Source organism: Ovis canadensis, chromosome 15, assembly GCF_042477335.2.
Source record: "Ovis canadensis isolate MfBH-ARS-UI-01 breed Bighorn chromosome 15, ARS-UI_OviCan_v2, whole genome shotgun sequence".
NCBI classification, from domain to species: Eukaryota; Metazoa; Chordata; class Mammalia; order Artiodactyla; family Bovidae; genus Ovis; species Ovis canadensis.
Genome location: NC_091259.1, coordinates 77,425,282 through 77,713,639, shown reverse-complemented (window position 1 = coordinate 77,713,639; position 288,358 = coordinate 77,425,282). Strand labels below are relative to the sequence as shown.

The 288,358-nt window shown below is 38.8% G+C and overlaps 1 protein-coding gene across 1 annotated transcript; it reads left to right on the top strand.

Annotated features, from left to right (window-relative positions):
- Window positions 1-83,901: 83,901 nt before the first annotated feature.
- On the top strand, window positions 83,902-275,432 carry LRRC4C (leucine rich repeat containing 4C). Its single transcript, XM_069553867.1, has 2 exons — window positions 83,902-85,828; window positions 272,246-275,432. The coding sequence occupies exon 2, from the start codon at window positions 272,288-272,290 to the stop codon at window positions 274,208-274,210; it is 1,923 nt and encodes a 640-aa protein (XP_069409968.1). The 5' UTR covers window positions 83,902-85,828; window positions 272,246-272,287; the 3' UTR covers window positions 274,211-275,432.
- The last annotated feature ends 12,926 nt before the right edge of the window (window positions 275,433-288,358 follow it).

The window sequence follows — 288,358 nt, the reverse complement described above, 5'->3', positions numbered from 1 at the left end:
ATCACCTGGAGTTTGCTCAAACTCATGTCCATTGAGTCAATACTATTCAAACATCTCATCCTCCATTACCCCCTTCTCCTCCTGCCCTCAATCTTTCCCAGCATCAGGGTCTTTTCTAATGAATTGGCTCTTCACATCAGCTGGCCAAAGTATTGCAGCTTCAGCTTCAGCGTCAGTCCTTCCAAAGAATATTCAGTGTTGACACCCTTTAGGATTGACTGATTTGATCTCCTTTCTGTCCAAGGGACTCCCAAGAGTCTTCACCAGCACCACAGTTCAGAAGCATCCATTCTTTGGAGCTCAGCCTTCTTTACGGTCCAACTCTCACATCTGTACATGACAACTAGAAAAACCATAGTTTTGACAATAAGGACTTTTGTTGGCAAAGTAATATCTCTGCTTTACAAAACACTCTCTGGGTTTGTCATAGCTTTCCTTCCAACAGGCAAGCATCTTTTAATTTCAGGGCTGTAGTCACCATCCACAGTAATTTCAGAGCCCAAGAAAATAAATTCTGACACTATTTCCAGTGCTTCCCCATTTATCTCCATGAAGTGAAGGGACTGGATGCCATGATCTTAATTGTTTGAATGTTGAGTTTCAAGCCAGCTTTTTTCACCTTCACGAAGAAGTTTTTGTTCCTCTTCACTTTCTGCCATAAGTGTAGTGTCATCTGCAATTCTGACATTATTAATATTTCTCCATGCAATCTTGAATCCACCCTGTGCTTCATCCGGTCTGTCATTTCTCATGATATACTCTACATATAAGATGAATAAGCAGGGTTACAATATACAGCCTTGAAAAACTCTTTTCCCAATTTGGACCCAGTCTATTGTTTCATGTCTGGTTCTAACTGTTGCTTTTTGACCTGTATACAGGCTTCTCAGGAGGCAGGAGGCAGGAGGCAGGAGGCAGGTAAGGGGGTTTGATAGTCCCATCTCTTTACGATTTTTCCACAGTTTGTTGTGATCCATGCAGTAAAAGGCTTTAGTGTAGTCAATGAAGCAGAAGTATACGTATTTTCTGCAATTCTCTTGATTTTTCTATGATCCAACGGATGGTGGCAATTTGATCTCTGGTTCCTCTGCCTTTTCTAAATCCAGTTTGTACCTTTGGAAGTTCTGGTTCATGTATTGTTGAAGCCTAGCTTGAAGGATTTTGAGCATTACCTTGCTAGCACGTGAAATGAGTGAAATTGTGCAGTAGTTTAAACATTCTCTAGCATTTCATTTCTTTGGGATTGGGATGAAAACTGACCTTTTGAAATCCTGTGGCTACTGCTGAATTTTCCAAATTTGCTGGCATATTGAGTGAAGCACTTTAATAGCATTATCTTTTAGGATTTGAAATAGCTCAGCTGGAATTCCATCACCTCTACTAACTTTCTTCATGGTGATGCTTCCTAAGGCCACTTGACTTCACACTCCAGGATGTCTTACTCTAGGTTAGCGATCACACCATTGTGGTTACCTGGGTCATTAAGATCTTTTTTGTATAGTTCTTCCTTGTATTCTTGCCACCTCTTCTTGATATCTTCTGCTTCCTGCCACCTCTACTAATATAATCTTCTTTGACATGGTACCAGCATTAATAAGCCAATCAAGAGTAACTGCAATCAAGAGTTTTTGAGTAAGCTCTGATAGTTGGTGATAGACAGGGAAGCCTGGTATGCTGTAGTCCATGGGCTCACAAAGAGTCAGACACTACTGAGTAACTGAACTGAATTGGGATTCTTCTGTGTAGAAGACCCTATACTATAGACCAGGGATACAGATGTAAATTCAGACAGAATTATGCCCTTAGAAATATTACAATCCAGTAGGAGAAGCTGCATAATAACCAAGTACTTTTGTAGCTCACATAATATTCTAGAAAATAATAGCTATGAAGGAAAGGAAATCAGAGAAGTGTGGGGGAGGGATGACTATGATTTTAAATAGGAATGGGAAGGAAGGGCACCCTGATAGTATGACATGTTACCAAAGTATTAAAGCTGGTGAGGAGTCAATATATGTGGATATCTACCTGCTCAAAAAAGAAAAAGGACTTCATGACTTGAAAGATACCTGAAGAACTTTAAATACAATTTCATGTCTTTTAGGGTACTTTCTTCTCGTGTGTCCCTTTCTAGCTAATGCCACTTTGCTACTTTTCTCTTAGTTCTTATCCAGATTGCCAGCATGGCCCCAGTACATTTCAGTGTAGAAAGATGGAAATAATGATGACAATCTTTTCAAAAAATGTTACATCAATGTGTTGCACATGATGTGGTTTAGTAATAGATCCTTCTATTATGAACTGAATATGGATTAGCAGTTGAAGTTGTTTGCAGCAAATGAAGCAGACAAGATAGAAAAAGGAGTATGTGTGAGCTGCTAGGAACCTGTGTCATTCTATATCAGTAGACATGAACAGCTGGTTAAGTTCTAAATGCAGGACTAGCTATCTTTTGTTTTTCTCATAAATTTATTAATTCATGGTTTACGGAAGAAGTTAATGTCTTCAGTATAGTTGGTTCTGTGCTAAGTACTAGAAATACATTATACAACAAAGCAGATATGACTGCTGCCTCAATGGAGATAAAGTGTATAATAAAGATGTAAGGTATTAAATCAACATTTGTAGTTTCAATTTTATTTCTATGTCTTGGTTCCCAGACCAGATAAGAATCTCATGGAAGGACCTATGTATCTCTGTATCTCAAAACCAGATATAGTGCAGTGATCACAGTGGGTAGTAACAGTTTAAATTTTCAGTATGTAAGGACAGAGTTAGCAGTGATGTCAGAACTCATCTAGTCCACCCAATACCTGTCTTTATATTGCAGAGCTAATAATGCTGAGAAATGTAAAGAGACTTGCAAAAAATCAGAGATGTACATCCTTAGTTGCAGTGTTTGGACTTAAAAACGTCTGGGTGCTATACGTACCAGATCATCCCATTTCATCTGTCTTCCCTTTCTTTCTCATAGTTAATTGGCTTGGTTGAGAAATACGTGTGGATGTACTTATACGTACATATCTGCCCACATGTAATAATTTTAAGTAACCCCTATCTATTGTAAACTTATATATATATATATGTAACCTATATTATATACATGTATATATACATATATGTGTGTATATACATATATATAATATGGGTAAAATATTTTTTAAACATTTTTCTCTGTAAACTTGCCATTTTCCTGACGCATATTTTTACAATACTCTTAGTTTAATATCATTCATTCTACAAATTTCATCCTAAACTTCAACTTCTTTACAAGGCTGTTTCAAAAATCCTGACTGGCCATGTCTCTCTAAAAATGTAAGCCTATTCTAATCATTTCAAACTGTACCAAACCTAGAACATAATAAACATTTTGGTAATTAATTCTGAGTTAAATAGTGTACCATTTTTTACTCAATTAAATCATAATTTTCTCAAGGGTAGGAAACTTATTTTATACTACTTTGATTCCTTCTCAGTTTCTATTACATTTGTGAGTACATGGACACATAGAGTATGCAGTGTTTATAACCAGAAACAACTTTAATAATCTAATTCTGCAGTTAATTAGAACAATCTAATTAAATCTTCTTGTATTATAGAAGACAAAATGTTTTCACAAAGTTAAATAACATTTTTTTCTAGGTATTGAAGCTAGTTGGTTATATTGAGATTAGAATCCTGGTCTCATAAAATTCTGATAAGCTATGTTTCATTCCTCAGTTAGTATTCAATAAATTTTGTTGAACTGAACTGAACTTCATAGTGTGTGTATGAGAGTGTATGTAAGGTATGTTCCTACTGAGACTGACTTAAAATATTACTGATAGTTTGTATCGGCCTGCAAAGCCAGATATAAAAAGTAAAATGGAGCTATGTCTATACTGCATACAACCCACTCAGGTACTTTAAATAGAATAAATATTTGAATAACCACAGTGACAATGAAATTAATTGTTCTCACCATGTCAAAATTGGCATTTTTGTTCTGCATTGTGAATATCTGACAATCATCAGCTTGAGTCATCACCCATGACATTTGCTTCATCTCTTAACATACTATTGTAAAAAGAAAAAGTTTAGCCCTCATCCTTTTTAATGAATTAATACATCACCTTACTTAAAAATCTCCTCTGAGACTCCCCAAACTTGCCTTCAGTTTTCTCTTAGAAATTTTGTGGGCGGGAGTTTTTCAACAGACTCCTGACCAAACTTGCCTTCAGTTTTCTCTTAGTACCCATGTGGCAGGAGTTTGTCAATAGACATTAAGAAAGTTATACCATGGAGTAAAAGATCCACAGATATAATAAAGGCTCATGCCTCTTTTACACATGAGAAATGGGGGCACAGATTGAGAAAGCACCTTCTCTAAGCTAACATAATTGGAAATAGAATTGGGAATTCAGACTCCTAACTTCACATTTTTAATATACATGTCTTCATAGAGATGAAATCAGCAAAACAAAAGATGATTAGATTATGGGTGAGATCTTATTCTATATATTTTAATATTTTAATTTATTTTGGTGTATAAATTAGAGATATTTCAGTGCTTTGAACAGTCAATTAAATTTTAAATTTCCCCACATTTCCCCCATTTCCTGTATACTCCATTCCATTGTGTAGATCCAGGTTTCCATCTGGAACCATCTTCATTCTGCCTAAAATACATCCTTTAACACTTCTTGTGGTGCCTGTCTGATGGTGATCAACACTCTCAGATTTTGTATTTCTGAAAATGATGTTATTTTGCCTTTACTTTGAAAAGATAATTTTGATGGCTATAGAATTCTCTCTTGACAATATTTGTCAGTTTTCCTTTTATTAGTACTTTGCATATGCTGCTTCACTTTTTTCTGACTTGCATTTTCCCCAATAAATCCCTGAAAAAACAATTGGTACAGATGATCTCATTTACAAAGCAGAAATGAAGACACAGATGAACAGAGAAAAAAAAATGTATGGATATCAAGGGGGAAAGAGGGTGAGTGGGTGGGATAAATTAGTAGATTGAGATTGACATATAAACATTAATGATACTATGAATAAAATAGACAGGTTTCCCTGGTGGCTCAGACAATAAAGAATCTGCCTTCAAAGAAGGAGACTTGGGTCTGATCCCTGCGTCAGGAAGATCTCCTGCAGAAGGGAATAGCTACCTACTCCAATATTCTCACCTGGAGAATTCCATGAACAGCAAAGTCTGGCAGGCTATAGTCCTTGGAGTTGCAAAGGTCGGACACAACTAAGCAACTACCACGCTTTCACTTTCACTTCATAAAATAGATAACTAATGAAAACCTACTGTATATCATAGGAAGCTCTACTCACTACTCTGTGATAGCATAAATGGAACAGAAATCCAGAAAGGAGGGGATATATGTGTACATAGAGCTGATTCACTTGGCTGTATGTTAGAAACCAACACAGCATTGTAAAGCAACAGTGTGTTGCCGTTCAGTCTCTATTCTATACCCCGTGAACTGCAGCATGCAAGACTCCTCTGCCCTTCACTGTCTCCTGGAGTTTGCTAAAATTCATGAGTCGGTGATGTTTTCTAACCATTTCACCATCTTCCACCCACTTCTCCTTTTGCCTTCAGTCTTTCCCAGCGTCAGGGTCTTTTCCAGTGAGTCAGTTCTTCACTAGTCTTTTTAAACCTAGGTTTCATTCTGGATTTTTTTTTCCCCCTGTGTCTTCAAATTATACTTGCATCTGGAGTATCTAATCTGTTTTTAATCCTACCTAGTATATTTTTCATCCAAGACAATACATTTTCTGTCTTTTGAAGTTTAATTTGGGTCATTTTTATATTTTCTATATCTCTAAACTTGTTCATGCTTTTCATCTACTTTCTTAATATATGAAGTTTATTTATAGTAATAAACATTTCTATTAACTCTTTCATCATTGTCAACTTAAAGTCTGACTATTAATTGGTATATATATATGTGTGTATATATGTGTGTGTATATATATGTGTGTGTATATATATGTGTGTATATATATGTGTGTATATATATATGTGTGTATATATATATGTGTGTGTGTGTGTATATATATATATATATATATATATATAAAATTGTAGGCCATATGTTCCTGCTTTTTTGCATGCCTGGTGATTTTTTTTAACTAAATTTCAGATGCTATAAAATTTCTGTTAGTGGTTGCTGGCTTCCTTCTGTTATTGTTTCTTCCAAAATATTTGATCTTTGTTTTTGTATGCAATTAAGTTACCTGGTACTATTTAATTTCTTTGGATTTTTCTTTGAAGTTTAGCAATCATAGCAGCCATTAGTCTATATCTTATTTGAACTCTCTACTGAGGCAATATGATCTGAGGTCCCTTTTCAATGATCCATCTGTTAGAAAGTCTTTCCATTCAGTCTGATTAAAAAATGAAATTTTCCACATCCTGTGTGAGCACCAGGGATTTGTCCACTGGCCTCTTTCCATTTTTCAAGATCTATTAGTTTCCTCATAGTTGTGTACTGGTCATCTAAGGACTTGATTGGAAATCTTATCGAATCTCTGGATTCTTACATGCTACTAATCTTTCCTCTCTTGTATTCTGCCCCTCAAATTCTAGGCATTTTTGCCTCCCCAAACATTAAACTCTGTCTCCTCAACTCAGAAGAAACAGTCAGCTTGTTTAAATTCCTTCTCCTTGCACTGGGGCCTAAAGTCTCTCTCTGAGTGATCAGTTAGGATAGTCACCATCATCATGTCTTTATTTTGAGCTTCGTTCAGAAGTCGGTGTCTTATAATGTCCACGTCCATAGTCCAATGCCTGAAAACCATTTTGGCTTAGTGTATGCTGCCATAACAAAGTAGCATAGTCTGGGTGGTCTGTGTATAACAAAAATATATTTCTCCCAATTCTAGAAGCTGAACATCTGAGAGCAGAGTGGTAGCATAGTCAGGTTATGATGAGGCCCTTTTCTGGGTTGCAGAAAGTCAGCCTCCTTATTGTACTCTCATACACTGTGAATGGAGAGCTCTGGCTCTTCCTTCATTTAAAAGAATACCATCTATCATGGGGGCTTAACCCGTATGACTTCACCTAAACATAATTACCTCCCAAAGACTCTGTCTCCAAATACCATCACACTGAGGGTCAGGATTCAGCATAAGAATTTGAAATGAGGGTTAAAAATGAACATTCAGTCCACAGCACAGTGTTTCATATACTTTCTTCAGTTTTATTTGCTGAATTCTCTTGATTGTTATGGACGCATAAAGTGTTTAATCTTGAATATTTGTTATTATTATTTTTTAAATCTAGACAGTAGCTAGCTTAATTTTCAGCATGTATTGCTTTAATTTATCTTTAACTGTCATTCAGGAGGCTCTAAAAATTGTGTCCTACTCGGTATGGGTGAGGTGTGAATATCATGTCACTTTTCCCACTAACCAGACATCTTGGAATGTTAAGTCAAGTGGGCCTTAGAAAGCATCACTATGAACAAAGCTACTGGAGGTGATGGAATTCCAGTTGAGCTGTTTCAAATCCTGAAAGATGATGCTGTAAAAGTGCTGCACTCAATATGCCAGCAAGTTTGGAAAACTCAGCAGTGGCCACAGGACTGGAAAAGGTCAGTTTTCATTCCAATCCCAAAGAAAGGCAATGCAAAAGAATGTTCAAACTACCTCACAGTTGCACTCATCTCACAGGCTAGTAAAGTAAGGCTCAAAATTCTCCAAGCCAGACTTCAGCAATACGTGAACTGTGAACTCCCTGATGTTCAAGCTGGTTTTAGAAAAGGCAGAGGAACCAGAGATCAAATTGCCAACATCCGCTGGATCATAGAAAAAGCAAGAGAGTTCCAGAAAAACATCTATTTCTGCTTTATTGACTATGCCAAAGCCTTTGACTGTGTGGATCACAATAAACTGTGGAAAATTCTGAAGGAGATGGGAATACTAGACCACCTAACCTGCCTCTTGAGAAACCTGTATGCAGGTCAGGAAGCAACAGTTAGAGCTGGACATGGAACAACAGACTGGTTCCAAATAGGAAAAGGAGTACGTCAAGGCTGTATATCGTCACCCTGCTTATTTAACTTATGTGCAGAGTACATCATGAGAAATGCTGGGCTGGAAGAAACACAAGCTGGAATCAAGATTGCCGGGAGAAATATCAGTAACCTCAGATATGCAGATGATACGACCCTTATGGCAGAAAGTGAAGAGGAACTAAAAAGCCTCTTGATGAAAGTGAAAGAGGAGAGTGAAAAAGTTGGCCTAAAGCTCAACATTCAGAAAATGAAGATCATGGCATCTGTTCCCATCACTTCATGGGAAATAGATGGGGAAACAGTAGAAACAGTGTCAGACTTTATTTTTCTGGGCTCCAAAATCACTGTAGATGGTGACTGCAGCCATGAAATTAAAAGATGCTTACTCCTTGGAAGAAAAGTTATGACCAACCTAGATAGCATATTCAAAAGCAGAGACATTACTTGGCCGACTAAGGTCTGTCTAGTCAAGGCTATGGTTTCTCCTGTGGTCATGTATGGATGTGAGAGTTGGACTGTGAAGAAGGCTGAGCACCGAAGAATTGATGCTTTTGAACTGTGGTGTTGGAGAAGACTCTTGAGGGTCCCTTGGACTGCAAGGAGATCCAACCAGTCCATTCTGAAGGAGATCAGCCCTGGGATTTCTTTGGAAGGAATGATGCTAAAGCTGAAACTCCAGTACTTTGGCCACCTCATGTGAAAAGTTGACTCATTAGAAAAGACTCTGATGCTGGGAGGTACTGGGGGCAGGAGGAGAAGGGGACGACCAAGAATGAGATGGCTGGATGGCATCAGCGACACGATGGACGTGAGTCTGAGTGAACTCCAGGAGATGGTGATGGACAGGGAGGCCTGGCGTGCTGCGATTCATGGGGTCGCAAAGAGTCGGACATGTCTGAGCAACTGAACTGAACTGAACTTCCCACTAAGTTTCTTGAGCCCTATTGTATCAGATTGGAAGAGGCTATTGCAAGGCTACCGATCAGATGTTCTTTTAATCCTGGCTTTAATATTCAATGGGCTTCCCTTGTGGCCAGCTGATAAAGAATCCGCCTGCAATGAGGGAGACCTGGGTTAAATCCCTGGGTTGGGAAGATCCTCTGAAGAAGGGAAAGGCTACCCACTCCAGTATTCTGCCATGTAGAATTCCATTGACTCTATAGTCCACGGGGTCACAAAGAGTCAGACACGACTGAACAACTTTCACTTTAATTTTCAATGAGACAAGTTTTAGGTGACATAAAGCATTGAGCATTCATTGAAATGATGTAGGAGAGATGGGCTGGTCAGGTGGGTAGCTTCAGGTCATTTGCAGCCTTCACTGCTTTTGTTAGAGAACTTGGATTCTACTCTGTAGTGAGTGGGACTCCAAGAGATTTTGAAGCAGGATGATGGCCTCATTAAACCTATGCATAAAAGGATTAATCAGCCATAAAATAAATTGAGATGGGAAGATTGGAGGAAAAGATGCTTGGAGCATATAGCTTATTCTAAGCATGAATTAAGGACTAGAATTAGCACTGCGATGTTTTGTATACACATCCCAATTAAATTAAGGGATGAGCTTAACTGACAAGCAATGAAATTAACACTGAGTCTCCACTGTAAATACTGGTGGCTTTGGTTGGAGGGGTGGGGGATGTTATCTCTACTGAGGAAACTGGACTCACAGTACTGCGCAGTTCAAAATGAAATGACAGCTTATTTCCCAAGCAACTGGGATGTGACATGAACTTCTACCACCTGGATCTGTTCCCTAGAACAGAGGCTGCTCTGTCTTTGGCACAGAAGATGAGATGTTTGGCTTACAGAATGTGCCAACTTGTGATTAAATGAAGGCCACTTAGTGAACGCTGAGCTTTCTAGCTGATCACACATCTCTAGATCACTTTTCAATAATGAATTACTTCTTCTGTATCACTTGCCAACATCTTTCCTTAAGCCTACCTAACACATTACCTGGAGGAAAAGCACTAGCTTTAGTTTTCCTCCTCAACATTTTATCAGATCGAATTGTTTTTTGTTAAACAGAAGGTTAATTAAACTGGCTCTTTAAGCTGGTGAAAATCATTAGCATGAGTCAAGAAATGTGTTTGTTTGCGTGGGAAGAAATATGTGCAAGAGAATCACTACAAACTGAAACCAGTCCCTAGCTCATATTTGAGAGCTTTTGTTTGGGAAAAAAAAAAAAAAAAAAGAAATTGACTTCTTGGTGTTTTCCCATGTGTGTTTAGGTGCTCAGTTGTGTCTGACTCTTGGTGACCCCACAGACTGTAGTTAGCCAGGCTCCTCCGTCCATGAGTTTCTGCCAGCAGGAATACTGGAGTGGGTTGCCATTTCCTCCTCTAGGGGATCTTCCTTACCCAGGGATCAAACCCAGGGCTCTTGCATCTCCTGCACTGGCAGTGAATTCTTTACCACCTGGGAAGCTTTCCCAAGGCCAGGTCTCAAAAGATAATCACCATCCAAAAGAGAAGCACAATATGTTTTCTGAAAGGGAAGGGGAAATATTTTTCCTGGGTTAGGGGGAAAAAAATTCTAGGTTTTCCATAAGATGCTTGGAAATACCCAAATGAATTTTTTAGCCAACCCAAAATGTGGAAGCAGAAATGTGGGACAGGGATTCTCCACAAGGTGCACATGCATTTTCGGAGAGGATTGGATAATAAACTTTGAAGGAGATCAATATTTGGGACCATGGCAATGATTGATATTAAGCAAGAAGCCTAGAATAGGAGAGAGTTTCCCCGGTGGCACTAGTGATAAATAACCTACCTGCCAATTTTAGTAGATATGAGACATGGATTCAGTCCTCGGATCAGGAAGATCCCCTGGAGGAGACATGGCAACCCACTCCAGTGTTCTTGCCTGGATAATCTCATGGAGAGAAGAGCCTGGTGGGCTACAGTCCATAGGTTCACAAAGAGTTAGACATGACTGAAGCAAGTTAGCATGCATGTACTAGAGCAGGAGAGACAAGGCTATACATAGAGTTGGGAGAGATGGGAATTTGATTTGTATTCCCCAATGACCACCTGCTTGACCCACTTGCTTGATCACCTTACCTCTTCAAGCCTCACTTCCCCTTATCCTGAAAATGGGAAGACTAGATGTAATTTGAGCTAAGGGGCACAATACTTCTAATTCATAGTTATGCTGTTTTATGCTGAGGACATTATGTCCTCAACATGATAAAGGTGGGGAATGCTTTGTGGGCAGGCTTGCTGTGTGTAGATACACAGTGAATGTGTGTCCATGAGTGTGCATATGAGAAGATATGAGTTTTCCTTTCCTGGTAAGATATACATTTGTTAAGTAGTTCCGCTTTAGAAGGAAGTAAATGGTTTGTGTCTCTTAAAGAAGCAAGAGCAACAACCACACGTCTTGAGAGCCACATTAAAAGTATTCTGTTTCTTGCACTGTCTCTGTTCATTTGGGTGAGAACTGAAGTGCACAATAAAAGCCTGAATTAAGTCAAAGACTAAATGAACCAATTAATTCTTTTTTCTTCACTACAATGAAGGTGCCAAGCAGAACGTACAGTAGCCTGAATTTGACCCTTACACGTCTCCTAATATGACTTTCTTTGACAGGCACAGAATTCTTTTCCTCTCCTCCTACAGCCTCAAAGCTATATACACACTCAAAGTAAAGCAAAGGGATGTTGACAGCAAAATATATGTATTAATATGTTTTTAGTTGAAGTATAGTTGATTTGCAATATTATATTAGTTTCAGGTATATAGGATAGCATTTCAACATTTTTATAGGTTATACTCCATTTAAAGTTGTAAAATAATGACTCTATTTCCCTGTGTTATAAAGTATATTCTTCTTGCTTATCTGTTTTATACATAGTAGTTCATATCTCTTAATAACTTATACCTATCTTGCACCTCTGCTCTCCACACTGGTAACCACTAGCTTGTTCTCTTATGAGTCTTTCTGCTTTGTTATATTCATTTGTTTGCTTTAGTCTTTTAAATTCCACATATAAGTGGCAATATGGGGTATTGAAAAGAATTTTGTGTTATTCATCACAAATTTAAGGGACTTCCCTGTTGCTCAAATAGTAAAGAATCTGCCTGCATTGCAGGAGTCCGGGGTTCTATCCCTGGGTCGGGAAGATCCTCTGGAGGAGGGAAAGGCAATCCACTCCAGTATTCTTGCCTAAAGAATCCCATGGACAGGGGAGCATGAATTTAAGAGATGGCAGTTGAGTGTATCGTTTTCAGTGTATCCATAGACAGGATTCAAACAGAACTGATGTTTAATGACTGCTTTGTACCCTTGAGCAAGTTACTTAACACTTCACTTTCTTCATCTGCATTATTATCTACAATAATAATCCTACTTTAGATGGTTGCTATTTTTATTGCATAAGATAATTTATTTTAAGTGGTAAACAAAATGTCAAGCACACAGTGACTGCTCAAGGAATGGAAGCTGTCATTACAGTCTGCACCATTCTTGAGCATACATATTAATATGTATTTTCTCATTGTATGATAAATCATTTGCCTCAAAGACAATAGAAAAATCACTGGACCTCTAGAGCTGATGCCGGTACTTCTCATTGTATAATAGTACAAAGATTCTTTAATTTTCTTTCACCTGTGAGCAATCACAGTCAAATTCTTACATAGACTGAGTAATCCCCACCAAGATGTGATCTCCTAATGACCCAGGCAAGAAAGCAATATGGTCTGCAGGTTGCTCAAGTCCCAATTCTTTCCTTATCATCTACACATCGAAGCGCTTTTCTATCTCATCAACCTACCCCGAAATTACAATAATAATTAATCTCACAGGATAATTGTACCTCCTTAAAAGTACCTACTATAATGTGTACTAGATCTCAGACCTCTACATGCTTATGATATTAATTCATTTAATCATGATAATGACAAGAGTGTGCTAGAACCCTCAGTCTGGCTCCTGACAGCCAGTTATTAAATACTCAAGAATTTTGTGAGCTGTTTTGTCAAATTGTTGGTAATTTCTAATACGCACGGGTACCAGTGTGTACACTGTAGGAATAGGCAGATGCCACATCACTGAACAACCCTGTGAGGCAGGGGCTGCTAGAGTCAACTCCAGTGGACAGCTAAGACACTAGAAAAATAAGCAATTTGTTTAAGAGTTATAGTGAGTGCCAGAGGTGACATTCAGACCCATGCCGTCTGACTTCTCAGTTTCTTCACTTAACCTCTGTATTATGATACAATGTCTTTTAAACACTGCATATTAAATGCTCAAAAGTGTTAGCTATGCTTAACATTGAGAAAGGCACCTTCCCCACTGCACTGCTATCTTCCTCTTTCTCTCTTCTCCCCATTTCTCCCTTAATCTCAGGTCGTGACCTTGGGTGTATAGGCAGGAACTATATTATCATTATCGTTATTATTGAGTTGGCCAAAAAGTTCATTCGAGTTTTTCTGTAACATCATAGAGAAACCCAAACAAACTTTTTGGCCAACTCAGAGAAGGCAATGGCAACCCACTCCAGTACTCTTGCCTGGAAAATCCCATAGATGGAGGAGCCTGGTAGGCTGCAGTCCACGGGGTTGCTAAGAGTTGGATAGGACTGAGTGTCTTCACTTTCACTTTTCACTTTCATGCATTGGAGAAGGAAATGGCAACCCACTCCAGTATTCTTGCCTGCAGAATCCCAGGGACGGGGGAGCCTAGTGGGCTGCCGTCTATGGGGTCGCACAGAGTTGAACACTACTGAAGCGACTTAGCAGCAGCAGTAGCAGTATTATTATTCACACAATACATTGAAATCATTAGCTACAAATTTGGATCATCAAGTCTCTTCAGTATGCAAAAGGTTCAGTGGAGGGAGGGAGCAGTATAGTTTAACACTGGCTGTAGTCTAAGCTGTTGGGAGCTGGGGTAGACATGCCATTTGTAGGAATGTCCCCATCCCTGCTGCAAAGGAAGAGAAGTCTATAAGAGAGGAGTGAAGCAGTAGAGAGCTCTTACCAACCTTTACTTATGTCTGCACAAGACTGCTGTGTCTCAGCTCCCAAAAGTACATCAGCTCCAGGGCACTGTCATCTCATCACCCACTTTACATTAGTCGGTTGTTGGTTTTGGATTTAAATGACCTGAGAGCCAGGCTCAGCTGTGCCACTTGTGAGCTGTGGGGCTGGTGGGAAAATAAATATGCTGTCTGTTTCCTCAACACTAGAATGTGAAGAGTGGTAATACCTATTTTTCTGGCTTGAGATGATACTTGAAAATGATAATGGAATGTAAGAAGTACGAACTAGGAAGTGGTATACAAGTAACAGCAAGTCAATACTGTGAGCAGAGAGCACGGCTGCTACACTCACGTGGTAGTCTTCACTTTCTAAGGTCAAGAATCAGACACAACATAACCAAATAAATATTGAGAACTTATATGTGAGAATTGGCAGGGAGCTGGGGATTTCAGGAGGTTCCTCATATAGTCCTTGACTTCAAAAGACTCAGAGACCATAAAGTTAAAGGGTCATGCATAGATAACTGCAATAAATACTGGCCTAATCCAGAATATGGAATGAATAATTCTTCCCTGAAATGTTAGAGATTATCAGATCAGTTCAGTTCAGTTCAGTTCATTTGCTCAGTCATGTCTGAATCTCTGCGACCTCATGGACTGCAGCACGCCAGGCTTCCCTGTCCATCACCAACTCTCAGAACTTACTCAAACTAGTGTCCACTGCGTAGGAATGCCATCCAACCATCTCATCCTCTATCGTCCCTGTCTCCTCCCACCTTCAATCTTTCCCAGAATCAGAATCTTTTCCAGTGAGTCATTTCTTTGCATCAGGTGGCCCAAGTATTGGAGTTTCAGCTTCAGCATCAGTCCTTCCAATGAATATTCAGGAATGATTTCCTTTAGGATGGACAGGTTGGATCTCCTTTCAGTCCAATGGACTCTCAAGAGTCTTCAACACAGTTCAATAACATCAATTCTTCTTTATAGTCCAACTCTCACATCCATACATGACTGATCTAAAAACCATAGCTCTGACTAGAGGGACCTTTGTTGGTAGAGACATTATCTACCAACCAAGAGACATCTATCAGAATTATCAGATAGAGACATCTTAGCGCTAATATAAAAGGTAGTATGGAAATTCTAGGTAGACTAGCTAAGTGTAAATCCCAAGAGCCTAGTTTAATAGGAAGTAATCTGACATGAGTAGACTGTTCACTTCTGGCTGAAGCCATAAAAGTACTAAATTTGAACTTCTGACCCCATGTTTCATTTAACATTTAACTCTCAATTTACCTTGCCTTATTAAGTAGCTTTTTTTATTTCCAAAAAAGAAATAGCACACTGAAAATCTGGTAATACCTGATTTTTATATATAATTGAGACTTTAATCCCTCCCTTTATATTTTTTCTTTTTAGTTACAAAGTAATGTATGTATACATCCTCCCTATCAAAACATTCAAGCATGTATAGTGTAAAGACAACATAAAAATTTCTCCATCCTCCTCACTTACAATCAATTTTCCAAAATGTATTGTGGTTAACTCTTGATGAGCAGTCTTCTAGGACTGATAGATTTCAGTATATATCTCTAAATAGACATTTCTGTCTTATTCATATGAGTTCTTTCTTACTTTTGGTTTCTGGCATCCTTTTGCTTAACTGAATTTTTTCTACAACTTGATTTTTACTTAAATTCTTATGTTACAATACCATTTTAAATAGCAGATGTAGGTCTATATCATACTTTTTTCAGATGTTATTTTATTGCTATTATCAGCATTACCATTAGAAAAACATATAAACATAATAACACACTTAAACAGTACTAAAAAAAAAAAAATCTAGAATGAAGAGTGTCTTTTCCATCCCTTCCCCAAACTCACACTTTCCAAATGTAACTATTATGCTTAAATTTTCCTTCCAGAAAATTCCAATTCTTATAGATATCCTATAGGTATCTATCTATACATGTGTGTATATATAAAATGTTACCCACATTTGTAAAAGTTTTAAACAAAAAAGTATTACAGGCAAACTGTGCTACATCTAGCCTTCTAATAATGAGAAATAAAACTTAGAGTGTTTCAGATATCATCTTATATAAACAACCATATTGGTTTTAATAGTTATTAGTATCCTTGTCATACCAAGAAATTTGCTCTGCCACCTTCCTATTAACAAATTTAGGTTAACTCCAAATTTCACTGCCACAAATATTACTGCATTATGTGTTCCTCTATATACAAAACTTCACTGCTGTGCACCTCTGCCAAAATATATCAGGCATTATTAATTCATTTCTGAGAGTGGTGAGTCTGTTTACTCATGCTCATCAATGAGCATGTACTCATTGCTCCAGTGACCATTTGCTGAGCACCAGTTAAGTCTGAGGCATTATGCTAGGCAGGGGATGAGGCGGCAAGTAAGGCAAACATTGCAGAATGAATGGAACCCCCACTCCGCCCAACAAAAGATACGTAGCACCAAAAATAGATGGATAAATGGAGACATGGAGAGATAAAAAGGTAGATGGATGGGCAGATGATGAAGAATAGACAGATATAAAAGGGAAATTATGCCATATGATGAGCAATATTAATATATAGATAAGGTAACAAAGTAACTTGGAAAAGGAGCCATTTTAAATACAACTAGTCTCTTTGAAGGTGAAGTTGAAGTTGCTCAGTCGTGTCTGACTCTTTGCAACCCCGTGAACTGCAGCCTACTAGGCTTCTCGGTCCATGGGATTCTCCAGGCAAGAATACTGGAGTGGGTTATCATTCTCTTCTCTAGGGGATCTTCCCAACCCAGGGACTGAACCCCGGTCTCCCGCATTGGAGGCAGATGCTTTAACCTCTGAGCCACCAGGGAAGCCCATCTCTTTGAAGAGCTGGTTTTAATTAAGACTTTAATGATCATATCCAAAAGAAAGTTACAAAACTTATAAATGAAGCTAGTATTTCATTTATCAATTACTTCTTTTAAATAGTGATGCTATATAGTTTTTCATGGGTTTTTGAAAACTTTGTATTTATTTATCAAATGGTTCTCCATTTTCTTCACCCGTTTTTCCATTGAGTCACAAGTATTTCCTTCACTGATTTATAACGTATGACCCTTTACTTTTTAGAGTGCTTAAATTGAATTTTTAAGAATTAAATTTGCTCCAACCATATGCACTAATATATTATGGATAAATCCGAGTGTTGTTAATTTTGCATAATAATGCTCTTGAATTTTCCAAATATATGTCATAGATACAGACAAGTTCTGCTATGTATTTGCTTTTAGAATGATTTAATGGTCTTGCTTTAAAGATACCATAATATATTCTATAGCAGAACCCAAAGCTTAATACTGAGCCATGATTTTTGAAGAAAACCTCAGAAAAGACTCCATATTAAGGTTCAAATATTCAATGACATTCCAATATTTTCCAAACACAAGGAACATCAATTTATATTTCTTTTTGCAATTGACTCTAACCTTGCCACTCAGGTAAAGAAAAGACAAAATATGAAAAGTGATGTATCAGCTGTGATGTCTGTCTTTGCTTCTGTCTTTTGAACACTGTAAGAAGATAAGGCAACCAAATTAATATAAATTTAAAAGTTTTTTAAAATTCATATACTTACGTTGAAGAAAGAAATGAGAAACATCAGCTATCACTTTTTTTTAGGGTTTTCAACTGTTGATCTTCCTCCCAGCAGCCTTTAATTCTATGACACTAACAGACAACTTGCAACGGATCCATGGAAGCTTCAAGGTTTTATTAGTTTGTTTTATGCTGTGTCAACCTTGAAATGTTACTTCTTCAACAGGAGTATAGAAAATTGTGAATTTATCTCTAGTGATAGAATTTCCATCTTTAAATCTTCTCTCACAATAGATAAGTCATCATACAGGCTTAATTTTAGGCTTTTGCAATTGTATTCCTTTTCTTTGTGTTTATGAAAAATGACTGCATTTGTCCTTAGCGAAGGGGAGCCAGAATAAACAGACCTGAGACTTACCTCACATCTGCTATGCTTTAGCATCACAATATTAAACAACTGGCTTAACTTCTCTCATCTATAATATACTTTTTTTTGTAAAATAAAGTTAAAATTTTTTATATTGTGACACTGAGAAAATTAAGTAAGAGAGTGTTGCAATGCACTTTGGTCAGAGTATTTGCACAAGGTAATCAGTCAATAAAAATTATGGCTTCTCTCAGAAAGGAACAGAAAGGAACAGAAAGGAACTAACAGCCAGTAAAAACAGCCAGAAAAAAAAATTAACAAAATGACAGTAAATACTTATCTATCAATAATTACTTTAAATGTAGATGGACTAAATTCTCTAATGAAGAGACTGAGTTGCTGAATAAATTAAAAAAGAAAGGACTCATCTACAAGAAACTCACTGAAGAAATAAGGATACAGGCAGACTGAAAATGAAACAATGGAGATATTCCATGAAAATGGAAACAAAAAGGAAGGCTTGTATAATTATGGCAGAAGGTGAAGAGGAACTAAAAAGCCTCGTGATGAAAGTGAAAGAAGAGAGCGAAAAAGTTGGCTTAAAGCTCAACATTCAGAAAATGAAGATCATGGCATCCCATCCCATCACTTCATGGGAAATAGATGGGGAAACAGTAGAAACAGTGTCAGACTTTATTTTTCTGGGCTCCAAAATCACTGCAGATGGTGACTGCAGTCATGAAATTAAAAGACGCTTACTCCTTGGAAGAAAAGTTATGACCAACCTAGATAGTATATTCAAAAGCAGAGACATTACTTTGCCGACTAAGGTCCGTCTAGTCAAGGCTATGGTTTCTCCTGTGGTCATGTATGGATGTGAGAGTTGAACTGTGAAGAAGGCTGAGCACCGAAGAATTGATGCTTTTGAACTGTGGTGTTGGAGAAGACTCTTGAGGGTCCTTTGAACTGCAAGGAGATCCAACCAGTCCATTCTGAAGGAGATCAGCCCTGGGATTTCTTTGGAAGGAATGATGCTAAAGCTGAAGCTCCAGTACTTTGGCCACCTCATGCGAAAAGTTGACTCATTGGAAAAGATTCTGATGCTGGGAGGGATTGGGGGCAGGAGGAGAAGGGGACGACCGAGGATGAGATGGCTGGATGGCATCACGGACTCGATGGATGTGAGTCTGAGTGAACTCTGGGAGTTGGTGATGGACAGGGAGGCCTGGCCTGCTGTGATTCATGGGGTCGCAAAGAGTCAGACATGCCTGAGCAACTGAACTGAACTGAACTGTATAATTAAATATATATATATATGCTTTAAAACAAAGACTGTAATAAAGACAAAGAAAGGCATTATATAATGATAACAAGTTTAATTCAAGAAGAGGATATAACATTTGTAAACATATGTGCATCTAATATAGGAGTACCTAAATATACAAAGCAATAATTAATAGACCTAAAGGGGATAATTGACAGTAATACAATAATATTAGGGGAATTTAAAACTTCATTTACATCAGCGGGTATATCATCTAGACAGAAAATCAGTAAATAGGTGGCAGCTTTTAAGTATATATTATACCATCATTTCATGTCAAATAGATGGGGAAACGAAACATTGACAGACTTTTTTGGAGGCTCCAAAATCACTGCAGATAGTGACTGCAGCCATGAAATTAAAAGATCCTTGCTCCTTGGAAGAAAAGCTATAACTAACCTGGACAGCATATTAAAAAATGAAGACATTACTTTGCCAGCAAAGGTCTATCTAGTCAAAGCTCTGGTTTTTCCAGTAGTCATGTATGGATGTGAGAGTTGGACAATAAAAAAGCTGATTGTTAAAGAATTGATGCTTTTGAACTGTGGTGTTGGAGAAGACTTGAGAGTCCCTTGGACAGCAAGGAGATCCAACCAGTCCATCCTAAAGGAAATCAGTCCTGAATATTCATTGGAAAGTCTGATGCTGAAGCTGAAGCCCCAGTACTTTGGCCACCTGATGCAAAGGACTGACTCCTTAGAAAAGACCCTGATGCTGGGAAAGATTAAGGCAGGAGGAGAAGGAGATGACAGAGGATGAGATGATTGGATGGCATCACCAACTCAATGGATGTGAGTTTAGGCAAGCTCCGGGAGTTGGTGATGGACAGGGAAGCCTGGTGTGCTGCAGTCCATGGGGTTGCAAAGAGTCAGACACGACTGAGAGACTGAACTGAACTGAACTGATACTGTACACACTTAAAAGATATATACAGAATATTCCATGCTAAAGCAGCAAAAAACATTCTTCTCAAGTGCATATGAAACATTCTCCAGAATAGATCACATGTTATGCCACACAAAATGTCTCAATAAATTCAAGAAGATTTAAATTACATCCAACCATCATTTCCAAACAATGATATGAAACCAAAAATCAGTTAAAAGAAAAAATATATATAAGAAATATTAATGAATGTTTATCAAATAAAATTTTCAGTTACTCATTTTAAAACACAGCAGGAAAGAGTGACAAAAGTCATAGATCCTCAAAGTCCTTAGGTTTTACCATGTGTGCCAAATTTCTTAGTAAATACTAGTTTTTTTTTTTCTTTTAATCAAAGTATTAAAATTACCTTTATATTTTATAGTCATTCAAAACCGTGGAGTTATTCTTTACTTGTTCTATAGAAAATGTTCATAAAAATTGAGGAGAATAAATGAATAGAATTACAACTGATAAGCTCTTTTCAACTCTCCAGCTGGTTTACCTTAAGTATTTCCAATATTAAAAGTACTACTTTAGGATGAATAAAAAGGTTTTGCCCAAAACCAGATTGTATCACTGTGTGATTCTGTTTTTGTTGGGTTTAAAAATGTGCAGTATCACGAATATGTTCAATCAGTGCAATTTAAAAAATATATTCAGTGCTGATTTTATTCAGAATGCTGTTCTAGGACATTGGGGTAAGAGAGAGAAAATATAGTCAAGGTACCTGCTTTCCCAGATTTATATTGTAGAGTATTAAAGCATATTAATTCACATGACAGCTCCATGAAGTGAGTTGATTTTTTTAAAAACCATTTTAAAGATTACAAAACAGGCTCACATACATTGAGCACTTTTGCCAACTAACAGATATGAAATTGAAGTGTTTTTATTCTAAAACCCAGGCTATTTCCATTGTATTTTTGAAAGGTATGGTGTTCTGTAGTTTGAGACAACTCCTATTGACTATCCAAAAAAAATATTACACACTTGATACCACTTTCTTTTCTGGGTACAAAGAAAGTGGATGGCAAAGTAGTGTGTGTCAACCCCGAACCAATCTAAAGCCTCCAGCTCCTACAGAGATAGATAATATGTTCCTGTGAGGACTCCAGTACGGAAACACTACCCGTGACATTGGGCTGTGAAGTCTACCTTAATCAAGAGGAGGAAAAGGTGCAAAAACACCCTCTGGTCCTTCGTAACAAGTTACACCTTTTGAAACACGAATAAGAACAGGATGAATATAAACGCCAAGTGAGGAATATTTGTTCACAGCTTTCTGCAGCCCCTTCAGTTACTGGATGAGTCATACCTCTGCTCTGTAGCAACCCTGTAACAATAGGAGCCTCTTTCTCTCCTTATAATTTGGTGGCTCGAAATAGTATCAAGGTTTTTCTTCAGTCAGGCTCCACATACTTTTATTTATAATGAAAATAACTCTGAATGAGTGAGATTTATGTACACTCTATACAGATCTCTGGAGAAAGTTTAGGTGATATTTAGTTAACTAGAGTCATTTTCATTTTAAAAATCATCTCCCAAATGGTTTCATCATGACAATATTATCACGTCTTCTGAAGAATGGTTAGTATTGGATGTGCAGGCTAAGTGCTAATTCTTACTTCATTTCAGTGATGATTTGGATCACATTGGCCACTATTAGACAACTGTAAATTAAATTTTGTGTAACACTATACTGTCTTCTAAAAGTCAGTAGCATGTATTCAGTAAAATTGGTTCTTTGAAATGTTCTATAAAAAGGGAGAGAAGGGGCTTCTGTAATCAGTTAAGCTTGATAAATTCTCCACATGTTATCTCCCCTCATAAAGGGTCATGGTGCATAAAATCAGGGTTTAAATCCTCCAAACTGCCCTTAAAATGGGATCTGATGAACTTTTGTTAGGGCAATGATTCTATAATTGGAGGCCCTTTTCTTCATATCAAACTTACACAGTCCTATTAGAATATGTTTCTTTGAAGGCCTCAACTAAATTTTTATGACACAAAGAAGTCAAGGTAAGTTCCCAAATATCCACATGTTCATATGGAAATTATAGTTAATAACTAAGCTGCACTAGCTCTGTTTTTTTAAATTAAAGCTTTTAAAATTATATCAATTGCAGAAATATAAAATGAATATGATAATGTTTAAGGAAAGAAAATGTAAAACAAAATTTCTATTATTTGATAACTTATTCAGCAGTGCAATGTCCAGCTCTAGGCAGGTCTGAGTTGTGGAGGATATATGGAGAATGACTTAATTCTGGGTGAATTTAAGAAAGATAGTGTCAAATTCAGGAGCTTCCAGGGGAGGAATAAACAGGATAGTGAATGACCTGTAAGTTTTGTTATATGACGAATGGACAGAAACATCTAGGGATCAAAAACATCGACATGAGGAGGCTGAGGGCTGTCATTTTTGCTGTCTTCAATGCTGCTCTAATGGCTCCATAGCTGATACGTCAGCTTTCAGTCTTCCCCTAACTCAGCCTTTACACAAATGCTAGAGTGATTATTTTAAAATGTAAATGGCACTGTATCACCTCCATATTGAAAACCCACAGTCCTAACCATGATCTGTAAACTATGACTAATCTGTCCCTTGGTTGCTCCTGAACCCATTTCATATTCGACTCCAGCCCACACAGATTTTCTCATGAAGGTTCCAAAACCCTAAGCACACTCCCACATCAGAGTCTTTGATCTTAGAATTTCCATTGCCTGCAGGGCTTTATTCAGTAGCTGTGCTTGTGTCTCATACCTTCATTTACTCAAGACTTCTGCAGCTGTCTTCTAAATGAGAACTTCCCTGACCAATTTGCTCTGCTCTCTACTCACTCTCTCTGCATCTTTTCTACCAAACACTGAGTCCTAGCTGATTGATGTTTTACCTTTGCAGGCATACCTCAGAGCTGTGTGGTTTGGTTTCAGATCACCACTGTGCAGGGAATATCACATTAAAGTGAGTCACACAAAATGGTGGCTTCCCACTGCATATGAAAGTTATGTTTACACTATACTGTCACCTATTAAGGGTGTGAGGGTTCCCAAGTGGCACTGGTGGCAAAGAATCTGCCTACATGTATAATATCATATATGAAACGAATTGCCAGTTCAGGTTCGATGCATGATACTGGATGGTTGGGGCTGGTGCACTGGGACGACCCAGAGGGATGGTACGGGGAGGGAGGAGGGAGAGGGGTTCAGGATGGGGAACACGTGTATACCTGCCGCAGATTCATGTGGATGTATGGCAAAACCAATACAATATTGTAAAGTAATTAACCTCCAATTAAAATAAATAAATTTATATTAAAAAAAAAAAAAGAAGACACAAGAAAGGTGAGTTCGATCCCTGGGTCGGGAAGATCCCCTGGAGTAGGAACTGGCAACCCACTCCAGTATTCTTGCCTGGAAAATCCTATGAACAGAGGAGTCTGGCAGGCTACAGACCATGAGGACTTCAAAGAGTCGGACATGACTGAGCTACTGAGCACATTAATTGTGCAGTAGTATTATATCTGGAAAAACTGTACATATTGTAATTGAAATATATCTTAATTAAAATATATTTTATTTAAGAATATTTTTATTGATAAAAAATGCTATTATACTGAACCCTCAGCAAGTCATATTGTGAACATCAAGGATCATTGATTACAGATCACCATAGTACATATAATAATAACAAAAATTTTGAATTAGTGAGAGAATTATCAAAACGTGACAGAGAGACATGAAGTGAGCAAATGCTGTTGGGAAAAAAGTGCCAACTTACTTAACTCCAGGGTTGCCACCAACCTTCAATTTCTGGAGGAAAAAAAAGCAATATCTGTGAAACACAGTAAAGCAAAATGCAATAAAATGAGGTATGCCTATATTTGTTTCTATTCTCTTCATATTAATGGAAATAATAATGCTACAAGAGATAAATCTTGTGATACAGTAGCATATCATTTTCCTGTTTGTACAAATTTGAATGTCATTGGCAGCAGGGAGATGGAACTCAGGGTGTGCCCAAAGTCATTCGAGAATGAAGATGGAGACATTCGACCCATTGCTCTCAAGTTCATCCTGAATCTTCATTGTAACCAACAGGCAATGGAAGAGAAGGGATGGTATATGGAAAATATTGATGAACCATGAAACAGTACATATCACTGCCTTCCACATTCCTTTTGCTAGAACTTAGTCCTAGGGACACACATCACCATTGGAAAGATAAGTAAATGTAGTTCAGCTGTCAGTGAAAGCAGAAAAAAAAAAATTGTAACTACATGGTTATGGATGTTAAGTAGACTTATTGTAGTGATCATTTCACAATACATGCATATATATATATAAAATTATGTTGTACTCCTGAAGCTAATATGTTAATTATATCTCAAATAGATTAATTAATTATTTAAAGAAGGAAGAATAAAGAGGTTTGGCAAATAACTACCTAGATTCTGCCACATTGCTCAAATTAGAAGGTAAATTTCATAAGACATGATTATAGTTTGAATACTAGTATATCCTTATCAGGCTTCCCAGGTGGTTCAGTGGTAAATAATCCAACTGCTAGTGCAGGAGATGTGAGTTTGGTCCCTGGGTCGGGAATATCCCCTGGAGAAGGAAATGGCAACCCACTGCAGTATTCTTGCTTGGAAAATCCCATGGACAGAAGAGCCTGGGGGGCTACCGTACATGGGATCACGAAAGAGTTGGACACAACCTAGCAACTACACTACACAATAGTATCCCCATCACCCAGGACAGTGCCTGATTTACTGTACATACTCAACTAAAAGTAAATAAATATAATAAAAAATATCACACTCATGTCAGTATGAGTTTGCAAAATGACCAACTATGGTAGGTATCATTATTCTCATATTTTATGGATAAAGTTAATGGAACACAGAGACAGTGTTTCCTGAGGTAACAGAGATAGTGAAAGTCAGAGAAGAGACATGAATTCAGTTTATCTGGCTCTTGAGCTCATGTTCTTAGCTGCTTTAAACAGTGATACTCTAGTTATTTATTGAATGAATAACTACACTAGCAAGAAATTTCCAAAAGTTTAGGAAGTCCATTCTATCTAGGTTGGGCACCCTCATAGAAGGTAAGTTTTTCCTTGCTGCCAATATATTCTGAGGCAGAATGGCATCACATAAGAAGAATGAAAAAATATTCCTCTCTATGTAGACATCTGAGCTAGGCAAACTCCAGCAGCTGGTGATGGACAGGGAGGCCTGGTGTGCTGTGGTTCATGGGGTCGCAAAAAATCGGACATGACTGAGAGACTGAACTGAACTGAACTGAACTAGGCACATTCAGTAATTATCCCAAGTTCAATCTAAGATTCTCTGTTTCCCCATCCTGCTCTGGTAATACATTTCATGCTGTAGCAAAGTAAATGCACTTGGAATCCATTCCATTTTTATTAAAAATCTTAATTCCTTTATTTTTCTTATCTTTTATTTTTCTTTTTTTGCTATTTTACTGGGAATGTTGCTTGAAAACCCTTTAATGAGAAAGTTCACCTTCTGTTTTATATCCTAATAATAGAAGACTTATGTATGTGGTTTATAGACTAAAGGAGAAATGTTAAGCCTAAATTCTAATTCAGAAAACTATTTTTGTGATATGCCTTTAAATGTCATTCACAAAAACCCATCTCCTTCTTTACATAGTATAAATATGTGTACAACAATCTTTCTTCCAGAACAGACGCAGTTCACATTCTGACTTCTCTGTTTATGGTAATGGTTTCTGCACCAAAAATGTAACTTAGGAAACCAGAATAATTCTAAGACACTACAATGTATAAAACTTTTCCATTCATAAAGTCCCTAGATATTTCCTGTATATTTTAAAAGTAGTATAAAACACAATATTTATGAATGAAAAGTCTATAGTTGCCTAGTTATTTTAAAAGTTACGGATACATAGGATTTTATGGATCAACCAGATATACATTAACTAACAATTCTCAAAAAACATTGATAATTACCAGTATTTAATGGTGTCTGTGATCTCAATGATTTCCAGTGGCCAAATCATTGTTATCTGCCGGGGTCTAGCCCTGGTGGATCCAGGGTGATTCGAAGGTGGGGGGACGGAGTCAGCGTCTTTGGAAAAATACATATTTAATCACAGATAGAGAGAGATTAGAAACGGATAGTGTAGTGGGAAGATTAGTGGAGAAAAAGAGGCTGAATAACTTGGATTACGTGGAATAGCATCCATGCTCCAGATGGGAAATCAGCCAGAAAAATGGGAGCAAGAAAGAAGCGACATGGGGGAATCAGTCTTTCCGGAAATTGATCCGATTTCTTTATTTTGGGGTTTGCTTATATACCTTTTGTTACACATAGGGATGAAAACAGAGTCGTGCGGGGGGTCAGCAGTCCTGACCTTTATCAAAATCAGGTGCTTCACATAAATGTATAAAAAAAAGGTCTTAGGAATATTACATCATCTTCTGGCCATGAGTGAGACCTGCTGACATTTTATGATCCTTTCTTTCTGATAACCAAAAAACTTATTTCTTCCAAGGGTGTTTTTTCTTAAACCAGGCACCACCCTCCAAATAAAGTTACATTCCTATAGGGTGAGGGTGTAGTGAGTTACAAGAAAGGAATTTATTTAACTCAAGGTTAACATGATTAGTCTTAAAGGTTAATACTTATTTCTCCTATATGCTTAAAGGTTAATACTTATTTCTCCTATATGTTAGTTATATTCATTATAAGGGTAGGGAATATTGAGCTTTAGAAGCAAACATCAGCCTAGCAAATGAAAATCCTTTCACCAATGCTCCCCTTAAGATCTATTTAGTCTTAAGATATGATAAAGTTACATTCTTACATAGCAAGGACACTGATATATAACAAAGTACAGTGATCTATTACAAAAGAGAAAATCCATTAACTCAAAAAGTCTAGTATTGCTAACATCAAAAACTACCGTATTTCCTTTTCTATAGTCCAAATATATTGATTAATATATTCCCAGGTGCCTAAGGATATAGAGGCCTGGCGGCAATCATTGACTCAACAAGAAGAAAAAGTCCTATGCTAATTAAGACTCTCAAAATACTCCAAAACTCTCTGTGCTGTTTACAGTTGAGAGGTAGTAAACAATCATGTGCCTAGTGGCAGCAGTATGGATAATCCTGTCACACAAGCTAGTCTGTCAGCAGAGAGGTTTGACCTGAAACATCCTTGTCCCACCCAGAGCAGGGAATTAGCAGCAATTATTGACACAACAAATGAAGAACCCTTCACCAATATAATTCCTAACCAACACTCTATACTAATAATTTCCAACTCCCCAAAATAATTTGCCTTTAGTAAGTCTAAAACATCTCATGCCTCTCAGATTTGGAGGCTGTAAACAATCACATGTGGCCGGACAAACCTATACAGGTGGGCTAGATAACCTTCAGAGGAGTCCGTAAGCTGAAACACTCTTGTCACGCTCAGGAATTTTTATTGCCTTGGAGCTGCACGTTTACTCCTTCTCCAAGAGAAACGGTTATGGGGGAGAGCCCCCCGTAAAGTCAGAGGTGTAGGTGAGAGCATAAAACAGACTCTGGCTTTGGGGTTAGATGCTCGGGAACAGGGGGTTTCCTGAGGCTTGATCACGCCTTTGCGTATGCCAAGCCTCCTTCCTCATGACCTTTGCCATGGGCGGAATTCCTCACGCTGGCCCCCGGCAGTTATCCTATTTTTGTCATTTTGATTTTTTGTTTTATTCTTGCTGATTTTCTCTCATAATTTTGCTTGGGATATGAAATGTAGAAGGACTTGGGATCATTGAATTATATGTCACTAGTCTTGACTTTTCTGAAAGTCTTGCATCTGAGAAAAGATCTAATTCTTTCCAAATTACGCGAGGATGAAAACTACTTTCACTAGTATTTTCCAAGTATTGTCATAGCCAAGATATAATTACCATTTTTGAAAGTAGCCATAATACTGAAGAGTGAGCTCAGAGCAAATGTTTTAGACAAGGCTTTCACATTATATTTTCTTGAGTTAAAGCTGGTGATCTGTTACAGAGAAAATAATGAAATTTTTTAAAAAAGGGAAGAAATGAAAGCAGTGAGGAAGAGATAGAGAATGATAAAAAGAAATAAAGTAAAAACTTGTGATAGATAATTCTAATTTTTTTTAAATTGAAATATAGTTTGATTTCCAATTTTGTGTTACTTTCAGGCTTACAGCAAAGTGATTCAGTTATACATACATATATATGTCTATTTTTTAAGATTCTTTTTTCTTATAGGTTATTACAAAATATTGAGTAGATTTCCCTGTGCTCTGTAGTAGGTCCACATTGGTTATTTATTTTATGTATAGTACTGTGTATATGTTAATCCTGATCTCCCAATTTATCCCATCCTCCTTTCCCCTGTGATAACCGTGTTTGTTTTATACGTTGGTTGGTCTATTTCTGTTTGATATGTAAGTTCATTTATATCATTTTTTTAGATTCCACATGTAAGTGATATCATGATATTTATCTGTGGCTAACGTCACTTGGTATGACAATCTCTAGGTCTATCTGTGTTGCTGCCCATGGCATACTTTCATCCTTTTGTAAGGCTATGTAATATTCCTTTGTGTATATATTCCACATCTTTATCCATTCATCTGTTAATGGACATTTAGCTTGTTTCCATGTCTTACCTATTGTAAATAGTGCTGCAGTGAACATGGGTACATATAGCTTTTCAAATTATGGTTTTCTCCAGATATAAGCCCGGGATTGGGATTGCAGGATAATATGGTAGCTCTATCTTTAGTTTTTTAAGGAAACTCCATACTGTTCCCCATAGTGGCTGACTATGTCAATGCTTTATCATAACTGCTGACTGGCTGGCTATATTATTTATGTATGTTTACACCTATGTGAGTAGTATATGCATATTTGTATATATCTGGTGATTTCAGTATTCTGCTTAATGCTTTGCTCATTAATTAATATGCTTATAATGCTGGATTCTTGCAAGACACCAGTTATGAGTGCATACTCCCAGTGAGATAGCATGTAGATAGCCAAATAAAATGTTGCCACCTTCCTTCATTACCCATATTTTGTGGTATATTACTGGGAAGCACTGATACCAGCTGCTTTTAAAATATTTAATTATGTCCTCAACTTATTCCTAAACTCTATCCTATTATCTATATGGAAAAAGGTACCCGATAGTATGCTCTTCCATAATAAGTGAATGTTCAAAGTAGGTACAAACTTGATATTTAGAACTCATGTAAGGATCTTCTTCGAATACTTTTAAAAGCATGATAGGTGTCCCTCCATCAAAAATGAAACAAGATCCCCTGGGGAATTTTCTCTGTACACACTAAAACAGAATGTGCCCAAATGCTGTTAGTCTTTTTCAACTTGAGCACCAAGCCTGCAGTAACTACATAAAAAAGCAACTTTTGGCTTATTTTATAAATAAATATACATGGTTTTATATATCTACATCTGCTTTATTGACTATGCCAAAGACTTTGACTGTGTGGATCAGAACAAAATGTGGAAAATTCTTAAAAAGATAGGAACACCAGACCACCTGATCTGCCTCCTGAAAAATCTGTATGCAGGTCAAGAAGCAACAGTTAGAAATGGACATGGAACAATAAGCTGGTTCTAAATCGGAAAGGAGTACTTCAAGGCTGTATATTGTCACCCTGCTTATTTAACTTATATGCAGAGTACATTATGAGAAATGCTGGGCTGGAAGAAGCAGAAGCTGGAATCAAGATTGCCGGGAGAAATATCAATAACCTCAGATGTGCAGATGACACCACGCTTATGGCAGAAAGCAAAAAAACTGAAGATCTTTTTGATGAAAGTGAAAAAGTTCGCTTTAAACTCAACATTCAGAAAACTAAGATCATGGCATCTGGTCCCATTACTTCATGGCAAACAGATGAGGAAACAAGGGAAACAGTGACAAACTTTATTCTGGGGGGCTACAAAATCACTGCAGATGATGACTGCACCTGTGAAATTAAAAGACACTTTCTCCTTGGGAGAAAAGTTATGACAAGCCTAGACAGCATATTAAAAAGAAGAGACATTACTTCACCATCAAAGGACCTTCTGGTAAAAGCTATGGTTTTTCCAGTAGTTATGTATAGATGTGAGACTTGGACTATAAAGATAACTGAGTGTAGAAGAATTGATGCTTTTGAACTGCAAGGAGATCCAATTCTGTCCATCCTAAAGGAAATCAGTCCTGAATATCCATTGGAAGGACTGATGCTGAAGCTGAAACTCCAGTACTTTGGCCACCTAATATGAAGAACTGACTCATTTGAAAAAAACCTGATTCTGGGAAAGAGTAAAAGCAGGAGGAGAAGGGGATGCCAGAGTACGAGATGGTTGGATGGCATCACCAACTCGATGGACATGAATTTGAGTAAGCTCCCGGAGCTGGTGATGGACAGGGAAGCCTGGCATGCTGTAATCCATGGGGTCGCATAGAGTTAAAGAGTCAGACACAACAGAGTGACTGAACTGAATTGAACTGATATATGTTATATATATATATATATATATATATATAAAATATATGAAGAAATATGTATATATAAAGAAATGTTCATAATATGGTCTGATAATTGGTTTAGTGAAAATATATGTATATGGTATATTAGAAACAAGGAGAAGAAGATTCAATTTTTCCCAGCTGATATAAAAAAGTGAAGACGGTGCTAAAGTTTAAAGAACAACTAGAAAGTTGACCACAAGATGCTGTGCTCACTCACCTAGAGCCAGATATCATGGAGTGTGAGGTCAAGTGGGCCTTAGCAAACATTACTATGAACAAAGCTAGTGGAGGTGATGGAATTCCAGCTATTTCAAATCCAGAAGATTATTCTATTAAGTACTTCACTCAATATACCTGCAAATGTGGAAATTCAGCAGTGCCATAAAATTAAAAGATGCTAGCTCCTTATAAGAATACTTACAACAAACCTAGATAATGTATTAAGAATCAGACACATCACTTTGACGACAACAGTGCATATATTCAAAGCTATGGTTTTTCCAGTAGTCATGTATGGATGTGAGAGTTGGGCCATAAAGAAGGCTGAGTGCTGAAGAATTGATGCTTTCAAACTCAAGCTGGAGGAGTCTTGAGAGTCCCTTGGACAGAAAGGAGATCAAACCAGTCAATCCTAAAGGAAATCAACCTTGAATATTCACTGGAAGGACTGATGCTGAAGCTCCAATATTTGGCCACCTGATGTGAAGTGACTCATTGGAAAAGACCCTGATGCTGAGAAAGATTGAGGGCAGGAGGAGCAGAGGCTACAGAGGATGAGAGGGGTGGATGGCATCACTGACTCAATGGACATGAGTTTGAGCAATTTCCTGGAGACAGTGAAGGACAGGACAGCCTGGCGACCTGTGGTCTATGGGGTTGCAAAGAGTCAGACATGAGTAAGCAACTGAACAAGAAGAAGAGAGCTGTCAGGTGGACAGAGCAGGAAACTCTAGTCCATGAACAGTGATATGAAAGAAAATGATATTTTCAAGGAATGAGATGTGCTTCAGTTTTGTTAGACTGTAAAGTAAAAGTGATAAGATTTTGGAAATTGGAACCCTGGAAAGGGAGACCATTAAAAGGAAAAATCAGATACTTTAATTCACACATAAGTGCTGCTGATGTAAAAGATGTTAAGTTTCTTGTTGTAGTCTGAATTGTATTTCCCGGAAACACATGTTGAAATCTTATCCCCTGATAGCTGTGAATGTGATTTTATTTGGAAATAGTACTTTGCAACTGTGATTATGTTAAGCTGAAGTCCCGTTGGGTTAGGGTGGGCTCTAAATTCAATGACTGGTGTCTTTATGTTGTTGTTCTTGTTGAGTTGCTAAGTCCTTCCTATTTATGTAGGATCAGTCGTAATGTCTCCTGCCAGGGCCCTAGGTCAACTGGACTGATCTCTGGAAATGGCTGGAGGGGTTGAAGCCGAGTATAGGACCCAGGCTCTCCAAGAGCACAGAGGAGAATAACTCCTGCTGCCAGACTGGCTGACTGTGGCTATGAGAAAACTGGATAAGCATACAGGGGCCTTTTAGGATCTTGAGAGATACAGATGGGAAGTTCTCTTGTTTGACCCTGTGTCTATTTTCTAGCTCATGAGGCTGCTGTTCAGCAGGAGCTGATGCTGAGTAGAAGACTAATTCAGGATCTTTGCAGGAGTGTTTCTTACAAAGTCCCTGTGTCACCTAGAATATTCATAGACTGTGGCTGGGACAGGCTGGAGCTTAGTTACAAGATACTTTCAGAACTGACAGACTGACTGAATTTGGTAGGCCCACTTTCAGAGACTCAACAGATAGAGGCCAAGAAGGTCTGAAGTTGGTTTGCGGGACACTTCAGGGTCCGTGGTCAGGACTAAGTGTCCATATGTCTGTTTCCCACTGCAAAGGTGGACATGGTCTTTTCCAGGTCTCTTGGTGCACGGGGATGGTGACAGACCCCAAGCTATTGCTAAGTTCTCAGGGGTCCTGAGACATTTATGTTTTTGCATCCAGGAATGCAGTCAGTTTCAAAGGATCACAGTTAACTTTTTGCAGATCTGACTGGCTCTTCATGGTCTTGGACTTTAGGGGTTTCACAATCTCATCCTGAGTCCCAGAGCTCCCTTGAAGGCACTTTTGTCTGTGGATAGATGCCAAATTATTGTTGCTAAGGGGAGAATATGTGTGAGAAACATCTCATTGCCATTTTGTTGATGTTACATCACTCCCCACATCTTGATTTTGAGCTTCTAACTTCCATAACTGTGAGAAAAAAAAATTTCAGTCACTTAAATCCAACCTTTTTAATGGTACTTTGTTATAGTAGTCCCAGGAAACTAATACCCTGCTCAAGTGCATTTGATTTTTAAAGGCCACATATGTAGAGAAAACTTCATTAGAAAAACTTCTCTGGGAATTTCCCTGGTAATCCAGTGGCTAAGACTGTGCTCCCAATGCAGAGAGTCAGAGTTTGACCCCTGGTCAGGAAACTAAATGCCATGTGCTGCAACTAAGACTTGGCACAGGCAAATAAGTAATTTTTAAAAACAGAAAAAATTCTCCAATGTTCGTACACAAGTTAAGGCACTTGGCCAATGCTGATAATCCCATCTCCAACTCTACTACACAATCAATGGCAATTCATATATGTTCATAATTCAACTGCCTCTTCTATTAATACCAAACTGTCCTAACTCACTGGATTCAGAGAATGACACTATATTAAGAAGAAAGTAACTACTAAGTGACTGTATAGTCTATACTTGAATACTCAAATGATAATAAGCTCACTAATTTCAAAGGAATCTATTCCACCCTTGGATAGTTTTGATGGCCTTGACACTTGTTCGTACGTTAAGCTGAAATTGCATTTCCTGTCATTTTTAAATAGGGTTCTTATTTTTTCTGTGCCTTGGGGGCACACCAAATAGATTTCATTGCACTTTACCAGAAGAAGCCAGGGATCTTGATTCCTGGCCAGTATCCTGCAAGTCTATTCGCTTTCTGCAGACTCCATACTGTTAGAGCGTGGCTCATGTGACATGGTTTCAGTTGACAGCCCTGTCTCAGTTGCTTCCCTCATCTTGTTTACATTAACTGCGTGTAGTGGCATTTCAGCTCCATGCCTTTTTGCTGCTAGTCAGCACAGTGTGGGCTGTGTTCCTCATGAAATCACGGTATGGCTAGTTTGCCCAAGTAAAACAAGGCTTAATTAAATCTTAATGTTGCACCCAGCTCTTACAGAACTGTTATTTTCACTTCCTTGTGCCATTAGCAGAATACAGCATGAGACTGTATGGAGGACAGAATCAGCCTCACTCACAGAGTAGCATTTTGTTATCATCCACGGTCTCTTTTCACTGAGCTTACTTTTTGGCTCATCGTAGAAGTCTTAATTTCTCTTTGCCAACAAAGAGGCATATTTGTAACAATGTTCACTATTTCTGAGTTATGAAAAAGTCTTAAAATTCATTAAGATCTATGAATGCAAAGAAGCAAAATTTAGTACAGAAAGTTTTGGAGGTTTCCCCCTCATGGTGCTACCCAGTACCTCTTTCATATTTGTGAACTGTCTAAAGTAAAACTACTACTCTTCCAAGCCCTCCAAAAGCTAAATAGCCTATAAAATAGTCCATATTTGAATGATATAGTTTCTCTCCTATCCTTCATTTATGACAGAAATAATCATCATGATTATTAATCTCTGGTGAAACAAATAAACAAAAAGATTTATTTTTAAACAAGGAGTTCCTGCTTAGGAGTTCTGGAGACTGCAGGGTTTTTCAGTCTTGTCATGAATCATCAGAAAATGTCCTGTACCTCAATTTTTAAATGTTAATCCAGTAGTTGACTCTTATTGCCTGCCTTTGAGAAGTACAAGAAAAAATGTGATTTCATGGCTTGATAAATACATGCAGCTTGTCAACTACTTTAGTTGTCTCCAACAGTTAAAAAAAATAACTGCAATATGTAGACTTCTTGTCCTATGTCATTGAACTGATAACAACGTGAATGTATTCTTTTCGGCAGTTCACCTCTTGCTTTCTTAACCTATTTAATACAGATAATAGTAATGATATGCTCTGTTTATTTTGAGATTGAAAACCAAAAAGCTTAGAAAAGCTCTTGGACACCAGATCTTGATTCTCTTGTTAAATAAGAATAGTTTAAAAGTGGCTATAGGGTATTAGCTTCACTTTAGATGAAATACTATGACACAGAATATTGAAAGGTCTCTTTTTAAAGCTATACAGGGCACGGAAAAGTAAAGCATCAAGTTTGAGTGTAAATGGCCTCATGTTAATTTTTACTATGCAAGCTAATTTATTTTAAAATATATGTGAAAATATTTCAATTTGAGTAGTCTGTGTATAAGTCCAGTTAATATCTACATTACATGCCTATCAACATGTATAAAGATCATGAAATTGCTTATATATGTATATATGTATGCATTGATCACATTATTTAAAAAGAAGACTCTCAAAGATATCCACAGTTAGAAATTGGAAGTATAAAATGAAATAAAATCTGATTTTCTAAAGGATGTGAAGATTTCATAAATCAAATATAGAAGCAGTCAATTTTATTGTTTGTTTAATCCTTAATTTTTACAGTAGTACCAAAGTTAATATACGGTGCAGTGAAGTCAGTTTTCTAAATTACATTTGACTTGCCTTGTATGACTTATTTCAGTCAGTGTGACAATCTCTAGGTCCATCGATGTTGCTGCAAATGGCTTTATTTCCTCTTTTATTTCTGGCTGAGTACTGAGAAAGACAAATATCATATGATGTTACTTGTATGAGCAATCTTTAAAAGCGGGGGTACAAATGAACTTATCTATAAAACAAATATTGAGTGATAGATGTAGAAAAGAAAATTATGATTAACAGAAGGGAAGGGAAGGGAGGGAAAAATTGGAAGATTGCAATTGACCCATACACACTAATATATAATAATATATACATTTTTATAACTAACATATATGTAATAAATAACTAATAAGGACCCCCTATATAGCACAGGAAGTTCTCTACTCTGTAATGGCCTATATGGGAAACGAATCTAAAAAAGAGTGAATATATGTACACGTATAAGAGATTCACTTTGCTATACAACTGAAATTAACACAACATTGTAAATCAACTATGCTCTAATAAAAATTAAAATAAATAAAGTGCATTTGAGATATGTTTTGTTGGTGCTTAGCAGACTAAATATCTAGGAGATATACAGACCAAGGAGAAGTTATGTAAGATTTCTCTCCAATAGTTGGCCTGTGCGTGGCTAATATATAGGAAGTGTTTATTCAGTGAATCTCTGACTAGCAAACTGACAGATGGACTGACGGACTAAATCAATGACTACTAAAACATACTCACACACTGAACTAAGCTAAGAATTATGTTGAAGCTGTATAGTTTTTGATGAATATTATCTTCTTAATGATGGCAAATGAAGATAGAAGCTCTCTTCTTGCTCATTCATTTTCTCCCAGAGAACACTAAAGCTCCATGAATTTGGAATAAATTTGAAACACTGACACTTTTCACTTGGTTCTTTCTACAAAGACATGAAGAAGAGTTCTTCCTGTGTGAACAAGACCCCTCACATGAGCCCACAGGGCATGTGCCCTCCACAAAGGATCTGTGTTAAAAGTCCCGTGGTAGAAATCAGTGACTTTCTGCATGGATCCATGTGGAAGTCAGTTCAGTTCAGTGCAGTTCAGTCACTCAGTCATGTCCCACTTTTTGCGACCCCATGGACTGCAGCACACCAGGCTTCCCTGTCCATCACCAACTCCCAGAGCTTACTCAAACTCAAGTCCATTGAGTCGGTGATGCCATCCAACCATCTCATCCTCTGTCGTCCCCTTCTCCTCCTGCCTTCAATCTTTCCCAGCATCAGGGCTTTTTCCAATAAGTCAGTTCTTTGCATCAGGTGGCCAAACTATTGGAGCTTCAGCTTCAGCATCAGTCCTTCCAATGAATATTCAGGTCTGATTTCCTTGAGGATGGAGTGGTTTGATCTCTTTGCAGTCTAAGGGACTCTCAAGAGTCTTCTCCAACATCACAGTTCAAAAGCATCAATTCTTTGGCACTCAGCTTTCTTTATGGTCCAACTCTCACATCCATACATGACTACTGGGAAAACCATAGCTTTGACTAGACGGACGTTTGTGAGCAGAGTAGTCTCTCTATTTTTTAATATGCTGTCTAAGACCTTCTAGAACTAATACCAAAAAAAAAAAAAAAAAAAGTGTCCATTTCATCGTAGGGGATTGGAATGCAAAAGTAGGAAGTCAAGAGATACCTGGAGTAACAGGCAAGTTTGGCCTTGTGGTACAAAATGAAGCATGGCAAAGGTTAACAGAGTTTTATCAAGAGCATACACTGGTCATAGCAAACACCCTCTTCCAACAACACAAGAGAAAACTCTACACCTGGACATCACATGATGGTCAATGCCAAATCAGATTGATTATATTTTTTGCAGCCAAAGATGGAGAAGCTCTATAAGTCAGCAAAAACAAGACTTGGAGCTTACTGTGGTTCAGACCATGAATTCCTTATTGCAAAATTCAGACTTAGATCGAAGAAAGTAGGGAAAACCGCTAGACCTTTCAGGTATGACTTAAATCAAATCCCTTATGATTGTACAGTGGAAGTGACAAATAGATTCAAGGGATTAGATTTGATAGACAGAGTGCCTGAAGATTTATGGATGGAGTTTCATGACATTGTACAGGAGGTGGTGATCAGGACCATCCCCAAGAAAAAGAAATGGAAAAAAGGCAAAATGGTTGTCTGAGGAGGCCTTACAAATAGCTGAGGAAAGAAAAGAAGTAAAAGGCAAAGGAGTAAAGGAAAGATACACCCATCTGAATGCAGAGTTCCAAAGAATAGCAAAGAGAGATAAGAAAGCCTTCCTCAGGGATCAGTGAAAAGAAATAGAGGAAAACAATAGAATGGGAAAGACTAGAGATCTCTTCAAGAAAATTAGAGATACCAAGGGAATATTCCATGCAAAGACAGGCACAATAAAGGACAGAAATGGTACATACTTAACAGAAGCAGAAGATATTAAGAGGTGGCAAGAATACACAGAAGAACTGTACAAAAAAGATCTTAATGACCCAAATAACCAAGATGGTGTGATCACTCACCTAGAACCAGACATCCTGAAATGTGAAGTCAAATGGGCTTTAGGAAGCATCACTACAAACGAAGCTAGTGGAGGTGATGGAATTCCTGTTGAGCTAGTTCAAATCCTAAAAGATGTTGTTGTTAAAGTGCTGCACTCAATATGCCAGCAAATTTGGAAAACTCAGCAGTGACCACAGGACTGGAAAAGATCAGTTTTCATTCCAATCCCAAAGAAAGGCAATGCCAAAGAATGTTCAAACTACAGCACAATTGCACTCATCTCACACACTAGCAAAGTAATGTGGAAGTCAGCAGAAGGCTTATGATATGTTTCCCTCTGCTGTTGCTATAGACACTCCTTGGCAGCAAAGCTGACCTTCAGCATAGACCTTCTCCAGTAGCCACATTCAGCATTGAAGATTTCTCACCCGCTGCCTCAAATCTGGAAGTGTTTCCTTGTCCTATTTGTCACTTCCAATCCACATACAAATCCTACTTAGCTTCCTTTCAAAAAACAAGTCTCCCAGTCCATCCACATTTCTCACACCCATTTCTATCACTGAATCTAAACCTGTATCCCTCTTGCCTGGATTTTTGCAGTGTTCCTCAACTTCCCTCCCTGTACCCAAGCATATCTTTACAATCTATTTTCTACACATTGCTTAATATCATCTTTAAAAATGCAAAGCAGATCAGACTCTCTTATATATCTTACATGTTCTCTATTACACTGAGAATTCAATCCAAAAATATCATCCAAAAACCTAAAAGTCCCTGCATTTTTCCTTCTTGTTTACCTCTCCAATGTCAGTTTCTAACAGTATCTTTCTTATCACACTCAGAATACAAGTTTCTTGTTTTTTTTCCTTGGACAGGCTGAGTGTTGCAAATTGATCTAAGTTGTTTTGGTCCCGAGCAACATATATGCACTGGATTTCTTGCTTTGAGAGATAGTAGAAGGCAAAGAAGCCTGAGCTGAATAAGGATTAGCTATCCTTTCAGTATTAAGTAACAGCAAATCAAAGTCACTGACCTGATTGTGCCAAGCAAGCAAATGTTTGTTAGATGTGCATGCTTGAGTCACTCCAGAGTCAAAAGAAAGCCATGAAGGTTGGCATTGCTGAGTCTTTCTGACAATCCCAACTACCTGTCTTGCATCTGGTATCACTTGAACTCAGTCAAGGACTTGCTGGGGCCTATTTTGACATCTGTTGTGGAGAAGGAGCTGCTATATTCCATCAATCTCTGCAATATTGCTGGAGCAATAGTTCTTAAACCAAGCCCACTTAAACACATCAGAATCCTATATAATTCAATAAGACAAGAAATCATAAATAAAAGGTATATAGATTAGGGACAAAGAAGTAAGCACAAAAGAGTTCTAAAAATGCTACTAAGTTCCACCTTTTGTTCTTTTAGGTGCTCTGAATGCCACCTTTCAGCAGATAGCATTTCAAAGGTAGAGTCAGTACATCCTTTTAGTTGAATCAGCCAGTGAAATGTTCTAACTCATGGCTTAGCAGTGAATGACTTATACATCAATCCTCAGGTATATAATCTGACATAAGAATGTAAGTTTCATGTCTCATTCAATTCTGAAACCATAATAATAAAGACAAAGTTTTAAAAATGGATGAGGAGTGTCCCCCAAATATGTAGGTCAACCTACATATCATGAATATCCTTAGTTTCACCAGTAAAGGCCCATTTCCATAAATTTTAATGCCAAGTATCAAAACATTTATAATGCCAAGTATCCAGACCAGTTTACTTATTTCTAATAATTGTGATAATTAGCTGATGATCTTGTGTTGACGAAGAGATTTAAAAAAAGAAAGTTTTGGTAGCTATCTTTGGAATGTGAAATTTCTCATATAATTCTAGCTGATAACCTTTGGATTATGGGTTACTGATTGAAACAGATAGCCCCTTTTATTCCTGGAGTCAAATTTTAAGGAACTGAAACATATAATATCATACTATCAACACTGAAGTAATATCTGTTATTTGAAAACATTTTAACATTATTTCAAGAATTTTCTAAGTGTTGTTGTCGCTGTTTAGGAAATGGTATAAAAAAACACCCTTCCTAAAGCTCTAAACATACCAGCTCTTATCATCCTTCAGGCTAAAGCCCAAATGTCACCCTTTCAAAGAGTCTTTTTCTGACCAAGCTATCCAAAGAATTAGTAACAGTAAGCATAGAACAGTAATGATATACACAACTAAAATAATTCTGAGCATTTCTATTTGTCAAGTACTAGGCTAATCACTGTCCATTCATTCTCTAATTTAATCCTCAGAGAAAGCCTGTGGATTAGAATATTTACCTTCATTTTACAGATGAGGAAATGAAACAAAGACTCTTGCCAGCAGAACATACTGAGGAAGTGGCAGAGGTGGGCTTTGAATCTAGTGAGTCTCAGTCCAATGTTCACCCTATTGACAGTTAAGAAACACTGTCTGACCCCATCCTAGTATGATAACATCATTCTGTTTATTTCTTAATAGTTTTTCCATAATCTGTAAATGTTTTTATTTAACTCTTTTTTTCTCATCTCTCACCAAAATATAATTTCTTCAGGGCAAATGATAATGGCTGGCTTATTCATTATTCTATCACAGAATCTAATACATATCCTAGAACATAGTTGGTGTTCAACAACTATAGTTTTGCAAAAATGAATAAGAGTGGTAGAACACAGGGAAAGTATTGCAAATTCCCCCTCTCTCTCTCTCCTTGACCCATATCACTCCAGAGTCAAAAGAAAGCCAGGAAAGTTGACATTGCTGAGTCTTTCTGACAATCCCAACTACCTGTCTTGCATCTGGTATCACTTGAACTCAGTCAAGGACTTGCTGGGGCCTATTTTGACATCTGTTCTGGAGAAGGAACTGCTACATTCCATCCATCTCTGCAATATTGCTGGAGCAATAGTTCTTAAACCAAGCCCACTTAAACACATCAGAATCCTATATAATTCAATAAGACAAGAAAACATAAATAAAAGGTATACAGATTAGGGAGAAAGAAATAAAACTTTCTTTGTTCATAAATGACATCATTGTTTGTATAGAAAATCTGTAAGAATCAATTAAAAGCTGCCAGAATAAGTGAGCATAACAAAGTTGCAGGATATAAAGTTAATATACAAAAGTTAGTCTCTTTCCCATATATAAGCAATAAACAAATAAAATTTGCTGTTAACAACATGTTGCTATTTATATTGGGTCAGCCAAAAGTCCATTCAGGTTTTTCATAATATGTTATGGAAAAACCTGAATGAACTTTTTGGTCAACCCAATATTAGCACCACAAAAAATGAAATACATTTAAATCTAACAGAATGTGTATAAGATATACATGAGGAGAACTACAAAATTTTGGTAAAAATTATCAAGGAAGAAGTAAACATATGGAGAAATATTTCACATTCATGAATAGAAGATTCAGTAATGTCAAGATGTCAATTCTTCCCAATTTAATCTATAGATTCAGTGACAATTCTGATTTTAAAAATATACCAGCAAGTTATACGACAAACAATCATAACATTTATTTGTTTTTGCTTTAAGGGCTTTCCTGGTAGGTCAGCTGGTAAAAAAAAATCCACCTGTAATGCAGGAGACACTGTTTCGATCCTTGGGTCAGGAAGATCCCCTGGAGAAGGAACCTCTACCCACTCCAGTCTTCTAGCCTCAAAAATTTCAGTCACAAAGAGTCATACATGATTGAGAAACTTCCAATTTCACTAGTTCCTAAGATGTGTCTGACTCTTGTGACCACATGGACTATAGCCCATCAGGCTCCTCTATTCCATGGGATTTCACAAGCAAGAATACTGGAGTGGATTGCTGTTTCATTCTCCAGGGGATCTTCCCAAACCAGGGATCAAACCTGCATGTCCTGCATTGCAGGAGAGCCACTGAGAAGTTCCTCTAAAATTTCCATGGAGAGGCAAAATATTGAAGGAGACAAAGTCAGAGGACTGACAATACTAGACTTCAAGACTTACTGTAAAGCTACAGTAATTATGACAGTGAAGCTATTGGTGAAAGAATGGACAAATATATCACTGCAACAGAGTAAAGAGTCTAGAAAAAGACTCACATAGTCTTGACAAAGAAGCAAAGGCAATACAATGGAACAAAGACAGTCTTTTCAACAAATCATGCTGAAACAAGTAGACATTCACAATGTAAAAAAAGAAAAAAAAATCTAGACACAAACCTTATACCTTTCACAAAATTTAACTCAAAATGTACCATAGACCTAAATGTAAAATGCAAAAGTATAAAATTGCTAATATACAGGAAATTCCAGATGACATTGACTATGGCAATGAGTATTTAGTCATGCCACCAAAGGTATAATCCATGAATAAAATAGTTGATAAAGTTTATTAAAATTTTAAAAATCCTGCTCTGTGAAAGACACTGTCAAGAATGCAAGGAAGGGGAGAAAATGTTTGCAGAAGACACATCTGATAATGGACAGTTATCTAAAATGGTTAACATGTAAAATTCAACAATATGAAAACAAATAACCCCATTAAAAAATAGGGCAAAGACCCAATACACACTACACCAAAGAAGATATATAAATAATGAATAAACATATGAAGAGATGTTCCATATCATATGTCATTAAGGAATTCAAGTGAAAACAGCAATAACACACCACTACACACCTATCAGAATTTCCAAAATTAAAAATACTGACAACATCAAATGTTGGTGAGGATGTGGAGCAATAAGAAATCTCATTCATTGCTGATGAGAATGCAAAATTTTACAGGTACTTTGAAAGACAGTTTGGTGATTTCTTTTGAAACTGAATATACTCTTATCATATGATTCAGCAATTAAGCTTCTTGGTATTCACCCAAAAGAGTTGAAAACTTATGTCTGCAAACACTTGCACATGGATGTTTATAGAAGATTTACTCATAATTGCCAAAACTTGGAGGCAACCAAGATGCCTTTCAATAGGTGAATATGTAAATAAACTGTTGTACATCTACACAATGGAATATTATTCAATACTAAAAAGAAATGACTTATCAAGCCAGAAATAAAACATGGAGAAATTTAAATGCATATTATTAAGCGAAAGAAGCCAATCTTAAAAGACTATGTACTATATGATTCCAACTATTTGAAGTTCTGGAAAAGTCAAAACAAAGGAGACAATAAAAAATGTCATTTGTTGCCCTGGGTCAGTGGGAGGGGAAAGGGATGAATAGATGGAGCACAAAAGATTTTTAGGGCAGTTAAACTACTTTCTTGCTTTGAGAACCCCATGAACAGTATGGAAAGGCAAAATGGTAGGATATGAAAGGGGAACTCCCCAGGTTGGTAGGTGTCCAATATGCTACTGGAGATCAGTGGAGAAATAACTCCAGAAAGAATGAAGGGATGGAGCCAAAGCAAAAACAATACCCAGTTGTGGATGTGACTGGTGATAGAAGCAAGGTCCAATGCTGTAAAGAGCAATATTGCATAGGAACCTGGAATATCAGGTCCATGAATCAAGGCAAATTGGAAGTGGTCAAACAGGGGATGGCAAGAGTGAACATGGACATTCTAGGAATCAGCGAACTAAGATGGACTAGAATGGGTGAATTTAACTCAGATGACCATTATATCTACTACTGTGGGCATGAATCCCTCAGAAGAAATGGAGTAGCCATCATGGTCAACAAAGGAGTCCAAAATGCAGTACTTGGATGCAATCTCAAAAACGATAGAATGATCTCTGTTCGTTTCCAAGTCAAACCAATCAATGTCACAGTAATCCTAGTCTATGCCCCAACCAGTAATGCTGAAGAAGCTAAAGTTGAACAGTTCTATGAAGACCTACAAGACCTTTTAGAACTAACACCCAAAAAAGATGTCATTTTTATTATAGGGGACTGGAATACAGAAGTAGGAAGTCAAGAAACACCTGGGGTAGTAGGCAAATTTGGCCTTGGAATACAGAATGGAGCAGGGCAAAGGCTAATGGAGTTTTGCCAAGAAAACACATTGGTCATAGCAAACACCCTCTTCCAACCACACAAGAGAAGACTCTACACACGGACATCACCAGATGGCCAACACCGAAATCAGATTGATTATATTCTTTGCAGCCAAAGATGGAGAAGCTCTTTACAGTCAGCAAAAACAAGACCTGGAGGTGACTGTGGCTCAGATCATGAATTCCTTATGCCAAATTCAGACTTAAATTGAAGAAAGTAGGGAAAACCACTAGACTATTCAGGTAAGACCTAAATCAAATCCCTTATGATTATACAGTGGAAGTGAGAAATAGATTCAAGGGACTAGATCTGATATATAGAGTGCCTGAAGAACTATGGATGGAGGTTCATAACATTGTACAGGAGACAGGGATCAAGAACACCCCATGGAAAAGAAATGCAAAAAAGCAAAATGGCTGTCTGAGGAGGCCTTACAAATAGCTGTGAAAAGAAGAGAGGTGAAAAGCAAAGGAGAAAAGGAAAGCTATAAGCATCTGAATGCAGAGTTCCAAAGAATAGCAAGGAGAGATAAGAAAGCCTTCCTCAGCGATCAATGCAAAGAAATAGAGGAAAACAACAGAATGGGAAAGAATAGAGATCTCTTCAAGAAAATTATAGATACCAAGGGAATATTTCATGCAAAGATGGGCTTGATAAAGGACAGAAATAGTATGGACCTAACAGAAGCAAAAGATATTAAGAAGAGGTGGTAAGAATACACAGAACTGTACAAAAAAGAGCTTCACAACCCAGATAATCACCATGGTGTGATCACTCACCTAGAGCCAGACATCCTGGAACGTGAAGTCAAGTGGGCCTTAGAAAGCATCACTACAAACAAAGCTAGTGGAGCTGATGGAATTCCAGTGGAGCTGTTTCAAATCCTGAACGATAATGCTGTGAAAGTGCTGCACTCAATATGCCAGCAAATTTGGAAAACTCAGCAGTGGCCACAGGACTGGAAAAGGTCAGTTTCCATTCCAATCCCAAAGAAAGGCAATGCCAAAGAATGTTCAAACTACTGCACAATTGCACTCATCTCACATGCTAGTAAAGTCATGCTCAAAATTCTCCAAGCCAGGCTTCAGCAGTACATGAACCATGAACTTCCAGATGTTCAAGCTGGATTTAGAAAAGGCAGAGGAACCAATTGCCAACATCCGCTGGATCATGGAAAAAGCAAGAGAGTTCCAGAAAAACATCTATTTCTGCTTTATTGACTATGCCAAAACCTTTGACGGTGTGAATCACAATAAACTATGGAAAATTCTGAAAGTGATGGGAATACCAGACCACCTGACCTGCCTCTTTAGAAACCTGTATGCAGGTCAGGAAGCATCACTTAGAACTGGACATGGAACAACCGACTGGTTCCAAATAGGAAAAAGAGCATGTCAGGGCTGTATATTGTCACCCTGCTTATTTAACTTATATGCAGAGTACATCATGAGAAATGCGGGGCTGGAAGAAGCAGAAGCTGGAATCAAGATTGCCGGGAGAAATATCAATAACCTCAGATATGCAGATGATACCACCCTTATGGCAGAAAGTAAAGAGGAACTAAAAAGCCTCTTGATGAAAGTGAAAGAGGAGAGTGAAAAAGTTGGCTTAAAACTCAACATTCAGAAAACGAAGATGATGGCATCTGTTCCCATCACTTCATGGGAAATAGATGGGGAAACAGTGGAAACAGTGTCAGACTTTAATTTTGGGGGCTCCAAAATCACTGCAGATGGTGACTGCAGCCATGAAATTAAAAGATGCTTACTCCTTGGAAAGAAAGTTATGACCAACCTAGATAGCATATTCAAAAGCAGAGACATTACTTTGCCAACAAAGGTCCATCTAGTCAAGGCTATGGTTGTTCCAGTGGTCATGTATGGATGTGAGAGTTGGACTGTGAAGAAGGCTGAGCACCAAGGAATTGATGCGTTTGAACTGTGGTGTTGGAGAAGACTCTGAGAGTCCCTTGGACTGCAAGGGATCCAACCAGCCCATTCTGAAGGAGACCATTCCTAGGTGTTCATTGGAAGGACTGGTGCTGAGGCTGAACCTCCAGTACTTTGGCCACCTCATGTGAAGAGTTGACTCATTGGCAAAGACCCTGATGCTGGGAGGGATTGGGGGCAGGAGGAGAAGGGGATGACAGAGGATGAGATGGCTGGATGGCATCACTGACTCGATGGACATGAGTCTGAGTGAACTCCAGGCATTGGTGATAGACAGGGAGGCCTGGCCTGCTGTGATTCATGGGGTCGCAAAGAGTCAGACACGACTGAGCGACTGAACTGAAACCACTCTGCATGATACTATAATGGTTGATACAAGTCAGTATGTGTGTGTATATTCAGTTGCTTTGTGTCCAACTCTTTGAGACCCTATGGACTGTAGCTTGCCAGGCTCCTCTGTCCATGGAATTTTCCAGGCAGGAATACTGCAGTGTGTTGCTGTTTCCTGCTCAAGGGGATTTTCCTGACTCAGGTATTGAACCCAGATCTCCTGCTTCTTCTGCATTGGCAGACAGATTCTTTACCACTGTGCCACCTGGGAAGCTCCACGTGTCAGTACACTTTTGTCCAAACCCATAAAATATACAATACCAAGAGTGAACTCTAATGCAAACTATAAGCTTCAAGTGATAAAGATGTGTCAATGTAGGGTCATTAATTGTAACTAATGTATCACTGTTCTGGGGGATGTCCATAGCGTGGGAGGTTTTTCCTGTTTCAGTCAGTTCAGTCGCTCAGTCGTGTCCCACTCTTTGCGACCCCATGGACCACAGCATGCCAGGCCTCCCTGTCCATCACCAATTCCCGGAGTTCACCCAAACTCATGCCCGTTGAGTCGGTGATGCCGTCCAACAATCTCATCCTCTGTCTTCCCCTTCTCAAACTGCCTTCGATCTTTCCCATCAACAGGGTCTTTTCAAATGAGTAAGTTCTTTGTATCAGGTGGCCAAGGTATTGGAGTTTCAGCTTCAGCATCAGTCCTTCCAATGAATTTTTATGTTTAGGGATAGGAAAAATAGGGGAACTCTGTATTTTTCATTCAATTTTTGTGTGAACTTGAAACTCCTCTACAAGCTTATCAAAAGAAGAATACAACAGACCATCTACATCTATACCATTTTAAGAATTGTGTTCCTACTTCTCAGTGTGGCATGTGAGATATCTCATGAGCTTGTCCATGCCTAACCATGCATGCTAATCTCCGACATCCACAGTTCTTTGTGTGCGTGTGTACACACACACACACACACACACACACACACACACATACAGACACAACCTTGCCCTACATTTCTTGCTAATCATTCAGAACTTCTTGTTCACTGAAGCAAAGTCTTGAGGTCTTTTCTAGATTGTCTCCTTTTTTTTTTTTTTTGGTCTAATTCTAACCTGTCTTTCAAGTCTTGTTTCTTCAGAAAGCTGTTCTTCATTCTCCTCCAATCTAATTCAAATGCCTCTAATTGCACCCACTATGTACTTTCTTTTATCATAGAAGATGGCAGATTATCCTAAAAATGTTTGTATATTTACATAGGTGACTGTATCCTTCAATAGAATATGAGTCCCTTGAAGAAGAATCTGTATTGTTTTAGCAGTTCTATGCCCATTGTTGGTGGTCTAGAAATATCTATCAATAAATGAATGGAGACCAGGGGATGTGGAGTAAGCTCCGATCTTAGGGCATTCCCAGACTTGACAACTATGTATGGCAATCTTCCTTTCAGGGAAAGTGTGTGTCGTTGCTGGAAGCATTTTATGTCTTTGGTGGAGAGGGCCAATTTCATTCCCTGGTGATGTCAATATGGCAGCTTTCACCAGCCTGAAAGTCCTCTGGCACTGAAAACATATAAAGTCTGGAAGCTGTTTATGAGACTCAGAAGGTGAGTCAATAGACCCTGTTCCAAGTTGGCAAGAAAGAACATAGTCCTAAACAGCTAAAACTCCATAATTCACATTGAGCTTCTCATTAATTTAAATGTTAATGTAAATTTAAAACATGTTGTATTGATTTGGAACTATTTTTGTATGAATATTGCATAACTGAGCTGTGTAGCAGCAGAATCCAAATGGACATCTCTTCACACCAACTTATAATTAAGAAAAAAAATAAGGCTTTCTCTTTTTCTCTCTCTTGTTTTCTCATGTAAGATCATTTGTTTTAGTTATAAGGTCTAGCTTATATGAGAACCTCTGGCTCTGAGTGCAACTGATTTGGACAGTCCTCAGCAAAAAGATCAAATTCTGAATCTATTATTTCAGAATATTGCACATGTAATTTCAAATATAAATGGAGATCAGTGTCTTTTCCATTTCACTGATGAGAAACTTAAAGTCTGACCATGCTGGTGATTTCAGTCAATTTTCTTAGTTCTTCATCCAGAGTTCCCTTTCATTGGGATGTGTCTTTATTTAAAAGGAAAACACATTTTTCAAAGGATGTCTTAAGATACCACGTAAGAGAAATAATGCTGCTGATGACAATGATGATGAAAATTTTTATATATACTTTCTTGCTCTGTGCTAGATCCTGATAAAAAGTCTCAAAACAATTTGTCACTTAGTCCCCAAAGCAGCACAGAGAGGGAGCTTCTCTCTTTACCCTATTTTACAGATTAGGAAACTGTCCCAGAAAGAGAATGTCACTTTCCTCTAGTTCCACAAACAGGAAGGGATGTGGGTGGCCCTAGGGGTCATGTTGGTTTCACCTCAAAGTCTTTCATAAGCAGTGCACTGAATCTTAAATCACACAGATGGACTGGTACATACAGACCTAGAATAATGGATTTCTTTTTGAAGAGATGCATATGAATGTGTAATTAAGGATTTGGTGTCACAATGGAGAAGTTCAGGGGATGGAAGAAATCCAGAAGCCTGGTTCCTAGTTCCTAAGCACCTTGTATCTTATTTCCTTCACCTACACACTATGAAATTTGAACTAATTGATTAGTGAGGCCTCTTCCAGCCCCAAGTTCTGTGAATTTGTGTTATGATATGATTCATTTTCTTCTGATCAACAAACCCTCTGCCTGGTTCTTCTCTTCACAAACACCCACTCCAGAGTTTCTTCACATCTGATGCCTCTGCCCTACAGGCAGCCCCACCTAGATCAGTTCTCTATAGTCACGTGCATACAAAGTAAACATTCTGCTTGCAACACATTTCTTTGAAACCTGCTAAATGCCAGGCAGAAAATTTAGGCCAAGATGGAGAAAGCAGCATTTTGTTCCCATGAACACAGAAATGAAATTCAAAAACCATAGTCCTAGAGAGAAATCAGACAAGACCTCCACACATCAAAAGATGAATATTACCAGTGCATTCAGATGATAACAGACTGAGAGAACCTACTCAAATTAAATATCTGGTGGCCTAGGGGTAGCCAGCAAGGTCACAGAGCTACAGTACATAGCATAGTAAGGACTATAGGCACTGGGATCACACAGGCCTGCTAACTGCCACTTATCATCTCTTTTTGTGCAATTGACTCATGCCTCAGTTTTTTCACCTATAGAATGAGAATCATAAATCAAAAATTTCAGGATACATAGGGTACTTGTAAGGCTTAATCTATAAAATAAAGAGTTTAAATTAATATCCATTATTTTAATAATGACAACAAAAAATGTTCATGGGTTAGTTTTAAAATTATCCTTATAAATAGTAATTTCAGTTATTACTTAATTCTCAATTTTAGTAATTATTGTTTTTGCAGGACGATGATACATGAGACATCAATTAAATATGAATATTTCTCCCCCAAATATTTTTTCCTTTGAAGATATATGGTAGGGATGGAGGGAACGCATGATATAATGTCAAATTTTGTAAGCGATTTTACAAGTAGCCTTTAGTTTTCCCAGTTTCTAGAGAATTCAGATTTCTTTCTCTCAATGTTAGAATAGCAGGAAGACAGACAGCTAAGTCACTGGCCCCAGAGGATTATGAATCCTGTGAATTAAAAGTTCAATTTTGTTAAGCTCCATGAGATACACTGTTGACTCACTCAATAGAAAAACCTGAAAATAACTGATTACAGTCAACTTTGTATCATTTACTTGCAAGTAACTAATTGTCCAGCAGAGATAGAAGCCGGGAATTGAGTACCTGGAATAAATTTTTGAAAAATTCAGGCTTTATCTAAACATGAGGGGTTTGGAACCATAAATTCTTTCTGATCATTCTACCTACATCACACCAGATCCTCAAGGAAAATTATCACAGGATTTGAAAGATGGGAGAGGACTTGGAGGCAATTCTGCACAAAGCTCTTAATTTTATACATGGAGAGATAAAGACTCAGAGAGGTTTGGATACTTGCCCAAAATTTCCTAGCTAATTATAGTAGGGTTATGAATTGAATCTAGTCCTGATTATTACTCCAACACCCATATTTACTTATTTTCTTTGATATATCAAACAGAAAGCTGTAAATTACAGTGTATATTTTCTAGGCTTTTTTAAATGTCCATTTGGCTATTAGGGTTAAAATAAACAGATAATCATCTCTGTTGTTCTGAGCTCATGACAGGGGATGAGGTAAGAGTAAGCAGTCTCTTGGGACATCCCTGGTGGTCCAGTGGCTAAGACTCTGCACCCGCAAAACAGGGGGCTTGGATCTGATCACTTTTCAGGGAACTAGATCCCACATGCTACAACTAAGAATTTGCATGCCACAACCAAAGATTTCATATGCAGCAACAGAGATCAAAGAACTTGCATCTACAGCTAAGATCCACCAAAGGGAAATAAATAAATAAATACATTTTTTTAAAGTAAGAAGTTTCTCAAGATTTATGTACAAAAATTTATTCATAGATAGAAAACTTCTTCAATGAAATACATATGATAGGTAACACACTTCAATTATACAATGCAAGGACCCTTCTCTGGTGACTTAGGTGGTAAAGCCTCTGGAGAACTGGGTTTGCAATGCAGGAGAACTGGGTTTGATCCCAGGGTTGGAAACATCCACTGGAGAAGGAAATGACAACCCATTCCAGTACTTTTGCCTGGAAAATCCCATGGACGGAGGAGCCTGGTGGGCTACAGTGCTGTATCTGCACCTATATGTTGACGTTTATATCAATATCTATATTAAAAAGATGAATGATGAAATAAATTATATTGGGGGAGTATGACAAGCTGGCATATCTAACCCTCAATTTGTTCTCAATTTCACAGTGTGATTTAAACATATGATATTTATGTTATCTTCCTCCAGGTATAAAAGAAACATTATCTACAGAAATCCAGAAAACTTCTTTAACCTTTTTGGATTTTCTCAGGAAGATCAGGACCTGTGGAGAAATTTTGATAAGGTAAGTTCCAGGTACCACTAACTGCTTTCTTGCAACTTTTATTTTAGCTTAAAAAGTTGAGGGGAAACAGTGATGTTCTAGAAGTCAAAAGAGTAAAGAAATGGAGAGCCAGATTCCACTTTCTATAAATGATACAGTTAATATCTGAGAATGTTTTCTCAATTCAGTTCAGTCACTCACTGTCCGACTCTTTGGGACCCATGGACTGCAGCATGCCAGGCTTCCCTGTCCATCACGAACTCCCAGAGCTCACTCAGACTCATGTCCATCGAGTCAGTGGTACCATCTAACCATCTCATCCTCTGTTGTCTCCTTCTCCTTCCTTCAATCTTTGCTAGCATCAGGGTCTTATCCAAAGAGTCAGTTCTTCGTATCAGGTGGCCAAAGTATTGGAGCTTCAGGTTCAGCATCAGTCCTTCCAATGAACACCCAGGACTGATCTCCTTTAGGATGGACTGGTTGGATCTCCTTGCAGTCCATGGGACTCTCAAGAATGTTGTCCAATACCACAGTTCAAAAGCATCAATTCTTCAGTGGTCATATTTCTTTATGGTCCAACTCTCACATCCATACATGATCACTGGGAAAACCATAGCTTTGTCTAGATGGACCTTGGTTGGCAAAGTATTGTCTCTGCTTTTTAATATGCTGTCTATGTTGGTCATAGCTTTTCTTAAAAGGAGCATGCGTCTTTTAATTTCATGGCTGCAATCACCATCTGCAGTCATTTTGGAGCCCAAGAAAATCAAGTCTGCCACTGTTTCCATTGTTTCCCCAGCTATTTGCTGTGAAGTGATGGGACCAGATGCCATGATCTTAGTTTTCTGAATGTTGAGTTTTAAGACAGATTTTTCACTCTCCTCTTTCACTTTCATCAAGAAGCTCTTTAGTTCTTCACATTCTGACATATGGCTGGTGTCATTGGCATATCTGAGGTTATTGATATTTCTCCTGGCAATCTTGAGTCCAGCTTGTGCTTCAGGCAGCCCATCATTCCACATGATGTACTTTGCATGTAAGTTAAATAAGCAGGGTGACAATATATAGCCTTGACGTACTCCTTTCATGAACTGGAACCAGTCTCTTTTTCCATGTCCAATTCTGTTACTTCTTGACCTACATACAGATTTCTCAGGAGACAAATAAAATGGTCTGATAGTCCCATTTCTTTATGAATTTTCCACAGTTTGTTGTGATACACACAGTCAATGGCTTTGGCATAGTCAGTAACGCAGAAGTAAATGTTTTTCTGGGACTCTCTCATTTTTTCAATGATGCAACAGATGTTGGCAATTTCATCTCTGGTTCCTCTGCCTTTTCTAAATCCAGCTTGAACATCTGGAAGTTCATGGTTTACATACTGTTGAAGCCTGGCTTGGAGAATTTTGAGCATTATTTTGCTACCCTGTGAAATGAGTGCCATTGTGTGGTAATTTGAGCATTCTTTGGCATTGCCTTTCTTTGGGATTGAAATGAAACCTGAAATTTGCTGGCATATTGAGTGCAGCACTTTCACAGCATCATCTTTTAGGATTTGAAATAGCTCGACTGGAATGCCATCATCTCCACTAGCTTTGCTCATAGTGACATTTCCTAAGGTCCACTTGACTTCACATTCCAGAATGTTTGGCTCTAGGTGAGTGATCACACCATCTTGGTTATTTGGGTCATTAAGATCTTTTTTGTACTTCCTGGTGGCTCAGATGGTAAGGCATCTGCCTACAGTGATAGAGACCCAGGTTCAATCCCTGGATCGGGAAGATCTCCTGGAGAAGGGAATGGCAACCCACTCCAGTATTCTTGCCTGGAAAATCCCATGGATGGAGGAGCCTGGTAGACTACAGTCCATGGGGTCACAAAGAGTCGGACATGACTGAGTGACTTCACTTTCACTTTCTGTGTATTCTTGCCACCTCTTCTTAATATCTTCTGTTAGGTCCATACCGTTTCTGTCTTTTATTGTGCCCATCTTTGCATGACATGTTCCCTTGGTACCCCTAATTTTCTTGAAGAGATTTCTAGTCTTTCCCAGTCTATTGTTTTCCTCTATTTCTTTGCATTGATGAAGTGTTTGCACTGATTTCTTTGCACTGAGGATCAATGTTGTTTCATTGTGCAACAAACATTCCTAACATTTAACCCCACCATCGAATAGATTTACCCATTTATTCCAGGAAGTCTGGGGCAACTGCAGGCTCCCCTGACATGGCAGCCTGCCCTATAAAATTTCCAGCATGGAGAAGCAGGGATGAGTGTATCTATGTGTAAATATCCCATCCTAAAGAGGAAAGTGAAAGAATGTGTTAAAGTACAACTGATAAAATCTGGCTGCCCAATTTACCAATCACATAAGTAATTCTAATGACCAAAAAAGGAGAGAGTAAGATGAGTAAAGAGAAGTAAGTATAGCTAAGATAATGGAGGTTTTTTTTTTTTTTTTCATGGAGAAATAAAGTAGAAATACAGAATAAGTATCCTTCCCTAATACTATTGAAAAATATGAGACTCCTGCTAAGAAAAGGAAGGGCTCTCCAAAGTTTGCATGAGGATTTTGTTAACCTAGTGGAATACTAAGAGAATCCCTCCTGAGCGATGGAAGTAGCCACAGCATTGTGATGGAGATGCTTGCTCTAAGAATCAAGCCAGATTCTAAGCAGAAATTTTGCCAACTGCCTATTAGACATCATGTATTATCAGAAGCACAATGGACACGTGGTCTGTATTGTCATAGAGCAAATATGATAGACTGCCGGCATTTGTGGTTTTAGCTATTTTTAAAAAGCTCATTACATGCATATAGTAATTTTAAAATCTTTAGGCATACTCTTTAATCATTCTGTGAAGATGGTATGAAGGAAATAGTTTATCTAGGTAGTAAGTGAGCTTAACTACTTTTCAGTGGACTTGTATCAATGGGAATTGTAATTATAATTTATTATATCATCTGTCCATTGCATGTATTTGTTGGTAAAAATAAAACCAAGGAAAGGGAATTTCTTGGAATTAAAGGGAAAAAATCATAAGCTTGAAGAAAAGTAAAATAATAGATTTAGTATAGGGCCATAAACCAAGACAAGTATCTATGGAAGGTCTTAGCAGCAGTACCCACTTAATATTTTCAACTGAATGGTGCTTTTAGAATGAACAAATCCTGTTCCTTTCATACTGATATTTCTTCATCTGAGATTCAAGATCATGCAAGACAATTTTGATTTATTTTGTTCATGCGATTTGGTCAGATATAAGTGATTTGTCCTGCCCTGGGTTATACAGGAATAGCAAAAGAATCCATATGGATTGGATAATTTTATCTTCAATGACGGAACAGTGGTCTTCTGGATTTGCCATTCCACCCAAAATACATATCATGGAGAATAATTAATCATGATTAATTAACAGTAATCAAATATGAGATAGGGCTATCCCCCAGATGAAGGAGTTTATATTTAGTAATATTTATTACACACCACCTTACAGCACAAAGTGTGTATCACCTATTAACATGGGTAATTACAAAAATATATGTGCTATAGTGACATTTAGAAAGTTGATTATTAGCAAATGTCTCTTGGGTATATTCTTTAAAAATGTCAAGGGACTACCAGATTGATCAACCTTTTAACCTGACACTCAAAAGTTGCATTTCTGCAAATTTTATGTAAGCTTGAATGTATGACATCAAGTAGTTCCCCTAGAATTAAAAATCTTATGCTTAAAGAGAGAACAGAACAAGTAAGGGCATATAAAAATGAAATTTACTGGGGTACCCAAACCTAAGAATCTTTCACAAACAAAAAACCTTTAAAGAGGGATAAAGAAGTCCTAGGTCAGTAAGGCTTTCTATTCCAGAAAGAAACAAATGCAAATCTTAATTTAGAATCCTAATTTAACACCTCAAGTTTCTTCCAGATTAAGTTCAACCAAAGATATACTCACTGTTGATATTTAGTAAATGTTAGTTGAAAAAAAGTGATTGAATGAATAATTAATATTCAATGAATTAGACAATTTTTCAAAATATACATGTTTAACCATCTGTTTTTAAATGAGTCAATACCAATTTCCTCCCCTTTCTCCATATCTTCAAAGCCTATATACATCAGGCTTTTAGCATAGTATTAGTAAACCAAAATGAAAAAACATAAAACAAAAAGACACAGGTAACTTAAGAGGAAACTACTATCCATCCCTGATAGATTTATCTTAAAGAATTTATCTCAGAAGTTCAAGGCTACCTGATTCCTGGGTACCAATAAATCACATCAAAATAAAATCAGATTATAGTGGTAGCATTCTAATTTTAATTTTATTTTGAGATTTGTGAAGTTTCTAATCAGATTTTGAGTCAGTTAGTAAAATGAATGAATATGAGTTCTATAGGACTTTTGAGTATTTAGGGAAATTTTCCAAGAATCTTTTGCAAAAACATATTAAAATCTTAGGGGAGATTAGAAAATCCAACCATTCCTTTGATTAACTACCACAGCTCTTCCCTATGTATTGCGTATGAACTCTGGCATACAGACTTTTGTCCCATTTGGAAATGTTATTAAGAATTGGCCTACCAGTACTCATTTCTGATTTCTCCTTGCTAATAGAAGGACTGAGAATTATTGTCTTCTGAAAGGTGGTTATATGAACAGAGCAACAGATTGGAACAAGTAAATTTGCAAATAGCCTTGTCAGGTTTGTGATTCATATACAAAAAATAGATATCTACATGGGTTAAGTTACAGTGGCTGTTCCTTGATGATTGGCATTTTATTTAAGAACAGATAGAATTTCTCTTATTCCTGGAAATATATCTATAAATTACATTCCCATGTCTAAAATGTAATTTCAAGTGAAACAATATTATTGCCCCAGTCTAAACAGAACTAGAAGGATATTTGCTATTATCACATCCATGGGAATTTTTGGATAAAAAGTACACAGCTTTTTTTTTTTTTTTTCCAGTTTGGGTTGTCTCTTTGGGCAGTATTGATCGTGACTGAAATAGTTATTAGATCTGACTCACGGAATTCATGGTTATAGAAAAAGCATGCCCACATTCCCATGACTCAGGCCCTGGTTAACAAATCTTTACACCATAATTCTTATGTAGCCTTATTCAGGGAGATTTCAAGCCCTATGGGATGCCTCCTCCTAGCATCTTTAAATTAAAAATTGAGTTAAAACACCCAGTAGTGGCAAGAGTGTAGAGAAATAGTGTTTTATAAAATTGTTGATAGTGTAACTTGATGTCAGTTTCTGGAGACTAACATGGCATGTTGTCAGAAGTCTTTAAAATGTGCCTGCCCCTGACCTGATATTTTCTTTTCTAAGACTCATCTTAAAGAAATCACTGAACAAATGAATATAGATATATGTACATGCATAATCTTTGCAGCAATATAAATAGGTGCAATCTATGGGAAACAACCCAAATGTCTGAAAAACAAAGGATTTATTATAATATGGCCTATTGATGTAATAAACCACTATTCAGTCATTAGCAATGATGCTGCTGCTCTGAATATATAGACATGAGACATATTCACAATACATTAGCAATTTATAAATCTGATTACAGGAATTTATGCAAGAGTGACATCAATAATTATATGTTACATATACGTTATGTGCTGTATATATATAAAAAGAATCTGAGTGATAGGATTATGGCTTATTTTTTTAATATATTAGTTTTTAATAGAAATAAATAGACATGTAAGTATACAATTTGAGAGAATAAAATAAATGGCAGATTAAGGGAAAAGTTCTTCAAAGGGTAAGACAAGACCCTCTACTTCTATGAAAAAACCATACACACATACTACCTCTTTATAATCCATACTGTTTTTACTCCAGAAGGGAGCCTTGAAAGGAAGTGAATCTGTGGATTTATCATGTTTTCCTGGAAATGCGGCTGAGATGTGACTCCTATTGTCCTAGTTTATAAGCGGTAGCATCTCTTCACTGTTGCTGTATGTCAGATTTGAGGGATTGTGGCCACTAACAATATGATTAAAAAGCATGAGGGAGGGGAACTTAAAACTAAACAAAACCAGTTGTCATTTACAAATAGGATTAAACAAGACTGAGAGATACACCTCCCAGGGCTAGGGGACTGAAAAGAGGCATTGAGGATGGCTGAAAGAGGAAGGCAGTAACACACGTGCTAGGTAACAGGGTAAAGCCAAGATGATTCCTGCTGTGGAATTTACCCGATTCTCAGTGAAAGGAGTGCATGAGTGACAGTGAAGAAGATGACAAATTCACAATCCTTCAAGCTTGTAAAGTACACAAGAAAGGGCCCCCACTGAGTCCGGCTTGGGAGATCTTGAGCCCTTGTAGAACCACTATTCAATATTTGGAAGCAACTAAATGCTTGACTTAATGCCCTTTAAGCCCTCTCTCCTTTCATCCAGATTGTTGGCACTGCCCCTTCTAGAATATTGAAATATCGACCAAAAAGGAAAACCAAAAAATCTAAAAGTTGACAGTGATGTTTCATTTGAGGAACTTACTGAGGACTATAGCCCAGGAATCAGCCTTTCAGGTAGCTCTGAGGAACTGTTCCAAAGAGGTAACGGAGGAAGAGCATTCTACCGGAGATTTTCCTGGAAAAAAAAAAAAAAATATATATATATATATATATATATATATATATATACACATTTCATCATCCAGAGATTACTGCTAATCATAAAAATTAGATATCTCAAATAAATGATTTTCATACTTTTCTATGTGTAGGAAGATGCAAGAGTCTGGGCCCATCAAAATTATCCCTTCGATATGCGTTTTAACTATCTAAGACCAATATTCTATTTTTCTCCATTCGAATTTCCCTAAGGGTTCACCATTTGGGGGTGACTGCAGTGGCTGATGGCTTGATGCAGGGCAACATTTGTTGTGTACAAGAAAGGGCAGGCAACATTTTTTGTCCACAAGAACCACTGTCATACTGCCTGCATGGAGTAGTTAGTGATCCTGAGGTAAAGAAAGCGTCCTTTGCAGTTAAGGCTAAGGCAGGAGCAGCGTTGTAAATCTAAGTTCCCTGGAAATCACTTTCCACTTAGCATTCTTGGATGAAGCTGTGTTGGTGCCATGAAAGATTAGGAATTTCTCTGCTAAGAGGTTTTGAATGGGAACCTCTTATCATTACTATTAAAATAATGGCTGGTAACAGTAATGGAGGAATGACTTCCTGGAACCAAGCTCCTTCACAGGAATTATCTCAATGAATCCTCAAGCACCCTTTCTACCTTCATTTCAAAGATAGAGATATTGAGGGGGAGAGAAGTTAAGTAAGTGTTCAAGGCCATTCAAATAGAAAGGAGGTGAAGCTGGGACTAAAATCTAGGCTGTATGATTCAAATATTCTTAAACTTTGGCAGCTCTCCTGACTCTGTGTAGAACTGAACACATTACAATGTCTATATATGGTGACTGTTGTTTGAAGCAACAGTGATAATTAACATTATTACTGTTAATTAATAAATCAGACTGACATCAGATTTAACCAAGCCAGAGGCCCACAGGGCTCAGACTTTAGATGTTTCAGATATTCCTCTTCTTCTTTTAATAACAAAAGAGGGTGTCAACTACAAATTGGCACTTGCCAAGGGCACTTGCTGGGGGCTTCCCAGGTGTAGCTCAGTGGTAAAGAATTCTCCTGGCAATGTAGGAGATGCAGGAGATTCCTGTTGGATCCCTGGATTGGGAAAAAAAATCCCCTAGAGAAGGAAATGACAACCCACTCCACTATTCTTGCCTGGGAAATCCCATGGACAGAGGAGTCTTATGAGCTATAGTCATGGGGTCACAAACAGTCAGACACGACTGATAGACTGAGCATACACACAACACACACACACACACACACACACACACATATTAATAACATTATATGAAAGCTCTCCATAGCTTTAAAATGGAAAGATGTCCAAAGCATATAGTATTGTATGGTAGTATCGTACCTGAAGGGGGAAAAGCACACTCTAAGGGTGGTATATTTGCTAAGTGGTAACTATTTGGGAAACAGAGGTGAAATGAAAATTACCTGCGAAGTCTCAGCTGTTCCACAGCACCTTTCAGCTAAGAATGCTTAAAAATAAAATACCCGAGAAGACAAGCTATTTGCGGTTAATTTATACATGATCTTATTTTCTCTGTGTGCCAGGTAAGATTTCCCTTCAAGGTTGCCACTGCCACGTGGAGCCCTCACCCACTCACTCACTCATTCAGTAAATGTTTATTGCACATGTATATCAGGCCAGGGAGTTAGACACTGTGGTGACCCAGGTGAATTCAAGTTCTCCTCTGTGGAGGGGAGCAGGGACAGACCCGAGGAGCTTAATATCTTAATAGTATATGGTAGAGATGAGAGGAACAGATGCACATTAACATAAAGATATATATGCTTGCCCACATATACGCATATGCTTTCTTGCCACGCTGCAGGAGAGAAATATCAATCACACTGAGGATATTAACAGAATGTCTGGGCGGCTTCCGCCTTGATCACGGATTTCATGGATGAACTGAGTTTTGAAAAGTTTTGGGGAAAAGTGACAGAGTAAAGTATGGTGGCCCAGAGTATGGAGACATTTTCGATTTGGGCAGAGAGGATGACACAAAGGATTCCAAGAGTTCTCAGTGTCTTCAAAGAGTGTAATTTGAATTAGGCGATGGCGCAGGTGAACGAGTTCAGGAGGCTCAGATAGCAGCCTCGATGTGTGTGCTTTTCAGAGTATTTTTAAGTGGAGTCTAAACAAAAGGCAAAACAAGACACCCTCTCCAGATCCTTTCTTTAGACTCTAAAACCCTTTGTACATGAGATAATATGTAATGATTATACTTAACTCTAGCGAAAAAAAAAAAAAAAAAGTAAACTGAAATCCTTTTCAAGGATGAATGTGTGCTAAGTCACTTCAGTTGTGTCCAACTCTTTGCGACCCTATGGACTGTAACTCACCAGGTTCCTCTGTCCATGGGATTTTCTCCAGGCAAGCACACTGGAGTGGGTTGCCATTTCTGTCTCTGGGGGATCTTCCTGACCCAAGTATCAAATCTCTCTCTCTTGTGTATCCTGCCCAGGCAGATGGATTCTGTATCACTAGCCCCACCTGGGGAGCCCTCCTTTTCAAGGATTTTGGCTTTAAATCAAACTGGGGTGAAGCCCCAGCTTTGCAGATTACTTTTAAAACTTGAAACAGTTACTTATTTCTCTTGTCTTTGGATCCTCTATACGGCAGGGTTTTGCATGTAAGGAACTTAGCAAACTCGTAGACACACAGTACATGTTCGTTAAACATAAGCTAGGTTACTACTATCAATAATACCTCTTTACTGTCTCATTGAAAATAAAGCACACATTAACTGATGCACAGTAATATGCAATTTGGGTTTTTCTTTAAAAATATGTATATTGAGATGTCACCATATTCTGGAAATTGTGGCCAACAATGTGGTACAAAGTAAACATTAAGAGAATAGAGTCCTACCTGCCAGGGTGTCGGCATCTATCAGAACATTTTTAACTAACTGCAATGACTAGCTGGGTCATGATTTGTCTTCTGATTTCTTCTTTACTTAGCTATCAATTCCTAAGAAATTCAGGGCTCTATAGAGCATGTTTTGCTTATCAGAAAACATTTCAAAATGCCTCCAGCACACTGTACTATGGAAGCAGGTTTTTCCTTTAAAAAATATGTTCTAGTTAACAAAATACTTTTACCTTCATAAGATACGATGCTCACAAGGGGGCTGGGAGGAAGCCCAGGGCTGGAGGGGATGAATGGAGGGGTGGGAAGCTGACTGGAGCAGACTGACATTTCAAGGAGTAAAGTGACTTGCCCACGCTAACAGAACTAGGGAGTCAGAAAGCAAGAATTTCTTCTTTCAGTTGCCTCTATATAGCATAAATGAGTCACCTGTTATTCCCTGGACTTCTGGGGGTGCCAGCCCTAAGGAAATGTGCGAGTCTCTGACATGTGTTTGTGAAATGTTCAATGTCCTTCTTTCACCAGTCTTTCTTTTCTCTGTTTTTTTTCTTTTCTCTAGTCAAATATAACTGTTGTTCCTGGGCTTCTGGGCAGTACTAAGATCACACTTCTGCTCCTTCCTTCTCCCTTCCCCTTTGGTCAAAAACACTTCATTCTGTCATAATAATAACTGGAATAAAGGATCCACATCCACACAATGGAAAAGTATTTAGCCACAAAATGAATGAAGTTCTGCTATATTCTATGACATAGATGAAACTTGAAAACATTATATTGAGCGGAAAAAAACAGACATAAAAGATGACATATGGTATGATTCCATTTATATGAAATGTTGAATATGAATATGATATGGATATAGTTTGATATCAATTTGAATACAGATTAAGCAAATCTATAGAAACAGAAAGCTGATTAGTGGTTGCCAGAGGCAAGGGAGGAAGATGGGAATGACCTGACCACTAATGGGTAAGGAGGTTCTTGTTGAGGAGACAAAATGTTACAAGTGAATCGTCCGTTTAAATGAGTGAATTGCATGGTATGTGGGTTATATCTCAATACAACTGTTAAAAAACAATAACAGGAATGGCCCAAATTATTATAACCATGTCATGTTGCATGGGATATTTTATATGTCTCAACTTGGCATATATTAAGTTTGCATATTTATTTAACCCTCAAAATAACCCTCTGAGGCTGGTACCATTTTTATTTCCATTTTCCTCTCTCTCTCTCTCTCTCTTTTTTGTTTATTTGCTTTTGGCTGCGCCTGACCTGGATTGCAGCATGCAGATCTTTAGGTGTGACACGCAAACTTTTAGTTGCGCCCTGTGGGATCTAGTTCTCTGACCAGGGGTCAAACCTGGACCCCCTGCATTGGGAGCATGGGATCTTGGCCACTGGACCACCAGGGAAGCCCCTCTGTTTTCTAATATGAACAAACTAAGAAAAATTAATCATCCAAGGTCACACAGTTAGCAAGTGGCAAAGTCAGGGTTTGAACTTAGGGAGTCTGACTTCAGAATTCTGCTCTTACCTACCTTGCTATTCACACACTTCTGACAACCTCCTCTGTTGTTTCATCCTCTATGATCTGAACATGTGGCAGCAGTTGCTGTGCCCAGATTGCAACTGTGTCCTTCCTTGCATTATTCATTTGATTTCTCCCTTCCCATTTATTTTATCTCCACACTTTTGAGGTATAATTGGTAGAAAATAAACTGGACATATTTGAAAAATGCAATATCATAAGCCTGGGCTTATGTAAACACTGTCAAACGATCACCACAATCATGATAATCAAGATAATAAGCTTATCCATCATCCCTTAATTTCCCTGATGTTCTCTTTGTCCTCCTTGTATTCTGACTCTTCTCCTCCAACACGCTCCCAAGCCATTCTTGATCTTTTCTCTGTCATTACAGATTCACTTTTATTTGCTGGAGTTTTATGTAAAAGGAATCATACAGTATGTAATTTTTAAATCCACATTCTTTTCATAATTATTCTCATATTTATTCACATCATTTTGTCTCAAAGTGAGTGAAAGTGAAGTCGCTCAGTCGTGTCCGACTCTTTGCGACCCCATGGACTGTAGCCTACCAGGCTCTTCTGTCCATGGGATTTTCCAGGCAATGAAAGTGAAAGTGAAGTCACTTAGTCATGAGTACAATAATATTGGAGTGGATTGCCATTTCCTTCTCCAAGGGATCTTCCCAACCCAGGGATCAAACCCGGGTCGCCCACATTGTAGACAGACACTTTACTGTCTGAACCACCAGGGAAGTCACATATTCTCATATTTATTCTCATTCTTATATTTATTCACATCATTTTGTCTCAAAAGTGCAGTGCTTTTTATTGGTGAGTAATATTCCATTATATATATTTATACTGCAGTTTGCTAATTCATTCAGGTTTTGATGTGCATTTGGTTATTTCCAGTTTTTAGCTATTGCAATTAAAGATACTATGAACATTGGTTAACAAATCTTTGTATGGTCACATGCTTTCATTTTTTTGCATAAATACTCAGTAGAGCGGTTGGATCTTATGGTATCAAACTCTCCTACCATTTTACAGTCCTACCAGCAGTGACTGATAGTTCTAGACCCCTCTCTTTCTTGCCAACACTTACTGATCTTAGTCATTTTAATAGGAGTGTAGTATCTCATGTTGGTTTTTAACTTGCATTTCCCTAATCACTAATGATGTTGAGCATCTTTTAACATGCTTACTTGGGATCTCTATGGCTTATGGTTTATTTGCCATTATTCTTGTTAGAGTTGTCTGTTTCCTTGTTCAGTTTTGTGAGTTCTTTATGTATTCTGGTTATATCTTTTGTGAGATTTGTAAATATTGTCTTCCATTCTGTAGCTTATCTTTCCCTTATCTTTAAAAAAAAGTGTCTTTTTAAGAGTTAAAGCTTTTAACTCTGGCGAAGTCCTATTTATTAATTTTTTTTTCTCTTATGGATCATGCATATTTTATCTAGCACATTTTTGCCAAAGTCAAGATCATGTAGTTTAAGGCATGGGTAAATCTAAGTACTCCATAGCTAGTATGTGAAATCTATCACTGTTAATCTCATAACTCTGTTCTCATCACTACTAGCATTTTTCTCAGGCAGTCTCTCCTACGTGGTGGCCAAGAAATCCCCAAACAACTATAGGTGTACATTATTTTGGCAACCTCAATGGATCAAGTTCCTTCCTTATTGTCCTTGTAAAACATTTTGTGGTTGGCATGCTTTGAGAGACCTGCCTTCCCACAACCAATTCTTTTGATGGATTGGTCAAGTTATTTGCTGCACGCTCAGTGGCCAAGTCATGTCCGACTCTCTGCAACTCTGTGAACTGCAGCCCATCAGGCTACTCTACTGCATAACTGTATGAGGTGGTCAAATCTATCTGAGTGTCTGAGCCTTAAGACCTGGAAAAAAGAATAATTAAAACATGGGGTGGCTCAGATGGTAAAGCATCTGTCTACAGTGTAGGAGACTTGGGTTTGATCCCTGGGTCAGGAAGATCCTCTGGAGAAGGAAATGGCAACCCACTCCAGTATTCTTGCCTGGAGAATCCCATGGACAGAGGAGCCTAGCAGGCTACAGTCCATGGGGTCGCAAAGAGTCGGACACGACTGAGTGACTTCACTTAAAATGTCTAAAGTAACCAATGTCTACTACTTTAAATTTTTATGTCACCCAAATAATCTGGTTACACAGATATTGCCCAAATTTTAGACATTTAGGAATTGAGGCTTAAAGAGATAGAAGAGTGAATCAAGTTCACTGTTATGGACTCCTATGGCTGCTGTACCAAAGAACCACAAACTTAGTGGCTTAAAACAACACAAATATCTTATGTACGGATGTGAGACTTGGACCACAACAAAGGCTGAGCACCACAGAATTGATGCTTTTGAACTGTGGGGCTGGAGAAAACTCTCAAGAGTCCCTTGGAGAGCAAGAAGATCAAAGCAGTCAATCCTAAAGGAAATCAACCCTGAATATTGGAAGGACTGATGCTGAAGCTAAAACGCCAATTCTTTGGCCACCTGATGCCATCAGTGCCAACTCATTGAAAAAGACCTTGATGCTGGGAAAGATTGAGGGCAGAAGGAGAAAGGCGGGTGACAGAGGACTAGATGGTTGTATGGCATCACCAACTCAATGGACATGAGTTTGAGCAAACTCTGGGAGACAGTGAAGGACAGGGAAGCCTGGCATGCTGTACTCCATGGGATCGTAGGGAGTCAGACATGACTGAGCAATTGAACAACAACAGTTTCTAGAGCTCAGAAATCTAAACCCAGGCCCCAGGGGATACAACCTGGGTGTTAGCAAGGTGTCTTTCCTTTTGGAGGCTCCAGGCAAGAGTTCATTTCTTGACTTTTTTTTAGCTTCCAGTGGTCTTGACTTGTGGCCCCTTGTTCTTTCTTCAGAGACAGCAGTAATATATTCATATCCCCCTCTCTGTTATTTTAACCTGCCTTACTCTTACTGGGGCCCTCCTGGATAATCCAATATCAACTCCTTGACTCATCCCATCAGTGAGGTCCCATTTACCTCATGAGGCAACATATCCACAGGTTCTGGGGATTAGGATGTAGGACTCCTGAGCAGGGAGGGGGGCAGGCGGGTATCATTCAACCTAACATAGTCACAGTGCTGTTAAGTGGTCATGTGGAATGGTAACCTTGAATTCATGTTTCCCACAGTGAAGATCAGTGTCTTTTCTACTTTATCACAAGTGTATCACATACCGGTGGCTGTGTATCAGTTTGTGTAGGTTTCAAATTCCTAGAAAGCAAAGAATTTCACCTACCATTTCACCTGCCAAACTCTGTGCACACGTGTGTGTGTGTGTGTGTGTGTGTGTGTGTGTACGTGTACGTGTGCTTGCCTGTGATGGGCAGGGGGAGGGGATGCTTTGTTCTAAGACAACAGCAAGAGGCAGAAAAACAGGTCCCACTTCGCTTTGCACCTTGCATCATTCCACAGAGGCTGTTGACTCCTTGACCCTCCCTCTTGATTAATAAAGCAGTAATGTAAATTTGTTTGTACCTCCTTTATTTGATAAATTCTGTTTCTAGCAGAAGAATATGGATTCCATCAGTAGGCAAATTACTTAATAGTTTTCAAATGACAACTATAATTCTTTGTCAGCTGTTCGTACACGTGCAAAGAGAAACAGAGAACCAAGGCGGTTGTATGAATCATTTAAACAATAAACCTCTATTGGCTCAATTATCCGATTATTTGAACAAGCATCTGGATACAATTTTAAGTTTTTCTCTAACGTTTTTTAGTTTGCTTGAACATTTGGAGGCGTTGCCGTGTAATCAATCATTTATTTCTTCAGTGCTCTAAATTCAATTTAACAAACATTTAACAAGCAAATAATATATGCTGGAAATTATGTTCACTTCTACTGTGGATAAAAGGGCAAAAAAAAAAAAAAAAAAAAACAAAGAATCTCATTCTCATGGAGTTTTCAGTTCCAACAGGAGACTATTACAATTATACCAACGACTGTGTAATATGGCAGAATGATTGAGGAACAAAAGATAAAGAGTAAAAGTCTTTAGGGAGAAAACTATAATTCAGTTAGGAAAGTTTAGGTGAAATTTCTGCAGAAGTATTTGGGATGGGTTACAGTTTGCAAAGGAGACAGCATAGGAGAGTGTTATCAGTGAAAAGAGCCACAAAGCAAGGAGGCAGAAAAATGGAGGACTCATGTAGGGGGAACCACAAGTCCTCTGGTTAAGCTGAGAAGTAGGGAACATACAAGGAATTCCCAAGATCTAAGAGACTGAAAGGAACTGTTTACCTCCAGCATCTAAGAATACCTAATTTATTCATTCTAATACACTAGTTTTCAATATGTTTGTACTGAGAAGATGATCAGGAGACACACTGATTTCTAAAATGGGGGTGGGAGGGATGGGGTGGGGGGCGGAGAAGGGAGGGTGATACTGCCATCTAGTGGATAGAGGCCAGGGATGCTGCTAAATGTCCTGGAATGCATGGACCATCCCCCCACCAAAGAATTATCTCACCCCAAATACCAAACTGTGCCACAGATAATAAACCTCACAAAAACCTTATGAAGCTGAATTGCTTTTTCCTTACTTGACCAGATGAGGAGATGGAAGCATTTGAGAGTACACATCTTGCATGCGATCATTAAATGATAAATGGCAGACCAACATTAGCGTCCCGATCTAGAGAGTGAAGAATGTACATATAATCAAGAAGCTACTGAGAGTCTCTGAATGTGGGCATGTCAGTCACTGGAGCTGTAATTACATGACAATGCAGGTCAGATGCCTAGCCCAGGGCCTGACACATAGTAGGCACTCAGTAAACATTCCCTGCTGTTTTCAACGACTAGTGGGGCTTTCAGAGTGGCATCAGCTGTGAGGGGGCTCCGCTGAAGGACAGGGAGGCCAGGTACTGAAAAATAGTCTGGGACCAGGGCAGGGTGTTCAGAGTCTGAATGGAGTGAAAGCAGGTGGTCTGTGCAGGAAGAGACAGGTGCCAAAAGATGGTTACCCACAGGGAACTGGAGAGCCTGGCAAATGAAGGAAAGTGTGGGTGTGTGTCAGGGGGAGTTTTGAAGGTGACTCTGATTTTGAACACGAGAAAGTAATTTTCACCTCACCACCATGAAGGGAACAGCTGCCGTGTTAGGAATGATGATACTTACTTAAAACAGACAAACTGAGACACAGAAAGGTAAAACAATTAGTTCAAGGTCAACGGCATTTGAAGCTTTCTTTAGAAATATAGGGAGAAGAAAAGCTTGACCTTTTTAAAGATACAATAACTAAGTTTTTATAGGAGAGATAAGGACAAAATGACATTTCCTTTAATATGCTTCCAAAAAAAATTTTTTTAGTGTCTGTTTTGCTATGTACATATATATAGATGAAAGCAACTTTAACCTCTAGTCAGGCATTCTGGCTGAATGAGATACATAGAGATACCAAGAAAGAGCTCCCCGGAGAGCATGGAGTGAGGTTCTGTTCTGGCTGAATGAGATACATAGAGATACCAAGAAAGAGCGCCCCAGAGAGCATGGAGTGAGGTTCTGTATTTGTATGTTGTTGCTGTCACATGTGCTGCATTATTATAGGAGAACCAATAAAACAGAAACACGTGGTTGGCCAGGTAGCAATATGTGGGAGAGATGAGGGGACCCTGGGTTACTCAAAGCTGGGTAAAATATGTTTATTAACAATAGCAAATATCACTAATACTTGATGAGTGCTCATGAGATGCTAGTAACTGTGCTGACTATTCCTTATACATTATTTCAATTTAATCCTCATAACTCTGGGAAATAGATGTGACCAGTTATCGAAGATGTCTCTGAGCTTCAAGAGGTTACTGACTTACCCAAGGTCACACAGTTAGGAAGTAGTGAAGCCAGTATTCAAATTCCCTGGTGGTTCAGAGGGTAAAGAATCTGCCTGCAATGCAAGAGAGAGCCAGGTTCGATCCGTGGGGTCAGGAGGATACCCTGGAGAAGGGAATGGCAACTCACTCCAGTATTCTTGCCTGGACAATTCCATGGAAGGAATTCCATGTGACAGAGTCAGACATAACTGAGCAACTAACACACACACACACACACACACACACACATGTGCTAGACACTAGGAACATAAATGCTTCCTTGTTTTGTAATTTGACAGAATAACTATATCAGACTGACTGCAGAGTTGTCATTGAGTTAAGCCTGACCTAAGGGAATCAGCGAACTAAAATGGGCTGGAATGGGTGAATTTAACTCAGATGACCATTATATCTGCTACTGTGGGAAAGAATCCCTTAGAAGAAATGGAGTAGTGATCATAGTCAACATAAGAGTCTGGAATGCAGTATTTGGATGCAGTCTCAAAAACGACAGAATGATCTCTGTTTGTTTCCAAGGCAAACCATTCAATATCACAGTAATCCAAGTCTATGCCCCGACCAGTAATGCTGAAGAAGCTGAAGTTGAACGGTTCTATGGGGACCTACAAGACCTTCTAGAACTAGCACCCCCAAAATTGTCCTTTTCATTATAGGGGACTAGAATGCAAAAGTAGGAAGTCAAGAGATACCTGGTATAGTAGGCAAATTTGGCCTTGGGAGTACAAAATGAAGCAGGTCAAAGGCTAACAGAGTTTTGCCAAGAGAACACACTGGTCATAGCAAAAACCTTCTTCCAACAACACAAGAGACAACTCTACACATAGACAACACCAGATGGGCAATAATGAAATCGGATTGATTATATTCTCTGCAGCTAAAAATGGAGAAGCTCTATACAGTCAGCAAAAATAAGACCAGGAGCGGACTGTGGCTCAGATCATGAACTCCTTATTGCCAAATTCAGACTTAAATTGAAGAAAGTGGGGAACTAGGCCATTCAGGTATAACCTAAATCAAATCCCTTACAATTATACCGTGGAAGTGACAAACAGATCTAATAGACAGAGTGGCTGAAGAACTATGGACAGAGGTTCATGACATTGTACAGGAGGCTGTGATCAAGACCATCCCTAAGAAAAAGAAAGGCAAAAAGGCAAAATCGGTATCTGCAGAGGCCTTCCAAATAGCTGAGAAAAAAAAGATGCAAAAGGCAAAGGAGAAAAGGAAAGATACACCCATTTGAATGCAGAGTTCCAAAGAATAGCAAGGAGAGATAAGAAAGCCTTCCTCAGGGATCAGTGCAAAGAAATAAAGGAAAGCAATAGAATGGTAAAGACTAGAGATCTCTTGAAAAAAATTATAGATACCAAGGGAACATTTCATGCAAAGATGAGCTCAATAAACAACATATATGGTACGGACTTAACAGAAGTAGAAGATATTAAGAAGAGGCGGCAAGAATACACAGAAGAACTATACAAAAAAAGATCTTAATGACACAGATAACCGCAGTGGTGTGATCACTCACCTAGAGCCAGACATCCTGGAATGTGAAGTCAAGTGGGCCTTAGGAAGCATCACTACAAACAAAGCAAGTGGAGGTGATGGACTTCCAGTTGAGCTGTTTCAAATCCTGGAAGATGATGCTGTGCACTCAATATGCCAGCAAATTTGGAAAACTCAGTAGTGGCCACAGGGTTGGAAAAGGTCTGTTCTTGCACTCATCTCACAGGCTAGCAAAGTAATACTCAAAATTCTCCAAGCCAGGCTTCAACAGTATGTGAACCATGGACTTCCAGATGTTCAAGCTGGATTTAGAAAAGGCAGAGGAACCAGAGATCAAATTGCCACTATCTGCTGGATCATCGAGAAAGTAAGAGAGTTTCAGAAAAGCATCTACTTCTGCTTTATTGAATGTGCCAAAGCCTTTGACTGTGTGGATCACAACAAATTGTGAAAAATTCTGAAAGAGATGGGAATACCAGACCTCCTGACCTGCCTCTTGAGACACCTGTATGCAGGTCAGGAAGCAACAGTTAGAACTGGACATGGAAAAACAGACTGGTTCCAAATCGGGAAAGGAGTACTTCAAGGCTGTATATTGTCACCCTGTTTGTTTAACGTATATGCAGAGTACATCATGCAAAATGCTGTGCTGGGTGAAGCACAAGCTGGAATCAAGATTTCCTGGAGAAATATAAATAACCTCAGATATGCAGATGACACCACCCTTATGGCAGAAAGTGAAGAACTAAAGAGCCTCTTGATGAAAGTGATAAAGAAGAGTGAAAAAATTGGCTTAAAACTCAACATTAAAACTACGATCATGGCATCTGGTCCCATCACTTCAAGGCAAATAAATGGGGAAACAATGGAAACAGTGACAGACTTTAATTTTTTGGGCTCCAAAATTACTGCAGATGGTGACTGCAGCCACGAAATTAAAACATGCTTGGTCCTTGGAAGAAAAGTTATGACCAACATAGACAGCATATTAAAAAGCAGAGACATTACTTTGCCAACTCCCAGGAGCCAGCGTGGGGAATCCCACCCATGGCAAAGGTCATGAGGAAGAGGCCTGATGGGCAAAGGTGAGTTCAGGCCTCAAGGGGCCCCGCTTCTCAAGCATCTACCCCAAAACCAGAATCTGTCTGTTTTATTATTTCATGACTTTCACCAACTCCTCTGACATTAACAGGGGGCTATCCCCAACCACCTTTCTCTGGAAAAATCAACTTAGGGCTCTAGCTAATAAGTCTCTGGACATGAGAGGAATATTTCAATTCAAACCCCCTCTGTTAGCATTCTAGCTTGCTTGGCAGGTTTATCCAGACTCTTGCAGCTATGCATATGATTGTTTGCAGCCTCCCAACTGTGAGAGGCACAGGAAGCCTAAACATAGAGCCTTTCAAAGAGTTAAAAGTTATTAGAGTAGTGCTGGTGTAGGATTTCATTATTGGGCCAATGCTTGTTGCTAAGTTCCCATACCTCTTATCCACTGTGCACCTGGGAGTGCATTAGTTAACATAGTTGGAATGTAAGAAAAAAACGGGTAGCCTTGAAATTAACCACATCAGACCTTTGAGCTAATTGGTTCTTTCTTTGTTGTAACACACTGCACCTTTGCCCCGTGAGAAATGTAACTCTGTTTAGCATTTTCTGAGACTGACATAGATTCGAAATATAAAGAAAAAACATTTCAAGGGAAAATGTTTTCTGGTTGAGCAGTCTTTATCAAAAGAGGGTCATAAAATGTTCACAGGCCTCCAAGGCCAGAAGATAATGTACACAATATTGTTTATGGGAAAGGTATGCAGAAAAAATCCTGATTTTGATAAAGACAAAACAGATATAATATTTGGGCTGACTCTGTATGACTTAGCATCTTTCATTTCCCTCTATGTACATTTAAGGTATCAAAGTCCTTTTTGAAAATAAAAGTAATGGGCCTCGCTCACTGAAGAAGCTTGGTCACCTCGTGTTTTTCTTTTTTTTCTCTTTCTTTCTTTCTCTCTCCCTCTCCTTCCCTCTCTTTTTCATTCTGATCCCTTGGAACACAGAGGCTCTCTGCGTTCACTTTCCTGCCTGAGCTTCTAAGATTTTATTAGCTTTCTGTGTAAACCAAGGACTATCAGCCTCTTTCTCTCCTCTATTTTCTTATCTACAACATTCTTTCCTTATCTCTCTAAATCATTCGCCAATGCCATTTCTCCTTCGGGTTCCCCTGGATCCTGCGGGGGCTGGACCGCGGCAGCCAACAAAGATCTATCTAGTCAAAGCTATGGTTTTTCCAGTAGTCATATATGAATGTGAGAGTTGGACTACAAAGAAAGCTGAGTGCTGAAGAACTGATGCTTTTGAACTGTGGTGTTGGAGAAGACTCTTGAGAGTCCCTTGGACTGCAGGGAAATCCAACCAGTCCATCCTAAAAGAAATCAGTCCTGAATATTCATTGGAAGGACTGATGCTGAAGCTCCAATACTTTGGCCACCTGATGCAAAGAACGATTCATTGGAAAAGTCCCTGATGCTGGGAAAGATTGAATGCAGGAGGAGGAAGGGACGTCAGAGGATGAGATATTTGGAAGGCATCACTGACTAGATGGACATGCATTAGAGCAAGCTCAGGGAGTTGGTGATGGACAGGGAAGCCTGGCATGCTGCAGTCCATGGGGTCTCAAAGAGTCGGACATGATTGAGTGACTGAACTGAACTGAAGGAGGGCTGTAAGAAGTTTTGTTCAAGAGACAATAGATGTCTGTCTCAATCCCCACCTTTATTCCTTATCAATGCTGTACAACTGGCTTCTGAACCTCACTTTTTACATCTTAGCCCTTCTTACAAAAATCTAAATTCATCATCTTACCTGTGAATTTCTCTGAATAGAGGATACAGCATGAACAAGAATGGTAGTGTCCTTGGTCCCATGGACAACCCATTCTGGCAGATGAAGACTAGCAACTCCACAAATAGAAACAAAAAAAAATCAGATTAAGTGTTCAGCCCCAGATTAAAATAAGGGAATGTGATAGCCATTGTGCGGCTGCCTCAGGTGCCTGGAAGAAATGGCATCTCTCAGGATCAAAAAGATCAGCACCTGCAGAGAACAGAGAGGAAATGTTCGAGGTGGAGGGAGCAGCTAGTGTGTGCACGAGTCCTCAGTTGTGTCTGATTCTTTGTGACCCTACGGACTGCAGTCCGTCAGCCTCCTCTGTCCATGAGATTTCCCAGGCAAGAATACTGGGCAGGTTGCCATTTCCTACTCCAGGGAATAGCTAATGCCAAGACCCTCTGGTCTACACAGAAAGAAGATCCTTCCAGAAGGAGAAGCTAAGGTGTGAGAAGAGATGAGGAAAGATACATTTGAAGAAAGGCCGAAGGATTTTTCAGTTTATTCGTCAGGCAAGGAGATCCCCTTTGAGTAGACCTCATCATTTTTTACCAGGGAGAGGTGTCCAAAAGTTTAGCTTTCAGGGTCAAGAAAAAGTTAAAGATACCAAGAAAAACTTAATTTTATCTTGGCGTTATCAATTAATATTTCATATAAATAAGAGAGAGTGTGTGAGCCCCAAACTTCTCAGCAGTTTCATTTATATCTGAAAGGTGTGTTTTTGACACTTCAGTCAATCAGTAGGTACCATTAATCTGCATATTGTGCTCCTAGAAGCTGCTTTTCTTCTTGATCTTTCCTTTTCTTTTTGTTCTCAGGACATTAACTCATATCATTTCCATTTGAAATCCTGTGGCATTTGACTGCACAGGCACTATGAGGCACCCTTCTATGGCTTGAAGCTGAGTTTAATGGTGTTGCTTGTCAGCAGCACCTCAGGGAAAAAGAGTCTGGACCCCTCAGGTCAGTGGTTACATACAGAAGATGGTTTGGCACAGGTTTGTAGGTCTGTAGGTGGGGAGAGCCAAAATACTCCACTTTGGTGACTGATACTAGCAATTTGGTACTTAACATTTTTCCAGTGTCATTATTTTGCTGTGAAAGGAACATTTGAGCGAGGATTTGTAAGATGTCATCAATTTCACTTTAGAATTTGGCTTTCTGTAAGGGCTGGAAATGTTGGGAGCATTTTCTGCAGTTCTTGTCTGAGACAAACCGATTTGTTTTATGAAAGGTTGAATAATGTCGATCACACCATTCCGTGGATCTACATGAAAGCGCTTCTCCAGGCAGACATATTCTGATGAAAGCACACAATTTAAGAGACCAAAGCCCCATAAAAGTCACCAGTCTAGCAAGTCTCAGTCTTTAACACCTTTCATGTCATTAAAATGAATAAATATACAGCAGTTTGATAAAATGTCCCCAACTTTGGATTTTGCCAGCTATTTACATTTTAAAATGTTACTAAATAAAAATAAGAAAGGAGATCATAGTTGAAAAATATAAGAAAAAATTAATCAGCAACTGAAGATTTTTGTTTGCAATTCAACTAATTTACAAGACAAACCCAGTCCATTGGCCTTACTCGACTCAGTTTGCTGTGCTGGACTAGTGGAAATTTAATCAGGGATGATGTTTGGAAATTGCTTATATAATCTACACCTGCCTTACGGACTCAGACACAACTTACAACATAGGCTTGAACAACTCCAATGACAATCTTACAAGGGCTCACTCCTCATGAAGAAAGCTTTATTTTCAGGAAGTGCTTGATTACATGAAATGGGAGTCACATACAGGCACCAGGTCTAACGTCACACGTGTACACACACACACACGTGCAAATAGTAAGCATGCAAATTGGTAAAATTTTGCAGATTTTAACACCTGACTTTGTTTTATACCCTTCCCCTCTCCTGCTCCAAAGCTGGTGCCTTGTTTGGATCCTCACAACCTCCTTTAGTTTCCTAATCGCTCCCCTGTGTCCAAGTTGCTCCTCTTCTGCTATTTACTTGCATAATGTCCTTTGGAATGCCTTTTGAAATTCCCAAACTTACCATGTTACCCCCTTAACTTAACATCCCTCAGTGATAAACGATACTGATATTTGGAATGAACTTCTTCTTCAAAAAAACCCTTTATCAGGCTGCTCTATGCAAGTTCATTTCGTGGCATTTCATCTCCTCCCCTGCTGCACTTTCTCCTAAAGTTCCAGCCCTAAAGTATTTGCAGTTCTCCTAAAGTACAAACAATGAGTGTTTGTCAAATTCAAACTCAGGTCTGTGTGATTCTAAACTTACTGCTCTGGACACCACTCCATGCTCTTTCCTTGGATCAAGCATATCCTTTTCATGAATATACACAAATTCTTTCTGAAAATGTAATCATCTTGGAAAATAGTGGAAAGTTCCTAATCCTTTGTGTGCACATACAGAACTCAATGAATTTGGTGCTTGATAAAATTTTATTAAATAAATAAATGGGCTGGATTAAGTTGGGCTAACTTGTTAACTAGCACATACATGGAAATTTGTTTTTGTAGTATCTTTCTTGCTGGAGAAGAAAAATATATAAGATGGGGCCTTGGGCTTCTATGAAGAAGAATAAAATGGAAAAGACATCAAAATGGGGGTGGAACTCTCTAAAGATTAGCTGTTTTCCAATATCACTATTTTATCACTCTCTGACCCTAGAGGTAAAAGAAGCAGAAACAGGAATAGAAAAAGAGAAAATCCAGTTGCCTTTTAAACATAGCCATTAAAATCAATAAGAATCGCAAAAAAAAAAAGGAGGCACAATTAATAAGAATTAAAGTAAGAAATTAAATTCTAATTCTAACATAGCATACTATTTTTCAGTATTCTTGAGTCATTTTTCCAGCTTTATTAAGATATAATTGACCTATAACACTGTGTAATGTGATGATTCGATACATGTATGTATTGTGAAATGACTACCAAAATAAGATGACACCTCTGTCACTTCATCTGATTCCATTTTACTTGTGCATGTGTTGTAAGAACATTTAAGTTCTACCCTCATAGAAACTTTCAAGTATATAATACATTATTTTTTATTGTTTTTTTTTTAATTCATTCATCTGTCAGTAGACACCTAGATTGTTTCCACATCTTGGCTATTGTAAATAATGCTGCAATGAACAGGAAGGCACAGGCATCTCTTTAAGATCTTGATTTCATTTTTTCATATATCTATACACACACACACACACACACACACACACACGCACACCCAGAAATGGAGTTGCTAGATCACATGATGATTCTATTTTTAATTTTTTGAGGAAACTTTATACTATTTTCCATAGTAACTGTACCCATTCATATTCCTACCAACAATGCACAAAAGTTCTCTTTCCTCTATAACCTTGTCAACACTTGTTACTCTTGCCCTTTTTGATAATGGCCATTCTAACAGGTATGATTGGCATCTCCCTGATGATGAGTGATACTGAACATCTTTTTGCGTACCTGTTGGCCATCTGTACATCTTCAGAAAAATATCTGTTCAAGTCCTTTGCACTGTGACGTAGCTGCTATCCTCGTGAAAATATAAACTTCTATTAAAACTCATACAATTTTAAGAAAACATTCTTTTCAGAAAGATTGTCAGCTAGATTGCAGTAGAAGTCAAACACTCAATCCGTTCACAGTCCCACAATGTTCACTCTGTTCAAAGCCCCACAAGTCCATGCACATCCCACAATCTTCACCGGCAACAGGGGTATTTATTTTATAGCTCATTTCCTGTGAAACTCACATAATGTTGATGAATTTAAAGATCCTTTCCCCATTTTCAAAGTCACTCTGAGCAGTATATCTTCTATTTATTATGAAAGAGATATATGTCTCTTACATATGTTTATTTATAGTGTTTGGAGAATTATTTCATTCCAGTGATGAAGGTGTTTCTATTTTTTGTGTGAATACAGTATATTATTATTTTTTTTAAAGTCTGCAATATCTCCTAGACAGTCATTTACTTCCCTCAAAAATGCTGTGAATTTTAGAAACCTGGACATTTAAAAATGCAGATGGTTGAGCATTCTTTGAACCATGTACTACTAAATCAGCTGGAGGCCTAGAATCACAGATGTACTCATGCATCTTCAATGGGCAGAGAACTGAACTTTGAAGTCTAGGCACTTCGTTTCCTGAAAACACAATAGTAGTATGGTCAGGAAAACAAGGCTATCATTTCTTGAATTTGCACTGCATGGCTAATGCAGAAATAAAGTGACATACTTTAGGAGTTGTTTAGTATCAAGTGCTGATTTAGCAAAATCAAATGCAGCTGTCTTCCCAAATTACACAACTGGGTTCACACCATCTACTAATTCCTGGTGGAGTTTTAAAGATACCTTAAAGGCAATTTTCTTCTCAGTGCAAAGACTCCTAATTTAGACAGTACAAAGATGCCGCCATGCAGCTTCTCTGCACAACAACAACTTTCTTAGAAACATTTGATAAAGGAGATTGTGTTCTTCAAGAGCTTGGGTCACCGTTTAAAGAGATAATACCATTTGCAGCAACATGGATGGGCCTAGAATTTACCACACTAAGTGAAGTAAGTCAGACAGAAAGACAAATACCAGGTGATATCACCTATATGTGGAATATATATATATATATATATATATATATATATATATGTATATGTATATATATGTAACTGATACAAATAAACTTATTTACAAAACAGAAGCAGACTCAGAGACTTAGAAAATAAACATGGTTACCAAAGGGGAAAAGTTGGGGAAATATATTAGGAGTTTGGGACTAACGTATACACACTATTAAATACAAAATAGATATTAATAGATAATCCACAAGGACCTACGATATAGCACAGGGAACTCTACTCAATATTCTGTAGCAACGAATACGGGAAAAGAATCTGAAAAATAATAGATACATGCATGTGTATAACTAAATCAGTTGCTGTACCACTGAAACTAATACAACATTGTAAATCAATTGTATCTTAACATAAAATTAAAAAAAAGGATTTCTAAAATGTAATTGGGTCAAAGCTGATGTAGAATTGGTTTCCAAGTTGTTATGCATTGTTCCTTTCAGCTTTCTTCTTGTTACGTTAAGGAAGTCCTAGAATGTGTCATGTTGCCTAGGGTGGTCTGAGAAAGGACACAATCTCCCTCAGGATGTTCCCCCTTCACTCATGCTCTTCCTTCCCAGATGACCTTTGTGCTCGGTACACTTCTAGAAAAAGCACATTACAACTACCTTCGAAATCTAGACTCTCTTGATCTCTACATTTCATCTAGTTGATCATACCTCCTGTAACTGAGCATATCATTTAGCTAGGCTTTAGCCCTACCAATCTTTGGGCTACAAATTATGTTTTCCTTAGAATAAACTTCATTCTCTGTCCTCTGGCTGCGAGTCTGCATCCATCAATTGTAGTCTCACATTCATGAAGCTTGAACACGTTCAGTTTCTTTAGATGTGAAGTCCTCTGTGAAAGCCCCCATAATGAGGTGGTTACTGCCACCTCTGCTGTCCCTTTGCACTTCTTTCTGGTAAAATTTTGACCAGATATTATTATACCACCATTGCTTATAATTACCATACTTACTATCTAACCACTTTCCTCCCACAACCAAGTAAACAGTTTATTCATCCAACTGATCAGAATGTATTTGGATGCCAAAGGGCTCGGCACTGTGCTGAGTAATGTGGGTACCAATAAGTATTCAATTCCAGTACTTCTACAGATGGATTAGTGGCATATTTTCCCCACTTATCTGGAAGGTTACTTGTGGTTTTCTCCTTTATTTCTAAAAGCTGTTCCTAAGAACTATTTATGACTGAGAATATGGATCCTTTGTTCTCTGCATTGCAAATAGTTTTCCCTTGTATTTTCTTTGTTGTTGTTATTACACATATGTATTCTTCACTGTTTCTTCTTTTAAACTTTCTCACCAGTCTCTTTTTCAGAAACTAACAGGTTCTAGAGAGGGGATGGTATGGATAAGAAGAAAGACTAGTGACAAAGTCAGCTGAGGAACTTGAGAATGGTCTCAGTAATGTAATACAGTGAGAGAACTGGGCAGAGGAATGAGTCATTCCTGAACTAGTATCAACAGATGTGATGAGGAAAGAGAAGGCAGTCCAGGGAGGCAGTGATAACTTCCATAGTAGCTGGCATATCAGTTCAGTTCAGTTCACCTGGCATATAATGGGAGGTAAATATTCATCTGCAGAAATAAGTAAGTGACTGGCTAAATGCAGGGAATTTTGTTTCCTGCAAAGCCCAGTAATCATTAGGGAAATTTGTTATTTGTAAAGAACAGACGTTGTGATGATCACTCTGATTCTTGACTCATTTGTCATGTAATTCTACAGAGGCCTCCCATTGTAGGCGGCATGATCTGCTCAATTCCTTAATGATGGGTTCCACCAAGTAATTTGCTTTAGCCAGTGGGAAGTGGGTAGATTTGATTCATACAGAAACTTGAAAAAGTACACTCTGCTTGTTCTCTTGAACTTTTGCTTTTGCCAAGAAATTTGCTTGGGTTACGTTGATGAAGGAAGTTGAGTTATCCGGATCACTTTAGCTGAGACTATTCTAGATAAGCTCTCAGTGAACCTAGTCAAGATCAGAAGAGCCATTTAACCAATCCCCTGTCTGATCTACTGAATCATGAGAAATAATAAATAATTACTGTTTTCAGCTACCAATTTTGGAATGGTTTATTATGCAGCAATAGCTAAGTGTTAAAGAAGTTATAATTCTATGATTAAATGACTTCATTTGGTGGCATGTTTTCTAAGTTTTTCTGTTTAACAGTTGCACTAAATATCTCCTATTACTAAAACTCTGTGAACTGCAGTAAGAATAGTCAGTAAGAGACAAAAAATTCAGACCTTTCCCAATGTCTTTATCTCGTACGCGTGCATGCTCAGTCGCTTAGTTGTGTACAACTCTTGGCAACCGCATGAACAGAAGAGCTACTGTAACCCACCAGGCTCCTCTGTCCATGGGATTCTCCAGGCAAGAATACTGGAGTGGGTTGATATTTCCTATTCCAAGGGATCTTAACCCAGGGATTGAACCCATGTCTCTGGCACCTTCTGCATTGGCAGGCGGATTCTTTAACACTGGGCCACCTGATAAGCCATGTCTTAATCTTAGATATTCATCTGTTCAACTAGGTGTACAGTATTAGAAACACAAAAAAAGCGCTCTCATGAAATCAACCATGGTTTAGTGGGAAAATAGACGAGCAAATGATTGGCATCCATTGTAATAAGTAGTAATAGGAACTATTAACGATCTCCGAAGCAAAATAACTTTAGTTGGACACCTTTCTTCTGTCACTTCCTAGGTGGACCTTACTTAACCTCAATTCCATTTTCTTTATTTATAAAATGGGATGGTAATTGCACCTACTTCATAAAGTCATTGGGAGGATTGCCTGCACTGACATCTGTAACAGACTTAGAACTGTGTTTTATACTCATAAGCAACCATTAAGGGGCTGGCTTTTTATTTTAAAAAATTAAAAGCATGAAGGCATAGTGAAGTAAGACTGTAGAGGGTACAGACTCAGTGGAGGGGTAGTAGAGGAGATACTTGGAAAACCGTAAATTCACAGATCTACCTGGACTTTGGTATCTTCAGTATATTTCAAGGAACAAGGAATAGATAATGATTATGATATCTTCTAATTACATACTACAATGTTCTTGGAATATTGTATAACCTAACACATACAGTAAGTTCCCACTAAATATGGCATTTCATCATTAAAGTAGTTCTCAGAAGAAGCTGGTCTAATAAAGTTAATTCACATGCCATTCATGTTACATGACGACAGAGACAAGCCTGATACTACTATCCCACAGGACACTCTGGTTCCTTTTAATGGTACTGGAAGTGAAAAGCGAGTATCTATTGCCAGAATGTGTTAACATGAAGGCTCAAATCTCAAGTGTTGTGCTTGAATAGGGTAGCGTACAGCCTGTTAAATCAAATTAATAAACACATTAATAAATGCATTTGTTTTCTCTATTTGGAAAGCAAAGTTAGCAAGTTCATTCTCTTTGCTATTTTGTATTTTCAATTACAAGATGTTGTCCTCTGCTGTTTGCTAAAGATGATACCAGGTAGAGTCATTGGCACATAGTGAAATAACATAATTTTGTTTCCCCACCCAAATGCCTACAAATCAGGAAAGAATTAACCTAGACTTCTCAAAGTTCATAGAACAAACCTTCCTGGTTAAGCATGGTGCTCCTCTTCCTTTAATTTCATCATATTTTAATGGCATCTTTCCTGCCCATGCTTTTGATAACTAAATGAACTAACTGGAAGTGTGACAACATGATCAATCCATTACTCTTTGGGCAATTATTTCCTGTAAAAGAACTTTCATGAAGAATTTTACTTAAACACATATGCTATCATCATTGACAGTATCTGGTATCTCTCAGTCAATAAATATCTATATTTATGTCATTAGTTAACAATTTGTGTGTGCATTTGTACAACAGTTAGCATGTGGACTGCTTATTTCAATTCTCTTTGAGTAAGATCATTCTGAGACAAATGTGTCAATTTCCCCCATGGAGTTACAGATTCATCTCTGGGATTCAGTGCTGATCATAACAGTGTGCACATCCATGACTGTCTTAGATATGTCCCTGAAATCTAGAAACTGTAGCAAAATTGGAAGAACTGGAATTGAGTGGATCTGAGTTCAAGACTTGCCTATGTCTTGAAAACACATATTTACCAAATATGTGGCTTTAGCATCACTTACCTTATCTTTAAAAATCTTTCAAGGGGTTGAGTTTTAAATAAGGTGAGTGATTGATGTATATGAGAAATCAACAAAAGAAAACCATGCCATAGAGATGACCCCAAAACACTGTTTGAGTTTGAATCAGAAAATGAAAGCCAAATGACTAATTCAAGGTCATATGGTATGAAGGGGCAACTGAAGTGGGAAAAGAAATTGTAGCTGCTGAATGGGAAGGTAAATAGAAAAGGGAAGATTTTCCTTTTTCTTGTTGGTTAAATAACACTGATCCTTCACTGCTGCTTGGTTTGATAGATTAATTCATTCTGAAAGGCTTTAAATATATCTGGTAGGTAGCTAATAATCATCTTTGAAAAACAAATCATTGGCCTTTCCCTTGCTGTCAAAATCCCTAAAAGGAAAATTTTCATTTCAAATGGCTTCTAGCTTAGTTCAGAACCAGAAGGTAGATTCCTTTGAAGCTATCTAGAACAGCTAGTGAAAGCACTTTTTAATGGTTTATTAGTTGGTAAACTGTAATTGGCATATAAGGGTAAGAGCTTCAAAAAACAAATTAAAACTTACAGTCAACTGCCCACTAGAGTTTTGAATCAGTCAATACATTTGTCTTTTAAAAATAGAAGCAATGCCATTACCCCTGAACAAATTCACATTTTATGCAATTCATAACTATATCAAAGTTCTCCAAAAACAGAGAAATTAAGTAAATTACAATCCATGTGTAAAGAAAGGCTTTTTTTTTTTTTTCCTTGCAGGTGCTGACATCGGTAATACATTTTAGAATGTGTGCTTAATACCCAAAGAAATATACAGATATAGTTCTTTTTTAACTCTAAATGAGGAAATATTGTTTAGTCACTAAGTAGTGTCTGATTCTTTTGCGACCCCATGGACTGTAGGTCTCTTGGCTCCTCTGTCCGTGAGATTTTACAGACAAGAATACTGGAATGGGTTTTTATTTCCTCCTCCAGAGGATCTTCCAACCCAGAACAGAACCTGTGTCTCTTACATTGGCAGGTGAAGTCTTTACCCCTGAGCCACTTGGGAAGACCCCAAAGGAGGAAATACCCGTGCACTATAAAGGGAATAGGAAAAAATGTGTAACATTTGGTGTGAATTTGGATATGCCTTAAATGTTTCCTTAGTAAAATTTTTCTCCCTTTCTGTTGAATGTCCCTACTCATTATGATTTGTAACATAAAGATTCAAATGTTACGTATATAATATGCTTTAATAGAGTGGTCTGCTGCTGCTGCTGCTGCTAAGTCACTTCAGTCCTGTCCGACTCTGTGCGACCCCCTAGAGGGCAGCCCACCAGGCTCCCCTGTCCCTGGGATTCTCCAGGCAGGAACACTGGAGTGGGTTGCCATTTCCTTCTCCAATGGATGAAAGTGAAACGTGAAAGTGAAGTCATGGACTGCAGCCCACCAGGCTCCTCCCTCCATGGGAAGAGAGTGGTCTGCTGCTGCTGCTAAGTCAGTGGTCTACTGCCTGTTAAAACTGCTTTCAAGCCAAGTACGTATTCTGACTTTTCAAAAGTAAACCAGCACAGAAATCATTGATGATGCAACCCGAAACAAAGAAATAGTTATTTGCCTTCCTCTCCCAATGAATATAATGCTTTATTGTCTGAATTATCATTCATTTTATCTATTTCATATCTCAAGGTCACATATGTCAATGGCACAAAATATAACTATAGCTTACAGAAAAAGCCTCTGACAATTGTATAGCTGAGAAAGAAATCCACATAAATATGTTATTAATCACATTATTATGTGGGCCCTTCCATCTTTCTAAGATGCTGTGAAGTTGAAATATGCCACCTGCCCCTGCCCCTAAAATAAGTTGATGGAAAAGCCCATAACCAGGAGAGAGGGATGTTGGAATTGAATTGTCAAACTGTCCTGGATGTCTTGTACAAACTGAACAGGCCAATTTACTGCAACACTGCATAGGCTGAAAGCTCCTATCTCGCTTTTACCGTGTTTCCTCCTGATGTTTTATCCTTCAGGACCACACGCTCCCTCCCTGGCCGCTTTTCAGCTCCTCCTGGATTCCAACTAGTACATCCTAGGTAACAGTACTGTGTTAATCCTTACCTTGTGAGCAGCTTCCTTACCGAGGGAGGGAAGAAGCTCTTGTTCAGCTTTCAATGAAAGCAACAGCATTGTGTAATTGATATTTCAGGATGCTAATGGTGATTTGATTTCTATGTCTTCCCCTCTGTAGCTCCAACTCCTGGCTTTCAGGATGAAAACAGCCAGGCTTTGAGAGAAAAAAACAACAACAAAAAAGATAACTTCTCCCACACCACCCCTCAGTTCCTCTGCTTATTACTAACCTCCAAGCGCGGGGGTGGCTCTGAAACGCGGCTGTTCCGGCTCTGCCCTCCAGGTGGCAGCGGTGCCACACCGCAGAGGCTCCAATCCCCTCGTCCCCGACTTGAAGTGTTAATGCAATTGACCAATCAGTGCTAAGATGATGGGAGGTAATTGGGTAATTGTATTTTACTGATCACAAGCAGAGAAAGGGAAAGGAAAAAGGGAAAGAAAGAGGGGAAGAGGGAAGGGGACCGCAGTCCGAGAGGAGATTTGGGGAGCGGGGACGCAAAGCTTTGGGACGTGGCATTGGCTTAGAGAAAGGAGCTGCCGCTCTTCCTGGGAGCGCATTTAATATCGGAGGGGAAAAGAGGGAAGAGAGGAGCGGGCGGGGGAGGCAGAGAGTTCCAGCCGAAGTGGATGGAAGGGGACTGGGGTTTATGCCGCGCTGGGAGCCGCGAGCCGGGGCGATGGCGCTAAGGACAGCGCGGAGCAGCTGCGCTCCCGGTAACGCATCTCTTGGCGGAGGACTAGCCGGCGTCGGGAAGGTCTGCGAGAAGAGGGACCAACTTGTGGCTCCAAAATGTACCCGACGCAGCTGGAAATGAGATCAGAGCTGCAGTTTCATTCGAGAAGGATGAGAGGAGCCAGCGACTAAGGATTTTTTTTTTTTTTAACCTCCTTCGTTCCATTTTCTATCCTCTTTCCTTATTTTTTTCACTTGCCTCACACCCCCTTGGAGCCCCTTGCTTCGCCCTCCTTATTTGAAATACAAGCCCAATTTGAACTTCTTTCGTCGCGGCGCCCCTGGATTCGCAGCCCGCTGATGGATGAGAAGGGGACCCGGTGGCTGGCAGGGGCCACCGGCGAGGGACCGCGTCACGCGTCTCCCCCGTGATCCCAGCCCTGACCGTGGAGTTCTGCTACACCTGGAGAATCTGGACCGGGTGCCGGGGGTGGGGGCGGGGACAGAGGAAGCGCAAGCCACCCTGAGCCTTTAAAAAAAAGAAGAAGAAGACGAAGTAGCTGGGGGAAGGAATGGGTTTCTTCTTGACAGCTGACGGAGCCTTGAAATTTTCCTCCACTACCTCCGCCCCTACCCCCGCCCCCGCCCCCCGCACTCCATTTAACGTGAGATTATGAAATTGCAGAGGCGGTGGAGGGAAGGAGACAGGATATAACAGAGAGTTTGGAGGGAGAGGGGAAGGTGGCTGGCCGGGTGGCTGAAATCAAAAATCCAATTGCGCACTGGGTTGTGATGAGAAATCTAATCAGATCTTTGGAGACGGGGCCGGCCGGAAGGGTGGCGAGTGGGGGGAGTTGAGCCCCAAATTCTTCTTCGAGGTGGGGGCTGGGGAGAGGAATCGGCGATGTAAAACGAGACTTTTTTTTTTTTGGTGGCGGTGGCGGTTGGGTGCGTTGCAAAAATGAAGGATGCGGGACGCAGCTATCTCTTGGAACCGAACGCAGTGGATAAACTGATTGTGCAAGAGAGAAGGAAGAATGAAGCTTTTTCTTGTGAGACCTGGATCTTAACACACATGTGTATATGCGCACACAGGGAGCATTGAAAAATGAAATAAACCAGTGTCAGACCTGCGGGGGTTGATGTATTCTGACATAAATAATTAACCATAAAAACAGCGACCCCCCCCCCCTCCCCAAAAGGATGATTGGAAATGGAGAACCATGGATTCACAAAGAAAAGTATGTGCTTTTTTTTTTTTTTCTATAAAGGAGAAAGTAAGCCAAGAAAATATTTTTGGAATGAAAAGTTTGGGGCTTTTTTAGGAAAGTAAAGACTTGATATGGTGGTGTTTTCTTTTTGAATTTCCCACAAGAGGAAAGGGAATTAATAATACATCTGCAAAGAAATTTCGGAGAAGAAAAGTTGACCGCGGCAGAATGAGGCATTGATTGAGGGAGAGAAGCCAGCAGAGGACAGTTGGATTTGTGCCTATGTTGACTAAAATTGACGGATAATTGCAGTTGGATTTTTCTTCATCAACCTCCTTTCTCCCCTCTACCCCTCGTTTTTTTTTCTTTTTGGTGTCAAGATCATGCGTTTTTCCGCTTGTTCTTAACCACCTGGATATCCATCTGGATGTTGCTGTGATCAGTCTGAGATACAGTGAGTGAACCTTTTTTTTTCTTATTTATTGGTGAAGAAAATGGCCATGAATTTAGCATCCCTGATCCCTTTATCCCTTCACCCACTGAGTGTGGTTTCTAAAGACCTGGCTGTGGGAGGCCAGAAAATAGGGAGAAGGTGGCCCACACGTTTGCTCCATTGGGCTGTGCTCACTGATAAGCTGGTTTGCTACAATGATGCAGGTTGTCTGCAACCAGGCAAACGCCTTTGCAAATGTTCATCAGGAAAAAAAAAAAAATTCCCCAGGAAAGCCGCTGCAGTGTGGGGTGCCTTGTGCTGTGTGATTGACACTCAAGAATGCGTTTAAGTTGCCTGGCAGCCCCAGAGTTAGATTCACAGATGTTTAGCCATTGGAAATCGAAGGGACCCAATTTAAATTTCATTATCCAACCTGACATCGCAGATCAACAGAATGTATTAACACAAAAATATGATAATAAACCCAGCAGATGAAGGATGGCTTCTGTCCGGTGGGTGGGTGGAGGGAGGGGGAGTGGGATGGAGGAGGAAGTGATGGAGAGCAGCGGCTGGCTGCCTGCACATCTCTCTTGCACACACAAGCTGGAAGGTACCTAGATGCTCCCCAGTGCTAGGAATGAGAGGATCACCCCCTTCAACCCCACCCCCTCTAACCACTTCTGTGAGTAACAGAGAGGCCGTCCATGAAGGTGCCTGGGGACAGTTAGTTGCCTTCAGTTTTGCCAGAAACCTTCCCATTATGATCAGGTCAGGGCTGTTTTTAAGAAAGAGGCAGAAATCTAGTGTCCTGTGGCAACTTAGATAAAGGTCTGAGGGTTGAGCATCACTGCTTCTCCTCTGCCAGCTTTGTCTTGGGGGAAAGAGGCCATTGAAGGAAAATTTTTTTAAAGGTTGAAAATGCTTAGAGAGCCTGAGGGTCTGGAGATCTCCCTTTTCATCTCTTCCGTCCCCCATCGCTGCCAGGGTCAGAAAGCTGGCTTTTCTTTAGTTTTATTTTATAACAGAACTCTGCCTGTCAGTCTTCTGGTATTTCTCTCCAGGGCCTTCTATCAGAATCATAGACTCATATAACTTTAGAACCAGAAGACTCCCCAGAGATCTCATGCCAATAAAAAGGGAAACTGAGGCCTGGGAAAGCCATAACTCTTTGGTGAATGGCCAGATCATAGGAGACAGATGACTCCCATAAGAGCTGGTGAAAGTCAGTTTAGGATCCAGACTGGACAGGAACCAGTCATACTTGGAAGGAATGACTTCTCTCCCCAAAGCTACCGTGTTTATCTAGAAGGGTCAAGGAAGGTACTTATTCCGAGAGCTTGCAGGAAACTCCTTACATTCCAGACCTCAAGGGCAGTCCATTTCTAGCGTTCAGTCTTTTTTTTTTTTTTTCAGTGAATAGAAGAACTCAGATAACCCTCCCCTTAATACTGTTTGAAAAGAAAAAAAAAAAAAAAAGATCCACATTGCTGGCATATCCTAAAGGAGATGAAAGGCAGCAGTTCTGGGTCCTTTTTGGTGTTGGGCACATTTATTCCAGTGAGTGGTGGTCCCTGGAGAGTCATTAAAGAACTGTGAAGTTAGATTTATATGAGAGAATGATAATGGAAACCAGAAACTCCCTGCTAAAAGCCTCTGAGTCTGTGCTTTCACTCACTTCATCTATTCTTATCCTTTTCATTACCCCTAACTAAACTAGCCTACAGCTGAGCACTTCTCTAGTTTGTTTTTCTGGGCACATGTTTCCAGTTGGGACAGAGCTCAGGCACTACATTTACTGACCTATGAAAATAATCTTACAGGACTGTGTTTGTCCCCCCACCCCCCCTGACATCCATATAGGTTTCTGCATATTTTATTCCTTGCAGACATTTTTTGCATGTTTATTTCGTTTTTACACGACCACTGTTAAGTCATCAGTGGTGGTCATAGATTGACACCAGTTTTGTCAAGTTCCTACTCAGTTGCAACTTAGCACAACTGATAAAAAAGAAAAAAGAACAAGAAAAAAAGTGTACTCTGAGGATTTTTGTTGCATAGCCGAGCTCTGGGATTCACACGGGAAACCCAGCCATGCAATCAGCCAATCAGGAAAGGGGATGTTTCTATCTTCCTTTCTTTATTTCTTCCTTTCTGTCTGTCATTTTATCTTTCTTTCTTTCCTCCCTCCCTGCCTTCTTTCTTTTTTTCTCTCCTTCTTTCTTGACATCAAAATTTCTTCATTGCTCCTCTGATTCAACATGCATCCCTCTCCTTCACATTGTCATCCCCTCTCCACATTTACACCCACATGCAAACTTTACTGAGGAAGAGGGTGAAGGGGATGGGGAATAGGAGAGAAAATATGAATGTGTTTAACATCGTGGGCTGGAATGTGTCCTCCCACCCACCTCCGCTTGAAGCTGTTCTTCAAATCTAGAGATGATGGAACATCTAAGGATGTCATCCTTTTTCAGGCTGGTGAATCATGTCACCAGTACAACATTTCAGGACATGCATTGCCCAGACTGGGGTTTAGTTCCTTTGGTTTGGCAATCAGAGTTGGCTCTGTATTTTAGGCAACTTGCTCATGGACTGATGAAAAAACTGTGGCCAGCTGTAGATCTGGAAACTTAGTTCATGAGCTTCTTTCAGGACTGAAGTTGGTACCCTCTGAGTGACATTTGTGAGCAGGATAACTGTATACTGGAATTTGTTGAAGACCACAGGCCCAAAAGCTGCCAAGTTTTGCAGGGTTTCAAGTTACCTTTTCAAATGCCTTCCTACTCTAATTTAACAGCTATGAGCTTCAGGCAATACCTTGAATTTCCCTGGCCTTCAGTGTTCTCAACTGTGGGATGGGAATAATATTAACAAATGGGACTTCAACAAGTTAGAATGGTCGTGTGAATTTAAAGTAATGGTATGCAAAGCCCCAGCCTAATAGGCTCTCTAAGGAGAGTTGTTTGTTATGGTTTTTCTTGGATTAATTTGGATTAACTTCCTGGGAATGAATACAGGCTGGCCAAGCACTTTACAAGTTCTGATGGCTACACTTAAGAACCAGCAAATGTGCAACTTACCCTACAGTAGTTGCCGGATTCTTCTTTTGAGGTCTTATAAGGAGAGTGTTTTTGTGATATATCACTTTAGATATGAAATATTGCTTCAAGCTGGAGATTGAAAATCAAGATTTTCTTAGAAAAATAAGTCTCAGCAAAAGTAAGACTTAAATGAGATTTTAGGGGAAAATATTGCTATTTTGTGTTCTATGTTCTTTTGGTCTAAAAGTTGCAGAAGATAGTTCTATATTAATGGTATAATTTTGGCTACATATTACATTATCTGGATGTGGAATGCATAAAGTAAAGGCAGATTTCTTGGCAATCATATGATTAAATTAGATGGTTTAAAATTTATTACTGATATTAAGATATTGGAGAAGGAAATTGCAACCCACTCCAGTATTCTTGCCTAGAGAATCCCAGGGATGGGGGAGCCTGGTGGGCTGCCGTCTATGGGGTCTCACAGAGTCAGGCATGACTAAAGCTAGCTAGCAGCTTAGCAGCAATGTTAAGATACCCAAGTCCACAATTTGGATTCATGGTCTTCCTAGTTATAATGAATCCCCTATGTTAGTTATATATCTTCACTTTGTGAAAGGATGAAGACTCACTAGACTCTATGGGGACAAGATTTCATGTGGACATATATGTCTTACTGTTTGCACATGCAAATCTTCCAACACCAACTCGCCAGTAGTTTTCTGAGACTGTCAGTCAGGGTTACAGTTTATCATTTCATTCTCTACATCAGCAGCCAAAGTTCTGTCCATTTCCTCAATATGCTTCTGGAAACCTGTTCTCCCACTGAGGGAAAAAGAATCCTACTGTTTTAATTATTAGTATTCTTGATGTCTCAGCTGCGGATGAGACAGTCAGGCTGAGGAGTTGCCCCTTGGATGTTTGTACTGCTTCTTTTCAACTAGGAAAGCAATTTGAATTCTATGTTAGCTTCGGAAAAGCATCCCAAAGTTAACTATTTTCACTGATCTTAAAAAGAGATGGAAATCATTTGTGAACGTTCTTACCATTTTGTTAATTTTACTTTTTGGTGTGCTTCTTAAAGGTGACTGAGAAATTGAGTAAACTCAAACTCTAGCATCTTGGTTTGAATACTCAGGTTTCCACTGGGTCTCAAGTGTTATGTGAGCCATTAACCTCTCTGAGCTTGTCTGCTTATCTGTAAAAGAGAGGTAAAAACAACAACCTCTTGGGGCTGACTGATATGAAGATAGAATCAGACTGTCATATGCCATGTACAATGTGTTCAATAAATGCACATTTAAATTGAGCATCTCTGATTTTACTTTAGGTAGCATACAGTTTGCAAAAACCAAGAAGATCTTGTTTGAGGGAAGCTGTTCATATAAATTCTTGTTGATATAGATTAAAAAATGAAAAATTTATAGACAAGGTTAGAGTAACACAAATAGATTTCACTGTTTTGGGTAAGGTCCTAGACTTTTAAAACATATTTGAAAGTGCTTTAGTGAATGCCATTTCTTTAAGAAAGATTACAGCATATTTTATGAATTGTGGAAAACATATTGTCTGTCCATGAAAACTGTCCATGTAAACTTTAGATTGTCAAGTATTTTATAATATAGGCATACAAAATAATAGCTTATGAACAGTGTGTTAGAAGATGATTCCAAGGGATCAAGAGTCTATTGCTTAGTTCTTCAAAATGATTTCTCTGGAGAAATGTAAATTTGGCAGTTGAAACTCGATTGGGCAGGTCTTGTGGCAGAAAGAGTGTGCTTGTAACACTCTCTGAGGGCAAGGATTTTATCTGTTCTTTGGTGTGTCCTTAGCACCTCAGAAGAGGGTCTGACACCTGGTGTGCCTGCAGTAGATACTCCTTGAATGTCTAATTGAACTCATGAGGTCGCAAAGAGTCGGACACGACTGAGCAACTGAACTGAACTGAACTGAACTGAAGAGAATCACCTCCAAAGAACTCAAATGCAGGTGTATGCACATAAGAAGCCTGGTCTTTAGGAATCTGTGGAAGCTTAATGAGAAATATCAGTGAGTGTAATGGCTCTGTGTTTATGTGTGTTTTCATACCTGCACATACACAGAGATTTTAAGCACCCTTTGAGTGGTTTCTTTCTGTTGGAAAAGCTGAGGTCTGAAAGCTGTGTGAGACAGTGTATTTTTCTTAATCTTAGTGCTGTCAAATAATGGACTGTTAACAGTTGATAAAATCACCTCATCTGTCTTAGGTTGGTCTTAGATTCTTTCCTGTTAAATAACAGTTAAAAACTAAGAATCTCTCAAGCACTAAGACTTTAGGATTTTGAATTTATAACTGACTACCAAGAAATTCAAGATTCCTAGGAGTTGAAAACATATAAAATCATTGATCCCAGCTTGTCAAAACGTGGAGAACAGCATTGCATTCTCTGAGAAGGGCAGAATTAATGTCACAATGACAGATATGTAGAGTAAAAAGGTAAAGAAGGCATTTAGAGCATGTGAAGGGAAATAGAATAAATTTGTAGTAGGCAAACACTGGATCTCAAATATTTTTCACTCCTTGTTAGCTGGAAGATCCTGAGTAGGAAAGTTAATCTTGCTATGTCTCAATTTTGCTCAAATATAAAAATGGAGATCATTTTTCTGGCAGTTATTTTGGGAGCACTAATTAAGATGTCTAAATGTTTGGCACATGATTAGTACACAATAAATGCTAGCTCACTTTCTTTCTTCTCATTGAATTCTTTGGTTATTTTCCACAGAAATGGGAACATTTAACTGAAAGTCTGTGAGTGTTTTGCCTTACATTTACCGAGTATGTAAATGAGGATCTTTTGCAACTTTGCTCTCAAAGTGGATAATGTTATTTTTGATAATATTTTCCAATGTCAGATTCATAGTGAAGTTTAAAAATAATGAGCAACTTATGTAAGATTAACAAACTTATTTCAACTTAGGCATAAGCCGATGACAGCTTTTTATGCTTGTGGGTGCTTTCAACACTTCTGAGGTTATGGGCATAATTTTATAATTATGATAGTAACTACCATTTATTGAGCATTTGATATGTACCAGGCACTATGGTGATAATATAACATATTTTTCTCCAAAGTTCTCACTTAGGGAACTGAAACATAAAGAAGATAAGTAATTGGTCTAAGCTTATCCAACAACTAAGGGATAGAGCTGGAGGTAGGGGCTCCATCTTTCAGGACTTTAGGAACAGGATCAGAATCAGTAAATGCCAACATGTTGCCTTGGTAACAAATAAGCATGGCAGCTCACTGTCCTCTATCCTGATACTCAAACTGAATATCTTAATTGGGACTCAGATCCCTAGTTTTCCTGTTTGCTGAAACAAAGGTTGTAATCAGATGTTAGATTATGAATACCTTGCATCTATCTTTTGGTCAGTCTGTTTTTAATACCCAAGTGCGCCCCTACCTGAGAAAGAGATAACTTCTAAGAAAGACTTGGGGAAAAATTGTCCTAACTCACTCAACAGAACTGCTGGACAGAAAGACTTTGTTGCAAAATGCTATGAGATCATCTGGAAATTCACGATTGTGCGAAAAATAAGGTCAATGCTAATAATAAGTTCGGAGTTTTGTTAACGGCATCCTACAAATCTGGTGGACTCCTATTTGTGGGCAACCTCCCCCCATCACCTGATCTCAGTCCTTGTGATGTTTGATCTCTGTAGCACTTAGTACCATTGGTGCCACTAGCTTACTGAAACTCTTCCTGTGGGGTTGATCTGCTGTTTGGTATCACCTCCTTTATTCATTTCACTTTATCCTCCTCCTGTCCTCCTGCTCTCTCCTGAAATGTGGAAAGCCTCTTCTATGAATCAGTTCTATTCCGAGTCTCTTTGCATCTCTGAGATGTCTGCTGGGCTTGTTTGGAGAGATGATGCTCAAATCTTTGGCCTCAACCACCTTGCGTAATCTGACAAGTCCTAAATATCCAGGGCCAGCAAGATCTCACTTTCTTACCTGGACTTCTGTAGGCCTCTCAAACCTAATACACTTACTGTACTTGATTACTTTCTCTCCAGAAGCCTATATATTTTCAGTTTCATATCACTATCTCTTTAAACACTAATCAAATTATTCATCCATTTACTCACTGTCTCAAACTCAGCTTTTCTATCCCTCAGTCCAGTGTTTATTGCTTCTTTCCTAGATACCTTCCTAACTAATATTTCTGATGCTAACTTTTCTTTAATATGGTCCATCATTCATATTTCCTTCAGAGGGACCTTACCAAGAAATAAAGCTGAGCATTCCCTCCTCTATATTCTATGAATATAGAATAAAATTCAGATTCTTCTAATGATACACACTCTGAACAGCCTGTTTATTCCTCTCATCTGTCTGCCATACCAGAGGCGCATGCTTGTATGCCCAGTCATGTCTGACTCTTTATGACCCCGGGGACTGTAGCCTGCTAGGCTCCTCTCCGTGGAATTATCCAGGCAAGAATATTGGAGTGGGTTGACATTTCCTACTCCAGGGAATCTTCCTGACCCAGGGATCAGACCTGCATATCTTGTGTCTCCTGCATTTGCCGGCGATTCTTTCCCGCTGTACCACCTGGTCTCCCCGCCATACTGAATGCTTGATTTCTCTGGAGATATCCCAGGTGAGTTTTTGGCTCCAACTTTATGAAAGCTACTCCGTTTGCCTAGGATCTACTCTTCACAGGTCAAATTTCAGTACCGGTTACTTCCTCTGGGAAAATCTTTCCCAGCTCTCCTAGACCCACGGAATCCTCTTGTCTCTGTTACACCAGCATTTTGTTCATAGAGCTGTGATAGCTCTGATTACTCTTCTATCAATGTCTACTTGGCTGAAACCTGCTAGATTGTGGCTTCTTTTAGGAAAAGAACCGCGTGTTACCTGCTTGTCCTCTCCCACATCTAGTTAATTTAGCTCACAAGAGTATTCAAATGTATTTTGGTAGAGTCGTCCAAGGAGTGGACTGATCTAACACATCCTTCAAGTGAAGAGCTTCCTTGAATTCAGTCTGGTACAGGCCATTATTTTCCCAATATTTTTCCCACTAAGATCAGCTTTTCATTCTTTTTCCTCTAAGGATCCATGTTTTGAAACTTAATTTTGCCCAGTAAATGCTTTGCAACTTGTTCCTCCACTTTCCTAATTACAGGCATATGCTTGCCCATCACCATTCTTGTAATGTGCTGACTGAACACTGTGACCTTGAGTTGATATAAACTGAGCCAAAAAATGCTTTGCAAAAGACCTACACCATTATAGGAATACATGCATGATTTCTAATTGGCTTTTGAAATATTGATAAGAGTAGTCTTTGAGACTTCAAGTCTTTCAAATAGTTCTGGAAATATATTTTGGTGCTAATCCTATGCTCTAATTTAGAGCTGCTGATAGGCTCAGTGCAGGTTTGGCTATGCATACTCCTTAATGGCATTGTTTGCAAAGAATATTGTTCCCAAAAGTGAAGGTGCAACTTGTAGCTGGGCATTGCAGGAGCTGCACAGTTGTATGAAGGGGGCCTTCTTAGTCAGCAATGACTATTGGAAAGAATCATGACTTTTAATTTTGGGTCATGCCCAAAATAAAGGCTTATGCAATGAGAGAATAAAAAAAGATATTCTCCTTACTAAAAGTGTCTGGATTAAAACTTTGGTGAGCTGCAGTCACTTTTTGCAACATGCAAATACCTGGTTTTATGGAGCCAGGTATATATGTACAGGAGATGCTCTGGTTTCATGCTTTAGAAGGAGTCTTCCTCCTTTCTTTCATAAGAAACAGCAGAAGACACTGAAGTTAAATGAAAATGCTAAATGGTAAGACCCATTTAATTATGGTTTAATTTTATTCTTCAATCTTTGAATACAAATGTCTTGGATATGTTGAATTGGAACATATGCTTTTCTTTCAGTATATTTTCCATGTTTTTCTTCTAGTTTTAGATGTTTCTTCCCAGTTTAGGGGCTGCTATTATTATCTTTCATAAAACTAATAGTAATCACTAATAATAGCCATAGTAAATGAGAGAGCAAGCTCAGCATTGGCTCCACTAAATAATAGCAAATGCATACTTGCTTCTGCTAAAGTGCAAACCTCTGAGACAACCCTGTTTGCTTGGGAAGGGTCTATGTGTTTTATTCCATCAATTTTCACCAAGTCATTGGGGGGAATATAAGGGAATCTAGCCGTTCCATTATATATATTATTTGTTGATAAGATAGGTTTCAGGGATAGTGGTTAAGTTTCATAGATTTAACAAAGAGTACTTATTTTTTGTCTCTAAGGTTGATTACTGCTGTCCTCGATGTGGTCCTGTCTAGAACGAGTCATTTGATTTATTTGCAATGTTTTAATAAATATCCTATGGTCCATATAGCTTTTTTTTTTTTTTTTTGAGGCTATGAATCATAGTATTAAGGAACTCATTCTCAAGACAATAGCTTGGTTTTCTTTAACCACTGATTTGATAATGATGTTGGAAAGTTCAGTAACTAAGAGTTTCATTGTTTAAGGTGCATGGCAATTGAAAATGTAAAAATTATGCTTCTCTAGGATGGTTTAAGGTTGAATGTGAGCTGATCTCAGAATGTGCTGATTTTTGCAACCTTAGGGGAAGGAGGAAGAGAAAGGGAGGGAGGGAGGAAAGGAGGGAGATACACAGAGAGAGAGATGGCTCTGTTCTGAGCCTGGCTTCAGTGCTGTTGTAACCTGGGCAGAGAGAAGGCTGAGTATAGTTAGTGGATCTCTAGAGAGAAGCAGGTTCCTGGACAGGGACCAGAGCCTGGGTGTGGTGAATGAATTCAAATGCATTATGGGGAGTGATTGGGGGACTGTGATTTCTTCTAACTGAAAAGGCAGAAAGTCAGGAGCTATCCTAAAAGAGTTAATGTCTACACAGTGCTGTTCAGGAACGCAAGGATGGAACTAGGGAGGATTTCTCTGTATTGTTTGAACGTTGCCATGGCAATCGTTTCCAGCAGAAGTTACGTGTTTTTCAGTTCCCCAAAGCCGCAAACAGGGTTTCCTCCTTCTCATCCTCCCCCTATCCTTCCCTGCCTCCCTGAATGCTTAGCCCTTATCTTTCCATCCTTATTTCCCGTTCATCTGTCTTTTCTTTTTTTTCTCTCACCTTCTCAACTCTTTCCTTATTAGCCACAAAAATATTCCAAGTCCAGGAGTCACTTTTTTAGGCAGAAAGTGAGTCAGACATAGAGCTTCCTCTCTGGCTTTCTGTATTCCCACTTGTGTTTACCTATTAAAGACCTAATTAGATGGAAGCTGAGGTTGGAAGCAGGGTTGGGGCTTTCCCTTGTTGGTAGGACACAAAACATATTATAAGGGTTGGTGTTGTGGTGATGTGTTAATCGGATCGCTGCAGGCAAGTGCAGAGCAGCAGTCTCTGACAATTAGAAAGAACAATGACTTTCCTATGACAGAGCCCACTCTCCTAACTGGAGAAGGATTAGCATGCATTGCAGGTCTCAGGAAGGTTCCTGTAGACCCTGAGAGAGAGAGAGCTCTGCCTTGCAAATGCCTCCTGTCTCTTTCAAGGAAGGCTGCTGCCTCTCCTTGAGCTGATTTTTATTGCCAAAGAAAGAGACGTGAGGGGGCAGTGAGTGATCTGGTTTCGTGGGTGATGGGGGACCCGTTGCAGACCTGGGCCGGAGGATATATTGTGGGGACGTTCGGAAGAAACCTTTGCCTGCTGAGTGCACGTGGCCAGTGAATTGTGAAATGGGTCTCATTAGAGCCTTTCATATCCCGGCATGTGCCAAAGTGCTTTGCCGGCACCGCGCCATCACTTCAGGTCCAACCCTGCTGCTGTTGGCTGCAGCCAAGAAGGGACAGAGGCTCTGTCTGTATTAAAGCTCTCAGTCTCATCCTTCTCTGTCTACTGTTCATTGTAAGGCAGCTCTGGGCCTTTCAGTGTGGGCTGGGATGAAACACAACACATCTAGGTGTTTGTAGAAAGGACACATGAAAGGTTTTGAGCATCACAGACAGGTTGGAGGCAGCCAGTGGGTTCTGACACCCAGAGGTCCCCTCTCTTTTCCCTACGACTGGCATCAAAGTTGTCTCTAGACTTACCAGCACACATGCCCAGATACTCACCTGAAAGAGATAATGGGTATTTCAGGGCTAAATGAGTCATTAGCGTTGTTATTGTTTAATTGCTAAGCTGTGTCTGACTCTTTGCAACCCCGTGGACTGTAGCCTACCAGGCTCCTCTGTCCATGGAATTTCCCAGGCAAGAATATTGGAGTGGGTTGCCATTTCCTTCTCCAGAGGATCTTCCCATCTTATCAACCCAGAGATGGAACCTGTTTCTCCTGCTTAGCAGGCAGATTCTTTACCACTGTGCCACCAGGGAAGCCCTGAGTCAGCAGAGACTTTGTATTGTTAAAGAGGGACTTTTTGCTTTGGGGGGAGATTCATATACTAGAAATTTTAGAATCAAATTTTATGTCCCAAAGCATAGCCCCATTTGCTCTTGTTCAGTCACTAAGTCATGTCTGACTCTTTATGATTGGATGGACTACAGCCTATCAGGCTCCTCTGTCCTTCACCATCTCCTGGAGTTTGCTCAGATTCGTGTCCACTGAGTCGGTGGTGCTATCTAACCATCTCATCCTCTGTTGCCCCCTTGTCCTTTTGCCTTCAATCTTTCCCAGCATCAGGGTCTTTTCTAAGGCTTGGCTCTTCTAATCAGGTGGCCAAAGTATCGGAACTTCAGCTTAAGCATCAGTCCTTCCAGTGAATATTCATATTCAATAGCCCCATTAGTAGTAGCTGCCAAATGCTGAATGTTGTATACCAGGTACTGTGCATGTCTCTTATTTAGACTGGCCACTGATTCTATAAGATGGATAATTTGACAGCATAGACACAGGAGCCAGATTGACTGGAGACCTGTCCCTGCTTAGATCTGTGGTTTTGGCCAATTTACTTACCCCTTTGAACCTCACATTTTCATGTGCAGCATGAGAATAAATATAGTACAGAGTTGTAGTGAATTATAATTGAAATAATGCATGTGAAGCTTTTAGCAGAATGCTTGCATGTAGAAAACACTCAAGCTATTATTTGTAAAAATGTAAGAGGTGTTTTCATGCAACAATATTATGAAATAATCACTAGGTATGTGCCTCAAGGCAGAACAAAATTAAAAATAGTTAGGGGCAGATTGCTTAATGAAAAAAAAAGGAAAAATAATGCTGGAAGATGAATTTGTGAATTTGGAATGGTAAATTCCTGATATATTTGGTATAACTCTACAATTTGAAAGAAGAATAGATAGGATCATTGAAATAGATTTTTGTTGCATTCATTCTAGATCAAAAATTTAAATTCAACCATGTTAGAGTTTTCTTGTGAAACTGATGTCTTGTATCAGCTGTGATGTCTTACATTGGAAAAAGCTAAAAGATCTAACCAGATTAAGCAAAAACAGAGAGTTTACTGACATATGCAATTGAAAAGGTCTGCAGTGCATGGAGTTCAGTTATGATTTGATCCAGATGTTAACAATGTCATGGGAATTCTTGCTCTATTTTCTCTGTAATTCTCTTGGCTCAGTATTTTTACATGGACTATTTTCATCCTCAGGCTATTGGGTTTGCACTTCCTCATCCCTCCACCAAAAAAGAAAAAAAGATTCACACTCTTATCCCATTATTCCCAGAAAGCATCCTGAGATTAGACTAATTTAGGTCATATGCTCACTCATGGACCAATCACGTCCTTGAAGAGAATGGAATTGAGGGTCAGATACATCCCTAGATGGAATTTAGGGGCTCTTGGGAGACAAGAGGAATTTGCAGCTGGAGAGATAATTACAAATAACCATAGGTCTAATGGTTGCAAAGGACTTCCCTGGTGGTTCAGATGGTAAAGCGTCTGCCTGCAATGCAGGAGACCTGGGTTCAGTCCCTGGGTCGGGAAGATCTCCTGGAGAAGGAAATGGCAGCCCCACTCTTGTATTCTTCCATGGGGTCATAAAGAGTCAGACATGACTGAGCAACTTCACTTTCACTTTTACAATGGTTGTGAGCAGGAAGGATGGGTTCTTTTGTTTCACACTGTAACTTGCTACAAGGATTAATTTTGTTTCTACTTCTCTGTAATGCTATGTTGTATATAGGTATTGAAGGTTTAATAACAAACCAAGGAGTTCCGTTCTTCCAGCAATCATCTGGCTGTAGCTATCAATTTTTCAGAGCAACAACTTCATCAGCATTCATGCTACTTTTGCATTGCTTCTCTCATCTCTTAGGAACAAGTCCTTGCTTTTGAAAGGGAATTTACAGGCTTTTTTGGAAGTGAGGAAACAAACGCAAAAACAAAAGAATCTTCTTCACTCTATTGGTAGAGGTTTTAAGTGATTTCAAATACCCATGCTCCTGGTCAATTGCACCAGCCATGGGTGTGCTTCTATCCAGCTTTGATTTCACTGAATTTGCCACTGCAAAGATCTCAGCAGTCACGCCATCCATTCCCAAATTCTCCATTTTGCCCACCCAGGGATGGTGACTCAGGTAATATGACACAGTATCCTTTGCTTCTTAATGGGTGAGGTAGAGGAAATAAGTGTCTGGGTTTTGAATACGTGAGAAGTCCTGTTCAAAGCAGAGGACTGCTCAGAAGTTCTAGGACTGGGAACAATCTCTTTCGTAGTCTTCACACTCTGTAGCTAGATTAGTGCATAGTATAGGTACTATATTCATACTTATGCAATGACTTTCTTCTATCATGCAATGATTTGCAACTCAAACCATGTTCATATGCTTCTCATAGAGAAAATTACTGATGGAAAAGGCTGTGCCTAGAAAGTTAAAAGAAGATGGGCATTTTTGATTGCCTGTTATATGGTAGTAGTAGTTTATTTTACATATTTTATCTCACAGTCTTACAAAATTTCAACAATAATAACAATAGTATCAGGAACCAATAATTTGTTGTTACTATTAAGTCATTCAGTTGTGTCCAGTTCTTTGCAAACCGATGGACTGAAGCAAGCCAAGCTTCCCTGTCCTTCACCATCTTCCGGCGCTTGCTCAGACTCATGTCCATTGAGTCAGTGATACCATCCAACCATCTCATCCTCTGTCATCCTGTTCTCCTCCTGCCTTCAGTCTTTCTCAGCATCAGGGTCTTTTCTAATGAGTCAATACTTCATATCAGGTGGCCAAAGTGTTGGAGCGTCAGCTTGAGCTTCAGCCCTTCCAATGAATATACAGGATTGATTTCCTTTAGGATTGACTGGTTTGATCTCCTTGAAGTCCAAGGGACTCTCAAGAGTCTTCTCCAGCACCGCAGTTCTGAAGCATCCAATTGTTAAAAAGAAACCAATAATTGGGAACATTTATTGATAAATTACTATGTGTAGGTGCTATTCCATATGCTTTAGCTTTGTAACAACATTGAATCCACAAGCAAATAAGTGCATTTTTTAGTATGAAGAATGGAAAATTTGGAGAGGCTTAATGACTTCCTCAAATCTCAGAACTGATAAATAGCAGTTTTCTTTTGAACTTCGGGTCAACCCTGCAGTTTCTGTGCTTTGCTGTGCTGCCTCTTACAGGAGATTACTGAACTAAAAACAAAAACAAAAAACCCTTAAATTTCTTTTTTTAAGTTTCAAGAAATTGAAGGGCCATAGTACGTCTTTCCTGTAACTTCATTTGCTTTTTATTTGCTCTGCCTTCCCCTCCCCTTCTTTTCTTAGGTAGTCTCCATTTTGGCAATCCATTATAGTAGTTTAACCTCTAGTTTAACCCAGGGCAGCTGCCCCACCACAACTCTAGATGTAAAAGTAAAGCTTTACCTTCCCCATTTATTTTAAATATAACCATTCAAGGTCATCACACATAAACCTAAAGAGGTGTTTTAGGAGGGCTTCTTGTTTGTCATATGTTGGGGAAAGTGAAGAAACTTTTCATCTCTCAGTCGTCTCCTGGCAACTGAACTTTCAATACCTCTGCAGATGTTAGGGGTTGGCAGGCCCTCTTTCTTAAGATGCAGTAATACTAATAATCACAAGCTTGGCTGCATGAGGCTATGCCATGCATTTCTTTACTCAGCTGTAACAATGAGAAGACATCTTCTCCCATAGATAGAAAAGGAACACTTGGCCCTTTCCTCAGTGGTTCCTAAGACTCTTTAGTCTTCCCCACGAGGATGGTACGTGGGAGAGGTAGAAGGGGACATAGCTCTGAGACACTGTTTTTGCTGTCGTTCCCAAGAAGCTGCCCAACAAAATTGCTATTCTCAGCTCATCTGGGCATCAGGCCAGATCAGAGGCAATGCCCCAAATCAGTTTTCTTACTCCTTCAGCATACCTCCCTTCCTTTTGCTTATGAGACAAGCCCTGCAGGAACAGGAAAAGCAGGCACAACACTGTCATGGCAGGAGCTATGGACACAAATGCTTGCTCACTTAGTGCCCGTGTACACACATACGCACGTGATTCAGGATCTCCGTGTCCTGAATTCCTACCTGACTTCTGAAGGGCCTTGTAGAGACATGTGTCATTTATTTTTCTCTAGGGCTCAAGATAAAAAGAGAAAGAACTATGTACATGGTAATAGACTGTGGATTCCGGGCATGGTTTGACAGCTGAGAAATATTCTCCTGATTGCCTCCCATGTATTTGACCCAATATCTTCTGTTCAAAGAATATAAAGTGATTTTAATATCAATTGTGGCTTCTTATCCCCCACTCTAAGGCCTTTTAAAGAACAAATGGAAGAGGCTTGGGCTAACACTGTTTTATAATATCTGAACCATTGCTTCCTGTCCCTTAGGGCTGGCAAGACAGACTAGGTTCTTATTTTACACTCTGTGTAGAATATGCCCGTTTCCTAACCTAACGCAGGCTTTTAGCACTTATCAGGCCCAGATAACTATAATCATGTCCTGATTTATCCTTCTCAGTCCTGTCTATCTTTATCACCAGTTGTTTATGTTCCAAAGGCACTGCTTCTGTGTGGTTCTCCTACTAAAGCCTCACTTATGATATAAGTGCTGGACCCCAAAACCTGGCATTGTGCCAGAGGGACTCTATTTCTCAACTCTTTCTCCTCTCAATTTCAGTTTGTATCTTGGCTATGGTATTCAGGTCAGTTCAGTTCAGTCACTCAATCATGTCTGACTCTTCGCCACTCCATGGACTGCAGCGTGCCAGGCTTCCCTAACCATCACCAACTCCTGGAGCTTGCTCAAACTCATGTCCATCGAGTCATTGATGCCATCCAACCATTTCATCCTCTGTTGTCCCCTTCTCCTCCTGCATTCAATCTTTCCCAGCATCAGGGTCTTTTCCAATGAGTCAGTTCTTCGCATCAGGTGGCCAAAATATTCGAGCCTCAACTTCAGCATCAGTCCTTCCAATGAAAATTCAGGACTTATTACCTTTAGGATTGACTGGATGGGTCTCCTTAAATCCAAGGGATTCTCAAGAGTCTTCTCCAACACCACAGTTCAAAAGCATCAATTCTTTGGAGCTCAGCTTTCTTTATGGTCCAACTCTCAATCCATATGTAAGTACTGGAAAAAATGTAGTCTTTACTAGATGGACCTTTGTTGGAAAAGTAATGTCTCTCTTTTGTAATATGCTGTCTAGGCTGGTCATAGCTTTCTTCCAAAGAGTAAGAATCTTTTAATTTCATGACTGCAGTCACCATCTGCAGTGATTTTGGAGCCCAAGAAAATAAAGTATGTCACTGTTTCCATTGTTTCCCCATCTATTTGCCATGAAGTTATGGGACTGGATGCCATGATCTTTGTGTTTCTAATGTTGAGTTTTAAGCCAGGATTTTCCCTCTCCTCTTTCATTTTCATCAAGAGGCTCTTTAGTTTCTCTTTGCTTTCTGCCAGAAGGGTGGTATCATCTGCATACCTGAGGTTATTAGTATTTCTCCCAGCAATCTTGATTGCAGCTTAAGTTTCATCCAGCCTGGCATTTCACATGATGAACTCTGCGTATAAGTTAAATAAGCAGGGTGACAATATACAGCCTTGATATACTCCTTTCCAAATTTGGAAGCAGTCCATTGTTCCATGTCTGGTTCTAACTGTTGCTTCTTAACCTGCATACAGCTTTCTCAGGAGGCAAGTAAAGTGGTCTAGTATTCCCATCTGTTTAAGAATTGTACATACTTTTTTGTGATCCACACAGGCTAAGGCTTTGGCACAGTCAATGAAGCAGAAGTAGATGTTTTTCTGGAACTCTCTTGCTTTCTCTATGATCCAGGGGATGTTGGCGATTTGATCTCTGGTCCCTCTGGCTAGGGTGCATTGTTTTCGTTCCCTATATCCCGCTCTGTATGGGTAATCACTCTGTGCACCTACTATCTGTTTTCCCACCTAGACTGAATGCTCTATGAGGTCAGTCCTTTGGCTCTCACTTTTGTGTATTCGCCTCAAGCCTTACCTATAAGACATGCTCAGTATATGCTTTGCCTTTGGAAAAAAAATTTTTTTTTTCCTTTATAAGCTTCTAATTGCTGATCTAACAAGGTTTTAGAGAGCAGTGCTTTGTTTTTAATTAGATTTTCATTAATTTTCTTAATAAAGAGCCTCATAGATTCTACTTGGGGACAGGCAACCTTTTCTGTTAGAGGACCCCATCTGACAGTGTCTTTCTTTGACATAAGAGGAATTCTCTTTTGCTGAGTTTTCTGCAGGGTACCTTTAGAGAGCGGTTGTTTGAAGAGCAGTAGATCAGAGCTTCAGGTTTCCTGTGGCTGTTTGCTTAGTAGGGATGTGAAGGTACCAGGTCGAAGCAATGTGCTTCTGTGGGCAGAGACAGGCGTGTATTCTGTGGAGGTCTACTAGCTTCCATTTTTCTGTAGTGTTCACAGGATGATGGCTTTCCCAGGCTTGACCAAGGTCCACGTTTATGATGCCATTTTTTCCCCAACTTCCTGTGCTATGAAAGTTACAAAGAGCATAACAAATAAGTTTGACCATTTCACATCTCCTGGCCATATTTCCATATTATTCTTATACATGACATTGATTCCTGAGAATCCACCAAATGGGCAGGTGTGATGCTGAAGTTTGCAAGAACAAACGTGAAAGAGAAGCCGAATGTAGTGAGTTTCTCACAAAATTAAGTTGATGTGATTTAAAAACTGACTTTTATTCTTTTAAATCTCTTGTCATTTTATTAGGTTCCAAATGACCTTCTCAAAGGTGAATAATTATGGTAATAAATGGTATTTTAAAAATATTCTGCTAATTTCATTATAGTTGGCAAAATAAGTTACTGTGTCTGTGTGGGTTCATTGGTCTGTGACAAATGACTCTTGTATCTGTCATTAACTTCAGTTAACTTCAATAGTTCAATAGTCTAGAACGGTGCCATAAGATATAAATATTAGAGCTCTAGAAAAAACCTGGAGCAAGTGGTTCTGAGTAAAACAGGAAAGTGAGCTTGTATCTCTGCAGCTTCCCCAACAGCATCTTGGTAAAACAGGAAAGTGAACCGGTATCTCTGCAGCTCCCCAACAGCATCTTGGTAAAACGGGAAAGTGAGCCTGTATCTCTGCATCTTCCCCAACAGCATCTTGGTAATGGTCATTTCCCACTGCTGAATGCTGTTTTCAAATAGAACTTTTTCCAGGACTGATGCTGCTACCCCCTGGCCTCAGGACTCTAAGCAAGTTTCCTGTTTGTATCCTTCAGTATCTGTAAAACGAGGAGCTGGATATAAATGCTCTGCAGTATTCCTTTGAGCACTCTCTTTCTAGAGTCTAAGGCATTTCATAGAACTATTTGCAGGTAACAAGACTGCATTTGCCAGAGAGGTTGGAAATGCCTTTCCCTTGTTCCTTTTTCTCAGATATTCTGGCCAGCTTATTTCCTTTCTTTACATCTTCTTGCCCTTCTCTGTCATTTTCTTTTTTTTTAAATCATGCTTGTCAAATTTATTCCTTTCTTCTCCTGTCTCTTTCTTGCCAAGTCCTTCTTCGCATTAGAGTTGCCTATTTTGCGTGTGTGGCAATTCTGCAGGGTAAGCACTTCATTTTAGACTCGCTTCCACTAATTAACTACAAAATTAAGTAGGTGAATTCATTGATTCAGCACTTGGTTTGATGTTTATATTAACTCATTAAAAGGGAAGCCCTGGATATGGCCAGAGGCTTGACGGGAATCTGTCCCTCCCCCTGAAATTTCCTTTGACTTCCCACACTAGATAGCGATCTCGCTGTTTCTCAGAAGTATTCATGTATCTGGGGAGCAGCCAAATGACCGAAGCAGCGTCAGACAGGAATTCCATTCTTTGTGACTACAGAAACAATCCTTGCTTGTTCTTCTCCTTCTCTCTGAGCTTCCTGCTGTGCCTTCAGTTTTGCGGTCGTATGGGTACGTGTGTGTCCAGTCCTCAGACTTGTCTGACTCTCTGCGGCTTCCTGGACTGTAGCTCGCCAGGCTCCTCTGTCCCTGGAATTCTCCAGGCAAGAATTCTGGAATGGTTTGCCATTTTGATATCTGGAGAATTTCATTTTGATGCCTACTGAGATTTCAGGCATGTCTATTCCATGTCAGATGCCCACCCAGACCACTGTCCTCCTACCCCCAACCCCAAGAAAAAAGTAGGACTGCACACCTGGTTGAAACCTTCACCGTGTTGCCATCAAAAAGAACTCAAGTACGAAGCTGTTAGGGTTCCATACCCTGCATTAGAACTGTCAACTGGTTTTTAGAAAAAGGAGTCACTTAAAATCTGGTTGTGTTTCTGTTTTCAACAATCAAATTGTGTTTCATCCTTTTGTGCTTTAGCCCATAATGACAAGTGAACAACAGTTACAGTGGTCATTTGTCACAGAATTGTGTTTACCTTTATGATTTGTGTAGGGATTCACAACTTCCTTCACATCCCAACAAATAAGGATCTAAATGAAAAAAAATAAATATGTTTATGGTAAAGTGGAATGGAATGCGGTGGTTTGTAATACAGTAGTTTCCACTGTAAAAGAAGGCTTTCTTGGAGCCCATCCAAACAGTTCAGTTACTTGTCTAAAGCAAATGGACTAAAAGAGTAATGTACGAAATAAACGTTCTTTGCTTTCCTATACCTTCTTTATCTCTGTGTCTGTTAAAAGTCCTTAACTGTGTGCTCTTGCCTTAAGACAGTTTTAATTTTATTTGTTCTATTTAGTATATTGTGTGCACTGGTTGTTAACATAAATTGACCTTAACTTTCTATTATAGCACAACCTCTGTTGTACACACCTTTACCGTGGTACTTATCACATCTTTTAGTAATTACATGTTTATTATCTATCTTCCCCACATAATTTTGAGTTTTTCCTGTGTAAGAGCCAGACTTCTTCATGTACCTCTTCGGTACATAGTAGGTAATCAATGTTGTAAGAAAATTAATGGAATAGTGAACACTTGAAGCTTAGAATTTGTTTAGAGCAAGATTTGATCCCTCTGTTAATAATACAATTTAAATTTGAGTAAAATTTCCATTTGTAACATTCAATAGCAGGATATTTTGAATTAGTCTGTCTAATAGTGCTATTAAATTTGTTCTACGCTTTTGTGTTTTAGGACACTACTTTAGGTCTTAAAACATATCTACACATGGTTTTAAAAATATGATGAATGGATATAACTGAAAGAACCAACTAGTTTTAACCAAGTTTCCCAATAATGTTTATTAAGGAAAAAGGAAAGTTCCCAGTGTAATCAGTAAGCTCTACTTTTTATAGTGTAACTCTTTTATATTTGTAAGTTTGTTCTGAAAAACACAGAGACAGAGTGAAGAAATCTAAGGTGATAATAGCTTATCTTAGGTCAAATTAAACTGTTAATTGTTAAATCCCTTCCAAAATCCTATGGTATAAACAAAACATATGAGTTTTGCCTAATCTTTGGATTCAAATTCAAAAATATTTCCATTTGATAATATCTGACATGTATATATGTGTGTGTTTATATGTATTAATATATAAACATAGGCATATATGTACATACGCCCATGCATATAAATATGTATGTATATGTGCACAGATATGCATACATATTCTTTAGTGTATCATAATTTAGAAGTATGGTCTTAATTTCGGTATTTTGCCTATAAGATATAATGTTAATAACATTATGCTGTCATTAAAATTATGAATAGAATGTGAGAGATAAGGTTAATGGAAGGTTATTTTGCATTTGTACAGAAATAACATCATTTTCATTATAAAAGGGATTACGTATAGTTGGAATTTAGTGTAGTATAGTTGTGGCTCATTCAGTAAATTATACAAGAAAATATTATTTCAAATCCCATTCCTTTGAAAACCTGATACTATTGTTTTAACAGTTTTGAACAAAGATTATAGCCCAACTACAAAGTTAAAAGTAAAATAATTATTTGTATAATAATTTGTATAATATGTTTTGCATATATTATATTTGTAGAATAACTTGTATAACAATATTATACAAATGTTCACATTGATTTCCATTTGAGAACTTGCTTGCTGCTAAATTTTAGCTCCTAACATCTTTTTACAGTTGAGCTATAATAACTGATTAAAATAAAAGAGTTTCACCAAGTATTGGGTACTTTGGCTAGTTTTGATACTATTACATAATTCTGGACTCTAGGGGAGTGCATGCATTCCACAAAGTAGGATCTGTGACTAAAGGTAGGAGAGCTAGGATATATAGATTATTGATTTTGAGTGAAGAACTTGAATTTGCACACTTTTTAAAAGATAAATTCAGGATTATTCTTTGCCTTTTGAAACAGTAATGCATTTGGCGTTTTTTGCAGTGTCAGAAAAAAGAAAATGAATCATAGGTTTACACTGTATTCATAGAGTCTGGATAATTTAATTAATGTTTTTATAATAAGACTTGCTTTCCTCCAACATGTTTTTTGGTTGGGACTTTGAACTAAATGAAGATGTTTTATTGAAATTATGATTTCTAACAACAACTTTTTTTTTTGGATAACTAAGTTGAACGAGTCTAAGGACCATTGTTGTTTCTCTATAGGACATTTACCCTTTCTCTGCACATACACACAATGTTTCCATTATATCAAGGGGTTCACAGAATCTCTTCCATGGATCATGGTTCTTGTTCTGTAGATGTGATTCTTATTGATAGGTTTACCTGGATCATCTACCAATCTAGAACTCATAGCAATTTCCTTATGTATTTATCATTGCCTTCGATTTCTGAATCAAACATGAGTGAATCAAGAAAAGTTGAAATTCATTATACTCCCAGATACTCATTTTCTCTTGTTCCTGAGTATGCAGTATTGGATCTATTGTAGCCTGCTCTTTGTGAATGAGTTTTGTTGTGGCTTTTTGTTTGTCTTGAGTTTTTTTTTTTTTTTTTCTGTTTGCTTTTGGTTTTCCATTTCTGAGGCTGTTGGAGAAAAATGTTAGCTCCAAGAAAGCCACCAAATAACTCTTTTCTCATGGAAATCTCAAAATATTTTTTCAATTATTGGTTCCATCTCTTCAAACAGCTTCAACTCAATGAAAAACTTTCAGGTTTCTGGAACTCCTGAGTATATCTCTGTTCAGGCTGCAGTCAATTTGGAGACTGCCCATTGTAATGTGCAGACATGGATGAATGTGTCATGCTAAGATTTTTAATGATATTTTATAGCACTGAACTTCAGATAGAACCTTTTGGAATAGGACTGAATGCTTGTCTGACTAGAATTATATCAATAACTGAATGAGGTAGGAGATATAGCAAGTGGCCTGCACTCTGTGGTTTGTTACTAGTTTGTCTAATAATAGGATGTGATAAAAATAAAATGCTGTCACTGATGCTCTGGGTCTGGGATGTAGTTGAGAATGAAACCATTGATGTCTACCAGATTATCCATATGTACCAGTCTTGAAAGAGTCCCTCATGTGCCCTTACTTACATAGCCAAAGGGAATCTACTTGCAAAGTTGATGAGAGTGAAGAATGAATGCCTCAAACCCCAATGAGAAGTTTAGGGTTGAACAGAAATATTATTTTAGTAGTTTAAGGGGGCAAGGAATAGCCCCAACTCCTATTCATTGAGTCCATTTCAGCCAGAGCCAGGACCTAGGCATAGCCTACATAGTTCAGTGCAGAACAGATTATCAAATGTCTGTTTTGTAACATGCTTAGCAGAACTGGACATGGAACAACAGACTGGTTCCAAATAGGAAAAGGAGTACGTCAAGGCTGTATGTTGTCACCCTGCTTATTTAACTTCTGTGCAGAGTACATCATGAGAAACGCTGGGCTGAAAGAAGCAGAAGCTGGAATCAAGATTGCCGGGAGAAATAACAATAACCTCAGATATGCAGAAGACACCACCCTTATGGCAGAAAGTGAAGAGGAACTAAAAAGCCTCTTGATGAAAGTGAAAGAGGAGAGTGAAAAAGTTGGCTTAAAGCTCAACATTCAGAAAGCGAAGATCATGGCATCTGGTCCCATCACTTCATGGCAAATAGATGGGGAAACAGTTGAAACAGTGTCAGACTTTATTTTTTTGGGCTCCAAAATCACTGCAGATGGTGATTGCAGCCATGAAATTAAAAGACGCTTACTCCTTGGAAGAAAAGTTATGACCAACTTAGCTAGATAGCATATTCAAAAGCAGAGACATTACTTTGCCAACAAAAGTCCATCTAGTCAAGGCTATGATTTTTCCAGTGGTCGTGTATGGATGTGAAAGTTGGACTATGAAGAAAGCTGAGCACCAAAGAATTGATGCTTTTGAACTGTGGTGTTGGAGAAGACTCTTGAGAGTCCTTTGGACTGCAAGGAGAGCCAACCAGTCCATTCTAAAAGAGATCAGTCCTGGGTGTTCATCGGAAGGACTGATGCTAAAGCTGAAACTCCAATACTTTGGCCACCCCATGTGAAGAGTTGACTCATTGGAAAAGACTCTGATGCTGGGAGGGATTGGGGGCAGGTGGAGAAGGGGACAGAGGATGAGATGGCTGGATTGCATCACCAACTCGATGGACATGGGTTTAGGTGAACTCCGGGATTTGGTGATGGACAGGGAGGTCTGGCATGCTGCAATTCATGGGGTCGCAAAGAGTCGGACACAACTGAGCAACTGAACTGAACTGAGCCACTACCAATATATGCTAGTTAGAAAATCTTCTCAATTACATAGAGTTTTAAAGTTAGTAATGGAAACAAATTTAACTTTCATTACCAGCCTTTGTGTTCTACCATTTCTGGAAAGTCACTTAACCCTTCTGAAGTTCTCTTTCCTGATCTGTAAAATGAAGCTGTTCTACTGTCTTTCCCACATTTACTGCTGCTGAAAAGATAGAAACAGATGGCAAAGCAGAGGAAACTACAGAATGTATATATTTTAAAAAATGCCTTGGTTTTCCAGTCTGCTGGAAAGGAAGGGATCCCTTGGGGACTGGTTTTTGAATGGCAGGCTAGTTGTTTTTCTTTAGATAGGATATACATCTGGGTTGAATTGTGAGTGAAAATGTTGATGAAAATTAGTTTTGGATGCATAGAATGCATCCAACCCTTTAGTGCCTGAAAACCTCTTATGAATTTTGACATGTTATTCAAATTGAGAGTTTACATTTCCATGGCAGCACCTGGCTTACAGTAGGTGCTCTGGGGTCATTACGCTCAGCCTTTTTCCCAGTAGCCACCTTACTGAAGAAGGAAAAATAGAAAAGAGCATTAGAGCTGGCTTATCCAGATTGTTTGTGTACACTACGGTGATCAAAATCACCAGATACGCATGATAACGCTCAACTTCGTTCTGCCTATAAACAGTCAATGATCTTGTTAGTTGCAGCTGTATACCCAGTGGGAGCGGAAATCTTTGTTTATTGAATTTCCAGCTTCCAATCAACTGTGCAAGGAGCAACTGTGTTAAAATGAAAGTCAATACTCCTCCTCTTCTCCTTTCTTCACCTCTGTCTCATCAGAAGAAGGATTTGGGTTCTTAGATTGGCTGAAAATGTAGAAGTTTTTATATAAAATTGAAAAGAATCTTAAATCTTAATATTTATCTCTGCTTTTTAAAAAAAAAGAAAAAGAAAAAGAGTGAGTGTTATGGGCTGAATCTTGTCCTCCAAAATTCATATTTCAGAGTTCTGACCCTCCAGTGCCCCTGAATGTGACTGTATTTGGAGATAATGCTGTTAAAGAGGTAATTAAGTTAAAGTGAGGTCTTTAGGGCAACTTCTAATCCCAAACAACTGCTGTCCTTATAAAAAGGACAGGTGGACACAGACTTTCATGTACACAGAGAAAAAGGCTGAGAGGAAACAGTGAGAAGGAAGCAAGTTAGAGATCTCAGAACTTAGAACTGCAGGTAACTTGACCTTGGACTTCTAGCCTCAAGAACTGTGAGAAAACAAATTTCTGTGGTATTTTAAGTCACTGTGGTATTCTGTGATGGCAGTCTGAGCAAATGGATACATAGCGTTTTCCTTAATTAGATTGGCAAGCCATGTGATCATACTAGAAAAATGGTTTTATTTCTCTATCAAAATAATGGATTCTCTCATCATCACCTCCAGCAAGCATAGACCATTGGCTCGACTGTCCACCAGAATGGGAGGAAGAATATACACGACTTGCTCTTTTATGAGAATCCTTGCATTAACCTTAGAAACCGCACATGGGGGTTAGGTTTATATATATGCAGGAGACCTGAGTTAAATCCCTGGGTTGGGAAGATCCCTTGGAGAAGGGAATGGCTACCCACTCCAGTATTCTGGCCTGGAGAATTCCATAGACAGAGGAACCTGCAGGCTAGAGTCCCTGGGGTCTCAAAGAGACAGACATGACTGAGTGAATTTCACTTTACTGGGTGGTATAACCTCCTTCTATTCAGCAGTTCTTTCAGGAGATACAGATTCCAAGAAGGAATTCCAAGTTCTAAAAGAGTATCATTTAGCCGGAATACTAGGATCTGCCCCACAAATAAAGACCATCTCAAAGACTCATTAGATTTCCTAAACTTGCTCTGCAGGGATCTTTTCCTCCTGAAGTGGGGCAGGGATAAGAAATTTATCTCTCTTGGAATACACACAACCAAGGCTATTTATCAACAACCTATTCACTGTTCATATGAATTTACTATTTACTGTGTAGCACTTAGGAAGACAGATCTCAGGTTAAATAAAGGAGAAAGAAAAAGTGAAAGTTTGTCAATTTGATTTTGTTATTTCTGTACAGCAGTGGTAATAGTTAGGGGTGGTATGGTGGGATATTTTTTTTTTTTTTTGCTTATTTATTTATTTATTTATTTATTTTAATTTTTAGTTTTTTATTTTTTAAATTTTAAAATCTTTAATTCTTACATGCATTCCCAAACATGAACCCCCCTCCCACCTCCCTCCCCAGAACATCTTTCTGGGTCATCCCCATGCACCAGCCCCAAGCATGCTGCATCCTGCGTCAGACATAGACTGGCGATTCAATTCACATGATAGTATACATGTTAGAATGTCATTCTCCCAATTTATGAGCAAGTAAGATAGACTTTGAACTTTGTCATGGTTGGGATGCTATCACTATAATCTTTAGAACTTATGTTTCCTAAATATTGCTTTCCTTGTCATAGAAATAATAGCAAATAGGCATAGTAACAGTCCCTGTAAAAAAGAATACTGGTAATATACACTATATGCTGATATCATGAAGGGGAAAAGTGTAGGCACCACGTAAACTGTTTGTCACATAGAAAGAAATCAGTAAATGTTAACTACTATTATTCTTTATGGCATTTACTTTCAACATATTCTTTCCGTGGAACAGTTTTTAAGTTAAACAGACATTTTATGTTGACTGATTGTTAGGCATCATTGTGATTATCCCTCATTATGAGAAATATCATATCTGTAGCATGAGGGTTATCGCTAGGATGAGAAGAGACTGAAAAGTCCTTGAGATAGCAACATCAGCTGTACATTTTAAATAAATTCAAGGTAATCCTATTTGAAGCCTGTAAAGCTAAGTTTCTATCTAAAACACAGAGCCTTTAAGTACTAATATTAGCTTCATCCTTCAGAAGGTGAAAGCTGGAAAGTTTAGAATTCAAACCAGGTTTCAAAGGGGCTGAAATCAACAGGGCTTGGTAAAGTAAGATACTTAAATGACTTCACCTAGAATCTCTAAATCAGTGGTTTCAATCCCTACTGTGCATCAGGATTTCCTGAAGAAATTTCAAGTTATCAATATGGGAGCACCACCTGCTGATTCAGACTCTCCAGGGATGAGTAAATTTCCAAAAGCTCCATTAGTGATTCTGAAGTGCATACAGCCTGTGTTGATTACCATGATTCTAAATCGACTCCCCAGATGGGTCTCAAAATGTCCTGTGTGAAACGGTGTACTTTTAACCTTTTTTATTTTCAACTGATCTCTTTGCCAGTGCCACAATTGGAAGTTACATAAATTCTAAATAAGTCTTGAAAATTTATGGCACTTTTCCAAAAGAATGCTTGTTTGTTTTTTTCATTTTTAAAATATATAATATTTTAATATAATTTCATGGTGAATTTTAAAGCTCTGGCATAAAATCATAGAAATATACAATCAGATGCACCTGTTTCTTCTATAATATCAGAATCACAAAATGATTTGCTTTGTACTTAATTTAGGAAGCATCATGATTTTTTTTTCAAGTATTCTTGGGTTGAAAGACTGTGATGCAATGTGAACCCATAATCCTCCTGTATCTCATTTGCAAGTACTTTTGGCTGCAATAGTTAATGGTATTATTTTCTCATTGTAGAAAGACATGGACTAGATAGATACTATAACAATTCACTCACCAAGTAGAAAGCACTGTTTGTGTCTGAAGGACCTCAACATCTGATAGGATGGAACCTAGAATAAAAGACTCTTTCCCCAGAAAGGCATTCTTACCCTTTCTTGTATTATATGGAAAATCAGTGATACAGTAAGGGGCAGGATCCTTTGCTGACTAGGAAGCTTCATACCACTCTCTTAAAAGACTGAATTTCTCTTCTTTCAATTGACTTGCTGTCCGTATGTAATTTCATCTCCAGATGGAAGAGGAACAAGGAAAGCAATGATGGTTTGAAGAAGGGAGTTTATGAAAGCAGTGATTACAGAAAGTTAAATATGTTCCAGGAGATAGCAGGGAGTCTTTCACACTTTCTAGTATACAGACCTACCATTATTATTATTTTTTTTTATTGCAGTTCATTTTATATTCCCCTACCTTCCTTTCAGTTTGCAGTTGTACTCCCATTGGAAGCAAACTTAATAGATGAAAATCCAGACTTGCACATATTATACCTTAAGGTACAATTATTAGTTTTACATAAAAAGTTCCTTACAAGGTCCCAATAGGCACTTCATTTAAACACAATAGCTTCCTAGAGATCATGTTTGTACTTGACTACATTGAAATAACTTTAATATATGAAGTACCACTCACTAATATTGTATAATAATTGAGTTATAATAATTCCAAACAAGTTTTGATACATATTTATCAGGAGCCAAGATGATGTATGTTGTTGAATTTAGATATGAAGTTGGATATATTTCTTAGGTTAAGAGAATTATCATAGTCTTTCTGATGATACATAACAAGTTTTGAGAAATAATTAGTTACTCAACTTCCCCCACCCCCTGCCATGACAGTATGCTCTCAAGATTGGAACTGTGTAATAGAAGCTGTGCAAGCCATTGAAGATCAAAAATGGGAAGGTCTTAGGATAAAGGCAAAATTTAAATTGGCCTTTGACAGACAGGAAATTAACAGTGATGCATGTGTGTGTGTTGAATAGAGAGGAAGTGATTCATGCCCTGAAATTTAACATTTTTAAATGAATTTTACATCAACCAGTGTAAGGCAATGGGAGACGATGGATGTTAGTGCCAAAGCAATTTTCCATTGAATTCTGTCTCAATCATATTCCATTGGGGCAAGATTCAAAGCCTTTCTTCATTTTTTTTTTTCATCTTTGAATGAGGTTAATAAACTTGCCTTAGAGAGTCATAAGGATTTCATAAAATACCCAAGCAATGAGAGTCACTCAGTCATGTTCGACTCTTTGTGACTCCATGGACTATACAGTCCATGGAATTCTCTAGGCCAGAATACTGGAGTGGGTAGCCTATCCCTTCTCCAGTGGATTTTCCTGACCCAAGAATCAAACTGGGGTCTTCTGCATTGCAGGCCGATTCTTTACCAACTGAGCTATTAGGGAAGCCCCAAGCATATATACCTAAGCATAGGATTTTATAAGTGTCTGTGACTTCCTTTTCTTCTCTTAGTACCTTTAGCAATATTGTATTCACTATAATACATGATAAACTTGATGAAGTATTTAGATGGTGCCTTGGGAACTGTTGGAATAGGACTTGACCATAGCAGTTTATATTTTTAAAATTTATTTTACAAAGTCACATTGGAAAATGTGCTCCACAGTTTTACTGAAATACCATATTAGCTATTCTACAAATATAGAAATGGACTATCTTCATGTGTTCAAAACCTGTCAAGTTCTTCCTTCTCATCCTGCAAACAAACAAATTATGTTTAAATTTGCCATTGCCCCTTCAGCAGCTCAAATCACCATGAATTGTTCAGACTCTTAGCAGGAGGATTATAACGGTTTATTTATGTATGCATATAATCCCTCCATCAAATGCAGACCACATACTTGTCTGCCTGAGCTAATTTTTATTGATATATTTTTTTGTCTTGCTCCTAATTCTGCTGCTCAGATTTTAATTCCTGACAATGCATTAGTGCCAAATGGCACTATTAGTGCTGTTAGGAGTTGAGTTTTGCTGAAATATTCAATACCTGCTGTGTCTATCCTCCAGAAAAGAGAACAATTCGATCTTCTTCATTGGTTGTGACTTTAGTTGAAGTGTGGTTTTTAATTTAAGACACTTTGGGGTTGCAAAAGGAGATAACGGAGTATTTAGACTGTGGAGGATTTATAAAGAAGGGTAAAATTGAAACCCTTTTAAAATGTCTAAATCTGTGAGGTTCACTTTGAAAAATAAGTTTCCCAACATTATGTATACTCTCAAAGCGTATTTAAATTACTTCAACAGCTGCAATAATAAAACGACACTGGAAAGCACGAGCGTGACATACATGAGGCAAAGTAAAAGGGCAAAGTAATGAGATCAATCATGCCAAGAGGATAATGAAAGACAGACCTGCAGAGTCTACTCAGGGAAACAAGACATGGAAGCAGATATTCACAGCACACTGGAAGAGATGCTGATAGAATTTTGCACAAAGTGCTATGGGAAAACGGAAGGAAGCAACATTAATTGTGCTAGAGATGGGAGGGGAATGAGGATAAGAAGAGAAAGCTTTATTTAAATCTCTGTTGCCTTCAAAACAGCAGATTTCTCAGTTATTCCCAGCACAAAAAATACTTGGTCTGACCTTTTAAATGTATGGCACGAGACCCTGACCTTCAGCTAACTAATTCAGTGTTGTAAAGTGATTCTGCAGGAATGCATTCCTCTGTTTCCCTGAAGGAGCCCATTAGTCATATATGTGGAAATGCCATATATGTAGAAATGGATGGTCTATGTTTCTTTTCTTAAAAAAATATTTTTTAGATATTTATCTAGCTATTTGGCTGCCCTAGGTCTTACTTGCAGAATGCAAACTCAGTTTTGGTATGTGGGATTCAGTCCTGTTACCAGGGATGGAACTCTAGCCTCCTGCATTGGGAATGAGAAGTCTTGGCCAATGGACCACCAGGGAATTCCTTGTCTGTGTATGTTTCAAATTTGTGAATTTCCTAGCGGGTGGGTAAACAGGCAACTGGGAGACTGGAAGATGTGGAAAGTGCTCCCTGTCTTTTGCGCTGGGGAATGAGAGCAGGTTCTGAAATAATAAGCACAGTTAATCCTGAAGATGAGATCCCTCTTCTTGGCAGTTCTACCCAGGATGAGGGCTTGGGAGGAGAGGCCGAATGATAATATTGGAATTCTCATTCAAATCAGGTTGCAGACATGGCTCTTCAAGGCGAGCCTGGATGTGTTCATCAGGTTAGAGGGGAAAGAATCTCTTATAGCCCACAGAAAGCAAAGCCTGTATGTCTAATGGTCAGAAAATTCAGCTTGAAGAATATGCAGGCAGCTCTTTTCTGGCCCTTTTATGTCTCACCACTCTATGTATTATGGGATGACTAAGGGGAGTGAGTCCAAAGCACAAGTAGCAGATAATTTCAAGTTATTCGCCAAACTAACTTTAAAACCAATACCTTTTTAAAAAAATGATTTGAACTGAGAATCGCATTAAAGCTTGGGAATGTGGGGAAAAAACCCTCTCCTACTGTAAGTGAGTTTAGTGTTGCCAACTGATGTGCTTATAGCGAATAATTTTGCCTTTTCAGTCTGTGCACTGGAGACAGTGTTCTCTCCCGGAAAGAAAAGAACATGGGTTTTGGATGTACATAGTGTTCTCCATTTTCAAATACTGGCTCTTTCACTTATTGAGATGGTAGCTAACATTTAATGAGAGTTTACTATATGCCAAGCACAGTTCCAAGTTTTGTTTTGTTTTTATGCAGAAGTGTTTAATAAGCAATAGACCCAGCTGTTAGAGTGCAGAGACCTAGTACAAGATCTAGCTTTCATTTATCTGTCACATTAACAACAAAGAGGTGAATGGCCTAGGTAGGTGTGATGTGCTTGTCCGCAACATCCTCCCAGCACCCAGGTTCCTCCTTCATGCTGTTGGGTTTGATCCTCTTCTATGTAGTACTGGATGTCTAAAACCAAGCTCCCATATCAGGCTGTAGGGCAAGTAGCTTCATTTACAAACCTGATCCTGAAGCAGCATGTATAACCTGTACTCACATTTTGTCATCCAGAACTTAGTCACATGAACAGTCTTTCTTGCAAAAGATAAAGAGGACCCTAGACTTAAACTGGGTAGCCTTCTATTCTGCCAATATGGGAAAGATTAAAGACAAAAGAAGAGGGAGGCAGAGGATGAGATGGTTAGATGATATCACTGACTCAGTGAACATGAATTTGAGTAAACTCCAGGAGACAGTGAAGGACAGGGAAGCCTGGTGTGCTGCTGTCCGTGGGGTCATAAAGAGTTGGACATGACTGAGCAACAAGGGAATGAGTCCACCCTATTTCATGATTCCTGGGATTGCCATTCCTATAGGTTATAATGTGAATGGTGACGTTAAAGTTGGGCTGCAGAACAGCCCTGTTTGGAAAGTAGTAAAAGGAAGCCGGGGAGAGTGGATGTGGGAAGACAATGAGCATTTTCTGTCATGATGTATTAACCTCTTTAACCCTCAAAATGACCTACCAGGTTTATTTTCATCTTTACAGGCAACTCAATCACATTTGTTTAACATTACTGATCCTATAGCCAGAGCAGTGTGAAATCCAAGCAATCTAGCACAGAAATTGTGCTCTTAAACACTAGCAGTTCCTCTCTGCCTTAGAAACTGATCTTGTAACTATCTTTGTAATTGTTGGTGGTGTTGTTTGGTCCTAAGTAGTGTAGCAGAGACATTACTTTGCCGACTAAGGTCCATCTAGTCAAGGCTATGGCTTTTTCAGTGGTCATGTATGGATGTGAGAGTTGGACTGTGAAGAAGGCTGAGTGCCGAAGAATTGATGCTTTTGAACTGTGGTGTTGGAGAAGACTCTTGAGAGTCCCTTGGACTGCAAGGAGATCCAGCCAGTCCATTCTGAAGGAGATCAGCCCTGGGATTTCTTTGGAAGGAATGATGCTAAGGTTGAAACTCCAGTACTTTGGCCACCTCATGAGAAGAGTTGACTCACTGAAAAAGATTCTGATGCTGGGAGGGATTGGGGGCAGGAGGAGAAGGGGACGACAGAGGATGGGATGGCTGGATGGCATCACTGACTCAATGGACATGAGTCTGAGTGAGCTCCGGGAGTTGGTGATGGACAGGGAGGCCTGGCGTGCTGCAATTCATGGGGTCGCAAAGAGTCAGACACGACTGAGCAACTGAACTGAACTGAAGTAGTGTCCAGCTCTCCTATGACCCCATAGACTGTAGCCCACCAGGCTCCTTTGTCCATGAGATTCTCCAGACAAGAATACTAGGGTGGGTTTCCGTCTCCTTCTCCAGGGGATCTCCCTGACCCAAGAATCGAACCCATGTTGCTTGCTTAGCAGGCAGATTATTTTACCACTGAGTTAGGTACAGTTAATATATCAATGTTAGTAAGATCCTACCATATTCAGGGATTTGTGTAGTATTTTGTAGAGGTTTTGTATGTGTCTTTTTTTTCCCCCCACTGGGGACATGAGGCAGCTCGATTCATTGAGGGTATGGCGAAAATTTCAAATTGTGGCCAAAGCATGTCCTTTCTTCAGCTTTATCAGTGCACATAACTTTTGTTTCTAGTGTTAAGTGGTTATGTTCTCTGTTTTAAAGATACATGCTTTTAGAATTGAACTTGGCTATTTGTGTCATACCCTTCCCATATCTCATAAATTGTGAACTCATTTTTATTGCCCAGATTTATAACCTTGTCAGTTAGGCAAGATGAAAGTGGTTTCTATTGTCTTCCAATAAAGACTATATTTGCTACCCTACTGAAGAATCCCTTCTCCTTAGCAAAATATATCAGCCACACCAAATGGTTCTCCTTTCTGATAAGATATAACTCTAACCTACACATTTTGGGGGGACTTTATGGAGAGAGGGAGAAAATTTTCACTTGACTCAATTTTTTTTTCTTTTTTACTAGAACATTCACTGTTCTTTTTTTTTTTTTAAATTTTAGACTGCATAATATTTTAAAAATAATTGTTTCTTCTATATATATTTGGCAGTCATTTTGTGTATGCATGTACTTTACGTTTTTCTGTTTATCTTTTGGGAAGAGGCAGGATTAGTTTTTAAAATAGCCATATGTGGAGAGATACTACACTTGATCTTCGCCAAAAGGCCGGGAAGCGATGTCAGTGATTTCTTGTTAGTGAATTAGTGCTTTATTCCTTTTTAATTTTTTAAATTGGAGTATAGTTGATTTACAGTGTTGTGTTAGTTTCTGCTGTATAGTAAAGTGACTCAGTTATACAAATATATGCTTTTTAGATATTCTTTTCCATTATGATTTATCCCCGAATATTGAATCTAGTTCCCTGTGCTATACATCAGGACCTTGTTGTTTATCCGTCCTATATATATAATAGTTTGCATCTAATCTACTAACCCCAGTTAGTGCTTTATACCTGTATGTTATTTTCAGATGAACATTTGGTTACAGGAATGATGGTCTTTGATGCTTGTCCTGTCATCTCTCAAGAAAGCTCCTTGGACAAGTATTTGTTTTATTTCTGTAGTTCCCTTAATTGCATGGAAAATAGGACACTTTGGGGGTGGACTGCTTTGGTGGTTTTTTAAGGTAAAACAGCCCACTTCCCTAAATTTGTCTTTGCCACTCGACTTGTAAGCTGTGAAACCCTGGGCAAATCAGTGCTCTTTCTGTGTCTTTGTTACTTCATTTGCAAAATGCAGATAACAATAGGCTGAAACTTGGAGAGTTAGTGTGAAGATTAAAGAAGTTAAATGGATATAAGAGTGCCTGGTACATGGTAAGCAACTGATACAGTTTAGCTGTTTGTCATCATTTTCTTCACTGTCATCTTTCTGCGGACTTGGTTAATAATCATTCTGTTATCACTGTGTTCATATTTTGATTGCTAGATGTATTGGTTTGTTGACACTGAGAAGTTCAAATGCAGCAAGTGAACTATTCCTCACTGGTTTAAGCATACTCGGACAAAAGGATTTTAAGCAAAGAATAGTTTGAAGAATCTGATTTTTTTTTTTTATTCTTACTAGTCAGAACAGATTTAGGTTAGAGTCAAAATGTAATTATAGGCTTAATAAAAGACAAGTTTCAACACTTATGGTAGAAGGAAAAGTGTGTTGAGATTGTTATTTGCCATATCTACTCAGTAACTTAACTGATCATAAAGTATAACTGATCATTTTTTCTGTAGATAGTTTTTGGTTAGAGCCTACAAGTGATACAAAGAGAATATAGACATAAGATTGAAATAGTGCTAGACATCATATTCAGAGATGATATAGCCCTGGACCAAAGAGTATAACTCTTACTTGAGTTTTTTAAGATTAAGGATAACTTACTGTGAAATCCATTAAGCCTAAGTCTGTGTTTCATTGGCTCAAATTGTATACCCAGACCAATGACTAGCAAAGGAAATGAGGAAACCATGAAAAAGGCTAAGACATATGAAATAAATTATATATATATACATTTATATGTAAGTGAATAAATTATATGTATACCTATATCTATTTAAGTAAATGTATAATATGTATATGTTTATATACATAACCCTAACCTATAGACATTATGCCTAGAGGAATTACTTTAATTGGATAGTTATATACCTATAGGCATTGCGATTAGATAATTCAAATAATTCCCATTCTCCAAACACATATTGAAAAAACTGAGAACCAAAATGAGTTGAAAGAATTGAGAAGTTTAGACAGAAGTTGTTTTTGAGGTGGATTTTTCCAAAGCTTCCAACTATAGGTGAAACAAGTTCATGTAAGTATCTGAGCATTTTGATTGGGTCCAAGTGCAGACGTGCAGTCCAGAAAGTTGGATGCATCACTGTAAAATATCCTCCTCACTGTAATTGTGGTAATGTCAGATTTATGTACAGACTATGAGCATGATCTAAATAAATCATAATGCTCAGTTTTGCTATTTTTAAGAGACAAGCACATTGCTGTAATATTTAACTATACAGAGTAGCTCACTTTGTAATTCCAGCATTCTTGAAGGGCTAATACTATTACAGAATCTTATACTCTGTTGATATTTCACCCATGGCCTAGTATAGCACTTAACAATGTCTACTGACTTTCAGAAAGTAAAGAAATGCATTTTCACATAGAACAGGAAGTTCAGGGAAAGAGTGGTTCCAGTTTATCTCCCTGGTTCAACAGCAGCATCAAGGACAAACATCTTTCCCTCCTTTTGCTTTACTGTTGTCTTCTTGTTAGTTATATGCCTCCTGTGGTCACAAGAGACTGTGCTAAACATCATATCCAGACATGATATAGGCCAGGACCAAAGAGTTTAGCTCTTTCTTGAATCTTTGAAGATTAAGGAAAACTTCCTCTGAAATCTCCATTAAGCCTATGTTTATGTTTCATTGGCTCGAATTGTGTACTCAGACCAATCACTAGCAAAGGAAATGAGGAAACCATGATGTCTCAGATGAGTCAGGATCCATTCTTTGAAGCTTCATGGAGAGCTGCATGGAGGAGCTGAATAAAACAGAGGTTTACTTAGGAATGGGAAAGAATGGGGATAAGGATATATGATTTTAGGCATCGACAGTGTCTGTCACACTTGGCATGTAGTAGAATACTCTTGTGTTCTTATTTTTATGAAAAAGAGAAAGGAGTGAAAGCAGAAAGGAAGGAAAGAAGTAAGAAAGGAGAGGGGAAAGCAAGCAAGGAAGACAAGAAGGAAAGAAGGAAAAAAGGAAGGAAGGGGAAGGGAGGAGGAAGGAAGGAAAGAAGAAAACACTCATATAATGTGCTTTGTTTAGTCTTACTACTCAGCCAATAGAAATCTTCTGGCTTGTTTCTGCCAGTTCCAGGTAGAGCACAATAAATATATCATCAGGCCAAGCATTAGAATCTCATTGTCAGAAACTGATTAGAATTGGGTGGCCACTGCTTCTTTCTTGGCAAAGGGTCAGTTCATTGCAGTAATGTATGAAATAGCCCTTCAGAACAGAAGAGCCAAGAAACAATGTCCTTTGGAACTAACACTCTTAAACAGTATCTAAATTAATGGAAAGTGCCTGCACTAATGAAATAAAACATCAGGGCTTTGGCAGGAGGTGATTGGCAGAAACACCCGATGGCTTGATACATCTGTCTCCTGAAGACATAAATGAATTCCTCCTTCTAAAAGGGAATGAATAACTGTGGCTGAAGCTAAAGCAGTGGTTTAAAGAAAATGACTTCCTGCCTTCTGCCAGAGTACCTAGGAGGACATTTCTCAGCCTGATATCTTCATGCCTTCTAAATTAGGATCCTGGAGGTAAAGATAAGAAAGATTATCTATCAAGAATGCTGTACCATTTAGTATTTAGTAAGAGAAGATATGATGAAGAGGTATCTGCCTTCCTGATTTGTGAGTTTGGGGAGCCATTATTTTGCAGTTAATTGATAATTTTATAAATTTCTTCATTCACTCATTGGTTGATTCATTCATACATTTATGCTATTACTAAGGGGTAGCTGCTTTTTTCCAGGTAATGTTGTGCTGGGAACATTAGGGTTTGCAGAGGCCAAGGTCCTAGGTTTGGGTCATGTATAGGGCAGTGGAGGAAGTGAAGGGAATTATACTATGCACTCTATTAAGATCACCTCTACATAATTCCTTCCTAGCACTCCTTACTATTCTGTAGGACTTTTATCACTACCACCAGTTCCAAGAACAGAATATCAAGGCTTGGATATTAAGTTCACAATTTAATATGACTCTCATTGGCGGTGGTGATCTTGGCTTTGAACCCAGGATTATGGCATTCCACAATTAGAATTTGCCCATCATGAATCAGATTGTTTTCTCCTCTAATCACAAATTTACCTTGATGTCTAGATACCCAGATAACCTTACTAATAATTCTCTATTGTTAATTCATAGAACTAGCTCCCTAGAACTTGTAAGTAGATCCAAGCCAACCCGACAAAACGGAAGGAGTTACACATCGTAATGCTGAGGTCAACTAGTGGTAGTAATAGAAAGCTACGTATTCAAGACCATTAAACTCATGCTTAAGGGATGAATAAATGGACTCTAAAGTGGGAGTCTTTGAGCCTTTCTAGAAGTGAAATATATGAGTTTGGTATATCAATGATGTAATATCAATTTGTCTTCTACAGGACATTTTGGCTTCCCTATAAAGACTTAGCCATCTCTCATATGAGTAAAGTTGACAGACAAATGGCCTTGAGATTTTACCAAAATATTTTGCATGTGTGTGGCCAGTCATTGTTTATGAAGTGCCTTCCGATCCAAGACTGGAATAACACTAGTGATGAGCATGGAACAGAGTCTACTCTTTCTATTGTATGAACGAGGAGATCAAGGTTCAGAGAGGCCAAATAGCCTGCACAAAGCCTACAGCTCAAGCAAGAGCAGATACATTCCATTTTCCTCTCCTTTGCTTAAACACTCTGTGGGTTAGCCATTATTGTGCTAAACAAATTACTTTGCATAATTCTTAAAAAAATAGCTCTCTCAGAGATTATAAATAATGTTTGGGTGGTTTTCATATCTTTAGAGTATCAGGACAGATATATCAGAGAACTGAGTATTTATCACACTTGCTATGTTGACACTTCAGAGTAATAGCTAGAAATTATCATGAAAGTTTCAGGAAATTTCTTGTATTTTTCAAATATGTCAGGCCTGCTCCCTATACACGGTTTTGAACTTTCTGTTTCTGCTCAAAATGGTCTAGAGCAGGCAGCTCTATGGCATAGCCCAGATTGCCTCAGAGTTGTGCTCAAATGTCACCTAATCAGGGGGATTTTCTTAACCACTGATATACAATCTTTGGTTATTATATCATTGATGTACAATCATTGTGCCCCTCTAGCCTTTTGCCTTGATTGGCATGGGAGCACACGCTCAGTCCTGTCCAATTCTTTGGGACCCCATGATCTCCAGGATCCTCTGTCCATGGAATTTTCTAGGTATACAGGAGGGGGTTTCCATTTCCTTCTCCAGGAGATCTTCCACACCTAGGGATCGAACCTAATGTCTCTTGCATCTCCTGCATTGGCAGGCAGATTCTTTACCACTAGTGCCACATTTTGTCCAAAGTATTTATCATATTAGATATAATTGAGTTCAGTTGTTACTTCAGTGTAAATTTTAAGAGTCAAGGCGTTGTCTATGAGTTGTTGTTTTTTTCTTTTTTCTTTTTTTTTGTGGTATTCACTGGACATCCCCAATTCCTAGAAGAAGGTATATGGTAGGCATCCAGTGACTATTGTGGAATAGGCAATGAAAAGCACATAAGTATAAATATGTGTAATTTAAGAAATTTTAAGACATGTAATATTTAAATACCTTACCAAACTGACTGAATACTTAAAAGTAAGTTCAATCTCTTAGTCACGTCTGAATCTTTGTGACCCCATGGATGGTAGCACACCAGGCTTCCTTGTTCATCACCAACTTCCAGAGTTTGCTCAAACTCATGTCCATCGAGTCGGTGGTGCCATCCAACCATCACATCCTCTGTCATCCCCTTCTCCTCCTGCCTTCAATTTTTCTCAGCATCAGAATTCTTTTCATGAGTCAGTTCTTCCCATCAAGTAGCCAAAGTATTGGAGCTTCAGCTTCAGCATCAGTCCTTCTAATGAATATTCAGGAGTAATTTCCTTTAGGATGGACTGGGTGGATCTCCTTACATCCAAGGGACTCTCAAGAGGCTTCTCCAACACCACAGTTCAAAAGCATCAGTTCTTCGGCAAGCTTTCTTTATGGTCCAACTCTCAAATCCATACATGACTACTGGAAAAACTATACCTTTGACTATATGGACCTTTGTCGGCAAAGTAATGTCTATGCTTTTTAATATGCAGTCTAAGTTTGTCATAGCTTTCTTCCAAGGAGCAAACGACTTTTAATTTCACGGCTGCAATCACCATCTGCGGTGATTTTGGAGCCCAAGAAAATAAAGTCTCTCACTGTTTCCACTGTTTTCCCACCTATTTGCCATGAAGTGATGGGGCTGGATGCCATGATGTTCACTTTTTGAATGTTGAGTTTTAAGCTGGTTTCTTCACTCTCCTCTTCCGCTTTCATCAAGAGGCTCTTTAGTTTCACTTCACTTTCTGCTATAAGGGTGTCGTCTGCGTATCTGAGGTTATTGGTATTTCTCCCATCGATCTTAATTCCAGCTTGCGCTTCATCCAGTCCGGCATTTTGCATGGTGGCTTCTCTTCAGGCTCAGCTGGTTAAAGAATCTGTCTACAATGTGGGAGACCTGGGTGCTATCCCTGGAATATAAGTTAAGTAAGCAAGGTGACAATATACAGCTTTGACATACTCCTTTCCCAATTAGGAACCAGTCAGTTGTTCCATGTCTGGTTCTAACTGTTGCTTCTTGACCCGCACACAGATATCTCAGGAATATGAGAAGCAGGTAAGGTGGTCTGATATTCCCATCTCTTTAAGAATTTTCCACAGTTTGCTGTTTCCACAGTTACTCTTTTAAACCTTAAAACAAGACAATAAGGTATCTCAATGTTTTCCCAGTTTACATTTGGGAAATCACAGGCAGTAGCTTAAATGACTCATGCATGGTCCCTCAGCTGTGCTGTATTAAAACCATGATTTGAACCCAAGGCAATGGGAAGCTATTGGGCTGTCATGCAGCTTCAAGGTTAAGTTAAATGATTCATAAATCAGTTTATTTCCATCACCTTGCGTACCTAGGACAAACCCTGTCCATTCTGATCCTTTGAAGGGAAGTGAGAACCTGGTAACAGAGGAAGTAATTTTCTTTACTAATTTATACATAAATTATTATGTATTTATGTATAAATCTAATTTATACATCATGAGTATATTCTGAGATAGTTACCATTATTCTTACTTTATAGATAACTGTGATTTTTAGAGATTAATGAATAAGTTTTAGGTCTCTCAGCTCAAAGTATCATATCTGGGATTCAAAACAAGATATAAGTGATTCTACACCAGCTCTGTGTACCGACCTGCTTCTTTGCTTGGTATTTAGACAAAAATACTAAGTAAACAAGCAAACAAACAGAAGGAGATTGTTTTTTCATTGTGTTCTGGTATACTCTGTTTTCTAATAATAACTTCATAAAGCCAAATATATTCCAGAGACTTAAAATTGTTTACCACTCTTTTTAATTTTCAGAGTCCAAAAATAATAGCTAGATATTTCAACATAAAGGTATAGATTGAGAATCTAGGTGAATGATAACTTTGGAATTCAGCCTAGAATGCTTCTGCAACCGTAATAATGATATTTAGAACTTGTCTGTATTTGTATGAAGGCCAAATAGCATTCTATACACTTGGGGATTAGGTGAAATTTCTTCTGATCGAAAAAAAAATTTTCTCTCCATGGTCACAGTCATCTCTAAAATTTTACCCAGATATCATTAAAGTGTTTGTGTAAACACTTCATTTAGTAGCAGAGAAGCACTTAAGGTCTGGGAAAATGAGTCTAGAGTCTCTATTTCTCAAAAAGAGAATACTGATGTTTTGTGCAGTGATATGTCTATATAAAAGTGTCTCAATAAAACATTGTATATGTGAATAAACATCATATATTTTAATATATGGATTATATAAAGCATTGATTGTTGAGATTCATTTATCATGTATTCTCTACTGCAACAATATAGGAGCTTTCCATTTTGTGTATTACGGGTCATAAGAACAAGTAAAATTGATCCTAAGTACACATTTAGAAGCTGGGCTACTATATCTTTGCCATCCTATGGATTTCAAATGGTCTCTGCATCACACAGAAACCCTGAATGAAAGCAAAATGGAGTAAAAATTTTTAGAAAGAGCTTTTTATTTTTCCTCTCCTCCTAGAAACCTAAGTCAACACTTAATGTTTTCACCCCTACCAAGATACAGTGAAGTCTGTCTGTGTTGACTTGGAACCTTAAAATGTGTGGTAAGATGTATTTGTCTTGAAAGCTATCTGTTCCCTTTGGCACTGTGTGTATGTGTGTTTGTGTGTGTGTGTGTATGTGTGTGTGTGTGTGCAATTGCTTGGTTGCTAGATGTGAATAATGTTTTGTGGTTTACACAGTGCTACCTAGAGCATTTCATTTTAGTCTTCAGTTTCCTTGAAATGGGCTTCCCTTGTGGCTCAGCTGGTAAAGAATCCACCTGCAATGTGGGAGACCTAGGTTTGATCCCTGGGTTGGGAAGATCCTCTGGAGAAGAGAAAGGCTACCCACTCCAGTATTCTGGCCTGGAGAATTCCATGGACTACAGTCCACAGGTTCACAAAGAGTTGGACACAACTGAGCAACTTTCACTCTTCACTCACTTCTTTGAAATAGGAGATTAGATAGATAGACAGAGAGATACATATAGAGAGATAATAAGTTAAATGTAAGTATAAATGATTCATTGAAAGTTGCAGGGAGAATATCAGAAAATAACTTGTTTGCATCCTAAGAACTGAAATCTGTTTAAGGCAGGAAGTAAACGTTTTTAAATTAAAGTTCTGTAATTTGTTGGAGCCCAGGAATTTCTTTAAATTGAAATCAGAGAAAATGAAATCAGTTGATATGAAATGAGGAGGTGGAAGTTATGTTTGTTTGTTTCTTATCTCAGGTATACAGACCCTTCAACCCCTGAATGAACTCTTCCACACATGCATGTTCCCCTGAAATTCAGTAACTTTTACCTTCCTTGCTGCAGCCTTTGAGGATGGGGTGGTGGGGGCCCTGACTGAGGGCAGGCCCAAGGGAGAGGGAGTGAGAAGGTTTGAAAATGCCTCTGGTTATAGGTGTGAATATAAAAGTGGCTGATGCTTGGAGGAAGATTGGTTGCACAACAGAATGCTATGTTCTGAGTTCCTTGCCTCTTGTTATCAGAGAAGAACTGTGTGGTAAATTTTGCTTCATACACTGAATAGTTAAATGGCATCATGAATTTTTCTTTTTGCTTGCCCTGATATTTAATTACTTGCTCTTTCTGGGATGAAGGATAATTCCTGTTCCTTCCCTCAGAGCTCAGTCGGTAAAGAGTCTGCTTGCAGTACAGGAGACCTGGGTTTAATCTCTGGGTGAGGAAGATCCCCTGGAGAAGGGAATGGCAACCCACTCCAGTATTCTTGCCTGGAAAATCCCATGGACAGAGGAGCCTGGAGGGCTACAGTCCATGGGATCGCAAGAGTCAGACACGACTTAGTGACTAAACCAACCAGTATTATAATGAAAAGTGTGATGAATGTATTTAAAACCAAAAAGCAACAACCAATAAAATACAGCCGCTGAACTGATGGTATTCTCCAGTTTGTGGAACATGCCTGTTGGTTCTGAATGACCTCCTTTGTAACTACTCTGGAGAGGCTGGTCTTGTGTTTGTATTTCTTTCTTACAAAGATTCCTGACCTGCCAAATGCACCATTCCTACTTGTACTATCCCAGTGAAAGTATCTGATTTTGGTAACACTATATAAACCTGAAAAGATAAATCTATGTCACTTTTAACTAAAACATCAAGTAGAGAAATAAATGGAGATATGCAGAGTCAGTTCACTTCTGAGGTGAGAAAAAGTCTTTCATCATCATAACTTGATATTAAGATCGCAGTAGTTCTGTTTTTTCCTTTCAAATAAATAGCTAACTAGTCTACAGAAATAAGCAAAGTCAGATGACTTTAAATTGTTCTGCACTAAATTGGGAAGAGATGAATATCTTGTCAGGAAGAAAGGCAATATCATACTGTCTGTGCTGTTTATTTAATCAAGCCTCTCTGATTTGGAAATTTCAAAATAAGCATCACTTTTTTCATGAATGGGTCTTTGGGGGGGGAAAAAGCTAGAAATGCACTGCATATTTTAGTGAACAAAGCATTTTAAATATGATGGATTAAAAAAAAAGCAAAAAAATATATGATGTATTTAGAGATACAAGATTGCTTTCATTTATTTTCCTGAATGCAGTTTTTCAGGGAAGGTCGTTAATATGTGTGTGTGTACATATGTAAACCCTGTATTAATATATATAATTTCTATATGTAGTATATATTTTTTTGATTTCTTAAATATGTAGAGAAAAGTATTTCTTTTCACTTTGACATCTAATGACGTTCGATATTACTTTCTTTGAATCCAGAATGTGATTTGCAGTCACGTTGCTTCCTAGGTGGCTCACTGTTAAAGAATTCATCTGCCAGTGCAGGAGACATGGCTTCAATCCCTGTGTCAGGAAGATCCCCTGCAGGAGGAAATTAGAACCCACTCAAGCATTTTTGTCTGGGAAACCCCCTGGAAAGAGGAGCCAAGTAGACTGCAGTCCATGGGGTCGCAAAGTGCTGGACCTGAATGAGCAACTGAGCACTTGTTTCACTTTTGAAAGAGCATGAACTCAGTGCATTTTCCAATACTGTATGCAATTATTGGGAAATGAGATTAATTTGTTTCCAACCAATAGATTTAATTAACTATTTGTGGTAGGTCTGATACTTCTGGGTATATGAGGCTGAAAAAACAAAACAAAACAAAAAAGGACAGTCACTGTTCATGTGGTCCCCCTGAGCTAAAGCAGCAGTTGTTAAGTGAGGGTGATGCTGCTTGTCATTCAGAAGACATTTGACAATATCTAGAAACAAATTTGGTTATCACAGTTCAAGGGGAGATGCTGCTGGCTTTCAATAGCTAGAGTCCAGGGATGCTTCTAAACATCCCACAATTCCCAGTATAACCCTATAAAAATTATTTATATAGCCCCCAAAGAAGACAGTGCTGAGGTTGAAAATCCTTGTCTGTAGGGTAGAGGAATATATTATGCACTATGATAAATGCTATGTTAGAGACATGAATGAAGTGCTGGGGGAACTCAGAGATGAACTGGAGGTAGGGAGGTGTTGGAAAAATCTTTGTGAAGCAGGTGACATTGGTGCTTGGCCCAGACAGTGAAGAATGGTTTCCTTAAGGGAGGGTGGAAAGGCAGAGAGTCATTCTGGGTAGAGAGGCAAAGATGACCAAAACATAGAAAATTAATCATGCCACAGGGCTTTAGCTGTATGCAGTCACTACTGAGGCAGACTTTGATTCATGACTGTATGCAGACCAGGGTAATGCCATAACTGTATGTGGTAGAGATTTTGTTTGTTTCAAATGTGGCTTTTAAGCTGTGTATTCAAACCTCTTAAGAGAAGAGAAGGCATAAAATCATCTTCTACTAGCAGGAGGAAGCTTTCTGGGCATCCTGGCTTCAGTTTTACCATAGTGCAGTCAGTGTGTTTATAGACTGACTGCTAACTCTTTCTCTCTTTCAAAATGTTCTAGAACTTGAACTCTGGACAAGAGCTTTACACAGCTTAGAGCCCCTTGAGAGTTAACTTGATTCCAATATCTGGAAAATCCAGAATATTAAGACTTTCAAAAGGCTCCCTGACAAAAGAAAAAGACGAGAGGGTAATTCAGTGTTTGCTTAGTCCAGTTGGTACTGTGCAATGGCCCCAATCGGGGCTCTCAGAGGCTCTCCTAGAGAACTTGCCCCTTGTGTGACTTTCGATAAGTAACAGAATCTCTTTCACTCTTACTTTCTTCTTCAAATGCATATAATGATATCTGTATCAGAAGATTGTGTTGAAGATTAAATACAGTATCATTCATCACCTGACTTGTAGTAGGCACTCAGTAGTAATTATTTTCACTCTGCCCATTGTGCTGTGAAAACATGGGGATCTGAAGCAAGATTTTAGCCTTCCTGGTTGGTAGAGGAGACATTGCAAAGGAATGTCTTTATAATAGGAAAATGTGGAGTGCTGTGGGCAGATAATGAGGTTGTTTAAGAACTGTTCAATTAACAAAGTGAAGGGAATATGATGCACGTAGTGGTTACACTGAAGATATATTTGAACTATTGGTGCTGATGGCACTTGTGGTGATGTTAAGAGCTCTATATTTCAGTTGGTATCAAAAAGGAGGAAGTTATAGAATTGGGAGGGGGATGGGGGTTTGAAGTTGAAAGCAAGCAAGATTAGTTCACATTAAAAAAAAAAATTCAGTCTCTTGAGTGATTAAAAGACAACCATAAAGTCCTCCTGGGGAAATGGTATCACTTATCTCCTGCTGAGCAGGTGATATATTTCCTCTTTGCTCAGATTCCTGATAAGTTATGACAAGAATGGTAAACAAATTATTTTCTGCTGTTTGTGAGCATAGAAGATATATGTCACATACATACATTTTGTTCCTAATATTTATATTTTAGTTTAAAATTTCATTAAATAGTGAGTTTTATCATTAAAAAAATGACCTGTTCTAACCTAAAAAAGGTAGAAATCAAAATATGATACTTCTACAGATAGCCTCTTAGGTAAACAGTGATTTGAGGGTTCAAACTAGGATTATTAAAATATTGGAAGATGGATTTCAGTTTCCTTTAGCTAATGTCTTTCCCCCTGGTACAAATATTAGTGGTGAAGGAGCCACATGCTTCTGCTCATATTTCTCCTGCTAATAGGAGAAGAGATGATTTTCAACACTGTTAAGTTAGAAGAATGAATCTGTCATATACGTCACCTCACAGAAACATCTAAATGAAATGCAATGTTATCATTTTCCACATCCCTTAATCACCACGGAGATTAAGTACTAAATCAAAAGTCTGCAGAGTTAGCCAAAACCAAAGTAATATTGAGTATTCAATGTTTGGAACAAGTGTGGAAAAATTCTATTCATTTTTTAAATTTCATTCTTCCTAACAATTGAAATTGAAATCCAAATTCCACAGTTCAGAATTTCCTAGCTTTAATCTGTGTCATATACGTGAGAACTATAACATATACTGAACATGAAAGTGTTAGTCGCTTAGTCATGTCTGACTCTTTGTGATCCCGTGGACTGTAACCTGCCAGACTTCTCTGTCCATGGAATTCTCCAGGCAAGTATGCTGGATAGGGTTGCCATTCTCTTCTCCATATATCTTCCTGACCCAGGATCAAACCCATGTTTCCTGCATTGCAGGCAGTTCTTTTCCAACTGAGCCACCAGGGAAGCATAACATGTTAATAGTCTATAAATATCTAGAGTTTATAATAGTATTAGAATGATTAAAATGGTTAAAATAATAGCTATAAAAATAATACATCAATATTGAATCCTAAACCCATGCACAGTGCTAGCAGCAGTATTTTATTTAGTTCTAACAATGACCCTTTAAATAGAATTTTAAAAACTTTATTTAAGCATAGTTGTTTTACAGTATTCTGTTATTTTCTGCTATATAGGAAAGTGATTGAGTTATACATATAAATTCTTTTTTATATTATTTTCCATTGTGGTTTATCACATGATATTGAATATAGTCCCCTGTGCTATACAGTAGGATTCTGTGGTTTACCCATCAATGTATATGCACCTAATATAGGAGCACCCAAATACATAAAGCAAATACTAATGGAGAGAAAGAGAATTATTATTCACATTCTACAAATGAAGAAAATATTCCTTCGAATAGATTAAGAATGTGATTGAATTCATGCATCCAGAGAGGGTGATGGAATCAATTTAATTGTTCAACAAATCTGCAATTTATAAAATAAAAGAGAATAAAGTAAGACAGAATGGAATAAGATGGAATAGGATAGAAATAAAATAGAGCAGAATTAAAAACTTAGTTCAGTTCAGTTCAGTCACTCAGTCATGTCCGACTCTTTGCAGCCCCATGAACCACAGCACACCAGGCCTCCTGATCCATCACCAACTCCTGGAGTCCACCCAAACTCATGTCCATTGAGTCAGTGATGCCATCCAACCATCTCATCCTCTGTCGTCCCCTTCTTCTCCTGCCCTCAACCTTTCCCAGCATCAGGGTCTTTAAAAATGAGTCAGCTCTTCGCATTAGGGGGCCAAAGTATTGGAGTTTCAGCTTTAGCATCAGTCCTTCCAATGAACACCCAGGACTGATCTCCTTTAGAATGGACTGATTGGATCTCCTTGCAGTCCAAGGGACTCTCAATAGTCTTCTCCAACACCGCAGTTCAAAAGCATCAATTCTTCAGCACTCAGCTTTCTTCACAGTCCAACTCTCACATCCATATATGACCACTGGAAAAATCATAGCATTGACTAGATGGACCTTAGTCGGCAAAGTAATGTCTCTGCTTTTCAATATGCTATCTAGGTTGGTCACAACTTTCCTTCCAAGGAGTAAGCATCTTTTAATTTCATGGCTGCAGTCACCATCTGCAGTGATTTTGGAGCCCCCCAAAATAAAATCTGACACTGTTTCCACTGTCTCCCCATCTATTTGCCATGAAATGATGGGACCAGATGCCATGATCTTAGTTTTCTGAATGTTGAGCTTTAAGCCAACTTTTCCACTCTCCTCTTTCACTTTCATCAAGAGGCTTTTTAGTTCCTCTTCACTTTCTGCCATAAGGGTAGTGTCATCTGCATATCTGAGGTTACTGATATTTCTCTTGGCCAGAGTACATCACTTATAAGATGTTGTTGGTGAGACTTTACTTTCAGTTTTGAGAGTGGTAGAAAGAAAAAGATATAGATAGTGATGAGAGAGAAAGAGAGGGAGAGAGAGAAAGATTTCTTACTGGGAGATATGGTATGAAACTAAAGTTTTTAGAACAACTACTGTAAAGAATACTTTGCTCATATATTTCACCCTATGTTTCTATTACACAAAACAAAATAAATATAATTTTCATGTTATACATGTTCCTGGTTATCTCATTTAGTATCTAATGATCTGAGAGAATGACCCTTATACAACATTTCAGCCAACTGTCAATTCTGTAGAGTTACTATATGGAGAAGACTGAGTAGACACCCTGATCCAACATGGCACAGCTAATTAGTGGCATATTTGAGAGTAGAATATGGGTATCTTACTATTTAGGGTTAAGTGGTGTGATTTTCTTTATTTTTGTTTCCTTTCTTCTTCTTTTTTTCTTTCTAGGAGTGAGGGATTAAATGAATAAAGCATCTCAAATAAGTTGTAGGCTGTGAACTACAGGGTGTCTGTAATTCATGTGGGCCTATCCACTGCAATCAAATTACAATATTGACTATTTATTAAGCGCCTTTTTTGTAAAGCACTACATATTCAGTTTCTCAGTCATATCTGACTCATTGCAACCTCATGGACTGTAGCCTGCTAGGCTCCTCAAAACACTATGCTTCTGATATAGATGAGAAAAAAGTTACTTGTAAACAATATGGTGACATAAATAATTGATTAAAAAATGTAAAGATTTTTCAAGTGAAAAAGGCAGACCATTACATTGTTCAGAGGAGGGAGACGGAAATTTGACTTGGTTGAGAATTGGTAAGGGAATTTTGGAAGAGACAAGATTGTGAATACTTCTTAGGTGGTCTCACAATACACCACAATGATGGAGATCTAGTCAATTCTGAAAAGCTTACTAGGCTAGCAGTTGGAAAAAATCAGAATGGACACAACAGAAGTCACAAGTAACTGAAGAATGAACTGTTCAACTACTAGGTGACTCTTTTTTGTTGTTGTTTGTTTTTATTTTTTAAATTAATTAATTAATTTTAATTGGAGGCTAATTACTTTACAATATTGTGGTGGTTTTTGCCATACATTGACATGAATCAGCCATGGGTGTACATGTGTTCCCCATCCTGAACCCCCCTCCCACCTCCCTCCCCATCCCATACCTCTGGGTCATCCCAGTGCACCAGCCCTGAGCACCCTGCCTCATGCATCGAACTTGGATTGATGATCTCTTTCACATATGATAATATACATGTTTCAATGCTATTCTCTCAAATCATCCCACCATCGCCTTATCCCACAGAGTCCAGAAATCTGTTCTTTACATCTGTGTCTCTTTTGCTATCTTGCATATAAGGTCATCATTATCATCTTTCTAAATTCCATGCTGCTGCTGCTGCTGCTGCTAAGTTACTTTAATCGTGTCCGACTCTGTGTGACCCCATAGACGGCAGCCCACCAGGCTCCCCCGTCCCTGGGATTCTCCAGGCAAGAACACTGGAGTGGGTTGCCTTTTCCTTCTCCAATGCATGAAAGTGAAAAGTCAAAGTGAAGTAGCTCAGTCGTGTCCAACTCTTAGCAACCCCATGGACTGCAGCCCACCAGGCTCCTCAGTCCATGGGATTTTCCAGGCAAGAGTACTGGAGTAGGGTGCCATTGCCTTCTCTGTCTAAATTCCATATATATGCATTAATATACTGTATTGGTGTTTTTCTTTCTGACTTACTTCACTCTGTTTAATAGGCTCCAGTTTCATCCACCTCATTAGAACTGATTCAAATGTATTCTTTTAAATAGATGAGTAATATTCCATTGTGTATATGTACCACAGCTTTCTTATCCATTTGTCTGCCGACGGACATCTAGGTTGGAGAAGGCAATGGCAACCCACTCCAGTACTCTTGCCTAGAAAATCCCACGCATGGAGGAGCCTGGTAGGCTGCAGTCCATGGGGTTGCAAAGAGTTGGACACAACTGAAGTGATTTAGCAGCAGCAGCAGCAGGACATCTAGGTTGCTTCCACGTCCTGGCTATTGTAAACAGTGCTGCAACAAACATTGGGGTACACGTGTCTCTTTCAATTCTGGTTCCCTTGGTTTGTATGCCTAGCAGTGGGATTGCTGGGTCTTATGGCAGTTCTATTTCCAGTTTTTTTAAGGAATCTCCACACTGTTCATAGTGACTATACTGGTTTGCATTCATGAGATGGTAGCTCATTGTGGTTTTGATTTGCATTTCTCTGATAATGAGTGATGTTGAGCATCTTTTCATGTGTTTGTTAGACATCTGTATGTCTTCTTTGGAGAAATGTCCATTTAGTTCTTTGGCCCATTTTTTGATTGGAGTGTTTATTGTTCTGGAATTGAGCTGCTTGTATATTTTTGAGATTAATTCGTTGTCAGTTGCTTCACTTGCTATTATTTTCTCCCATTCTGAAGGCTGGCTTTTCACCTTGCTTATACGTTTCCTTCATTGTGCAAAAGCTTTTAAGTTTAATTGGGTCCCATTTGTTTATTTTTGCTTTTATTTCCAGTATTCTGGGTGGCAGGTCATAGAGGATCCTGCTGTGATTTATGTCAGAGAGTGTTGCCTGTTCTCCTCTAGGAGTTTTATAGTTTCTGGTCTTACATGTATATCTTTAATCCATTTTGAGTTTATTTCTGTGTATGGTGTTAGAAAGTGTTCTAGTCTCATTCTTTTCCAAGTGATTGACCAGTTTTCCCAGCACCACTTGTTAAAGAGATTGTCTTTTCTCCATTGTATATTCTTGCCTTCTTTCTCAAAGATAAGGTGTCCATAGGTGCATGGATTTATCTCTGGGCTTTTTATTTTGTTCCATTGATCTATATTTCTGTCTTTGTGCCAGTACCATACTGTCTTGATCTATATTTCTGTCTTTGTGCCAGTACCATACTGTCTTGATGACTGTAGCTTTGTAGTATAGTCTGAAGTCAGGCAGGTTGACTCCTCCAGTTCCATTCTTCTTTCTCAAGGTTGCTTTGGCTATTCAAGGTTTTTTTGTATTTAGATACAAATTGTGGAATTATTTGTTCTAGTTTTCTGAAAAATTGGTAGCTTGATAGGGATTGCATTGATTCTACAGATTGCTTTGGGTAGTGTATTCATTTCCACTATATTGATTCTTCCAATCCATGAACATGGTATATTTCGCCATCTATTTGTGTCATCTTTGATTTCTTTCATCAGTGTTTTGTAGTTTTATATATATAGATCTTTTGTTTCCTTAGGTAGATTTATTCCTAAGTATTTTATTCTTTTCATTGCAATGGTGAATAGAATTGTTTTCTTAATTTATCTCTATTTTCTCATTGTTAGTATATACGAATGCAAGGGATGTCTCTGTATTAATTTTATATCTTGAAACCTTACTATATTAGTTGATTAGCTCTATTAATTTTCTGGTGGAGTCCTTAGGATTTTCTATGTAGATGATCATGTCATCTGCAAACAGTGAGAGTTTTACTTCTTCTTTTCCAATCTGGATTCCTTTTATTCCTTTTTCTGCTCTGATTGCTGTGGCTAAAACTTCCAAAACTATGTTGAATAGTGGTGGTGAGAGTGGGCACCCTTGTCTTGTTCCTGACTTTAGGGGAAATGCTTTCTATTTTTCAACAACTACTAGATGACTCTTTAGGGGTCTGTTGATATTATAATTCCATTTTTTGCTAGTTAGTCATGAGCTACTAATTAGAAAAAGTCTGGTATTGTAGTTATTCCAATGAGCATGTGTTAATAAATCTAGGTGCACTGGAATATATCAATGCTTCTAATGTAATATAAATGGTAATAATAAATATTTTAAGGTCAAATTCCACCTCTTCCTTGAAGCCCTCTTAGAGTCTCAAAGTCAATTTACACTGAGCTTTTATCTTTTAAGAAGTTCTGTAATATGAAATTAGCCTCATTACACTTAACACTTAACTCTTGTCCTAAGTTTTAAAAATATTATTTTATTTGTACATCTCAGCTAATTAAGCAGATTGTAAGCTTCTAGTTGCTCTTGAATGTTTCTACTCACATTTCCAGTTTTTTCATATATGATGAATATAGATTTGAAGGTTGATTATTGGATAGAGGTTTTTAAAATGTATATAAATGTTTAGGAAATTATTACATTAACTCCTGCCAAATTTTCTTTCTTTCTTATGATATTAGCTGAAGTCAAAGTGAAATTGTTACTCTGCCAGTTGTGTCTGAACCTTTGGGACCCTATGGACTGTAACCATCCAGGCTCTTCTGCCCATGGAATTCTCCAGGAAAGAAATATTGAAATAGGTAGCTATCCCCTTCTCTGGAGGATCTTCTCGACCCAGGGATTGAATATGGGTCTGCAGTATTGCAGGTAGATTCTTTACCATCTGAGCCACCAGGGAAATCCTACATTCTACCAATTACTCTATTTATATACTTGGTACACTCCCAACTAGTACTTAAAATGCTCCAGGCAGATAGCAACTTTTGTTTACACTTAAGCCTCAGCACACTGTACCAAACACAGTGTCTGCACTTAGTAGATACCAAATGACTTGTTGTCAAATGAAAATTGAATGACTTTAAAAAATAATTAGTGTGATATATATATATATAGGAAGCCTAGTACAGAATGAGCACAGCGAAGGCTTTCAACAAACATGAGTTGAATGAATGTGTGAGTCCTAACTTTTGCCTTTAAATAGCTGTGGGACATAGTCAAATCACTCCCCACCCCTTTGGGGATTCATTTTTTCTCATCAATAATATAAGGTATTTGGATTTATGGTTGGTTTTCTACCTACTTTTCAAACTCTAGGAATGCACTTCAGTACTTCCACAAGAATGAAGTATTTTCTTAGCCAATGATAGGTATCTAAAGTGCCTTAGATTAGGTTGGGACTAAGATATTCTTTAAAAGGAAGAGCTCCATGCTAAAATATTGGTGTAAACTACAGTGTGGAAATTTGCCTTTTTAAATAAGTTTGAACTCATGCACTTTAAAAGTCCCTCCTACTATTATTATAGTAACACAGGAAATGAGGAAGAGGTCCTGCTACTCCAGAAGCCACATTCAAATGAATTTGACATTAATTTCATAAGAATGTTGGAGATAGTAATTAATTGCAAAGACATATAATAGTTCCTTTACTACAAATAGAGAGAAATATATGTTCATCTGTTATGCATAAGACAAGCTTCAAAGAATAATAATTTTTAAGAGATTGGAATAAAATATTTTATTTCTCTCTTCCTTACTCTATATTCTTTCTTTATTTAAGATAGCAGCATGATGAACCATGTTGTTGAATTTCTTCTTTGATAAACTCTTGAGTATACTATGGGCTTGTTTTTCTCTACTCAGACAAGTTAGATTGGCAGGTTGGAAGATAAAATCTTGCTGCTTTGACTGATCTATTGAAATATAAAGATGGCTATTGGTTGGTGTTTTTTAAGCTCTAAAACAGAAAATACTGAGCCTGAGATGTTTATCTGTGACTTAGTAATAATCACAATAATAATGGTAGTAAATAATAGTAGTAATATTTATACTAATTAAAAGCTCTATTTAATTTTATTTGCTGCTCACCATGCTAGGCACTAGGCTGGCATTAAATTTTACATGTGCAGTTCAATGTATTCCTTATGGCAGTGCTGTAGGACATGTTCCATTATTGCAGAAGAGGAAAATGAGCACTTTTCCTAAGGTTAATATTTAGTACATGGTGAGTCAAGATTCAATAACCTTCTAGTCTAATAGGAATGCAAATGAAAGGCCATGCATAGAGTTCACACAAGGTAGCATGAGTACTTTATCTGAGACACATACAAGGATGAATTTCTAAGGTTGCTCATCCATGTATTGATTCATTTGTTTGTTTGTACAGCCATGTTCTCAGTGTTCACAATGTTATTTTTATCCAGAATTCCCGAGCTGGCATGTCCTTAGAACCCATCCACTACTTTCCGTTGTTAGAATCCCCTTCTATAGCATCCCTGAGAGCTATAGAACCCTGATTCTGAGTACTTTTACTGATAAACAGGCTCCCTGATGACAAGGAGTATCTGCTGTTCAGTTCCGACAGTTGGGACTTGAGACAAACTAGATTTCCCTGTAACTTTCATTCTTGGTTTTGCCTAATAAGGCCAATTAAAATTTTATGATCATATTTTTCAACAAGGTAACACTTCTTTGAGGCCACTATTTGACCCTTTCTCATCACCAAATCTTCTGACAGGGTTAATTAACATCTCACTGTTTTTATGAGGTTAGAAAAGGACAATCATGTAAAGTATTTAGGAATGTGACCAACACATAGTAAGTGTTATGTAACTTGGCCAAAAAGTTCTTTGGGTTTTACCATATGATATTATGTATGTTCATTTGGGTTTTTCCATATGTTATACATGTGATGTCTCATAACATCATATTGAAAAGCCCATATGAACTTTTTGGCCAACCCAATATTTACTGGATTAGATTTTGTTTATGGAATTCTTCTTCGCTTGGTCGACCACATTTTGTCTATAATTGGCTTCCCTGATGGCTCAGATGATAAAGAATTTGCCTGCAATGCAGGAGACACAGGTTTCATTCTTGGGTCAGGAACATCCCCTAGAGATGGAAATGGCAACCCACTGCAGTATTTTTGCCTGGAGCATTCCATAGATAGAGGAGCTTGGCGGACTACAGTCCACGGGTCAAAGAGTTAGACAAAACTGAGCGACTAACACAGTGTTTAGTTGTAAATACTAGCTTTCCTTAAATGTGTACTGGTAATACAACACAATGCTTCAGGTTCACTGGTGTACCTCATTAAATTGAGCCAAATCAATTGAACTTTGGTTTAGTGATTGACTTCGTTGATAGGGTCGTTGGCAGTGCCCACTTTCGCATGCAGAGTAACTGGGTTATGCCTCGTTAAGTGATTATATGTAATGTCCTTTAAAAAGCCTAAACCATTTCCTGACTTTCTGATTGCATTAGAAAACAGCAGTAATAAAAAGAAAAAAAAGGGAAAGATTGAAACTCATTGTAAAAAGTAAATAGAAGCAATTTCAGTGATATTCCCTTATATAATAATGAGGGGTGGAAAATAACCAAATGTAGTTAAAGCCCGACCAGTCATCATAACAGGTCTTCCACTCAAAGACTGAATTTGCCCTTTTCACTGGGCATATCAATACTTTGTTTATTAGCATAATAGAATTGTAATAAAACAAAAAGAGTTCACTACAGACTAGACAAATCCAGACAGTTGACTAAAAGATGCTAAAATGTGCAGCTCCCTGGAGCCTAAAGTCCCTTTTAAGGTCAATTTCGAATGACTTTCCAGTCAGGGATTCTTCCAGGAGGAAATGCATCTTTGTCTGAGGTTAGGTCAAGAGCAGGTTTCCCAGGGCTCCAGAGAACCTTAAGAAGAAATCTTTGAGGCAAAGCCCAGACAGAGGGAGTCACCGGATCCTCAGAAGTGGGGATGGATAGACTTCCCATCACTCTGGACAGCTGCAACACTTTTCAAGCAAAGAATGTGCCAACAATCATTCTCTCCTGATCTGTCTGTCTGTGGTGGGCACAGCAAGCTCTGAGGTTCTGAAGGTGCCAGCTAAGAAACAGTATCCACAGGCTGGAACACCAGCAGTGCCCAGTGCCACCTAAGTATCTTCTCATCATCCTGTATGTTGCTTTTGGAAGGCAGGGATGTTCTAGGATTTAACTGCTCATTTTGTGGAATAATAGCATTTTCAGGCTATATGGGATCTTATATCATCAAATCTAATCACCTTAGTTTTCAATCACAAAACTGAGAGTGAGAGAGAGGGGCTTACCCAGAGGTACTCAGCTAGTCAATGACAGACAACAGTAGAACCTGTAGTAATTTGTGTGGCCTCTTTCAGCTTCTCTTTCCAAATCTATAAAATGGAAGTGAGGGATGCTGAAGCTGAAGCTCCTATACTTTTCCCACCAGATGCAAAGAGCTGACTCACTGGAAAGGATTCTGATGCTGGGAAAGATTGAGGGCAGGAGGAGAAGGGGGCAACAGAGGATGAGATGTTTGGATCAACTCAATGGTCATGAGTTTGAGCAGACTCTGAGAGATACTGAAAGAAAGGGAAACCTGGCTTGCTTTAGTCCATGCGGTCACAAAGAGCTGGACATGACAGCAACTGAACAGCAAAAAGGGGTAAATCTACACTACTTCTCTACTTTTTATTCTGATAGTTGACTTATGTAATTTTTAATCTTAGATTCTTAACTTCCAATGTGACTTTTCCACTTTGCAGTGATCAAGAAGTTTTTGCAAAATGATGCCTTTGGGTGTCTACATGATAGTGTTCAAACATTCTGATGAAGGCTGAAGTTCTAGTTCATATTTCACATTGTATACAGATATATAACTCAGTACAGCGTATGGACTTGGATTAAACATTTTGAAAATGTATCCCGCTTTGGAATACGATTGATAATTCATTGCATCCTATCGCTCTTTGTGACCCATGGACTGTAGCCTGCCAGGCTTCTGTGTCCATGGAACTTTCCAGGCAGTAATTCTGGAGTGGGTTTCCATTTCCCCCTCCATGGGAAATTCCTAAGCCAGGGATCAACCTCACATCTTACACTGCTTCTGCAATGGCAGACAGATATTTTCCTACTCAGTCACCTGGGAAAACCCCCATCAGATTCATATGCATAGCCAAAAGTGAACTAAGTGTGTTACTGGAAAATAAGTCAATCTGTTCACATGTTTGTTGGGATTCACATATCAAGGAAATACCATCTAGCCTGGTTAAGGTCCCCCACCTTGCCACACAATATAGGCACTTTCTGAATTTTTCCAATTTCATTATTAAGTGTTGACAAAGGATTCTCTATCAGCTGAGGTTTCTAGCTGAAAGATAGCAGCTAACGAGAGGTTTATATAAGCACAATTAGGAATAAACAAGATCTAGAGAGCCAGCATATTAGGAAGGTGGTTGAATTCTTTCTGTCCGTTTAGCAGGCCTTGTCTCAGAGGTCACTGAATTCCACCTTAAGAGTATCAGATATGTAATTGGTTGTCTGAACTCTCTACTTCCCTTTGGCATGTTGTATAATTACCTTGACTTGAGTCACTCACTTCTTTAACTATAAATATGAAACAGAAATAAATCATGTGCAATATTCCTCTCTTTTTGATATGTTCAACTCAATTAAATAAACATTTACTAAAGTACTAAGTTACAAAGTAGTGGACCATGCTCTGGGAGGAGCATAAGGATCATGAAACTTGGTCCTAAGAATCCTCAGTTTTCCTTTAGACCAGTTGATTTGGAAGGGAGGCATAATAGCCAAGTATTGGGCTGGACAAAATGTTCATTTGGATAGTTCTATAGTAACTTATGAACCTGAAAAGTCTTTTTGGCCAGCCCAGTACAAGGCAGGCTGAGCTTAAACATCCTAGATCTGGAAATACCATGTTAGAGATCTCAAAGAAATAGAAATCAGCTCTGCTGGGAAGGAAGTTAGAAAGGCTTTGTGAAGGGGAGAATGTGGAACAAGATCACTTGCACGTGGAGGCCAGTGCACAGCTCGAGACAGTCATTTTTATATTGTAGGTCTATAAATTGGAGAGTAAAAACAAAGAGACATAGGTTAGTGTAATTTGACTAACAGAGTCAAATTATGAGAATAAAATCTCATTCTCTGGAATTCAGCCTAATACTTAAAGTTTGAATGGGATTGTTTGAGGGAGAACACAGCAGCGCTGTGTTTTAGCTGTTGCTTCTCTCAAACTTTGATTTTTTTTTTTTTTCTTCTCCATTGGGCCTAGTTTATTGGAAACTTCAGGAGAAATGATCACCTTTTATATAAATACCTCCCCTTAGCGTAGGGATATGACATTTCAGGAGGTATATGAGTCAGAGAGGAGAGAGAAAGGAGTTCAAACTGCCTTTAAAATGTGTTGCTATATCAAGTCATTCAGCCATTAAGTGATTCTTCTGTACAACTGTAACACCCAGATGTGATAAGGAAGTTCATTTCTCTAACTTGTGTGAATTTAAATCCCTTTGTAAATGAATTTTGCCTTGATAGTTACTTTAAAGTGTTTGTTGGTCATAAAGAGGAAGCTTTTTGTATCTCTTTGATATGCTGTCACTTAGCCATTTAGAATAATAATTCTACAGCCCTTGTCTGATTGCTAATTGCCCTAGCTGGTATCATTGCCTGGGTAGAATGGGACTGGGGTGTTATCTCAGATTACTATAGTCAATGCCATGTGAGGATCAAGTGCAGACAGAAGTGAGGATAATCAAAGAATAATAGCCATTACCAAATCCAAGAGCAACTTTGGGGCCACAGGAGGTGAAATACACTGAAAATTCAAAAGTCATCAGGATCATATCAAGAAAAAGTTAGACAGAACAGAGGAATTACCGTGTGAGGTGTTTTGTTCTTACTGGCTATTGATTATGTTGGCTGAGATTGGCTTAAAGCAACAAGGAAGTATTTGAAAATGGTAGTTCAGCTGATAAAGAATCTGCCTGCCATGGAGGAGCCCCCAGTTTGACTCCTGGGTCAGGAAGATCCCCTGGAGAAGGGAATAGCAACACACTCCAGTATTCTTGGGCTTTCCTTGTGGCTCAGATAGTAAAGAATATGCTTGCAATGCAGGAGACCTGTGTTCAATCCCTGGGTTGAAAAGATCCCTTGGAGGAGGTCATGGCAACACACTCCAGTATTCTTGCCTGGAGAATCCCCATGGACAGAGGAGTCTGGTAGGCTACAGACCATGGGGTCACAAAGAGTCAGACACAACTGAGGACTAAGCACACACATTGCCCACCCATTGAAAATACTCTCTTCAGAGCACAGTTGAACATGTGAAGCTGAGGCTGTTATATCATCGGCCCACTGTGTCTGTAGGTTCCACGTCAGAAGATGTGACCAACTATGGGTCAAAAATATTCAGGAAAAAAAAAATTCCAGACAGTTTCAAAAAGTAAAACTTGAATTTGCCACTCTAGGAACTGTTTACATAACATTTACATTGTATTTACAACTATTTTCATAGGATTTACACTGTATCAGGTATTATAAATAATCTAGAGATGATTTAAAATATACAGGAGGATGCCTGTATGTTACATGCAAGTACTACGCCATTTTATATAAGCGACATGAGCATCTGAGGATTTTGTTATCACTGGGGGTCCTATAACCAATCTTCCCATGGATACTGAGGGTCAACTGTATAAACATCAGATCCTTTTGCATTTCACTGAGCAAAGTGATGGACTTCTCCTGTGGTTCAGTGGTAAAGAATCATCTGTAAGGCAGGAGCCACAGGAGATGAGGGTTTGATCACTGGGTTGGAAAGACTCCCTGGAGAAGTAAATGGCAACCCACTCTTGTGTTCTTGCCTGGAAAATCCCATGGACAGAGGAGTCTGGCAGCTACAATCCATAGGGTTGCAGAGTCAGACTCAGCTGAAGCGATTTAGCACACATGAGCAAAGTGATATACCACCGGTGTTAAAATGTCTTCTAAACTTATCTGAATTAAAATCCAAGAAAACAATAGACAAGGGTGACCCTAAGAAACTCTGTTTTTTAAAAACTCCATTCTTCTGTGGCTGTTTACAGGTTACTCTGCACCTTTTGTCGTTTGTTATGTCATTGCTTTATTCTTCAATTTTCTTCTCTCCTTCTCACGTTCTGATGTTGATGCTGTGAAATATCATTGTTTCAGTTCTAGTTGCAGGTAAAAACCGAATGTCAAGGGCATAGGTATTTCACACTGAGAGTTGTTTTGAGTATCATGCAGCATCCATCCCCTTTGTTTTTGAGGTTAAACAAGCACACAAACAAGACTTGAAAGAAATTATGGGAGAAGGTAGAAAGAGGGATGTGAAAATAAGGGAAAGGTAATGAGGAAATGAAACGAACACGTAGCAAACACTTTGCTAGCTCCTTTGCATACATGGTGATGCTCAGCCCTTGCCATGACCTTGCATCTTGCACTGGGGACATCACTGGGTAAAGAGATAGTAAGCCAGGTAGAGATCAAAGTCATGCAGATGGCCACCTACAGAGCTGAGCCCAAAACCTGGATCTCTAATTGCTCTCTACCACCAGGCTGAAAACAAGGGACAGTGGTGGCTGTGGGGAAAGTGCCAGCCTTCTTTGTTCACAGAGTTGTTTGTACCATGCCAAGATGAGCCATTTAGATGAAAGGCAGAGAAAGAACTGAGTCAAGCTCTAGTTCCACTCCCTTCCAATCAGATTATTCTCTTCTTTCATTTTGTTGACCGTAAATAAAATGAATGGCAATTATTGAGTGCAAAGATGAATTTATTTAGGAATAGCAGAGAAATTACAATTCAGGACAAGCAAATTATGGAGAGCCATAGGTGAGTTTAAGAAACAAAGGGGAGGCTAGCTTTTATTAGGTCTTGGAAGAAATGGAGGAGGGTTGTTTGCTGGGGAGAAGAAGCGTTCAGGGTTGTGGTGATTTCTTATTGGCAGCAAGATGTACCTTTGTGAGAGATCTGCCTTTATTGCTTCCCAACTCCATTTTAAATAAGATTTCCTTCATCCATTTTTAGGCTTTGAACCTAACATATATGGACTGCTTTATGGGAATGGGAATGATTCTCTTTGTACATGAATATAACCTGTTTTTTCCTTACTCAGCAATTTAGAACAGTGCTAGGTCAGCCCTGAGCTGTTTAACCTATTGATAGAGAGTCTGTATATGCTTAACATGCAGAAATTGATTTTTTAAATAAATCAAGATGACTGTGTTTTTTTTTTTCCTTTAAATTCCCTATCTAGACTTAGGTATTATTAGTAAAATGTATTCTTAGCTCTGCCCATTTGCTATTTTCTTTTAATTTAAAGTATAATTTATAATGTGTTAGTTTCAAGTGTACAGCAAAGTGATTTAGGTATATATTTATGGTATATATATACACACACACACTCTTTTTCAGGTTTTCTTCCACTACAGGTTTTTGAAGATATAATTCTCTTTGCTATAGGATATTTTTTGTATTTTTACCTATTTTGTTTACCTATTTTGTATATAATACTGTGTATATGGTATTCCTAATCTCCTAATTTATTTCTCATCCAGCTCTCCCCTACCCCCGCCATCACCTTTGGTAAACCATAACATTTGTTTTCTATGTCTGTGAGTCTATTTCTGTTGTATAAATAGATTCATTTGTGTCATTGTTTTAGGTTCTACATTTAATTGCTATCGTATGATAGTTGTTTTCCTCTGACTTACTTCCAATTGTTCTTTAAAAAGATTCATATTAAGCACTTAGGAGAGATATTACTTTGCCAACAAAGGTCCGTCCAGTCACGGCTATGGTTTTTCCAGTAGTCATGTATGGATGTGAGAGTTGGACTGTGAAGAAGGCTGAGCACTGAAGAATTGATGCTTTTGAACTGTGGTGTTGGAGAAGACTCTTGAGAGTCCCTTAGACTGCAAGGAGATCCAACCAGTCCATTCTAAAGATCAGTCCTGGGTGTTCTTTGGAAGGAATGATGCTAAAGCTGAAACTCCAGTACTTTGGCCACCTCATGTGAAGAGTTGACTCCTTGGAAAAGACCCTGATGCTGGGAGGAGAAGGGGATGACAGAGGATGAGATGGCTGGATGGCATCAGCGACTCGATGGACGTGAGTTTGAGTGAACTCCCGGAGTTGGTGATGGGCAGGGATGCCTGGTGTGCTGCAATTCATGGGGTTGCAAAGAGTCAGACATGACTGAGCAACTGAACTGAACTGAACTGAACTGAATTGAGATACTAGGAAGTGTGTTGAGAGTTGTATCAGGATTGTCTGAACTCTGCTATGATAATAGATCAACACTGAAATCTCAGTGGATGAACACAACCAAAGTTTGGTTTGGTTATCATGGGCCTTACTGTTACCATAACCTCTTGACAGGCCAGATCCCTGTCAAGTGCTGTGATAGGTGCCCAGACTGCTTTTCTATCTTATGACTTCCCCTTCTCAACATGTGGCTGCCAAACTGTTATCACAGGGAAAAAAGATCCAGAGGTTCCTTGAAAGGATTTTCTCTGCCTCCCCTCCCCAAAGTTACATATATATATATATATATATATATATATATATATATATATATATACATTATTGGATTATAGTTGCTTTATTATTGAGTTGCTATACTTTATAGCATACTATAGTAGAGTTGCTATACTTTAATAGTGTTGTTTTAGTTTCTATTGTACAGCAAAGTGAATCAGTCATACATAGATCCCCTCTGTTTTGAACTTCTTTCCCATTTTAGGTCACCACAGAGCACTGAATTCCCTGTGCTCTTACAGCAGGTTCTCATTTGTTATCTATTGTATACATAGTGTGGTATCTATTTTATACATGATATCAATAAGTGTATCCATTTGTGGAGGTCATCCAGCCCCACCTAACTGCGAGGATGTGGAGGTCATCCAGCCCCACCTAACTGCGAGGACTCTGGCAAGGAGGCAGATCAGAGGTCTGGCCTTCTCATGTCTGAGAAAGAAAAGAATTAATAGATACTGGTGAGTGCTGTTGATATATCACAAGTTCCGAGAGAACACAGATTACATTTTTAAAGTCATCTCCAGTGAGAGCTGTGCAGTTCTATGAGGAAAACAGTAATTATAGGGGAATATGTAGGGTCTTATTACAATTTGGCAGAGCCTGTGGCTCAAGCCAGCGAGTGCTGGTTCCCTTTGGAGAATTTCTTTTTCATTTGAAATAACTAACTTGAGATTTTAAAATTCCTTGTGTTCTCTTGTCTTCATGCCGTTCACTTTGTTTTCCTCAATAGAGATCAAAACATGTTTAAAAATTAAGCCCGGGTCTTCAAAATTCCTTTCTGGAACTAGTGGGCTCATGTCAACTGCTATTTCCTTGCGACTGAAAACCAGGAAGGGCAGAATGAAGACATGTACCCTAGTGGTTCTTTTGTTGTTGCAGTTGGGTAGTTGCTCTATATAAATATCTCAACATTTATGACTCAAATCATCAAATATGGTTACAATTTTCTGGCATTAACCATATTATACAAACAACAAAGTTTAAGGAGAGATCTATACCGTGTAGAGAAATAAGAGAAGAAAAAATAAAAAATAAAAATAAGGCCATGCAAGTATGTTTAGACGTGAGAGCGTGAAAGGTCCATGGTGTTGGGTTGAAGATGACATGTTGCTGGGAAGTCTAGTTACTTTCTTTTTGGCTTGGTAATGAATTTCTCTTAGAACTCTTTTACATAAAAATAACTGAAAGCCAAAATATTCATGTCATGTTGATGTATAAGGAAAGGGAGAATAAGAATTTGTACTGTTTTATGAAAGTTTTTATTAGGGTGAGAACAATGTTTACTGTTTGTAACTGCTTCATACTGTTAGGTTCCTTGTCAGTAGACTTAAATATTTGGATTTTCATTGTCAAATGTTTCCTTTCTACAATTGCTTTCTGTGCCTTGATTTTGAGTTTTCACTGACTTTAAGTGATATTCATATAAGGAATTTTTGTTAGGGTCTCTAAGTAAATATTTTCAATCAGTCTGGAGAGGAGCTGTGATGACTTTTCAGATTTTGAAGATAAACTAGAAAGGCAAACTGTGACAATTACACAGATAATAATGATAATAATATAATCATAAACATTAATTGGGCATTCATTATAATCTAAGTATTAGGCTAAGTGTTTCACAAGTACTTTTTCATTTAGTCTGCATAATTATGAGAGGCAGGGGCCATTATTAGCCCCATTTTAACCGGAATTTGGGTTTCCCAGGTGGCTCCAGTGGTAAAATCCATGCCTGCCAATGCAGGAGATAAGACGTGGGTTCAATCCCTGGGTTGGAAAGATACCCTGGAGGAGGGCATGGCAACCCACTCCATTATTCTGCCTCACTTCAAGAACAATTGGCAAAGTCTGGAAATACCGTGTTGTCATGACCGAGTGAAAAGTCACTTAGTTGTGTCTGACTCTTTGTGACCCCATGGACTGAACTAGACCCTTCTGTCTGTGGAATTCTCCAGGCAAGAATACTGGAGTAGGTTGCCTTCTCCAGGGAATCCTTCTGACCCCGGGATTGAACCTGAGTTTCCCGCATTGCAGGCAGACTCTTTACCGCCTAAGCCACCAGGGAAGATTGAGCGGAGTGGTAAAGTTATGCTAACCATCCCGCAATGCATAGGGTAACACAAGTATTATCCAGATCAAAACCTTCATATCACCAAGGTTGATTTGTACAAAAGAGTCCTCTCTTATTAGATAACTGAACTTATGTAACTAAAACCTCAGTCTTTGGAGTCAGTAGACCTGGGGTCCAATTCTGGCTTAAGGCTTGACCTTGAGAGTTCAAGCTTTGTTGGGAAGATCCCCTGGAGGAGGGCATGGCAACCCACTCCAGTAGTCTTGCCTGGAGAATCCCCATGGACAGAGGAGTCTGGCTGGCTATGGTCCATTGAGTCGTAAAGAGTTGGACATGACAGAGTGACTATGCACAGCAGAGCACATGCCTTAGTTTAGTTGCTTATCAATTGGAATAATAATGCTTACCCCACAGATTGTTCTGAAGATGAAATGAGAGAACATATACAAAGTGATTACATCATCCCTGGCATTCACTGATGATCAAACATTTTAGCTGAAAAAATGATGAACTTTGGTTAAATAGTCCAAAGAGACTATTGAGACTTTTGAGACTGTCAAAGACTGCTGTTGACCAGGTGTCAGAAAGAACTGCCTCTACATCAGGCAACTTTTTAAGTCTTATTTGGGTGATGCTGAGCAAATGCCTTAGGAAAGTCTGTGCCTCAGTTCTTGCATCTATCAGATGAGGGTATGAGGAGTATGTATCTTCTAGAGTTTCTAGAGTTTAGAGGTTTAAATGATAGTATAAAGATAAAGTACTTAGAACAGTGTCTATGACTTAGAAGCAGACAATTGTTAACACTTATTATTCATTTATTTAGTATTGTTAGATAAAGCATAACATGTATATTCATTTTCTAAGCAACTAAACCTTGTCATTTAAAATACCAGCCCACTTTTTTTAAAAAACAGAGTGATGAAATTTGTTCTAAAGTTATAATTTAAAGTCTCTTGCTTTTTAAAAAAAATAAAACTGGATACTCTTTATCATTTCATTGTTCAGTGGGGAGCTTTGTCATCAAGGTTTTGTTTCTTATACTGGATTAGGACTATGAAGCTTTTAAAACTAATGGTGTATGAGGATTTTTCTTACAGTAGGCTACTGGACTATTTCATTCTTTTCTCTACTTTTTTTAAATATTGTTTTTTGCTTCCTTTCTATCAAAATAGCCACTATCTTACTCTTGTAGTTTCTACCTTTTCTTGACTTTTCTAAGTATTGCATTTGATTAGTTGCTAAATATTTATTGAACACACTATGTGCCATGCTCTCTAAGATAAATTAGTGACCCAAACGAAACAATTGTTTCTTGGGGTTTATGATTTAGCAGAGGAAAACATTAAAGAATAATGCCAGTTAAATAATTATTTAATTCAAATATGATCCATGCTGTGACTGAGCAGTATCTGTTGCTATACTTAGGCGCAAACACTTTTAGCATGAGATATAAAACAGGCCTTCATGGGGAACTGGTCATCAAGTGACAGTCTGAAACGTGAGTGGGAATTAGCAAGGCAAAGAGAAAGAGCATTACAAGCAGATGCAATAGCATGTGTGAAGTTCGTGGTTTTGGACAGGGCATGGCACTAAATCAAGGCATTGTTTTAAAGCCCAGTATGGCTAGAGACTGAAAAAAAAGTCCAGGTTGGTGGAGTATTGATTAAGTGATAAAGATAGTCAAGGTCTCAACCATATATAGTTTTTTAGCTCATGTAAAATTTTGACTTTATTTAATAGACAATAATGAGCCACTAGATAGTTTAAGACATGACTGAGCGACTGAACTGAGATAGTTTAAGCTTGTTGTTGACATGATAGATTTCATCTGAGTAATGGCTATAAAGCAGGAAAGAATGGAGGCAGAGACACCTGTTAGAATGCTACCATAGTGGTCCAGTCAAGATATGATGAAAGCCATCAAATTGTATATCTACTGAAAGTGAACAGTCTGAGAAATAAAACCTAAAATTTCTCTGTGACAGGAAAGAGGATATTTAGTTTTCGGACTTGGAAAGATATATTTTGGCCTTTTTGGCTTATTTGTCTTTGACTTTGTTCTTGGCTACATTCCAGAGGATTACAATGGACAAATAGTCTATTTCCAAATGAGCAAAAATCCAAAGGTACAGCAATTAAATTTTTTTTGTATAATGCTTAAAAAGTATCTGTTACTGCATTTAATCAGCAGATTTTCATAACAAGTGATTTTTATACCCTTGCCCCAACACTGTTTCTCTAGGATTTTGGTCTAAGCTGATGAACCTTAAGTTATTGGTGGTATACAAATAACTTTCTACCTCAGTAAGCCATCATGTACAATAGAAAAATTTATTTGTTTTATCTTACAGAGAAAGTTAAAATTTAGTGGCAGTGGTCTTCCATTTTGTTCTTTGCACTATAGGGAAGATATAAAAATGTGGACTTACCAGTTCTTGTTTTTAACTATTACTATTCTGCTAAAAAATACAGATGCCCATCAAGAGATGAATGGATAAAGAAGATATGGTACATATATACAGTGGAATATTACTCAGCTATAAAAAGGAGCAATAACTGGGTCATCTGTAGAGACGTGGATGAACCTAGAGTCCATCATACAGACTGAAATCAGAAAGCTAAACATAAATATTTTAGGTTAACATAAATACTTGGAATCTATAAATATGCATCTATAAAACCTATTCAGTGGTCTATATGTGTATATTTCTAATTTATGTGTCTAAAATAAATATAATACTTTCTTTCTCATGGGATGTCCCAGAGAATAAAATGAACTCTTTTAGATAAAGTGCTTGCACCTAACACATAATATTTAATATATCTAACAAATGAAAAGAGGGAAAGTGTTAGTACTTCAGTTTTTTTCTGACTGTTTGCAACCCAATGGACTGTAGCCACCCTGGCTCCTCTGTCCATGGAATTCTCCAGGCAAGAATACTGGAGTGGGTAGCCATTCCCTTCTCTAGGGGCTATTCCTGACTCGGGAATCTAAGCTGGGTCTCCTGCATTTTAGGTGGATTCTTTACCATCTGAGCTACCAGGGAATTATGTATAATTTACATATAAGCTTATTATCACACATTAACTATCTGGTTTTTTACAAATTTATACATGTTGATTGATAATGTGACCTAAGTTTATATGTATGTGTGTGTGCTAAGTTGCTTTAGTTGTGTCCGACTCTTTGCGGTCCTATGGATTGTAGCCCATAAGTCTCCTCTGTCCATAGGATTCTCCAGGCAAGAGTACTGGAGCAGGTTGCCATGCCCTCCTCCAGGGGATCTTCCCAACCCAGGGATCGAACCTGTGTTTTTTACGTCTCCTGCTTTGGCAGGCGGGTTCTTTACCACTATCAACATCTGGGAGGACAGATACAAATATCCACACATGCACATACATACCGTATATCGTGTGTGTTAGCCGCCCAGTCACGTCCATCTCTTTGCATCCCCATGGACTGTAGCCCACCAGGCTCCTCTGTCCTTAGAATTCTACAGGCAAGACTACTGTAGTGGGTAGTCTTCTCTTCTCCGGGAGGGTAGTCTCTTCTCCGGGAGATTTTCCCAGCCCAGGAACAAGCCTGGGTCTTCTGCATTGCAGGCAGTTTATTTACCATCTGAGCCACCAGGGAAGCCTACATACAGTAAATTTACTATTGATTATTATGACAACAATGGTTGTTCAGTGATATTCAAAATTGCATATGTCCTTATAGACATCTTTGGTAAAATTAGTTTGCTTTTGCATTTTTGGAGGGGAGGAGAGTGGGTTATTTATAGTCTGGCAATCTATTTATAAATTGAAAGTTGAATGTTAGCCCTGAAGTTATGACTTCACATGTGTTGAGATTCTGGCAGTTTCTATATCCTGATCGCTCTCATTTACTCACTTATTCCTTTATTCATTATATAAACAAATATTGATTACGTTTCTACTCTGTGCCAACAACTACAGCCTATCCTTAAGAATATTACAGTCTGCTAGGAGAACAAACCAGAAAGCAAGTAATTGCAATAAAAATGATGTGAACAATGTGCAGTACATCCTTTTAAAGTAAGGATGTATTCATTCTCCTAGATAACATCTGGTTAATTATTATGTACATATTTGTGTACCATTAAACTAAATAGAGAAGGATGGAAATTAAATAGAGGAAAACCTTAAGGAACATTTCTTTCTAAATATCTATTTTTATTCACCCTCTTGTCTTCATCTACCACCTACACACTGAAGACAACCAAATGATTATCAGTAATTGCTATCGCTTTTTCTTACCCCAGAATGGAATCCTATTTTCATCTGACTTTTGGCAATCTGTTGGTAGATGTTCCATAGATCTCTCAAATTCATTCTGCTTAAAACAAATTCATTATGTTCCTTCCTCTCACAAAAGTGGATTTTCCTCCTATATATGTCTAATTCTTGTTAAGTGTATGATCACCCACGAAGTCACCCCAACTGAAGTCTCAAAGCCTCAGTCAATGTTGACTGCCTGTCTACAGGCTACAGCCTATACTTTATCAAAGACTCCTCATCGGCTGCCAATATTCTTCCTTTCCCTTTTTGGTAAACACATGGACACAGAAACTTTATGTCCCAAATTAGTAGGATAAGAAAACAATCTCAAGTTGCTAGGCAGCAGTGCTTAAAGAGAAAGCTCAGAAAATTAAGTCAGTGCCTTCGTTATTAAGTGTTATCACAATGTTGTCCCTTTCCCTGCGAGTAGAAAATGTTTCTCTTTAACACAGAATACTAATTTTAAATTCTATTGATCTATGAACTTCAAAAACATCCTCATACACATTTCCACATGTGTATGGAATACACATACTTGCTGAATTTCTCTTCCCTTCCCATCACTGACATTTCATGCTTCTAAAGGTAGTTCCAGCTATGAATCCTAGAGTCCTTTTCAAATGCCCAAATGTTCAAGGTATGGATGGGGAATTCATACTTCAGCTCATATTTATGAAGAAATAGGCTATTCATTGTTATTAGTCATTGAAAATATAATCAACATCACAATAATGAAAGATATCACAAGTTGGCCCTTATCATATTCCAATTGTTCCTGAAATGTCTTTCTGGTCCATGCTCCTTATTTTATTTTATTTTTTTTTAAGATTTTTTTTTAATTTTTATTTTTACTTTATTTTATTTTACAATACTGTATTGGTTTTGGCATACATTGGCATGATTCTGCCACAGGTGTACATGAGCTCCCAAATATGAACCCCCCTCCCACCTCCCACCCCACATCATCTCTCCGGATCATCCCCATGCACCAGCCCCAAGCATCCTGTATCCTGCATCGAACATAGACTGGTGATTCGTTTCTTACATGATAGTATACATGTTTCAATGCCATTCTCCCAAATCATCCCACCCTCTCCCTCTCCCTCAGAGTCCAAAAGTCCACTCTACACATCTGTGTCTCTATTGCTGTCTCGCATACAGGGTCATCATTACCATCTTTCTAAATTCCATATATATGTGTTAGTATACTGTATTGGTGTTTTTCTTTCTGGCTTACTTCACTCTGTATAATCAGCTCCAGTTTCATCCATCTCATTAGAACTGATTCAAATGTATTCTTTTTAATGGCTTCGTAATACTCCATTGTGTATATGTACCACAGCTTTCTTATCCATTCATCTGCTGATGGATATCTAGATTGTTTCCATGTCCACTGTTCTCCATAGTGGCTGTACTAGTTTGCATTCCCACCAACAGTGTAAGAGGGTTCCCTTTTCTCCACACCTTCTCCAGCATTTATTGCTTGCAGAATTTTGGATCACAGCCATTCTGACTGGTGTGAAGTGGTACCTCATTGTGGTCTTGATTTGCATTTCTCTAATAATGAGTGACGTTGAGCATCTTTTCATGTTTGTTAGCCATCCGTATGTCTTTTTTGGAGATATGAACCATTTGTAAAGTCTTTATTGAATTTGTTGTAATATTGTTTATGGTTTATGTTTTGGGTCTTTTTTGGCCCTGAGTCATGTGGGATATATAATCTCCCTAACCAGGGACCAAACCTGTATTTCCAGCCTAGGAAGGTGAAGTCTGAGACACTGGATCGCCAGGTAAGTCCCTGGTTCATGCTCTTTGAAAAGCCATTTATTAATTCATGAGCATAAGTGTAAAGGTCCATAGTAAGCAATGAATCCTATTCTCCCTTGTAGGCTGTATTAAAAAAAATTTTGTGAGCATTTAGAGTTTTACACCTCCTTGAACTTGGGAAAGTGTTTCTAATTTTCTAGGAAAAATAATAGTTATTGGGGAAAATAACTATAATTGTTTTCTTTTTTCCTTCCTTCATTTTAAAATGTATTTTAAAATAGTTATTTATCCTGCCAAATATGAATTATAGGTGAAAAATGAAAAGTTTAACTATGTCTTTAAAATGTGTGGTTTTAAATGGAATAGTGCAGTAGATACAGAAGAAAAGACTGCTTTGAGGGGGAGGAATAGTTAAAGAAGACAGTTACTCCTTGAAGGGGTAGAAAGAGAGAAGATTCAATTTGCTTTGAATATGTCTTAAGTTAATGGATTGTTATATCCTGAATTCTCGAATGACTATATTTTCCTTCTATTTTTAAAAGAATTGAAGCTTTGGTGTGCCTTAATACGTCACATCCTTTTTACACCTGTGTGTCCTGACCTGGTATGATGGCCCAGCATTATTAGCAAACAGTTGTGTCACTGCTAAATACATATTTATTGGTCTATGCAGTCACCCTACAGATCACTTCCCAGTATGCCAAGGGGAAAATGGAACTTACTTCATCCTTGATCAATGTGTTATCATATTTATAATATGGGAGAAGGAAAAACCGGACTAAAGAAGAGCTTGTAATTCACAAATGCCAACCGCTCAAGTGCAGACAAGAGTCATATATTTGAAAGGATGATTTCCGAGCATCATCACACAAGCAAAGAATCATTGTTAGTAGCTACTTATAATTCATGAAGAAGCACTTTAGGAACATACTTCTGCTAATTATTGTGTTGCACGTATTCTGATTTCTATAAATCAGACTAATGTAGACTTGTTTGTATACCACAGCTTTCAGTATGGAAGTAAAGGAAACATTTATTAACTGTTTTGTTTTCCCTTCCCTGAGATGGTTTGAAGTAAGACTTTCATAAAAAGGCTGCAAGTCACAATGCATGTTGTAGTTTCCTTGGAATGAAGTCAAAACTATAGCCTATTCTGCTTTGCCAATTTGTCTGGAAGCCACACACACATGGGCAAATTTGGGGATCAAAAAATTCGATTAGATTTGCCCCATGGAAGAATGAAATGCTTCACATGTGGTGGTTGCCCATTAAGTATCATAACCTTTCTGATATTGCTGAGTTGAGATGGGTTAATAGGATTTTATTTTGAAGAGATGGTTGAAGGAGAGAAGAGAAGAATGAGCTGGGAGATATGAGTTAATGGGAAAAAAGGAGAGCTTCTGGTTTCCAGCGTGGGAATTCTGGAGTCAAAAGGACTTGAGTTCACATCCTCCTTCCTCTTCTTTTGCCTACCACATCTCTCTGCCTCAATTTTCTCTTTTGTAAAATAACACCTTAATAAATCTATCATACCAGTTGCTCTCTGGATTATTGTTATTGATGTTTAGTTGCCAAAGTGAAAGTGAAAAGTTAAAGTGAAGTCGCTCAGTCGTGTCCAACTCTTTGCGACCCCGTGGACTGTAGCCCACCAGGCTCCTCTGTCCATGGGATTCTCCAGGCAAGAATACTGGAGTGGGTTGCCATTTCCTTCTCCAGGGGGTCTTCCCAACCCAGCGATCAAACCCGGGTCTCCTGCATTGCAGGCAGATGCTTTCTTTCGCGACCCCATAGTCTATAGCCCACTAGGTTCCTCTGTCCATGGGATGTCCCAAGCAAGAATACTGGAGTGGGTTGCCATTTCCTTCTCCAGGGGTCTTCCCCTGCTAGGGATCAAATCCACAGATTCTTCACCGCTGAGCCACTGGGGAAACCCATGGGGACCAAATGGCTCAGCATGCTCTTTACCTTGCAGTGGCAGGTCTTTCTTGAGTGGTAGCTTTTTTTTTTTTTTTCTTCTCCGTATTATATGATATCTTTAAATTTTCTTAGAAGTTAAAAATTCATGTTCTATTTCAGGTTTCTTGATTTTCAGTAACCATGGTTAGAAATTTTTGATATTTTGTGGCCCTTTTTTCTCTTAGTATTCTTACACTCGATCCTTCTCTTTTTAGCACCCATTGTTTCTACAGTTTATGTAACCCTGTGCTCTCAACAAGAAATAATTGACTCAAGAATGCAGGGAAATGAGCCTGCATTCAAATGAAAAGTTGCAAACCCTCTGTCAGTCTAAGACTTCATACCTTTATATTCCCCTGTCTCCTTCCAGAAAACAAATAAATCCATGCTTCATTTCTGTGGCTTTTTTTTTTTTTTAAACTGGAGAATAATTGATTTACAATACTGTGTTGGTTTCTGCCGTACAACATCTAGAATCAGCCAGAATTATATATATATCCCCTTCCTCTGGAGCATCCCTCTGCTTCCATCCCATTTCTCTAGGTCAATGCAGAGCGCCAGGCTAGGCTCCTTGTGTTATATAGCAGCCTCCCACTAGCTAGCTATTCACACATGATAGTGTATATATGTCAATGCTGCTTTCTCAATTCATGCTACTCTCTCCTTCCCCTGCTGTGTCCTTTTGAACCAGATATGTACATAAATATTTGGGAGGAGAGCGGTGTTAGACATAAACTCATTGACCTAATTCTAACTTCACAGAGAAGCAGTATTTTGGGGAAGACAGAATAGAGATATAGGCAGGCTGAAAACTCTCATCATCATAATCATCACCTTGAAAAAGCATCACCTGCTTACGTGGATTAAAAGAGAAAAATATAAGGTGAGTTTTATAGGCTCTGCTAATCCATTAGGAGGAGAGAGAGGAGGAGATACCATTGATTTACTGTGTGTTTTAAATTATGCTCAATTTTGAAACCAACTTCTGCCAGAGATCCCCACCATAAAAATTACATAGCTCTCCCTCCCAGATTCCCTATTCAGTTCATTTGCATTGTGTGTCCTCTGTTTAGCCTTTTTTTTTTTTTCAGAAAGGATACTTTTTATTTGAGTTGCTTCTCAGTGCATTGTGTTCCAATGTTAATTTCATGTTATGGCACCATATGGACGATAACAGAAAAACAGTTTTTCAGATCTCACTTTTCAGGAATGGGGGATGTGAGACTCAGTTAATAAATAAGATCCTCCAGAACCTGAGATTGTTGCTGTTGTTTAGCTGTTAGGTCATGTCTGACTCTTTTTGCAACCTCATGGATTGTGGCCCACCAGGCTCCTCTGTCCAAGGGCTTTCCCAGGTGAAATACTGGAGTGGGTTGCCATTTCCTTCTCCAGGGGATCTTCCCAACCCAGGGATCGAATCTCAGTCTCCTACTTTGCAGGCTGATTGTTTATTGCCTGGGCCACCCAGGAAGCCCAAAACCTGAGATAAAAGACTGCAAACTCAGATAACTTAGTTCCAAATAAATATCTGATGAGTTAATAGGAATTTAAACAACTATTCAAATGCAATATGTACAGCTTGTATAGTGTGTGTATGTGTGTTAGTTGTTTAGTTGTGTATGGGGGGGATCACTCTGTGTGACCCCCTGGGCTATAGCCCATCAAATCGTCTGCCCATGGGATTTCTCAGGCAAGAATACTGGAATAGGTTGCCATTCCCTTCTCCAGGGGATGTTCCCAACCCAGGAATTGAACCTTGGTCTCCCACATTGCAGGCAGAGTCTTCACTGTCTGAGCCACAAGGGAAGCCCTGTTGTGTGTGTGTGTGTGTGTGTGTGTGTGTGTGTGTGCGTGAAATAAACTATATTCCAAGAAGAAGGGGATTTAGGCTATTATATTATATATTTTAAAACTTCATATTATATATTTAAACACTGGGCTCAGAAATGATTTTTCCCAAGATCATAGAGCTTATTAGGACCAGATACCAAACTAGAAACCAGACTTCTTAGACCCACTGCTCTGTGGAACATACAAGACTGACTCCCATAAATGTTCTATGTAGACTTTATGGAATCTGACTAAGAACTAAGGAGAAATAGTTTGCGACTGCTTTTAAACTATTTTCAAGCACAAGCAGGATTATTACTGTTACATGAATGATCATAAATGACTTTCCATCCCATTGGGCATCGGGGAATATATCAGCTTGGAGCTAACTCTGTACTAGGGAAATACTACTGGCAACAATCCACATCATTTGCCAGCGCGGCAACCACCTTTCACAATCGAATGAAGTTTAATGTATTGTTGTGGTGGATTTGAGGCATTGCTGAAAACTGCTTGTAGGAAATATTTGCTATATATATCAGAACAAAGGAGGGAGTTAATTTATTGGTCTAATTTTTCCTGGTAAGATAGGCTAGTCATCTGGGTCATAAAGGCATGAGTGCTGGACCCTGAGTCAGGTGACTTGAAATTAAATACCCGAGTCAACATTTCCCTTAATAACCACATGATTTCTGGTAAATCACTGAATTTGTCTGAGCCTCAAGGTACCCTTTTTAAAAAATGAAAGAACAGCTTCTAGATAGTGTAGTTTTGGGGAAATTATATAAATTAATTCAGGTAAAGCACAGTGCTTAGTCGCTTCATTTGTGTCCGACTCTGTGTGGCCTCATGGCTTCTCTGCCCATGAGATTCTTTCAGCAAGAATAGTGGAGTGGGTTGCCATTTCCTCCTCCAGAGGATCTTCCCTACCCAGTTATCGAACCCAAGACTCCTGCATCTCCTGCATTACAGGCAGATTCTTTACCCTGAGCCACCAGGGAAGTCTTTGTAACCATAAAACTATGTTCTATGTCAGTGAGTTTATTTCTGTTTTGTATGTAAGTTCATTTATAGCGTTTGTAATTTTAGATCCCTCATACAAGGAACATCATGATATTCGTCTTCCTTTGTCTGGTTTACTTCATTGAGTAAGTGTTAGTTGCTCACTTGTGCCAGACTCTTTGAGACCCCATGGACAGCAGCCCACCAGGCTCCTCTGTCCATGAAATTTTCCAGCCAAGGATACTGGAGTGGGTTGCCATTTCCTCCCTCAGGTGATCTTCCCAACCCAGGGATGAAACCCAGGTCTCCTGCACGGCAGGCAGGCTCCTACTTCACTGAGTAGAATAGTCTTTAGTTCCATCCATGTTGCTGCAAAAGGCATTAGTGCACAGGTTTTGGGTTTTTTTTTAAATTTTTATTTAAGGACATATTCAAAGCAAGAATATTGTTCTTTTTAGCTTACTTTTCCAATAAAGGTATTTTAAGCTGAAAGAATTATTTTAATTGGAGGCTAATTACTTTACAATATCGTGGTGGTTTTTGCCATACATCGACATGAATCAGCCATGGGTGTACATGTGTCCCACCATCTTGAATCCCCCCCCCCACCTCCCTCCACTCCCCACCCCTCTGGCTTGTCCCAGATTATGGCTGAATAATATTCTATGTATATATATGACATCTTCTTTTTGTTTTTAAGTTTTTTAAGTTATGTTGACAACAGAGTAAGCTGAATCACTTAATCCTAAAGTCATCAAGAAACAACATTTCTCTCTGTCTTCCTCTCAACCCCTACACAAGTTTAGACTAATTCATGACAAAAGTTTTAGATATTCAAATAGATGATACCTGTTTTATATGAGCAATAGACGTAGGCCATTATTTCAGCTTCAACTGGCTAATTCATGTTTTTTTACACAGGCAAATTATAGGGATTCATTTTCACATCAGATTTTGTTGGTATTTTCCTATTTTACAAGTGCTTTATGTCCTGTCAATAATCATGGTCTATACAACAGATTTTTATAGGTTACTGTGGTGATTCCATTTTAAGAGGATAGGATCAACCACCATCTTTCTGACATTGTCAGGATGGGTTTCTGCTGGACCAGATGATGGGAGATAAATCAGATAACCTCTGGAGGATATTTCACTATTACAAAGCTCTAGAAGTAGGATCAGTAAAAGTATGTGGATGGATATCATGAGTCTCACTGTGTTATTTGTGACTCCCATTCAAAATAATTTATTAATTCAGTGCCTGTTTCATGTCACATTGTTCCTAAGAGGTGAAGAGACAAAATGGGTTGAAACATGTTCTCCATATGAAGTAGCTCCATCTTTGGGGGTACAGGACCTGGAGAGAGAACTGTATTTTAGTGTGGTGGATACAATGCAGTACTAATTATTCTGTTAATTTCTCCTAACTACATATGAGGTGGAATCATTTCTCAAAAATATAGTGTTTAAACTAAAACTTAGGGGGAGAAGAGATTGGTTAAGGGAGGAAGACTGAAGGAAGAGTATGAGATCTTTGCTTCTTCTCCATGCCATTTTTGTCAGTCACTCCAGTACTCGTGGAACATAAACTATTATGCCTTCAGGTGGCCCTTCAAATAACTACTAAGAGAGCATACCAAAGAACAAAGCAGACTTTAAGCACTAGAGTTGAGACAAGTCGTAGCAAAGGAAGGACTAGTTGATAATGGGAAATGAGGAAGGTGCCTTGGAATGAAATTATAGTAATTTATTGAATATTTATTCCATGCAGGCTAAGCATTTTCCATACATTAACTTGTTTAATCCCCCAAAAACCTGTCGGTAAAACTTATTTTTTAAATTTTATAGATGAATTAATAAATACAGGCTTATAGGAACCAGTAGGTTATTTTCTAATATGCATTTAGAAAATGAATAAAAGTATTGTACAAAAAACCAGATTTATCTGAATCTAAGGTCATGATCTTTGGGTTATGTTGTCTTGTCTTTAAAAATTGTGGTTATCACATTGCATTTATCATGGATACTATAAGTTTTAAAAAGTGCAAGTTGCAAAAAGCTGAAAAAACAGGCGAATAATGAAAGAAGAGGATTTGGCGGACCAAGACATTAAGAGATGAGTGGTTATTAAATAAATCCATGTTACAGGAAGGGGATTAATACACACATGTTGAAAGATACAAATGCTAAATGAAACTGGAATTATATATAACCCAGATCAACATTGTGCAATAAGGATTTTAATAAATGCTGAGGCTATTGAGTATTTGGCAGCCTTCATAGAATAAAAAGCTATTGGATTTTGAAAGTCATCTCATGGGAAATATTGGAAGCTGAATCACTTGAGGGGTATAAAGCTAAATTGGATAAAATATATCTCTGATCTCCAAAATGTTCTCTCTGTGTTAAAGGCATACACAAACATACACATTCAAAACAACTTTTAAGTTTTACAAACTGCATGTCTCAGTGTATTGAAATAATGAATTTAATATAAGTAAGTAAAAAACTTGGAACAGAAAACCTTTCCAAAAATCAATTTCAGGTAGAAACTAAAAAAATGTAAAATAAGTTGGAGAGACTAAAGACGCCTACAGTTGGATGGAAAACATGCAGTCATTTAAAAATAATTAGTTTTGCAAAGGGATACATGAATGGAAGGTCTTGGAAAGGAAGCAAAGAATTAATTTCCCTAAAGGCACTGCAGATAAAACTGTGGTTGGCACATTTCATTCTGCAGATACCCTCTTATTGGTATCTTGTCTGTTCTCTTGGGTGACATTTTGGAATAGTGTGTGCTCTAATGATTGTCCAATAATGCAAATGAGAAAGGCACCTTTCAGACACATCACTCTGGACACACTGAGCCCAGTCTTGATTAGTCCCTTCTTAAGGAGATCTAAAAATAAATGGCAGAAGTAGTTATCCAGATCTCGATTAAGTGGGAGTTTAGGGCTCTTTGGATTTCCCAGGTGGCTCTGCCAACACAAGAGATGCAGGGGACATGAGTTGGATCTCGGGGTCAGGAAGCTCCCCTGGAAAAGGAAATGGCAATCCACTCCAGTATTCTTGCCTGGAAAATCCCATGGACAGAGGAGCCTAATGGGCTCCATAGGGTTGTAAAGAGTCAGACATGACTGAACAGTTAAATACTGATGAGACCCTTTATCTTGTCTAATATCCCTGGATTCTCCTTATTTAACAATGAAAGAGAAGATTATGAGATTAAAAGGAGCCATTCAACTGGCCTGATATTTTGTGTTTTTTTCACTCTGACTCCCCGGGTCAGACTGGCACTCATGGTCCGGTGCCCTATGCTTATGTAAATGCGGGTATTCTTTCTCCTACTTTTTTAAAAAAAGATTTATCTATGTATTTCATTTCTTGCATCTTAGCTGGTCCAGGCCTCAGTGGTTTTTCTAATGACATTATATGATGCTGTTTGTGCCATCTTAACTTGTACCCACTGTATTCAGGGAAAATCTATCATGATTTCCCTGTTGCAAACAAAATAATGGATTCGTCTTCCTGCCACTCAACCAGTCCATATTTCTTACCTTTTAAAATAATTTCTAATATTTCTTTTATCTTCGTTTTTAAATCTTTCACCCTTTTGCTCCATTGTCTTTACTCCAGTCAGTCTGGTGACTACTCGCTATCCGTGAAACTGGGCTCATATTTGGCCACTGTCTAGCTTTTGTTCAAAGTGCTTCCTCTGTCTTTACCATCACTTCCCTTATCCCTTGTGCTCCTTCTCCTCTATTTGCATTTTCTAACTTGTTGGAACTCTTTTATCATCTCCTAAAAACAGGTCTTGATCTTCCCTAGTAAATGAGGTCCCACCCTCTTTTCAACCTGTTTAACACTGCCTGGAGTCTTCCCTGTGGACTCATTTTAACCCACTGTGAGCACTCACTGTGGTACCTGAAGTTTCTGTCACAGCGTTTTTAACATGGGAGATGATGGATAAATATTTATTGAATGTACAAGGATTAGGTCTCTGAAATCCTTTGCTTTAGTCATTGCTTAAGTGAAAACTGAATTCAGAAGCAATATAAATGCCTAGGGGTAAAGGAAATGTTTAAATGTGTATAATACATCCATATGTGGGCTGTGCTGCAGTCATTAAAATAAGGCTTACAAAGAGATTTTAATACCATGGGAAAATGATGATTATATATAGTAAATTCTTGACATCTACAGGGAATTTTTCCTGTTCCCTTCGAAGGTGTCTACATTTTTATGAAGAGGATAATAATAGTAGCCAATACTTACTAATTATTCAAAATGTGCGAAGACATCTTGAGTTGCCCTGCATCTTATTTAATACAGAAAAATACACTGAGGCTCAATGCAGTTAAATAAGTTTTCCAAGACCGAGTACTTCCAATGAAGCAATGATGGTTAAGAGGAGGGAAACAAGTCAGAATGCCTGAGTTAGAGCCATTGCTTCATCACTTGTAAATTATTTGCTTTCACTTTGTGTCTATTTTATTAACAATATAGCAGAGATAATACTGTTTCTGAGGAACAAATGGCCACAACACCAGGAGCATAGAAAGCTCTAGTCAGAATCAGCTGTCTGTCTATCCAGATGCTGGTATCGTGCCTGTGGTTAAGTGAATATCTACAGATTCAGTGGAAGGATGGAAGTTGCATCTGAACCCGAATGTGACTGCCTATCTTCACTGTATTCCACCTCCTAATGACAGCTTCACTATGAATGCAAGTCAATACATATCCAGCAATGAAGACAGAGCAATAGAGCCACATTGAGGTTCAAATTATAGGCAATCTAATATACTCATTCATCAGCTTAAATTATTCACATTCCCTGCGTGATTCAAATTTGTATTTTAGAAAATACAAATCATTACCGGTCAGGGCAATTTGAAATAAAGTAACAACAGCTGAACACATGAATGCCAAGGACTATTACAGTGTTAAGAGAGGAAAGCTGAAAGTCAATTAGAGATGCATAGAATTAAGAATGCATTTAAAAAACAGGGATGGGAGGAGACGGCAAATAACAGAGAAACATGCCAAAATATTAAAAAATATTATATTCAGATTATAAGATTATGTGTGATTTTTCTTTTAAGTATTTTTATTTAAATGTTTTATGTGCTTTTTAATATTCTGTGAAGTTCCATTTTGTTTGAAGTGTTTGTCGTGCAGTCGTTTCTGACTCTTTGAGACCCCATGGACTGTAGGCCGCCAGGCTCCTCTGTCCATGGAATTCTCCAGATAAGAAGACAGGTGTGGGTTTCCATTTCCTTCTGCAAGGGATCTTCCCAACCCAGGAACTGAACTCTGGTCTCGGGCATTGCAGGTAGATTCTTTACCATCTGAGCTAAGGATTGTTTAGAGTAAAGAAAATATGATAAACTCAGTTCTCCAAAATTAAAAAAAAAATTGATACCTCCAGATCTAGAGCTTTTAAAGTTTAGGTCCATCTTGAAAGCGGTTGCTTTGACTAGTATAAGGATTTTTAATACATGTCAAATGATCCTGTACAGTGCTGGCAGTAATGAATTAGAGTTTCAGGAGTCCTTTCTGTTCTTTGCAAGGTCATCCAAGGAAGAACGTGATCACTCACACTTAGGCTTTCATTCTAGTAAGTATAAATAAGAATTTAAAAAATGAATTTTACAGGGCAAATGCATACTTAAAATATAAAATGAAATAGATTGACTAATGGTATCCATCAGTAATCTACATGTACATTTCATGATGTGGTATGGATATGATAAACCTATTCAAATGAAATGCTCAATTCCTCAAATTTTTATGATGCTTAACAGTCTTTGGCAGGCTTAGGAGTTGACAGACTTTTCTGCCATAAATCCAGACACATTTCAGTGATTCTCACTCTAGCACAAATGACAAGTGATTACAGGAAACCATAGTCTTAAAAGATTTAATGTTCAGTGGTGTTTGGACAATTATAAACAGTATATAAAGTGGTCCTGGTGAAATGCAGCCAAGGGATAATTGACATGCTAAAATTCCCTCCAAGGAGGGGTGATACAATTACTCTATAATTTCTTACATTTTTGAGGGGGATAATGAATGATTGGGCTTCCAGGTGGCACGAGTGATAAAGAATCTGCCTGTCAATGTAGGAGATACAAGAGACGTGGGTTCGATCCCTGGATCAGGAAGATCCCCTGAGGTAAGAAGTGGCAACCTACTCCAGTATTCTTGCCTGAAAAATTCTAGACAGAAGAGCCTGACAGGCTACAGTCTATGGGGCTGCAAAGAGTCAGACATGACTGTGACTGACCACAATGAGTGGTTATGATTTAATCCATTTATTCACTCAACAAATATTAACGGAATATCTGCTCTGGACCAAGTACTATTCTAGGTACTAAGAATAAGGCAGTCAACAAAATGGACAATAGGTACTGACTTTTTCAGAGCTGACAATTTAGGATGTCTATGGGTAGGTTGGTAGACGGGAGTATGAACGTAACCTTTTTAAAGTGTGTGTGTGTGTATATATATATACACATATATACATATGTTGCTCTATATGTTTAGAGCAACATTGTCTTATAGAAATTTATTCATTATCTGATATTCTATAGCTTTGCTGTCCAGTATGGTAGTCACAGGCCACAAGTGGCTATTAAACCCTTGAAAGAAGCCTAGTTTGACTGAAGGGCTAAATTATAAATATTATTTTACTTTAGCTCATTCAAATGTAAGCTTAGACACATAGGGTAGTAGGTACCATATTGGAGAGGAAAGGTCTAGGTAGTTTAAGGATTCAGAGCCTGTATGAAGAGGTGGACAGGGTATAGATGTGTAATGGAAATGATAAATAAGAGTGGTCAGAAAGACATCTTGAAGAGACATTTGGTGAAAAAAGAGGTGAAAGAATAGGTCCTGCAGATATTTAGAGGAAAATTTTCCTGGACATAGCAAGTGGGAACTTCTAAGACCTTCAAGTGGTTGCTATGTGTCTTAAAAGAAGAATGGCAACGTAGACCACTGTAGATGCAAGAGAGTGAGTATGTGGGCAGAAAGTGGAGATGTGATAAGGTATCAGGAACTTTGCTGCTGCTGCTGCTGCTAAGTCGCTTCAGTCATGTCCGACTCTGTGCGACCCCACAGACGGCAGCCCACCAGGCTCCCCCGTCCCTGGGATTCTCCAGGCAAGAACACTGGAGTGGGTTGCCATTTCCTTCTCCAATGCATGAAAGTAAAAAGTCAAAGTGAAGTCGCTCAGTTGTGTCCAACTCCTAGCGACCCCATGGACTGCAGCCTACCAGGCTCCTCTTTCTATGGGATTTTCCAGGCAAGAGTACTGGAGTGGGGTGCCATTGCCTTCTCCGATCAGTATCTCTAGACTACATTTAATTATGTGTGTGTGAATATGTGGGACTTCCCAGGTGAAGTTAGCGGTAAAGAACACACCTGCCAATGCAGGAGACATAAAAGGTGCAGGTTTGATACCTAGGTCAGGAAGATCCTCTGGAACAGGGCATGGCAACCCACACCAGTATTCTTGCCTGGAGAATCTCATGGACAGAGGATCTCGGTAGGCTACAGTCCATAGGGTCGCAAAGAGTTGGACACGACTGAAGTGACTTAGCACGCAGACATGCATGGATGAATATGTATAAATTCTTAGTCTGAAGATTTAAGATTCAAAACTCACAAGAGCCTCTTGGTTACTCCAAAGTCCTTTGTGGACCTGTAGGTCAGCAAGAATATTTTATTGGGTCACATTTTTATTTCATAATTGAGTCTAGAACGTTAAATATTTAGCAATTCTCTAAGTAACTCTTGGACATGCATTTCCCCTCCATGCTGGGTAATACTGATGACCACAACCCTCTTTAGGTCTCTCCTTACCCCAGCAAATTTGTTTTCCCCCTTGGGATTGACTGAGTTTATCTTTAAAATTTAAATCTAATGGAAACGTGTTGTGGATGAAACCATGCCAGTTTTTATAGGCAGACAATTCCGTAAAATTAATGAGAGTTATAGGTTGTGGCACAGAAGGGGATCTGAGTGCAAAACATTTTAGAATTCAGAGGTTTTATCACATAAAACTGTACAGGATGGTAGAAATTTGTCTTGAATTTCATCTCATTGTAATATCTGTCACATTTTCAACCTTCTTGGCACTTAGATGCCATATAGCAAAGTTTTATCTTAGATTTTGGCTTTACCTATGAGTTTATTTTTAAAAGGATCCTAATTGCTTTGTAAGGGTAGTTATCCAAAGTGTATCTTTAATTAAAAATACTGTCCATCAGTCAGTCAATCACTCAGTCACATTCAACTCTGAGACCCCATGGACTATAGCCCACCAGGTTCTTCTGTCCATGGAATTTTCCAAACAAGAATACTAGAGTAGGTTGGCATTTCTTACCCTCGGGGATCTTCTTCACCCAGGGCCTGAACCCAGGTCTCTTGCATTTCCTGCATTGGCAAGTGGATTCTTTACCACTGAGCCACCTGGGAAACCCTTTAAAATGTATATTCAGGGTCATATTTTTATTCAGTTAAGCTTCAGTATTTTAAAATTGGTGCTTTTTAAATTCGTTTTCTTATTTTATGTTTGGCTCAATAGTTACATCAGGAATGTGTAGTTGTTGTGTAAAGAGAGATGAGAAAGAATGAGAAAAGACATTAATATTGTTTGAGTGCCCACTATGTGCCAGGGTCTGTAAATATAGTAATGCATCTGTTATTTTTGAGTGACACTCAGTAAATTTATCATATGGACAAAATAATGAAGAAAGTCTGTTATTATTTCCTTGTAGATATATACTACTCATTATCCATGTATTATATCATTTCATTTGCATACCAAACTTGCAAAGTATCTAAAATTGCTTGTATTTTGAAAATAAAAAAATTAAGGAGATATAAATTATGTCTTAACACACGCTAGTACATAATAGAACCAGTATTCAATCCAGATTGTTTTTAACTGTAAGATCTATGTTCTTGCCATCATATTCTGTTTCCAATTATTGATATATGAAAAATATATAAGATAATATCTTTACATTCTAGTTTTGCTATTTACTATCTGTATTCCCTATTTTTAGGGGCTTCCCTGGTGGCTCAATGGTAAAGAATGCTCCTGAAAATGCAGGAGACAAGGGTTCGATCCCTGGGTTGGGAAGATCTCTTGGAGAAGGCAATGGCAACTCACTCCAGTATTCTTGCCTGGAAAATCTCATGGACAGATGGGCCTGGGAGAGTATAGTCTATGATGTCACAAAAGAGTTGTACATGACTCAGTGACTGAAAAACAATAACAACAACAACAAAAAAATTAACTATTTCTTACAAAAGTTATTCTTGCTAGCCCTTCATTTCCTTGGCTATGAAATAGAGATTTTTGTTTTTAGCATTCACTTAACATTTATTTAGGACCTGGATCTAGACACTTAGTATATAGTACATTGATTATTTTATTAATCATTTTAAAATATTTAATCTCCATTTATTTTTAAAATGAAAAACTTTAAAAGTTAATCAAAATGGGGATATATATTACTATTAAATATGCTCCACAGTTACTGTATTATATGAGATGATCCATGTAAGCATGCAACAAAGTGCTTAGAACAGAGGAATTATTCATAAATTCTAGCTATTATTAATCATTTTATCAATGTTTCTACATGTGTAAGCAGGAAATGGAAGATGTTATTTGGCATATTAATTCCATGTGGTATAATAAAATAGATTTTCTAAACCTTATGCTCCTTCAGTCTTTCCAACCACACCACTCCTAAATTTTGATCTTCCATAATTTACAGATTATATGCAACCAGATACTGTTATTAATGAGCTAACAGGAAAATTGATTAACCTCCTAATGACTTCCTTCCCCAGAACTGAAAATGATCCTGGATTTCCTCAGATGCTTGTGAGGACTGCTGTCTGCCTGTAATCAGTGTTTTTAAAAAGATTGACTTTGGCATCTTGTCTATCCACACATCCTCCCACTTCTAAAGAGCTTGAGGTCTTCCCATTACTTGAACGACTTGCAACAAGGACAACTTAGAGCAGAATATAGACAGGCGTGTTGCTGATGCAGTTTGTTTTCATTTTCTCTTCATTTCATAACTGCGGATATTCACCGAAAGATATTATCTTTGCTCTAGTTTCTGGGAATTCGCTGGCTCCTTTTCTCAAAGTTTCATGTTCATTTTGAGTTCCCCTGCTTCCTTGTTTACCATCATCCCTTTATGGGTCTCATTTTAGAAAAGAGGTTGTCTGTTCAAATTCATTGATCCATCTGGTATCATAAAAACCTTGTCTTCCTTCTGGAAAAGAAATCCAGTGGGACAGAAAGTAAAATCCTCGAAGGTGCTACTTTGCACCTCCTAGGTAAATGCTGATCCACAGAAAATAGGAAAAATCAGGGACAGAATAAGGGACATCAGTGTTCTGTTGGTGTCTTGGTCTGTTTGGCTGGCTAACTTTGGAAAAATTGTGGATATTTTAGCCCTAAGGACATAAGGGCTTGTGATGGCTGCAAGAACAAGAACACCCACCCATCCTCCACCACAAATAAAATGGCCAGGGTTGTCTTCATTATGTAAGTTTTAGCAGCAAATATAAAAGTCACAGTGGATCTGAGGTTCTAGTCATAGTATAAGTCTGTAGTTTTAGCAGTTACACCATTCAGTTGAAACTAAATGAAATGCAAAAGAAAGAGAAGGAGATAAAGCCTGTAGTTTCATACTTGAGTAAAAATTTTACCTGAAACAATGGATAATGAGAACGGCACCCCAAGATAATATATTAAAGGGACCAGTGACTGAATAGTAACTTTTTAAAACTGAAGTATAAATGATTTATAATTCCATATGAGTTTCAGGTCTACAGCAAAGTGATTCAGTTATTTTTTTCAGATTTTATTTCAAGTTATTCCAAGATATGAAATATAAATGCCTGAGCCATATAGTAAATCCTTGTTGCTTGTCTATTTTGTGTATAGTAATTTGTGTCTGTTATCTTCTATTCTTAATTTGTCTTTCCCTCCCCCCTCCCTTTGGCCACCTTGTTTGTTTTCTATGTCTGTGAGTGTGTCTCTCTTTTGTATAAAGACTCAGCTGTATTTTTAGATTCCATGTATAAATGATACCATTAGTAGCTGTCTTTCTCTGACTTCAATAAGTATAGTGCTCTGTATGTCCATCCATGTTGCTGCAAATGGCAATATTTCATTCTTACAGTTGATTAACAATTTCGTGACGGTTTCGGGTACACAGCAAAGTGACTCAGCCATACATAAACACATCTATTAGTTCTAATAGAATACACAGTTTTAACAAGAGGACTTCCCCTTCTTATTTTTCTTATTTGGTCCATTTGCTCACAAAAAAAGATTAATTCCATTACCAGCTTTGAACAAAAAAGGCCATGTTTCTCAACTCATAGACCTTTTCCCTCTTGGTTTTCTTGAATGCTTGAAACTAAGAATTTCTGTCTTACTTCTTTGATCTTTGGGCTTGCCAAAAAGTTCTTGTCCTTTGAGGTCTCTCCTTAGTCTTTTTGCCTTCCTAGCAGTTTCTTAATTCATTTATTTATTCTTGAACCAGTCCTGAGCTTGGTCTTTTCCCAGACTGTCTTAGTGTTTTTTTTTACTTCATGGGTAAATTTCCATGGGCCCCTCATGCAGTCAAGATCTGGGGTGTGTGTATTATTTATTTCTTGGACACAGCAGGGGTTTCCTGCTTGTTTTAATATGTTGGTTTCTGAGTTAATTGAACTAATCAATCTAATGAATTTTCCTAAAATTGTTCAACAACCATGGTAACTCCAAGAGCCATCTGGATAGCAGTTAATGGAACTAATCAGTGACACTCCCAGGGCTGAATTTAGTGTGACTGTATGTGGATTTGGGGGGGGGGGGGGCTGTTGGGTGGAGTATGTTTTGAAATTCCCTAGCATGAACTGGAAATAACTCCTGCCACCCTGAAATGTATTAGGCATCTGGAAAATACATTTAAAACATGACAAAATAGTGGATGTGAAAGTGCTCAGTAAGAAAGGTGGTTATATGGGCACCTTTAGAGGGTATAGGTCAGGAACACTGAATAGGGACCTGACTTACTGTTTTGACTTTGCCACTGATTAGTAACTTTCAGCAGCTCTCTCAACTTCCCACCTAAGTGGATATAATACTTATATCATGGGGGTAGTGTGGAGAATTTTAGTTGGAGATGGATTGTTAAAGCCTTTGTAAAAACTGACTCATGTGGAGATGCTGGTGGTGGACGTAGAATAGAAACAGTAGCAGAATGAATATCAATAGCATGAACCGTGGTAGTCCTGGAGGGAGAGTTCAAGCACTTGTTACCTGTGGCATGTTTCTTAGTTCATGTTAATTAGTATTATTATTATTTCATTTTTGGTTGTGTTAAGTCTTAGAGCAGTGTAGGTTTCTCTGGCTGCCTTAGTTGCCTCAGGGCATGTGGGATCATAATTCCCTGACCAGGGATGAAACCCATGTCCTGTCCCCTTCCCTGAAAGGTGAATTCTTTACCACTGGACCACCACAAAAGTCACAAGTTAATGTTAATTATGCAGATGGTAGCAAGGGTTTTGGGGTAAGGCCATGCAGGCTATGCCAGCAGAACTCCAAGAAGCGTCAATAACAGCCATCAATATTAAATATCAGCTCACCAAATCCTCAGCTATTCCTCTGCTTATTTTGCAGACATTTTTAAATACACTGACTATGCATAGCTTAATTAAAATGGCAAAAGAAAAAAAAAATGTAGTGTAAACGGTGTTAGTCTTCTTGGGTTGCCCTAACAAAATATCATGGACTGGCTGGCTTATACAATAGAAATTTATTTTCTCATAGTTGCAGAGGGTGAAGGTTTGAGATCAGGCTGCCAGCATGTTGGGTTTTGATGAGAGCTGCCTTCTTGCCTTGAGAATGGCCATCTTCCTGCATGTTTCCTTACCTGGTAGAGGGAGAGAATGTGTATGATTCTTCTTATAAGGATACTGTTCCTATAGGATCAGGGCCCCACCCTTATGAATTTGCTGCTGCTGCTGCTTAGTAGCTTCAGTCAGGTCCAACTCTGTATTGACCCTATGGACTGTAGCCTGCCAGGCTCCTCTCTCCATAGGATACTCTAAGCAAGAATACTAGAGAAGGTTGTCATGCCCTCCTCCAAAGGATCTTCCCGACCCAGGGATCAAACCAGGGTCTCCTGCATTGCAGGCAGATTCTTTACCACTCAGCTACTAGGAAAGACCCCTTATGACCTTCAGTTCAGTTCAGTTCAGTTCAGTCTCTCAGTCTGTCCGACTCTTTGTGACCCCATGAATCACAGCATGCCTGGCCTCCCTGTCCATCACCAACTCCCAGAGTTCACCCAAACTCATGTACATCGAGTCAGTGATGCCATCCAGCCATCTCATCCTTTGCCGACCCCTTCTCCTCCTGCCCCCAATCCCTCCCAGCATCAGAGTCTTTTCCAATGAGTCAACTCTTCGCATGAGGTGGCCAAAGTACTGGAGTTTCAGCTTTAGCATCATTCCTTCCAAAGAAATCCCAGGGCTGATCTCTTTCAGAATGGACTGGTTGGATCTCCTTGCATTCCAAGGGACTCTCAAGAGTCTTCTCCAACACCACAGTTCAAAAGCATCAATTCTTCAGCTTAATTACATCTACAAAGGCCCCACATTCAAAAACAGTCACATTAGGAGTGAGGGCGTCAACATATCAATTTTTCTGGTCATGGACTCAATTCAGTCCATAACATGGAGCTTAGTCCAAGCTGAAATATCCTTTATTCCAACTAATGAACTGTGGACTTTTTACCATTTTCTAGCTATTTGAGCCTGAGTGAGTACTTAAATTCTCTCTGAGCTCCTTTTTTTTTTTTTCTCGTTTGAGATTATGTTATCTACCACCTAAGTTGTAACAAATATTACTGACCGTGTAAAACATGGGACTTCTCAGGTGGTGCAGTGGTAAAACATCTGCCTGCCAATGCAGGAGACACAGGTTTGACCGCTGGGTTGGAAAAATCCCCTGGAGCAGGAAATGACAACCTGCTCCAGTTTTCTACCCTGGAAAATTCCATGGAGAGAGGAGCCTGGCAGGCTACAGTTCATGAAGTCACAAAGAGTCTGACACGACTACTGAGCATAGCACAAAGCGTATAAATCACATATAAAGCACAGTGCAGAAAACTTGGCAAATATCAGATGCTTAGTCAATGCAACGGTTGGTAGAAAAGAAGTAAGAAAGTGAAAGTCACTCAGTTGTGTCTGACTCTTTGTGACCCCATGGACTACAGTCTCCCAGGTTCCTCTGACCATGGAATTCTTCAGGCTAGAATACTGGAGTGGGTAGCTATTCCCTTCTCCAGGGGATCTTCCCAACCCAGGGATTGAACCCATGTCTGATGCATTGCAAGCGATACTTTATCATCTAAGCCACCAGGGAAGCCCAAGAATACTAAAGTATGTAGTCTATCCCTTCTCCAGCAGATCCTCCTGACCCAGAAATCGAACCAGGGTCTCCTGTTTTGCAGGCAGATAATTTACCAGCTGAGCTACCAGGGAAGCCCAGAAAAGAAAGAAACTCAATTCTTTATTTAATGCTGCAACCTTGCTTTGCCATGTGGGGTGAGATCTGCTTTTGCTCACAGCTTTCTGAGGGGGGGTTTATATATCAGAACATCATGATTTTAAGAGAGGAAGCAGACCTTGGGGATCAAGGTGTTCCAGCTTGATCTCATTCCAGTGCTTTTTTTTTTTTTTTCTGCCTACCAGCGAAGAGAGGTCATCATCGTTCAAAAGAATCTGCTTATTGTCATTCAGCTATTAAATAGCAGAGCCAAGATTCCTGACCTCTTGACTCCAGTCTGGTGTTCTTTCCACTACACCAGTTCTTCCAACTTTTTCTCCATAGATGATCCTCACATGACATATCCCCATAGGTTCTGGCAATACCCAGTATCATCACATTAGCCAAAATGCCATGCCTTTTGGTCTTACTCAGTGAAGAAAATTTTTTTAAAAAGTTAATGAGAAAAGCAGTGACTGGGTGCAATCTTGAATATCCTCCATTTGTAACATTCTATCTTATAATGCACATCAGTTCAGTTCAGTTGCTCAGTCGTGTCCGACTCTTTGCGACCCCATGAATCGCAGCACGCCAGGCCTCCCTGTCCATCACCAACTCCTGGAGTTCACTCAGACTCACGTGCATTGAGTCAGTGATGCCATCCAGCCATCTCATCCTCTGTCATCCCCTTCTCCTCCTGCCCCCAATCCCTCCCAGCATCAGAGTCTTTTCCAGTGAGTCAACTCTACTCTTGAGGTGGCCAAAGTACTGGAGTTTCAGCTTCCACATCAGTCCTTCCAAAGAACAGTCAGGACTGATCTCCTTCAGAATGAACTGGTTGGATCTTCTTGCAGGCCAAGGGACTCTCAAGAGTCTTCTCCAACCCCACAGTTCAAAAGCATCTAATCTTTGGCACTCAGCTTTCTTCACAGTCCAACTCTCACATCCATGGAGTCTAAAAGAATGGTACTGGCGCATCTGTTTATAGGGGAGGAATAGAGAAGCAGGCATAGAGAATGGACTTGTGGACACAGGTTGGGGGAAGGGGAGGTTGGGATAAATTGAGAAAGTAGCTGTGACCTATGTAGACCACCAAGTGTAGATAGAGGGCTAGTGGGAGCCTGCTAGATAGCACAGTGAGCTCAGTCCTGTGCTCTCTGGGGAGCCATCTCATCCCTGATGGATGGGATGGCAGGGGAGGGGTTGAAGAAAGGCTTGAAAGGGAGGGGATATATGTATCCATACAGCCAATCCACTTTATTGTACAGCAGAAACTACCACAACATTGTAAAGCAATTATATGGCGCTAAAACTTCCTGTCAAAAATTTTTAAAAAAGAATGAAGACATTTTTTTCCAAACTTTGCTACTCAGACACATATGATAACAAGTTACTTGAGACTCTCCTCAACATAGGAGTCCAGTGGTAACTTGGGAACTGGGTTGAGAATGGTTGGCCTAAGTTGAGTTTAGCCTTTAAGTGTTGTGGGCCATTCAGCTTTTGTCAACAGAACAGGGCAGGTGTTGTGGGCATCCTGATTCCAAGATGCATAGCCTAAACCTCTAGATTTAAGTCTCATTCTCTGTGGTGTGGGCATCGTCTAGTCACCTTTAGTTGGTGCTATCTCCAGCTCAGCCACCTCACTAAAATTTCTCAGTGATTGATCCTTGAGTTGTGGTCTCGTCACAGCCAGCCTGCAGTGGTAGCATAGCATGATGGCTAAGCACACTGAATCTGTGGCTTCCTTGCTTGGAATCCAATCCTGGTTTCAGTATTTACTAGATGTGGGACCTTGAGGAAGTTATGACATCTCTGCACCTCCACTTGCTCATCAGGAAAACAAGGATAATGATAGTATATACTTCATAGGGCTACTATGACGTTTATTCATCATTGACCATTTGTAAAGAGCCTACATGTAATCTACATTTAAAACATTAAAGAACTTGTTAGAATGTCACACATAGTGGCTATTGTTAGAAGTATTGGCTATTGTTATTATTACCTTTTCATTGCAAGGAAATCCTCAATGTAACTCTTTGCACATACTGGAATAGATATGATAAATCATTTTAATTCCCAAATGTTTAGCTTCCTAGGAGATTCAGAGATTTTTTTTTGTAATGCTCTTATAATTCTTTTCTTTTCCTTGTGTTTGTCTTGCTAGGCCATGTAAGAATTGTGTGTTTTCACAAACTACAAGAAGTTTCCAATCTAAGCATGTAATTACCCTGAGTGCTTTGTTCCTAAATCCACAATAACAAGCATTTAGTTTGTTTTTCAGAGCTATTGTGCTTAATTAATATTTATTCAGGACTTAGTGAAGTCATGAAAATTGACAGGTGTCCTTACCTAAACAGGCGGTGAATATATCAACAGTTGCAGTCAGAAGAATAACATAGCAGCAGTACTTTCTTAGATCACTCAGACCCACTACTGAGTCTGGTAAGCATCTTTTCCACATTTACTGCCCAACCTGCTAAGCGCACTCCCTGGCCAATAAACATGCTATTAAGGATATTTTAAGATATTTACATAAAATATGAACTTTATTTCATGAATATTGAAGAAAACTAAAAATTGCAGTAACCTCAGCATACAAGCCTGGTGGGCTGCCATCTATGGGGTTGCACAGAGTCGGACACGACTGAAGAGACTTAGCAGCAGCATACAAAGCTTATTCTGTTTCATAGAAAAGTCAGAAAATAATACAAAGTTGGTATGAGGGCTATACAGAGGCATAAGGGATTCAGGTTTTCTTCTCTGGCTCTGCTCCAATATTTTAGCACAAGGCTTTCAGCCTAAGATCAAAGTATAGTCCTTGAGGGTTGGTAAAACTCCAGCCATTATGTCCACATTCTGGGAAGCAGAAAGGAAAATAAGAGGAAGAACATTTTGAGGTCATCTCTAATCTGAATTTACTCCTTTAAAACATAATTCTTGGTATTCTTACAGGACACTTTGATATATATATCATTTAGTTTGAATTTAATCATATAATTATACCTAGGTAGAGAACATTCTGGAAAGTGCCATCTTGTGTTTGGAACTCAGTGTAGCCTCCAAGCTAAACTAAAATTTTAAGGAGGAAGAGGAAGATGGCCTTTGTGTACAGCTAGCACATTTAAAATTAACATTTTATTTTGTCTCTAGGTAGTTTGTTGATTTTCCTTAGTACTTAAATGTTTTTTTTTTTCCTTTAAAACAAATACTTCAATTTCATTTTTATCTGGAAAAAAAGCATACAAGTTTAAAAGGAAACAGCAAGAACTTTGACATGTCATCGTGTCATTTTTCTTAAAAAGGTACTAGAACTTGTTCAAAATGTGAAGATACAGAACCGTTATAAATTCCTGGAATCAAAGACTCCAAATACAGATGAAAACGGATTAGTTATAAAATGTCAATTCACGAAATATTCCATTTTCTCTGTTTTTTATCGGGAATATTCTATAGAAACACTATATACAAAATAAGGCAGACTTTTAGAAATTCAAGTATAAAATTTTTAGGAAAAATAAGTGTGAAGTCCAATTTCTTTCACCTTGGGGAGTCGCCTGCAGAGCCAGTGTTGGAGTTCTGGCTGCTGCAAAGAAGAGCCCTTTCGAGCTCTTCTGGGGTCACTAGTTGTTGTTCAGCCACTCAATTGTGTCTGACTCTCTGCGAACCTATGGACTGTTTAAAATATATTCACTTCCTATAATGTGAAGCATTTTTTCATATCCTTTAAAGTCTCTTTACAATTTAATTGTGAATTTTTCTATTTGATTCGATTTTATTAAAGTTTATTAATATAAAGCGTTAGTCCTCAAAAAATACAAAGAAACTTCTCATAAAAGCATCCTCAAAGAGGGCAATTTTTCCTTTTATTATTCTTGCTTAATAATCTGCTATGGAACTTCACGCACCAGGCCCTCATTTAGGTGCTGAGAATAAAAGAGAGTGATACACAGTGGCTGCCACTAGGGGGCGTATGTATGAATGGGGGAAATAAACCTGCAACATAATATCAAGTTGCGGTGAATAAAACAGCAAGGATTTAGAGAGGGTTGGGAGATGAAGAGTGCTATTTTTGAGCAGGTGATCATGATAGCCACTCCAGCAGGAAGAACAGAAATGCAAATGTCCTCAGGGGAAAGATCGTGAAGGGGCCTCCCTGCTGTGCTCAGGAAGAACAAGCAGGACTCCAAGGATGGACATGGAGACTGGTAGGAGATGCATTCAACAAGAAGAGAGATCAGAGCCAAGTAGACCAATAGGGGAGAGAATTCCATCACTTTGAAGAATGCAGATAGCCTACTGCAGCAGGCAAAGAAAAACAGAACATGAATGACCATGTTTTTGTGTTGATTTTTCCCTTCTTCAGTTCACCAGTTATTTAATGATTGTCTGCCATGTGTGAGATGTTTCGATTACACCCAGAAGTTGAAGTATGAATAATATGGAATGTTTCCTCTCCTCGAAGCGCTTACTCTGTAGAGCCTTCAGGTCAGCTCAGGAAGCTTATAACCTCTGCATTCTGTACCTGTACAGCCAGGAAATTTTATTTTTTCCTATTGTCCTATAACCCTTGTATCTTATAGCTTAAAAGTAAGGTCATTTGTCTCCTTTCTTGAAGATATTCAGAAATCTTAACCCCCATCCTGTTATTGAACCCATCTATTTTTTAAGATTGTTTTTTTCGATATGGATCATTTTTAAAGTCTTTATTGAATGTGTTACAATAATTGCTTCTGTTTTGTGTTTTGATTTTTTGGCCATGAGGCATGTGGGATCTTAGCTTCCTGACCAGGGATCTAACCTGAGCCCTTACCTGAAAGGCTAAGTCTTAACAACTGGCCCACCAGAGAAGTCCCTGAATTCTGTCTTGTGTGTGTTGAATTTTGTGTGTATCATTCCCTCTGACAAGAATGTCCTTCCTCATTTCTCTGACAAAACCTTCTTCTTATTTAATGGTGTTGCCAGCTCTTTGAAATGATTTCCCCAGCTCTTTCTCACAGAGCCAGCTGCTTCTCTCTGTATTCAGCCTAGTACTTATATCAGGCATGATAGGGTATTATCAGGATTATTTGTTTATATTATCTTTTTCCAGTAGAAAAAAAATTCCTAAGGGACAGAATGCAACGTTTATTTATTGTTGAAACTCTGATACCTAACAAAGTGCTGGGCACATAGTGTTTGGAAATATGTCTTATTATATGAAAGGATCTCCCATTAAAGACAAGACTAATGTTAATGTTCACAGTGTGAAGTAAATAGGAAATTCATACATTGTGTTTTAATTACGTAATTTATCTCTCTCCAGACATCAGTATTTGAAGGGAAGCTTTTAGCCCTTATCACAATTTATTACTCAGTAAAACGTGTGGTTTTGCATTCCAGTTAAATCTCCTATGTGATTTACTGTGTATATCCTTTGAAGCACCTAGTGGTCTTATGCCCCTGCATATTTCTTGAGTTGAGTTGATCTGGATGTAATCTAGGGCTTCCCAGGTGGCACTAGTGGTAAAGGATATGCCCGTCAGTGCAGGAGAGTATGAGATGTGTGTTCGATCCCTGGGTCGGGAAGATCCCCAGGAGAGGACATGGCAACCCACTCCAGTATTCTTACCTGGAGAATCCCATGGACAGAAGAGCCTAATGGGCTTTGGTCCTTAGGGTTGCAGAGAGTCAGACATGACTGAAGAGACTTAGCATGCACACTTGCAGGTTTAATTTATTTCACGATGGATAGTAGGCACAAATCTGTCATGAAAGAGCCTCTTTGAGAGAAGCATAAACCATAGAACAATATTACATTTATAAATATGTAAATTTATTTATGAGACCGCAGCTCCTCACTGGATTGTGAACTCCTCAAGGTCAGGGAGTATAGTTTATTCATTCTCACATAGACCATGCAAGTTGGGATGCAGGCATATAACCCCCTATCTGAACCCCTTGGGGCAGTGGTATGGTGGTAACTATTTAACACCAGTTCTTTGGGGCAGTGATATGGTGGTAACTATTTAAAACCAGTTCTTAGAACATGCACACACACACGAGATTCCTGATTTATAGCATTTGCCTATTTTCCTGTATAAATACTCCAACCTTGGCTAATTTCAAGTTGTGAAGTTGGAATCACTGACACGAAGTGGGGAAGAAAAGCATGATTGACTGAGGCAAAAGCTGACTCCAGCACACCATCATTAGGAATCTAAAGGGTTTAAGAATTCAGATTTCTGAATATGTAAATATGGTACATAGTATGTAACACCTCCAGAGGAATCTGGAAATACTTGTAATAAAAATAGTAATATTTCTGCACTAAAACAAATTGGTTTTCACACAAGAGGTAGATATAAATGCCAGACATATACAAAATAGCTTTCAGTTTTCAGGGCATTTTTTTGCAGTTTAGAATTGCATAAAAATTATTAGGACAATTTTCATATTTGAAAAATAGTACTTCAGTGGGAAACTATTCATGATCTATAACACACAAATCTGGCTGTTTGATTCTAGTCCTGTTCATTGTTGTGAGCTATTTTGCACCCTTATGAATTGTAAGGAGCTAATGGATGTGCAGATGGTGTCTTGTTCAGTAGAACTGACTTCCCTCTTTCAGTGGAAAAATCAGTTTGTCTTCATTTGCAATTTAGCTCAACTTTCTTTTATTCCATAACATTTTGTATTATTTTGACTTTGAACTCATAAAACATCTTCTTGGTTCCCTCATAACATTTTTTGGGGGGCTGCACCACACAGCATGTGGGATCTTGGTTCCCAGACTGGGATCAAACCCATGCCCTTTGCAGTGGAAGCATGGAGTCTTAACCACTGGACTGCCAGGCAACATTTAAGCAAAATTGATTCTTGAATATGTGCACACTTTTATATGCGCATGAGGGTCATGATTTTATGTTTTAGCAAAGTTCTTTGAACACAATATAGGGGAGAGATTAGACATGTGGGGTTTCTGAGGCCAGAGGATGGATTGATGCTGAACTCTAAGGAAAGTTTCCCCATGTTCCAATAGCACTGTTAAGTGTTAAGAGCCAGGTGACAGTGGCATCGGCTATCCTGCAAGCTTGATTTCTTTGACTGGGAGAGTTCCGAGGACGCTGGGTGCCTCTGACTGCCATAGGTGAAGGGTGCTATCAGACTGGATATAATGCTACCTTTATAAAGTTTCAGTCTTTTTTCTTTTCCCCTATGGTTCTTGCTCTTCATCTGAGTGGAAATCAAGGACACAAAAATACTCAATGAGTCATGAATTACCTAAGATGAGCAGGAGCTTGGATGAGCCCATGACTATAAACTTGACTGATAAAATCTGGCCATATTGCTATCTGGTGTGACTAATGGATTAATAATGTTCTTATTTTTTAGGGAATGAAGGATATTTTAAATATCAGAAAAGCAGCTCTCACAAATCCCTTGATTCTCTAATCCTGGAAAACCCTGGAATCTGGCTATGTGAACCATCGTGCCAGATCCTTACTTTCCCACAGTCCAGAAAGCAACTCTGTGTTTACGTCCTTTATTCAAACTTCTCATTTCTACCTCCTGATGAATCCATCAGTGAGAACATAAAATGGAAAATAAGAAACCATTTCAGCCTCACCAACAATTTTGTACAATAAACTGAGATTGATGAGAGCTTGGGTGATGGGTTCACAAACACGGGCTTTCTTTCTGAAGCTGAAACTGTTTCAGGCTTGAGAGACCAAGTTGTCTAATATAGAGGATTGCCACCACTGTTTCTTTCAAGGGGAAGGATCTGTCTAGAGTTTTGCTTGTTTACTTATTTATTAGTGTTGTGGGCAGTATTGCCTTTGCCCCAGATTTATAGTTCTTATTGGATACCTAAATTGGAGAATTCATTCTGCCTAGAGCCAAAGGTGATGATTATGTGGGTTCTGTGTGTTCAGAGCAGAACGAGAATTAGTGACATGCAAGTTTAGCCCTTGCCCCCACACACAACCATCCATTGCACGCACATGTTAAAACAGCACAATCATGGTTTATGCTGCCTCTAGTCTATCTCTTTAAATAGCCAGAATTTAACACATCTCCAACAGAAAGGGATTCTGGAACTTCAAGTGTGATTGCACAGCCAAAGTCACCATAATAGATTGTACATTCACTACTCAGGAAGGATGGTCTCCCATGTTGAGCACTGAGTACTCACTGAAGAATGGCAATAAGTAATACTTCCTTTCTCTGTCTTACATCATGGTGGGGTTGATTTCCTTAATTAATTTTCTCAATTTTTGCACCTTTAAATATATCTATTGGGTTACACTATGTGGCAGATGCTGTGTTGGCTATTATGGGCTGTATAAAGATAAATAGCTTTGCCCTTTAGGAGTTCTAGGCCTAAGAGAAGCTAGCATCACTACATAGTACAATACAATTAATTTGGAAGCATACTTGATAAGAGAGAGAAACAAAATTCTACATATATTATGAAAATAAAAAGATTTCTTTTGAACAGAAGGGGATGATGGAGAGGCAGTAGGGATTATGAATGTCAAATCTTTCAGAAAGAAGTCACTTAATGAGGCTGTGGTTCCATCCTTCCCTCAGTGTGACCCTTAAGGTCAACTATTCCCACACTGTGACTTACAGTATTTTCCTCGATGGTGAACCTGCTTAGTTAAATAATAAAACTTGATTGGCTGCTTGTTTGATTGGTTGCTTCTTAGTAGTAAAACATGCCTGATACAATGGGGTATTAGATTAATAAGTTTTGAATAAAATTTTAATCTCTTATTTCCTTTATTATTGGCGCAGAGTTGATTGACAATGTTTCAGGTATACAGCAAAGTGATTCAGTTATACATTTCATATATATATATATATATATAAATTATTGTCAAATTATTTTCCATTATAGGTTAGTGCAAGGTATTGATGATAGTTCTCTGTGCTATACATCAGGTCTTGGGTATCTGTTAATCCTCAAATCCTAATTTTATCCCCTCCCCAATTTCCTCTTTGGTAACCATCAGTTTGTTTTCTGTGTCTGTGGGTCTATTTCTGTTTTGTAAATAAGTTAATTTTTCTAGATTCCTCATATAAATAGTATCATATGATATTTGTCTAGATTAATAAATTTTGATAGAAGTGAGAATGTAGGAAAATATCCAGAATTGGGAAATTCCTAGACCTTAATGTGTGGAAGCTTCCAGTAGTTGAGGAGGAAGGGTAAATATGTAATTATGCATTACAATGTCCACAGGGGGAGAAATAGAATAAAAGAACAACACATTTTATGAACTGTACAGATTTTTCAAGGTTTTGACTATAGTCCAGGAAAGAATTTATCAGCTATTGTCTTTCTCACTTTCCAAATTGAATGTGCAGTTTCTTTCTTTGACAGTTTTAGGTGACAAAAACACCAAGGAACGTTGGTACATCTGGGCCACTCAAATTTCAGCTAGATTCCCTTTATGTATGGAGTTAAGACAGCATTACTGAGCACCAGATCGGGCTCGCTGTATTATACAGTAGCTTCCCACGAGCTATCTATTCTACGTATGATAGCGGGTAGATGTCAGCGCTGCTTTCTCCATCCACCCCACCCTCTCCTTCCCCCGCTGCGTGCACAAGTCCGTTCTCTGCATCTGCGTCTCTGTTCCCGCCCTGTGCATATGTTTATCAGTACTATTGTTCTAGAGTCCATATATATATGTGTGTGTGTGTTAATGTATGATACTTGTTTTTCCTCTTTCTGACTTAATTCACTCTGTATAATAGGTTCTAGGTTCATCAGGGGTGAGATAGGAAAGGAGAGGAAGGCTCAAGAGGGAGGAGATTTATCTATATGCATGTGTGTGTGTGTCTGTATATACCCATCCCTGGAGGAGGGCATGGCAACCCATTCCAGTACTCTTGCCTGGAGAATCCCATGGACAGAGGAACCTGGTGGGCTATATAGTCCATGGGGTTGCAAAGAGTTGGACATGACTGAAGTGACTTAGCATGCATGTGTATGTATATATATATATATATATATATATATATATATATATATATACATGACTGATTTGAGTTGTACAGCAGAAACCAACACAATACCATAAAGCAATTATCCTCCAATTGAAAAATAAGTTTAAAAATGTATGCAACTTTAAGGAAAAAAAGTATTACTGAAAGTTTTAAGAAAGTCATTCTGATGACCCCTGATCTGTGGGTTGTGTCCTGAATTATTGCACTGGTAGCTATCTGAGGTGAAACAAAACCCATCCATTTACCTTTTTTGGATCTGGAAGCACCTCAGTCATTCCCTTAGGGAAAATCCTTTGCCAAAGCCAAACTCCAGTCCTAAGGCTGAGAGCCGTCTCTGAGGGGCTAGACCTAGAAAATAGACACTTTTCTTAGATCTTTGTAGGATTTGTACAATATCAGGCACATTCCCACAGGGGCCCCAAGGGCAGAGCCAGTGTTGTTGGGTAGAATTTGTAATGTAATAATGAATGAAGTAAGGGAGAGCTGTCTAATGTCAGGGATGATCAAACAAGGAGTGGCTGCCTAGGGAGGTTCTGGGACCCTTCCTCCTTATCAAAAAGCCTCTGGTATGGGCATGATAAAGATGTCAAAGCAAAAATTGCACTGGCCAAAGTCAAACAAGCAAGGAAGACTTTAAGGCTATTGTAACCAGGAATAGAGGCCACACAAAACTGAACTCAATTTCACTGAAGAAGAAGAGGTAGGGCTTTTTTAAGGGCTGCTGTGTACTAATGAAAAAGTACTGGAGGCTATGAGAGCCATAGACCATCTGTGTTTGCTAATTGGCAAAGGAAGAACAGTTCTTGTACCTTTATGACAGGAGGTAATTTTGCAACTTGGAGCCAGGTGCCTGCCAAGTTAGGTCTCTACCCTTCCATTGAAATTGGAAGATTGGGTTACTATTTCCTTTGTTGATTATATTTCAAAGAGATGATTCCCAGGACCTTGAGAAAAACATTCCTGGGTGGTAAAAATTGGCCAGAGGCTTTATTAAATATTTATATTCCAAGGGGCAGAGAAGAGATTTAAAATTACAAGTTTTCTAAAATAAATGCTCTAAGAAAAGGGTCTCAGAGGGTCCTAGAGTCAGGAAGAAGCCCATCTAAAGATTAATCAAGCTGATGAAAGGTTAAGCTGATCTTGGTTAAACACATAGTCAAGTGATAAAGCTGGAAATCCAGTATAGAATGTGTGATTTAAGCCTATCATTATTAAAATACTTTACAAACCTGAAATTTATTTCCTGTATCTTCAATTTGGTGGCAAAGATTAGGAAGGAGGGTTTCTGCGGGGGGATTTCATTCATTTAGCTAGACGGCATCCAGACATCACTTGCACACAGTCTGGAATCAGATGAACTGCTTCCATTTTCAGTACACGGAACTTTGGTCTAAAATCTAGCACCGGCGTTCCCATTTCCGAGTGAGATACTGTTTCATAATAGTTCTTTTTCCTTCATGGAGTCTTCTCTATGGCTTTCTTCCAGGAGCCCCAATTATTCTCATTCTATTTGTAGAATCCAAAGATTTAAAATTCCATGTCTCTTTGTAGTTGTTTTCGTCAACATGAGGTAGTGGTGCTTTTAATAAAAAATTACTAACTTCTAGTTTTAGTAACAAACTACCTCATTTGGTTAGGAAAATCCAGGAATTATGGAACTAATTAAATCTATTACATCCTCCTCAACTTTTTTTCTTGCACCTGAATATAAATGCCAACACAGCCTATACTCTCTTGTTTAAAAGAGTCTTGATGATAAGAGGAGAGGAAAGAATCAGTGGAGCATTTATTCTGCTCTTAAAGGCTTTTCAGATATCATCTGGAGCTTTTGTTTTTATTATACAGTATGGTTCTTTATTGTATACTGATATTAACGGAGGCACTGCTGCTAAACTCACAGCTTATTGGTGTCGTTTCAGCCTGAGTGGAAATGAAGGCTAGCGAACTCCGGTTCTTTAAAGGAACCACAAATAACAATACCCAGTGGCAGATGATTGAATTTGCCAGTAGAGTCTGTGCAAGGCTTGCTAATTCAGAGGTGCATTTTCAAATATTACAGTGGCTAGGATTTCCCTGGGGAGTTCACTTGGGCACAGCAAGTGAATCAGTGTTTAAATGATATTATTTTTAGAATGATTTGTAAAGAAGGATGAAAAAGTAAGTAGACGATTTCATAATTAATACTGTAAGTGCACACATTCAAGACTCACTTGTGTCCTCGGGAGAAGTGGCTGAGCCCTCTTCTATGCCTTGCCCTGCAGATTGCTAGACCAGGGGAAATGATGCCAGGGAAAAGCAGTGAATTTGCCTAACAGCTTCCCCATTAAATGGTCAGGCTTTGATCATTACCCTTAATAGCTTTGTCCCCTCCCTTCAGGCACAGACCCCTGCAAGGCTGGTTTCAGATTGCTCCTCTTCTAGTCCCATAATTGCAACTGATAACCGACCATCATCCAGGAACTGGGGATATTCGTCAAATTACAGTTAGGAATGGCCCCGCCTCTAGCGGGAAAATAAGCCCATAAAGAGTTTTAGCATTTGGAGCCTCAGAGTTGAGTCTAGCCCAACTCATTCAATTTACACAAAGAGAAGTGAGATCCAGAGAGGTTTATGAGACCCGCCCAGGGTAGTATAATTTGTTGGGCACAGAAGGAGAATTAGAACTTGGATGTCCTCTCCCTGCCTGGCTTTGCCTCCAATGGATACCCTTTCTTTGTGATTGAGTAATTGTCTCAAGGTTAGGGGTTGCACTGGGGCTGATTTGTGAATGGGAACACAGTTGTTAATCAGTTATGCTTTTCAGAACACTGCCTCTGTTTTGGACAGCCTCCTTCTGGCTAGTCTACTTTGGAGTCCCTTTCTGTTGTAATCAACCAGTACCCTCAGAGGAAGGCTGTCCAGGTACTGTATTGAATAAGCATTTCCAGCACATTGTTTACCTTAATGAGCCCAACCACTTTCTGATTGCTGAGCTCAATTAGACGTCGCAGCGGTGTTAAACACCTTGCCCCAAATCACACAGCTCATAAGTATAGGAACTGGGATTGGAACAGAGATCTTGGTGATTCTAGCACCTGGGTCCTTAGCCAATTGTTGTTGTTTAGTCGCCGAGCCGTGTCTGACTCTTTTGCTATTCCATGAACTGTAGCCCTCCAGATTTCTCTGTCCATGGGATTTCCCAAGCAAGAACACTGGAGTGGGTTGCTATTTCCTCCTCCAGGGGATCTTCCTAACCCAGGGATCTAACCTGTGTCTCCTGCAATGGCAGGCAGATTCTTTACTACTGAGCCATCAGGGAAGCCCTGGGTCCTTAGCTAATATTCTATGCTAATTTGGCTTCATTATCATCTTCATCCAACAGCCCAAGGGAACTACTTGCTAGGATGATTCAAATTGTTTGCAATGAGGACCCTGTGAAATTACACTTGCTGCTTGGTAACTTCTTTCCTCTCTTTCAACCCCTCCTTATCCCTCTGATATTTCAGCCTAAGTTTGATTCCTCCCCTCTACCCCGTCAAGTCTCTAGGGAGACGCACGTGCATGGCCCTACTAAGTCGCTTCAGTCGTGTCCAGCTCTTCCCAACGCTATGGACTGTAGCCCACCAGGGTCCTCTGTCCATGAGATTCTCCAGGCAAGAATACTGGAGTGGGTTGCCATGCTCGTTCCCAGGGGATCTTCGCGACCCAGGAATTGAGCCTGCGACTCTTATGTCTCCTGCAAGGGCAGGAGGGCTCTTGACCACTATCGCCACCTAGGAAACACAGGGAGACACACCCTATCCTAAAGTCCTCTCTCCATCAAAACCAGTTTTGCTCTGTTCCGAGCTATGAATCCCTGGAGCAGTCTTAGTTGGAAGCGGACATCTGACTGTCCGTGAGGGTTGTTTGGGCCACCCTCACATTGCCTTTTCTGTGACTTCTTCGGACCTCACCAACCCTTTGAGAAGGCAGCTACCGAGTGCATGGGTGAAGTTGTTGAATAGAAGGGGTTCACCCCCACTGCTAAGGTGAAAAAAAGAAAGACTCTATTCTAGTCTGCTTGGGAAGATAAAAGTAAAAAGCTTCTTTCTTTGAAGGAGGGGGAAAGATTCATTTACTTTTATTGCTGTACCCACTAACAGTGATGCATTTCTTTTCTCTAGGAGAAAAAAAAAATTAGTCAGTTTAAAAAAATAGCAGGCAAGTCAGAGAAAGAATAGGAGATGATTAGGAGAGAAGCAAGGATTCTATAGATGGATGTTCTGAAATATGTCATTTGTTAGCTGAGCTCTAAAAATGATGAGGTTGCCCTGGTATGCAACTCCCACTGCCAAGAGTGAGGTTCAAGGCTGGGGCTGGCAAGTTCAGGCTGCCTGAAGTGTGCTTTCTTCTTGTGTGCCCTTGGGGTGGGATCAGCTATGTGTGGTGTGACTACACTTTTTCATGGCTGGAATCAAGACTCTCCCTCTCTCTCCCTTCATCCCTCTTGTCCGTCTCCTGCACATTCGTGGATCCTCACATGCATTACATAAATATACACATTATACGCCTACCCACCTTATTAAATCAGGTTTTGTTCCAGACATTTTCAAGAATGGCTCTAGTTTGGTGGACAAACCAAGAAATGGTTTAGCTGCTTCCTAGATGACACAAGTGGTAAAGAACCCGCCTGCCGATGCAGGAGACGTAAGCGACACTGGTTCAATCCCTGGTTTGAAAGATCCCCTGGAGAAGGGCTTGGAAACCCTCTCCAGTATTCTTGCCTGGAGAACCCACATGGACAGAGGGGCCTGGCAGGCTACAGTCCATGGGGTTTCAAAGAGTCAAACGTGACTGAAGCAATTTAGCACACATGCGCTCAGGAGTTCGAATTTGGCAATCAAGCTTCAGTGCACCGACCCGGCATCCAGTGGTATTAATTCATGCTTATCAGAATTCTGGAAGACTATTTGCAAAATTAGAATTTCTATTTTTAAAAGTTATAATAAGAATTTTAATTGTCAAACAGGGAATTTTGATTCAACTTGGAAAAATTAAAATCCACAAAGTGAGTGAGTTCGAATTTTATCACCTGCATTTCCAGCTGTATGGCTTTGGGCCGATTACTCTCTCCAAACTGCTTTCTCATTTCGAGAAAAATAGCACCTGCTCTGCGGGGTTCTTCTGAGGGTTACACCAGAGAACATCCCTGGAGTCTCTAGCAGGACATCAGAGGCCCTTTCTCATGTTGTGCATTTCCTTGCACTTCCTGCAAGAAAATTTCCCATTGTGGAAACTTTTTGGAAGCAAAATTAATAACAGATTAGAAAAAACACCCCTAGAATCAAACAGATTTCTGGCTTTCTTAAAGGGATAAGGTAAGAGTCAGTTGTTAGTTTTGTCCAACTCTTGGGATCCCATGGGCTGTATAGCCTGCCAGGGTCCTCTGTCCATGGGATTTTCCAGGCAACAATACTGGAGTGGGTTGCCATTCCCTTCTCCCAGGGATCTTCCTGACCCAAGGCTTGAACCCCAGTCTCTTTCACTGCAGGTAGCTTCTTGATCACCTGAGGCACCAGGGAAGCCCTTAAGGGATGGATAGTGTATTACTGTACACTACAAACTTAATACCTCATAAAATGACCAGTCATTTCTAACCACCGGTAAGATATTTTCTTATCTGGTCTTTCTGGTAAAGTCTGATCACTTCTTCAAGGAAGAAAAGGAATCCTTTTAAAATAAAAGTGTATTGAATTACTTTGCAGCTCAAAATCCAACAGCTCACTTCTATCAGGGTGAAAACTTTTTATTCTTGAAATGACTCTTTGCAGTGGAAGCCCTCCTCCCCCATCAGCCAAAACAATAGTAATTCTTTGTCCTCAAGGCCCTCTCCCCATTTCTGTTCTTCCAGCAGAACAGATCAGACATATTTCTGCCTTAAAACTTTTGAATTTGCCTTTCAGCTGCCTGATTATCTCCTGGATATCCACCCAGTATACTCCCTCACTTCCTTCTGGGGAGATCTCTGCAAAAATAAACTTATCCACAGTGTGGATTTCTGTAATTATCACTATGTGATAGTGTCCGTTGCTAACCTTGTGTCCTGATTCTGAGGTCCCCTTTAGCTCCCTTTATTACCCTTGCACAAACCAGCATCTGTTTAGAAAGCTTGCTGAATAAGCGCGCTGAAAGGATGTAAATGCATGGAGAATTATTCCATATTTCAGAAACCAGAAAGGCCTATGGACACGGGTGGGTGCCTATGCTTAATAAGAGCTGGCATAAATCTCAACCTAGAATTGGAATTTAAAACTGAACTTTATTTGAGCTTCAAAATGGACTTCCTTGAACTCCTTCAAAGGGATAAATAAATATAAAAATTGATTACATGCCATGGTGCATCTTGACGTGTGGATCAGGGGTATTTGCATTGATATTATAAGAAAGAATATTTGTGGAGGATCTGTGTATCTCAAAATAACTGTTCATCGAGTCAGGAAAGTAATTGAATCGTTGAGCTTAAATTTCCACTAATTCAAGTGTGTAATGGAATTGTTGTGGCGGATCTCTACTGAAAATAGTTGGCTATAGATTTATGAGTTGGAGTCAGATGTTATTCTTCTCCCAGTAAGTAAGTAGGAAGACAGTGGTATATATGTATGTATATGGTATATGTACAGTCTATCTCTCTCTGTATCTGTCTATTTATGTAAATGCAGTAAAGAATCTGTCTGCCACATAGGAGACATGGGTTTGATCCCTGGATCGGAATGATCCTCTGGAGAAGGGCATGGCAACCCACTCCAGTATTCTTGCCTGGAGAATCCCATGGACAGAGGAGCTCGGCAGGCTACAGTCCATAGGGTCACAAAAGAGTTGGACGTGATTTAGCGACTGAACAACAAACCAAAGTGCAGGGACATGTAATTATAAATTTTCAATGCCTGCTTCATCCTCTTCTCCTTTCCTTCCTTCCTTCTCTCCCTGATCCAATTATTCATTCAAGGAGTAAATAGTACCTTACAAAAAGCCCTTCCTGACCCTCACCCTATTTCCACTGCTGCCGCTTGCCTGTTTACAACATGAACTTTACCCCAATTGTCCCATATATCCCATTTCATTGAAAATGCTGATAAAGTAATTGTATCCATTTTGTTCAATATAAGCTCTATAAGAACAATGATTATGTATATGTTGTCTACTCTTGTATTTTGAAGTAAGAGCATAGTCTATGGAATGCAATAGGTGTTTAACACTTGCCTGATGAATGGATGGATTCATCCAGTGCTGAGATGTGGAGCACTGTTCTAGGCCCTAAACGACATTTATTACCAGAAATAGTCTTTGTCTCCCAGGACCTTGCAATTTTGTTTTGGAGACGAAACATTCTCCGAGCATGTGCTGTGTGCTAAGTCACTTTAGTCGTGTCTGACTCTTTGTGACCCCATGGACCGTAGCCTGCCAGGTTCCTCTGTCCACGGGATTCTCCAGGCAAGAATACTGGGGTGAGTTGCTATGCTCTTTTCCAGAGGAGTTTTCTGAGCCAGGGATCGAGCCTGCATTACTTGTGTCTCCTGCATTGACACGTAGGTACTTTACCACTAGCGCCACCTGGGAAGCCCCTCTCCTGGCCTATGTGTGTGATAGTCTCTCAGTCTTGTCTAACTCTTTGCGACCCCATAGACTGTAGCCTGCCAGACTCCTTTGTCTTTTGAATTCTCCAGGCAAGAATACTGGAGTGGGTTGCCATTTCCTTCTCCATCTCTTAGCATAGTTTAATGCAATAGATTATAAGAAGCAAAATGATTGTGATAATCAGTATTGTTGGAATTCAGAGATGAGCCAGCATCTGTGGCCTGTTCCCTGGGGAATGTTAGAGTAGAATTTGAATGGAAAGAAAGGGAAAATGAACAGCCAGAGTCACGTGCAGAACAGACTTGCCACAACAGTGGGTTCATTCAAAGAATGAGTGATGAAAAAATTTTGGATTAGAGGGTAGATCTCACCCATGTAAACTTGTAAATGTGTGCTGAGCTATGGGGCTCTCACTCCAGCAGCTACAAGGAAGCTGTGGTCATTTCTGAGCAAGAAAAGGACCTGATGACATCACCCTTTTAAGATTAATATCTGGCCAAGGAGTGCAGCATGGATTATCTGTTGGCAGATACAGTTGACTTTCATGGGAACCTGTGAATTGATAGGATAGGTGAGTGCCAGTCTGGTTAATTATAAACTTCCATCGGTTAGATAAGCAGGTGAGTGAAGGGGGTTAATCCTGAGGTGAGCATAATTTACGGAGGCTCAAGTTGAAGTGTTATACTTGAGAGAATTATTAGTGCAGGAAGCTTCAGTGTATACAGCATTCATTTTTTTCAAGCATAAATAAATCTCTCCATCAATCCTATAGTTTGTATTTCTGAATGAGTGCCTGGTTCTGGTTAGGCTAGTTATTTTTTTGCTTGTTACTTTACTTAAATTTTTGCTGGGAGTGAGGAGGGGCATGTTTTTAACCCTTTTGATATCCAAATAGTGTTTAATATGAACACAGCTCCATGACCAGCTATCTCTGGATTTTAACAACAACACTATCTTCACCAGATCTTGGGTAAGTCACAACTTTAGCCCAATTTGCCACAATCAATATCCTCATAAGGATTGTAATTAGATTGCTATACAGAGAGTCATCAGCCCTTTTAACATGATAGTAATAGTTAATATTCACCCACTGTATGCCAGGCACTCTGCTCAGAGCCCAAGTTGATTATATCAGTTATTTGAATGGATACCTCAGCAGATCTCGGGTTTACTCCATACCCATGAGAAATGTACCTCACAGTGAGAATTATATGCCATGGTTCTGAGCCCTTGTGCACGCACATGCAGGGGTAAATATGGATGTCTACGTATAGGTATTGTGTAAGGAAGAAATATGCAAGGCGATTAAAGGCTTGAGGGTAAGTTATAGGTCGTGGTTACCACCAAGGTGTATTTTATCTGTGGCTTATCTCAGGAAATCAAGCCTTGGGCTAGCTACATGACACAGTAGGTTTTGCTTTTGTTTTTCCTCTTCATTTCTTTGTCCAGCCTGGAACTGAGCTGAGTGGTTTTCCTTTACTGTCCAAATGGTTTGAAACTGGGCGCTCTAACAGCTTATAAATGCAGTAGTGTGTCTATTCCCCAGAGGCTTCATGTCTGTGTCACAAGTCCCTGGGCTGTCTAGTTCATCCCCTTTTCCCTCATGTAGTATCTGTGCTAAATTTTTACCAAGTTTTCCTCATCAAAGCCTTAGTTTACCTGCCTGATCAGTTCTTATCTGCACTGAGTAAAAAGCTCCTAAACAGAGCTTGGTGGGCTACAGTCCACGGGTCGCAAAGAGTCGGACACGACTGAGCGACTTCACTTTACTTCACTTCAAACAGAGTTTAGTTTGCAATGCATTCCACAGTTCTTAGTTTTCAAAAAAAGAATTGCTTCCTGAGAAGCTTTGGGATTCTTTAAGCTTTATGATACCCCTGGTTCAGGTAAAGTGTCTTTGGCAGCCAGAAAATAAATTCACTTTTACATAGTACACTGTATAGATTTTTACTAAAGTATATTGAGAATTCCATTTGTGGTGATTTTCAACAGATTGCCCAGAACTTATAAATGCTTCATGACTCCACATACTATCCTCGTTCTTTGTCTCTTAGAGAGTTCTAAGAAAGTTTATATACATAGATATTTAAATATATATTTTTATTTATATATATATATATGTGTATATATTTAAACCTGTTAATCAAATGCTCCTTGTCCTCTGGAACTCAAGACACTCTTTTGACTGTTTCACTGTTCTTGGAATGTTCCACTTATTGATATAGTTAACATCTTCAGACTCATTAAGTGTCCATATAGTATTGTCATAAACCCACATTTAAATGTAGACTGATTCACAGATTTATATAATTTTTATATACAGATTTGTGTATTTTTTAATGGAATTTTAGATCAGAAAATGAAGAATAACTTTAGGGAATATGTTAACTATGAATAGCAAATAGGTTTCATCCTGAATACCAACTCAGATGGAGAAGATGTGATGACCTAAGTTGCTTTGATAAGGAGGACTTCTAACAGCATTCAGCTCACATGATCAATTAGTGATGGATGCCTGTGATGTGATCAGAGTGGGAATTCCTACAGTCATGCAAGGGATTTTATAACTGCCCCCTTTTAAAAGAAAGGCAATGAGGTATAGTGAATTTATAGAACTTACAGGTTTAAAGTGAGGAATAAATGGGTGTTTTGAGTGTGGATGTGAGAAAGTGAAACATCTATTCTGAAGGTAGAATCCAATTTAGGAAGGTAAAGAAAAATAGGAAAGTCATTCCCTGGTGAAGTCATTTAAACTCCAGTCTCTGTGTTCTCAATTGGTGTGTGTGCTTTTTATGGCCTTGGCATCACACTAACCTATGTTCAAATAATTCTGGCTCCCATTTCTTTGAGCCCTCTTTTCCTCAGTTCTAAATATTGGGTCAATGGATGTGATATATGATATATTTTGATTGATATTTTCCTCTGCTTGGCATAAAGCTAGATAAGTGGATGAGTAATATTTCATAGTAATAACAGTGGTTCAGTTCAGTTCAGTCTCTCAGTCACGTCCGACTCTTTGCGACCCCATGAATCGCAGCACGCCAGGCCTCCCTGTTCATCACCAACTCCTGGAGTTCACTCAGACTCACTTCCATCGAGTCCGTGATGCCATCCAGCCATCTCATCCTCTGTCGTCCCCTTCTCCTCCTGCCCCCAATCCCTCCCAGCATCAGAGTCTTTCCAAAGAGTCAACTCTTCGCATGAGGTGGCCAAAGTACTGGAGTTTTAGCTTTAGCATCATGCCTTCCAAAGAACTCTCAGGGCTAATCTCCTTCAGAATGGATTGGTTGGATCTCCTTGCAGTCCAAGGGACTCTCAAGAGTCTTCTCCAACACCATACTGCAAAAGCATCCATTGTTTGGCGCTCAGCCTTCTTCACAGTCCAACTCTCACATCCATACATGACCACAGGAAAAACCATAGCCTTGACTAGACAGACCTTAGTTGGCAAAGTAATGTCTCTGCTTTTGAATATGCTGTCTAGGTTGGTCTTAACTTTTTCCAAGGACTAAGCGTCTTTTAATTTCATGGCTGCAGTCACCATCTGCAATAACAGTGGTAGCTATTGTTTTTCCTGTTGATATCAGAACTAAATGAACAAATTTTGACCAAATGGAAGACTTTGGAAATCTGCAGACGTTATAAGCTCCCAATGATATGTCTCCCTTTCATGGAAATGGAGCAGGAGTGGCTTTTGAAAATGCTTTGGGGAAAAGGACATAAAAATGAAATGTAATCTACTACTATCACCACTTTCTTTTTCTTACTCTATGGTACCCAGATTCTCTGAGTAAGGTTAGATGTAGGATGGTAACTATTAGCTTATTCAGGAATTCTTACTTTCTAGGTTATATCCCTAGGCGAAATATTTTCATGTCCTAATGACTTCATTAGAATGCCTCTCCTTTTTTTCTTCAGGAATCATCACATATTGAAATCTGTGTTCAAAGCATATCTAAGCAAGAAGGTGACTTTTTAGGTTCATGTTCTAATTGATGATACAAACTGCTAATTAAGTGCATCTGTGTCTAATCAAAACATATCTAGAATTAAGCAGTGCAGCTGTGCACCAGGGGAGCCACAAGATAGAGCTGATTGATAATGGCATAAGGACATCATTTGTCCTTTGTCCAGTGGTTCCCAAGTCTGGCAGAACCTCAGAATCTCCTGGAGGAGCTTTTAAGAATCATTGCAGTATTCTCTCTGCTCCGTTCCCCAAACTAGTACTCTAAAATTTTTATTCTTTTTACCTTCTAAAGAAATTTCTGATGATCAGCTAGGATTGGAAACTGTCGGTATAGATTCTAAGTGTAGTTTGATGACCTGGAAATACGATCTGGTTTGATCTAGAGTTCTTCATTTGCTTCTAAATTCTCTTATTTGCTTCAAAATTCCATTTTTAATTCTCCTTATTACATCTTTACTATCATCCTCTTGGGTTTTACTAGTAGGCAGAAAACTGCAGCTGTTTTCACTTAAGCAGAAAAGGCAGGAAAGCTTTTAGCTTTGTTTCAATGTTGGTGAATATGACAGAGTCACTTCCAATATTCTGTGTTTGTTTTTTTTTTTTTTAAATGTCACTTATTGTCATTCTTTTCACAATCATGGGAATTTGGGGCTAGATAACTAAAGGTAACTCCTGCGTGGAAAAATGGCTGCTTCTTGAAAATGATAATCCTATTAACAACATGGTACATTTTTAACAGCATTTACATTTAAAAAGTGAACCTATATTGCACAATTTTATCCTCATGGAGAATATTTCCAGTGTTCCTCTTTAGGGCCTTCCTTGTTGTTTAGTTGCTAAATTGTGTCTTACTCTTTATGACCCCATGGGCTGTAGCCCGCCAGGCTCCTCTGTCCATGGGATGTCCCAGGCAAGGGTATTGGAGTAGGTTACCATTTCCTCTCCAGGGGATCTTCCCAACCCAGGGATAGAATCCTCTTCTCCTACACTGCAGGCAGATTCTTTATCATTGAGCCAACAGGGAAGCTGTAGGGTCCTTTCTACCTTTAAATATAATCCTGCTCTCAAATGTACACATATATTCAAATGACTACACAGAAGCCTTGGATAGATACAATAAAATATACATACAGTATTTGTTTATCTTTTGTTTCTCTCATTTTTTCAAGTTATGGTGTGAATATTTAGCCAACTTTTCTTCTGATTTTAGTTAACCTGCCTCCTGTCAAGTAGCTGATATGTGATACATGAAGCCCACTACTTACTATGTTTCTCAACCATCGTGCTTCTCTTTATAGAGAGCTTTGAAGAAGGTATTATGACTCCTATTTCTTACAGGTTCAGAAACTGAGGCCCACTGAGATAAGCAGTTTGCCCTACAGAATAGCAACTGGATTCCAAGTCTTCCCAATTTCAAAACTCATGCAAGTCTATACCATCTTTTTGTCCAGTGAGTTTACATGAGGAAAAAATACTGGAATAAAATGGCATACCCTAATTGATAAAGAACCAGGATTTTAAAACCAATTGGTCATGATTTAAGAAAAAAAAAAAAGATCAAAAGTGTATTTAAAAAACCTTCCTACCAGACACTATGAAATGGGAAAGTGAACAAGGAAGAACAACAACAACAACAACAAAAAACCAAAAAAAAACAAAAAACCACGTCTTTTTAACTTATTGAATTGCAACAAAAAATGGAAGGAAATAAGGCCATAGGGTCAAATTCAAGTTACAGGTGGATGACCTGAATCTTAGACCCCAAGCAGATTAATATAGCCCTGGCCTAGATCCAAAAGGGAACAGCAGACAGGCTGGCTTTGTTGACACATGTTCATATTTCCCCGTTACATAATAAATTTACCTGATTCGAGAGCATTTAAGAGATTGAAAGAAAGCCTTCATGACTGTTTGTGGGTAATTTAATGTTGAAATTTATTCCTTAGAGAAGTTATGAGTCAATAGCATATCAAAGACTTGCACAGGTGTGCACAAAGAAAGCTTTCATGTCAAACTATTTCTGCATCCTTTTTATTTCACATCATCAAGGTCCACTTTGAAGCCTCTTTCTAGGAATCAGGACCACAGTTTGTATTTGGCATCAGATGTAGATTTTTTTCCCCTTAAGTTGTGGTTAGTAGTTCCCTGCTTTGTAGGGCATGGAAAAGAACTCTTGCTGCCTTTATACCAGTTCTGAACAGAGCAAATGCTGCTATGATTTAAATATTTTGTATTCAAGTCTTTTGAAACCATAAAAGTGATAACAATACAAATATACATGAATAGAAATGTGCATGGTAGAAGAATTCAATAGAAGATGAAAAATCAGTACAAGAAAATATCTTTAAGCCCATGCTAAAAATAGTTTATATTTCCTTTTTATATTTTTGGTAAAGTATAATCTCTATGGACAAACATTCTTCCTGATTTTACTAAAAATCTCTTTACTTGATGCCAAATATGTTACATTCACATGGGTCCTCTCTAGTCAAATCTATGTGCATGCTCAGTTGCTTCAGTTGTGTCTGACTCTTCGCACACTATAGACTGTAGCCCACCAGGCTCCTCTGTCCATGGGATTTCCTGGACAAAAATACTGGAGTGGGTTGCCATACCCTTCTCCAGGGGATCTTCCCAACTCAGGGAGAGAACCCATGTCTCCTGCATCTCCTGCCTTGCAGGCAAATTCTTTACTGCTGAGCCACTGGGGAAGCCCATTAGTCAAATCTATAAGGAAAAATTATGGAAATATAAAGAGAGGTATAGAATAAATCTTTTGCAAACACCATTTAGAGTTTTAGGTCCAAAAGGAACTCAGAATTTCAATTTGATTTTTAGAACCAAGATGTTTACATTTAAAAAATGACTCAAAGCTCAATTGAAGAAACTATACCATTTGATTCTTGGTGGTAGTTCTTTACTATTTTGATAAGGACAAAATTGGCTTCTTAGTGCTCCTAGCTAGATCTGTTGCTTTTCCTTCACTATTCTTTGTTCTAAGAGTTTTCTAATTAGTTATTTTACATTGTGCCCTGAACTGTAGATATTTAAACCTAAGCACCACACCCTAGCGTAAGATTCCTGAGAACTCCCTTCTCTCTCTCTCCACCCATCTCCCTCCATTCTTCCCTCCGTCCCCTCTCCTTCTCTCTCTCTCTATTGACACACACTTTTCCCCTCCCACCCTCATGAATTTCCCTGCTAAGAGCTGATTTCTGGAGTGAGGCTTGGAGTGATGCATCTGTTCCCTGCAGGGTACTGATTGGAAACTCCTTCATCTATGAAAACCATTTGGAATTTTCTACTCAACCAAGTGATGGAAGAACTGGTTTTACACTCCAGGAGGTGGCTGAAGGCTGCAGGGAGGACAAAGCGCTTGAGGACATGATGAAATCATCTAACTTGCAAAAAGCGTCTTTACTTCTATTTCTTGTTTCTCATATGCCAAACTCTAGGAGACAGAGAAGGACAGGGAAGCCTGGCATGCTGTAATCCACGGGGTTGCAAAGAGTCAGACATGACTTAGTGACCCAACAACAGCATAGGTCACCCGCATTCTCATGGACTGTATATGGCCGGGCTGCTTAATCTCCAGGGTCTTTTCCAGTGATGTCAGTATCTGTGGTGCTTGAGACTGGGTTGCTCCTTCCTTACAGAGGCTCAGATGCAGCCCCGTGGGCTGAGAAGGAGAGGGGAGATGGCCTTGCCATTGTCCCTGTCTGATAACCTGGAAGTTGAAACTGACCTTAAGAGGACTATCCATCCAAACACTTACGCACAGAGCTGATCCAATAGAAATGCAGGAATCTAACATTTGGAGCTGAGAACATTGATCCAACAGTTCAAAAAGAAAAAGAAAATCCTCCCCAAAGGCATTTCCCCTTGAAGTTTCCTCATCTGCCACAGAACTTGCCCCTGTGACTCGACCGGCTAAAAGTTCAGATGTAATTTTGCATGAGGCACAGAGCCAGCCGGTGAAGCCAAGAGTCAGGGTTCAGGCCTCTTAAGGTTTGCCCTACCACCTCCACCACTGAGTGGCTGGAATTCTACCCTCCGCCATGAAACAGGGGAGAGATGATGTGATTTGAGCCCTAGGCAGTCATCATAGTGCCTTTGTTGGCTGCCCGACTTGGCACAGGCTTGCTCTGGCTTGACAGCAACCTGTCAGAGGCAGCCGTCCCTGAGAACCGCCTGGCGCAGCCCTGCCACTCATGAGCCACCAGGAACCGCCTGCACAAAATGCTTCCTGACACGGGGGCCCCAGCTACCCAGAGACATCGAGAGTCAGGGTCCACCGCAGTGAGAGGATTTGCTTAAAGGAGGAAGCTAAACCCACCCATCAGTGTCCTTCCCTCACTGAGCAAAATCAGCAAAGGCGAGCTTTCAGGAAATCTACCTCTCCATGGTAGGGGTGCATTTCCAGTCCACGGACTTGGTGAAGGACTAGGCTGAGCCCGGCAGCCCAGGGTAGTTGCGTCAGTGGGCAGAGCCAGTGGGCACAGCAAAGATTGTATGGTCCCTGCATTTGGAAGAGGAAAACATAAAGGTGATGGTGACTCATAGATCCAGCCGTTGTAACCTCTGTGTGACCCTGCAGAAGGGGCATCCCAGATTCTGAGGCTGCAAGGAGACACTGCAAGAAAAAGCTTTGTGGTTTCTTTTTCACAGACTCAGCCAATTTGTTGAGATTTGTTCTGGCAAGGAGAGGGGAGAGGGAGGGAAGAAGACCCTTATCATGTTCTGTTCTCCATCCACCCAGTGAATCTGTGTCTGTCTTCTCCCTGGAATTTTTGCCAGGAGTTTAAAAAAAAAAAAAAAAAAAAGCTTACAGACAGGAGAGTCAAAAGAAATTCCTAGACAGAATGAAACAGCATAATGCCAAACTGTGAAACAGAGTAAATCTGTCCACGATATTCTAGACTCTCTGTTTGTATCGATGACTATTCATTTATTCATTCATCCATTTCTTCAGACACCCATGAATCCATTCAACACATGGAACATAGACTATGGGCAAGAGCCTCAGGTAGATCTGGTCTAGAAGGGTGAACCAGCATTAACTAGGTTGCTGGCCTTGCTAGAAATTCTTATCAAGTAAATAAGCAAACAAGGTAAATACAGATTGTGGGAAGTGCTGCCCAAGAAATAAATGATCATATATGGTAACTGGCCCTTCAGGGAAGTAGAGGAAGGAGAGGCTGCTTGGGAAGTTGGAGAAGGTCTCAAGGAGGGCAACAAAGGGCTGAGATAGGACAGTGAGCTGCCAGGGGAGCAGGGAAGAGGAAGAACATTTCAGACTTCTGCTGCTGCTGCTGCTGCTAAGTCGCTTCAGTCGTGTCTGACTCTGTGTGACCCCATAGACGGCAGCCCACCAGGCTCCCCGTCCTTAGGATTCTCTAGGCAAGAACACTGGAGTGGGTTGCCATTTCCTTCTCCAATGCATGAAAGTGAAAAGTGAAGGTGAAGTCGCTCAGTCGTGTCCAACTCTTAGCGACCCCATGGACTGCAGCCTACCAGGCTCCTCTGTCCATGGGATTTTCCAGGCAAGAGTACTGGAGTGGGGTGCCATTGCCTTCTCCTTCAGATAGGCTTCTGATAACTTTCCTCCTTCCATCCTTATCGAGGACCTCTGGTATCAAATTTTGGCTCTGCTCCTTTCTAACTGTGTTTGCTTGATGAAGTTTCTTCCGTTCTCTCATCCTGTTTTTCTGAAAACTGGGAATAATAGAAGCTATAAGCTACTTACGGAAGTCTCTCAGCATAAAATGGCAGACTAGCACAATACCTGGCAGTCTATAGGAGCTCACCAAATCCTAGGTCTTCTTATTCTTCCCTCCATGTCTATTTCACCACCTTTAAACCAAATTCCTAACTAAAATCACAACTCTTCCTAGAGACAGTACCCTTATAAGAGGGGTAAGTAATGTATAACTGAATCACTTTGCAGTACAGAAGAAATGAACACATTTTAAATCAACAATACTTTAATACAAATATTGATAAAATATAGATGTTTTGGTGAAATTTGAACACATATTAGATACTTGCTTCCCTCATAGCCTAGTTGGTAAAGAATCTGCCTGCAATGCAGGAGACCCGGGTTCGATTCCTGGGTTGGGGAGGTCCCCTGGAGAAGGAAATGGCAACCTACTCCAGTATTCTTGCCTGGAGAATCCCATGGACAGAGGAGCCTGGCAGGCTACAGTCCATGGGGTCGCAAAAGTCCACTAAAGAGAGATGATGATGATGCAACGTTGGTCCTCAGCCTGGGAAGAGTTGAGCCTGGGGGTGGGGTGACCACAGAAACATCTTTTGGGCTCTTGAGTCAGACATTGTTGACAACTGCCTTGTGTAAAGGTCTGGAAGTTGGAAATCATGGTTTTCAGCCCCACTATTCTTTGTCTTTGGATAACTAAGTTCAAGGTAGCCCATACTTGGTTGAGAAAATGTCAGTGTTGAAGGAGGGTCTTTCTCTTAGCAGCTTCCAGCCTATTTCTTAGATCCCTTTGTCTTCTCCGGTGATCATTCTGCACTTCTGGACTGGGCCCTGTTCCCTCGCTGTCCTCAGGTGGCTCTCGGCTCCCTCCCGGCTCCCTGTTTCCAACCTGTATGGTTCCTTCTTACACTCCATTCCTTTGTTCTTCTCCGATCATTTTCTTGTTTCCTTCTGGTATCAGTTCAAATATTGACCACAGACCTCCCTTGGTTCCCTCTGCCTCCTTCTGCTCCCACTCAGAAAAGACAGCTTGTATAAAGGATTTTATTGACCATTAAGGAGTAACAATAAGAATGGGGCACATTTAAATCTCAATGTTTAACATTATTCTTTCTGAAGAGCCCCTCAGTTATTTCCTTTTATAGGAACTTCAGCTTCCTTCTTGATTCTAGGGGCCAATTTAACTTGGCCAGAAACACATCAGCAATTCTTCCTTTGCCCTTATAATTAATCTTCTAAATTGGGACACTTTTGAGTGGACAACAGACCTAACCAGAACTGTCCAGGGCAACTGAGCCGTCATGTTACCTGAAGAACACACGGAGCTGAGCACCCAGCCGAGCACGTGCCCCTTGCTTCTGACTTATCTGCTTCTTCCTTCCCATTGACATTCTCTGGCTGCCACTTGGTTCCTCTCTCATTCTGAACTCTAAGCTCTGTCTTCTGTCAATGATTTCTATTATTGGCTTTTTCAGAACTGCCAGCACTCAACTCTTGACCGCTTCCTAAGAACTTTAGTTTGCACTGCTGATACCCCCAATTCCATCCATGTGTAGAGTGATTTCCAACCCCAACCATATCCATAAGGTCTAACATCTAGCCCCAGACTAGATGTGAGATGGAAGAGTAGATATTGAGAATTGAGAAGGAATACAATTGGCCTCTGCTGAGATTCATATTTCGGAAATGCAAGCATTCCAATCAATGTTTTCATTTTCCAAACATTCCAATTTTTTTTTTAATCTATCTCCCAACCTTTCAGTGAACAACAACAACCACAAAAAAAAAAAAAAAAAAAAAAGCTGCACAAGTTTCTGATTGGTTTTATAATTAGATTATTATCCTAGCTTGATCACATTGTAGAAGCCACTTTCCAGGCCATAAACTGCAATGTAGAGCTGAAAGTCTTAAAAAAACCACACCTGAACAGTGGTGAGCCTCTCAGTAATCCACTCCACTTTCCTACCCCTCTGGGTGGCAGGTGGCATGAGGTGACTGATTATTACAGGAAGAACATTTCAATCTGCAAGCTCAGCTGTTGGGTACATTTCTGGAACTGTGAGCAAAGAAAGCAAAGCATTGAATGTCTTTTTTTTTTTTTCCCCAAACAGAAACTTCATGCTAATTTCATTATTGATAAGTACAAAGGAAAAAAAGCACTCAGATGCAAAAATTAATGTCCAGTTTGCCTTTTAATGGCCTGAAGCAAATCTGATGGCTTTTGAAATCCAATGAAATGATTGTTTTAAAAGAGAGAGAGAGAAAAAAGAAATGCCTCGATTAAATTCCTTCTGGCCTTACCCCAGTTTGTACATCCCTGAGTTTCCCTGATTATTTCCACATTTGCAGAGTGTACTTTAAAAATAAAATAATATTTTAATATAGTTTTTCTTCTTGTTAGAAAGCTAATCTTATTACTAGGGAACAGCATGTCATGGTTAAAAGTTCTGTGAGCACACCACCTGGGTATGCTGAGGTATCTGCTACCCTTGCAAGGGTCATAATTCTGTGCCTCATTTTGCTCATCTGTAAAATAGGGGTAATAATGGCTCTTACCTTGTAACACTGATGCATGGATTAACTGAGTTAATACATGCAAGATTCTTAGAATAGTGCATGGTGAATATTCAATAAATGTTAGCTACAAAGAAAATTAAGAACGCTTTGAAAATACAGAGACAGATTGAAAGAAACACATGAACACAAAAATCACATATCCCTCCAGGCATGCTTACAATTTGAGATGTGTTCATTTTTGTTATCATGTGTTTGTGTATCTGTGTCATACTGTAAACATGGCTGTGTATCTTTTTATTTTTAACTAAGCATTGTCATTGAGCATTTTGCAGGCAATTAGCATTATTTTCATAATTTGTGGGCTGTATAAGATTACAAAATAAGAATATTAAGATTGATTTATTCTGTGGCATTTAGTTTGTATAATTATTTTAAATATAAGCTTTATATTGAGAGGCTAAAATGAGGCAGAAATTCAAGAGTTGCTTTCCTGTAACTTATATATACCCTGAAGAACTGGAGATTATTTTTTTTTCCTTTTCTTTTGGATCTTTTTTTTCCTGCAGTGCTGATGGCAGAGTACTCTGTGAGATTTATACCTGGGAGTTTAGACCAGCTTGGATGGGATCATGGGGGTTAGAGAGGGACCTAGTTTGGAGAGATAGACATAATATTGTCTATCTCACAATAGAGTTATGAGGATTAAATTAAATGAGCCTGGCATGTAATGTGCTTAGCATAATAAGTGTTTAATAAATTATAGTTAGTACTGTTATTATTAATAATTTTTACTTAGTGCTCGAGAGAGTATATTTTAAGTACCTCCCAATTAATAGGCAGAAACAGATGTAAATATTTGGGTTTGCCTCCTTCTGACTCAGTTAGCCCTTCTAATAAGAGAGAGGAGATACTAGGGGATGAAAAATCCTCGCATTAGTGAATATTCAGTTACTTGTGTTTCTTGTCCACCACTCAGAGATACAGAGAGGAAGGAACTGGCCTCAGGAGGCCATCCAAAGAAGGAAGAAGACTCTGAATCCTGGGCCAGGCTAGGCTTGGGTACCAGCTCTGGGTGACCTCTGACTGTGATGGGGCTAAGCTTCATTTCTCTTCTTCTTTCTTAGTGTTCATTTAAGTGCTTCTGTGTCTTTCTCATCGTACTCCCTATTAAGCTCTCTCCTCATGGTTGGCTAAGAATGGACCAGAAATGGATTTACTAGCTATTCAATTACCCACATTATCTTGCTCTGTGGCCATCAAACGAAGCTGAACTAGCCTGGCTCTCAGACGGTCTGCAGCAAGATAACGAGTCCTGTTTCACCTGACTCTTTGTGACATCTAAGTTTGTTGTCTACATGGAAAGTTCATCACAAAGCATGCTGCCTCTATTGCACAGGAACCCCACACTGATCTATTTTTATGTATTGTAACTAAACCTGTAAACCTGAGGAGCAGAGGTGAGCCCGAGAGTAATTTTCAGTATGCCTTACCATCAAGTGAAGTGTAGAATTTTAACCTCAAACTCACTGGAGGGAGGCGAGGGAAAAAAAAATCATAATGACTGTTTTTCCTCATTTCTCTCCCCTACCTCTTCTTATTCTCAATAAATATTATATGAAGTATTGTGTCTCAAATAGGGGAAAGGAGGGAGGGACAAAGCACCTTTTTTTTTTATTATATCCTGGAGAGAAAGAATGATGATAGTGGGATGACAATGAGCCATCTTAGTTTGAGGCACAGAGAACATAGTTTTCAGGCTTAGCGTCACTACAAAGAATCTCAAAAAATATTCAAAAGGTGTTATTATCCAGATTGATATGATGGATATGTAGATATGTTTCAGATGGATATGTTTCAGGATATGTAGAGACATAACTACTTGGTCACATATGTTTGGTACTTGTGATATGTCATATAGACCAACGTGGGAATTGTTTAATGTCCATTTTTATCAGGGATTTTGTTTATCTGGCTGCACTGTGCATCTTGTGGGATCTTAGTTCCCCTGCTAGGAATTGAATCAGTGCCTTGGCAGTGAAAGCATTGAGTCCTAACTGCTGAGCAGCCAGGAAATTCCCCATGGGGGAATATTAATTCAACCCATTAATGGCCCTGGGGAAGAAATCCTGCAGTAGTGAAATAGGATGAACTTTCTTTACTTACGCAAGCAAAGTTTATTTCCCTCTCTCTCTCCCTCTCTCCTTCCTTTATTAATTCCACCTTCTTTCCTTCCTTCCTTCCTTCCTTCCCTCCCGCCTCCCTCCCTTCTTTCTCCCTTCCTTCCTGACTTCCTAGCAAACATATTTCTCTGTCATCAGTTCAGTTCAGTCGCTCAGTCGTGTTCAACCCTTTGTGACCCCATGGACTGCAGCACGCCAGGCTTCCCTGTCCATCACCAACTCCCTGAGCTTACTCAAACTCATGCCCATTGAATCGGTGATGCCATTCAATCATCTCATCCTCTGCCGTCCCCTTCTCCTCCTGCCTTCTATCTTTCCCACCCAGTATCGATCTTTCCCAGTAAGTCAGCTTTTTGCATCAGGTGGCCAAAGTATTAGAGTTTCAGCTTCAGCATCAGTCCTTCCAATGAATATTCAGGACTGATTTCCATACAAAACAGCAAATTAGGGACCCTTGCTATAAGCCTCCTTGCTATTTCCCAGTATTAACCATCAGTCCCTGGCCCTGGCAGCCTATTGCTTTGCTATTTATCTTGTGGTTGTTTACTTACACATGCATCTCCTTCGTGAAGATCTGTTGTTAGACGTATCATGGAAGACAGAGATGTGAATCAGAAAGAAACACACCATGGAGGAGCATATAGTCTAAGGAAAGACGATAAGACATGTACACAATTCAGAAAAAAAAAGATAGAAAAAGAGAAATCTCATTTGAGAATTGTAGCTGTAGGGCTACAGATATTCAGGAAAAGAAGGTATATACCTCTTGCCTTTTTTTTTCTCTCAGTGACTACTAAGAAATTACCAAGAAACATGATATGATTATATTTTGCAGGTATGGGAAAGACTGGAATTATTAAAGAACCTGTGCTATTTGTTCAGAATAAATAGAGCACTGTGTAAAGTGGCCTCTAGACCGGGAGGAAGTTCCCTTTGACAGAGTTTCTATTGAATAGCAGGAGGGTCATGACCTTTCCCTCCTGCTTTGCCTGTTTGCCTCCCTGCCTCCCTCCATACATCTGTCCACCCTTCTGACTCTTCTCAACTTTGGGCTGTTCTAACACTTCATTGCCTTTTTTCTCCCTTTCCTTTTCTGTTTTTTTTTTTTTCTTTTTCATCATGTTCCTTTTCACAATTACTATATGTGAAATCTATCATCGTACTATGGTAAATATATCATCTTATTTACTCTTCAGACTAACACTGTGAAGTTGTTCCTCTAGTTATATGCTTTTTAAAAGGAGGGAAGTTTAGGGGGAAGCCAGTGCCATGCCCAAGACTACATAAGGAGGAGTGGCAGAAGCTTCTCAATCTTAAGTGTATCTTACTGAAATGTGTGCTAAGCATCCTTGGATTTTCAGCACTGCTGGGGGTCACAGTCAGAGGCAATATGCCACCTGTCTCTGACCTGAATCCACTCTTGGCTGCTGATGCTGTCAAATTAAAAATTATGGAGCTTTTATGAAAAATGCAAAGCAAAAAAGGCAGAATGCCATTTCCACTGAAAGGCAAACACTGGTTTATATACTTATATGCTCTAACAAACATATGTACACAAGCAACTACTCAACAGTCATGAAATTCAGCAACAGAAACCAGCATTTCTGGGTTAGCAGAAGTACAGTGACAGACACGTAAGGAAGAACTGCTCTTAGTAAGAGTCAAGCAAAGAGGAAATCAACAGACGAATGAGATATTTTGGGGGCTCGCTGTATTCCGAAAGGAAATAATCCCCAGAAATGTGTTTTTTATGTGTTCCCTTAATTCTGCTGATTTGGTGCATGACACATAGGCTAGACTTCTGCATACGCTGCAACGATAACCCCCATCCAACATGCGCTCCCTCTGACTTTAGGGTCTCCAGGTTGAAAGCCTGGGGTATGAGGGGAGTTTTAAAAAAATGCATTTCCACTCTAAGTTAACAGTGGAAACTGCTGAGCAAACCATCATATTAGGTTATTCATTGTCATATTTTTAATAAAAAAAATCTTTCAATTTTCCCATATGTATGTGCACAGGTGACTAGGTTTGTATTATAATGCATGATTTTTAGCTTTTTAATCTTTATGAACTAATAATACCTTGGCTGATTTGATAATGATATTATTTGGATCATAAATACAAAGTCAGATTTTAACAATCAAATTTTAGAAATCAAATTCACTCTTACTTTAATTACTGCTCCAATAAGTTTTTTTTCTTAAGATATTAGGTAATTGAAAATGGTTTCTGTGTAATTATCTACTTAATTAGTAACAGTTCATTTTCAAGGCATCATTCTTTTTGAACATGTGCCAAATAACAGTTGACTGAGAGATTGTGATATATCTATTATCTATCTACCTATCTATCAGCTATCTATTATTTTTATGCAAATACACACACACACACACACACAGATACACACACAAGACAGGGGTTATCAACATTGTTAACGGACATATATAGCCAAAAAGATCAAAGTAGACTTTCCTATCCTTAATTGCAACATCTTGAACTTCGAATTCTGAGGCTTTATATTCTGGTTTTATCTGGTGAGACTTCAGAGTCCTGTCTTCTCTCTGCTGCTGGTGTGCTATGTTCATTCAATGGTCATGTAACCGACATCTTCGGGGCACCTGCTGTGTGCACAGGTCTGGATCTTCGTGCCCGTGACCCTGCCCTTAAAGAACACTTAGTCTCCAGGGAAAAGCAGGCAACATAACCAGGTGATCATAGTACAGTGTGATAAGTTACAAACAAGGCAGATCAAGAGACTCCTATTATTCAAATACTTTCTTCCAGGTCAGCTACTCTGTCAGGAACTTTACAAGTGTTCTTTCATTTAATGGTCACTGTGGCTGTAAGTGGTGAATACTATTTTTACTTTATTGATGTGAAAACTAAATTCCAAAAAGTGTATGTGAATTATGGAGTCCTCAGTAGGAAACTCAACAGCTGGCACAATCCTATTAGCAAAATTCACATAAGGCTTAAGAAAGGGATGGCTTTTCAAAGCTGTCAGTGGTTTGTTGAACCACAAGGGTTGTAGAGTAAGTAACCTTAGGATGTTAGGAGAAGAACTCCCATAGGGAGAGGTTACTGGCAACCAGAAGGAGAGAGCTTTGCAGAGAAGATCACTTTAAGAGCAATGACATTTGTAGATGGTCACAGAGAACCCAGCTGACCCCACAGGGATGGCCTGCCTTCCTCCCTTCTGATACAGATGTGCCCTGTGGGATGAAGCCCATCCAAATCTAGAGGAAAAGCTACCATTGATTCTAAAGTATAAGCACTTGTCCTGCTAGGATGGAGACTGGGTGTGGAGGAGCAAACAGAAATCATGGGACATTTGGTATTTGTATAGGACCTATGGAAGTTTGGGCTTTTCTGTGGCTCAGCTGGTAAAGAATCTGCTTGCAATGAAGGAGATGCAAGAGACGCAGGTTTGATTCCTGAGTTGGGAAGACCCCTTAGAGAAGGAAATGGCAACCTGCTCCAGTATTCTTGCTTGTAAGATTCTGTAGATAGAGGAATCTGGTGGACTTCAGCCCGCTGTGTCACAAGGAGTGGGCTTACATGCACACCGACACACACACATAGAAGTTTCAGCATGAAACAATCAATCAATCCCAGAGATATTCCGCAACTTGTCTAGTTTACCTTTACCTTTAGAGGCAAATGGATATGTTTGCACTTTTTGGTTCCTACCAGCTGCAGTGTTGGCACATTCACTGGCCACTGCTGCTGCTAAGTCACTTCAGTCGTGTTCAACTCTGTGCGACCCCATAGACAGCAGCCCACCAGGCTCCCCCGTCCCTGGGATTCTCCAGGCAAGAACACTGGAGTGGGTTGCCATTTCCTCCTCCAATGCATGAAAGTGAAAAGTGAAAGTGAAGTCGCTCAATTGTGTCTGACTCTTAGAGACCCCATGGACTGCAGCCTTCTATTTCATTTTATTTTATTTTATTTTGGTAGAGAGGCATGTGGGATTTTAGCTTCCTGACCAGGGATTGAACCCACACCCCTACACTGGAAGACAAAATCTTAACCATTGGACCACCAGGGATGTCCCTCTCTTTTAAATCACCTCTATGTTGCATTCTCTCTTTTGCTAATTACTTCATAATTGTTCATTCATATGTCTTTTAAAAATATCCAGCTTTAGGAGGGCAGAATTGATATAAGTTATCCATCTGGCACGGAGAAGGCAATGGCAACCCACTCCAGTACCCTTGCCTGGAAAATCCCATGGACAGAGGGGCCTGGTGGGCTGCAGTCCATGGGGTTGCTAAGAGTCAGGCACAACTGAGCGACTTCACTTTCACTTTTCACTTTCATGCATTGGAGAAGGAAATGGCAACCCACTGCAGTGTTCTTGCCTGGAGAATCCCAGGGATGGGGGAGCCTGGTGGGCTGCCGTCTATGGGGTCGCACAGAGTTGGACACAACTGAAGTGACTTAGCAGCAGCAGCAGCGTCCATCTGGCAGCGTGTTTATCAAGTGAATGAATTAGCTTTTCCATTTTCTTTGGAAGCTCACTTTTTCCTCTCTGGTCTTTTCCTGCCTTTGGGGAACCCAGCCTCCAAATAGCAGTGAGAAGTCTTGATGGTCTATTTCATTCGTGCTGTTTGTGATGTCAATAATAAAATACTAATAAACATACAGAAGTTTATATGCTTATCAGGATTTTAACATTTATTGTATTATTCATTTCTAATAGCCACTCTGCAAATTTGGCAAGTCATATGAATCTCCTACTGTGTTATACTTACTGAATAACAAAACTGAATTTCAATGCAAAACTAAACATTCAATGCAAAAAAAAAACCACAATTATTTATAAAGCACCTACTATGTGCCTGGCTCAATTTTAGGCATAAGCACATAGGTTATATCAGTGGGGGAAAAGAAAGACAGGATCTCTGTTCTTGTTAAGTGAGGGAAGATGAGTAAAACAAATAATACATAGAAAAAAAGGTTATTGAGTTGGTTGAGTGAGATAAATGCTATATTAAAAGAAAAAGTGGAGTTGATAAATAGAATAGTGATGAGGAAAGATAAGGTATGAAATTTTGAACAACTGGATTAAGGGAGCATCTTATGAGAAAGTGACTTTTAAGCACTTTAAGAGTGAAAAGAATTGAGGAAATGAACTCCATAGTTTTGAGAGAGATTGGTTCCAAATTGAAAGAGTGGGCAGGGGCATGCCTGGTCTATTCAAGGAATACCATGGAGTCAGGTGGGACTGGAAAGGAAATAGTAAGGGGAGAGAGTTGCAATCAAAAGATAGTGAAGTCATATATAGTGATAGTATAAAGTCTTTCAGGTCATTGGAGGGACTGTTTGTTACCTTTAGTGAGATGGACAGCCAGTGGTGGGTTTTGCTGACTTGGCTTGTATTTTTAAGTAAGTATCCTTGTAGTTTCATTAAGAATTCATAATAGCAGGACAGATATAGAAACTGGAGACATACTAAATGATATATGCTATAAGAAGAGAAAGTTTAAAAGTAGAAGGAAAGAATCCAGGAAAGAGATAAAGCTGTCTTTGAAAACCAGTTTAGAAACTTCCCTGGTACAGTGCTTAAGACTTTGCCTTCAAATGCAACGGTTGTGGATTTGATCCTGGGTTGGGGAGATAACATCCCACATGCCTCACAGGCAAGAAACCAAAACATAAGACAGAAGTGATATTGTAACAAATTCAATAAAGACTTTAAAAATGGTCCACATCAAAAAAAATTTTAATTTAAAAACTTGTTTAAAAACTAAAACCCAATCTAATCATGTTATTCCACTGCTTGAATAGCATACTCAGCTCCCTTTACCTATCACAGAATCACTGGTTTATTCATTCATCTAATTACATGTAAATATTCCTAGATAGCTACCATTTGCCAGACACTGTCCTAGGTGTTGGTGATGAGGCACTGAAGGAAACATGCTGTCTCTGCACTCAGTGAGCTTACATTACAGTGGGGAAGACAATACAAGATCCCTTCACTGTGTAATCCCACCCAGTTGAATGTCTCCATCCTTCATATGCAGTCTTACTACACCTTTTGATGTTCTCAACACATGCCAGATCTCCTCTTTATAACTAGGCAAAGTGGGTCATGCTCTTCTTACCTGAAATACCTTTGCCTCACTCAAATCCTCCTTTGCCATCAGAGAACGTCTCATTCGCCTTCAAACTACCCAGTGTATTTATCCTGCTGATACAGCTTTTGCATATTATTCATGTGACCTGTAAATGTGAGGGTCCCCTTTGATACCCTGGGGGCTTCTGAAGGACAAAACATCCTGATTTATCACCTTTATGGCCCCAGAATATAGCTCAGGGCAGGGCACAGAGTAGCTGAAGTCGTATATCCTAGTGATGGGTTGAGATGCTTTGGGAGTTGAAAATAAATTAAATGACTAAGGAATGTGTTGGGGAAACAAGAGAGAAACACATAAAACAATTAGAGAGCAGAAGACAGTATGTAATCAAGTGCTGAATTGCTGCAAACTGTGAATCTATAGGGAGGAGACCTTGAGATCTGGAAGCTTTACGCAAGGCTGTGGTGCTTTGGGATTGGTTAGGTTTCTGCAGCTCCTCAAGGGCAAGCCTTTGCATTTGGTATGTCTGTAGCAGCACTAAAGGGTCAGGGGCTGAGTGTCCAGATGATGGGAAAATGCCATCACTTCTTCCCAGGTGGCACTAGTGGTAAAGAATCCACCTACCAGTGCAGGAGACATAAGAGATGTGGGTTCGATCCCTGGGTCAGAAGGATCCCCTGAAGGACGGCATGGCAACCCACTCCAGTATTCTTACCTGGAGAATCCCCATGGACAGAGGAGCCTGGCAGACTGCAGTCCATAGGGTCACAGAGCTGGACACGACTGAGTGGCTGAGTGACTGAGAACGCACAGAAGAGAGACTGCCTTGATGTTACAGTCTCTAACATCCCTCGAGAAGTGAGACTCTGACTTCAAGTGGTTTCCATCTGTAGGTTGTTAGTCTAGGTTTGAATCATGTTTTTTTAGGGGTAGATGAATTCAGCTGTGAATGTGACTAGATGGAAGATTTCCCAGAAATCAGAACATTAATCTGGTTTTCCCTTCTCACTGGGGACCCTGGATGTTAAGACAGCAGAGTGACCATTTCCTTTTTCAATTTTTTTCTGAGATTTGGAATTATTAAAACATCTAGGTGACTTTCTGAATTTCTATTTAATGGTAAATTAATCCCTGATGTTAAATTTTTGCTCTGTGGGTAAGCAGTCTCAAGTGTTTGACACAATCAAATATATTATGCAATCACTGCTTGATGGGGTTAGTGCTCAAAGTGGGTAAGAGGTAATTCTTGATGATAAAGTAAGATTATGTTACCTTGAAATAAAAGAGACTAGTTACATTCATGCCATCTCTCCTTCTAACTATATCGTGCCATTAATCTACCCACTTCACTTTTTACATAATTACTGCAGCAAATTATAATGAAAGGAAAGGAGGTTTGAGGTTGGAAATTACAGATTTAGTACCACCCCCAACACAGAGCGGCTCTGTGACTTTAATGAAAGCATTTGACCTCGGTTCCTTCTGCTCTGAAATGGAAATATTATTTATAAATTCTTTGACCTGTCTCCTGGGAGAATCAAGTAAGCTAATGAGTAGGAAAATACTTTACTATAATGCAATAAAATATCCATTGGTTATTATTATGACTCTTGCACTTTTCCCTGTGTCTCTGTGAACGGCAATGTTATATGGATACATACTAGACTGCAATTACGGTTGTAGCTTAGGAAGAAGATTTTTAAAACACACATGGGAATTTTCTATGGCTACTTTATAAATATGGTTTCAGGCAGAAAAATATATATATGTAACATACACACCCAGAGCTGCTGGCAACAGTACCTCCTTCAGATTCGTCATGAATTGTAGATGTTCTTAGCCATCTAACAGGTTCTGGTGACAGTTTTGAAAAGGGATATCTCATGTTTCTGGAGGATTCTAAACTCATCCATTTATTTGGGGATTAAACAATAACCCTGGGGATATGGCTTCTCCATGTGAAAGTGATTCCTGGTCTTCAATTGTATTTAAATCAATGAAACCTAGGTTAAGTAGTCAAGGCCCACAGAAGAAAGCAGGTTTACATTGTGCCCCTATGGCATTTCATTCATGTGGGAGCTAAGAATGGATTTTATACCATTTGGTTTGTGTGCCTCACATACTTTATTCCATAGCTTATAATAAATTATAATGGAAATAATATAAAATAAATATACATATATATGAAAAACTGAATCACTTTGCTATAAAGCTGACTCTAGCACATTTTAAGCCAACTCTACTTCAATTCAAAAAAGGAATTTTGACATTTTTTAATAGCTTTTACAACTATCTTAAGATGTTGTTAGATATCTTAATTGAAATATGTTCTGTGCTCAGTCACTCAATTGTGTCCATCTCTTTGAGACCCCATGGTCTGTACCACCAGACTTCTCTGTCCATGGGATTTCCCAGGCGAGAATACTGGAGTGGGTTGCCATTTCCTCCTCCAGAGGATCTTCCTGACCCAAAGAGGCAAGGGGAATCTCCTGCATTGGCAGGCAGGTGTTTTACCACTGAGCCACCTGGGAACCACCCCATTTTAATTTAAAAGTTTTTCCAAAAATAAGCTATGGGGAACAAATATTTGGGAGAATGGCATTCTAACATGTATACTATCATGTAAGAATTGAATCGCCAGTCTATGTCTGACGCAGGATACAGCATGCTTGGGGCTGGTGCATGGGGATGACCCACAGAGATGTTATGGGGAGGGAGGTGGGAGGGGGGTTCATGTTTGGGAACACATGTAAGAATTAAAGATTTTAAAATTAAAATAAAGTAAAAATAAATGTAAATGGTCTGGATAAAGGGAGCCCTTGGTCCACTTTCTCACTATATATTACACACTTCCTCCTTGACCTTGGAAAAAGTATATTAGCATGTAGCAGGCTCTGAGAAGTCGAATAAGAACTATCTATTCCAATGTGACCAAAAACACCCACATTTTATTTCTTACTCATGCTTTGGGACGGAGAAGGCAATGGCACCCCACTCCAGTACTCTTGCCTGGAAAATCCCAGGGACAGGGGAGCCTGGTGGGCTGCCATCTATGGGGTCGCACAGAGTTGGACACGACTGAAGCGACTTAGCAGCAGCTTTGGGAAGAAAAAATGAGCCTGAAAATTCCAGAGGCAGAAGTGTCAGCTCTCGGGTCAACTTGTACTTGGTAGCCAGTTAGAATGTTTCTTATCCCATACCTTGGATTTCTAATGTCTTAACCCCAGAATGCCCTTACGGTAGCCCTTAGATTTCTCATAGCATCTCTCTAACCTTGGAGACATGAAGACTAGTAGCTTTTGTTGCACCCCAGAGATAATTCTGGAATGTCCTCTTATCTCACTTTTTCTTCTCTCCGCTTTGCCTTTCCTCTCTAGTGTTTTTCTATTTTTTCTTCTCTCTTCTTCTCTTAGTGTAGCTTTACTTGAGGCCTATGGCCCTCAGTTCCCTGTGCAATGAGTAGCTTACTTTCACTGAGGATATAATTTTGAGGCTTCGATTTAAAATAGACCCTGCAGATGTTTTCACTAAGTGAGCCCTTTCAAGCATCTCCTTGGGTGCATGAGGTGCTCTGCTTTTGTTTTTACCACTGGAACAGTTTCCACCCAAATTAATGTGCAGCTATGACTGCAGGGGTACAAAGCAGGGATTGTGTGATGACTCACTGGGTAAACAGTTTTTAGTTGCTTTGAACAATTCCTGTGTGTATCTTGGGTTAGAGGAGAAGATAAACAAATATTCATAAGCAATAGCCCACTCACCCATCCCACCCCCTTCAGGTAGTTTTAGCAATATTATCATCATGGTCAGAATGAGACTCTGTTCAATAATACCTCCCATGCAGACTTTTCTGGCACCACTGTCTGTATTACATTATTGTAAAGCCAGGCTAACATTACGAGCTTATCTTCTTGCACAAAAGAAATTAAATGTGTCTCATAACTAAAGTCTAACATTAGCTTGTGTCTCCAAAGGGAAGGGCAATTAGAAAGTTTCCAAATTAACATTCTAATAATATAGCAGGAATCAGTGCTAGTCAGGGGTTTGTTTGCAACAAAATGACCTGTCTTTATATATAATTAGTGTCTATAAAGAAATCGTATGAAATATGAATTTTACCAGTGATGTTGCAGTTTATATATATATTTTTTTCTTTCTTTTTTTAATGTGGGAGGCTAGAGTTGGTCAAGAGGTAGAGGATATGATTCATAGTCACTCAGTCATGTCCAATTCTTTTGTGACTCCACAGACTATAGCCTGCCAGGTTCCTCTGTCCATGGGATCTCCCAGGCAAACAAACTAGAGTGGATTGCCATTTCCTTCTTCATGGAATCTTCCTGACCCAATAGTCTAACCTGGGTCTCCTGCATTGCAGGCAGACTGTTTACCTTCTGAGTCACCAGGGAAGCCTGTGATTCATAGTAGATAACAGATTATACAACAGAAAAGTAAAATTGTTGTGACTGGCAAATGGGTTTTATTTTTCCCCAAAATAAACATACACATTAAATAGACTTTATCAAATCAAAGTATGCATTTATATGTACTATGTATACACATATTTTCATATACCTACTAAAATGCAAAATGTGCACACCTCAGTGGTGAAAATGGTAATTAAATAAATTTATCTCAGGTAATTTCATACCTTAGGTTTGACTCCCCACTTCTCAAATATTTAGACATTAAAAGTCCATCTTGTAGGACTTCCCTGATGGTCCAGTAATTAAGACTCTGCCTTCTAATGCAGGTGGTGCTGATTTGATCCCTGGTTAGGAAGTGAAGATCCCATATGCCTAGCGGCAAAAAAAAAAAAAAAAAAAAAAAAGCAAATCATAAAATTGGTCCACATCAAAAACATCTTTAAAAAAGCCCTCTATCTTGTGTAAGAATTGATCCCCTAACCAGAGTTCTAAAATAATGTATATATGTGCAGATATCTATAACCTTTCCTGTGCAAGAATTTCATTTTTATATAATACTCAAATTGTATGGAAAGAATTGTCTACCAAGTGACTGGCAAGTGAGCTATTAATAGTTATCAGAATATATAAACCCTTTCAAGAGTCCAGGGTCCTCCCACCTGGAGCTCACTATGCCCTTGAAACATAAATTGCAATATCATATTACTCTTTGGACCTTATAGTCTCATATGTAACTGTATATAAATGTATATAAGTCCATGGGTGTGCATTCTGTTTAGCCTTTATAGCTATTATGAATTAAAAGGCTCCACTGAAATGTTATTTTGTGAAAGTCAAGGGTTAGAATTGCTCACGCAAAAATTAAAGGAGAAAAACAAAAATAAATATGAGACCCAGGGTAACTCCAGCCTGTGTCCTTCTGTGAGGTGATACAAAGGTGGTAGCTTTTAATTAAAATGGAGCCGCTGTGTCACGGCAGCAGTGATTTGATTTTGCCTGCCTGTCCTGCTCAGAAATTATAGATTGAAAAGATGTAATTAACAGAAAATTAAAGATTCTCCTTCATTCTTAGTTACGTAAAGGATTCCTGTGCTTTTCCTCTTCCAGCTCCCACTTCTCAGCTGGTGTGGAGCCTTTTAAGTTGCCTTTTCACACCACATGAGTCAGTGGCATTAATTAGCAAAGCGGGACTATGATCATTAACTCTGATACGAGGTTTCTCTTCCCCATCTGACCCTGTACAGAGCAGAAGAATTTGTCAGACTAGAAGGCTGGGAACCTTTTTGTCCTCTGTGCTTCCAGCTTTAATAAACTCCAAAGAAGCCTCCTTCATACTGCGGAAATGGTCAGGGTCCTTTCCTTCCCTGCGATGCTACCAATCCACACAGATGTGGAGTGGGTTCATTGATTCGGAGGTGTTTGAATCCGAACTAGGGCCAATCTGAAAGAGCCCCTCTTGATCATCCCCAGATCACTCTGCTACTTTGTCCACTGTGCATCCCTATACAGAGCCCTCCTTTTTTATTCTTTGCCATGTGACTCTAAACCAAATGACTCTCCCTCAAATTTTAATCTTTCAGTGAACTTGCATATTATATCACTGTGCCTATAGATGGTCCTTCTAACTCTGGCTGGTCCCCATTTGATTTTGCCAAGAACCTCAGAATAAACTCTGCCTCTCAGTGAAACAAATTTCTTCTTCAGTTATGTCCCTTTTTTGTTTCCTGATTTCAAATCTCCTGTCCTCAGGAAAAAGTACTGTGCATAAGGAGGTTGGGAGTGAAAGGGCCCCCACCTTGAGAAACTGACGTTTTCTACTCTGCTTTAACAGATATTTGCACCGGGATCCGATATTTTATTTCATTTTTATTGGAGTATGTTTGGTTTGCAATATTGTGTTAGTTTCTGCTGTACAACAAAGTGAATCAACAATATGTATACATACATCTCCTCCCTCTTGACCTTCCCTCCCTCCTGCTCCCCATCCCACGCCTCTAGTGCATAACAGAGTACTTAGCTGAGTTCCCTGCGCTATACAGCAGGCTCCATCTATTTTACACATGATCGTGTATATATTTCAATCTTACTCTCCCTCCCTTGCCTTCCCCTAGCGTGTACACATGTCAATTTTCTATGTCTGTGTCTCTCTTCAGTCCACACCTATCCTATTATTCATTCTTTTTTCTTTCCGTACTGCTTCCCCAGCCTTTCTCCAGAGCCCGTTTTGTATAGAAAATCACCGCCGGTGATTTCTGTGGGGAAACGTGTCCTAAACTAGAAAATGAGGAGCCACCTAGGCCCGCCTTCTGCTGTGCCTTTTTTCTTTTTTCCTTAATGCCTTGTATTAGTGACTAATTTTCACGTTGACACATTTATCCAAACATAACATCGCATGTTTACAAACATCTAAGCTGGAATTAATTAAATCAAGGGCTGTAAAAATAGCTATTAATTATTATCTTCATCCCATTATTTTGAGGGTATGCAAATGAGCAATATTTTCCATTCCACATCTTCGCTGATACACAGTGCCACCACTTTCTACATCTGCTACAGTCTTGTGGAGAAAAATGGTTGAAACAGAGCCTCTGTGCTTTCAAGGAAAACCTCTGATTTGGAAGAGAGAAATTTTCCCTGTTGTGGGAGCAATTTGCAGAATTCTAGGTCATATACTGGGTAGAAAGTCCTAGGTCTTCTGACAAAGGACCAGGAGTGATAAGGCCAATAGTTGGTATTACTGAGGAATATATAATGGGCACGCTTTAATTTCACTCCTGGGTGTCCCTGTTGAAATGCCTGTTCACTTGATTGATGTGGGATTCCTGGAAGTCTCTGGCCCAAGGGGTCATCATGCAGGGACAAGATGGGTAGGAGCATTCAGTGAGTCAGGGATGCGCCTGATGAACTTGCATTAGCGCACACCATAGCAGTAACTTTGACTCTTTTTGATTGTGACCCATAATAAAAGTACATTTTACATCTCAACCCAGTTATAAACACATATTTATAACCCCCTTATAAACACGCATATATCACAAAACAATTTCCAATATACAATGCCCTCTGATATCCTCTTTCATTTTATTTAAAGCAGGTCATGAGCCATCAGTCTATTTCATGACCAACGAATGGTCATTACCCAGTTTGAAAACCATTTTCTTATAGGGCTGCAATGCTGCAGCTTGTTTCTATCACTTGCCTATGCATTATCCTGTGTACTCATCATAGCTGCCTGATGCAATGAGGGTCTTGAAGCATTTTGAATACTAATATTTCATATTTTAGCAAGAAAGGTACACATATCAGAAGCATTCATGTTCTTGACATTTCACAAGTTGAACACACTTAGGTAACCAGCACCTACAACAGGAAGCTGGCGAAAGTCCCCACCTCAGATGTCCCCTTGGGATGTTCCCCAAGGATGCTGACTGTCCTGATTTCTAAGGGCCTGGATGAAGTTTGCCTATTTAGGTTATATTCACATGTTTTTTTGTGCTTTATATAAATCATATGATACTCTTTTGTATCTGGCTTTTTTTGTTCACATTATATTTGTGAGACTCATTCATATTGTTGTGAGACTATTAAATGTGAGATTGTTCATTCTCATTTCTATGTCTTATTCCTCTGTATGCATATACCCAACTTACCCAATTATTGGATGATGGACATTGGGACAGTTATGGTTTTGGCCTATAAGGACTAAATAGCGCTGCTGTAAACATTTTAATACGTGCCTTTGGTAAACCCAAGTACACATCTATATTGGCTGTAGATACCTGGGATAGGAATTATTGCATTATAGGGCATGACTATGTTTGGCTTTATTAAAACAACCAATTTTCTAAAGTGGTTGAACTAGTTTATGTTCCTACCAGCAGTGAGATGCTTTTAATTCTCATGAACTAATTCATTTTCTACACAGGAGAAACAAGGCTTAGGACTGAAGCAGGTTAAAAAGGTCACAGAGCTAATCTATTACAGGGTTAGAACTAATATTGAATTGCAGAGTCAAAGTCAATGGCTTTGTTTGCTTTTTTCCTCTCTGTTCCTTATTAACACTTATGGAGGTCTTTAAAAAGGTCATTTGTCCATTTTCCATCTTCTCCAAGTCCTCTCACATACATGGACACACAAACACATACACACACTCTTTCCTCCATGTAGATATACATATAGCCTCCCACAACACACACAGACACAAGCACAAAGGAATACAAACAGATATATACACCCTGATACACACAGGCATGTTTAGAAGCAGATACTTACAGACACACAGATAGACATACACATACACATATAGCTGTGAACATGGAGACACACGCAGATATGTACACAGATACACATCAAGATACACACACAAGTACTCTGGCATACTTGGTTATATGCCATATTTTTTCATATTTCATACTTTGGCCGACAAAAGAATATGTTCTTTAAGATTATATTTGTTTGATGCATGGATTCTTAGTAAACACATGTGCATAACTTAGTTTTACAGTGATTTCATTTTTACAGTTTTAAGTTTTCTGGAGAAATACATTTATACTCTGCTTTGGTAACACACCCTGAGCTTAACTACTAGGTTGATATCAAACTTGTTCATTCAGTATCTACTGGACACGCTAATGTTCACTTAATTCATAAGCTATAATATCTAATGTAGGGGTTTATTGTCCCACTGAGGAACACTTTCTATTCATGTTCTGCTGATCTATGGAGAGGAGATATCTTTGTCAATGACTGAAATGTAGATCCCACAATTTGGAGATCAGTGTGTGTATATATATATATATATACACATACACATATATACATATATATATATAAAATAGCAGACTAAATATGCATATATACATACTAATATATGTAAATATATTTATACATATATATTTAGTTTTCTATTGCTGTGTAATGGAGAAGGAAATGGCAACCCATTCCAGTGTTCTTGCCTGGAGAATTCCAGGGACAGGGGAGCCTGGTGGGCTGCCGTCTATGGGGTCTCATAGAGTCGGACACGACCGAAGTGACTTAGCTTAGCTTAGCTATTGCTGTGTAATAAATTACTACAAATGTACTAGATTAAAGCAATATATCTTATGAAAAGATGCTCAACACCACTAGTTATTACAGAAATGCAAATCAAAACTACAATCAGATATCATCTCATACCGGTCATAATGGCCATTGTCAAAAAGTCTACAAACATTAAGTGACGCAGAGGGTATGGAGAAGAATGTAAATTAGTACAGGTACTATGGAGAACAGTATGGAAGTTCCCTAAAAAATGAAAAATAGAGCCATCACACGATGCAGAAAGCCTACTCCTGGCATGTATTTTGAAAAAAGCTTAATTCAAAAAGATACATGTGCTGCAGTGTTCATCGCAGCACTATTTACGATAGCTAGGATCTGGAAGCAACCCAAGTGTTCATCAGCAGAGGAATGAATAAAGACGTGGCACATATATCAGTAGAATATTACTCAGCCAGTAAAAATGGTAAAATAATGTCACTTTTAGCAACATAGATGGACCTAGAAATTGTCATAGAGTGAAGTAGTTCAGACAGAGAAAGGAAAATATCATATGAAGTTGCTTACATTTGGAATCTAAAAAATGGTACAAATGAACTTATTGATAAAACAGAAATAGAGTCACAGATGTCAAAAATAAACTTAAGGTTACCAGGAGAAGGGAGGAGGGGAGGATAAATTATGGGATTAGGATTGACATGTACATGCTACTGTATACAAAATTGATAACTAATAAGGACCTATTGGAACTCAGGGAACTCCTCTCAATACTCTGTAGTGACCAATTTTAAAAGAGTGAAAATATGTATATGTCTAACTAGTTTACTTTTCTGTACAGCAGAAACTAACATAGTATTGTAAATCAACAGTAGTCCAATAAAATCTTTTTTAAAAAAGCATGCAGTTATCATCCTCATTTTGGGACAGGATTCTGGGCACAGTTTTTGACTAGATTTTCAGCTCAAGGTTTCAAAAGCCTGCAGTCATGGTATCTGTCAGACTCCAAGTAAAGCTGGGGGTTCTTCTATAAGCTGAAGTAATTAGTGGTAGAATTCAGTTCCATGGAGCTTAGGACTCAAGTGCTGGCTCTCTTGCTGGCTGTCAACTGGGTGACGTTTTTAGTTCCTAGAGGCCACATGTAGTCCTTTGTCATGTCACCCTTTAACAACAACCAGCAGCTTAGTTCTAGGAAGCCAGTAGACGACTCTCTTGCTACAACCTCCTCAGGCAGATCTTATATTATTGTTTGTCAGTCACTCAGTCACATCTGACTCTTTGCAACCCCATGGACTGCAGCATGCCAGGCTTCCCTGTCCTTCACTATCTTCCAGAACTTGTTCAAAATCGTGTCCATTGAGTCAGTGATGCCATCCAACCATCTCATCCTCGGTTGTCCTCTTCTCCTCCTGCCTTTTCTTTCCCAGCATCAGGGTCTTTTCTAGTGAGTCAGCTCTTTCCATCAGGTGGCAAAAATATCGAAGCTTCAGCATCAGTCCTTCCGATAAATGTTCAGGTTGATTTTCTTTAGGACTTCCTTTTCATCATAGGGGACTGGAATGCAAAAGTAGGAAGTCAAGAAACACCTGGAGTAACAAGCAAGTTTGCCTGTGGAATACAAAATGAAGCAGGGCAAAGGCTAACAGAGTTTTGCCAAGAGAATGCACTGGTCATAGCAGACACCCTCTTCCAACAACACAAGAGAAGACTCTATACATGGACATCACCAGATGGTCAATACTGAAACCAGATTGATTCCATTCTTTGAAGCCAGTGATGGAGAAGCTCTATACAGTCAGCAAAAACAAGACTGGGAGCTGACTGTGGCTCACATCATGAATTCCTCATTGCCAAATTCAGACTTAAATTGAAGAAAGTAGGGGAAACCACTAGACCATTTAGGTATGGCCAAAATCAAATCCCTTATGATTATACAGTGGAAGTGACAGATTTAGGGGATTAGATCTTATAGACAGAATGCCTGATGAACTATGAACAGAGTTTCATGACATTGTACAGAAGGTGGTGATCAAAACCATCCCCAAGAAAAATAAATGCAAAAAGGTGAAATGATTGTGCTAGGAGGCCTTACAAAGAGCTGAGAAAAGAGAAGCAAAAGGCAAAGGAGAAAAGGAAAGATATACCCATCTGAATGCAGAGTTCCAAAGAATAGCAATGAGAGATAAGAAAGACTTCCTCAGTGATCAATGCAAAGAAATAGAAGAAAACAATAGAATGGGAAAGACTAGAGATATCTTCAAGACAATAAGAGATGTCAAGGGAATATTTCATGTAAAGATGGGTGGAATAAATGACAGAAAAGGTATGGATCTAACAGAAGCAGAAGATATTAAGAAGAGGTGGGAAAAATACACAGAACTATACAAAAAACATCTTCATGACCCAGATAACCACGAAGGTGTGATCTCTCACCTAGAGCCAAACACCCTGGAATGTGAAGTCAAGAGGGCCTTAGGAAGCATCACTACAAACAAAATTAGTGGAGGTAATGGAATTCCAGCTGAGCTATTTCAAAGTCCAAAAAGATGATGTTGTTAAAGTGTTGCACTCAATGTGCCAGCAAATTTGGAAAACTCAGGAGTGGCCATAGGATTGGAAAAGGTCAGTTTTCATTTCAGTCCCAAAGAAAGTCAATGCCAAAGAGTGTTCAAACTAACTCACAATTGTACTCAACTCACACACTAGCAAAGTAATGCTCAAAATTCTCCAAGCTAGGCTTCAACAGTTTGTGAACTAAGAAATTCCAAATGTTCAAGCTGGATTTAGAAAAGGCAGAGGAACCAGAGATCAGATTGCAAACATTTGTTTGATCATAGAAAAAAGCAAGAGAATTCTAGAAAAAAAGTATTTCTGCTTCATTGACCATGAGAAAGCCTTTGTGTGGATCACAACAAATAGTGGAAAATTCTTAAGGAGATGTGAATACCAGACCACCTTACCTGCCTCCTGAGAAATCTGTATCCAGATCAAGAAACAACAGTTAGAACTGGACATGGAACAACAGATTGGTTCCAAATTGAGAAAGGAGTATGTCAAAGCTGTATGTTGTTACCCTGCTTAATTGACTTATATGCAGGGTGTATCATGCAAAACACTGGACTGGATGAAGCATAAACTGGAATCAAGATTTCCAGGAGAAATAGCAATAACCTCAGATATGCAGATGACACCACCTTTATGGCAGAAAGTGAAAAGGAACTAAAGAGCCTCTTATGGCAGAAAGTGAAGAGGAATTAAAGAGCCTCCTGATGAATGTGGAAGAGAGTGAAAAAGCTGGCTTAAAACTCAACATTCAAAAAACTAAGATCATGGCGTCTGATCCCATCACTTCATGACAAATAGATGGGAAAACAAAGGAAACAGTGAGAGGCTTTATTTTCTTGGGTTCCAAAATCTCTATAGATGGTGATTTCGGCCATGGAATTAATAGACACTTGCTCCTTGGAAGAATAGCTATGACAAATCTGAACAGCATGTTAAAAAGCAGAGACACATTGCTGACAAAGGTCCATCTAGTCAAAGCTATGGTTTTTCCAGTAGTCATGTATGGATGTGAGAGTTGGACCATAAAGAAGGCTGAGCACTGAAAAATTGATGCTTTTGAACTTTCATGTTGGAGAAGACCCTTGGGAGTCCCTTGGACTGCAAGGAGATCAAACACGTCTATCCTTAAGGAAATCAAACTGGATATTCATTGGAAGGACTGATGCTAAAACTGAAACTCCAATACTTTGACCACCTGATGCGAAGAACTGACTCCGTAGAGAAAAGACCCTGATGCTGGGAAAGAATGAAGACAGGAGAAGGGGATGACAGAGGATGAGATTGTTGGATGGCATCACTGACTTGATGGACATGAGTTTGAGCAAGCTCCAGAGAGTTGGTGATGGACAGGGAGGTCTGTTGTGCTGCAGTCCGTGTGGTGGCAAAGAGTCGGACATGACTGAGTGACTGAACTGAACTTAGCATCAGTTGGCCAAAGTTGGTTCAAAAGCATCTATTCGTTGACTCCCAGCCTTCTTTTACATTATGTAATCACTGCATCAGGGGATTCCCTGCTGGCTCAGATGGTAAAGAATCTGCCTGCAATGCAGGAGACCTGGGTTTCATTCCTGGATAGAAAATTCCCCCCGGAAAAGGGACTGGAAACTTACTCCAGTATTCTTTCGGGAGAATTCCATGGACAGGGCAGCCTGGCGGGTTTGTCATATCCTAGTGGTTAGAAGCTGATTACTAGTGCCGATCATACTCAAAAGAGTAGAGAGAGTATACAGTGGTACGACTCAAGATCATCTTAGAATTGTGCCTACCACAGTTGGCTTTAGAATTTTTTTATGTGGTACTTACCACCAAGTAACCATAACTGCTATTATGCTATTATAATCAATGTCTATTCACAGGACATATTGACTGTAGAAACAATTTACTGTCCAGTTCCTACATAACACATGTTGAATTTCAGAATATACACATTCATGCATATATAGACAGTAAAATACATGTAGAATTCTTTTCAATTTCACATCCTAACAGAGGACTGGAATCAGCCACAGTTCAATCTGTACACTTGATACCTGGACACCAGATGTTTTTAGAATGGAAATATTTTGCTCAGTGATTTCTTTAAGAGAGTTTATATTAGCTTACTCTCACCTTCAATATGAATAAGAAGAGATTGAGAACATCAAAAGAGGTGATAACTCCTTTTGAAATGCAGCACACTTTGTTCTAAACCCTCTGAAAGACAGCCAATCCTTATTAAAATCAAGCCTTCAAGATACTGTGAAGCTGTCCTTCTCTCTAGGCTGTTTTGTCAAATTTGGTTCAAAATAGTTCTGAAACTTTTATGGATATAGATGTACCTGTATGTGGTACAGAGGTTTGGGTATGGGTAAGGTGCAGCCAGGTTCTGTGAAATAGGCCAAGCACTGGCTTAAGGGGACCACTCTAAAGACTTTTCTTGCTTGGCTCCTTGACACATAGGATGCCTGCTTGATCAAGACATGGTGCAATATTGTTGCTGCCCTTTAACAAAATGACCATAGAAGACACAAGACAAAAGAGACAGGTAGTGGTCGTGATTAGAGGGATAATGGAGCCTGCAGATGAGGTGAGATGGCAAATGAGAACCTTTCAGCCAGAAAGGCTAAGGGGAAATTGGGAATTAAATTAAATCCTATTTCATGAAAGTGACTGCAGTAAAGGCCACCATATCCTTTCCTTCTGAGTACTAGGTGCTTAGAACTATACATTAAAGTGCCTCATCTTTGATTTTGGGAAGCCTGGGCTTCTGGAAACCTGGCTCTGCTGATCACCAGCTTTGACTAAATAACCTGGTGTGTGTGTGTGTGTGTTGGTTTCTCAGTCGTGTCTGACTCTTTGCAACCCCATGGACTGTAGCCTGCCAGACTCCTCTGTCCATGGGATTCTCCAAACAAGAATACTGGAGTGAGTTGCCATTTTCTTCTTTCTGCAGGGGACCTTCCCGACCCAGGGATTGAACTCAGGCTTCTTGCATAGCAGGCAGGTTCTTTACCATGTGAACCATCAGGGAAGCCCCTAAATAACCTTATCATGTCACTATTTCCTTACCATTGAAGTGGATGTAAATGACATGCCTTACATATAGCATTTATTTTAGTACTTGACCCTACTAGACACAATGATTGAACCCTGGCTTCTTGCATCGCAGGCAGGTTCTTTACCATGTGAACCATCAGGGAAGCCCCTAAATAACCTTATCATGTCACTATTTCCTTACATTGAAGTGGATGTAAGTGACATGCCTTACATATAGCATTTATTTTAGTGCTTGACCCTACTAGACACAATGAGAAAGCAAGGCAAGAAGCAGAAGAACTTTTAGCTGGAAAGATGACAAAACCTCTGTGGATTTCTTCAAGGAGCTCATTACAAATGAGGTGTGGGGGTTTTGCTACTTGGGCAGAAGAGTAATTACAGAGCAATGTCCTAAATCACTCAAGAGAAGAGATGCAAGAATCTCAGTCTGCAGTAGAGATCCCAGGTAATCAACAGGTGATTCCTTGTTGTCCCTCTTACCCTGGACCTAAAGGAAAGAATTTCTTTAAAATATATGTTTTATTCTGATTTGTTTTTGGCTGTGCTAGGTCTTTCTTGCTACGCAGGCTTTCTCTCGTTGCAGTGAGTTGGGGCTACTCTTTGATGGGGTGTGTGGGCTTCTCATTGTGGTGGCTGCTCTTGTTGTGGAGCACGGACTCTAGGGCACAGGGGCTTGGTGGCTTGGCCACATGCTTAGTTGCTCTGCAGCATGTGGGATCTTCCCAGACCAGGGATCAAAGCCTGCATTGAAAGGTGGATTCCTAACCACTGGACCACCAAGCAAGTCCGAGAAGCGTTTTCTTTATTAATTCCATCTATATCTCTTTCTCTACCTTTCTACCCCAAATTATTAGAATTCATTTTCTTTTAACCTTTCCACCAAAGGAAAATGGCAAAAGGGAAGCAAAGATGAAGAGAGTTTGCAAATAGGATGCTCATGAGCTAATGAAGGTCAGACAGACTGAGTCCCTGAGGAGTGGACAACAAAACTGGGACTTAGAAATGGCATCTGGGATATAAAGATGGTCAAATGGTCAGTCTCTCTGTTTTCTCTTTTTTTCCGGAACCAGTTTTCCAGACAATAAAATAGATGATGATGATGAGTAAGAAGTTAAATCATTGGAACTATGAATATGATCCATTGTTCACTTGAGCTCATTCATGAATATTTAAAGTACTGTGTTCTTAGCAAAACTAGAGTCTTTGTAGAGTTTTTCTAGTCTCAAGAGATAAAATATTTGGGAAACAATAGTACCTTTTCTGCATCTACTTTCCCTTTTTTTTTTTTTCTTGTCAGAAATGGTTTCTAGGATTGAAGTAATGAGGAAAAGGACAAAACCTAGTGCATGTCTCAGTCTCAATTGCTTCTATTTTCCCTATAGCTCAGAACAGAGCATTTAATTTGTGATAATATTGTCAAATCGGTTGATATGTGTTGAAACAAAAGACTTCTTATCAGGATAAGTTTGTCCTCATAGCTTAAGTAATTAATATCTGTCTTTATTAATTAATAATGCTCCTGAATTGCACTTCTCTTAGCTTGCCAGCTTTTAAAGGCGACCAAGAGCCTTTATCTGACAAACGTTAAATTGGGATAAACATACAAATTGGCTTTCTTCAGCCTTTCAACCAGTCAGATCAACTGACTGCTCTTTACTACATGGAATGGATGTTTCAAGTACTCCCATAAAAACAGTCGAAAAAGGGAAAATATGGGGCACACAGTAAAACTGAACAACCCAACAGGCCAAATTACCCACATGAATCCTGCATTTGGTAAAATCATATATTTTGTGGTCAAATATTTTATAAAACTTATGAGAACTCAGAAAGACTTATTGAGGCTAATTAGTAGTACTCTATTGGAATGGAAGAAATCCCCTTCAGTACCTTATTTTTCCCCCAAAATATTTACTGTTTTGTATTTTCCTAATCTTTGTGTCTTATCATGTATCCCATCCCTTCCACACATAATTATTTTATCTCTTTCTTCCAGATTCTTTACATTGTTCAGCAAAGTTTGAATATATGACAGGATGTATTACCTCTAATTTTCAAATAATTCCTGAATGTATTGTCCTTTCATGAGTTCTTTTAGAAATACCAGATACTTGTGAAATATTTAAACATTGGAAATTGCTTGTTGCTGATTAAAAAATGATTTATATGTATCAATTTGGAAGCCCTATTCCCAAGTTAATGGTTTATTTAACTGCCATTTTCTTCATTTCCAATCATTAGCAAAATGTGAAGCATAGCCAGGGAGAAATAAGGTTAAAAATTGAAATTTGAGAGCTTTATACCTGGAATTTCAAACTCTAAATCCCATGATGTTGTTATTAGTAAAATTATAGTAACTATTATATTGAATAGATACAAATTATGGATGGAACCATAAGATGATTTCATTTTTCTCTCCCAATTAAAATTTATCCTATTGGATCTAGACTTGCTTCTACCCCTAGATGAAAACTTTCTGGAAATATTTATGTAATTATAAGGTCCTGTGTAAGTAATTGACATATTCAAATTATATTAATGCTTAAAACTGTGAATTTATTTTAACATTGAGATTCCTGCCTTCTCTAGCACAGGCCTGGTTTTGAGTAGGAAGCCTCACATCACAGTCTAGGGTCTAGACAAGACTGTTTTCTTCTCTTTATTGTCACCTAGTTCTCTTTTCCTCCTCCTCTTCCATCTGCCAACTCTGCCTACTCTTCCTTGTTGGATCATGGTTAGGCAAATCAGGTTAGAGGGGGCCAGAATAACTTTTACTTGCTTGGTACTGTCTTGAGTTAAATTGATACCTTGGGGTTTGCCAGACATTTGAAACTGACGTTCTTACGGTGACATTCCATGTGTGTGTGTTCTTGGGTGACCCCCTGTCTACTCTCATTCCCCCCAAGTTTGCCTTGCTGAGAGTGAGGATCTGTTCTCTGAAACATCACTGACTCCTTCGTCAGCCTCTGGGCATCCAGAAATACTTGCAGATTCCTTCTGGTAAGCTGTTTACTTCCTGCAAGCAAACCTTTTGCACAGGATCTAAAATATCTCCAAGACTCTCATCAACTCCCTCAAATGTGTGTGCAACATTTGGTCTCTTGCCTTTGAGATTTTTCAGATGGGAGTTAGACAGAATCCCCTTGGATCTTCTCTACTCTGCCATCATAGTCCTATTTTTAGTCTTGAGATGAGGGACATGATTCTTCTACAATCTTCTCTTTCATGTTGATGATAGTAAGTCATGGCCCACTGATAATTTACTCAAAAAGTTTCCTCTAATGATCTTCTTAAACCCTCTCTTTACTAGATGGAAGGTTGGAATGCAAGACCTTAAAGCTAGGCTTCAGCAGTATGTGTCCTGAGAGCAAGCTTGGCTTAGAAAAGATGGATTTAATCTCTGGTTTAGAAAAGATGGATTTAAATTGCCAGAGATTAAATTGCCAACACAATGGTGCTGGATCACATGGAAAGCAAGGGAAAGAAAAAAACATCTACTCATGCTTCATTGACTATGAGAAAGTCTTTGACTGTGTGAATCCAAACAAACTGTGAAAAATTCTTAAAGAGATGGGAATAACAGGCCACCTTACCTGTGTATTGAGAAACCTGTATGCAGGTCAAGAAGCAACAGTTAGAACCTTAAATGGAACAACTGACTGATTCAAAATTGGAAAAGGGTGATGCCGAGAGTGTATATCGGCACCCTGTTTATTTAACTGATATGCAGAATACATAATGTGAAATGCCAGGCTGAATGACTCACAAACTGGAATCAAGATTGCCAGGAGAAATATCAGCAACTCAGATGTGCAGATGATATCACTCTAATGCCAGAAAGTGAAGAGGAACTAGAGAGCCTCTTGATGAGAGTGAAAGAGGAAAGTGAAAAAGCTAGCTTAATTGTCAACTTTTGAAAAACTAAGATCATGGCATCTGGTCCCATCACTTCATGGAAAATAGAAGGGGAAAGAGTAGAAGCAGTGACAGATTTTATTTTCTTTGGCTCCATAATCAATGCAGCCAAGGTGATTGTGGCCATGAAATTAGAAGATGCTTGCTTCTTGGAAAGAAAGCTATGACAAACCTAGACCGTGTATTAAAAAGCAAAGGTGTCACTTTGCCCATAAAGATCCACATAGTCAAAGCTATGGTTTTTCCATTAGTCATGTATGGATGTGAGAGCCGGGCCATAAAGAAGGCTGAACACTGAAGAACTGATGCTTTTGAATTATGGTGCTGGACAAAATCCTTGAGAGTCCTTTAGGCTGCAAGGAGATCAAACTAGTCAATCCTAAAGGAAATCAGTCCTTAATATTCATTGGAAAGACTGATGCTGAAGCTCCAATACTTTGGCCACCTAATGCAAAGAACTGACTCATTGGAAGAGACCCTGATGCTGGGAAAGATTGAAGGCAGTTGGAGAAGAGGGTGACAGAAGATTGAGATGATTGGATGGCATCACTGAATCAACGGACATGAATTGGAGCAAACTCTAGGAGATGGAGATGGTGAAAGACAGGGAACCCTGACATGCTGAAGTCCATGGGGTCACAAAGTGTCAAACATGATTTAGCAACTGAACAACAACAACAACAACAGGATGTAAGACTACCCCCCCCCCCCCTTTCCTTTAGGACTGGGATGCATAAGATAGCTCTCTCCAAAGGAATCTTCTTTATGAGCTTTCTCTGGCCCATTGATATATCTGCTCTGTGTAAGAGGTTATGAGCTGTGCGGACACTTATGACTGTCTCCATTGTAAGTCTCCATTGTCTCCTTAGAATGAATCATCTACTGTATCTTGGTTCCTTGGCTGAAACCTCCATTTCAATATTCTTTCATTTATATGGTAAGACATAAAAGTGTAGTTTAGGGAGTGATTTTACAAAGGCACAAAAAAGCATTCTTTTTCTTTTTTTAATTTAATAATCATTTGAATGACTTACCCTGTCCAAACATTATTCTAGGCTCAGGAAATAAGGTAGTGGAAAAGCTATGTAATGTCCCTATACTCACAAAGGTTTTCCCTATAGCGCAAATGGTAAAGAATCTGAATGCAATGCAGGAGATCAGGACTTGATCCTTGGGTCGGCAAAATCCTCTGGAGAAGGGAATGACAATCCACTCCAGTATTCGTGCCTGGAGAATCCCATGAACAGAGAAGCCTGGTGGGCTACAGTCCATGTGGTCACAAAGAGTTGGACACGACTGAGTGACTAACACACACAGATACTCATGAAACATATTCTTCTGAATAGCTTTAAAAAGGCAAAAAGAGGGGCTTCCCTGGTAGTCCAGTGGTTAAGACTCTGCCTTCAAATGCAGGAGACAAAGGTTCAGTCACTACTTGGGGAACTAAGTTCCCACATGCTGTGGTACAACTAAATCTTCATGTTACAACTAGAGGAGCCCACACGTGCCACAACAAAGACCCAGCATAGCCAAACTATTTTTTTTTAAAGAGAAAAAATAGATTTTAAAAATGTAATTTCAGAGCAAGAATATGAGTACTATGTGCAGATGTGTAGGGGTCCTTTGAGGAACGTGTGTGAAGGAAAATCTGTGAGAAAGTGACATTTGTACAGCAGTTATTCAAAGCAGTTGAGAATGATAGAACCTACATTGTGGGATGGGGCTTCCCTGGTGGCTCAGATGGTAAAGAATCTATCTGCAATGCGGGAGACCTGGGATCGATCCCTGGGTTGGGAAGATCCCCCTGGAGAAGGGCATGGCAACCCATTCCAGTATTCTTGCCTGGAGAATCTCCATACATGGAGGAGCCTGGCAGGCTACAGCCCACAGACTCACGATAAGTCAGACGTGACTGAAGCAGCTTAGCACACATGTCGTGGAACAATAAATAATTGTGGAATGCATTTTAATATGAAAAAGTGAAGTGGAAGTGTTAGTTGCTCAGTCCTGTCCAACACTTGGTGACCCCATAGACTGTAGCCTGCAGACTCCTCTGTCCATGGGATTTCCCAGGCAGAATACTGGAGTGGGTAGCCAGGCCCTTCTCCAGAGAATCTTCCTGACCCAAGAACCACTGGGGTCTCCCGCATTGCAGGCAGATTCTTTACGTGTCTGAGCCACCAGGGAAGCCTATTTTAATATAGAAAAGCACATCTGGAGAACTTTGAATACAATGTAATGAAAACTTGTATAAAACTTTCTGGTTCTTCCTCCCTTAGGACTTGGGAAAAAACTCATGTCATCTATGGAAGACTTCGTAATCTGATTCAGTCAGGTTCCCTACCTTCGTCTTCAATGGGTCCCACACAGCTGGCCTGTACTGGGATGTTTGTGACCTTGTATCAGAGCTCTTATTACATTTGTTGACTATTCTTAGTCTCTGCTAATGAGATCGCTCAGAGTTCGCTTTGAGTATCACATCTTAATCACTTGATTTCTGCAGACGTTTCTTTTCTCCAAATAAACTCTCCTAAATGCCTGCTGCTTTGTGCTCATTAACCTGGGAATGGCTTCTCTAACTCCAATTTGAACATTTTCTCTGACATCTGAGACTTCTGTCCTGATCAGGATTCTCCAAACAGTAACAATGGGGAGAGGATTTGACTCTTGAGTGTGAAGAAGAAGAAGAAAAAAAAAAAAATCAATGACCAATTTCCATCTTTAAGGGGATTTTTTTCCTTTATGTGGAAGTATGGACTTCACTGTTTTGCAGTGTAGCATAATTAAGATCCACCCTAACTCCACTGTCTGCCCAATTCCCAGTTAGTCATTTCAAACTCAATAAGGTTTAGGTGACTTAAAGGTAACAAAATAATTAGTTAATGAGTAAATAACTGAGCAAAGAGGTGAATATTCATCTAGGAATTTTTTTTTGTTGTACTCTTTTCCTTCTCTTAACCCACAATTATTGATACAGGTTTCATGATGAAAACAGCAGTCCTCATTTAAATAGACCCAACATAATAGGACTGAATCTACATTTTCCCACATGCTGATGGGTATTAAGTTGGTGACCTGTACTTTTCTTTTTTTTTGAAAGTAGTTCGTGTATTTTGCTGCCTTGGGTCCCAGCTCCAGCACACGGCATCTTCTGTTGCAGCATACAGGGCTCTCTAGTTTTAACACGCAGGCTCAGTAGTTGTGGCACATAGGCTCTCTAGTTGTGGTCTATGGGCTGAATTGTTCTGCCTCATGTGGGACCTTAGCTCCCCTCCCAGGAATTGAACCTACATGCCCTGCACTGCAAGGCACATTCGTAACCACTGGACCATGAGGGAAGTCCTTGGTGACCTGTATTTCTAAACAATTGCCACTTTGATGGATCACAGGAAAGATCTCTCAGATGCACAAATGTTCTAATTCAGAGCCAGACAGCAGCAGTGCCTTTTCATTGCTGCCAGATATCACATGCCAGAGATATATTCTCTTGGTAGGCTTTAAACTTGGTCTGGTAAGGTTATTTCTAACTACTGTTAGTTTTGGAATACCAAATCCTAAATTTTCCTTTGCTCTTAAGAGATAAAAGAATATCTCACAAACTGTAATTGATAAATTGAAAATTTAGTTTCAGGTGCATGCATGTAGCTTTTGATGTTTAAATCATTCTGAAAAAAAAAAAAAACATGGAACTTACTTAGAAATAAGCTTGAGAGGCACTTACCAGAAACAATATTATGTAGATGCTCTGGAATAGCTTCTAGGAACAGCTTATATTGGGACAGCTACATATACAGAATAAGGACAAGGATTTCATGTTGCTTTGTTTCTGCCCCAGAATCCAATAAAATATTCTAGGCTTCTATTTACATTCCATCAATTGGCTCGCTTGATATGAAGATGTGGCCTTTATCCAGGGACTTAACTTTATGAACCAGAGCACATTGCCACCTCCTTTCTGTGTCTTCACTGAACTACTCAGACCCCCTAAATTTCAGTAGTCTATCAGAACTTCAGCCTAACCAGGGAGATGTCATGCTTGATTGAAATTATCTTTTCTTCAAAAGACATTACCATAAAAATGGGTATTATTTTAATTAAGTCAATCTCTTTGTGTATTCAGAAGAGGTCCCCAAAGTAAAAAGATAATCTGGCAACTATAGTTCTGTAGAAGTTTGAGTATGGGATACATGCAGGTGACTGTCGTAGTTAGGTTCTGAAACTTTGTTAGACTTGTACCCAGAGTGCCAACTTAACCTGAAGAAAATGCAGACTCTCTGACATTCCTGGACATAACCTGAATGGTATACTATTTTCAGGTTATAGTCAAATCACCGAGGTTCTTCTTGAATGCCCAGGGTACTGAATTGGAATGGGAAAGAAGTGGAACAGTCTTGTTTTGACACAAGATTGGTCTAAATAAATAAATAAAATACATATATAAATAAACACATAAATAAATAAAGCAAGACTGATCACTGGGCAGGACAGATGCTTGAAATAAAATGAAATGAGGCCCAACCAGCCATAAGGGCTAGGACAAGGGCCAGACTAGGAAAGATGCTAATATTTTCAAAGGTCTAAGAATAGCTAGGGAAGTGGAAATGCTCTCTTGACACACATGCTCTGGCAAGCATGTGGAGCATGGTGGTGGGGAGATCAGAACAGCTGCTGTTTGGACTGCTGCATTGGAAGGTGGCAGAAGGCAAATTTTGGGTTTCTTTTCCTGTCATCCCCATATCCCTAGACAAATACTCTTGACATTACCTTCCAGGAAAAAGCCTTAATTATCTAAATCTCTATTCTGCTGCCACTCTAGATCAAGCCATCTCTCACATGTACTACTGCCCTACTTCTTGTGACTTCAGTCTGTTCTCATGCTAGAAGTATGATAGTTTAAAAGTCAAATAAGGCTGTATTATTCTTCATCGTGGAACTCTGCAAGAGCTTGCCACTGCATGTAGTATACAAAGAAATTGCTTTCCTTGACCTACTAGGCTTACCAAGTGAAAGTGTTAGTCACTCAGTCATGTCTTACTCTTTGTGATCCCATGGACTGTAGATTACCAGGCTCCTCTGTCCATGGAATTCTCCAGGCAAGAATACTGGAGTGGGTAGCTGTTCCCTTCTCCATGGGGATCTTCCCAACCCAGAGATCAAACGCAGGTCTCCCATATTGCAGGCGGATTCTTTACCATCTGAATCACCAGGGAAGCCCAGGAATACTGCAGTGGGTAGCCTATCCCTTCTCCAGGGAATCTTCCCAACCCAGGAATCGAACTGGGGTCTCCTTCATTACAGGTGGACTCTTTCCCAGTGCTAATATTCTTTAATGAACTGAATGTTGGCTCCTTAAAAGATGTGCTCACATCTTTAGCTCCAGAACCTACAGATGTGACCTTATTTGAAAAAAAATGATCTTTGCATACGTAATGGAGTATCTTGCAATGAGTCATCCTGGATTATCCAGGTGGGCCTAAATACAATGACCAGTGTCTTTATAAGAAACGAATCGCCAGTCTATGTCTGACGCAGGATGCAGCATGCTTGGGGCTGGTGCATGGGGATGACCCAGAGAGATGTTATGGGGAGGGAGGTGGGAGGGGGGTTCATGTTTGGGAACGCATGTAAGAATTAAAGATATTAAAATTTAAAAAATAAAAAAAACAAAAAAAACAAGGAAAAAAAATAAAAGAAATTCCATATTTAAAAAAACAAACAAACAAAAAAAAAACACTCATATAAGAGATACATGGAGAAGACAAACAGGCCCTGTGACGACTGAGGCAGTGGTTGGAGTTGTGTAGCCATAGACCAAGGAATGTCTCCCACCAGAGCTGGGAGAGGCAAAGTAGAATTCTCCCCTAAAGTTTTTGGAGAATCCTGCTAATTTCCTAATTTCAGACTTCTGACTTCAATTGCTGGGAAATAATTTCTGTTGTTTTATGCCATCATTTTTGTGATAATTATGGAAACCAAAGGAAACTATTATACTCCTCATTCACATCTCTTACTCTTCTGCTTTCTCACTTTATTCCTACTAGACTAGCCTATATTTCCCCTTATTATGTTTTAAGTATAACATGCTTCTTGTCTTGTCTGTTTGGACTGCTATAACAAAATACCACAGATTGGATATCTTATAAGTATTAGGACACATTTCTCATACTTCTGGAGACCAGAAGTCAGAGACAGGTTTGGTTTGCCAGTGTGGTCGGGTAAGGGCCCTCTTCCTAGTTGCAGACTCCTCATTGTATCCTCAGATGGAGGAAAGGGCTAGGGGTCTCTCTGGAGCCTCTTTTATAAGGGCACTAATCCCATTTATGAAGGCCCTATCCTTATGATCAATCACCTCCCAAAGGTGCCATGTCCTAATATCATCATGTTGGTTATTAGGATTTAACCTAATTTGGGTGAGTGGTGGACACAAATATTTAGACTATAGCACTTCCTCAAACTTGGAGAATTTATGTTAGCTGTTCTCTTTGCCTGGAATATTTTTCTCCTATATATATATTTATGTCTGAGTTCTTTCTTGTCATTCTTAAAGTTTAATGTCTCTTTTTCAGAGGGGTCTTTCTAGACCAAATCCATGTAATATTTCCTATCAGTCATTCCTAACTCATCACTCTTAAATTTTCATCTCAATATTCATCTTTATCTGATCTTTTCTGGTTTGTTTATATTATCTGTCTAAATCCTCAAAAGCAAGCTTTATGAAGCAAGACTTTTGTCACGTTCTGACTCACTGCAGAATCCTAAGTGTCTAGAATCATCCTTCGTATTTACTAAGCATTCAATTCATGTTGAATGAGATACCTAACAGAAAACCTATCAGTGCTGGAGGGGATTAAGTTGGTAATTTTGGGTATCTAGAAATGTAAAGAACAAGCCAGGCCCTTAGTCACTGAGGGCCTCAGTTCTTGAATATTTTATAATAACAAAGACAAGAGTTCCTGTAAGAGGTTGCAAATAAATATGGAGGAATGGACTTGGGAAAATTGGTAACATTTCCCTAAGTAATTCAAGAATAGAGTGTAAATATACTGGAGCATAGGATCAAAGATGAATTGGAAAAAAAGGATGTCATCAGGCCAAGTACGAGAATTAGACTGGAGAAGATGGTTGGGATCTCTTCTGCCTATTGGTGGAGGTCCACCACCTACCATTAAATGATCCTAAAGACTAACAGACAACATTGGGTATAAGTTAGATATGGGTAACCAGAGGTAAAACTGAAACTCCCAACTGCTTTGGCAGAGAAGAGACTTGGCCTTCTGATTAGCTGGGAATAATAATTTTCTAGTGAACTAACTCTAGGGAAGTAGATTCTTCCTGACAGGGAAAGATTCTGATTAGGTTTAAATTTCACATATGCTTACATTTGAATGCAAGAACTCAAAACGATCCAATATGCTCTCGATGGTGCTACAGCATGGTTAGGTAGAAAATCCCATACCCCACAGGGCAGGGCTCACACTGAATCCCCACATTGTCTGGCTATGGGGTTAGGCACAGAGAAGATCCGGGATGATGCCACTGTTCAGCCTTCTGTCCCCTATCCATCTCACTGGCAATTAAAAAGCTCAGTGAGGATATCTTAGTCCAATTCAGAAATTAAGTAATGCATATCTTCTGAGGATAATGAATGTCCTATGAAAATAAAGTAAACCAGTAGCACTGTCTGTTATACACATAGGAGGTCTTGGAAGTCACTCTGGTGAAACCACCGTCTTTTTGAATTTTCTACAGGTTGGTGAATGCTCTAGTGAAGTATTCTTGCGGGGGCGGGGGGGCTTTGTGACTTTCTCATAGCATTATCTTAATGACAGCATCCAGAGACCCATGGAAATCCTATTTTGAGACTTATAGTCATTTTAGGGTTTCATTGGAAAAGACTCTGATGCTGGGAGGGATTGGGGGCGGGAGGAGAAGGGGATGACCGAAGATAAGATGGCTGGATGGCATCACGGACTCGATGAACGTGAGTCTGAGTGAACTCCGGGAGATGGTGATGGACAGGGAGGCCTGGCGTGCTGCGATTCATGGGGTTGCAAAGAGTCGGACACTACTGAGTGACTGAACTAACTAACTAACTAGAGATAGGGTCTGTTGAGGTGTCCTCTCCAGAGGCATAACTTATCTCATAGAAGTGATTTCAGCGTTTTTCATCCCTTATGACTTTCCCATAAGTTCTCCATTGTTCTTGTTAGCTGCATATTTGAAAATAAAATTTTTTAAAAATCAGGGTTTGAAAAGACATTCTCTATGTTTGCATCTGTAGATATAAATGTGGGAAAATATATAGAATGCATGGGTGCTGATGTTTTGTGACATTTATTCTCATTTGTGAGGGGAAATGGGATAAGTTACTCATGACTGTACCAATCCTGGTCCATTCTTCATTACTGCACTCATGAAGATAAATGCCACATTTATGCAGACCACAACTATGCTGTGTCCATTCTGACCAGGAATTTGGATCAGTTAGAGCAGAAGGCTGTGATTTGAAAATCAAGGACACTCAGTATATACCATCTCTTACTCCCACACATCTTGATCTCCAAAGTGAAATGAGGATACCACTAGGAGCCAAAAAAATATGTAGCATATAGATTTGCATTCATGTATATCCTTCAGGTACTTCATTCTAAGTAAGAGTTATCTCCTGTGCATGCCCAGAACAGTGTTTTGTAGTGGCCATGTACTAGTTAATAGAAGATGGTATTGATTTTCCCAAGGTTACAGGTGGTATAATGAAGAGAAGACTGTGGGGGAAAAAATGATGAGTAAATCATTAATTCTCTCCATGGGAAAGTCAGATAACAAAGGAGGAAGTCACAATACAACTATGACAAGTCATAATATTTGAGCAGCGATGTTAAGAGAAAATAGCATGAATACCTTGATGTACCAATGTCTGTACCACTGGATTTAAGGCTATGGCAGAGCAAGTGGTTGACTCTTCTGCTCTGTGTTTGTGGACCTGATACAGATAATCAATAGACATGACCTCTTTATATCTCAGTACTGAATGTGCTTATTCTGGTTTTAATTACCCATTCACGAATTGAATGTTTTAAGCTTGAAGACATACCACCAAAATCAAAATATTGGCTCTTTTTTGGGTGCATAACCATTTTTACAATGAGAAGTAAACTGAAGAGGATTTGCATACATTACAGACATTTGACTGGGAAACTGACATTTCCAAAATCATTGTTCATCTTTGGGAACTGTCAATATTAGCTTGGACTATATGAAATTGTTGATGTCAACAGGTTTTGATTATGAAATAGCAGCTTTTTGAGGTTTGCTCTAATTGTACAATTGATTAAGTGATTTAGATTCAGGATGTACTTTCACCACTGTTTTTTTCTGTATATAACCAAATAAGCTGTTTCATCCACTTATTTAGGAAATACTTACTGAATGCATACTATGTGGCAGTAACTGGGCTGTGCATACACAAAAAATGGAATATAGTGCCTGTCACAATAGGGCATGTAGTCTAATGATGCAGAAAGACATGTAAGTGCAATGTGGATGACTAACACAAAAGTTGATCATTGCTCAATAAATGTTCTTTTCATTTTCCTCATATGGAAGTAATAGTGAAATCTGTTCAAGGAACAAAAAAAGCAGTTTCCTACAAATTTTGAGAACATTGGAAGAACTCACAGCATAAGTAGTTTCTTCCCTCCCTTAATATATTCATCTTAAAAACACACATTGGGCAGAGCACTAGTCTAGGGCTCCAAAGATTTAACTTCCTATATCAATAGCTATTATATGTTAGCTTTTGAAACTTGATAACATTATTTAACTTCCTTAAACTTTAACATCTCATCTGAAAAATGAAAAACAAAGTATAATCACTTCTGCATGCTTTCCATAATTATGAAGGTCTGATATGATAATGCATGTGAGAAGACGTTCTAATCTTTGATGAATAATAGAAAGTTACCATTCTCATCACCATCTTTCTTGTTTCCAATCTTGTTTCCATGGTGATATGAAAAAAGTCAATGGCTTACCGTCTTGATTTATATTTTCCATGTTCAGGCATGATCACATATTTAGGGATATGCACCACATTAAACAGCAGATAATCATTTCATAAAAGTGGGTAAGTTTTTAGCCACTTTCCAAGTGTTTAGAGGTAGTGCTAATGGTAAAGAAGCTGTATGCCAATGCAGGAGACATAAGAGATGCAGGTTTGATCCCTGGGTTGGGAAGATCCCCTGGAAGAGGACATGGCAACCCACTCCAGTATTCTTGCCTGGGAAATCCCATGGACAGAATAGCCTGGGAATGGGCTACAGCCCATGGGGATCACAAAGCATCGGGCACGACCTAACAACACTAGCAAAACAAGGAAGCTATGTGTCCAGAGTGAAATGAGTAAGGTGATAGTGGTAGCAAGATAGGATCAAAGAAGGAGAGATGCAGAAGACAACTCTAAATGGCCCCCTAGGCCACTGGAAGCCCTGTAATGTTATTTTGAGTGACATTAGAAGCCATTGAGCACTGAGCAGAAGACCAAATGTGAACTGACTTTCATTTTGATAGGATCCCTCTACAAGTGGAGAAAAGACTGAAGAGGGGCAAGAACAGAAGCAAAGATACCAAATATTGAAACAGGTTGTTGAAATCATCCAATTATAATGGACTAATATGTAGCAGTAGAGGTAAGAAGTGCCAAGACTCTTGATAACCAGAATTTCCATTGTATAGGCAATAGGCTGTAAAGGTAATAAGATATAGAAATAATAGGATGCAAAATTGGGGATGAGACCAAAAAATAAAGTATCAAGGGGACTTTGTCCTGAGCTCTTACAAGGATGGTCCTTGGAACCATTGTTTGGCACTTGGTAAGAGGTTAATTTTTTTTTTTTTTTAAGGAATGAGTGAATGGAGTTACTGTTAGAAAAGTCTTTGTTAGGGGTAGAGGTTGAATTGGAATCAAGAGTTTTATTTCTGGACAGGTTGATTTTCGGTACCTTCAGGTGGAAGTCTTTCTGCTGCTGCTGCTGCTGAGTCGCTTCCGTCGTGTCTGACTCTGTGCGACCCCCTAGATGGCAGCCCACCAGGCTTCCCCGTCCCTGGGATTCTCCAAGCAAGAACACTGGAGTGGGCTGCCATTTCCTTCTCCAATGCATGAAAGTAAAAAATGAAAGTGAAGTTGCTCAGTCGTGTCCGACTCTTAGCGACCCCATGGACTACAGCCTACCAGGCTCCTCTGCCCATGGGATTCTCCAAGCAAGAGTACTGGAGAGGGGTACCATTGCCTTCTCTGTGGCAATGGCCTTCAAGTGGAAGTCTTGCATTAGCAATTATATACGTATACTACAAGTCTGCATTGCCACTGGAGATAAATGTTCATCAGTGTTCAGTTTGTAAATGATTTCTAAACTCACTGTAGGATTCACTTAGAGAATCATTTAGACAAAGGAGAGGCCCACTAACAGCCCTGGTACACTCTAACGTTTAGAAGCCCCAGATCTAGCGATGGAATTTGAGCAGAGTAAACAAAGAGGTGGTGGAGAGAGCAGTTTCCTAGGAGTCAAGTGCAGAGAATGTTTCAGGAAGGACAGAAAAGTCACTTATGTCAAATGTTGCTAATTTTCACCTAGCTGAAAACTGAGAATCAGCCACTGGATTTAGTAATAAACACAGCTTTGACTCCCAACTCTTTGTTTCCCTCTCTACACATACTCATTCCTACCCACTGCCTTACTCTCACATTGTTGTAAATACCAGGCATGTTACCTTCTAACTCAAATTTCATATTTCCTACTGAAGGGTTGTTAATGGTTCCTGAAACCATGGGATTTAGGGAAACTTCCTGTAAGTTTGAGTTACATGTTTTTCAAAACCAATGATATAAAATCCACATAGCATCTCTGAAATAAATGCTAATCATATTCAATTTTACTTATACAGTAATAATACTATTTGAGAAGTTTGAGAAGCTCTTTTACTTATATTATCTGTTCCAAACAAAACTCTCTAACATAGCAAAATGCCAAGCTTTGAAGCTTACACCATCAGACCAAATACCTGCTAATGCCACCTTGTTGGAATAAAACACAAACCCAGTCTTCCCTCCTCTTTGTTCCTTGATGATTTTAATATCTGCCTCCCTGATGCTCTCTTCAGCCCTCCTCCTGATATAATTCTTGGTGATTTCAATATTCGTGTCAGTCCCTTGATCTTGATTGCTAATTTCATGGATTTCTTCCTTCTGCATTTTCTAGTGGTTTCCTGTTTGTACCAATTGTATGGTGAAGTTTGGGCTAGAAAGGTTTGTAATTTGTTGGCATTAGAAATCATTTAGTTTACTTTACTATACTTTGCAAAATGCCAGCTCTATTCCTTTGTATTTCTTTGCTCCAAGTACTGTGTGGCCCTCTATCTTTGATTCTAACTTTTGATTTACCATTGTCACAGGAGTGTTGGGAAGGGAGTAGTGGCAGATGAGGAATGCACAGGAGGAAGAAATGTTAGTATCTCTCTTGCCTGGGGATGTAGAAAATATCCCAGTTAGAGTTTGCAGCAGTTGCCTATGTCAAACTCTTAACAGCCCATTTCATTTTAATATTTCAGAGTATCTCTTTAACTATTTCCTATCCATCTTCAAAAGACACGATCTCATTTGATCTGAAGAGGTAGTTCTGAACAGGATGGAGGATCAGAGAAAAAAATGTGACTTGCTTCAGGTCACACATCTAATAAGTCAGAACCAAGTATAGACAACAGATCTTCCAACTCTAAATGTGCGTGTGTGTGTGTGTGTGTGTGTGTGTGTTTATTGGCATTAAACAATGCATTGTTCAAAATGGCCAGTGGTTAAAATAGCTGCCTTGGCTTTTTGCCCAGAAGAGTGTAAAAATACAGTGGCAATTTAATAAATATTGTCACCAGTGTTGTCTGTGGTGATGGGGGGAACAGCAGATCGAGAAATGTGCTGAATTATCCTAATGGATACTTTTTCCCCCTCTTAGATTGGCAAACACACTGCCTGTTTACAGCACAGAGACCACAATGGAGAGCTAGGTGGGTGATGATTCATGCTAAATCTTTGCCACAATATGCTGAACACTATAGCAGCAGCTAATGTGAAGTGGCTCATTATATACTGTCAAATCCAATAACAGCCAAAGATTGGCTTTGCTGCAGCACGAGCAACTTGTGGGAAGCCTAGATACTGCAAACCACTACTGAATTGCAAAAACAAACAAACAAACAAAAAACAAAACAGGCTTCAAGAGAGTGGAAACGACAGAGTCACTGAGTCGTATTTGCAAATTTCTCTTTGTCACTTTAGAAATGGCCTTCATGGGTCCCAGCTTGACACCAGAGATGGCTCTCCTTGGGATTCCTTTCTCTTGTGAGCGCCTCTCCCTTCAGTTATGTTTTATGGGCTAAAGATGATCTCAGGGCCACCACGCAAAGACAGAGCTGGAAATGTGGTTTTCTTCTGGAAATATTCCTGAAGCTCCTCCTCCCCTCTCCACCATCCACCAGCCAGTGATGCCATTCACATAAACACATTTACCTTCTACTGCCCCATGGCATCTGTGGATGGTATTTCTACCTAATAGAGAAAGAAGATCAGAATGCAGGAGGCAGAAATACTGCCTCCTTGCTTTAAGATTTAGGATCATGTGTCTTTTTGTCTTTATTATCTTGTGATCTTCTATAAAGCAGGATCCTGGGTTTATTTATCTACTTAGTCTAATGTCTCTGAGCCATAGTTGACCCTCTACAAATATTTATCAACAAAATTAATGTATGTCCTTCATAAAAATCCATGTTGAAGCTTGAGTTTAATCTTCTCACCTCCCTTGTTCCAGCCACAGGGCCTGACACATAGTAGGTTGACATCAGGTACTTGTTTACTGAAGGGACGAAGATATGAATGAGTCCCTCACTCATACGGTTCCCTGCTGCCTAATTAACGTCTCAGCAAACCTCTTACAACCATCGGAGACAGAAAAGTCGTGGCTTCCAGTCATTCTTCTCCAGACCACCAGGAATAACGCCCTCAAAGTGGTTGTTTATTTTGGAAAGCAGAAACTAATCTGAAGCTATTTTCTTTATTTTTATATTCAAATGCCTGTAAACCAGAAAAACACCAGAGACCTATTCATTGCTCACAAATGATCTATGGGGTAATAATGTGCTTGCTCTTCCAGCTGTGCTGCACTTTGGTGCCATCCTGGGTTTAATTGAAAATATGCTGTGACCTTGGTTTTGTTCGCTGGATATGGGGGAGGGGGTAATTGGCATGAGGCCTCCAAAGAACTCCCTCTTAACAAATGTCATTTGGCTAATTTGGGGTTCGCCTGCAGGAAATAACGTGTGAAGTCCTGGAAAAGCAAGGTGCATTTAATTTGCATGCAACTTATATGAAGCTAATGATTTAAAAAAAAAACCACAACTTTTCTATTTAGCCACACTTGTTCATTGAATTCTAAATACTGTGAGGATGATAATGGTATTGTGCCTTACAGTTTCATGTTTCCTCATAATTAAATAAACAGCTTATGAATTGCAGTCCAAAAAATGTCTGTGTTCCACTCTTAAGAGGGTTTCCATAGAAACCACGGGCCGCGAATTTAACTGACATTTATTGGACTTGAGGCTATATGTAGCATTGATAGCACTCTGTGTTTCTCTCTGCCCCTCTGTGTATATGTCTTTCTTTTTCTTTAACCTTCATGACCATCTCTTCCCCTCTCGGTCCCCTCCCTTTCTCCACCTTCCTCCCCCCTTTCTCTTATTAGCAATGAGGAAGTAATTTGGACTCAGTTAGATTTAACAAATGCAATAATACTAAAATGAGCTCTGATACTTAAGTGTAATTGTGTTATTAGCTGGAAATGTTTTTCTTCAAAAACAGAAGAATTGAGAGTGAAGTTTACTGAAGTGGCACATGTTTATAAGAAGAAAGCTTTAGCTGCCAGTTGAAAGTCTGCAGGTGACATATCACAGTTCACATTCATACCCTAGCAATGGTTTTTCCTTGACTTAGTTACCCCAGACTGATGTTTCTCTTCTGTCCTAATTTTCACTCTTCTAAATGGAACATATAATCATTGCGCTGATCATATTCCAAGAGAAAGGAGGAGTTTACTTAGAAAGACAAAAACATACTATATACTGTGTAACTGTGCCAGACAATTTACTAGGTACTTTCCTTTAGGTTGTCTTAGTTAATGCCACAAAATGTATAGCCAGGCCATGGACTGAAAGGAAAATGAAACTGGAGCAGGTGGTTGAAATTCAGGCTTCATCACAGTCTGGATCTAAACCTTGAGTGTAGTGCTTCAGTACTCTCAGAAACAGACTCGCAGACTTGGAGAATGAACTCATGATTGTCAGTGGGGGAAGGATGGGAAGGAGGGATTGTTAGGAAGTTTGGGCTTGGTATGTACACATACATTTAAAATGGATAACAAATAAGAACCTACTGTATAGCACAGGGAACTCTCTTCAGTGTTATGTGGCAGCCTGGATGGGAGGGGAGTTTGGAGGAGAATGGACACATGTATACGTATGGCTGAGTCCCTTTGCTGTTCACTTGAAATTATCACAAAATTGCTAATTGATTGTTTGTTTGTTAGTGGCTCAGTTGCCTCCAACTCTGTGACCCCTAGACTGTAGCCCGCCAGGCTCCTCTGTCCATGGAATTCTCCAGGGAAGAATACTCTAGTGGGTAGTCATTCCCTTCTCCAGGGGATCTTTCTGATCAGGGATGGAACCCACTCAGGCTTCCTGCATAGCAGGTAGATTCATTATGGTCTGAGCAGTCAGGGAAGCCTTACTCCAATATACAGTAAAAAGTTTAAAATAAAATAGATAAATAAATATTCTGTCTCAGTTTCTCAAAGACAGAATGAGTATGAACATTTTTAAGAAATGGGGTTTTATTAGGATGAGACATGCTAATACAGATAGTGTACCTTAGTAGTGGTCCTTGTCTTCATCACTTTATAAATGAGGAAAATGAGCAGCCAAAAAAGTGAGTCAGGTATCCAAAAGTTGCACAGCTAGTAGAAAGTAGCTTCGTCCATTGCAGTGATGAAAAGGAGTGGACTTAGACCTGAAGTCAGTTACTAATTGTACAGTTTGGGGTAAGTGACAAAGCACTAGAGTATCTGTTTCATGCAGTTTTTATGAGGATTAAATAAAACTGTGCATGTAAAGTACACAGAGAGTCAGCCATGTAGAAATCTATGGGCTATGCTTTTTACTTTTTCTCTCCCTCCCAACTTTCTGATTTGTTTTGTTTGTATGGACACAAAGTGAAAAAACTATCAGTCTCCTAACTCTGTGTAATACAACTAGTTTTAAATTATCTCATAATTCATAAACTATCTCAAGCTATCCTGATAACAATGAGAAAGGAAAGGCAGATAAGATCACATCCATTTTATAGGTTGGGAGAAGTGAAATTCAGAGTTGTTATTGACAAGGTTTCCATATAGTGAATGAGGAAATGGAATTTGGACTTCATTCCCTAGGATTTGTTTTGATAATTCAAACTCTCAAAGTCTATTATTCTTAATTTGGTCCCATGTTCATGAAGTCCCATGTGGCTCAATGGTAAAGAATTTGCCTTCAATGCAGGAGATGCAAGAGACTGAGGTTCAATCCCAGGGTTGGGAAGATCCCCTGGAGAAGGAAATGACAACTCATTCCAGTATTCTCGAGTGGAAAATGCCATGGACAGAGGAGCCTGGTAGTCTATAGTTCCTAGGATTGCAAAAGAGTAGGACATGACTGAACACACACACACATGTCTAATCAGTGTTGAGAGAGAGAACGTTTTAGCAGGAAAGAAGAAAGGAAGGTGAGGAGGTGGTAACTGCAAAGTCTGTCTCTCGCAGACTGTCTTTTGATCATTCTCCCAGAATCCAAAGGGGGATGCAGAAATATAATCTTCAATTCCAGGTATAAGTGAGGCTTTGATTTTGGAGGGCAATGTGTCTTAATGTTGCTGGTTTAAAAAGGGCAGGGGGAGAAAAAATGCTAAAGAAGCCAGGTGTCAGTTAAAACTAAATAAAATAATTCCCAAAGTCACTTAGCTAGACACATGGAGATAGCAGTCCATCACGATGTACTAAAGCCACAGGGACACAGAATGACTCTATAGAAAACTCCTCTGAGTTGTGGAACTCCCTCTTCTGCTCAGGATTCCTCACAAAAGTTACATGACACATGGTACTATTGCCAAATTAATAGAACTTAGTTTCTTTCCTCTTTCTTACAGGACAGTGAATGATAAATAGAAACTTTAATATTTTTTCTTTTATACCCTAATAGATCATCCTGTTAGTTTTGGGGTTGAGGAAAATGTGTAAGAAAAGGAATTCCTCCACGTGCTCTAGAGCAAGATTAACAAACTTTCTTTGGAAGGTCAGAAAGTAAAGTGTTTTGAAGCTGTATAGGTTTTTTTTGCAAGCAATATAATTTAGCACAACTACACAATTTGGCACATTAATATGAAAGCAACCATAGGAAATACAGATATGAATGGGTGTGACAGTGTTCCAATAAAACTCTATTGACAAAAACAAATAGTGGGCCAAATTTTGCCTGTGGATAGTGCTATTGATCTTGGAGGTGTTTTTTTTTTTTTTTTTTTGCCTACAACTCCATCCATCTTGTGTTTCTGTTCACGTGGCAACTACAGCTTAAAAGACAAAACTGGGAAGTGTGTGGTGACAACCATATCATAATTACCCTCATTTTGTGGGTTTTACTCTTTGTTATACTTATTTTTGAATAAATTTTATCCTTTGAGTTTTCCTGTGGCATAGGAAGACATAGGTAGTCTGTCTTCACTTTTTAGAAGGATACAGAAAATTTAAGTGGCTTGCATTAGTGGTATCACCCCACAGCTATAATATCTGTACTGGGATATGACAATCACCATTGTGGTTTTTCAACTGGAGAGTCGGACACGACAGAGTGACTGAACTGAACTGAACTGCAAGTGCATTTTTTAGGGAATAAAGATGGTAGGAGAGGTAACCAAAAAGTAATTTTCACTATCTAAATCATGAAGAAAGTAGCTAACTAATGGCTTGGATAGGGATATGCATAGACTACTGTATTTTCTTACCCCATTAAGATACCATAAGATATCCAGTTCTTTCTTGCTTGTCATGTATATTCCTGAGTTTTTTCCATGATATATTTTTTGGAAATAATGCATTGTAGGCAAATGAATAACAGGGAGTTCTGGCTTTGCATGGTACTGTGTGAACTGAAGCTTGTATATACTGGAACTGAGTCCTCATTTTGCAAGGTTCCATGGTAACTGAGAGCAAATCTGTTATAAAAGAACTGTGTTAAAAAAAAAAAAAGGGACTTGTTTTCGATAATGCATGACCTCTGGTTAACACGGCAGGGAACAAAATGAGGACTGCCTTGAGTAAATAAATAAGAATCTTATTTCCAAATGCCTGCATTTACCATATAATTCCCTCTTTTGTGGTCATTAAGGGAAAACAAAGAAATCACAGATGACAGTCACTTCCATTATCTGACATGTCATCACCCAGGTTTCCTCATTATGCAATGTGAACAGTGTTGAGGTCACATGAAACCAGTTCCAGGTTCAATTAGGAGGCCATCCCTGCTATCAGTATTCTGATTAAACAACATTGCCTGGAAATCACAGAAAGAGTCTACTCTGTTTCCTCCCTTTGCTCACATCTCATAACCAGACTCAATTAAAGACTTTCCTTATCAGGTTTTTCTGGGTCATTGGGTGAATTTATAAAACTATTAAGGCATGCTGAAAACTGGAAGGGGACGGCCCTGATCGTCAATAAGAGCCAGGACCAAATATATAGGACTTATTCTGATGTTTTCAGTTCAGTTCAGTTCAGTTTGATCAGTCGTGTCCAATTCTTTGCAACCCCATGAACCACAGCAGGCCAGGCCTCCCTGTCCATCACCAACTCCCGGAGTTCACTCAAACTCATGTCCATTGAGTTGGTGATGCCATCCAACCATCTCATCCTCTGTCGTCCCCTTCTCCTGCTCTCAATATTTCCCAGCATCAGGGTCTTTTCCAATGAGTCAGCTCTTTGTATCAGGTGGCCAAAGTATTAGAGCTTCAGCTTCAACATCAGTCCTTCCAATGAACACCCAGGACTGATCTCCTTTAGGGTGGACTGGTTGGATCTCCCTGCAGTCCAGGGGACTCTCAAGAGTCTTGTCCAACACCACAGTTCAGAAGCATCAATTCTTCAGGTCTCAGTTTCCTTTATAGTCCAAATCTCACATCTATACATGACTAGTGGAAAAACCATAGCCTTGACTAGATGGACCTTTGTTGACAAAGTAATGTCTTTGCTTTTTAATATGCTATCTAGGTTGGTCATAACTTTCCTTCCAATGAGTAAGCATCTTTTAATTTTATGGCTGCAGTCACCATCTGCAGTGATTTTGGAGCCCCCAAAAATAAAGTCTGACACTGTTTCCACTGTTTCCCCATCTGTTTCCCATGAAGTGATGGGACCAGATGCCATGATCTTAGTTTTCTGACTGTTGAGCTTTAAGCCAACTTTTTCACTCTCCTCTTTCACTTTCATCAAGAGGCTTTTTAGTTCCTCTTCACTTTCTGCCATAAGTGTGGTGTCACCTGCATATCTGAGGTTATTGATATTTCTCCCGGCAATCTTGATTCCAGCTTGTGCTTCTTATAGTCCCAGGATGTACTCTGCATATAAGTTAAATAAGCAGGGTGACTATATACAGCCCTGACATACTCCTTTCCTGATCTGGAGCCAGTCTGATGTTCCATGTCAAGTTCTAACTGTCGCTTCCTGACTAGCATACAGGTTTCTCAAGAGGCAGGTCAGGTGGTCTGGTATTCCCATCTCTTTCAGAATTTTCCACAGTTTATTTTGATCCACACAGTCAAAGGCTTTGGCATAGTCTGATCTATTAGAGCATCCCAAATATATACAGATGTGAAGCAGTCAGTGATGGGTCAGGAATCAGGAGACCTAGTGAAGTGTAAAGAGAGTCTCACCAAGTTAAGGACTGTGCACCAGATATAGGAAAAAAATAAAAACATGCTGTCCTGTCAGCCTATATTTTAGGTAAAAAACAGAGCTTAGTACAAGTCCTTATTAACTCAAACCTCAATTATTGACATAGTTTTTAGTTGACCTTCAGACCTTATAGTGCTCTCTTTCTTAGTCATATCCCATATTATTCAAATTTGCTTTTCCATACTTTTCTCATTGTTCTATTCCCTACCAACAACAACAACAACAACAAAATCAAGTCCCAGCAACCCATCCCATGAATCAATATAGATTCCCATTTCTTTTGTCTATTCTTCACAGTCTGGTGTTATTTTACTTACTCCACCTTACCCACCTGTTTTTCAGTATAGATTCCTAGTAGAAATCAGGTTGTATGTCTAGAAATCAGATTGTTTTATGCTTATATTCGCTGCCATACTTTTCCCACCCACCACATGCCTATTTTCTTGCAAACTCTTTTGGCTTTTCTCTCTCTGTCTTTGTGTGTGTTTCCTATTACGTGCATTCTTCCCTTGCACTTTCTGCTGTGTTCCTTGTTCACTCCCTTATGAATCCCACTAAACTGTATGGTTGTTGTTTTTTTTTTTTTTTTGATGTGGACCATTTTTAATGGTCTTTGTTGAATTTGTTACAATACTGTTTCTGTTTTATGTTTTGGTTTTTTGGCCTTAAGGCATGTGGGATCTTAGCTCTCCTACCAGGGATTGAACCCACACCTCCTGCATTGGAAGGCAAACTCTTAACCACTGGGCCACCAGGGAAGTCCACAAACCAGAAGATTCTTGATGGGTGGGTGACACTTGCAAAGCACTCAGCAAATATTACTGAAGGAACAAATGCCTATTTGTTTTCTCTCTTGGAATGCCAGATCTTTTGCTTATCCAGATGTACATATCCTACTAAATCTCATGTCTCCATAGCTGTTACTGACTGTTTAAATCTTACTGGTTCTCTCTGAACACTATCCTCCTTGTAATTATCCACACAATCACATACACACTCAGGATACACAATGGCGTTGGTTCATGACTGTTGTTTATGTTAGGGATGTCTTAACAGAGTGTTTCAAATGATCAAATGACAGGCAGTTACAGAGTAGGAGGAGTTCCCTCAGAGGTAAAATTCATACAGTGCTGGTGAACTAACTTAGAATCATATATTATTGGAGCTGAAATGACTTTTGGAGATTATCTTTCCCAGAATCCTACTATGAAATGAATCCCAAACATCTTTACATATATATGTAGGTATATATGTATATATTTACACATATGTGCTGCTGCTACTACTAAGTCGCTTCATTCATGTCTGACTCTGTGTGATCCTATGGACTGCAGCCCACTAGACTCCTCTGTCCATGAGGTTCTCCAGGAAGATTAGTGGAGTGGGTTGCCATTTCCTTCCCCAGGGGATCTTCCTGACCCAGGGATTGAACCCGGGTCTCTATGACTTACCCTCATGTGCAGGTGGGTTCTTTACCACTAGTACCACCTGGGAAGCCCAGGTATATATGTATGTATGCGTACGTATATACATACATACATATAGGACTTCTCTGGTGGCTCAGTTCAGTTCAGTTCAGTTCAGTCGCTCAGTCTTGTCCAACTCTGCGACCCCATGAATTGCAGCACGCCAGGACTCGATGGACGTGAGTTTGAGTGAACTCTAGGAGTTGGTGATGGACAGACAGGCCTGGCCTGCTGAAATTCATGGGGTCCCAAAGAGTCGGACATGACTGAGTGACTGAACTGAACTGAACTGAACTGAGGCCTCCCTGTCCATCACCAACTCCCGGAGTTCACCCAAACCCATGTCCATCGAGTTGGTGATGCCATCTAGCCTCTCAACCTCTGTCGTCCCCTTTTCCTCCTGCCCCCAATCCCTCCTAGCATCAGAGTCTTTTCCAATGAGTCAACTCTTCACACGAGGTGGCCAAAGTACTGGAATTTCACCTTTAGCATCATTCCTACCACAGAACACCCAGGACTGATCTCCTTTAGCATGGACTGGTTGGATCTCCTTGTAGTCCATGGGACTCTCAAGAGTCTTCTCCAACTCTACCGTTCAAAAGCATCAATTTTTCGGCGCTCAGGTTTCTTCACGGTCCAACTCTCACATCCATACATGACTACTGGAAAAACCATAGCCTTGACTAGATGGACTTTTTTGGCAAAGTAATGTCTCTTGTGGCTCAGTGATAAAGAATATGCCTGCCAATGCAAGAGACACAGAAGATGTGGGTCCAATCCCTGGGTCTGGGTCAGAAAGGTTCCCTGGAGTAGGGAGTGGTTACCCACTCCAGTATTCTTGCATGGAAAAGCCAATGGACAGAGGAGCCTGGTAGGCTCTAGTCCAGGGGGTCGCAAAAATTCGGACCTGACAGATTGACTGAGCACACCCATATGTATATGTTTGTGTGCGTATATGTGTGTGTGTGTGTGTGTGTGTGTGTGTGTGATCACAATCTAGGAAATTAAGGCTGTGTACGGTTTAATAATAACAAGGAAGAAAGTACTTGACAAAGTATTAGAAGGCAATTTAAACATCTGAATTTCTTTGTATATGTGGTATTTATTCTCTTCAGATTCTTTGCATGGCAATTTAAATTGTTTTAAAAATAATTACAAAAATCCATATGCTTTTTGGTTGCTATTGTTAGTTGGTTTATTTTCAACCTAAGAAGGCAATGATGACCTTGGCATAGGGCATTTCCTAAGGATTCTTGATCAGTTGGGTGTTAATGGCTATCAGCTCCTCTCAGCTAAGTCCAAAGGAAGCATGGAAATCTAGGTCATTAACTATATGACCAACTTCCAGAAATCAAATCCTTCTTTACCCACCTTGCCAAGGACTTATGCTTAGGGTGGGCTTGTTGGATTTTCAAAAGCTTCTTTAGTTACTTGCTGTTTCATCATCTCAGACAGAAAATGTATAAAATATTTATGTTAATATACAAATATATGTAAAAAGACAGAAGAATAAATATTAGCTTCTGTGGACCCAGAGGGGAATGTCATTATTAGAAAAATAAGTTTTCACATTTTGATTAAATGTAATTATAAATATAATTGGAAATGCTCACCCTCTTTTATTTGTTTCTTTTATTCCCTGTTTCAAATTGAAAGATTAGAGAGAATCATTGTATTGTGCATCCTGAGAGGCTAAAACATGTGTCCAGTTTTTGCAATTCAACCTCATTAAACATTAGATTTTTTTCTTTTTTGGTGGAGAGAGGGTGGTTCTTATTGGGGTTTAGTTGTTTTTGTTTTAATGGAATATTATTTTTTGTCATCCCTGTTATACAGTTGAACTTCACTAATAGTAATAACCATTATTTTCTCCTTTGGCATTAGTCATGATTATCCAAAACATTCTAAGAGATAGATAAAAATTCAGCTAGCGAAATGATGGAAAGTTCTAGAGCAGAGAAGTCCCTGTTTCTTTTCTGTGGAGGAAATTCTGGATCCTATTTCACTGTGCATCATTCTGATTCTTATGCTGACACGAATTTTTTAAAGAAATGACATGGAGTGACAAATTATCCCTGAGTACCAATGATTAAAGTATATGACAGGTCTCATCATCACCAGAGAAGACTGTACTCCAAGACGTTTCCCAATGGACACTTGTCTGGAAGAATTTACTCAAGACCTCGATCAAGTCTTTAGTTTCTTAATTTCAGAAAGTTGGTTTTGGTAGCTCATTGTGAGAAGGGTGTAGTCACACTTACTTAACACATAAGAAATATAGAATAGAGAACAGAATGCTAATTTGCTAAATTATAGCTAACACTATAACAAACCCTTCAAATACTTTTCAGTCTGTCAAATCTTTTTCTGTACAGTTTAAACGTCTTTGAATCATAAATCTCTTTGAAAATGTGACGGCAAAGCTAATGAATAATCTTCCTATAAAAATATACAATTGCATTTATATGAAAATTTACATATGATTTCAAGAGATTTATAAATAGTTTGAAATCCATTCATGAATGTCTTAGGAATCCAGGGATTGAACTATGAATTTTCATGGAAAATCAAATTATAATTAAATAAGGTGGTTGATAAGAAATCAAACTAAGGAAATGTGATTGTACGATTTGGATTGCTTTAGCATCAGATTATGATAGCCTGATGCATCAATCATTCTCCACAACTGGATTTCAGCTGTCACCAGGATTAGACAAGCAACAAGAAAAACAGCAACGAACATGCATACAGTATTGACTGTGTACCAGACACTGTTCTAAATCCTTCTTTATATATTAACTCATGTATGCTCACAAATGGAGTATATAAATCAAAGTATCACATCCAACCTATAGGCAGTTTTATACACACGTACTACACACATTTCAATCTCTTTTTAAAAAATCTATATTCCATTAATATTCACTTAGTTATGTACGTAGTTGATAATCTGCACCAACCAGTTTTTTCTTGAGCCCATTATTCTTTCTTCCTTCCTTCCTTTCCCTCACTCCTCTCTTCTCTCTCTCTCTCTCTCAATACACAGATATTTAGTATATACCATGTGCCAGGAACTCAGATGCGGTCTTTAGGAAACAGTTTATTGCTGATAAGGATAGATTTTTATTTTTTATCCTAATCAATTGTTTTTAATCACCCATATACATCCTGATTTTTGATAATCTACTTCATCTCAAAGTTATTATAAGTTTTTATGGGGGAGGGAGGAAGACAGTAAGTTATTAATGAGACCCCTATTTACCATTTGTACTAAGTGGTGTGCCATTTTTATTTTTTTTGTTTTGTTTTACATATGGGTCTTATCACTAAACCTTGATAAAATTACCTAATAAACCTGGCTCCTGACTATGAATTTAAATGTGGACTACATTCCATAATGCAATTCAGCAGATATTTACTGAGTGCCTAGACATCATCCAATTCCTGCCTTTAAGATGCGTATGATTAACTAGATTGAATGCATTCCCAAGCATTTGCATTCAAACGCAGATTTGATAAATGTTGTAGTTTTGGCATTGCAGATCCTTAGGGAAAGGATGGATTAATGCTGGCCAGTAAAACCAAGGAAGATCTGCTAGAAATGGTCACTGTAAATTATCTCTGGGATACAATTTTGAAAAAAAAAAATCCAGATTGGACTTCCCAGGGCATGGGAAAAACAGGAGCAAGACTCGGAAGAAGAGAAGTAGGGAGTATATTTTTAGAATCAGAAACAGACTGTAGCCTAGACTGTACTGTGGATAACAGTGGCGGAGGGGATGGGGAAACGGTATGGCTGAGCATCGTGGAGTGTCTTAGTGTCACATTAAGGCAGCAGTTTTCAAGAGGTCACATTCCCCGCCCCCCAGGGGGCATTGGCAATATCTGGAGGCACTGCAGATTGTCACAACTGGAGGTGCTACTGGCATCTAGTGGGTAGAGGATGTAAGAGATTTAGTTTTTATTCTGTAAGCACTGGGAGACTATTGCTGAGTTATGTTTTCTTGGACAGTTATTTGCCGAGGTCCTTGTGTGTTCTTACACAAAGTGTGCAAAGCATTACTTTGAAAATCTCCCTCAAGAACAGTATGAAAAGACTAATGTTGGAGATAAGGAATAGCATGCATGGATCAATTGGTTAACCTTGAATCTGAATAAAAAGAAAGAATGAATAGAAAAAGAGGAGAACTGAAGTTTTCCTGTGTGGAGAAGGCTCCAGACTTAAAAAATATTAGTGCACAAGTGAATGCAGGCATTGTTACAGGCAGGCAACATTTCTGATCATTGGAATGGTCTGATTTCATTTCCTGAAGAGTGAAATATCAAGCAGTATATGACGTTTGAGCTTTTAAGCTTTTTACCTTGGCTGTGCATTTCACTAAACCAACACAGCTAACTATCATAAAAACGCACACACAGACCTGAACACCTCAAATCCCACCCTTTAATTCGAGAAACAGGGAGTCATCTATATTTCATTTCTTCATAAATAATCAAGCTCAGAATGTGAATATGATCCAAAGGATTCATAAACAGTCAAAAGCTTCGTACTAGGTACACTTTAGCTCTCCTGCATCATGTGAGGCTAAAAAAACAGGGAAAAAACAAATTAATTTTATTTTTAGCCTTGCAAGTCTTTGGCTGTATTTCTAGGCCTGCTTTCCTAACATGAAATAGATTTGACTTTTTGTTGCTAAGGCAAAGTTGGAACTGTCACCGCCTACCCCAATACCTTGCCTAATCCATCTTGTTCTTTTTGATTGTGACAGAAGAATTAGATCTTTTTCACACAAGGATTTTCTAATTAATGCTTCGGATGTGTTCTAGAGCAAGGGTGTAATGATCAAGATACTCACTCTTCCATTTTAAAGAAGATATGTAGATGATTTGACTTTCTGCTTATAAGAATTCTTGTTTTCTGCTCTAAGCGGTCTGCCCTAATGGAGGGCCTGAAAGCTGAGTCCAACCTCCCTAGATCTGCAGTGCATCTGAGTGCCACATGAGCAAATCAAGGAAGAGGCTTCATTGTATCATCTAGTTGGAATTTTCAAGGCAATTGTGCTATTTTAGGCACATACAGCAGAGGGCATTGTCTGGCCAAACTTAAAACAGGACTGCTATTGACAAGAATAGATGAAGAAATAGAGAAGGCTTTTCCTGCAAAATAAATAAATAAATAAACAAAGAGGGCAAGGAGACAGCAGAATGACCTTTATATTGCTTTGTTCTCTCTAGCTTTTCTTTGTAGGAAGACCTCTATGAAAACAACTAAAAACTGAACAAGGATCATTCCAGAAATTAATGAAATTTCTATTATGTGAGTGTGTTGTTGTTTAGTCATTAAGTCGTGTCTGACCCCAAGGACTGTAGCCTGCCAGGCTCCTCCAGATTTCCCAGGCAAGTGTACTGGAATGAGTTGCCATTTCTTCCTCCAAGAGATCTTCCTGATACAGGGATTGAATCTGCATCTCCTGCTTGGCAGGTGGATTCTCTACCACTGAGCCACCTGGGAAGCCCCATTGTGTGAGTTGGACTCTACTAGATGCTAAAGATCAATGAGTAAATATGATATTATTTAGCTCCTCAGTGAATGGAAAGCTTTAACTAGCTACATACTGTTTCTATCTGCTTGAACACCTAGGCATTCTTTCCTGCATTTAACAAATATTTGATGAGTACTCTTTGGAAAAAATATCACTATGGTAGATAAAATGTTTCTCCAAGGAATTTAGCATTCTACTCAGATGAGACAAGCAGTAAGAAAATAAATATTGAAGTGTATGAGGAAAGTATCAAATTAGAAGTACTCTGATGAAAATTAAAAATGGCAATCTGGGGACTACCCTTATGATCCAGTGGTTAAGACCCTATGCTTCCAGTGCAGGAGGCATGGGTTCAATCCCTAGTCAGGAAACTAATATTTCATGTGTCACACGGAGTGGGCAAAAAATGTTTTAATTATACAAATAAAATAAAAATGGTAATCTGATTGATGGTGATAGAAGATCTGCTTAGGGCTGAGTGATCAAGAAAGAATTTTCTGAGAAAATAAAATTTAAAGGGAGTCTTGAACAGCAAGGGATATCAATCATGCAGAAACCAAAGGGCAGCTGTTGCAGGCAGAGGGAAACAGTGCAAAGGTCCTGAGGGAGGAAAAGTCTTGGGACACTTGAGGAATAAAGGAAATTCAATATGGTTGAAGACAGAGGGAAATGAGAGGAGTTGAAAGATAAGAGGATAGGCAAGTATCAGATAATCATATATTAGAGGCAAAAAATGTTTACATTTTGCTCCAAAAGGATGTGAAGCTAATAAGAGTCTTTTCAACTGGAGAGTGGCATGAGCATATTTATATCTCTAAACTTCAGTATGAGTGCTGTGTGTGCATGCTCACTCTCAGTCTTGTCAGAATCTTTGCGACCCCATGGGCTATAGCCTACCAGGCTCCTCTGTCCATGGGATATCCCAGGCAAGAACACTGGTGTGGGTTGCTATTTCCTACTCCACTAACTGCTGTATGAAGAATTAACTGTGGTACAGCAATTGCAAAAGTAGAGAAACTGATAAGAGGATATTTCAGTGGTCCAAGTTGGAAATGAAGATTATTTTATCTAGGAAGGGACAATGAGGAATAAACTTATATTTTAATAGTGAAGTCATTATTCTAATGAGTAGGGTTATGCTGAATGTAAATAAAGAAAAGAACAGTCAAGGAAGATCCTTACATTTTTGCCTTGAGCATTTGGATGTATGGTAGTGGCATTTATGAAGGTACAGGGCAGGTTTGGGAATTTTCTTTCAGTAGATGCTATATCATATAATTCATATAATCATCTCAATGTCTATTAATGTTATCATCACTCTCACTTAGGAAGGTGCAGCTCAGAGAAAGCCAGTTTACCAAAGAATGATTAGTAATACTTGCCCAACCCTCTAACCCACCTGATTTCACTCTAAATCTGATTTTTGTCCCACTGGGTTTTGCTAATATGGATTGGATGTCTTTCTATATTTCAACATAAAGGTAAAGTGCATTATATCATCAAAGAACAAAAGCTGAATGTATATTTAGTCATTCTCTGTATATAATTTACAGTGTGGACATGAACCACATTCAGTTCAGTTCAGTCGCTCAGTCATGTCCGACTCTTTGTGACCCCATGAACTGCAGCACGCCAGGCCTCCCTGTCCATCACCAACACCCGGAGTTCACTCAGACTCATATCCATCGAGTCAGTGATGCCATCCATCCATCTTATCCTCTGTTGTCCCCTTCTCCTCTTGCCCCCAATTCCTCCCAGCATCAAAGTCTTTTCCAATGAGTCAACCCCGGTGGCCAAAGTACCGGAGTTTCAGCTTTACCATCATTCCTTCCAAAGAACACTCAGGACTGATCTCCTTCAGAATGGACTGGTTGGATCTCCTTGCAGTCCAGGGGACTCTCACGAATCTTCTCCAACACCACAGTTCTAAAGCATCAACTCTTCAGTGCTCGGCTTTCTTCACAGTCCAACTCTCACATCCATGCATGACTACTGGAAAAACCACAGCCTTGACTAGATGGACCTTTGTTGGCAAAGTAATGTCTCTGCTTTTCAAAATGCTATCTAGTTTGGTCATAACTTTTCTTCCAAAGAGTAAGTATCTTTTAATTTCATGGCTGCACTCACCATCCACAGTGATTTTGGAGCCCCCAAAACTAAAGTCTGACACTGTTTCCACTGTTTCCCCATCTGTTTCCCATGAAGTGATGGGACCAGATGCCATGATCTTCGTTTTCTGAATATTGAGCTTTAAGCCAACTTTTCCACTCTCCTCTTTCACTTTCATCAAGAGGCTTTTTAGTTCCTCTTCACTTTCTGCCATAAGGGTGGTGTCATCTGCATATCTGAGATTATTGATATTTCTCCCAGCAATCTTGATTCCAGCTTGTGCTTCTTTCAGCCCAGTGTTTCTCATGATGTACTCTGCATATAAGTTAAATAAGCAGGGTGACAATATACAGCCTTGATGTACTCCTTTTCCTATTTGGAACCAGTCTGGTGTTCCCTGTCCAGTTCTAACTGTTGCTTCCTGACCTGCATACAGATTTTTCAAGGGGCAGGTCAGGTGGTCTGGTATTCCCATCTCTTTCAGAAATTTCCACAGTTTATTGTGATCCACACAGTCAAAGGCTTTGGCATAGTCAGTAAAGCAGAAATAGATGTTTTTCTGGAACTCTCTTGCTTTTTCCATGATCCAGCAGATGTTGGCAATTTGATCTCTGGTTCCTCTGCCTTTTCTAAAACCAGCTCATGGTTCACGTATTGCGGAAGCTTGGCTTGGAGAATTTTGAGCATTACTTTACTAGCATGTGAGATGAGTGCAATTGTGCGGTAGTTTGAGCATTCTTTGGCATTGCCTTTCTTTGGGATTGGAGTAAAAACTGACCTTTTCCAGTCCTGTGGCCACTGCTGAGTTTTCCAAATGTGCTGGCATATTGAGGGTAGCACTTTCACAGCATCATCTTTCAGAATTTGAAGTAGCTCAACTGGAATGCCATCACCTCCACTAGCTTTGTTCGTAGTGTTGCTTTCTAAGGCCCACTTGACTTCCCATTCCAGGATGTCTGGCTCTAGGTGAGTGATCACACCATCGTGATTATCTGGGTCATGAAGATCTTTTTTGTACAGTCTTCTGTGTATTCTTGCCACCTCTTCTTAATATCTTCTGCTTCTGTTAGGTCCATACCATTTCTGTCCTTTATCAAGCCCATCGTTACATGAAATGTTCCCTTGGTATCTCTAATTTTCTTGAAGAGATCTCTAGTCTTTCTGATTCTGTTGTTTTCCTGTATTTCTTTGCATTGATCACTGAGGCAGGCTTTCTTATCTCTCCTTGCTATTATTTGGAACTCTGCATTCAGATGCTTATATCTTTCCTTTTCTCCTTTGTTTTTTGCCTCTCTTCTTTTCACAGCTATTTGTAAGTCCTCCCCAGACAGCCATTTTGCTTTTTTGCATTTCTTTTCCATGGGGATGGTCTTGATCCCTGTCTCCTGTACAGTGTCACAAACCTCATTCCATAGGTCATCAGGCACTCTATCTATCAGATCTAGGCCCTAGACTCTACACATGGACATCACCAGATGGTCAACACTGAAATCAGATTGATTATATTCTTTGCAGCCAAAGATGGAGAAGCTTATACAGTCAACAAAAACAAGACCAGGAGCTGACTGTGGCTTTGATCATGAACTCCTTATTACCAAATTCAGATTTAAATTGAAGAAAGTAGGGAAAACCGCTAAATCATTCAGGTATGAACCAAATTAGAGATTTAAAAAACTTGTATCTTTCCTTATTTGTGCATCAGAGTTTCAAAATGATAGTCTGCTGCCTCTGTGTAACCTGATAGTTTTTAATGTGACTGCATACAGAAGCTAATTTTGCCTTCATTGGTATTTCATCCTCTACAGGACTTCAGGCAGGACTGATTAATTTGAGGCTATACATGTCTCATAATGTATACATATTGGATTGATATCTGTATCAACAGGTAACTGGATTGAAGATCTGTTCCATTCAGTTCTAAAGTAATGCTAAGATGTCGATTATTGAAGTCATTTGACTTTTCCATCAACTACTCTTCTCTCTAGTTTCTTTTATGCATAAGGGCAGAGACTCCCTAAAATAATGTTCTCACCTTTTCCTGCTTAAGAACCTGGAGTTTCTTCCTAAGTTTCATCATTGAAGCAAACCCAAACTCTCCTACCAGACATGTAGTGCCCCTCAATTGGGCCAGCTTAACAATCTAAATTCTATTGTATAAGTCACCTGCTTCCATTAAGTCATTTCTCTTTTATTTCATGCTCCGATACTCCCCTGCTTGTATTACAGTTGCTGTTATTTAGTTGCTTAGTCCTGTCTGAGTCTTTTGCAAGTATATGGACTGTGGCCCTCCAGGCTCCTTTCCAAGGGATTTCCCAGGCAAGAATTCTGGAGTGCATTGCCATTTCCTTCTCCAGGGGATCATCCTGACTCAGGGATTTAATCCACATCTCCTGCATTGACAGGTGGACTCTTTACCACTGAGCCACGTGGTAAGACCCTCTGCTTTTACAAGTCATCCATTATCTCCTCTACCACCTGCCTCAATACAAAATTATATCCCCTTAAGTGCCTACATAAAATCTCAAACCCTCTTAAAACTTTGTCTGGTTGTCTATGACATCTGACGATGTTTTATGGGATTTGAATATTGACTACATTAGTTCCTAGATGCACATATGCGTGCTTTTCATTTTTGATAGGTATCTATGCTTTTGTATTATAGCTCCAGTAAGTTTGTGAAGTTCTAAAAGGTATGGCCACCTTAGACTCTTTTCTATCCCTTTCTATACTCAACAGAACATAGCAACATATTGGCCACATCATTTATTATATTTTTTTCTTGCTTAAAAAAATACATATACATATATATGTAGTTTTCTCCACTCATTGCTTCTTCTTATCTAATGATGTTGTAATCTTGTCACCACTAAATACTAAACATATGTACTTTTTTTTTTTTTTTTTTTTACTGTAAGTCGAGCAAGTCATCTAGAAAAGTGAAATGCAGACCCAGGTGGTTTTTTTTTTTTCCCTTAAATATCAATTTTTTTTTTTTTAGTCCCAACATTTTCTAGAAACATTGCAAGGTCAGTGTATATAGCCAAAGAGCGTCTTGTTGACTTGACAGGTTGAATACCTGGGTTACAGCCATTTAAACCTTGTATCATTTCCATTACATTTGCCTTGAGGGTCAGCACTGGGCATATTTACAAAAATTTTCTTTCCCTGAAAATCTGCAGAAACATATATTCCTCCATGAAGGGTGGAAATCTCAACAGATTTGCAAAATTGGGTTTCAGATGGGAAAAAGTTGAATGTTAGGAAATATTTGTAAAATAAATTTAATTTGGAGGGATGAGCTACCTTTGATAATGGTGTTATTTAATTTGTTGTTTTCCCTTTTCCTGTGTATTATAGCACTCTTAAAAATTTAAAGAGCTATTTTGAGAAATGATTATAGTAGAAAGCTTTCTTAGTAAGATGAGGATGAGCCTCACTTCCTTTCTTACAAGCAAATCATGTCGCCTCAGCTTACTGTTCTTTTTGATAGGTTTCAGATATATAATGGTTTAAGCAATTAGATTTTTTTATTTTGCCTTTTCTTTGCTCTTGGTTTTGGAAGCAGGAGTAGTGAGAGATAGATAAAAGGAGAGGGAGAGAGGAGAACGAATATGAAAATATCAGGTAGGTTTGACTACATGTAACCAGAAAAATAATGAGCTGTTTATGATGTATGGAACTGATTATTGCATATAATAATAAAATAGAGAGGAAAAACAGTTACAGGATTCGTTAATGTAGCTGCTTGTCACAGTATCAAGAATGCAAATTCTTCCCTCTTTCCATTTTTTCCTTCTTTAGCACAACAGCTTTGTCCTCAGGCTGCCTGCTTTCTTGGCCACAAATTGCCTGTAGCAATTCTCAGTATCTTATACCCACAACAACATCCAGAAACAGAATAAAGAACTACTCCTTCCCCTGTCTTTCTTCGTATTAGGGGGAGAAAAATAAAAATTCACAGAATCCCCTCAGCTGACCTCTCTTTGCATCTTATTGGCCAGACGGTATCACATGTTCAGAACCAACCAGTCTCTGGCAATAAGGATGGAACAATCAATGTTTGTTTAGACAAGAACCCAGCAAAAAATAGTCCAAAGTTTAGCCCACCATCTGTTTTTGCATGCTCTGTGAACTAAGACTATTTAGAAATTTTAAAATGGTTGAAAAAATATTAAGAATATTTGAGACATTTGAATGTGCATAGTCTAACTGGAAGATGGCCATGCACATTCGTTGACTTTTTGACCAGAGCTATTTTCAAGCTTCAGTGGCAGAGCAGAGCGGTAGAAACTAGACACCATATAGTCTGAAAACCTAAACTATTTACTATCTGGCCCTTCACAGAAAAAGTTTGCCTAGTCCTAACTTAAGTCAGATTCTATTAATATATCAAGACTGGATAACCTTGTCTCAAAGAAGATAATATAATTCTGTTTTTTTTTTTTTTTTTAAGAAGAGACTGAATCTTTCTGAACAAAATTTTCTAAGGAAAGAGTATTGGAGTAGGATATTGGGTATACAAGAAATTCAGAGAAGAAGAAAGAGAAACTGAAGTTCAAGCATATTTCAAGTGATTAACCCACCTTTAGTTTCGTAAAGCAGTTGATTCTGAAAATGTTACCAGCAAGAATGGTTGGTAAGACAGACCTGAGTCTTTTTCCTTACTAAGACCCTACAGAAGTCCAGGAAAGTCTGAATGGAATGATTATGATTAAGCCATAATTTATCGAGTAAGAACCATGATACAAAGATCCAGGATTGGAGAAAACACCAACGTGAGGCAAAAGATCCAAAGAATCTTAGAGCACAGTTAATGCTTTTTATGAAAGAGTTGAAGGATCTTTAGGCCAGTTTTGTTAAGGACCATGAAACTGTTTGCTTTAGCACGAGAATTTCAGAAGAGGATAGAGTTGCTAATAGAAGCTATGGAAGAGCTAAGTCAAGTTGATGTTGATGGTAAGGCATGGTCTGGAGGTTTCAGTGTCCATTCTGAGTATGGGGGTTAATGGTTTGGCTTTTCAATGTTTACAGAGGTCCATTGCATGTATATATATGACAGTGAATGTGTGGTCTACTGAGATATGAGGACTGATTGGTGTTAACTAAATTTATCTTTCACCTCGCTTGAAAACTAGTTCCAATGTCTAGACAGCAGTCTATGCTGACTTAGCAATGATACTGTGCTAAATAAAGCATCCCCAATAGCTACTCTGCCTCCTGAGTCCCTTCTATGTCTCTCAGTGCACTGAAGCATGGGTAAGGAAAGAAGAAAGGTCTCTTGACAAAGTCAGGATATCCTCTGGGACAAGGCTAAGAGTATTATAGTTTAATTCAAAACCCACACAGATCCATTTGTAAATAAATGCTGTGAGATGACATCGTAATGGATAGTGTGCACCTTTAAATTAATTTCCTTTTGATGTGATAAAAACATCTTCTGAAAGAGATGTTGAAACCTGGCTTTTGATGTAAAGTAACATAATTTAGATTTTAAAATAGAAACCTTTTGTTGATAGTAGTTTATTCAATTCTGGGTGTGTACCAAACTTTATTTGCTACAGGTTATAAATTAGCTTTGAAGCAGCTATAATTCATAAATAATTACCTATGACTGAGTTACAGGCAATCTCATTAATTTCAATAGCAAAAAGACTTTGAAGTAAGCAAAAAGTAGAAAATAAAACAACCCAGAGACTGAAAAAAGAGCAATGCATCATATTTGGATATGTTTTATTGAGAGTGTGTTTCTGGTCATTCCAGTTCATCCTTACCACAACTTTGAATAATAGGTATTACTGTTATTCCTATCTTATCTAAGAAGAGAAGCTTATATCACTTTATTTTAATATGTATTAAATATTTATTCAGTATTATATATTACTTATTATGAGTCAGTAACTTTGTATATATTATATGACAGTACTAACAAGAGCCTATTGATTAAGTAGCTCTGCTACTTTTACAGATGAGGAGAGTAAATTATAGACAGATGAAGTAACCTTCCCATTAATAGGGTCATGGGTGTTCAAGCAGACATATGAATTCAGGAATTCATCATAAGCCTCTTCTCTTGCCCATTGGACATGGTTGTCTTTATTATTTCATATTTTAAAGGGATGTTCCTGCTGCTGCTGAGTTGCTTCAGTCGTGTCCCACTCTGTGCGACCCCATAGACAGCAGCCCACTGGGCTCCTCCCTCTCTGGGGTTCTCTAGGCAAGGACATTGGAGTAGGTTACCATTTCCTTCTCCAATGTATGAAAGTGAAAAGTGAAAGTGAAGTCACTCAGTAGCAAATGGAAGAGTAAGGGCTTACCTTTTTCACTTTGTGCTATTTCTAGTCCACCAGTTATTCTGACTGAGACCCTAGGACTCTACGGAGAGTCATGGGCTGGGAGGTGGGAGGAGGGATAGAAAAGTAGGGCCCTAGGACCCCCATCCTAAAAGCATCAATCAGTTAATATATTAGAGTTTAGGTGATATTCTTTTTCCTTTCCCTTCCTTCCTTCCTTCCCTTTCTCCTTCTCTTTCTTTCTTTCAAATTCCCAATCACCTTCAGAAGTGTGTTTTGAGAAGGGAACATATGGATGAAAAACTGAATCACAGAAATGAAAATTTTTCAATGGTTATGATTATTGGCAACTTAAATAGCATCCTATTTAAAATGGAAATCTACAATGGTTTTCAAGGTCGTGTTTTAATTTATAATGAAAGATACCTCCTAATCTAACTCAGAGTGAGAAGCCTGCCAACCACTCTGTTATGATATGAGTAAATTCAGGGAGTTCTGGGACGTAGGGTCTGTCTAGTTGCCTGGAATCTAACCCTGGGATGATGAGGGCAGAGGGGTAGTGGCTTGAGAGTAAACAGCACTGTAAGAACTGATAATGGAAGTGGTTGGGGTACCTGCTTCAGAATGGTTGGTTTAAATATGGCAGGCATGCCTGTAGGCCTGCCTTTTACTATCTGTAGAATCTGGCTAGCCTTTGGATGGGCAGAGCCCTTGTGGCTCAGATGGTAAAGAATCTGCCTGCAATGCAGGAGAACTTGGTTCAATCCCTAGGCTCCCCTGGAGAAGGGAATGGCTACCCACTCTAGTATTCTTGCCTGGAGAATTCCACAGAGAGGAACCTTGTGGGCCACAGCCCATGGGTTGCAAAGACTTGGAGACAGTTGAGCAACTAACACTTTTTATTGGCTGGGCTGACTCTTCAGGATCAGCAAGGCCTTGATACCAAAACATCAGAAAATTCAGAAAATTTGTATATACAAAGCGTTGGAATTAAATAGTAAATGTTTTGCACTTTTTCAACAGTCATTTTATTTCCTGTCTACAGCACACTAGGTTCTCTGTTGTCCAGAGGCTAAGAAGAGACATGGCTACTGTTCCTAGAGAGCTCACAGGCTAGTGCAGGAAACAGAACCAGGGACAAATGATCATAGTGCTAGATGGTGTGAGAAGTCAACTCAGAGCTGCAAGAACCTGGAGGGAGGAAGCAAGTCCTGAAAGAAACAGTAACAATTCACAGCCTACTGCTCAAGTTTCTTTGTTGCCATAGGGAAGGAGACCAAAACAAGCTGCTAAAGCCAGAAAGCATCTGTGACTTTAAACCTCACGTTCATAAGACTCAGGTCCCTCTCTACAGTCTGTGAATGTGGGTGTATGTTTAAGAGTTGCTCATGACAGACGTCTTTACTGAGTGAAGCATCTCCTAATTTTGGAACAGAGTCTCTTCTCTGTCTTGTGTACTCTAAGAAAATGCATTTATTTACAAAGGCTAATTTACACTGAGACTGTTACTACTGGTAGAAGGGTTATGTCCTAAGGAGGATACAGCCAATCTCTCAAGACCTTGGATGGTATGCATAGAAATGGCTAAGAAATTCCAAGTATCTCTGGCATTGACTTCCCTCCAAGGTTCATTTAGAGCAAGTGGAAGATTTTACTAATCTTTCTCCTTGCTGCAGGTTTCTTCTAGAGCCTTTCTGTCTCCTATATTAATGTAGCATTACCATTCTTGAAAGCAAAGCTGATGACAGCATTTCTTTCTATAAACAGAATATTGAATAGTCACTTGCAGGATAAATGGGAATGCTTACACTGAGTTTTGATCCGATCTCATCCCAGCTTCTTTCCCATTCTCTTTCCTGGACCTTCCAGTCTCCTGCTATAGGGGAGTTTATGGTTGCTTGGTTGTACTAGTACTTTCTTATTTCCTTGTCTTGGTTCAGGCTGGTCCCTCTGCTCTGCTTTCTTTTCTTTATCAATTTCTACAAAATCTAGATCAGATGACTGTCCTCTTTCAAAATCCCCTGACTTATTATACCATCACAGATTTAGTTGCTCTGACTTTAGTGCCCATGTGCCAATGTGGCTTGGTCTCATAGCAATGAACATATATTATTGTGTTTCATCTCTTTGCCTATCTGTCTTACCTTCTGAATTATAATTCCTCAAGGGTGAGGGTTATATTCTTCACTTTTGTATGCTCAGCACTTAGCAAAATGTCCAACTAAGGGAAATAAAAAAATGGTAGTAGTAGTAATAGTAATGTCTATTGAGTTCCTTCAGTACGGAAGGCATTATTTTAAGCTCTTTATGATATTAATTTTTTTCTGAAAATAACACTAAGGGTTATATAATAATATCATCCCCATTGTGAAATGAGATTGAGCTGTGGAGAGGATAAGTCACCTGCCCAATATGACACATAGTAAATACTAAATTACTGTCTTAGTGCCTTTTTGAATTGGTTATGATAAGTCTCCACATTTTTTTTTCTTCTCAAGAGATTCTTAGAAGAGGCACTGTTTATTGAGGAATTTGGGAGAAGTCATCATACAGGTGCCCAATTTATGATAAGCCAGTTGAAATGGGTGTATATTGGGTAACACAAGCTTTGGAATTCCTCTTTGTGCTGTAAGAGATGCAGAAAGTAAGTTGTTTTATTTTCCTTCCCAGAAATCAATGAGTCAGGGCATAATACATATACAATCCTGTTATATTTAATACTATGATTTTTTCTGTACATAAACATTATGTTTCATGAGATGTGATTTAATTGGTAGTATGTCTACCTATAGGTAGCAGTTGGCTCTGTTGTTGTGAGTTTTATATATGAAAATCTCTAGAAATTTACACATATTTGTGCATGTCATTATTTCAGTGTATTTTCACAGGTACCATACATTAAGTTGCCAGTGTTTACAGCTGAGGTGACCCCCAAAGGAAAGGTATTTTAACAAAAATAATTGTGAAAAATAGTTTGCTTTCGCCATCATTCTTGCAGAAACTTTTTTCATGGAATGTTTGAAATCATATTCTCCTGGACCAGTGAGATGAATATCTGAACCCTGATTCTCTGCTTGTTAACCATGTGACTATATGCATGTTACTTCCCCTACAATTAAATGTCTTCTTCTTGAAAACGGAGGCTATAACAATTCCTCCCTCAGAGAAGTGCAGTAAGGAAAAGAAAGGATCAGGGCATGAAGCCTGTGCAGTTACAAAGGGATCCATATTCAGAAGGGCCCATGCTTGACTTAATGTTCTATTATAACTGATTTGAAATTCTTAATAAAATTATTAAGACTTCTTTTGGATGTGGACCACTGTTAAAGCCTATTGTGTTCTGTTTTATGTTTTGTTTTTTTGGCCAAGAGGCATCTGGGATCTTAGCTTCCTAACCACGGACTGAACCCACACCCCCTGTATCAGAAGGCAAAGTCTTAACCACTGGACTATCAGGGAAACCCTTGCAATTCTTAGTAATTTTTGACAAGACATCCCATGTTTGCATTTTGCCTGGAGCTCTGCAAGTTATGTAGCCATTTTTGGATTGTTTGTGAAGCCTATAGCCTACGGCACATAGGCTACTCCTTGATAAAATGTCAGCTGTTAATAATTTTGCAAGGGAGTTTTTAGTCTATTGGTATAGTCCCCCAGTTTCATTTTCTGCACTTTTCCAATCTGGTCCGGACATTGAACCTAATGATGGGGTACATTTCATGTGTCCTCATGCATTCAGGTCACCCTTGGTTGATAAACACCACAATCAAACCCTCTACCTCATTCTTCCATTTCTTTGTGATTGCACAAATGATGGAATATGGGCTGTGGCTGGCTGATAACTCAAAGTATGGAAACACTTCTTAATAAATATGAGCCCTGTTGCTCAATACATGGCATTAGATTTATTATCTTAGTTGGAGAAATGAAGGCTTGAGCTGATACACTGTCTCACTGACAATGACTCAAGAAAGACATTTGGAGGAGATCTAATACTCTTTTTTGCTCTTATTGCATTGCAGATTATTTGAACTCCAGAAGGACCAACACCAGATAAATTATGAATGTTGAACAAGATGACCTTACATCCACAGCAGATAATGATAGGTCCTAGGTTTAACAGGGCCTTATTTGACCCCCTGCTTGTGGTGCTGCTGGCTCTTCAACTTCTTGTGGTGGCTGGTCTGGTGCGGGCTCAAACCTGCCCTTCCGTCTGCTCCTGCAGCAACCAGTTCAGCAAGGTGATTTGTGTTCGGAAAAACCTACGTGATGTTCCAGATGGCATCTCCACCAACACCCGGCTGCTGAACCTCCATGAGAACCAAATCCAGATCATCAAAGTGAACAGCTTCAAACACCTGAGGCACCTGGAAATCCTACAGTTGAGTAGGAATCATATCAGAACAATTGAAATCGGGGCCTTCAATGGTCTGGCAAACCTCAACACGCTGGAACTCTTCGACAATCGTCTTACGACCATCCCGAATGGAGCTTTTGTATATTTGTCTAAACTGAAGGAGCTCTGGTTGCGAAACAACCCCATCGAAAGCATCCCTTCTTATGCTTTTAACAGAATCCCTTCTTTGCGCCGGCTAGACTTAGGGGAATTGAAAAGGCTTTCATACATCTCAGAAGGTGCCTTTGAAGGTCTGTCTAACTTGAGGTATCTGAACCTTGCCATGTGCAACCTCCGAGAAATCCCTAACCTCACGCCGCTCATAAAACTAGATGAGCTGGATCTTTCTGGGAATCATCTGTCTGCCATCAGGCCTGGCTCTTTCCAGGGGTTGATGCACCTTCAGAAACTGTGGATGATACAGTCCCAGATTCAAGTGATTGAACGGAATGCCTTTGATAACCTTCAGTCACTGGTGGAGATCAACCTGGCACACAACAATCTGACATTACTGCCTCATGACCTCTTCACACCCTTGCATCATCTAGAGCGGATACACTTACATCACAACCCCTGGAACTGTAACTGTGACATCCTGTGGCTCAGCTGGTGGATAAAAGACATGGCCCCCTCCAATACAGCTTGCTGTGCCCGGTGTAACACCCCTCCCAATCTGAAAGGGAGGTACATTGGGGAGCTTGACCAGAATTATTTCACATGCTATGCTCCTGTCATTGTGGAGCCCCCAGCAGACCTCAATGTCACTGAAGGCATGGCAGCTGAGCTGAAATGTCGGGCCTCCACGTCCCTAACTTCCGTATCTTGGATTACTCCAAACGGAACAGTCATGACTCATGGGGCATATAAAGTGCGGATAGCTGTGCTCAGCGATGGCACGTTAAACTTCACGAATGTAACCGTGCAAGATACAGGCATGTACACATGTATGGTGAGTAATTCTGTGGGAAATACCACCGCTTCAGCCACCCTGAATGTTACTGCAGCAACCACTACTCCCTTCTCTTACTTTTCAACTGTCACGGTAGAGACTATGGAACCTTCTCAGGATGAGGCACGGACCACAGATAACAATGTGGGTCCCACTCCGGTGATCGACTGGGAGACCACTAACGTGACCACCTCCCTCACGCCACAGAGCACAAGGTCGACAGAAAAGACATTCACCATCCCTGTGACTGATATAAACAGTGGGATCCCAGGAATTGATGAGGTCATGAAGACTACCAAAATCATCATTGGCTGTTTCGTGGCCATCACACTCATGGCTGCAGTGATGCTGGTCATTTTCTACAAGATGAGGAAGCAACATCATCGGCAAAACCATCATGCCCCAACGAGGACTGTTGAAATTATTAATGTGGATGATGAGATTACAGGAGACACGCCCATGGAAAGCCACCTGCCCATGCCTGCCATTGAGCATGAGCACCTAAATCACTATAACTCTTACAAATCTCCTTTCAACCACACAACAACAGTTAACACAATAAATTCAATACACAGTTCAGTGCATGAACCGTTATTGATCCGGATGAACTCTAAAGACAATGTCCAAGAGACTCAAATCTAAAACACTGACAGTTATGGAAAACAAACAATCAAAAAAAAAAGACAGTTTATTAAAAATGACACAAATGACTGGGCTAAATCTACTGTTTCAAAAAAGTGTCTTTACAAAAAAAAAAACAAAAAAGAAAAGATTTATTTATTAAAAATTCTATTGTGATCTAAAGCAGACAAAATTATGTGTATTCCTCAGAACCTGTTTTTGCTGCACTTATTTACTATTTCCCACATTTCGTCCCTGCCTTCCCTATCACCATATTTTTCACAGGAAATCTCAATTCCCTAAAGAACCAGTCTAGGAAATTTTGTAAGAATTCTGTTATACTTTGAGATTTTTATGGTGAATTCTAGTGGTGAGATCCAGTCTATTTTGTCTTTCTTTTTTTTCCTTCTCTTTCTCTCTTTCTTTTCTTTCCTCCCCCTCATGCCCTTATGAAGTAGTCCAATGGGGAATGCAATATTAGAAATAGATTTTTAAGAGAGAACAAGGAAAAAATGCAAGATCTTATATTTTTCATGTAATGATCTGTTCTGTATTTATGAGGAGGACCATTCAATGGGAAAGAAAAAAAAAAAAGGAAGCAAGCAACAGATTAATTTACATATGAGCATCTATAAAACCCATGATCTTTTAAACAAATCTAGAATCTGATTTGTAGTTCAAAAACTAAAAATAAGATTATAAATAAAACATTGTTGGTTTTTCTGTACCTGGATACAACTCATTTGTAGTTTGGCTCAAATGTGAGAAACGTGAAGGTAACTAGACTTCCTGCTTTCTGAGAAAGGTAATATTACAGTAATCTTTAGTCACAGCACCAGTCTCTACAGGGTCCTGTTTCATTAGATGACGTGAGTTTCTGATCTATATTTAAGGATGCTGTGGTCTTCTTTTCTTTTCATTAGTGTCGCCCTTTGTAGAATGCTCAAATTTTTAGATTTTTGTGAAGTAAATTCAATTCCGCTTGAAAGAAAGTTTCAGTATAGTTTATTCCTTGCTCTTAAATAAAATTCTGCTGTCTAGATGAAGTACAATCACAGAATGCTAAATTAGCCAAGTTGAAAAATCATTATTGGTGCTGAGTGTCAACAAACTCAGTTCAATTCAACACTAACTGTTAAAGACCTACTGTGTGTTAAACAATGATGTTAGTGCTGTGGACACATTATTAGTAAGACCTGGTTTCTGCACCTGAATCACTCATGACCTATATGCAATATCATTAAAAAAATATCAGTTGACTACCAAGGGCCAGCTCTAATTTTCCTGTTAGGTGGCAGGTGGCAGGATCCTAGAGTTTTGAAATAATCAAGTTACTGTTATGACCAAAACCTCCTCATGATTTTTTTTTCCATTCTTCTGGAAGAGCTGATTCTGTTCTTCCAAATGCAGATTGTAGAGTGGTAAAGAAGTGTTTAAGTATGGATTTGATTTGCTACGGCCAATGGATGTTTACCAAGAGATAGAAATGCTAACACACTAGTAATTCACTAAAGATACTTCAAATCACTGGAGATATTTTTGGTATGAGAATATCCACTAGCTTGCAAGTTAAAAAGGAACTTTCTAGTTACTGGTACCTCAGCACTCTCCTGATATTTTAATACAGTATACGTCTGACTTTTGTCTTTATCTACGTGAAGCATAGTGAAAACAGTAGTGTAACAGTGTGTTAATCACTCAGTCATGTCGGACTGTTTGAAACCCCATGGACTGCAGGCTGCTAGGCTCCTCTGTCCATGGAATTCTCCAGGCAAGAATACTGGAGTAGGTAGCCATTCCCTTCCCCAAGGGATATTCCCAAATATACACCTCCTATTGCTGGCCCTTGAAATCTGCCATATCATTGGTGAGATAAGTGTTAAACTAGAGAAAACTAGAGATAAGCTGGAGAAAACTTTAGCTCCTAATGAATGAGCAGCTTGGATACTCACACATAACTCTACAGGCTGGACATCACACCAGGGTTTTGTGATCTCCAGGTGTGAAAAACCAATTGTTACTAGCAAAATAGGTCAGAGAACTGAGAGGAAGAGATAGCAAACGAATGAGACCACACAAAGATCTCACCTCTATTTTTTGAGTACCAGTTCTTTAGTGTCTTTTTCTCCCTCATATCCTACCTTTCTTTGTTAGGAATACAATTCATATTAGCTTTTACTGTGGAGAAGACTCAAGGGAAAACACATGTTGGCTGCCATTTGTCAAGTGATTCAGTATTGAATGTACTTCGTATTTCTAAGCTGCAGAGCAGCTTAGAAACTAAACAACTCACCAAGGAGTATCAAGTGCTAATACAAAGAAGACTGGTATAAACCCAGAAGGAAAACAATCTTGCCTTCTCTACTTGGTTTCTGATCTCTGAGTTCTGTTTTGCTGATTACAAACTTTCTTTCATTTGAGGTTTTAATTCTTAAGAAGTTAGTTCCAGCATACAATTCCTCTTGAGTAAACTCTGGGTGTTGGGGATGGACAGGGAGGCCTGGCGTGCTGCAGTTCATGGGGCTGCAAAGAGTTGGACACGATTGAGCGACTGAACTGAACTGAACTGTGAGGGGTGGCTGAGTAGTTAGATAAATTCTACTAGAATAAAAGGTGAATTTGCACTAAAAATTTAGGTAAGAAAGTCAAGAATACAGTTCAGTGCTATAAGAGATTATAGTTGCCCTAATGTATATATGTTAGATTTTTTTTTAAATCTGCATATATTGATGAAAGATTTGTTAAGCCACATTTGACTTTTCCAGTCAATTTAGAAATACTTTTGATAAAAGTTCCTCACTGCAGGTTTTAGGGATGAAGGGCATAGTCCTATAAAAGTATTATTTAAAGGACACTAAAATGAATTCTATGATTTTACGAGTTTATGATTAGCAGTGTCTGTATTTGTACTAGTGTGGGGAGCTTCAATAAGGTAGCTGCACTAACCAGAGTTCATCACTCAAAATGGACTTCCTTGGTTCAGCAGAAAGTCCATTTCACTGTTTAAATATCTGGTCTATCTTGGTAGCAAAATACACTTTTTATGTCTGTTAATGTTTTTGTTCTATCCAAAGGTAACAAAGCAACAGTATGCTTAAATACTCATGTGCATCAAAAATATGTCATTCACAATGTAATGATAATTTTAGTATGTATATTTATTTTTCCTACTAAATATATGCAGTTGACTTTGGGAAAATATCAAAGAATGCTTTAGAAGAAATCTTCTCTAATATTTTTTTTTTTTCTATTCTGGACTCTTGCTCTTCTATAACTGGCTCTCACTTCAAACTTCTAAATTCTTTTGCATGTGCCCAAACACATTTACGGAGGCAAAATATGAGAAAAAGTTGGTATAATTCACATACATAAGGCCTGATATAGCTTTAATCATTTTTCCTCATATTCTGAACATTCTGGAATCAAATGCCATCTTTTCCAAAGATTAAAGTAGGTAATAAGAATTTTGGACCATTGGTTAATGATTGGAACATTGATCAATTCTTTTTTTGAGGAATTGTTTAATTGCTATAATTGCTTTTAGGCTTTATAATCAAAGAATCAAAAATCATGACATTATTTGAGACCTGCATACTCTTAAATTCTGAATTTAGATCTGTTGATAAATAACTTGACAATGGAAGGATTATTTGTATGGGAGAAAGAAAATGAAGAAGACATTTATAGAAAAAGATATACTGAAACATGAGGAAAGTATTAGGTGGATGGCACCAAGCCACCCAACATTTCCAAAGTAAATATTGATCAAGGTGAAAAAAAAAAAACTTAAACATTTTATCCTCTTAGCATAATCTTCAAAATACTTAGACAAGTCAAAGAGTCAGATGAGTGCTTATGGACAGTGTGGTGCTTTGAAACAATGTAATTTTTAAATAATGTTAAAATTGTTTATTTGGTGCTTCAGCTTACTGGGATTAATAAGGATATTGAAGACAATTTATTTTATTTTTTAATATAAATTTATTTATTTTAATTAGAGGTTAATTACTTTACAATATTGTATTGGTTTTGCCATACATCAACATGAATCCTCCAGGGGTATACACGTGTTCCCCATCCTGAACCTCCCTCCCTCCTCCCTCCCCGTACCAAATTGTATCACTAAATATCACAGGTATAAGACATGAATGCTTGAGTGAAGAGTCATAGACTTTTTGGAAGCCAGGTGTCTGTTTTTCATAAAATATATTTTCACAGAGTCAAATCTCTTTTTTAAAATATCTTTCCCCAAAGTATATACACATTCTTATATTTGATTAGAATATGATTTCTATACAAAAGCAACCAGATAAAAATAAGTCAAGCTGTTGCCTTAAAACATCAAATTACCTTCTATTTTTTTCTCTGCTGCCATAAGAAGAAATATGAATTCCTGCACACTCTGTATTAGATAGAAACCAGCTGTGATGCCATTATCTTTCCAGGATATAAAAGAAGACACATCTGGTTGTAGGAGAGAAAAAAGAAATCTCCTAGAATTACTGATAGTACCCTGTCAATTAAGATCGAAATGTAGAAGCTCAAAGAAGCATTCTTAAAACACATTTAAAAACCAGTTCCCATCATTTTGTGTCTTTAAGTGCTGCTAACCAAACTTTTGAGATTTCAATCTTTCTTAAATTATTTGAGAAAATATACAAATTACATATAAATTATATAATTAAATTGTATAACAAGTGCCTAGCAGCAGTGAGAAAACTCCATTTTTTTTTTTTTTTGCCTTAGTCCAGAATAAATAAAAAGAGAGAGAGAGAGAGAATGGAGTGTTGCTGCAAACATAGGCAATGCATTGTTATTTTAATGAAAGCACATTTTACTGGAAAATCCTTCTATTTTATAAATCTTATTAATGCACAGTAAATGAGGATACTCATACATCATCTGGGCAAAATACAGAAAACAAAGCTCTACAAGACTCCAGACCGTGAAGATTTTCTTTCAACATTTGGTGCAGTAATTTAGTTTCATTTTCCAGGTTATTAATGCTACACTGTATTATATATTTGATGCTGAATCGTTGAATTTGAATTTGTCTAAATGGTATCAATCCTGTCCTTATCTGGTTGGCAGAAGTAGTGAATATATAGCTTTTTACTTGGATCAAAGAGAAGATTCAATGTTATTTGACAGAGAGGAGCTGGTCTCTGTAGAGGCAGCAGTGCCCATTTTGATTTATGTCCTCCAACCCTGAGAACTTGGCACAACACCCACCTCGCTCAGCCCTAGGAGATCCTGACAAAAATCCATCCATTATGGGAATCCCTACCGTTTATCATGTCTATGTATCCGTAAGGCTTCTGAACGACAATTAATAATTCTTTGTTTTCAGTCCTTAGTCCCACATTAAAAGTGGTAAATTAAAATGGAATTTAATTTCCATTTAAACACAGTTGGTAGTTTTGTAAAGTGTCTAATTCTCTGAGAGAAATAAATGAAGCTTAAATTGAACTAAATATATTAAAGCATATACAAGAGTAATTATGATGTATTTTCTGGTATATACTTTTTTATAGTAGATACTATAAAACTTTAAATCAAATAATTTGTTAACACTACGGAAATCATGGGTTTCTTTACTAACTGAATCATTATGAAAAAATTTAACTATAACAACATTTGTAAAATGCCTCAAAAGTCAAATGTTGAATTGGACTTCCTGGTCCTATGGCTAGTTCTATTTTTAAAAAATAAAGTTTTACAAAATGAAAGGGAGAAGTAATAAAGTTTCTCTTTCCAGCAGCCCTCAAGCAGAAAAACGCATGCATGTAAAGATACTTCTTAACATAAATGGATGTTAACAAATGAACTTTAGTTAATGCTGACCATAAAAATGTCATGTAGCTATGTATTTCCACCTAAATATTTTTTCAAGAGTCTTGCAAATAAGTCACTCTTAAAAAGTTAATGCTAGCCTTTATGATGGAGAAGGCAATGGCAACCCACTCCAGTACTCTTGCCTGGAAAATCCCACCGGCGGAGGAGCCTGGTAGGGTACAGTCCATGGGGTCGCGAAGAGTCGGACAAGGCTAAGCAACTTCACTTTCACTTTTCACTTTCATGCATTGGAGAAGGAAATGGCAACCCACTCCAGTGTTCTTACCTGGAGAATCCCAGGGACGGGGGAGCCTGGTGGGCTGCCGTCTATGGGGTTGCACAGATTCGGACACAACTGAAGTGACTTAGCAGCAGCAGCGTTTATGAGATCAATTGTATTTTTTTTTTTTTTAGACAAATCTTTATGTGGAAGTATATTTTATTCCTTGCTTTCTTTTCTTAGTATGTTTTCAAATTTTCCATAAGTACTATAAAATGAGAATCTGTCATTTCTACACACCATTTAGTTATTCAATCTGGAGTTCAACCCTATCAATACTGGGGACAACTTATAGAGGTGAATAAATTATTTCCTAGGCACTTTCAGAGTGATGCCTCTTTTAAATTTCTATTCTTGAGCTCCACTTTAGAGATCTGATATTTTTTATTATGATTAATATATCTTCTACCTTCAAGAAAAAGGAGGAAAGCAGGAAATTCACAATACTGAAAAATACAGATGAAGAATATATAGATATATATATAATTTTATGAGCATAAACTTGTTACCATACTTCCTACTGAAGACAAATACCAATATAGATTAGATTATTCATCAGACAATAAATGCAACTAAAGATAAAAATCTCATTTACTAGTCAACAAGTTTTCAATTTATTGACATCATTAAACTTTTATAAAGTTTATTCATTATTTTATAAAGTATATTCATTTTCTAATAAATCCTGAGAGTGATTTGTGATAGTTATTTAAAATCCATATTAGTAATCAGAGAAAGCTCTGATGTTCAGGGGTGGAAATCTGCAATTAGATTAATGTCAAAGATAAACTGCACTTATAGAATTTAGCGGGATGCCATTTGGTATTCATAGGATAATTCAAAAAATAAAAACTCTGTGCTTTATAGCTCAGAAAGTGCTTTCACCTGTTTTCTCATGTGTTAAGCAATGAAAGAATAGTATGTAAGTGATTTTAATTAATGTATCAAATTTTCCCTGAATAATACATTTGTCTCTGTGTAAAAGTATTAAGATTTTGAAGCCATAAACATAGAAAGAAAATAAATTATTGGAGGAAAAAAGTAAATAGTAAAGTATAGAACATGGTTAGATTATTTTTGCACTGGAATGAATTCATGCACATAGTGAATAGGAATTGAGAAACTATTTTAGTTCTAAGCCCTGTTATGACTCTAGTTATACAACAGTGAGCAAAACAAAGTCAAGCCCTAGGTGATTCAGTGACCAATTCAGTTTGGTTTGCCTAGACTTTCCTTGTTTTACCACTGGAAGTCCTCTATCCCAGAAACCATTTAGCTCAAGGCAAACCAGGATGGCTGGTCAAACTACTCACAAACCTTGTGTGTGTCTGGTCATGTCCAATTCTGTGACCCCATGGGCTGTAGCCCACCAGGCTCTTCTGTCCATGGAACTTTCCAGGCAGGAATACTGGAGCAGGTGGTCATATCGTACTCCTGGGGAACTTCCCAATTCAGAGATCACTCCTGCATCTCCTGCATTGGCAGATGGACTCTTATCACTTCTCCACCTTTACAAATCTTCTGTTGTTGTTCAGTGCCTCAGTTGTGTCTGATTCTTTGTGACCCTGTGGACTGCAGCATGCCAGGCTTCCCTGTACTTCACTATCTTCCAGACATTGCTCAAACTCATGCCCATTGAGTCGGTGATGCCATCCAACCATCTCGTCCACTGTCGTCCCCTTCTCCTGCCTTCAATATTTTCCAGCATCAGGGTCTTTTCTAATGAGGTGGCTCTTTGCATCAGCTGGCCAAAGTACTGGAGCTTCAGCTTCAGCATCAGTCCTTCCATTGAATATTTAGGGTTGATTTCCTTTGGGATTGACTGGTTTGATCTCCTTGCAGTCCAAGGGATTCTCAAGAGTCTTTTCCAACACCATAGTTCCAAAGCATTAATTCTTTGGTGCTCAGCTTTCTTTATGGTCCAACTCTCACATGTACATGACTGCTGGAAAAACCATAGCTTTGACTATACGGACCTTTGTTTGCAAAGTAATGTCTCAGCTTCTTAATATGCTGTCTAGGTTTGTCATACAAACCTTATCATCAGGTTATTACTTTGATTCTATTAATCATATTAATGTTCTTATGTCATTGTTATTGACAATGCCAGATAACATTGGCCACTAGTATTCAGTGGTCAGAACATTTGCCTCTAAGTTGGTCAAGTCATAAAAGCAAATGCTTATAATGTCAAACTCTGTACAAAAGTTTCTAGATTGTTCTCTGTAGAAGCAACAGAAGTATAGAAGGCACCATTTGCCCTCTAGAAGGAATTATAGTCAAGAATTGGCAAGGATCATATTATTATAGTACTTTATCTACACTCATTATCTCCAGTCTTTATAAAGCTCTGTAAGGTAGGCATTATCTCCACTTTAGAGATGAAAGCATTAGAGTAAGCTCTTTTCAAGACATGAAAATTATATAGAAAATTAAGATTGAAAGAAGAATATTGGTGATTTAGCAATGGCATTTATTATTCAGAATAGAAGTTGTTAACAGTCCCCTCAGAATACTTTATCTCTTGCAATCTTTTAGATCATGTTCTAGAAAACAGCCTTCTCCTTGGGGATGTTAGTGAGTGTGTTAGTTGTTCAGTCATATCTGACTCTCTGTGACCCCATGGACTGTCTATGGAATTCTCCAGGCAAGAATACTCGAGTGTATAGCCATTCCCTTCTCCAGGGAATCTTCCCAATCCAGGGATTGAACCCTGGTCTCCTGCATTGCAGGCAGACTCTTTACCATCTGAACCACCAGGGAAGCCCCTCTCTTTTGGGATACAATTTGGTAATTGGGTATTAGCCTTATTTTCTCCCTCAAATGTACTGATGAACTAGATAGGCCAAATCCTTTGAAGCACTGGATTGGTTAATATGGCAATGTTTTGAATATTGACCAATATTGAGTTTCACAGAGATGCTTCAAATGGGAAACATTATAGATCAGCTAGCATTCAAAGATAAAAATGAATCAGTCAAACTCGTTTTATCATAATCAATGAGGTTTAGGTATTTTAAAAGATTGTATTATGATTTACTTTTACATTCTGATCAAATGTCATTGATGGATATATTTATGAAGAACACAGTAACCAAAAAAATTATGTTGCAATTCCTTTCCACTAAAAAAATAATCCCTTTAATGATCTTAATTGTTATGTTTACATGAAAATGTATAAACTGCTTTCATGAAGTCAATATTTATCTTCGTTAGAATACACACTAAACTGCTTATATGAAAACATATAATCTGGCTTTGTGAAGTCAATATTTATCTTTCTTAGGCTACAACATACTAAAGCTATCTAAACTAGTTATGAGGTGAACACCAGGCAATGTTTTAGTAGCTCAAAGAGAGAAAAAAAATAGAGCATACCCCCAAAGTCTAGAGCTTAACTTTTGAAAACTAGAGAGTCAAAGTGACAATTCTGAATTTAAAAAAAAAAAACAATTAACCAACCAATACTCTTGACACATTTAAACATCTATAGATCAGTATATAGATAAATATATCAATGTTCATTTGTTGTTTTTCACACTTAGTAAAAGCATTTCTTTTGACTTGTGAGGAATGCAGCCAAAGTGAATATATAAGAAAAAAAAAATGGGTACCTGAGAGAACTAATGGTCAATATGGACCAGCAATGAAGTGCAGTGGAGAGTGAGAATAGGGCTCTGGTTGTAGACATTTTAATATGACATGAGTGGTTGGTTTTAAATCTTTGACACTTTTTAGCATCTTTTCATTGCTAACTACGTTTATTTATTCATGAAACATTCACTGAGTAACTACAATGAGTACCTTTGTCAAAAATACAAAGAATAAGGACAGACTTTGCATTCGAGGAGTTCTGTACTACAGTATTGCAAATATAATATGATGCATTGAATGGAAGAGACAGTGCATACAGTGTAAGCAGAAAGAAGGGCAATAGACCTGGGCTGTGTGATTAAGGGAGGGGAACTCAGGTTTGCCTCTTCTATGAAATGAAGCCTGCGTTGAGTCCTACTGCATGTCTAGGAATTAGTTAGGTGAAAGGAGGGCATTCATCAACTTTTCCATCACAATGGACAGCAAGGTCAAGGAATAAACAACATCACATATGATGGAATTTGAAGTGGTTTGGTGTTGGTGGAGCAAAATATGCAATTTGGAGATTGCTAAAGACAAACTAAGGTAATGATTAAAGATCTTGTAGAATATGTTGACCTACTGAATTTAGCTTATAGATAATGATGAACTATCAACATTATCTAAGCAATGTAGTGGGCTCCTCAGATCTGAGCCTTAGATAGGCTGCCTATATGCCAGAAGAAGAAAATTTCAAAGAGGGTATTTCACTACAACTGTAAAGAGATGATTAATGGAAATTACAGGTGGGATGTGCTGAAGGATCCAGTTAAAAAACAAACAAAAAATCAAGTTGAGTTGGCTGGACTTGGTGTCTCATTGGAAGGTGTGGACAGGAGAGGGAGACACAATTCCTTAGATTTGTTTAACTAGTGGAAATACAGAGACAAGTAGGAGTTGTTGTTGTTCAGTTGCTCAGTTGTGTCCGGCCCTGCAACCCCATAGACTGCAGCACATCAGGCTTTCTTATCTTCCCTTCCTTTCACTGTATCCTAGAGTTTGCTCAAACTCACGTCTCTTGAGTTGATGATGCCATCCAATCATCTCATCCTTTATCACCTCCTTTTCCTCCTGCCCTCAATATTTCTGAGCATCAAGAGTAGAAAATATTTGTAACTGGCAATTCAAGTATAATATGCTGTTCAGGGTGGTGGCTGGGTTAGCAAGGTTTTATCTAAATGTTAGAAATACAAAGTTTGAATACTGTCAAAAACCAAAATCTTCACACTGATTAATGCAAAGGAGAAAGATGAGTTTATTTCAAGGCTTTCAAATTGCAAGCTAGGAAACACAAGTACTGAGTTGCTCACAGACTTGGGGATGTTTATGGGGTTAATGCAAAAGCTACCTGGCTTTTTTAGCTGATGGGTTGACTACTATTTTTACCAATTTGAGTTAGAGTCACTGAGTAATGTAAATAAGGTCAGAGATGGGGTGAAAGACTTAATGTTTGGAGACTGACTGGTAATCTCTGCTAACTTCTTAGAACAGAGCCATACATTTCAGTCAGGGTAGGTTAAATTTTGTTTATGCACGTGCTTGACTGTCTCCATTTTTTCCCTGACATAAGGGACTTCCTTTTAATTTAGTTCTACAGTGCTGATGGGGAATCCAAGTAGAGTGGTCCAGCAGGAAGTATTTTTGGACTAGTGACATTTATCTTGCTGTCATCAATATAAAATTTGGAGTGAAAAATGAGAGAGTGGCACCACCCAGTACACAGTTGGTAAAGGATAGGACAGTGAGAAATAGCAACACTTGATAGGTGTGGCAAGGAAGATAAAATTTTTATTTGAAATCCATTAAAGAAATATTCCTAGAGTCTTTACTACACGCCAGGCTCTATGCTAAACCTCCATCCTATTACTCTGAAGAAAAGTCTCAGGGTGAGAAAGAACGACAGAAGACAGATAATTGTTTAATTACAGTTGCAATAAGTGCCACCAAGTAAAATTTTAGCATCAGAAAATTGAGGGTGTAAAACAAGGGAATTTTTTTTGGCCTAGGAGGTTTCTTTAATGCACGCATGCATGTTCTGTCACTAAGCCATGTCCAACTCTTTGTGACCCCATGGACTGTAGCCTGCTAGGCATCTCTGTCCATGGGATTATTTGACTTTTAAAGGGAAAAGAGAAGAAATGAATTGCTACCAGGCAAAGAGGAGTGAAGCAAGGAAAGATAACGAGAGAGCCTTATGAAATAGAAATTGACGTGGACTAAGTTCCTGAGATTTAAAGAAGCAGATGAACAAAGAAACAAAGAAGGAAAAAATGAAGAGGAGAACCAAGAGATTTAGAAGAGCCAGACAAATAGAGTTTTACAAAGGGCATAAATATAATCATATAAGGAATTTAAAAATAGCTGCTGAATTGCCAATCAGGAAGTTAGTGATCACTTCAGCAAGGACAGTTTTAGTAAATGATTGTATGTGTTGATGTGAATGAGTGAGAAGGGGAAAGGAAACTATAATACCATGGAGAGAGGAAATTAACTGACAGGGCATACGTGGAGTCTATGAGAGAGACTACTTAGACGAAATTTGAAATGAAAAGTGAAAGTAGATAGATTCGTGGGAGCTGATATTAACTAGAATAAGAAGCAGACAAAGGTCAAGGGAAGCTAGCTGCTAGTCTAAAGAATTTAGATTTAATTCCATAAGCAATAAAGGAGCCATGGAAAAGAAAAATACACGTGGACACTTATTTCAGAATGATAAATTTATGAGAATGCAATGGTCAGTCAATGAAGTTGTCAATCTTGATCTAGCTAGGCTTGAAAAATGACAGAAAGATGCCCTAGATTTTTAAAAAATTAACTGTACTCTCTGATCTATATGACAGGAATGAACCACTATTAGTGAGAGAGAAAGAAAATTTTCTGAATAATCATAGGCGCACTATCTCTATATCCAGACTGCTTTATAATTCACAACATTTCAAGAGAATAAGAAACAGATACTTTTGATAAGTTTACTGAATAACAAAAGAACCCATTTTAGGAGGTTCTTTCATCTTTTTGTATATAATGGAATAATAAAATTAGCATTTAATGGAAGACTAATGGAACATGAGCTGACTGTGGCTCAGATCATGAACTCCTTATTGCCAAATTCAGACTTAAATTGAAGAAAGTAGGGAAAACCGCTAGGCCATTCAGGTATGACCTAAATCAAACCCCTTATGATTATACAGTGGAAGTGAGAAATAGATTTAAGGGACTAGATCGGATAGATAGAGTACCTGATGAACTATGGACAGAGGTTTGTTACTTTGTACAGGAGACAGGAATCAAGACCATCCCCATGGAAAAGAAATGCAAAAAAGCAAAATGGCTGTCTGGGGAGGCCTTACAAATAGCTGTGAAAAGAAGAGAAGCAAAAAACAAAGGAGAAAAGGAAATATAAGCATCTGAATGCAGAGTTCCAAAGAATAGCAAGAAGAGATAAGAAAGCCTTCCTCAGCCATCAGTGCAAAGAAATAGAGGAAAAGAACAGAATGGGAAAGACTAGAAATCTCGTCAAGAAAATTAGAGTATCAAGGGAACATTTCATGTAACGATGGGCTCCATAAAGGACAGAAATGGTATGGATCTAACAGAAGCAGAAGATATCAAGAAGAGGTGGCAAGAATACACAGAAGAACTGTACAGAAAAGATCTTCACAACTAAGATAATCACGATGGTGTGATCACTCACCTAGAGCCAGACATCCTGGAATGTGAAGTCAAGTGGGCCTTAGAAAGCCTCACTATGAGCAAAGCTCGTAGAGGTGATGGAATTCCAGTTGAGCTATTTCAAATCCTGAAAGATGATGCTGTGAAAGTGCTGTAATCAATATGCCAGCAAATTTGGAAAACTCAGCAGTGGCCACAGGACTGGAAAAGGTCAGCTTTCATTTCAATCCCAAAGAAAGGCAATGCCAAAGAATGCTCAAACTGCCGCACAGTTGCACTTATCTCACATGCTAGTAAAGTAATGCTCAAAATTCTCCAAGCCAGGCTTCAGCAATACCTGAACCGTGAACTTCCAGATGTTCAAGCTGGTTTTAGAAAAAGCAGAGGAACCAGAGATCAAATTGCCAACATCCGCTGGATCATGGAAATAGCAAAAGAGTTCCAGAAAAACATCTATTTCTGCTTTATTGACTATGCCAAAGCCTTTGACTGTGTGGATCACAGTAAATTGTGGAAAATTCTGAAAGAGACATATCAGACCACCTCACCTGCCTCTTGAGAAACCTATATGCAGGTCAGGAAGCAACATTTAGAACTGGACATGGAGCAACAGACTGGTTCCAAATAGGAAAAGGAGTACATCAAGCCTGTATATTGTCACCCTGCTTATTTAAGTTCTATGCAGAGTACATCATGAGAAACACTGGGCTGGAAGAAACACAAGCTGGAATCAAGATTGCCGGGAGAAA

Excerpts from the sequence above, each read along its gene's own strand:
- LRRC4C (XM_069553867.1), top strand. The coding sequence starts at position 272,288 with ATGTTGAACAAGATGACCTTACATCCACAGCAGATAATGATAGGTCCT.